Source organism: Chiroxiphia lanceolata, chromosome Z, assembly GCF_009829145.1.
Source record: "Chiroxiphia lanceolata isolate bChiLan1 chromosome Z, bChiLan1.pri, whole genome shotgun sequence".
NCBI classification, from domain to species: domain Eukaryota; kingdom Metazoa; phylum Chordata; class Aves; order Passeriformes; family Pipridae; genus Chiroxiphia; species Chiroxiphia lanceolata.
Genome location: NC_045671.1, coordinates 57,577,163 through 57,865,520, shown reverse-complemented (window position 1 = coordinate 57,865,520; position 288,358 = coordinate 57,577,163). Strand labels below are relative to the sequence as shown.

Sequence of the window (288,358 nt, the reverse complement as noted above, 5' to 3'; positions counted from 1 at the left end):
TGAAAAAAAATGAGGACTACACTACGTAGTTCTTACAGTGTTATCATTTTAAATATGTGTGCGTCCTCAGTAAGACACTTGGAAAGTGTTAATTACCGTCAGTTCTGTGTGTTTATGAAAGCAGGGGGTTTACTATATTTGCAAATTGGAAAACATTTAATCATCTTCCACAATAACAAAAATGGAACTAATAACCATTTTAAAAAGTACCTAGAATTACTTTTCTTAACTTTAAATCAAATCAAAGTGACCCAGAATTGATTCTGAGAAAGCCTGCATTTTGTGACCACTGTGGTAAAATGCATCAAAAGAACAACTTGATTTGAAGCTGTGATAAAGTTCCCTGCAGTGCTTCTACATTTATATTCATGAAGATGCCATTAAGAGCTAGGATTTATTCAAAGCTCCAGCAGTCTTTTAAGAATGTCTCATGCTAAACATGCAATAATTAAGAAGACCTCAGCTTTCCCACAAAGCTACTTCATCTTCATTAATTCAGGAAAGTATTTGCAGGCCTTTTCCAGAGATACAAAACAACAAAAATAGCTCAGTTTAGCTGAAAAAATATTCATGGTGAATTAGACTGAGATTTCGTAGACCAGTTTGAATGCAGGTTACTTGAATTTAAGATTGCTATAGACATGCCTGTTAGAAATTTTTCACTTGATTGCATCATTACAAAGTGTTGTTTCCATCTTGGAACACTGTGAGGAACCAAGCAGCAAGTAGATCACAATTAAGGGGAACATGGGAAACTTTAAGGTCAGTAATGAGGCTACTAGTTCTTGATAATGCTCCTTTCTGCTTTTCCCTCACTAGAATAGGCATATTCCTACCACCTCTGGGTACAGTTCCATGCTTCTTTTAATTTCCCGTTTTCTTCGTTTCTGTTGCCTCCTCAGTTATTACTCTGTAGTAGCTTTACTGTTTAAACTTCATAATACAGTATGAAATTTAACTGCCAGCAAACTGGCATAAGTGGTGACTGCAAGTGGAATCTGTTACAAAATTATCTAGCTTAAAGGAGTAGCCATTTCACACCCAAACATTCATTTTAAAATTTTCTAGAAAAAGTGGAAAATCTTGGAAGGATCAACAACTTGCTCCAGCTGACCCTGCTTGACAACAAGGTTTGGATCAGGAGATCTCAGAAGGTTCCTGCCAACCTCAGCCATACAGGAATAGAGGAACCTCCTCATACAGTGGTGGCTCAGCATATGGAACTCAGATGTTTCATTAAAATGTTTCAGTATACTTTCAGAAACATTAATAAACACAGAAATGCCAGGCTAAACCCCAAACATACAGCACAGAGAATTTTAGGTAAAAATTGTGAAAAAAGTGTATTTTTCTTTACTAGCTTATCATAGCAGGAATGGAAATAAATTTTCTGCTTTGTAATAAAGCATACTGGGATTTTTTTATTTGGTTGGTTTGGGGTATTTTTTCTCTTTTTTCCTTCCAGTGCAATTTGTTCTCCCTTTCCTTTCTCAGGACTCCTTTATATCTTATTGAATAAATGGGATGTATTAAATTACTCAAACATCTTTTTAGAGCTGTAGACAACTCATTCTTAACTATTTTTTTTCCAACTCTAATGCATTTATGATGTATACTCATAGCTTCTCAGCAGGAAGTTTAGCTGCTGGGATTTTAATATATTTATTAAATGTGACATTTAAAGTGCAGTAACTAAAATTATTCTCTTTATTTGGGGAGGGGAAGGGATTTTGAAGGGGTTTTCTGTTTTTAATTTTTGGGTGTTTGTAAGACATATCCAAAGCTGTTCTCTGTAGAGAAATTGAACAAAAATCACATAGAAAATAAGAGATGCAGTATACTGAGCATAATGAGACCTTCCTGCAATCAATCTTTTCTGTTGTTTACCACTCTATTGTCACTGCAATTAATGCAAAGATGCCAGACTTGCTGCAGCGGTATCTGAAGATTTTCTAACATGAAGGTCATAACCATGGAAAAACCATCAGATTTATTTCTGTAACAGAACTTGCTACTTCCAAGGCACTACTTTGAGGTAAAACTGAATGCATCAATGCATCATCTTTTCCCTAGATTTGACTTGGTCTTTTTTTTTTTTTCCCATTGCCTTATACCCTTAAAATCTCTGTTATTTTTATTTTGTATAACCCTAGCTGAAGTCATTCATTACTTAGAGCATTTGCAAAAAAAGATACATTGACATAGCAATGTATAACATAAAGATACATTGACAAAGCATAATCTTTTGGTTTATCTTCATAAGTTTATTTGATGTATGAACTCTTAATATATACCTTGTGTTTTTATCTAAACTGTTACCCACTCAGCCAGATGAGTGTTTGAATCAAATCAAATGAGTTCTTAAGAAAAAAACTTTAAAACAAACCATGTTCTCCACAGAGACCATCGTGTCCAATTTAAATTTCTAAACCCTGTACATTTCTCTCATCTTTTTTATACCATATTTTAAAACATTTGTATAAAAACTAATTACATATTTGCTTTTTTTTAACATTCACCAAGGGAAAACCATCAGTCTTAATTAATTAATTTTCCAAGATAAAGTCCTTACTTGTTAAGGATAGGCAGAATAAACCCACTAATCTCAAACAGAGTCTTCTGCTGCTTATAGAAGTTCTTTTTTTGTCTATGGACTGATTCAGATGAAGAAGACTTATGGCAGAGTATGAAACATATGAAACAATTCTTAGTTAGGGGACAAGATGAGACTAATGAGACTAACTGTGTGGGACATGAGAACTGGCCTATAAAAGACTATTTGGTGCATGTTTTATTATAGTGCAAATAAAGCAATGATTAGAGAACTTCCATGAAGTTCTTACACACTGTTAAGTGTAAGCACTCTATCCCTCCATCTTTCATTGTGTGCATCCTTCTCTCACAGGTCTGTCTCTTGAAGAAATGCTTCATTCCCTGTTCTTCACTTCCTTACTTACTTAACAAAGACTCTCAAACCATAATCATAAACTATCCATAGAAAAAAAATCAATAGAAAGGCTATTCTACAAACAGATTTTTAAAAAGCATGTATTGCTACAGACGTCATGTGAAATTCAGATGAAGAAAATAATTTTGGGCTTCTGCCTCCATTGCCACTTTGATGAGTTTGTTTTCTCATACACTGATAGAAAACAAATGAGCAATAAATTCAAATTTGTGTGTCAGGCTAGTCATTTATACCAAACAACCCACTCTATGCAAAAATTAGGATAATAATTATTTACAAAATACTCAGCAAAACCATCATTGTTTATAGAGGCCAGAGTTTCTGATGTATGAAAAGTATCCGAAGTGAGTGACTCTATTTTAAGTTAGATTCCAATATACCCATTAAAAAAGAACATCATAAAGTAAATGTACCACACAGGTCTCTAATATACTGTACACCTTTTCATTACTTGCACAGTTGTTTGGCATATTCTCAGCCTTGCATACCTGCATATACAGTGAATTATATGAATTTTACGTGTACCAGAATAGCTTTGAGACAAATTTTCAAGAAAATTCAACAGTAGTAGTTATTATGAAACAAAATAAAATCTTAAGGTATCTTTGATTAGATGGTCTTGCAAAATATGCATCAGAAAGCTTGTTGACATTGGAGTTTAGCAGTCTGAATTTATCTGTGAGAAATACATTTTGAAGCAAGTGTCATATCAAGGAAAACTTCAAGGACTGCTGCTAGTAAAAGCTAAACAAACCTTACTGCATTCAAAACAATAAAAGAAGCCATGACTATCGCATTTTTTTCTTTATGGCAGAAAACTCAACTTCATATATACTGAAACAGCAACCACTATTTTAGCTCACATAACTTTTCTGCCAACAGTAAGTTTCATTCAGGTACCACTAAACTTTTAAAACTTGGAGTTATTCAATAGTGCTGTTTAGGATTACTGAGTACTCTAACAAACCTAGTGAATTTAGTGTTCCTGTGCAAGTGCAAGACTGCTAAAAATCTAACTAGGCTCTGGAAGCAGGTATTTTATTAACTCAGCATTATAATCCTGTTAAAAACAAACAAACAAACAAACACAGAACTTGTTAATAGACTTCTTGCCTTTAATGATTAATATTTTAGTTAAGTGAAACTATTTTTTCAAGTTTGTCTGTCTCCTAGAAAGATAGTTGGTGTAACACTCCATATCAGTACAAAGAAAGTTTTCACTTCTGAGATTTCACTGTGCCGTTGAACGTGTTTTGTGAGATGCTAAAGATTTAATGATCTTTTGATGCAGGTTTCTGAATAGTTAATGTAATATATGTAGCTGAAATGGATCAAGTGTTGTCAGACTGCATTGTCTGAAAGTGGTGTTGCTTAATATTTGTCAAGTGAAGAGTTCCTCGAGCATGTCTCTCTGCATGTCTTTTCACAAAAATAAATTGCTCTTCACTGCCTGATCAATCTTTTCTATAGACTTGAAAAAAATTGAAACTATTTACTTTTTGTTCTTTGCTTTCCAGTTTCAATAAAATGTGTTGAATTGTAGATTATCATGGAGAAAATACATAAATCTTACAGATATCACAGCATAAGTGGGTATTTCACTGCTGAACTAGATGGGTGTCCTGATGATGGAAGACACAGAGAAGGTAGAATTACTCAATGTTTCTTTGCCTCAATCCTTACTCCTGAGCCCAGCCATCAGGAATCCCAGATCTCTGAGGTAAAAGAGGAGGGCTGGAGAAAGGAAGATTTCTCTTTTAATTGTACTGGGTTGGGTTAGAGGTTGGCTAGGCAGACTTGACATTCACAAATCCATAGGCCTTAGTGGGATTCACCCACAGTTCTGAGGAAGCTGGCAGATGTTGTTGCTAAGCCACTCTCCACCATCTTTGAAAAATTACAGAAAACAGGAGAGGCTCCTGATGACTGCAGAAAAGCCAGTGTTACTCCCATCTCCAAAAAGGAAGATCTGAGAAATTACCAACCAGTCAGCCTCACCTCCATCCCCGGAATGGTGATGAAACAGATCTTTATGGAGGTTATCACCAAGAATGTGAAAGAAAAGAAGATCATCAGGAGTAGTCAGCATGGATTCATGAAGTGGATATCATGCTTGATCAACCTGAAGGCATGTGAGAACGGATCAATGGAGGGAGAGCAGTGGATGTCGTCTACCTTGACTTCAGCAAGTCTTTTGACACTGTCTCCCATAACATCCTTGTAGGAAAGCTCAGGAAATGTGAGTTAGATGAATGGACAGTGAGGTGGATCAAGAACTGGCTGAATGGCAGAGCTCTAGAGGGTCATGGTGGTACAGTAGAATCCAGTAGGTGGCCTGTAGTTGGTGGCATTCTCCAGGGGTCAATACTGCTTCCAGTCTTCTTCAACTTGTCTATCAATGACCTGGATGAAGTGATAGGAACCACCCTAAGCAAATGTGCTGGTGGTATGAAACTGGGGGGAGTGGCTGATACACCTGAAGGCTGTGCTGCCATTCAGTGGGACCTTGATAGGCTGGAGAATTGGGTGGAGAGAAACCTAATGAAGTTCAACAAAGGCAACTCAGAATTGCAGCATTTTCCTCCATGCAGTAGAATGGTTAGCTGCCATCATTCAGGGTGAAATGAGATAGAAACACTATATTGCCTCCTGAAAGTTTGCATTGTCTTCCCCTCCTAAGCTACCTTTTGATTATAATGCAGACCATTTCCATTTCCATCTGGTATTCAGGTTCGGGGTTTTTTTGATTTTATTTTGGTTTGGTTTGTCTGCAAAGAGTTAAAATTAAAAGGAAAAAGTAAAAAAAACCAAACATGCTCTTGTTTCTTTTAATTTTGCAGTGGCTCTGATCCGAACATTGGAAGGGCATGATCTGAACATCTGAACCTGGAGGGGTAGGTCCTGTCTGACCAACCTGATCTCCTTTTATGATCAGGTGACTCGCCTGGTGGATGAGGGGAATGCTGTGGATGTGTCTATCCGGACTTCAGAAAAGCCTTTGACACTGTCTCCCACAGCATTCTCCTGAAAAAGCTGGCAGCCCATGGCTTGGACAGGGGCACTCTGTGCTGGGTTGGGAACTGGCTGGAGGGTCGGGCCCAGAGAGTGGTGGTGAATGGGGCTGCATCCAGTTGGCTGCCGGTCACTAGTGGTGTCCCCCAAGGATCAGTGTTGGGCCAAGTCCTGTTTAATATCTTCATTGATGATCTGGATGAGGGGATTGAGTCCACCATTAGCAAATTTGCAGATGACACCAAGTTGGGGTGGAGTGTCAATAAGCTGGAAGGCAGGAGGACTCTGCAGAGGGACCTGGACAGGCTGGAGAGTTGGGTTGGTTCCAACAGGATGAGGTTCAACAAGGCCAAGTGCCAGGTCCTGCACTTTGGCCACAACAACCCCATGCAGAGTTACAGGCTGGGGTCAGAGTGGTTGGAGAGCAGCCAGGCAGAAAGAGACCTGGGAATGTGGATTGACAGGAAGCTGAACATGAGCCAGCAGTATGCCCAGGTGGCCAAGAAGGCCAATGGCATCCTGGCCTGGATCAGGAACAGTGTGGCCAGCAGGTCCAGGGAAATGATTCTTCCCCTGTACTCAGCACTGGTGAGGCCACACCTGGAGTACTGTGTCCAGTTCTGGGCCCCTCAGTTCAGGAAGGACATTGAGGTGCTGGAGCAGGTGCAGAGAAGAGCAACAAGGCTGGTGAAGGGATTTGAGCACAAGTCCTATGAGGAGAGGCTGAGGGAGTTGGGGTTGTTCAGCCTGGAGAAGAGGAGGCTCAGGGGAGACCTCATCACCCTCTACAACTACCTGAAAGGAGGTTGTAGCCAGGTGGGGTTGGTCTCTTCTCCCAGGCAACCAGCAGTAGGACAAGAGGGCATGGCCTTAAGTGTGCCAGGGGAGGTTTAGGTTGGATATTAGGAAGAAATTCTTTACAGAGGGAGTAATCAAGCATTGGAATGGGCTGCCCAGGGAAGTGGTGGATTTTCCATCCCTGGAGGTTTTTAAGAAGAAACTGGATGTGGCACTTAGTGTCATGCTCTAGTAACCACGGTGGTAGTGGATCAAGGGTTGGACTTGATGATCTCAGAGGTCTTTTCCAACCTGGCTGATTCTATGATTCTATGATTTCGAAAAGGAAGAAAAAGAAGAGACTTTGAAAAAACAGTCCAAATCATAGCCAACGAAGTAACACATGGTTATCTTGGGACACTACAGAACTATTTTAGCTGGCAAGGGAAAAACAAACCTTTACAATGGTGCTAAGTAAATCCAGAATAAATTAAGAATCAGAATGTTTTTATATTTGGAGAGGGGTAATTTGAAAAAAAAAGGTGCTAATATCAAGAATTGGTGAAAGATCATATATTGCTTGACTTGCACCACAGTGTAATGAACAAAAAGACTCGAAGAACAGGCTGTTTAAAAAGTTAAAGCAATTCAAGAAGAAGTTCAGGAAAACAAACTCTGATACTTTTAATGGTCAGCATGTGAGTAATCCAAATGGGAAAGGAATAGCCAATAAATCAGTCACTGGAAAAGAGGAAATGACTCAGCCTTCTGAGAAAACCCAGTGAACAAAAGAGAGACTTACTTAGGTCAATGTCATGAAACACCTTTGTCTTCGCCTCAGTGTTCATATCAGTGACATTTAATATGTTCTAACTGCCATTTTTGAAACATGGTTATGAGAAACTAGTTAATCAATTGCCAAGAAACTAATACACTGAAAAGGTAAGAATTATAGTGAAGTTTTTTCTCTTTGGTTGCCTTGTTAGTTTCATAAACTCTAAATGTAATTTTTTTCAAGATAGGATTTCCTTGATACACTGAGAGACAGAAGATTCCTGATGTTTCATCAGATTTCATCTAATAGAAATAGCACAACTTGTCACTACACTACAGCTTAAAATAATTCATAAAGAAAAAGAGTAATTAAAAAGGGAACAGTGTTATGGGCAAGGATGATATAAATGATGGTTATAAGGGTATATTTAATATCAGAGGGCAAAGTTTATAATAAAACCTTTAGGACTTTGGAGCAGAAATGCCTTTTAATTCTCTAGCAGACTTACCACAGTGGGTCTCTGATCCTCATATAGCCACAAGATGTTACTGTATTTATGATAAGCAAAAAAACCCCCTTATTAATTCTTGATCTCAGAGGCTCAGGCTACAAGGAAATGCATTTTCACAAGGCAGTGACATTAAAACATAAGATTGTACAATTCAAATGAGGAAGATTTTAATGCCTTAGACACAACTGAAACATCTCAAATGCAATAGGAGTACTAGATTTTAAGCTTCCTTTATATGAGTGACTATGACAATCTCAAATCAGGAAAGCTGCATGCAAGATTTTTAATCAGCTTTGACACACATACAAATAGCATTTGCTCACACTACACAGAAAGACACTGAACATGTGCAAAAACTAGCCATGTACTCTTGCCATATTTTGTACAATATGTTGAACACAACAGAATTGAACTGAGGGAAGAATAAGAGATAAAACAAGAAGAGTGCACAGATGTACTGAAAAGTCTTGAAAGGAGAGACAAGAGGTTAAGCCATGCCAGTGAGAATAGGAACTGCCTTATTCAAATGGCCATAAAGCACTTCTGTTATAGTATAGTTATACTGATTTATTTTACCTTTGGATATCTGTGTCCTCTATCTGTGTCTCTCTACAGAGATTCTATACTTGGCAGAGCACAGCAGCCTATAATGGCATGAGCATGTGTGATTCCATTTATTCTAATTTAATGCATCATGAATGAAACTCTTGACAGCACATTCATCAGATTTGAAGTCCTTCTCTAAAAGAATTCTGCTGTTCTTACAGACTGAATGAGTAACTCTATGTAATGTAATTGTCATTTAAAAAAAAAAAGCCTTAATAAATTTGATAGTAACTAAAAATAAAAAAAAAAAAAATCTGTGAGAAGAATAAGCAAATTTGGAAACACTTCATAAGCCTGAATGATTTTGTAAACTAAATGACATTCATTGAAGAAAGAAATTACCATTCCAAACAATTTCCCAGGGCACTAGATCAGAAACTAAACTGAAAAAGGGTGACAGGATACCAGAGTGGGTAATAGAACATAATTTTCTACAAATTCCTACTGCCCTTTCTTAAATCACAAGTTTCTGAAAGTGAACACTCAGTTAGAAATCGTGTATGATTAGAAATGTAATCATACTGATACATATGAGGTTTGTCATATTAGTGTCAAAGCATCAAAAAATCACAACCCTAATTAAACAGATGGTAAATTCTGCCCTCAGATGCTGAATTGCCAATAGTTCACTTTTCCAGATACAGGATGAATTATTTTTTCATCTGTAGGGGCCCTAATTTGCAACTTTTTCTTTTACACAGATACTGTCTGCTAAAATCTTTTAAATTTTACCATGCCTTTATTTAAAGGAGAATCATATTTCGACAAATTGTCTAAAAGCTGAATTACTGTTAAATTTCTGAACTAATATTTTGGATGCACATACTAATATTTTGGATGCAGTGCTATTATTCAGTTCTGCTTATAGTGATGATTCTGACATTCCTCTTGCATTCTGCTTGCAGAAAAGGAACGTTATATCTTATGAAAGAAGATGAGGGTGAAAATCATACACAAAAAGGTAAGCAGAAACTGTAAAGCAAGAGCTGAACAACGTGAAAAAGCGTGAATTTCTATTGCATAATTTAATAAATAACTGAAATATAGAAATTAGTATTAAAAATGTCTGTATGTGCCATTAAGAACAGTCAAGAACTTCATTAGCATTATTTCCTACATTTGTGTCTCTGAGCCAGAATGCAGCAGCTGTTCAACCCTGCATATACAGGGTTCACAATGAAAGACAGAGATTTTTGAAATATCTCAATAGGACTTAACCTTACTAGAGTCAAAATCAATATTTCCCTAACATTTAAAGTGCCAAGCACTTGTATTGATGGTTTCTCACTTCTTGAAAATATTTTTGTGTTTCCAATTGAAACATTTGAGACATGTTGTTTGACATGTTTGAAAGACTTAAAAGCTCTTTAAAACACACACATTTTGTAAAGAAATAAACTGTTTTGAAACTTAATAATTCTTAGCGCTATTCACCAATAAACTTATTATGATATCATAATATCTAATATTCAACTTTCTATTTTTTCGTTGTACATCTAAGATCAAAGCACATTATAAGAAGATACTGTTTTCACTGTAAAGTTAGTTTCATTTTCTCAATGCAAACACTAAATTTAACTAAAATTATCTTTCAGTCTTTTAGTCATTGTGCTTTGGAATTTAGATTAATTTTCAAATCTAATTTAAAAGGGTTTGACACATTTAGATCAATCAGTCTTGAAAACACTGTACATATGTGCTGAAGAAAAAATTCAGTTGCAACTACAGTACTGTATTCATAGTGTTTGCATGAGGAAAGAATGATAAAAACCAGAAAGACAAAAAACCGAAATGATTTAAAGTGAAAGCACCTTTAGATTGGCATTATACAACAATATATAGGGAAGTTTTTAGAACCAAATTTCTCAAGGGTTTCACAACATTTGAAATAACAACAAGAATTTTTTCCAAAATTATAGGTGTACTAATTTAGAATATAAAAAAATGTAATAGTGCTCACATAACTCCAAAGGTATCTAATGCTTCCTGGTAGTCTTTAATCTTCATATTTTCTTTTTGTTAAGAATTCAGTAAATGCTACTTTACTGCGAAGAATGAAAAAATCAAATAATTTAGAGATTTTCAATGTCATGACAGCCAATTTATGGTTGTTTTATGCTGGTTTCTATGACTACACGTCAATCTTCTCAGCATGGGACTGCCAAAACAAAACACTGGAGTAGCAAGGTACCTGGATGGCAACATCAAGCTGAGGAGGGTGTGAAGAAACATTCTGACAAGATTTAAGTGATCTATAACTGAAGATATGTATGTCTACTATTACTTCAAGAAGTCCTACCAACATTAGCAGCAATATTCGTTCAGATTTGCAAACAAAAACACTGGGCCAATCTTTTCCATACAGTCACACACTGCATATTTTCCCCTTCTTTTTCAGGTACATTGAATGTAAACACATTAGCAGTATTACTACCACAATTAATGCTTTCAAATTGCATTTCCTATTCTGTAGAAAGGCAAACTTTGAATGTTCTTAGGTATGCACTGTAAAATACAGATAAAATTGCTTAAGTACATTTTTTAAAACCTTGTTTTTCTGAAAAATTTTTTCTTAGCTTTAAGTATTTACAGCATCCAAAAAATGAAAGTTTAAAACTATTTCTGCAGAGAAAGTTTTTTATTTAATATGAACATTAGACTTTTGCATTTCATGTAAGCATTATGATGTTGCTTATTAACAAATTGTTTCCAGTTAGAGTGTATTTCTGTGTATTTCTTTTTTCTTGTTAACAATAAATTTTGCTTCTGTGATATTGGTCAAACTTCTCTACTGCCTCGATTCTGACAGCACACTAAAAATCTTTGTGTTATAGTCACTCATGTAAAAAAGAATTCTGAAATCAGAATCATCAAAACATTGTAATGTAACAAGGAGTCAGAAAGTGTGCAAAAAGGACTCTGTTTTACTCACCTCCTGTCTAGTTGCTTGGGTTTTATGATTTTTCCTTTTAATAGTCTAGATCAACAGAAGCTGTACCACATAGAAGTGAGACAGAGATCCCAAGGAAGCTATTAGAGCCCTTTAAGATGAGAGGTGAAGGTTGAAATGCACAACATTTAGGTAGACATGAGAAGTAACAAAGGATAACATTTCTTTACAGGCTGAGGGAAGCTTCAGCCTTCCCTGCAAGTTCCTGTCTCCCTTCTACTGTCCTGGCAAATCATGCATTTCCCATCATGCAACAATTTGAATTGAGTTTCACTCTTCACATCTATGTGATTAGATATGGAGAGTGCTGTAGCCCTCTAAAGAGCCAGAGTGTTCATAATAAATCCCATGGATGATACACAAATCATAATGCAATGTACATCGACCATATGTAAGGACTTCAAGAGCAAAAGAGTCTCAAGCACTCTTAAGACCACAGAAGGACTTTGCCATGGGATAACCCAGAAGGGAGTGACAGGATGGCTCTAGATACAGGTCCAGTGAAGATGAGGTCTGCTTAGCACATCCTGAGTAACGCATCTAGACAAAAATTTCCACTGCGGCAAACCACGTAAAGAAGCAACTGCTTATACACATGTTGCTGGTCAAACAAAGATCACCACAAGCTATGGGACAGATGGCATCTGCAACCACCACCAACCACTGAAACTCCACCTAATGTACCTCTGTGAATACCTGGAATTGGGACTGTAAGTTAAGCCACCATAGTGGGAACTTGAGATAAGATAAAGGTGGTACTCTTGTCCACGTGTTATCTCGGACTCAGGGGAAGGTTAACAAAGCTGGGGTAGTAGAATATATTGCTGATAATGGACACAAAAAATGCAGAATTCAGACACCACAAGGAAAACCAACTCAGCAAATGTGCTGAAATCAGCTCTGACTGAGTAAAAGTTAATTCCAGCAGGGGGAGATCGCAACCACGGACTTACAGCCCATGGTCCCAAGCAACCCACTGACTCAAAAGCAGAAAAAGACTGAGCATGTGGACTAATCAGCATAAGAAGCAAGGGAATCATTAGACCAATAAAATAGGAGGATTGTGTAGCCAATGAGCACTAATTTCCTTTGTTTACTAAAAGGTATGAATAGTGAAAAGTTCTGAATGACTTGGAGACTTCCACCACCGAGAAGCCCAGGGTAAAGAAAGACCAACAGGATGCCACTGAATCCAAGTGTAGTGACTGTCTTCTGCTTGATCTCTCTTTCTCTCTCTCTCCTCTCTTTTCTATTTCTTTCTATCTCTCTACCTCACATTCACTGTTAAATAAAATCTGTATTAATTACTTTGGCAGACTATCTCATTTGCATCACAATTTAGGCAAAGGCATCTCTCACTAATCAGATCTTAGCACCATGGAATAATATATTTGCATTGTTATAGCTACACATAGAGCAGGTGCTTCAGATATCATTTTGCTTTTCTTCAGAGGTTACTGTTTACAAGGAAAAGTATGAAGTGCTGCAAGCACCCACTGTCTGTAGTTCTAAACGTGCCTGACTGTTTGCCACTTTGTAGAAGATAAAAAATTTTCAGACTGGAGGTGACCAACTGACTTCTGGTAATTTCTTTTGCTCCTAGGTAGGTTTCTAAGAAAATCAGTTAAATTACCATTAGAAAAATGACAGAAACATCTCACATCTTTGCATGATGAAAGATGCATTTTACAAAAAACAGTTACTTAATTTTTTCATGCAAGATGGTTACCAAAAGTTAGCACGGAGAAACAAATATCACAGCTCTTACAGACCTTCTGCAAGAAAAAGTTCTCCATGTTTCCCAAGTACACCTAGATGCCCATGGTTCCTCATTCAGAGCACGTGCATGCATTTATGCTTCTTGAGGGGAAATCTGCAAACTAAACCCTGAGAACTGCACAAGGAAAGTGAGAACAAGTGAAATTTTTATAAATAACTGTTTTCTGCTCTCATGGTTTAACTCCAGCCGACAACTAAACACCAAGCAGCTGCTTGCTAACTCCTCCTCCAGCAGGCTAGGGGGAGAGAATCAGAAGGGTAAAAGCCAGAAAACTCATGGGGTTTTATTGTGAGATAAAGACAATTTAATAGGAAAAGTAAAACTGCACACACAAAAACAAAGTAAAACAAAGAATGAATTCACTGCTTCTCATGGACAGAGAGGCGGTGTCTCTCCAGGAGAGCAGGGCCCCGTCACATGTAACAGTTACTTGGGAAGATATGTGTCATCATTCTACCCGTTCTCCCTTTCATTCCTCTTGCCCGAGCTATACATGCTGAACATGATGCCATATGGTATGGGAGAACCCTGTCGTCATTTTGGGTCAACTGTCCTGACTGTGTCTTCTCCCAAGTCCTTGTTTACCCCTAGCCTCATCAGAGTGACAGTACGAGAAGCAGAAGAGGCCCTGACTCTGTGCAAGCACCACTCAGTGATAACAAAAACATCTCTGTATTATCAACACTGTTTCCAGCATAAATCCAAAACATAGCCCCATACCAGCCGCTGTGAAGAAAATTAACCCTATCCCAGAGAAAACCAGCATATCTACAGAATAAATTTCTGGTGGACCAGTGACTGGAAAATTAAATTATTTATTCTATTTATATAAAGTTTAGACTTAAGAGGAAGGTCTAAGCTCCTGAGATAGCTTTAGAAATGGTTTGGAGAGTGTTCTGAAAAGATGAGAAGTTGAGTCCCATCACACAGAGAAGAGAGAAAAATCCAGATCTTTTCCAACACCTAAACAAACAGCTGTTGGAAAAATATCTGCCAGCAGAAAGTATAGCTGCCATCATTCCTAAAATTCTGACAAGTCCTTTCTTATCATATATGGCTGGGAGACAAAAGTAATTAAAAAGAATCAAAAAAGCTTCAAATATTGTTGACACCTTTGTCAAATATCATGTTCCAAAAGCAAAGCAATAAGAGAAAAGCATTCTCTATGTCTCCTAATAGTCATGTTTTTAAAAAACAGAGCTGTTGTTCAATGTTATAGAGTAAGCGCATAATTTTAATTTAGCAGTATCAAGGTATATAGTATATTACCTTTTTATTTTCTCTAGAATTAGTTGTATTTACATGTTTGGTGATTTTTGCATCCATTCTTGATAGCTCCAGTGTACATATCTTTTCTATTTGTAGCTTTTGTGTTAAAAGAAGCGCTGTTTCATTAACTGAACAATGATATTTGCTATTTATCCTTAGAAGGACAAAAAAATACTGTCTTCATGCGCTTGAAAAACTTTGAAGGCATCATTATTGCTGCCAAGGGCATCCTGAAACTGAAAATAGGGAGTAACAACACTTTTTAAATTAAAATATAAAACCAGTATAAAATGTAAGTATTTCTTTCTAATATTGCTAATGATCACTAAATAAAAATAACATTAATTTCATTCTAACAAATGAAAACCACAAATGAAACTACATACAAAACAGTTGACTCAAACAGGGCATGAACCAATTTGCCCTGTCTATGTATTTTTTTTTCTGAACTGAATAAAATGTTATATGAAGCAGTGTTTGTTCTTTAACTTAATGACCTGCATGTTTAGAGCACATAGATAATGCATACAGAGCAAAACTGCATCCTGAGGTCCTACACTTCAGCCTCTACAGACATAAGGAAAAGAGTGATAATTCTGTTATGTTGTATGGAGTCTCAAAACAGGATAGATTATTTATTTTACTCTTTTGAGATACACACATAATATTTTTCTAATTTTTGCTCAATTCAGTAAATGACTTTTATTTCTTTTTTATATGGTATAAAATATATTAATAATATTATATAAATATATAAATATACAATATTTTCTATTATCATTAGAATATTTATTAAATATTAGCCATAATATATAATACATTGTATTGTATAATATATAATATTATATATTAAAATATATATTAAGTAATCAGAGATATAACATATAATGCAATAACTTAATAGAATATTTCAATGTTTCACTGTTTAATACTTATTAGTATTTAAAATAAAATCAGTCTTTCAATTATTTGTATCTGCACACAGATAAATTATGCACAATAGGTGCTAAAATAACAAAACTAAAAATGCTAATAGGTGGCTGATTTCATCTTTCAGTCTGCAACGTGCATCTTACAGAGACCAGTGAGCAATAACAAGTAATATCAGCATGCTAATCTACCTCCACCAGGTTTGGAAGTATTTGTAGTAACTTCCCTCTAAAACACATTTCTTACACAGTCTTCCTTTGTGTGAAAAGGAAAGCAGAACTGATAGAAAATGTGTGTAGAAACATGTAAAGTAGGTACAGGTGAAATATATACATGAACCCCATCTATTTTCTAAGAAGGTGCATGTACAAAAATAAAGTATTAAGAAGTATGTTTTAAAAAAAGGACTTATTAGGACACAGTTTTCATAGAAAAGACCTGTGAGCTTATATTTACCATCTTGTTTCCCACTCCTCCAAATGTGAGAAAATAGTACTTTCAGGCTTTTAATCAGTTGATCGTCCTCCATAGCAGGCCAAAGGGAAAAGAAACAAACAAAACCTGAGAACATAAACTGGAAAAAAAAAACTGCATGTTGAAACATAATCTGTGAGATCATAGCGTAAAGCAGTGACAGAAAGCAGAGACAATAATTAAACATTTTTTTAGTCTTCTTAGAAAGATGAAAGAAATATCTTAGACACATGACTGTCACTGTACAAGAAGTGCCTTTTACCATTATTTCTGGCAAAGCTACCTGCAATTTTACCACAGAAAGAACCTATTCACTCCATTTTTATTAGTGCTTTATAAAAAGAGGGGATCATAGATCTCACTTGCCTTTTGTCATTTATTTCAGTTTCAATAATAACACAAAGTGAAGTGAAAGGACACAATTAAATTGCAGATCATGAAACAAGATAATGAAACAAGATGTCAAGTAGCTGTCAACTCAAAATGCTTAAAGTTATGTAAAGGAAATTTCACAAGGGAGGAATGCAATTTATTTACTTCTATATTTATAAAGAAAAATATTCTTAATCCTGAAACACAAATTTGCAACACACATTTGAAAAACAAAACCCAATCCTGCTTTCCTTGGAACTTCTTTCAACTTAGCTTATTCCCAGTTATTCTGTACTGGTAGATGGTGACTTCTTGGTAGCCTATTAAAACCAGCAATTGTGAAAATGCTGGAGTGGAAGGAGTCTCCATGGAAACAGTAGTTAAAATTGGGTAGCAAAATATGCTAGTATAAAACTACATCTCTCCACAAATCTTAGTAAAAATTAATAAATAAATAGCCAAAACTATATAAAATATTATATAACAATATTTTTGTGACCATATCAGCCTCCATCACCATCTGTGTTATATCAAATGTCACACTGAGAGGACAACTTTACACAAACCAACACCCCCGGGGGTCATCTCCTTTCTAGATGTCCTTCTCTAAAGCAAATAATTGCTGCTAACACAACATGGTTCAGGGCCAGAACAGGACAGAAAAAGGAAAAACAAAATTTTTCTCAAAACCAAGCAAATCATATATTGTAATTCATCATTCAAGTTTCCCTTTTGTAAAGTGAATAACAAGGTAGAGGTACAAAGATTAAGGCAAACAAACAAACACACAAAAAAACCAAAAACCAAAACTCAAAATAATTGAAAGGAAAAATCACATTTACAGAAATTTTACTAAAACAAAAAAAGTGGATTAGCACTTCTAAAGCATCAAGACTCATGAAAAGAAATCCATGCTATCAGAGGGAACTTGATTGAAATATAGACATCCTGCAATATAGCTGACACAATGCATTAAAATCAAAAGCTAAGGACTTGACAAATTGAAAAAAACCCCCCAACTCTAAAGCTTTCCTTGCCAATCAAGCTGATCTAGGAAAGTAATCCCACAAATTAATGCCATAATTTTCTTACATATGAAATTTTATAGTTCATATGCTCTTTTTCTTACATTTTCACAAACTACTTTTTCATCTTTTTAATAGAACATCAATAAACTACCAGTATTCTTTCTAGATGGGTACTCAGGCACAATGGGATTAAGTGCCAAGGATGTATAAAATTTTATAGTTAAACTAATGGCTCAGCTAGGTCCTTTCAAGTCCAGTATCTATTTCCACGCTTTTTTTAATAAAGCAACTATAACCTCCGGAAGCTCATCAATACATTGGTTTTTCTGACCACTGCTGTAACAACCCAATATTAGCAAATAACCCTATTCCTGCAGTCATTTACTGGCAGTCTTGAAAGCTATTTGGAATGACAGATTTCTCCTTGTTATACCAAAGTACTATAATCAGCTAAATTCAAGTCACTGACATTTACAGGGCAATCCTACTCAAAATCATAATGGAAGGTAAGAGTGGTTTAGATGCCATTTCCTCTACCTCTGCTATTTCCAGAATTTCTTCCTTGGGAAGAATAAAGAAGCCTAAACTTTCCATGTCTGTTTTCCTGTATTAAAAAATGTGGCATGATAAGGTCTCCAAGGTAGCACATACTTTTTGAAAGACAGTAGTTACTGGAGAGGAGCAGCTCCTGCTTCCTGACTGACTAATATTTTCTGCTCTTCTTGGTGAAGTTTTAAGAACATGGTTGCATACAGTAAGTATCCCTAGTGATTAATCTATAGCAAATGTTAGTAATCTGCTACTTTAGGAATTTACAAATAATTTAAAACTAATTAACATTTTCAACTCATTGAAAAAAAAGCATTTTAACCTCTATTTTTAAACTGATTTAAGCCAGTGAATATGAATTAATATAAGTAGAGTTATATAAATGTTTAATGTGAATGGTAAGAAGTATGAAAAAAGTGGTGACAAGACATGAAAACAAAGGCTGCATACTAAATGTAAAGCAGTGTATTTTTAAATTTATAGATTTAATTTACTGGACTAGATTTTATCTAATTTCACATTTAAATACTTAGTTACACAACATGCAGCTGTATTAATATTCATGTATATGTTACTATTTAAATCCACTGAATCTCATTAGTAATACTAATGTATTACTTCTCATATCCTATTACTGTTCAAAGATACTCTGCCACTCAAAAAATGGTGAGCAGAACAGATGCAAAGGGCCATACAGCTACTGAAATGTAGAAAGGGATGGAGTAGAGCACACAATACTCCATTAAAACAAGTCTGTTTTCCAGCTTGAGATAGTGTGGGAAAGCGATCTAAACTCCTGGTTCACTCAAAATCTCTGCTTGTAATAGTTCAGTGCTGTGGCCTCTAATCCACTGCCCCTCATCACACTTATTACCTTCAAAGTTGAACAGGAGCAATCTCTTCCCAGTTTGAGTGCCCCGATGAAAATTATTGGTAAACTCTAGAACATGCTGAAGATATGTGCATCTGTAGCCTTCAAGGGAAATACAATCAACTTTATAAAACCACTATCTTGTTACCTGCTGGCTTACATTGCATGTTCTTTATGCAAGTTTCTTCACAGCGTATATCTGTCAAAATTACTGTCTCAGTATCTTGTATGTTTGGTATTAATGTTCAAAGGCTTACTGAAAATCTGTATTTATGCCAGTGCTTAAAATTTTACTCATGAAACACAAGTCTTTCGCATTCCCACTTCCATATCACTCTCCTTGGGTGATTGGTAACTTCAAATTCTGGGAGATATATCTCACTGTGATCTCTAAATTAGAGCTTCAACACTGTAAGTCACTATATTTTGGTTTAGTTTTTAAAACATAATTTGATTTTTTTTAAAAAATTAAAATATCCTATAAAAGAAAGATAAGGAAAAATTACACTCTTACATCTGAAATATAATTATCGCCACCTTTTTTTTTTATCTTTTATGAAATAGAAGTTAAAACTTTTTGTTATTGGTATTTTCACACTCATATGAATAACAATATAAACTGCCAACATGGTAATATTCTGTTTGGAAATAATATTACTAATCAGCAGAAATTTTCAGTGAATGCTTCTAATGAGAAGCCCCCACTGTCTCATAAATTTTCTTAGTGGAAAAATACCACCTTAACTCCTACAATTAGAATGAATGTAAACATATTTTTCCTATTGTTTCTACCCTTTATTAGTCTTTAGGGTTACTGGTCTACTGCGTTGCTCACAGCGTGCTATGTAGAAACTTTCACAGCATTTTCAGAGGCCACAAACAATTTCAGAGCAGCAGGGTAACATATTGTCAGCAAGTCACGCGTCAGGAATGAAATGCTTATGCATTTGAAGGCTAAAGACCAATTAAGTACCGCTCTAAGCAACCTATACCAAAAGAATTAACATCTACTTTAAAACCTGAGTAAAATGGTTTTGTTGCCTTAAATTACCATGTATGCATTGAATAATGAACCAATAATTTCCTATGTCTCTTGCTTCTCTTGCACATTTTGAATTCACAAAAAGCAATAAAAGTACCATACAGCACTCATACCAAGTTCGTAAAAATGTTTTGGCAATTTCTTCTGAAGAAAGAGCATCATGGATGGAATTTTGGTTTAATTCTAAAACAAAGAAAATTGAGACTGAAAACATAAATTACCAGCCTTTTTGCCCAATATGAATATCTCTTTTTTATCGTTCTCTATAAACTGTTTTGGTTGTTTTCTGTAGTGGTTCTTGTAAGGTTTAGTGGGGAGTCCATGCTGTAATTACTGTCCCTTTGAAAAGAGCTCACATTCTGTTTCAGTTTCTTTAAGGAGGGTGCCTCAGCTGCCAAATGGATGCTGACAGCCTAAAACTTCGGAAATCGAGCCTCCACTGTACCTTCACTGTGTTGGTGCTAAAACCTCAGCATATGTCTCTTCACAGACATATGTGGTGCAGTGATATTTCCTGATCTCAGCAGCTAGATACTTAGTTTTTAAAAGAAATTTTGAAAAGCAGTTTTTCTTTTTCTCAAAATTTGGAATCCAACAGTTTTTTTGTCTGAGATCTAGTGTGTAGAGTTTACAGATACAGAATTATTGACATCAGCACATAATTAAACAAGTAATACAGTAGATCTAAACTAAGATGACTACCTTACACACAGAATTGTTACAGTCAAAAAAGTGCTTTCATAAACTTGTTTTATGACCAACTGATTAATCGCCTTTCCTTTATTCAGGAAATATTAGCAGGTTCTTCAACTTACAGTCTATTAGGAAAAGATGCATATGTCCATAAACAGAGGGCAATAGCATGTTAAGGTATTATTAATTGTATTCAGTTCTTTGTAGCAATGTCAATGGCTTACGCCAGTGCTATAAAAACACTAATAATTGAAGGCAAAATTGTAATTGTAACTTCTCAGCAGTAATGATTTGGGACTGAGGAACAATTGGGCACACAAGGTAAGAAGCCCCAATACAGGAAGTGGTTAAAGAGAATGAAAGCAGAAATGCCAGAGACAGAGTGACTCCTTGCAAGGGAATGAAGTTTCCTTTGGTGATGAGGGACAGCCTCAGCATTTCTTATCCTGGAATGGGAGTGCTCAGGGGCCACCTTTAGGCAGCAGAGCTGGGCTGGGGGATGAATCCAGGGCTAGGCCGAGGTGCTCCATGCAACAGCTCTCAGGATGAGTGCAAGGCTATGTAAGGAATATGCTTCTGATGCATCTTTACAGGCTCTGTGTATAAGACCAATGCACTGGTCATTAAATTTTTCTTTTATATTCAAGCACAAACCTGTGTTTAATTTGCATCAGAGGGTACCATAGAAACTCCTTAACACAATACAAGATACAGTTCACCTAAACAGTACGAAACTGCTTTTTAGCTGAATAGAAGAGTAATTCAATGTAGGTAAGGACTTGCAGATTTTGAAGGCAGAAATTCATTGATTTCCAAACTCTGAAGAAAGTAAAAAAAGTTGCAGTGGAATTGTTTGCAGGGATTTTCTTCAACTTGAGGCATTTTAACATACACGGAAGAGTGAAAATACTTAAGAATACAGGAAAAAAGGAGTAGGAGAAATTTTCCTAACTTTTATCTGCAATGTAACTTTGCTGAAGCTGATACTGTGCATTGCTTTGTTTTGATTAAAGAAAAATATCCTCTTGGAAATCCATCCACTGAAATGTATTTACCATGATAAGCTGAAAAGTTATGAACATGATACTTCTGTTAGATATGGTTAATCAGCAAACTCAATGCTTATACAAAAATCAGACTCTCTTGGAGACTCCTACATGGTTTAGCAATTAATTTTAGGATTTCCTGTAACTTTCTCAAAGAATCTTAAGTCAGAATTCATGTATTCTCTGACTTCACCAGAGAGTGAAACATCAACATGATGATACCAAGTTTTTGCCATTTCTGTTGAGGCATGCTATTTGAATAAAAGTCTACAGTTTTTGAATTAGCAGGTTAATGAGAAAAAGGTTTTACAGTTGTGTTGTATTTGTATATTGTCATAACATTTGTGTCTTTTAAGAACATGAAAGGGTAAACTGTACCTTATGACTACAGGGAACACAGCGCAGCACTAGAGTAGGTTTTCCAAAGAGGTCGTGAAACCCCTGTCTTTGGAGATTTTTCTAGATTCATCTACAAAAAAAGCCATAAATTATCTATATTGTCAGTAACCTTGTTTCAAATTTGAGATGGGACAGGATGACCTCTCAGAAGACCCTTCCAAGCTGCGTTATTGTGATTCTGTGGAAAAAGCATCAGGATTTTACCGAGAATCATTTGTTGGTTTCATGGCCTAATAGAAGATAATGTACTGTGAAACCATAGAGATGGCATAAAAATATTTTGATATTGAAATACGCTGCAAATAGGACATATTAGGTAGATTTATTTTAAAACTCAGTGATTCCAGGCCATTTTTCGTGTAAGCAAGCAAGCGGAGAATAAGCCTAATGCATTTCAAATACTGCAAAATTTCTAAAGCTCATTACAGTATATTCACAAAGATTGCTTTCTGTTAAACATAGTAGAGGTTGACAGATTATTACAATATAGTTTCATATATGAATAATTAGTTACATTCACTCATGTCCTCCAACAAACTCAAATACTTCTCTGCATCTAAAAATAGTAAATGTGCTCTTCACATACAGATACATTCTGCAAAAATAGATTCATACATTTACGATGAATTAATGTTCAAAAACTGCTGAAAATCTCTTAAAATTAAAAAATTTCAATGATTTTTTCAGCCAAATTAAAAGAAATACAAATCTGACATCCTGGAAGACAAGGTCAAAATTTTTGATCAACAATTTAGCAGGGCCAGGTTGACCTTTAAAAATAGTGTCTTACTACAGGGATCAAATAAAATACTGGACAGATAGACTTCCAGTAAATATGTTTCCAGCACAAGCATCTTAAAGAATATCCTCAAGTGATTTTTCTTTACACTGAAAGTCTTGTAGTAGTTTTGTTGGGAATAGAGTTAAATTTATTCATAGTAGCTCATATATTTCCATGTTTTGTATATCTGCTGAAAATAGCATGGATAACTCAGGGATGCTTTCATTATTGCAGAGCAGTGCCTGCTCAAGATCTTTTCTACTTCTCACTCGACCCCACTAGCAAGCAGTGGACACCTGGGAGGGACATAGCTGAGGGAGTTGACCCCGACTGACGAAAGGAATTCCCTGTACCATGTAAAACTGTGTTAAACATTAAGAACTGTGAGCAGATGGTGGAAGGAGATATGTTTGGAGTTACAATGCTTGTCTTCCCAAGTCACGTGTGATGGAGCCTGTTTTTCATGGCGATGGCTGAACACCTGCCTGTCTATGGGAAGTAGTCAATTCATTATTTTGCATTGCTTGTGCACACAGCTTTTGCTTTACCTATTAAGTTACCTATTTGCTTTACCTATTAAATTAAATTCATTATTTTACATTGCTTGTGCACATAGCTTTTACTTTACCTATTAAATTGACTTCATCTTCATGCATATGTTTTCTCACTTTTACCCTTCAAATTGTTCCCCTCATCCTGCTGATGGGAGTGAGTGAAGGGCTGTGTGGGGCTGAGTTGATAAACTGATCTTGGGTTAAAACACAAAAAAGTCTGATTTTTAAAAATCTTTGGTAAAACAGACATCAGGACCTGAATGTCCTGTAAAGATCAGAAGAAGTCAGATGGGGAAAAGCAGTCCATTTTTCTTCTCTGAACTTTTAATTTCTGCCCAAATTTATGGTAACATAGCAATGGGTGACATTCAAAACATATAATTTCTGTTCTAATGTAATACTCTAAACATGTTTACTTCTACCTTAAGGACAGCTTTTTGGCTCTATTGAACACACCAAATTGTGGTAAGTTTAAAATAAGGACAACAGAAAAATTTCAAAGTGTTTATGTTCACCTTCTGATTGTTTTTTTCCTCCTTTTTACTCATCTTTTAAACTGTGATGTAAACCCAGATAAAGCAATAACAAACATTTATAGTTAAAGTGCCTCTGAAAAGTGAGGACTGTCACGGCTCTTTGGAAAAGAGTGGATGTAGGATTGTTATAGGCTATAAATCCCAGGAGTGGAATTTTTCTTCCTCTGCTCCGCTGTGGGAAGAACAGAGTTCGAATAGGGAAGGGAGTCAATTAGCTTTACAAAAAGTCTAGCCAGCTAGGCCGCATTCCTAGCTAATGGCCCATCGAAGGCTGGAGTGAGGGGGGCAGAAGGAGTTTGGGATTTTGGTAGGTGGCCTGGCTCACGGGGGGAGTGGCTGGTCGCCTTCACACAGGACAGGTGAGACTGCTGAGCTCTCTCTCTGGGGCGGAGACGGAGGTCTGCGTGGGTGCATTTGGACAAAAGGCCTAGAGGCCTGTCTTTCTGGCTTCTCACCCTGGTGAAGCCGGATCACTGCTCTCGGCTGGCTTTGCACACTGCCTTGTGACTCCAGCCGGAGCCTACTGTGTTTTCATCAGAGAGCTCTGTGCCCAGTGAGGGAGAGAGAAGAGGAGCCTTGAGACACAGTCATCTGGGAATGACAGTGAGTTCCGTTGGGGGTGGACTGCTTTCCTTTCCCCCTTTCTTCCATTAGGGGAAGGGTCCCCATTTTCTTTTCGGCTTCTCCTGCGACTCGAGACCACTCCCCAGACCCCTCCCTGTGTGGTGACTGCCAGCAATCCAACAGCGCCCCTTGCAGGCCAACACAGAGAACTGCAGGCTCTGCACCTCCGGTGATCCAACAGCGCCCCCGCCAACCACGATTAGAACTGCACTAAAGGACAGAGAAGTATTTAGACCTTTTCTTTTGTTTGAAGGGAACTACTGCGTACAGGACTATTTTTTAGCTGCTTTTATGTTCTGTTACTGTTCTTGCCAATATACATATATCTTTTAATAAAGGATTGTTATTTCTTCTTTTCTTTCCACACTTCCTCAATTAAAGCCCCTTAATTTTGAATTTACAATTGTTGAGAGGGAGGAGTTTGGTCTGTCCCATAACTCATCCTCTTTAGCAAACATTCTAGTCTCTTCAAACTGAGACAAGGATGAAGACACGAAGCGCTATAACATCACTTTAGTTCTCAGCTTCTGTCTCACATGCAAACGTGTCTACTTATTCAGTTCTGAATCTTCATATTGATAATACAGAAAGCATAAGAATCTATATTGACTTACGTAAAATCTACTGCACTAGGACACATGGAAAAAATTCAGAAAAGGAGAATACTCGGGGAAAGAAAAGACTCACTAGAGTAGCCAAAAGACACACCATTCAACCAAACAACGCACATTGAGCCAAATGATCGCCTCTTGTAAATAAATCCTACATTTGTTATTTTTACTCCTGCTTTTTTATCCAGCTATCAGATATTAACAGCGGAAGCAAAAAGTTCTGTTATCATACTATAGTGTTATTACAAGAGAAAAACTGTTCAGAGTCTTACTTTGAGTCTAATATTGAATGTTTCAATTTTAAATTAGTCATCCTGGAAATTATATAGCTATAAAATAACATTTTCAGTTTTGTTGATGAACAGAGGACAAGGTATTATGGTAAGGACAAAAACTAATTTTGAGTGTCCCTGTGAGTTCATGTGTGTCATGCTGATCTTTAATTAAAAGCTGTTTCTGCTGAAGGATCTCTGCCTTTACGTTACTATACTTTCAAATAACTGCCTTAAGCTGGCAGATTTTAAAAAGCAGACCATTGCTTCATGCCTTGAAATTCTTCACAAATTGGAATTTTTTGACCTTTCATAGAATGCTCTAAAATTCATCACTCATACATATCAAATGAATTTGAGGCAACAAGCCCCTTTAGACTATGACAGTAAATAGTGATACAGACAATAGCTGTTACCTATAACAACTTTAGGTCTGCACTAGTGTCTGGAACTACCATCTCTCAGGCATAACAGAAGATTCAGCTATTTATCAATACCATTTACTCCCTTGCCCTCATACTACCTTTCCTCTCATATTCATATATTCTTAAGGCAGTAGTGCTCTGAAATATCTGCTTTAAAGTTAACAAACTCTTCCTAAACAGCAGCCTTAGAAGTCATCTGCTAAGAATTCTACTAAGCAAAATTAACTGGAAATCCACAACTATTCTGAAAACAACTTTTCCTTTTTGTCCTCTAAATTTTAAGATATCTGCTTCAATAAAGAAAGAAATCTGCTACTTTCAGCTCCTGCATCAAAACGTCTTTGAAGGTAATTGCACAAGGCTTAGAAAAATCATTACAATATTGTCAAGTTATTAAAAAAATATTTCTTTTCTTTCTTTTCATTGTTTTATGAACTGCAGCAGTCCAAACTAAATGTTTGCTAGCTGGAATAATATGTTCTTTGTCATATTAAGTGAGTAGTATTTTTGCTATTATACTTTCTTTTTATTTTAACTTGTTCATGTTTTATTAAAATGAAAAAAGAAGGCCCAGCTATTCTTCATAACATATGAGTGAAAGCATCATTTAAGTTTCTACAGAGACCTTTCTTATTTAGAAGAACCATAATGATGAAAAAATTTAAATTTTTATGAAATTTGTAGGAACTGCTTTAGAAATTATTGATAACTGAAAAAGAAATTCTGAAATTTTCATAGGGTACTTTTAGACTTATACTATAATACCTCTATAGTTCTCACACTAACAAAGGGTTAGGGTAAATCTCTTCTGAAGCAGTTGCCTTTCTTTGTATAGAGTTTTCTGTCTGAAGATGATAGGGGAATGACATAAATTTCATGAGATAATGAGTAATGTATTAAATTGAACAATGCAGCACATTTTGCTTTGCTCAGATAAAGTACTGGATGTTATTAATAATACTTGGGTAATCCTCTCTTTCTATACATGTCAGAGCTAAACCAAGGGATTACATTCTTAATTTTTGAAACTTAAGTTTGAGGATAATATTTTATTCTTTATATTAAATATTAATAGCCATAACATTATTCTAGACTGAATTTACCAATTGTGTTGGTACCAAAGAAGGTCTTGTGTGACCCAGGATTGAGGTAAGATTGAAGAAAAGTTCATGATTTTAGAAAACATTTGGTTTTGTGATCATTTCACTACATCTGGAAAATGTGAACAGTGATTCTGCTGGAATAAATTTTCTGCAGCTAGTAATTTTTTTTCTGAACCCTTAAATAATTATTGAATATATAAAAATGTGAGGACCATTTTTGTCACAAAATATTTCAAATAAACAATTCTTAAAATTCTTACTTAAATTGGAAGAGCAGTTTGTGATAAGATCTTTGAAGTACCTGGAGAAGGGATAGTATTGATAAAATGTTATAACACAAAAATTAATCTTTTAAACATATTGGACTTAACAGAGTTTTAATTTATCTTTTGACTTTTCCCTCACAAATAAATTGCATAGCCAAGTGTCTGTCATGTAGAAAAGCATTTATAAACTCATTCAGATAACTAAACTCCATCTTTTAAGCCTACATTATATTGTGATTGGCTGGGGGGGCCCCCGGTGCCTCGTGGACGGAGGCCCCGGGCTGCCGCGGGCCGTTCCCGTGCCACGCGAGCTCCGCATGCGCGGTTGTGCCCCTGGGCGTGTCCATTGCAGGAGAGGGGAGAGACAGGGGGAGCCTTGCCGGCAGGTGCTGCACCTCCATGAAAGACGAGAAGGAAGCTTAGGAGCACACAGAAGTTTGGCGTTCCAGGGTTGGGGGGGGGAAGGGGGGGAGGGGCTGGGGGGGGGAGGATTAACGTAGTGTGTCAAGCGGGTCGAGGGGGTCCGTCGACCAGCAGGAGGGAGCACGGCACAATCCCGTATGAAATGTCGCAGGTGAGTAATGTGCTTGAAGATATGTGGAAACACTGTGGGGGAAGGATAAGGTCAGGGTGGATAATGGGTTCTTTTAGAATAATGGGGGTCCCCGCCAGGCTGGGGCCAATAAAAGGCACCCCCGCCTCGATAGGTACTGGGGTCAGAATGCTTGCTTTGTTTGTTCTGTCTGTCTGGTTTTGGTTCTCCTGTGGCTACTGCCCAGGTTCAGCATGTTCTGGATATACTTGCTTTGCTCTGTTACATCCTGAAACGGTGGACAGGACAAAGGGTTGTCCCTGGGTACCTCCTTCACTTTGTTTATAGGTAGGTGATAATAAAGCAGGAAATGAAAGACTTGCCCAAAGCGTTCTAATAGGAACATAGTCTCTGTACCCCTGTGCGGTTGCAAGCTATATGGTACGTGCCTCCAGAAGGGTCACCCATGCCAGACAGATCAAAACCGTAGGACCAGATTTAATACACCCTTGGGCAGGATGAGCTCATTAGCCTCCTGGCAGTCATCCTAGGAGAAGGACAACTCCAATCCCAAACCCGGGTAGATGGAGCTCGCTTAGCCCTGTAAGGCCATCCATCTAAGAGAAGGTCACTCTAATCAAACCTACGTCCTGAGGACCTCACTGCCACCGTCCAAGCTCGCTCGGCCCTGGCAGATGAACCTCAGGATTAAAGGGTGGGTTCAGTTCCGCGCACACTGAGTCTCACCTAAAAAATCCATTGCGCAGGCTTGAAGGCTTTACCCACATGCAAAAAGTCCTGTAGTGACGGGCGAGGGTCCAAACGGCAGGTGAAAGGTGCACTGGGAGCCGCAGACCCAACCCTGCATGCAGGTGGTTCAGGATATTGGTCATTTGAGACTGACCGGAGATGACAGTCTCTTGGGGCAGCACCCTGAATGACCAAGTAGCCTTTTCAAGGACAGCACTGCTTGCTCCACTCGGAGAGGGGCCTAGAAAAGGTGGCCTAAACAAAGCTCATCTCCACTTTCACCCGGTTGGTTAACCGCAGGCCAACGGGCATCTTCTTCCAATGCAGTCGCACGAAGAGCAAAAGACAAAGGCATGCACCTGCCTCCAAAGGTGTACCTAAATTAACTCTAGCATGTTGGAATATCAGAACCATGCTCGATTCTGCGGATAGCGGACATCCTGAGCGTCGGTCTACCCTAATCGCCCATGAGCTGGCTCGTCTCAACATCGACATTGCCGCTCTCAGTGAAGTTCGCCTTCATGAAGAAGGCAGCCTCAGAGAACATGGTACCGGCTACACGCTCTTTTGGTCAGGCAAGCCCAGAACCGAAAAACACCTCCCAGGAGTTGGCTTCATGATCAAAAACTCCATTGTTCCTAAACTCAAAAATCTGCCGACAGGTCACTCTGACCGCATTATCTCCCTACGCCTTCCGCTAAACAACAAGCAACATGTTGTCAGCTTTAGTATATATGCCCCAACTCTCCAAGCTGACCCTGCTGAAAAAGATAAATTTTACACTGACCTGCGCCTCCTTACCCAAAAGGTTGCTGCAGATGATAAGATCATTATCCTTGGTGATTTCAACGCCAGAGCAGGCAAGAATTTTGAAGCCTGGAAAGGAGTATTAGGCAAACATGGTGTTGGAAACAGCAATGATAATGGTCGACTTCTGCTAGAATTCTGTGCAGAGCAACAACTCACCGTCACTAATACTATCTTTCAGCAGAAAGATAGTCTGAAGACAACCTGGATGCACCCCTGTTCTAAGCATTGGCACCTCATTGATTATGTCTTGGTGCGACAGAGAGATGCCCGCGATGTCCACCATACCCGCGTGATGTCCAGCGCAGAATGCCAAACAGACCATCGGCTTGTGCGCTGTAAACTCAATTTCAAGCTCAATTTCAAACCAAAAAGGGGCAGCATCCCAGGGAGAAGACTCCAAGTTAACAATCTCCAATCAGCCACAGTAAGGGACAGTTTCCAGGTAAACCTTCAAACCAGGCTCGAAAACATTCCCACAGCTTCTGCAGATTCCTCTCCTGAAACAATCTGGTACCATATTAAAAACAGCATCCTGTAACCCTCTGAAGAATCCTTAGGGTTCTCCCTCAAGAAGAACAAGGACTGGTTTGACGAAAACAACCAAGAAATCCAAGACTTGTTGAGGAAGAAGAGAACCGCCCACCAAGCACACCTTGCACTGCCATCCTGTCACGCAAGAAAAACAGCCTTTCGTCTCGCATGCAGCAAGCTCCAACAGAAACTCCGTGACATCCAGAACAAACGGTGGATCGATTTAGCTGAAAAAACTCAATTATGCACAGATACAGGTGATCACAGAGGATTCTATGAGGCCTTGAAAACAGCATACGGGCCTACATACCAGGTCCAAAGCCCTCTACTCAGTGCTGATGGTCAAACCCTTCTAACAGATAAAACCTCCATTCTGAATCGATGGTCTGAACACTTTCAGACTCTTTTCAGTACCAACCGTGTAGTCCAAGATTCAGCAATTCAGTCCATCACACAACAACCAGTAAAGTATGAATTGGATACTGCCCCCACTTTAGGAGAAACCCTCAAGACCATACAGCAGGTGAAAATCGGCAAGGCAGCTGGGGTTGATGGAATTCCACCTGAAGTCTGGAAACATGGGGGTCTTGCACTCCACACCAAATTTCACGAGTTTGTGGTGCACTGTTGGGAGCTCGGTGAACTACCTTCAGACCTTCGTGATGCTGTCATCATCACTTTGTATAAGAAGAAAGGTATTAAATCAGATTGCTCAAACTACTGTGGTATTACTCTGCTCTCCATTGCTGGCAAAATCCTGGCAAGAATACTCTTGAACAGACTAATACCCACTATAGCAGAAGAAATTCTACCTGAAAGCCAGTGTGGTTTCAGAGCCAACAGGAGCACCACAGACATGGTATTTGTCCTCAGACAACTGCAAGAGAAGTGTAGGGAACAGAACAAAGGTCTCTATGTAACCTTTGTCGACCTCACCAAGGCTTTTGATACTGTGAGCAGAAAAGGTCTGTGGCAGATTTTGGAACGTTTAGGTTGTCCCCCCATTTTAAGTTCCTTAAAATGGTCATCCCACTCCATGAGGATCAGCACGGCCAAGTCAGATATGGCAACGCACTTTCTGAGCCCTTTTTAATTAAGAATGGTGTGAAACAAGGCTGCGTTCTCGCTCCTACCCTATTCACCGTCTTCTTTAGCATGATGCTCTAAAGGGCCACAGCAGAACTCGATGATCCGGACGGCATCTACATTCGATACCGTACTGATGGAAGTCTATTCAATCTAAAGCGTCTGAAGGTCCACACCAAGACCCTAAACCATCTTGCCTGGGAGCTGCTATATGCTGATGACGCCGCCCTTGTTGCCCACACAGAAGCAACCCTGCAGCGTTTAACATCCTGCTTTGCTGAGGCTGCTGAGCTTTTTGGGCTGTAAGTCAGCCTGAAGAAGATAGAAGTTTTCTATCAGCCTGCACCTCAGGAAGTCCCCCATCATCCCCACATCACCATTGGCCAATCAGAGCTCAAATCAGTCCAACAGTTTAATTACCTTGGTAGCCTCATCTCCTCAGATGGTAAGATCGACGGAGAGATAGACAACAGGTTAGCTAAGGCATATAGTGCTTTTGGAAAACTCCACAAAAGAGTATGGCGTAATAAACACTTGAAGAAAAGCACCAAGATCAGTGTTTACAAAGCCATAGTGTTGTCTACTCTCTTATATGGTTCCGAATCATGGGTCATCTACCGCCACCACCTGCGTCTCCTAGAACGCTTCCATCAATGCTGCCTCCGTTGGAATCCTTAACATCCGCTGGTCAGATTATGTGACCAATACATCTGTACTAGAGCAAGCAGCTGTCACAAGTATTGAGGCCATGTTACTGAGAACGCAGCTGCGATGGGCAGGGCACGTCTCAAGGATGAAGGACCACTGCCTCCTTAAGATCTTGCTCTATGGTGAACTTGCCACTGGCTGCCGCATGAGAGGAGCCCCGAAGAAAAGATACAAGGACTCCCTGAAACAACATCTCAGCCTTGACCATATTGATCACCATAACTGGTCTACTCTGGCCTCAAATCGGGAGGCCTGGAAACACACCATCTATAACGCAGCTGTCTCCTTCGAGAACACACACAGGATCACTCTCGAGGAAAAAAGGCAACGCAGAAAGAACCGTGTCTTGCAGAATACACCATCTAAGGAGTCTTTCTGCTGTGTCTTTTGCAATCGGATATGTCTGTCACGTATTGGCCTCATAAGCCACCAGCGTGCCTGTAGCAAAAGTGGATAGTGCCTTCCCAAATCTTCGTTCGCGAAGCCAAGCCATGATATTGTGATTGCAACATCAGAGGACATATATCTAAAGATGGGAATATCAATACATTGAATACTTATAAATTGAAGATTTAACTCCTAGAAAAAGCTCCTGAAAGGGAAAAAAAATGTCTAAACAGATGAAATATTTTTAGAGATAGTTGTCACCAGTGATTTCTGATAACAGAGGAATCTCTATAGCTGAAATAATTACAGTAAAGTTGCCAAACATTCAAGTGAGATTTAACATAAATTACATCCAACCCAAAAAGCCCTAAATCCATCAGTGTTTGTGCATATGACAACATAACATCTCGCTCTGAAAGCATCACAAAGCACCCAACAATGAATATGTATTTGAGAAATCATGGAAACATTTCTGAGCAATTGGTACAAAATTAGAATGTAAGCACAAGTAAATCTGTAGACTGAAATATTTCATTATAAAGGGAAAGGCAGAGCTAGCATTTAAACTTTATGTGATTTTCACAACCACTCTATCTTAATCTGCTTAAAATACTTCAAAACTGTAGATGAAAACATGAGTCATTGAAGAAAATAGTATATATAAATGGTCTCACGCAAATGCAACCATGCAAAATGAAATTAGAATAATCTTAGTTCCCAGGTGGTGGGCTTAGAAATGCTAAGTGTGAAACCCAGGAGGAAACGTCTAAAATGACTAAAAAATTTTGGCTCAAGACGCATAATCAGTAGAGAAGTTAACGTTTTGTTCTTCACTGAGATAAATTACTCAACTGGTTTTATTTGTGTTGGAAAAAAGTGCAGTCGAGAAATTGCAAATGCAGTGGCTCTGTAGATGTCTTGAAATAACAGAAATAGCCAGAGGTCACTCCTTTTATCAAACCATGAAATTGCTTGAGGTCTAGTCCATCAGGGAGAAGTTAGGCTTATTTGTCTTCCACCTTGGCTGAAATTTGCAAGTGTAAGTTAAAAAGATACATTAGGAGTATTAGTCTGTTTTCAGGTCACAAGCTGCTGCACTTTATAACGTGAGTTAACAATAGAAGCACTCCCAGCCTCTTTCCTCCTTCAGTTGCATCATGCCTATTTCTAAGATAAAAAGTCTCTCAGACTATAAGTTTATTAAGGTCATCTTTTACCCATGGCAGTGTCACTGACATCTTCAACCTGAACACTCGTCTTGGCACCGGATCCTCAATGTGAAAGCTATACCAAGTGAAGGCTTGGAAGAGAGAGAAAAGAGGCAATTGAAATGAATGCACATTAATGATGCTTGTGGACTCTTTCTCTACAATGATGAAAAAACTATCATTAAGTTCATGTATTCTTTACTTTAATAAGTCTATAGGTAAGAGAAGCCAAATGAGATTTTTCAAATTAATGTGCTTTTAAGTAATGTACAACACAAGTGATAGCAACTATTACACATATATTTGTGTCTTCTACCTTTTACTCCAAACCCATGAAATGTTATCCTGCATAATTTTGAAAGTCAGTGAAACATAGTCGGCTCAGTAACACTGATGCTTCTAGTCTTTTTTGCTATGAAATACTTATTTGCATGTTCTTAGCAACTAATTTTATCCATAACTATATACTCAGGAATTTCTATGCAAAACCAACATTTTTCTTAACTGGTCCATGGTTTGCAGTAAAATATTTCTTAAATTTTGGTTTAAAACTGATTTTTTTTTTCTGTTGAATTGCATATCATAAAAACTTTCAATCTTTTGTTCATCCAGCAATTTGAACATTTATTTTAAAAGAATTTTTTTTTCTGGGGTAATGTCAAAACATGAAATCTGAATTCAGTTTGTTTTCTCTGCTGTCACCTTCTTACTAGATGAGAAATCCTTATAATGATTCTTGTTTATGGAAGAATAGACCTAACTCAGGAAAATCATATTTAATTGAAAATTCGTGATATAACTGATGTCACCAACACCATTCTTGTCCTACAAATTTCTCCTGAAAACTCACTTCTACCAATATAATTGGAAGAAACTACTATTAAAAAACATACACTTATCATTATCTTGAGGGGAATTTCTGTTATTTAGTTGTTTTCCCTTTGCAATTGCAGTTAGAAAAGAGTATATTTCTGATAAAAGCTCGTAAAAGCTACCTTGAAAAACAAAGAAAAAAGTAGAAAAGAAAAAGCAGAAAGACACATCTAGCATAGCAGTAAAAAAAATAAGGGGCAGCTGATCCAGAAGAACCTTGTAAATAATAGATCTTTGAAACATTGATAACTGTTTAAAAATCATTCTGGAAGAAAGTGACACCAAATTAACGAAAACTGTTCTACGAGGTAACTGTTTTTCCTTTCCTTTCTCTCCTTCTCTCTTTCTTCTCTCTTTCTTTACTCTTTTAATCTGTTTTCTTCTTTAACTCTTTTACTTCTCTTGTGGGTAACTTAAAACCAATGAATTGTGTTTTACTAAAGCTGGTATATTGATTGATCGTAGTGGGGGTAATGCGTCTTTATGCCAAGTGTTTTAGTGAAATATTTTTTCTTGGTTGTATTTTACTCCTGTAAAATCTTTTGCCAAAATATCTTATTTTTCTCACTAAATTAAAAGAATTTTTCTTAGAGAACAGTGACTCTTTCTCCAGACACTAATTTGAGGTTATAACGAACCAAAATGCTTTTAAAACGTCTTAAATAAAATGCAAGTGATCTGGGCAGTTTGTGGCTTAAAATCTGGAGTGTAACAGATGGATTGTGTCCCTCTGCAGGTGATGCCTTCAAAAGGGACAGTATTGCTTTCTAGTTGTATGATTCATAATATAAAATGGTGGGATTTGTAAGCAGAAAACATGACAAAACTCTGGAAGAGATCCAAGCATCATTAGAACACCTAAGGTATCATATTGCTCTTGTTTATAGAAAAATAAAACAAAAGAACTAAAAAGGAAATAAGTTTGTGACCATGAATACTGCTGGGTACTTTTAATGACAACAACATGACCAATTCAATAAGCTACTGAGTTGTACTGAAAAAATTCTTCATTTGTTACAGAAGGGAAAGTCTACCCTCTCAAGACTGATCCTGCATCTTGTGTTTTGGTGTTGTATATGCACTTCTGTATTCCTATGATTTTTCATATTTCACTGCTTTCTTTAGCCATTGAATTATAATGGTCTATATGTATAAATGAAAGTCACAAAGGATCATAGTAATAAACCATACACTCTTTCTACAGTTGCAGTTGTTATAGGCTCTGTAACTAAATTACTCTATTTTGTGATCATCCCTTGTGTCAGCCTTCTGGTTTTTTGCTGTTTTCCCTGTAGATAATCCAGCTGGCATGTGCAAGTAGAATACATTAGCAATAAAAATTAAAAAGGGAAATTGCAGTATCTGTGGTAAGTATGGGTGTAGTAAACTCATCTTCCACCTTCCTTTCATCTCAGAGTTCAAATTCCCCCTCTCTTGCTTCATTCCACAAAACCCTCCCTCCTTGTAATCTTTGACTCCTGGTAAACTCATCCCCTTAACTCTCACCTGACAGAGCATAAAATTTGAGAACTTTTTTTTCTCTCAGTGTCAACTTTTTTACATTGCCCGGTACATTCAACACCAGGGAAGTAACCTCTGCAGTTCAAATTTGTAGCAAGAAGGAGGTAGTTTAACCACGCACAATTGGGTATATCTTTCACTAATGCAGTGTGTTTTAGAATCAAGTATCAAAAGACCCAAAATTAAGCCACAAAACAATAAAAAATTGCAAAAGAATATAGGTTTTAGAAATGACACTGAATTGTTGTATTTAAAAAATATATTTCTGCCCAGGTTCCTGTCTTGACAATAATTTTTATTTTTTTTCTTTTCAAACCTTATGCTTTTCACAAACAACAATTTAATTGTGTGGTAGAGTAGGACAATAACACTTTCTCTTAATTAACTGTATTAGAAGCTCAGAGGAAGAATAAAACATGCCCAAATATTTGTGCATTGAATCTTGGACAAGCTTTATTAAGGCACTTAGTCATGCTTTTGAAACCATGTAGTCAGTTTATTCTCTGTATGTCAACTCATTTATGAGCCTCAAATAAGAAATTAAGATTTCTCTTGCATGGAATAGAATCAATACTCCTTTTAAAAAAAAATCAAACCTTTGAAGAATCCTTAGGGTTCTCCTTCAAGAAGAACAAGGACTGGTTTGATGAAAACAATCAAGAAATCCAGGAATAGTTGAGGAAAAAGAGAATTGCTCATCAAGCACACCTTGCTCAGCCATCTTGCCATGTAAGAAAAGCAGCCTTTCATCTTGCATGCAGCAAGCTCCAACAGAAACTTCGTGACATCCAGAACAAGTGGTGGATCTAGCAGGAAAAATTCAATTATGCACAGATACAGGTGATCACAGAGGATTCTATGAGGCCTTGAAAACAGCATACGGGCCTACATACCAGGTCCAAAGCCCTCCACTCAGTGCTGATGGTCAAACCCTTCTGACAGATAAAACCTCCATTCTGAATTGATGGTCTGAACACTTTCAGACTCTTCTGAGTACTAGCCATGTAGTTCGAGACTCAGCCATTCAGTCCATCACACAACAACCGGTGAAGAATGAATTGGATAGTGCCCCTCCTATGGGAGACACTCTTAAGGCCATAAAGCAGATGAAAACTGGCAAGGCAGCTGGGGTTGATGGAATTCCACCTGAAGTCTGGAAACATGGGGGCCAAGCACTCCATGCTAAATTTCACGAGTTTGTGGTGCGCTGTTGGGAACCAGGCAAACTACCATCAGACCTTCGTGATGCAGTCATTATCACCTCGTATAAGAAGAAAGGAGATAAATCAGACTGTTCAAATTACTGTGATATTACTCTGTTCTCCACTGCTGGCAAAATCCTGGCAAGAATACTCTTGAACAGAGTAATACCCACTATAGCAGAAGAACTTCTACCTGAAAGCCAGTGTGGTTTCAGAGCCAGCAGGAGCACCACAGACACGGTGTTTGTTCTCAGACAACTGCAAGAGAAGTGTAGGGAACAGAACAAAGGTCTCTATGTAACCTTTATTGACCTCACCAAGGCTTTTGATACTGTGAGCAGAAAAGGTCTCTGGCAGATTTTGGAATGATTAGGATGTCCCCCCAAGTTCCTTAAAATGATCATCTCACTTCATGAGGATCAGCACGGCCAAGTCAGATATGGTGATGCACTTTCTGAGCCCTTTCTAATTACCAATGTTGTGAAACAAGGCTGTGTTCTTGCACCAACTCTATTCACAACCTTTTTCAGCATGATGCTCTAAAGGGCCACAGCAGAACTCGATGAAGAAGATGGCATGTACGTTTGATATCGTACTGATGGAAGCCTATTCAACCTAAGGCGACTGAAGGCCCACACTAAGACATTAAACCATCTTTTCCGGGAGCCGCTTTATGCTGTTGACAATGCCCTTGTTGCCCACACAGAAGCAGCCCTGCAGCGTTTAACATCCTGCTTTGCTGAGGCTGCTGAGCTTTTTGGGCTGGAAGTCAGCTGAAAGAAGACAGAATTTTCCATCAACCTGCACCTCAGGAAGTAGATAGGTTCCATCATTCCCATATCATCACTGACGAATCAGAGCTAAAATCAGTCCAGCAGTTTAATTACCTAGGTAACATCATCTTCTCAGATGGTAAGACTGATGGAGAGATAGACAACAGGTTAGCAAAGGCATACAGTGCTTCCGGAAAACTCCATAAAAGAGTTTGGCAAAATAAACCACTACCTCCCTAAGATCATGCTCTATGGTGAACTTACCACTGGCTGCTGCAAGGGATGAGCCCCGAAGAGGAGGTACAAGGACAACATCTCAACCTTGGCCATATGGATCTTCATCACTCCTCTACTCTGGCCTCCAATTGGGAAGTCTGGAGACACACCATCTATAACGCTGTTGCTTCTTTTGAGAGCACACGCCAGATCACTCTTGAGGAGAGAAGACAACGCAGAAAGAATCGTGTCTGGCTGATACCATCCAAGGAGTCTTTCTGCTGCGCCTTTTGCAACCAGACTTGTCTATCTCATGTTGGCCTTTTTAGCCACCAGTGCGCTTGTAGAAAATGGGGATAGAGTCTTTCCCAAATCTTCGTTTGCAAAGCCTAGCCATGAATATATGGCACAACTGTTGGAATTTAATTATTCGTCTGAAAATGTCTCTCATAAGTATTCAAATAGTTCCACTGTATCAAACCATGCCAAAGTACTCTAGATTAAGAGTCTTTGGGAAAGAGACAAAAACAAGAGGAGCAGGGGAGGGAGGGAGAATCTGCATCTTTAAAGTATTATCACCCATCATCTGCCTCTTGTGTTCCTTCACAGAGTAAAAAAACTACTCAGGAAGAGAAAGCTGTAATAGCTTCGCATCTGCTCTTGGAGCAAATTTTCCCTCCTTGCAAACAAGGTATGCACACCCAAGCCAAGGGAAAATCAAATATAAACATTAATAGATAGTACAGAGAAATGTGTAGGGATGGTGCATGTTAATGTGAACCAAATATGTACCTAATAACTTGCAGTTAAAAATTCGGTTTGTGGTTGTTACAGCTGATGCACGGTGCTTGAGAAATCTCTTAGGACTCTGAACAACAACCAAAAGTCCCTGTTGTCTGTTTTTATTACAGCAATAACTTATCTACAGATGCATATTATTTGTGAGAGATGCTTTAGTTCTTATTTTGAACTAATTTTGAAATTAACCCAAAATATTGCGGAGAGCACAAAGTAGCTTACATGCTGTGAGGAAGTCTGTTTTGCAAAGTAATTCAAAAAAAGCATTTGTAAATTCTACCGTATCCAAATATCTACTATGCTCTTAAAAAAATGTCAAAAACATTCCACAGTTTCATTCTGTTTTCCTCTCACTGAAACCATTAGTGCCACGCATGAACAAATACCACTGCATTTTTGCCATTGATGACAAAACCAAGGAAGGTGGGTTTTTTAATGAATAAGCATAATATTTCATATGAGAAACTTTTGAAAATAAATAATCACAGTTGAAATAGTAATATTAGCCAAATTCACTGGCATTTCAATGATTAATTGAAAATTAACCACAACATTTATTGGTTCAAGTCTCAAGTTGAAGATATGTGCACTGCAGTCTTCAGCAAATATCAAAACATTAAGTGGACATTTCAAAATATTTACCTAGAAATTTTTATTTGAAATATTTGCAAAATACTGAAAAGTTGACACTGTAGGTCACTGAAACAGGAAATATGCCCAATGTTATCCTTATATCCTCTTAGAGGAGATTTACATACAGCTAACATTTACACAATTATGTAAACTATTGAAGTGAATAGGTTTTAAGCTGTTGTAAAGTGATTTTGCCTGGTATGGGGGGAGGAGGGAACTAATAAAAAAGCAAACAAAAAATCCACAACAAAAACTCCCACCCTCAAGTCAAAAATAACAGGCATTTTTTCAGTACCAATCCATTTCAGGAACAGATCGCAAGCAGCAAAGAAAGCATCATTTTGTGAACCATTTGCCTGCTCTAAATAGGTCAGGCAGATATGGTCACAAGTCCCAGCAGCTGCTCCCTACCACTTGAATGAAAAACATAATATTCTCAATCTAGATGTAAATGGTGGCTGACTTCAGGACTATAACAATGAAGCTTCACCTTCAAATATGTGCAGTACTTACTAGTACCATTAAAAAAATTCAGTGTCTATTCCAACCCATCCTTGAATGTCTACAGTTATTTGTAGGGCAGGCAAATGCTTAGTTATCAAGGTATACCAGTAGCTAATTACAGACTCCTTCAGCTGAAGCAAAAATGGGTTCTCAGTTTGCATTTTAAAAACTTTTACTTGGGGAATGGGAGAGCTTTCTACACATTTTTCAATCAATTAAGAGTTTAAAGTGCAAAGAAAAACATACTTTTCTCTCTTCTATTCTTCACCCTTCATCCTCAGTGTGCTGTGCTTGCTGCTACTGCCAAACATAAGATAGACTAGAAAAGTAATTATGTATTTAGTATAGAGGAAGAGCTGGGGAGAAGCCATGATGATAAGAAAGTACTGAAGCAACAAGCTTTTCAGAAAGCTAATTACTATGATAGATTGTCTTGATAATTATAGAATGATGCATAAGAAGTATTTTCATTTTTTCCTACAATTTCTCTCTCTGTCCTCATGTAGACATTTACTAACGCCACTGTATCAGTTTGGCCTGGCTCTCCCGCCAAGTCCAAGCTGTCTCCTACCCACTCCTGCTCTCCCCAAGTGAGGAAAAAATGAACCACAAGAAAAAAACTGAAAGAATTTCGAACGAAATGGGATTATATCAAATATATATATATATATATATATAAAATATATATTTACAATTATATCTACAATTTGAATATATTATACACAACAGGGAACTCCCGAGGGGGAAAAAGGGAAAAGTGAGGGGGAAAACAGGGATAAAAAGAAACCTAAAAAACAAATATCTCCTAAATATACCTGTTACTAGAGAGCTAATGAATAAATATAAAAACGAATTAAATACTTCCCTGATTGGGACAGCAGAGCTGTGCAAGGCAGCAACCAACTCCCCCACGACTCCCAGAGAGACTGGAGATAACGGCAGGTCTGAGTAGCAGGCCCTGGCCTATATAAGCAAAGCTCGTCTGCAGAGAGACCTGTCACCTTCAGCCACCAGAAGAGAGAAGAGAGCGAATTCTCTTATCTGCGCCTTTTTATATGTTGTGTTACGGAAAGGAATAGCATGGAATACTTCCTTGGTCACCTTCCTAGTTCCTTTCTGGTTACAAACTGGTCTCCAGGAAGGCCTAGGGTGAAAACTATCACAGCCACCATTCCTACAGTCAGGCCAATGTGTTAGATAAATCTATTATTATCATTTAAGCATAATCAGTAAGGTTAGAGTAGACTAGATTCAACTAGTCTAAAAACACGGCTTTTTGTTCTCTGTTGAAGATTATTGCTCATAACCAGTCTGCTCTGACAGACTGCAATTTGGAATTTATTGTATACTCTCAAGAAAAGATTTTTGTTTTCCAAGGGTCACTTCTGTTGTTTTTAAGTCACAACACATGAGAAAAACCTATCATTATCTGTTAAACAGATAGGCCGATTTGTATTGACATCACTGTAGTTACAAAATACATATACATCAATAACTTTTATTGTTATGAAAGCAAAGGAGGCCAACAATAAGAAGTACTGGACTGGATATAGAAAACAAGGTATAATAGTACTTGTACAAAGCTATTTGGTAGAAGTTAACTTTAATTCATTGTCCTGCAAGTTGATTGTGTTATCAATTAAGACCAGATAAATTTATGTCTGAGAAAAAACCAGGTTAGTCATGTATGTCAATATACTTTAAATATTTGCTTGCAAGATGAAAGCTACAGTTTTTATAATTATTTCTATAATGAGGAAAAAAAGAATTTTGTTACACATACTGTGAAAGAGGTCTTCCACATACTGAGCAGGCTCCCATAAAAACGATATTTTAGTTCTATGGGTGACTTCAATTGCTGTTTTCTAACTTAAACTTGTATCCAGTAAGATGTAGGTCTGTACCTACATATTTGAATGGTGTCACTGGTTTAAGTAAACCATTTTTAGCCAAACAAAGATTTCTTTAACGGTTGGTGTAGTTACAAGGGCATAAAGAATTATTTTCCCCACTTCATCTTACTCTCCAAATTACAGATTTAGATGCCAGCCTTTTAAAGGTGCTGGATTTTAGGGATCAAGAATCAACCCTTAATAAATACATCAAAAATAGCAGGGAATGTAAGAATATATTTGCCATATATTGAACACTGGCTTCCCTGAACCATGAATTGGAAGACACTCTAATTAAAATACTTGACTGTTTCAGGAAAGCTTACATACCATGCAGATAAGTTAATAAAGAGGTAGGACAGCAGAAGTTTCATACAACCCATACCCAAAATTCACATCCAAATAATATTTATCACCCTGCAACCCTTAGACAATACCTCCAGCAAACCTAAGGTAAAACAGATACAGATCACTCCATCACACGAGCCTAACTTGGCAGCAGAAGTAAGAGCAATATCAGAGTGCTCTTCTGATGACAACTGCTTCTTTTTACTTAAACACAGGTGTGTTTTATCAGCTGACACTGACAGATTCTTCAGTTCCAGCTGGCCATTAATTCCGCCCTGTCTTTGCAGAATTTTTTGCATGGGACATCATTACTTGTGGACTTTCCACAGATGATGTGTTTCAATGACATAGTAAAGCAATTACAGGCTTCCAACATGGTGCACACCAGAATACTGGGTTAAAATTTTATTTCACCATTAATTTTATTTCACTATTAATTTTATTTCACTAATATTATTATACTTTTAATAATTTCTATGGGATAGCTCTGTAGAAATATAAGTAGCGAGAAATGTCTCACCACACTATGCATCTAACATCACTTTTGTTTTCTCTATTCCTACTATGCGTTGACATAGTACTACTGAAATCCATAAATTAAGTAATTAAGGCAAATACAACAAGCACACATTCAGCAGTTTTAGCAGAATTTGCTCAACACAAAACTGAACTGATCACTTTACCTTATGAATCTGTCCTCCTAAAACATATCATCTTCAGTATTGCTTCCTAATTGAAAATCTTGTCAGTAGTGGTTTACCCACTCTTTCATTCCTTTTAAGTAAAGTATGAAATCAAGGTTAAATGTACCACAACTACTCATTGCCAACTTGTGACCCAGGAATGGTATGAGAATTGTATTCTGCCTTTGGCTGAAAAAGAGAGTATGACTACTGATAGCACTTGCAGAATACAGAAGTGTGCAAACATTAATTCTCAAAATTGTCCTATGAGTAAGGTAAATATTTTTGACAGAGCTAAGATTCAATAACAAGATATCTTTCATTACATTCATTTATGAATGTTTACATATTTTTCTGTCAGCTTCCAGCATTGTTTTGCAAGCCTTTAAAAGTAAACTTATTTCAAGAGAAGATAATTAACTCATGGAAATTCTCTTGAATTTAATTTGAGAGTTGTTTATGAGAAAACATAAACAGAGACATCGTCTGGAGTTACTAAGTACTTAATGACGAGTTTTAAAACCAGAGTTGAAAGTAGTTTCAGGCATCAATGAGGAGTCAGCATGTTATAGTAATAGGACATTGTTTTTTAACATCTGTCTCCTGCTTTACCCCACGTCTAGAATTTTTATTCTATTTCTCTGCTCCTTCTTCGTCCCTCCCGTCCCACCTCCCTTCTCATTTCCTACTGTTACTGAAGGTTGAAATAAATTTGTATTGCCAAACCAAGGACATTCCTCTGAGTCTGAAGTGTAAGCACTGCTGAAAAGGTTTGAAACATGGAGAAAAAAAAAAAGCATCTGGAACATCATTTTACTAAAGAGAAACCAATAGATATACATACATTTTTGCAATTTTTTAAATCCATTTCTACATGTGAAAAATGTGTTGATTTTCAGCACTTACAGAAATCCAGGCTAATCACTTTAGGCAGGAAGTGATATATCTGGCAATGATATAATGAATCAGACTTGAATTTTTCAGAGATGTTAAGCATGAGTTTCATGAGTTTGGACATATTGACAGCCTCAGATAACAGAAAATAAATGACAAAGAAGAGGATACACAAAGCTAATGGAAAAATTTCCTCCCTTTTACCCACCAGTGTTCTTACCCAGTTAGATTTTGTCTTTCTAAAACCGTAAGAAAGGGTAACTGAAAAGGTTGTGCTGCCATCCATTAATTCTGGAAAGAGCTCTAGTGTGATTTTTGTCCTTTCTGCTAACCAGTGAGGAATTTAGCAAGTGTTAGGAGGTAATACATGCAATCAAAACTGAACAAAAAGCAAACTAATGTCTTCTGATGACCTTCATTAATTTAATGGAAGATGTATAGAGCTGTGGTTTTTGGTTGGTTGGTTGGTTTTTTAGGGGGTTTTTTTTGAAAGTTTTCCAAATAGGTCTTAAAACAAAGCAAACACTGTTCTTGTACAACTTCATCATCCTTCTGCATATGTTATAGAGGAAATACAAAAATAAATTAAAAAATAGCCAGTTAATTTCTGTTCGCAGATAGTAACCAGGCATTAGTTCATTGCACTAAAAAAAATTGATCGAAAAGGAATGTAGCAAAAACATTACTGTAGTCTACATGTGTGTATAAAAATGCCATAGAGCATTCACAGAAAATGTATGGGGGGAAAAAACCACCTGCAGCAGCTTTTTACGGACAGCAGTTTGAAACATTTAGTGTCAGAAAGCCTGTCAAGCCTGAAAAGAAAGCACGCTAATATGTGATAATATAGTCAAAGGCGAATCTTAGGTCAATCGTATACTAATTAGTAATAACTCATACCATCAAAACATGATGACTAATTTCACCTGCTGTACGTCAGTAAGTAGAATTTATGGTGAATAAAAAGAATAAGACACATGTATAACAGGATCAGGAAATGCCATAAGTTTCACATCACTAAGACTAGAATTACTTTGCAAAAATGATCCACATTTACAGATCTGTAGCAATGCAAAAAAACCCCCAACAAAACAATAAAAATATTTAGCAATATAGTGACAGCTCATGTATTCATTGAGAAATAATATTATTTCCATCTTTTAGCTCAAAATGTTGCTCAGTTATAGTGTTCCAAAAGAAAGGGCTTTCAGCTAGGCTCAAAATAAAAATAAAGTTTACTATCACTTTACTATGCTGAATAAGTGATTGCACAGGAGGAAACCGCAATGGAAGGTAACAACATGAGAAACAACAAATGCTAAGATGTTTTGTCATTAAGACATTTATAGAAACAAATTCTGGTCAGATCTGTCTTTGAGGTTGAAACTTCTTTTCTTTTTAGATTTTTTTTTTTAATTATTTGTTTAGGGTTTTGGAGGAGTTTGTGTGTGTGTGTGTGCTTGTTGTTTGTTAGGGAGTGCATTTATTAATTTGTAGCTTTCCATTAAAAGTCGTGAAAAGACTGAAAGGCAATCAAACAGATAAGTGTGCCATAAAGGTCTGGCATTATTTTGCAAGCAGAGAGAAGGCACTAAATCAGTAGAATTTCTAAGTACAGAAAATTCAAGAATCAGTAGCATAATTAGAAGATCTTGAGGAAAAAATACAAAAATACTCAGTTTGATCTAATTAGAATGATAAAACATGGTTTTTATTCTTTAAAACTGTAAACAGATACAATAGAAAAAATAGTTCTTTAAACGTGACAGAATATTATATAGTTATTTTAAATTTCATTTTTAAATTTAAATTTATTTCTAAATAATATGACAATCCTGCATTATGAGTGAATGGGAACACAGATTCTTTACCAGAGAAGATGATATTAATAACAGCGTAATTAGTTTTCTGCCCCTCCAATCTAGCTATTTACATAAGTTTTTAACTCAGAAGATTATAGTACCCTGAAAGAGTGCTAACATTTCCTCCTCATTTAGGAAGGTAAACACTGTAATTAACAGTTATCAAGTGTCAGTTAATCTGACATTTCCTCTGAAGCCTGGGCAGAAAGGCAGATGAACTTGTTACTGGATCCAAGATGCTGTAAAATTAAACGTAAAAACATAGAAAACAAGTTTGCCATACAAATGTGATACCACTCACTGCAGTATAGAATGCAAACACTTTAATTAATATACCTAGCATTTCTTCAGTATATCACTGTAAAAGCTAGCTTAAAGAAATTGCTAGCATGAAAATTATCTGGTAGTCAGTAAGGGGATTTCAGTATTTGGACTGCAATCACATGCTATCATGTGATTGCAAGGTGAAACGCTTGGGTAATTTGAAAAGCACAGCAGCGTGTGAGTGTGACTCAGATGTAACCAAACAAGTGTTCGCCAATAGGGTTTAAAGCATGAGAAAACAGGTATTTAGTTCTACAAGAGAAACAGCTCTGTATGTTTCTTTTAGCAGTGATATGCTGATTTTCTGTTATGATTTATATTCCCATGTTAAGTTTGATGGCTGTTCTTTCTAATACAATTTCCCTGATGCAAACAATGACCTAGATGAGCTGTTTTTAAAGAAGGTGAGCATAAGTTTACTGATTGCAATTAGAAATAACCAGCCCACAGAGAAAGTTAATTTCTATGCATTGCCAGTGAAAGGTGGCTTCAGTCCTAGACACAGAGCATATGCAAAAAGATTAGGCAGAAAAGCAGACAAACTCATATTTAATATCAGAATATACATTCCCCAGCACAGCATTCACATTACCTAACTGAGGGCTCAGCTCACTTTAAGCCAACATATTTGTGAATCACAGACCCTTTTCCTTGAACTCTGTGCATTCCCACATTATCATGTTTGCCAGCAGCAGTATTCATGCATCCAATCAATGAGCTAGATTTGAGGACCAATTTGGCTGAAAGATTTAATTTTTTTCTTTCATCAGCTTAGTTTGTGACCACATCAATTTCCAATCAAGCTCACCCAGCAGCTGCATGAGCTCCTTTCACGACAACATACAATTATACCAGTATAAAGCAACTGCAGAACTTCAGAGAACTAATCCCTCTTTATAACCAAAGAAAAGTAACACCAATGAAGAGCTGACATCTCTCTGTTGATTACAATATTGAAAAATAACCTAAGCTCCTAAGATGAATGCCCTCTAATAGACTACATAAATGAGTCTCATTCTATACAAACATCTCTCCCTCTTTGCAGGACTCTGAGCGCTTGACTTTAAAAAAGGTTAGCACTAATCACACCACTATTTCATTTAAAAGTGCATTTCCACTTATTAAAGAAAAAACATACCTTCCACTTTATCTGTATGGTATCTTATTTTTTAATTGTAAAAATAAGTCAACAGTACAACGATTGCAGGTGTTCATTTAGGGTCTAAAAGACTTTGTTCAACAATGAAATTTTAATTGTTGTATGATGACTTTTAAAAGGTCCAACACATTCTGTAAAAAAAAAAATGGCACAGGTTCTCAAATTTATCTTGCCTTTAGAATGCTAAGTTAAACTAACTTAATTTTTTCCTTAAAATATATAACAATTTCTTGTGTTATTTCAAAGAATTCTCTGATTATTTTATTCAGTCTTCCTTTACTTTATAAACAAAGCCAATTCTCCCAATGTTTCTCTTTCCCTCCTTCACTCTTTGCTTAATGGCCCTACAACTTTCTGCTAAGATTAGACCTTCTGGAGTCATCTCACTGTATAGAGGACATTCTGGTACTTTTTTAGGTTTTCCAAATCTTTCAGAAGTTAGGCTATACTTCTTTCATACAAATAGTTTATTGTTCTGTACTTTTGAAAAACAGGAAAGACAAGCAACATAACACCTTACAATTAAATTTTTAATTCATTAGTATTAAATAGTTTAAAATAAGATTTTTTTAAAAAATAATTTGTCCTTGAACTAGCCTGATGATGGAATCACATTGCCAAATGTCATTACTTTCACATGGCACCTTCTGACATCCAAAAGCAGTTTGAATATTTTAAAGGTATAGTTCTTCCTTATGGGCAGTTTGTAGATCATTACCCTGTTAACACACGCAGCTCTTAGGTTGCTCAGCTCCACATCATTTATTCTGAGCTTTGACAGTCAATAAAATTTGGCTTAAGTAATTAATTTTGTAGATGCCCTTGTGCACAGGAGAAGGATTTAAGACACAGGAGACATTACAACAGCTTCCAGACAAGGGCACGACTAGTGTCGTGACAGCTAGCTAGTTCTCACATTGCTATCCATGTCATTTTCCACCTGAACAAGCAATGGTGTAAGCCCAGTGTTGAATAAATCCATACTGACCTTGTAATGTTACTTCTTTCTTTTGGAATTTACCGATTTCTATCATGGAGCTACTTTGAAGTAGGTTAATGGTTTTCTTCTAACGAGATCCTTTGTTATATTCTAGACTAATCTAGAGTACAGGTCTAAGTAATACGCAAACATGAACACAGAAAACAATCCATTTCAACCTGACATGAAATACTTCTGAAAAAAAGAAATAAGCAATTATTTAAATATGCAAACAACATTTTTTACTCACAGGAGCGTCATCACTAGGATGAAAATACTGTTAGCCTATACCCTGATTTCAGACAGTAACTTAATGTCAGCCTTTATTTTAAAATTATTTTTAAACACTTAAGTAGATCTTATTCATCTATAAATGACAAAATTCATGAGGCAAGATAAAGCTTATAATTTTTTTTTCTTTTTGGCTAAGGATGAAGAGCAGAAAATAAAGGTTAAATTTGACAAATATGTAAGTATTCATCTTTGCAACCCTAATAGTACTTTCTCCTATTTGTCAGAATATAAGTAAAATTTATAAACAGGTTTTAGGGACAGGAGGAATAGGTGGGGGAAGCCATGCATAAAATACAGGCACACTGGTTTTAAGCAATTAACAAGATAAGTAGTCACTGACACCACTGACACCACCACACCATGTCACAAGTTCACCTTCTACACCTCAGAAGATCCTTCTTTCCAGAGGGAAATGTAAGACCTCATTACTCAGGACATGGAGAAGGCCGAGTTACTCAGTTTTTTGCCTCAGTCTTCACCAGCAAGTGCACCAGTCACACCACTAAGTCACAGAAGACAAGGGAATGGACTGGAAGAATAAAGGACCACCTCTTCTGGAAATAAGGTATGAGAGCATCTATGAGAGCATCTAAGGAACCTGAAGGTGCTCAAGTCCATGGAAACTGATGGGATGCATCTGTGGGTCCTGAGGGAACCTCAGGCTAAGTCACTATCTGTTATGTCTAAGAAGCTGTAGCAGTCCAGTGAAGATTCCACTAACTGGAAAAGGAGAAACAAAATCCTCATTGCTAAAAAGAAAAAAAAGGAAGACCTGGGAAATCAGCCTCATGTCAGTGTTTTTGGTAACATAGTAGAATAATTTAGGTTGCAAAAGACCTTTAAAATCATTGAGTCCAGCTGTTAACCCAGCATCACCATCTTCACCACTAAACCATATCCTTAAGTGTCATATCCACGTGGCTTTGGACACTTCCATAGATAACGATTCCACCAGTTCTCTGGGAAGTCAGTTCTAGTGCCTGATCACCTTTATAGGGAAGAAGTTTTCCCTGATATCTAATCTAAACCTTCCCTGGCACAACTTGAGGCCATATTCTCTCATCCTATCATCTGTTACCTGGCAGAAGAGAACATCCCTCCACCTCACTACTGCCTGCTTTCCAGTAGTTGAATAACACCTTATTCCACAGAAAGTCCTACTGCAGAAAATAAGATTACCCATTTAGCTTGAAAAACAGGAGTCAAGGTACTGGAATATCTCATTAGCTGTGTGAATTCCACATTCTTCTCATTTATGCTGATTTTTTAAGTAAATCTATGCTCAAAATTAAGCAGAAAATATATATTTCTTTTGAAGTCATTATAACTATTTCAGTTTAAGCTCCATACTTGGATATGATTTGTTATGTAGAGGTATATAGACAGTCATTATTGTGTTTCTCTACAGAGTAAAAAACATAATTACCAAAAAGTCCTTCTATTAAAAAAAAATTCTGAATGTCTTGAAGATTTGAACTTATTCCAAAAAGAACATGAAATTCAGCTTAAATATTTACAGGTTTTGCTAAATCAACTTTCTTAATACTTCAGTTCATAAGACATTTAAATTTTGAAGCAATTTTGTGGAAACTGTAACACCTTGCCATCATTATTAAGAAGTTTCCCTAATGAGATTCACATAAGCAAGAGCATCAGCATGATGAGCCAAGAGTTATTCATCAAACAAATAAAAGAAACTGAAAGTAATAATTTTCAAATTTATGTGAAAACCACAATAGAGCTATTACAAATTCCACATGCAATGAGCAGCTCCTCTATAGGTATGATCTTTCAGGAAATAAGTATTCAGACATTAGATCATCTGAAGTAATTACCATCATTAACAAACTTCTGCTTTCTTAAAAAAGCCATTAATTTACATGAAAGCTTTGATACACATAGAACTTCTCCTAGTATTTTCTCCCAAAAGGAACCCATTTACATTTGCATTAAAAAAAGCGCCTTACTTCAGAGGAGTATCATATAAAATAAAACTTTAAAAAACTGTAAATACATGCATAGTCTTTAATTTTTCCTTACAACATATTGAGTTTTAGCATCCTTTGTAGTACAGAGTTAGACTGACTTTTTTACAAAACATAGGACTATCACTGAAGCAACACTAATGAATAAATAATGGACATTTCTCACTAAGAAATAAGAGATATTTCAAATAAAGAAAACCTAAGAAATAAGAGATATTTCAAATAAAGAAAACCAAACAAACTGTTTTCTTTATATATATATATATACATATATATATATACACACACACACACACATATATGAATAGCGGTAGGAGTTCAGCATATTTTACAAGAAAACAAGTTGCAAAGTAGATAAATTAGTCATGGTGGTGTTGAATCCCAGCAAATGTATCAGGATTTTGTTGTATTCTGAGCATCACCCTGACATTGTGAAACAGTACTTTGGGAATATATGCACTCTTTTCAAACACAATTTTAGAAATTCCATCACTAACAACAAGGGTAGTTTAATACAGAACCACTGCTGAAGCACATATGGCATAAAAAAAGTTTGCAGTATCTCTGTAGAAAGAAAACATGCACAATTTAGAGGAAAGTACCGTCTTGAGTGTCAGGTATTGAAACAATATAATTTGAGGTGCTAAATATTTTATTTACAGAAATTCCTTGAAACCAGACACATTATAAAAAACTATTTAGTATTCTGTTAGGCTTTCAAGTTTAATCTACTCTCCTTTTTTCTACAACTTTCTCTTTTCTGTCCCCATTAAAAGCAGTGTCATTCAACAGCCATGTGCATTTCATTTCCCTGCTTATGAAAACTGGGTTTGGAAGTTTAACAAGTATTTATTCATATTCACTGAGTTCATAGTCTTGTGATAAATGGTTTGTAATCATAACACTTGATATTATTTTGATTATTAAAACAAATTGGGAGATGTCAATGGATCTAACACATCCTGTAACAAAGGAGTTTTTTATTTAAAAAAATGAGGAGCATCTTTTTTTGGTACAACACATGAGATACCTATGCGACATATTAATCACATACTTTTAAAAGAGGAATAACGTTCTTATTTTCTCTACCCTCTAATACAGCTGACAATACAGATTTTATTTTGTATGTTTCAATGTGTCAGTGTGATGACTCTTGAGAAAACACAGCTTTTGGTAGATAATGTGAAATTTATCAAGAAAGAAATTAAAAACTCATTAAATACATGTGAAGTTGATGTAAACTGCTGTAAAGGTACAGATCAAGCTATACCCAAAAAAACAAAAATGCTCTCAGTATATAGCCTTTTTGCTCTGGTTATTGCCATGGAATAACCTCCTCAGTCCTTGAAAATTTGCTTTTCTAATCATCACAAGAATTGGGAGAATAGTGCAGTTACCAACCTCTCTTACTCAAAGTAGGCAACTGCCCACAGGTTAATATTAACTGGAAAGGGAGCTGAACCCAGGAGAGAGCATAGCATATTTCCCCATACAAAAATATCTGACACCAGACAAACAACTTGTTGTCTCTTCAAACATCCTTTTTCATTGTTATATAGGATTGCTTTCAAAGCAATTTGGAAGTTAACACACAACGAATCCTCAGCCTTGACAACAAAGAGTCTCATGACGTTTTTTCCAGCCCACCACTCAGGAAAAAGGAAGATTCTAGAACACTGTTTTTAGCAGAAATGAGTGTGCAGTGCTGTTGATATCACCTCTCAGAAAAATATCTGTCTTCTCACAGGATAAGATCAAGATTTTATGAAAAATGTGGAACACCCAAGGTTGCACTCTCATACAATTTTGCATAAGAAAATTTAACTGCATGTTAGTTATTACACTGTTAGAGCTGTAGAACCTTTTACTGGTCCAAAGAAGATTTCTCTCTTTCATATCAGTTGTAAGGAAAACAGGATTACTTAAAAAAAAGTTGGTTGTTAGGATTTTTCTTTAGGGACAGGAAGAGAGGAAGTGGTTTGTAATGAAATCAGTTTTCTTAGCTTACTGATGAATTAGTAAAGAAAAACAACTTAATTTTTTACCTACTATGAAAATTTGAGGAACATAATTCCCTGGTGCTGTGTCCCAACTGCATGATCATTTAGCTCCCCATGTATTTACCATCTGTTTTCTTTGCTGACTAGGGTGAGTACTGTAGGTTAGAGTCAGTCAGTTAATACTGAAGCTTACTTTTTAAGTTGCGTAGAAAAGTTTCAGAGAAGCCCATTTTAAGCATCTACTCAACTGCTCACATTGTAATCTGAGGCTAAGAAAATTTCTGAAAAAACTCATCATCTTAGTAATATCACATCAACTGAAGCACTGAAGTTGGAAACAAACTACCAAGATATTTCATGCTGAAACTACTAATATTCATAGAAAATTCCATGTGTTAAATTTTCTGACTGTGCTAATGTTGTTTCCTTATTTTCTTTCCCCACTATCATAGTATAAGGGATGACATAGTTTCAGTCTGGAGTAGAGTTTTCTTGGCAAGACAAAACAAATAACACATTCCTTTCACACTCTCCAAACTTTCCCTATTTCCATACCACTATCTCTTTGTTCAGTATCTTTTTTTATCTCTAAACCATAGACAAAGATATGTAAGTACACTCTTCAAGAATGCATTTACTTGAAACCTTAATATGTGAAGAAAAAATTGTCCTCCACCACAGTACTTTACAGCTCTTACCTGTGTTGAGTTTCATTGTTCTTCCTGTGAGAAAGAATGCATAAAAATCTCATGCACACTGGATTGTGACTGTAGCGCTGATACTGCGTGTTAGGAATTGCTTAAAAATAATTGATTAATGCAGTTTCACAGATTAGAATAATTATTGAAAGTATGTAATTGTGCATAACAATAACAAAAACATATTATAATTATATATAACCTAATATACATAATACAGTAACATTACATATAATGTAATAAAAATACCCTAGCAAAATGGTTGAAGGATAAGACTTAATATTTCATCTGAACATCACAGTTTTGGTGGGTTTGAGTTGTTTGTGTTTTGATTTGATTTGGATTTTGTTTGTTTATTTGATTGTTTGTCTGTTTGTTTGGTTGGTCGGTTTGTCCAGAATCGAATAAAAAGAAAACAAACACTAATTCTTCTATTCTAGAAGATCTATGATTTTTCAGATTTTTCTATGCAATTTTTCTGGGACAGAAATTATTAATGTCAAAAAACCCATCAAGAACATCTCAGCAACAGTGGAATGAAAAAATGTGGCACCATTCTGCTCTCAAGTAACAAAAAATCTCTCAGGTTTTTAAAGCCATCTTTGATAGAAGAAAAACATCATAAAAGGACTGTCTAATACAATGAAACCCTGAGCAAGTCATGAAACATCTTTTCAAGAGCTTGAGATAACTGTTAAGAATATGTACATGAAAGAAATGTGCAATGTGCAAGTTTACACTGGGAATTTAGTTTAGGCATTGCATTATCTTAAGGACAGAAAAACCTTCACACTGTTATTCCTACAATCAGTGATCTGTGTTTAGTCAAGAGCCTCTCTAGCAAGCAAAGAGAACCAAAATAAATAAGACAATGTTTGTTACAGTGTCAATACAATACAGAATTAATGTAAACTATGGAGATATCTAGCAAATAATTGTGTTTCTATCTGAGGAAGCTAGGGCTCCTTGGCCTGAAGAAAAGAGAGCTTAGGGAAGACTTTCTCTCTACAATCAGCTGAAAGGAGGTTGTAGCCAGATGGGTGTCAATCTCTTCTGCTAGGTAACAAGTGATAGAACCAGAGGAAATGGCCTCAAATTGTGCCAGGGGAGGTTTAGATTTGATACTGGGAGAAAATTCTGCACCACAAGGTTGGTCAGGCATTGGAACAGGCTGCCCAGGGAAGTGGTGGTGTTGCCATCCTTGGAAATGTTCAAAAAACATGTGGTTCTTGGGCACACGGTTTAGCAGTAACGCTAAGCTAGCAGTTGGAGTAAACAAACTTAGAGGTCTTTTTCAACCTTAATGATTTTATAATTGTATGAAGTTATCTCTAGATCAGGTACTGCATTTTAAAATAGGAATTATTTTCACCCAAAATTATCAGTGAAAACTTCCTTACTTCCCATACTGCAGAAACGTTATTTTGGCAAGTTTTCTGGTGTCAAGCACTAAAACATGGCTTATTGGAGAAATTCTGTAAGTATTCCCGTACAGATATAATAATTCACACTGTCTGGTGTGTCATGCTCTAACCAACTTAGCCTCTGCTCCATTGCATTAGCTCAGGTACCCTATTGCATTCAAAGACTGTAATGTGTCTATTTCTGAAAGCAATGGTGTCTTAATGAAAGTAAAAGTATGACAGCTTCCACATGATCTTACTTATAAGTTCAATTACAGTTTTAAAACTCCTTCATCTTAAGTTGGAACATGTGAAACAAATAAGATAAAAAAAATGTGAAAAGCGAAGCTACAGCAGTTCCCTAATTTTTTCAACTTTTATTAAAAAATACCATTTTACATATATTTAGTCTGGTTTTGAAAATTAATGTCAAGTCAAATACTAAGATTTTGATTTTAGACTACCCAAATAACTATATATATAGTAATAGGACTAAAACCAGTATTTTCATGGTGCTCTGATCCTAACATCCAATAATTTATTAAACACCTGTATCACACAAATTCTAATAAAATTAAAATAATTTGTGATAAATTTAACTCTATATGACTGAGAACTTCAGATAAGAATGAACTTGCATAATGTTCATCAATAATAAGGTTTTGAATAAGGTTCAAAATAATTCTTAGGTCTGTTTTCTGCAGAAAAAAAAAGTTCTGTCAAGGGAGAAAATCTACAAAACCCAGGTGCACACTTACAGAAACAAAAACAAAGGAGAGATCTACATCATTGCCAGTTGTGTCTCACATCAATTTCAAGTCACTGCTGATCAGGAAAATGACTGCAAATACGACAGTGAATAGCAGTACTATGGAAATGATGAGAGGTAAAGCAGTCTGTTAAGGGAAGCTTTCTCCCAGAGGTGCTAATTTTATATTTTGGGGTGGTTTTTTATGTCAACCGGCATCCAAATACACACATGCACACTTCCCTTCCTGTGTGTTTTGTATTACATAAAAGAAGAGAAAAAAAACCACAAGAGAAACACAGGAGTGAAGGAAAAGACAGCCTTCTGCCATGAAATTTGAAGTGTAACACACCACAGAGCAAGCGGTAGAAAAGATTTTATACAGAGATTTGATGTTCCTCTGGAGTCTGTTCTATTTTCTCTCCGTTATAATCTCTCAACAATATGCTGATGCAGCCACAGTCGTTGGTTTTGCAAAACAGTATTTAAACTCTTTTAAGGAGCTAAGCATAAAAATGTATATTGGTTTTTCATCCTACCTATATCTTTACAGTGTTTCTTATATTTCTTATGAATTGCCTAAATTGGACTGTATATCTCTGTCAAGATGAGACCACATTTTAAATGATGTCAAATGTACTTTGTCAGAATAACATAAATTATACATAGAAATAAGCAGTTGGTAGAAACTAAACAAATAATAAAACTTTATCTATCAGTAGAAAAAATTAACCCCATCCCTAATCCTAGTCACCAAGAACAAGGGCAGACGGGAAAGAGGCAAAAGCCATTATACAATAACTTACTCAAGGTGCTTAGGACCACAGAGAGATATAGAAAGAACACACAGAAGAAGCTGATGAGAAATTCAAGCTCTTAACCGGTAGCAAGGGAGTTCTGAATTATCTGCTCCCAAAACTATTTCTAAGCTTGTTTGCTCCTGAAATTAGTATAATGAGAGTTTAAATTATTATGTAAACAACCTGAGAGCAGTTGGTAGAGTGAATAAACTCTCTGTTCTTCTCAAATATCTCTATTACCAGAACAGAAATTCAAGAGAATTAAATCTTAAATCACTGGCAATTTCTGCTTTATGGCACAATACAGAGCCCTAAACTTACTTTTCATTCAATCTGAACCTATAGTTCAATGATGGCCCTTTAAGAGGAATGTTAAGCCCATAGCCATGGATGCTATTCAAGTTGACCTCTTAGGTCTGCCACTAGGTCCCTCCATATCCATATGTAAAATATGAGTCCCAGGCCCTGCTTGGTTCCTTGAAACAACAGGAGTTACAGACTTGCAGAGGAGATCCATGCTCAGAATTGCAGAGGTAGAAACCTGTTACAGAAATTCTTGGTCAAGGACCCAGACTACAGCATATTTTCTGAGATGAGTAGATTTCTAAACTGAAATTCTACTTATCAGCCTAGTGGTCAATATTCACGCAGCTGTTGCCTCAGCTCATTCCAAGCTTGTGTAGCGGAAAGTATTATGACTTTGGAACAAAATATAAAAACACTGAGATGTGTACTGTTGAATCTGAAATTTTTGAGTTTCAAAGTCTAGGTCATGTTGATTTGGATTATTTTGTTGTTCTGAGAAAAAAATCTGTCTAGAAATTACTTACATATAAAAATTACTTTTCTCCACGGATGTATATTACCTGCTCTAGTAGAACTGCTTGTTCAGTACTCTTTACATGAGAGGTGTTTATTTTCTTATGGTTCAGTGCAAGCCCATCTGTAGTACAGCTGTTGCTAATTGCTGTTCCCCTCATTCACTGAGAATAGGTGTTCAAGTGTTCTCCAAAGCTCCTTAGAGATACAGCTCCTATCCTCCAAAGCCAAAAAAATGGCCTTTACAGACAAGACACATGCTCCTGCTGTGTTAATAGCCTCTCTTATTGTATTTCAGAGTAGACCAGTATGTTCCTAAGTAACATCAAAACATAAAGTTAACATCTACAGAATGCCTCATGGGAGGCAAACATAGTAGATCTCTTCTGGTTCCTATGAGATTTTAAGTTATCAAAAAGGAGCACTGAAGCCCAGCAGCTTTCACATTCAGTGCTTACCCTCACTTAAAATAGGATAGTTTATTTATCTATTTAAATTAGGAAGAAAACAAACCAAGCCTCTCATCTTCCCTGATTCTCACTGCAACCACCCTCCATGAAAGTTTCCTGCTATTTCTTACCTTTGGGGCTTGTATTTTGCCTCAATCTTCTCCCTTCTCTACTCTTGACACCAGTCTGTCCCTGAGCAACACCACCAGCTGCTGCCCCTAAGGCACCAAGCCACAGGTAGCTCATTGCTCCTACCTGCCTGCTGAGGGACACAGCAGGAAAGGGAGGTGTCAAGGTGCCCTCTACAGGTTACTGCCATGGGGTTGATTTCTAAGTGTGGAGCCCCTTGTTTCTTTTGTTGTTTTCTCAACACTTACAACGATGCAGATGTATAAATATAGTGCAAGTCCTCAATTGTATGTGACTCTTAAAAACTTGTTGCTACAAAATTATTACTAGATTTGAAATCTTCTCCTATTGTGTCAGTGTCGCAGAATAGCCTCTAGCTGTTAAAACAGACACTACAGAAAACTGATCTACCATTAGTGGCTTTATAATATTATTTAGGGCACAACTCCCAGTAAAACAAAGGAGAAAACAGGAAAGAAAGAAGCTCAGACCAAAGATTTCAATACCAAGAGGAGGAGAATAACGATGGTAACAATAATAAAACTTTACTAAACTTTACTAGAAATTTGGAAAGAGTGAAGGAAACCATAGAAAACATAAAAAGTCTTAAAAGTAACTTTTTTTGCTTCAAAATATTTTATCATCTGAATAGTTTGATTACCACTAATTTATTATATTGAACTTTACTCTGAATACAATTGATAAATACTGTTATTGAGTCCTGTATCTCTCATTCATGAATCACTAATATTATTTAGACCATAACTGTTTTCCTAGCAGCCCAGGTAAATGGTCTAAAGCATGTTGTTTATACTTCTTCCTGTGCTTCATAAACGGTAGCAGTGACCCAAGTGAACTGTATTAAAACTAAAATTCTCAAAACATCTTCATAATGTAATTAACATTTTTTAAATTGTATCTGGCTTAATTATAATTACAAAATTACATCTTTAATGCCAACAATTTTTCTACATGCCTTGTGTATGTGGTAAGATGTATACCATTAATATTTCTTTTCACGTTCTTCCCTTTGTCAGTCTAGTCTGATGACTGCTGTATTAAATTATAAACTGTCTGTTTTTCTTCAGACTCACTGTAGGGTTTTGGTAGCCTTTATAGTAGTAAAAGGTATAGGAAATACCCGAATTCCTAAGTAGCAGAACAAGCCGCAGTAATAATGTATATTTTTTTGTAATAACTATGTTGTTTTATGGGTCTCTTTTTTCTTTTCACCTTTAGCCTGGTCATTAGCAATGTCAAATATCCATTGACTGTTCACTTTATAGTACAAATATTGGTGGTACCACTTTCTATTAGAAGCTAATTAATCTTCTTTCAAACCTTTGCCAATTTCAGGGCACTCATAGTGTGAAAGGGAGCTTTAGGTTGAGCCTGGAATACAGAAAATAGAACAAGAACACTTAATAGAATCACAGGATCATGGAGGTTTGAAAAGACCTCTAAGACCATTAAGTCCATGTAGTGGGTTTGTTTCATTTTCCTAGGAGGAAACCTAAGATAAGTCGCCTGATTCATATTGACTCAGAAGATATTCCGTTGCATGTTACGTCAGCTCAGATATAAAGAGAGGAGAAGGAAGTAGCTTGTTCTCTTTCCTTGATAGCTATCCAGCAGTACAGCTGCTCCTTGGAGGAAGAGAAAGAGCACTTTCCTTATTGTGGAAAGTAGAATTTTACTGTTAGTTTCCTTTGCCTGTGTGTTTGTAGTGTTATTAGTTTTTTTTCCTTTTTCTCTGTGTAAATATAAAACTGCCTTTCTTGGTAAGTCCTGGGGTTTTACATTTTTTTTCATCTCCGCTTTTTCCCTCTGGGGGTTGGGGGGGAGATCTTTGCAGCCTCAGTGGACACCTGGTGTTCAGCCAAAGTAAACTACCACAGTCCAACCATTAACCCACCACTGACACGTCCACCACTAAAACGCATCCCTAGGTGCCACATATACACATTTTTTGGACACTTCCACACCACTTCCCTGAGCAGCCTGTTTTAATGCTTGACAATCCTTTCAGTGAAGATATTTTACCTCATATGCAATTTAAACCTCCCCTGGTGCAATTTGAGGTGGTTTCCTCTCATTCTGTCACTTGTTACCTGGGAGTAGACTTGTATTCCCATTCAGCGATAATCTCCTTTCAGGTAGTTGTAGAGATCAATAAAATCTCCCCTGAGACTCCTTTTCTCCAGGCTCAGCAACTCCAGCTCTCTCAGCCACTCCTTATGTCAGCGGGCCAAAATTGAACATGGTGTTCAAGGTGTGGCCTCACCAGTGCCAAGTGATCACTTCCAAAGTCCTGCTGCCCACACTATTTCAGATACAAAACAGGATGATATTGGTCTCCTTGGCAACCTGGACACACTGTTGGCTCTTATTTCATCCATATTTTTTGAGAAGGACAATATCATCTCCATAAAATTTCTGAAAGATCTTCTTGTCATCTGAATACTGGATAAACAGATTTAACAGATCCAAATTTGAGGAAGATATGCTGTCATTTAAAATAGTTGAATTTGGAAATCAGTCAGATAGATGAAGAAATCTTCTTACTTTCATCTTCTTCAACCTCTAATTATGCCATTTATAGATAATGTTTCAAATGATAGACATGATTCATGATGGAATCATGCCACATGTGAAAGAAAAGAACAAATATTTAACGTCTAGACTTTCGTCTCATTGAGATTTCACATAATGATAATTTTGTCCTTTTCCTTTGTTGGTTTGAACATGTTCCCATTGTTAAAGGGACAGTTAACACAAAACTTCATGCAAGAAATCTTACAAAACTCAAAATTCACATACTAATACTTTTGGTGGAAAGATCAATTACATGACCTTCACTGTCTTCCCTGACTGTAAACTGTAATGTACCCTTTGTTTTTATTTCCAGTCTGATAATTAAAACTTTAAAGGTATCTCCAAGTTTACCCTTCAGATTTTCTTATCTACTCACCCTTTCTTTCATCAAATAAATACAGAATCCTGTTTTGTCTCAGGAAAAGAAATAAAGGAGACGAATATCATCTATAATTTTTTTAAGTATTTATGCCTGAAATAGCAGATAATAATGGTTTACAGAAAGAGGTTTTGGAGAAACAAGGATGAAAAATGAAACAAGATCATCTATCAAATGAGATAACAAAATTCCTTTGTTCCTATACTATAATAAGAATTTCAAGTAGTGTATTTGATACATGCAAGTAAATTCAAGAAAGTATTTTGTCTGTAGTCCAACTGGAACTCAACCATCTGGATAGGAATCTATGAAGAGATCAAGCTGGAGGGGTTTATACATAGGTATGTAGTCAGGAAACAGATGGAAAACTTAATTTACAAGGTCCTAAAATTATTAAATATCTTAATGTTTTTCTTAATGATTTTCTAATGTAGCTTTTGGAACTATCTTGCCAAGATTGAACAATAATACAATAAGATGTATCATCAGTAGGGTGATTCACAAACCTTGCTCTTGGGAATAGCAAAGAATGGAAGGAGATTTCTGCTGATTTGGGAAATTCATCTGGATTCAGTTTACTTTGGTGCATATGGTAGTTTTACAGATTTTCAGATTTATATGTACGGCTTTCAGCAATTCTTGGAGCTTGAGGTGCAGTAGAAATTTTGGTGGGGAAGAACCCCTTATTGTTGGCTGCTGTCCTGGTAAATGTAACATTACTTGATAGCATCCTGGCTGCTTCCACTGTAGTAAATCCACTAGCCATGAAGACTGGGAGGTTATCTAATTTGCGTTTTCTGGGAACTACTCAAAGACCAGTGTTCTTATGAACACCAGAAGTCATACAATAAGAAGTGATATGTTGGTTTGAAGGCTGGAAGTTTTCTTCATTTCCAGTGCAAATAAAGAATTGATTCTAAATCACTTGACAATGTTCTTGGAGAGGTCAGGATGAGTAATTTGATTCCATTATTGTCACTGGCAGTATCGGATGAGACAGTAGACTGTCAAATATGCAAAGCTTCCATGGAGACCAGGAAATTCTCCTTGAATAGTTTTGTTTTTAAGACATATCAGGAGGAAAAAGGGCTTACCTTCCTGGTGTAATTCCTTAGAAATTTGCTGTTGGAAACTCTTGAAATGGAATACTGACTGTCCATACCATACCCTTCCTCTCTCAAGTGGTGGATTGGTTGGCTAAGGTATGCATTTCTCTCTACTGCATGAACCAAGGCATTTTTTGAAACTGAGAATCAGAATAATCATATTTTATAGAAATAGCAGAATGTAAACTAGCAGTAATGGTGAGAAGGTCTTTGAGTCAATTTAGTTTGAATTTCAATGAGATTTGTATTAATTACTTTATAATAGTATACCAGTACTAATAGCATATCAGTACTTCAGCTTGAGCCAAATTTGTATCTATTTTCTGTACTAAATTTTTTAACATGTTTTTCCTCTTCCTCCTGTGGAAAGCATTTTTTAAAGCCTTCACACAACAGTTGAACATTGGGCTAACAAGAGACCTGGAAAGAGCCCAAAGGAATATGGTCACTCAAGTGGAAGGAAACATACTACAGCAACAGGAATGTCATGGTATGATTTGGAGTCAACTGATGTGACTAGTGCATTTCTTCTGACAGTCAGTGCCAGTTACCTGACTTCATAATTATATATTCAGGGAAATTTTATTTTGAAATATTGTTTCAGAGCTGAAAAAAAATACAGTAAGTAAGTAAGTCATGTCAAACCTCTGCACCTCATTTAATTCTTGTGATGCAGCTTAGGCAGTTAGCATTTTTCTCTGCCAGAGAGGAATGTATTTCCACAACATTTAGGAAATTCAGCAACTGACAACAGTCAGTTCACAAAAAGGAAGCTGAAAGAGAAAATGAAGTTATAAACCATTCAGAAGAGCAAAGCTGATCATGGTCAATAGCAATGATGATCATTTATCATAAAGCTAGGTCTGGTATTAGTCAGAAGAAGTTAGAAGATAAGTCAAGAGGTGTGTCATATGTATGTGCCTGGGCTGTAAATGTCCTACCTAGTGGCAGTGCACCATCAGCCAGCTAGACAAAATTGATTTTTAAACGGAGATCAAATGTAGTCTGAACAAAAACTGATGTGCAATATTAAGACTGAGAGGTGAACTTCGAAGAAAGCTGGCAGATTCCTCTTGACATGGATCCAGCTGTCGTGTGAGTTTTTAGTGATAATTAACCCTGTGTGCAAAAACTGGAGAAAGGGGCTAAGCTTACAGTAGTATGATACTTTGCTTCTAGAAATAAAATGTAATGAAAGGCATACACCTAAATATATGAAATTAAAAACAGTAGTCTGCCATCCTATTGCGCGTCAGGACCCTTGTTCATTCACTAAGCTTATAGTCAAGACCTTAGATATATACTATGTATGAACATATTCATTAGGCGGTTTTCATTCTCACAGGAAAAAAAAATCTAACAATAGGTGTAGTGGTTTGGATTTTGTTTTCCCCAGAGGCTAAGAAAGGGGTAGCCCCCAAGGGGTGGAAACTCCTGGAAGTTTTGAAATTCTGTCCAATGAGTGCTCCTGCAAAAATGTAAACATACCACAACCAAACGGAAGAGAAGAGTTGTAGTTTTTGGAGAAGAAGTGGCCATGTTGTGAAAGACCACGAGGAAGGGGGCTCGGAGCCCTTTGGGGCCTCTGGGCCTCCCCCCCCAGCCCCAGCTGGGGGCTACAGAGACTTGGAACAGTGTTAAGCTGGACTATGTGTCTGTAGCTGTGAATTGGAGGATGTTTTCCATCGTGAGTGAGCAGAGACAGAGCAGAAGCGGCGGCAGCGTCCAGAGGTTATGGCTAAAAGCCAACTGATAAGACCTGAACCAGGGAAGTAGCAGAAACAGCATGCAATCAAGGAAGACTCAGAGTTGCTCAAGCCGAGGTAGAGAACCGGCAGCAGAGAACAGAACTAAGTTTCTACAGAGAGAAAGCTTGGGGGTAAGAACTGCAAACTCCCCTAAACTTCCTTGGAGATCCCTCCAAAAATGGAGGGGGGTGGACTCTTACTGATTAGAAGTCCTAAATGGGTAAAGGAGCTAAGAAGCTCAGTCGTCCTGAGAGCTCAGCCAGGACGGAGTGGGGGAGGTTGACCTTGAGGGCCCTCCCTTGCTGCAAGCTACAAAGAAGCTCGCAGCCTGAGACAGGGCACAGAGGCCCTGCAAGGAGCTTGAATCTCCTGGAGATACCAGACCGTCACGAAGACCCCCTGTGCTTCGTGATATGACGTGGTGAAACGACCTTTGTCTGGGGTGACGAAGCCCACGGAAGACCCCTTCGGTTGGTTGGCGACGGGGCCAAGAGGAGCTTGGATACCTCCCTCGTGAGTGCTGGCAGAGATCCAGCAACAGCTGCATGCATGAGAAAGACATGGACTGCTATTCTGAAGAAGCTACTGCCCTTTGAGACTGAAAGGGATCTGTCCTTCTTTCCCTCCTGGACTTTTATTTGGAGGGGAGAAGAGATCTGATCCACTGTAAATACTTATGACATAGTAGAGATAGCTAAGGTTGTATATAATGTATTGTAGTATTTATTTGTACAGTCATTGTAATATATTCCCTTTCCCCCATTCTGAGTCTGGTTGTGTTTTGTCTGGAAAAACCCATCTCACATTGGGTTGAGATGTGGGAGGGGGAATGAAACTAGGGAATTGGATTTTGAGCTACCTCAAGCCATGACAGTAGGATTCTTGAAATAAGTTATATTTTTGAACAAATCAGTGTTACAGTCTTTCTGAAGACCTCCAAACCAACTTATTCTTTTTCTTCTGTAAGAGAAGCTGTCTTTCTATAGCATTGATGTAGTTTGGGTGTTTCATGGTTAGCTTTATTTATCTGCTTTCTTTCTCTCCTATCTAGAAAATTCACCCAGAAATCAGCCACTCTAGTCTACTCAGTCCTTGGGGTTGTGTGATATGATAGTCCTCCAGGGGTGTTAAATACTTCTGAGATGTTGGGGTAGATATTCAGCAGTCCATATGTTACCCTATTTTATTTACAATTAATTTTGAAGAGTGTCTTCCTTACAAATATTGAAAGTTATATGTGCATATGATTTTTGGTTATCTATTTCTAATCTTAAAATCATGATAGTTATAGGACAGTAACTCGACTTTTGATGATATTTGGAGACACTGAGTCAGCTTTCAGTCCTATCTTCAGGCAATGAAATGTTTATTGAAAAAAACCCCTTTGGATAAATGAGTTTTCAGATCACATTTTTTCCTTCAAGTAACTACAAGATAATTTTATAGTCATCTGTACTTCAGAACTTTATTGGGTAAAGTTATTTTTCTTTCTTTTTCCAACAAAATGATTATTCTGACTTCAGTCAAACAAAAGCTCAAAAACATCAAGAGATTAAGTTAAAAAAGTTGACTTCTTTCTATTCTTTGCCAAAATAGACAAGAATGCTTGCTTTACTCACCAAATATTGTCATTGTTAATTTTTGGCCTGGGAGATATTTTATGTCACACACTGGGAAGTATTAAGGCACTCTCTTCATTAAAAACATAGATGAAAAAAAATTAAAATTTAATTTAATTTAAAAACAAAAATTCAAACCTATGTTAAGAACAAAACAAGATTAAGAACTCCAGAAAACATGACTGAGGTACATAAGTTAAATATATATAGGAATTATTGAAGTAAATGATGTAATGAGTTTTTAGATCCACATGTGATGTTACATACCTGTGAAGTGTAGAAAAGAAGTAACAGTACAAAACCAGCAGAAGAGTGCTCAGCTATGGATTATTGTAGTAAAAGTAATGAATGGCATCACTTTTGAAGAAGAATAAAGGATTGTGATATTCATACAAAGATTTCCTCCTGAATTGTAGTGCAATCTTGATACTTAAGAATAAGGAAAAATCTTCCCATCTGCAAAAACAGGTGGTCCTTTTTGAGGTATACAATTTTAAGATCCATGACAGTATTGTTACAGTTTTACAGTCTGAAAATTATATGTTATTTTTGAAATACGTATTGTGTACAATTAGAAAATCAGACTGTGATAAATGTTTCTTGTACCTATCTGAATCCTAATTTCAGTTTACAACAATGCTTTACTTGTTACCCTAAAGAAACAAAATTGAAAAAGGCTTAAAATACTGGTTTTGGACAACTTAAAAGGGATGATTGATTAAAGAAACAATCTATTCCTTTGCACCAATGTACTTAAAATACTTTCCTTCTGAGGTCTCCAAATAATGGAAATGTCACAAATCCAGGTCAGAAGGGAGGACAAAGGAGTAAGGCAGGATAAATGTACCTGTAGATTTCTCTTCGATACTCTGAGTTACATTGTTTATTTATTAAGAAAGGGATTGGGAAGATGTCATTTACTCCGTTTAGTTTGCTCAGGTTTAATGATACTGGTTGCTGCTCTGTTCTGCAGCTAGGTAAAAATGAAGGAATCAGAGAAACTAGATGTAATTTTCAGTTACTTTACAGAATTTTTAGAAGACTTTTAGCAAGCCTCACTGATCCTCTTTCTGATGGACTAAAATGTATCAATTTAAGTGCAATTTATGAATAATAGGGTATGCCTTTTATATTGAAAGAATATTTCTAAGAAAATCCACCCAACCTTTTCACAAAATATACCAAACTGTACATAAGCCTCTCAGGAGATCTAATGTGCTAGATCGTTTTTAATGCTTCACTGCATCATGAAACAGTCATGTAAGAATTTCTCTTGTGCATTACATAACTTATTATAGAGATAAGTTACACAAACCTTCAATGTTCATAAATACAGGAAAGAATAACCATTCTTCTTGTAAATAATTTAGAATTTTTTTTCTAAATTATATTTTTTAAAATATTTAGAATCCCCAGAAAACTCAGTATTGGTTTTACATATGGCTGAAGTAGGTAGCTGTGTGTAACTTTATCCTCACACAATCCTGAGTATTTTAATAAAATTAGTAAAACTTAGCCTCAAAAATTAAAAATAACTAGCAGGTAAAATTTCAAGTTCTATCATGGAATTTTTTAAAATTATTTATTTTAAAACTACAACTTTTAAGGAGTTTTGTCTACTCCTAGATAAAGGCAATATTTAGAGCAAACACTTTCTACATTAAAAACAAGAAGAACTTTGCCACAGGTACAGGAATGAGATTACAGAAACAATCTGGATTATATTCCTTTTTATTTTCCAGAGTCTGATCTCCTCGTTTCAGAGAGCCTTTGCTTTTTACTCAGTTATGACTGGTGTATAGTCTGGAAGTAAAATCCTATTAAGTTGATCCCATTAGTCCATCTTATAGGTTGCTTCTTTTTTAGAACGTATTGTAGTTTTGAGAAAGTATTTCTTCATTTACAGCATTTTTGTATCCAAATCTACTTGCCCGGTCTTTAGAATGCTAGAAAGAACTCAATAAGTGTACTTCAGTTACCAATCTTTCAAGCATCTCAGATGGATTTTAATTTTCTGGAGCTGTGAGTGGTGTTTTTATTAATTTTTTTCCTCCAAATCACCTTAAATGCTGCAGATAAAGAAGAGAAACAACTCCATTGTACTGGCCTCACCATGAATAAGATAACTGAGGTGGAGCTGATATACTGATGCCCATCCACAGCTGCAGGCGAAGAGCCATGGGCTGTCCAACATACCTATAGTAGGAATAATGAACCAGCAGTACTTTAAGCTGCCTGAAAATAGCAGCTACTGCCAGCCCAAAGACAATTTTGCTGTAATGTAAAATATTTTGGAAGGTGAGATGAAATAAGTGATTTGAGCGCAGTCTTCAACTTTTCCTTTTTCTGTTTCTTTTTAAATTTGGAGAAATAGCTGCAGAAATTGTGTAAACAAAGTTTATCAGTGCTGTTTATACAGATAAGGATGTTAATTACTGTACATTAAGTACAGTGACTTCAACATCACTCTTTACAGTTTTTACAAAACCTGATACAATTTCTAAGTTTTCCTCCTTTTCTCCCAGAGAGACATCATATAAAATTTATGTTCCAGTAAATTCTTTCTAAGAGACACTCACAACAGCAAATGGATTAACTATTTGTGAATTCTGAATTTCAGGGCAAAATTTCTTTTTAGAGAGTGTGTTCCTTTAGTGAATATTCTGGTATATATCTAAGGTAATTTTGAAATTACAAGTCATGAAAAGAACTACAAAACCTATGATTTTTATGCCTCTCTTACCACATGCATTTCGACTACTTCCACACTCCAAAGATTTTTTTCTTCATGTTGTATGAAAGGGAATTTATATAAAGTTGCATAAAGAAGAGGGAGGAGATGTAAAACATATCTCAACTACTTCCAAGAATTTTCCTGCTGAACTGTATGCATATTTTCAAAGTATAAAGTATCATATCACAAAAAACATCAACATGATTCAGCAGTAGTATGTTTAGTTGATATTTCTGATTTCCATATTTAATCAGTGGATAAGTATCGTCAGGGCAAATGTTCTGTTTATCTTCTAGGGGCTTGATCTGCTCATTTATATTTTATTATTACTACTTTTATGTTGAAATCTTACCAATTTTGTAGTGGAGAAAGAACTTATGCAAGTTTCCCTAATCAATGCCTAAAGTGCTTCCGAAGGGATATAAAAAGGTCTGTGGAGCCTTTATTAAAAGACAAAAATGAAATTATGATTTCTGAAGTGCAGCATTATTATTTTCAACCACAGTTTTTGGGTGAGAACGAGGTTCATTATAGTATGCTTGTGAGATTGAACAAAAAAGTCTGGCCATAGCAGCAGCAAAGATTTAATTCTACTTTTCTTTTTGCTTAAGCTTCTACCCTCCTTCTGTCCTCTGAGAATCTGCAAGATAATATACCATAGTCTTACAGCATGGGCAACAAATGCAGTATCCCTTTGGGTAGAAAATATGAATAAGAACTCTTTGAGGAAAATGTTCAAACCTCATATCTTGTAATTACTTGCAATATATGTTTCCTTGACAGGTAAAAAATTTTCCTGTGTGTCATTGTGTGAACCTGGCACGTAAACTACTTAAATGTTTCTTTGATTTTTCTTAAAGCATTTGTAGCACCAAAATCAATGCATTGTTTTTAATAGTATTCTGCGTGCCATAGAGAATGAGATAGAGATTAATTATTTGCTGTAAGTTCTTTTTACAACAAAATGCCGTAAATTAGTTTGTTCTCAAAACTATTTCTCATATTGAATTTATTTGCAGTTTTTTCAGCAACCAGTATTTGATTAAATTACTTGCATTCTTCTGTTACTTGATTGGGTAACATTTATTTAGTATATATTTTGGAATTTTTTATTTAGCTGAGTAGTCTTATAACTCTATTTCATAGAGCTTTTCTAAGAATAGGGGCCTATATGCACAGTGTGTATCTGCAGATGTCTAAGTCTATGTTTTTTGATACTTATAAATTATTTTCAAATCCACTATTCAATTTCAGTCCTGTAAAGAGCAGTAAAACATAGAACAGTAAAGTCAAAGACATTGTGATCCAACAATCTCCAGGTAAATTAACAGAAGGGTAAAAGAAGAATAAAATCCAAACTAGAGATTAGCCCTTTTATTATATATCTGAAAATGTAGAGAACAGTTAAAAAAAAGCTGAAATAGGCTTAACCAGAAATTAATATTTTTTATAAAAGAAAAATTTTGACCTGAAAAGAGAGCTAAATTTGTAGTTACTGGAATATTACAACATCTTCAAATTCTGTTCTGGAAACTGTATACTACTGTTTCTTCATATTAACTCAGAGAACTCTCCAGTACACAGAATTCCAAGACTGATAATTTCAGATACATAAATTCCTATTAGAAGTAAGCAAGAGAAATGTTTAAAGAAAAAAATAAAAATTACTTTACGTAGATACAATATGTAACCTTTAGTTATCTAATTCTATCCCTTTAAGAGAGTAACAACGTTTGCAATTATTTACTACAGGTGATACATAACTACAGGTTACATTTTACTGTAATTTATTTATTTTTAATGTTGAAGACACAAAGAGAGACCATGAACTTTATAAACTTAATCATTAAAAAAAAGTAGACTTCTGTGCTGATTAGAGAAAGCAAAGAAAGTCTGAAATACTTTGCTTAAGAGAATACATTTATTTTAAATGCTGACTTAGCAGATAGAAAAATTATTTTTCCTTCTGTATCATATGTCTGATGGGATATAATTACAAAATAACACAAAAATAGTCTGGGATGCATAGAGTTAATAGAAGAAAGATATGAGTACAACAAGTTAAAGAGGATTATTGTGGGTGTTTCAGCAATCAATTTTTTTTAAGGTGCAAATCTGGTGAAGGAGATTAAATACAAAAAATAGAATTTAATATGTTATCAGAATGTCTTATTATTAAAAAAAAAAGTACCAGACAAATTAAGTCCTTGAACTAATGCTCACTAATCAGAAGGAGATATATCTGATAGAAATGAGGGTAAATAATAATAATTTTTATCAACCTTGGGGAAAAAAACAAAAGCAAAGTTGAAAATGCCATTAAAAACGTAGAATCTGTAGCCCCATCTATTGACAGACCTGAGAATGTTTCTTACTAACGTGGAATAACAGCATGCAGCTAAGAAAAGAAAATAATGGAGAAACCTTGGTGAACGACCAACCACACTGATACTATTCAGCCCTTACTGCCTCCCTCTCTCTGGGAGTTGAGACTCTGCAAGTGAAGACAAGAAATAAATGATGCTGGTATTGAATTTAGACTAAATATTCTTATTTAGCAGAAGAAAGTTAAACCATACAGTTGTAGTAGATGTTCAATACTTGTCCTTCTTATAGGGAAGATAGAAGAAACAACCAAGATCAGGAACCAGCTGGGAAGTTCCAGTGATTTGGAAAGGATTGAACTTAATATGGACTGTAGGGCCTAGCAGCAGTAATCATATACTTGCAGACTTCTTGGTTTCACCTAGACAGATGTTTCTCTGTCTTGGCAAGATGAGAGTGAGTTACTGACCTAAAATAAATCAGAACTTAAAATTGGTCACTGGAAGTCACTAAACGGAAGGGGGGGGCAGGGGGGAAGAGAGGGGGGCAGTGGAAGGTAGGGTGGGAAGATGGAATGTGCTAAGATTCTGTTTATGTGGTATTCTGTCTTTATTCTGTGTAATGCTTTTGACAGTATGCATGATCCTGGGTTTTCTGTTAAGTGTCTCTGTAGTGGTTTGGACTTTGTTTTCCCCCAGAGGATAAGAAAAGTGGTAGACCCCAAGGGGTGGAAACCCCTGGAAGTTTTGAATTTCTGTCCAATGAGCGCTCCTGCAAAAAATGTAAACATATCACAACCAGACCGGAAGAGAAGAGTTGTAGTTTGAGGTTAGAAGAAGGTGGCCATGTTGTGAGCCACGAGGAAGGGGCTCTGAGCCCCACGGGGGGGGCTTTGGCCCCCCAGCCCCAGCTGGAGCCTGTGGGGACCTGGAACAGCATAATGCTGGGCTAGGTGCCTATAGTTATGCTGGGAGATGTTTTCTCCATTGTGGGCAGTGGCCGTGGCAGTGGCCGGAGAAAACAGCAGCCAGAACTGAACCGAAGAAGCAACAAAGACATGCAGCACCAGAGAAGGGACTCCTGGAAGGAGACCTGAGGGAAGGCGAGTCAGCAGCTGAGTTCTACAGAGTTCTTGGGGGTAAGAACTGATACCAGACCCCCCAAAACTCCTTTGAGACCTCCTGGAAGGAGGAAGTTGATAGACTCTTACTTGAAAGAGCCTTGAAGTGCAACATGCTGAGAAGCTCGGCTGTCCTGAGAGCTCAGCCAGGACGGAGTGTGGGAGGTTGGCCTTGAGGGCCCTCCCTTGCTGCAAGCTACAAAGAAGCTCGCAGCCTGAGACAGGGCACAGAGGCCCTGCAAGGAGCTTGAATCTCCTGAAGATACCAGACCGTCACGAAGACCCCCTGTGCTTCGTGATATGACGTGGTGATACGACCTTGTCTGGGGTGACGAAGCCCACGGAAGACCACTCGTTTGGAGAGACGAGTGGCCAAGGGGGATACCCCCTCGTGTGTGCTGGCAGAGATCCAGCTATCAGCTGCTACAAGAAACAGAAGAGACAGAGAGAGCCTGCTGCCTTAGAAGATGCTGCTGCTTAGTGACTGCTACTCTGAAGAAGCTGCTGCCCTAAGAGACTGGAAGGGATCTGTCCTTCTTTCCCTCCTGGACTTTTATTTGGAGGGGAGAAGAGATCTGATCCATTGTAAATACTTATGTCATGGTAGAGATAGTTGTAGTCGTGTGTATAATGTATTGTAGTATTTATTTGTATAGTCATTGTAATATATTCCCTTTCCCCATTCTGAGTCTGGTTGTGTTTTGTCTGGAAAAAAACCCATCTCACATTGGGTTGAGATGTGGGAGGGGGGATGGAGCTAGGGAATTGGAATTTGGGCTATCTCAAACCATGACAGTCTCTCAGATCATGTGAGCTTTTGAGGTTTCTTTAGCAGCTTCCAGAATCAAATCAACCCCCTTACATCAAAATGTGTTTGGAGGTGTTGGTATTCCAACAGGTTGCTGGGATTAGCATGCTTCAACGACATTGAGACAGTAGCTTACAGCCTGTGACCTGCTGTCACTTCTGCTTCTTCATTTTTAAGACATTGAATTTGATTTATAGATATGATGGAATACAAAGCAAGCACAAAGCTGCAAACAAGAAAGTCTCTGTCTTTTCTGGCAATGTGCCTTTAGAAGCAAGACACTTACGCGCAAGTCTGTGGTCCAAATAATATTAAACTACTGTATACAAAGTAGAATAGTATCCAGAATAGAACAATGTTAACAAAATGGACTAAGTAATTCAACCCAAAATACCATTTAGTCTGAAGACTACAGTAATTTCTTTTGTGTGTGGACATAGACCTGGGGTAAATACAGGTCTCTGGTACACTGAACAGCTGTCTTAATCCATAGGCAAATCCTTCTTGAACGTTTTTCTGACTAATGCCAAAACCTGGCCTGTCATTCCCCTTTCGTTTTTACTTTTTTTTGGGTTTTCTGGTTTTTCATTTGTTAAAATTTTCTAACTAGAAGTATTTTATTCAGAATAATTGAAAATTACACTTTCATCAAGGAGGAATTCTTAATTTTTTTTTTTCTTAAAGACAAATGGAGATGGATTGATGAGAGTTTGGACGAAAAGAAACTTCCCTCCATCCTCAATTTTTTGGTTCATCCTTGTTCAAGTCATTAAACACTTTCTACATAAGACAGTCTAGATGAAAAAGAAGTCTGGATAAAAACATTAACCTAAGTACAGCGAAGGAACTGTGTAGCAAGTGAGTCCAAAAAACTGATGAATCCTCCAGTCAGAACAGCCATTTGTAGAACATTAATATAGAATATAAATTCTCTTACTTGTCTGTTACATTAACATTGCAAATGGTAATGCTGCCCTACATCTTTTTACCTTGCTGCTCTTAAAATGTACCGTTATTTTGACCTTTCTTCTCCTCCTTACTTGAAGCAGTGCTGCACAAAAATGAAAAGAAAAAGGCTTGATTAGGGTCCCAACTTGTTCACGTTTTGTAATGACATTTATAGTTACTATAATTTACCTGCTTCTTTTGAGAAAACCTAACATTTTGAAGTATAAAAGTTGAACTGACCGGAGCAATAAGGAGAAAAAAAAGACTAAAGAGAACTGAAAAGAAAGTGAAAAATGTCATGGCCTTGCAGGCAAAATTTGTTCAGAATAACATTTTTGTTAGAAAAAATGAGAATGAGAAAGAGTAATGACAATGATGATAGCCTGAATATATGAACTTATATGCTTATAATCAAGAAAAAAAATTTCACAGTAAATACACAGTATATTCTGAGTTGGAAAGGACCCACAAAGATCATCAAGTCTGACACATCTGTCAACAGTTGTGCAAAGTTAGTAACAAAACACAATAATTTCTATTTGCAAGATTAGCACAGAGAATTTGATTGTTACATAAGTTTTCAAGAGAATAACAAGCAAATAATCATATGCATAGAGGGATTCCAGTGGATAAAGAGCTATGACATGAAAGGAAGCATTGAACTTTAAGAAAAATACCTTGAACATAGTACATATGCTATGACATATTTTATACATGGACAAAACCTGACAGAATAAGACTTATTACTTAATGAATTTAAAGAAATTCTATTTACAATATGATTTCAAATCATAAATTTTGAAGAATAAGAATTATCTTCTTTCCCTTCCCCCATGTTTTATCAAAGAAAACCCCAAGTCCTCAGTAATTTTCTGGAGATAAGCTAAAGATCAAGTATAAAATGATAAATAGATCATTAACAGAATAAGTAACAAGTTAGATATCACTAACTGCAATCACTGCCACAATACCATAACATTTTGCACTTTGTTAGAATGAAAAGTCTTGTCGTTTTTAATTTACCTGTATCCCAAAATGGAGTGAGTGTGGAGATTGTGCTGGTGTACAAAAGGTGATAGTTTGTTTCACACAAGCAAGACACTTTGAAAACATATCTCAAAGTAAAAAAAAACCAAAAACCACACAAGTTTTTATGGTCTACTTTTTATAGTAAGTTTCTGCTGCCTAAAAAAAGCTTTTTATCTCAAATTATCAGTGGAGCTGAAAATATAGAAAAATACATTTATAAAAAGAAAAAAAAGCTAAAAAAACTTATTTACTACCAAAAAATTCTCCTATTATATGATATAAAACTTTCTTTGCAAAAATCATAAAGGACAGACAGAATGGAGTTCAATTAAAGAGCTGATTGACCAGAGTAAAGTTTATGTACAGGCTCAAAAAAAAAAAAGAAATTATAGGGCAAACTTTTTCATAAGCATAGCAGCTTGAAAACCAAAAGATTACTGATTGTCCCAATTTACTCAATACTGCCTTTTTCTTAATCATAAATATTTCCATTCTCCCTTAGGATTCTCCAGCACAAATGGAAAGAAAAAAAGCATATGTGAAAGAATGCATCTTTCTAGGATGTTCTTTCAGATAAACCTTCATAGAAATTTTCATTTGTTATGTGAAATGGTGGAGTATTTTGTGACAGATATTAGATCATATCTTCACTGTTTATAAAGAAGGATTCTAAGACAGAACATAGAATTTGGGGTCTGTTTTAAAGAGGCAAATCATAAGAATATAGTGGTAAAAATATTTATGAGGAAGAGATGTATATCATGTTATTGACACTAGCTGATGTTAATAGTTTCTAGTTCACACTAGAATGTTTTCTTAAGTCATTTATGCATACCTCTCTCTGTCTTTCTTAAAGTAATATTGACTGCAGCATTGTCAATGAAGCTATGCATTTAGAAGTGTGCTACACTAATGATATTTAATATTTGTAAAATCAAATTACCTTTGTTTCTGTCATTAACATTTTTTATTTTCCTTTGCTATTCCTACAAATTAATTTAATTTTGGATTGGATTCTTTCAGTCCGTATTTCCTTTTCTGAGACTTTTTATTTTTTAGGATTCCCTTTAGAATTACTGGCAGAATAGGGGTTCACTGTTGCTCAGCAGAATGCTATGTTTTCTGTCTGAGAATATTCAAGAGGATTGGATTTTTTTTTTTAAATACTGCATTTTTTTTTCAGATATTCATCTTTGCACCACAATTACACTTATGGTTTGTAAGACGGGTACTACACTCAGTGTGATATTTCACTTATTAGCTGTTGGATTCATTTGTCTATCTGCACATTTGTCTATCTGATTCATTTCTCTGTCTACCTGCAACCCTTGCCTACGTCTGAAGACACTTTCTCCAGGCTACCTATGATCTCCTGCTGTCATTAATGTAAAGTGAAGAGAATTTGTAGAGTGATATTCATCTCATCATAAGACAGAAGCCTAAAATCACATGAACTACGGCTAAAAAGCTATTTCTCTGTATTTACTACAGGGGACTTTTAAGGTGAATAGGTCGGAATTAGTTTAGCTAATTGAAGTCAGGTAGCTTTTTTTATAAACAAGTCTTTAATTTTGATTTCTGCAAAATAGTAGATCTGTCTTAATACTGCACTTGGGTTTGGTTTGTGTTTTCTTCTGTGACAATAAAGTGTTTTATACCACATCTTTAAAACAATTAATTCTGTGGATTTCTCCATGAAGTCTCAATCTGAGTTTTTTAAATTTTTTTACTTGGTAGATTTTTGTGGATTTGTTGTTGGGTAAACCAGCTTGCCTTATTACTGTCTTGCTTCTCTTGTCTAATTTTAAGTATGTCCAGTTTTTATTCCAGAGTCACATGCCTTGTGCTCCCAGAATTCTCAAAATCTTCCTTTTTTAGCTTTGAGATTCAGTTGTGATGCCATGTTATGGATTCACAAGCACTTCACAACTGCATTTCTGACTCGTTCAGTGGGTTGTTCCTTCTATGTTTGTGTAGGGGTTTATGTTTGGGTAGTTTTTTTAATGTTAAAACCAACATCTCCCAAAAGCCATGAAGTTCTTATACAGGGGTAAAAAACCTTCCTTTCTGTATTACAATTTTTTTTCAAATTTATTGTCCCAAGTGGCTTGTTCCTCTTCAGCCTTCTAAAAGACATGAATAATATCTTCAGATGCTGACCTAGAGGTCTTCAGAACGATTACTCCTTTCAGGATGTATGAGAAAGACTGAAGAAGAGGTCTCTTTTTGCTTGGGAAATCTGGTAAACCTGGTTCTTCTAATTTCATTTTATTTTAAAGACAAATATATCTCACTGCTCCAGACAGAATAAACATGTTGCATAATCTAATTAATGTGCAACGTAAATTGTAATCCTTCAATGTTATGCACTCTTTCAGTAATTTTGAATTGCTAGATCTCATATACCCATGCCTTTCAAGAGGCTTTCTTTTTAATTTTCCACTTAGATCATCTTTCCTTATTAATATTACTAAATGTATCGATTTAGGGATTTTTAGCTTTTTTCCACTCATAATTTTAAACACAGAACTATTTGCAAATTAGTCCTTATTAATGTTTCAAGCACTATGGAGCCATATGAGTCTTCTCTAGAAAAGCTGCATACTTACAGAAATTTCCTTTTTATGTTGGTAAAGAGTTGTTTATTATGCCCTATGCTTAAGTTTGGAAAACAGCCTTAGCAGGGAATACATCAGTAAACTAATACTTCTGACATTTGTAACTCTCTTCAGAAACAGTAAAAGAAATCCACTTTGAGTGTTCTGTATTCTATGTAATTTATTTGTACTTGACAAAAAAAACCCCACAGTATTTTTTCCAATGAGAAAAGAGCAGAGACTCAAAATTGTGAGAGCAAACTCAAGTATCCAAAACTTGCTAATTTTGCTATTTCCTAATTTTCTGGGAAATCCTCTAGGAGAATAATTAATTCAGGTATTATCAATCAGACTAAGATATAGAAGCTCCGTAAATAGCATTGTAATATTAAACCTTTTCACTAGGAGAAACTTCTGTTTATGAATTTGCTTCTCAAAGATTTTAATTATGAAATAATTATTTTGGAGGCATACATATTTTATTTTAAATATTCATCACTTTATCACCTAAGATATCTGAATTTTTTAATTGAAATTGTAGAAGATACAGTTACATTAAGCCTGAATTTTTAAATTTTTTTTCCTCTCTCTCTGATCATTCCTTTTTCTGATGTTCCCCTGACTCCTTGATTAAAACTGAATGAAAGCTTGGTGGAAAAGAGTAATTTGTATACCTTTATGTCCACCTTAAAAAGTTACAGCCAATGAATAATGTTCATATTAACACAAAAAAAAAGGAGTGCATAGAGAGGTCAGGTATCCTACCAACACTTTGACATGTGAGTTACTGATCTCCTCAAACATGGAAACAACTCATGTATAAGATCAAAAGAATTTCAAATACACATTATTTTGGGATCCAGCTCATAAGAAGATGTGTATGCTTTGCTTTCCCAAAACATGCTTTTTATAAATCATCTGAATATAGAAAAGCATAAGCCTAAATAATGACTGTGATACGAAAGGGTTTGTTTTGAGCACTTTAAATTATTTCTTACTACTTTTTCACATTGTATTTTTTTTGTTTGTTTCTTAGGTAATAAATTAAATAACCCCTCCCTGGAAATTTGGGTGAAGGCTTTTACCATGAATCATACTTGGCTGTGACCAGGAATAATGTGTTTATGCATGTCTGGGGAAATTATCTAGTACTTCATGGCATACTGTTCACTTTTTTTGTTCTATAAAACTTTTTAAACCATTTTGTCCAGTAATTTCTGTATGTGTTGATTCATTATACTTTCAAATTGCATTATTTCATGAATGGTAAGTTATTAGTTACTGCTTGCATATGTTTAAATTGCATGCTTATTCCCTCTCAGGGCCACAGCAGTTTGTAGTAATAGAATGCTTAATTAAAAGGAGAACTTCCCAAGGAAAAACATAGACATTGAATTAAATCAGTTCACAGAAAGAACTCCTTCACCCTCTTGTTTCAAGACTAAGATTGATATTATTAGCATATCTTTGGCTCACCATTTTAAAAGATATAATTGTAATGCTAATGAGCTAGAATTCCAGAGAAAAACTATATTTAGGTAAGAATTCTTCTTTCAAAGTTTATGAAGGTGATGCAAATTATCTCTTTTGTTATAAGAAAAAACATATCATGCAAATGTTGCATGATAATGGTGGCAATTGTGACTGCAAGTCTATTTGCAACTTTGTATTATGTCCACAGCCCCTTCTTTGTTCCATCACTCCATCATCCAAGATGCTTATCCTCTCCAAGAAAACCCTCCAAATTTAACTCAGCCTCACCAAACCCTCACTAACATGCTGATCTGGCTTCTCAGGTCTCAGGCTTAGTAATGCATGAATTGCTTTTCCGGAAAGCAGTTACATGGGATTTCCACCACCTCCCATGTGCCAAAGGTGCTAGGACTGCAAAGAATATGCATATACTTCCAAATACACAAGAACAAAATTGCTAAATATGTGCTTATCAAAGAACTCCTAAAACGCTACTTCAAGAGCAGAGAAATAAAAATTTAATCCTTTCCAAAGCCATAACATATTAAACTTTCTTATTTTAGTCATACAATGAGAGACTCAGATCAATATTTACATTTTGAAGCATATGAGTTGATTCCAAATTTGGAGCAAATGTCAAAATAAATAAAGAATACTAAAATGTTGAATAAATAATCCAAGGCAGAATCTCTTTCACTTCAGCTTAATATCACCCCTACAGTCATAATAAAGAGTTGGTGGCCAGATATATTAATAACCACAATTTTTTGTGGATTTTCTGGATACAAAAATATGTGCTTGACTAGATGACTGATGTCAGGAAAATATTTTTTTTCTTTTAGTTGACTGTTAGTATACATTAGTCTTCTGCAACATGTGCTGGTTTAACCTTGGCCAGATGCCTGGTGCCCACCAAAAGCACCCTATCACTCTCCTCATCAGGGGACGTGTGAGAGGAAACATAACAAAAGGCTTGTGGGCTGAGATAAAGACAGTGAGAGATCGCTAACCAATTAATGTCATTGGCAAAAGAGATACGACTTGTGGAAATTAATTGAATTTATCACCAGTCAAATCAGAGTAGTATAATGAGAAGTGAAACAAATCTTAAAAGGATATTCTCTCAATCCCTCCCTCCTTCCCAGGCTTAACTTTGTTCCCAATTTTCTACTTCCTTCTCCCGGTGGTACAGAGAGATGGGAAATGGGAGATGCAGTCAGTTCATCACATGTTGTCTCTGCCATTCCTTCCTTCTCATGTGTAAGACTCCTCACACTCTTCCCCTGTTCCGGTGCCAGATTCGTCTCATAGGAGACTGTCCTCTACAAACTTCTCCAACGTGAGTCTTCCCCATAGACTGTAGTTCTTCATGAACTGCTCCAGTGTGGATCCCTTCCATGGCATACAGTGTAGATCTTTGCTCCACCATGGACCTTCATGGGCTGAAAGGAGATACAGCCTGCCTCACCATGGTCTTTTCCATGGACTCTGCTCTGAGCATATCCTCAGCATATCCTCAGCATATCTTTGCCAGCCTTGCAGGGCTGTTTGTCTCGTCTTCTCACTCCTCTATTCTCTGGCTGCAAGTACTCCTATGCAACACTTTTTTCCACTTCTGTTTTCCCAGAGGCACTGCCACCATTGCTGATGGGCTCAGCCTTGGCCAGCAGCTGGTCCATCTTGGAGTCAGCTATCGCTGGTTCCATTAGATGTGGGAGAAGCTTCCAGCAGCTTCCCAGAGAAGTCAGCTCTCTGGATCCTCCCCTACCAAAACCTTGCCACACAAACTCAATGCAGTCCTGTATTGAGTCCTGATATACACTCCCGTATATCTCTGGAATAGCTTCATGTTCCAATAAAGAGGAAACCCCTACAAGAGTGGCAAGATACTCCTCGTACATTCCAGATAGTACATTCCAGATAAGTACAACAAAAAGGACAACAGGTTTCTGTTTACCCTGTAAAGAATTCTTAATAGATGCTCTCCTGGGCTTCTTGAGCTCCAGACATAAGTGAACACTGGAATCTTAAAACAGTCCATTTTGAAATAAATCTTATTCCTTGCCTACAGGATAAAATAGAATTTTTTCAGAGTAACTTGAAGTATCTGCTCTATAAAATATCAAAACTTAGGTCTAGGAAACATAACATAGTAAGTAAATAAATATTTACTTTTACACATACATTTCTGGTATGTTCTTATGCGTCCAATTCTTACTTCAAACTACATGATTTTGCGTGATGTATTGTTTATATACACAGAATTTCTCCTCACCTCTTATTCTTGGGTCTGTCATGTCTTTGTATAATCAGTGTCAACATGTGTCAAAACATTATAACAGCTAACATTACTGAGAATAAAGGAAAAAACAGGCATAACTGAAACCCACACTGTTGGATCATCCACTACAGCTACATCTGCTTTGTGAAGCAGTGCTGTGAAAAAACAATTGTGCTATCTCAAGCTATGAAGGCAGCATAACCACCTTGCCCAGATTTGTGGCTACTTCTCCATGTGACACTGTGCTTCAGGCCAGCAACCAAGCCCCACACAACTGCTCACTCATTCACCCCCAGGAGAATGGGGAAGAGAATCAGGAGAGTAAAAGAGAGAAAAGTCATGGGTTGTAGTGTAAGCACTGCTCAGCAATAATGAAAACAACCCTGAGTTATCAACACTGCTTTCGAGATGAGTCTAAGGGTAGAAAGCCTGAATTAGAAGGGAAATCGGTAGCCCAGCTGAAATGCATGTACACCAGTGCACACAGTATGGGTAACAAACAAGAGGAGCTGGAAGCCATTGTGCAGCAGGAAAGCTGTGATGTAGTTGCCATCACAGAAACGTGGTGGGATGACTCTCATGACTGGAGTGCTGCCATGGGTGGCTACAAGCTCTTCAGAAGTGTTGGGCAAGGTAGGAGAGGTGGAGGGGTGGCTCTATGTGTTAGAGAGTCTCTTCAATCTGTAGAACTTGAAGTCACTAATGATAAAGTTGAGTGCCTGTGGATCAGAATCAGGGGGAAGGCCAACAAGGCTGACATGCTGGTGGGAGTCTGTTACAGACCACCCAACCAGGATGATGAAGGTGATTAATTATTCTACAAGCAGCTAGTGGATGTCTCAAAATCGCCAGCCCCTGTTCTTTTGGGCAACTTTAACCTGCCAGATGTCTGCTGGGAACTCAACACAGCAGAGAAGAGGCAGTTTAGAAGAGTCCTAGAGCATATAGTGGATAATTTCCTGCTCCAGCTGGTAAATGAGCCTACCAGGGGTGGGGCCCTGCTAGACCTCCTGTTCACAGAGAGGGGCTGGTGGGAGATGTGGTGGCCAGAGGCCATCTAGGGCACAGTGATCATGATATAATAGAGTTTTCAATACTCAGGAATGTAAAGGGGGCCATCAATAAAATTTCTACCCAAGACTTCTGCACGGCAGATTTCAGCCTACTCAGAAGACTGGTAGGTACACTCAGAGTGTACCCTAGGAAACAACCCTTGAAAAACAAAGGGGTCCAGGAGGGATGGACATGTTTCAAGAAGCAAGTCTTGAACACACAGGAGCAGGCTGTCCCGGTCTGCTGAAAGGTGAGACAGCCAGCCTAGCTGAACAGGGAAATTTTAAAGAAAATAAGGGGGGAAACAAAGAGTTTACTGACTATTGAAAAAAGGTCTGGTTACTCATGAAGTGTTTAGGAATATAGTTAGGTCACGTAGAAAGAAAATTAGAGAGACAAAGGCACAATTTGAACTCAAGATAGTCACTTCTGTTAGGGGTAACAAGAAGTGTTTCTACAAATACATCAATAGAAAAAGGAGGGACAAGGAAAACCTCCGTTCTTTGTTGGACATTCTTTGGGAACATAGTCACCAAAGATGAGGAAAAGGCTCAGGTACTTAACATCTTCTTCGCCTCAGTTTTCAACAGTAAGAAAGGTTGTTGTAACAGTCCAATAAAGCTAACATGATCCCAGATATGGGGGTAAAAACTGGAATACCTTTATTGAACACATGAACTGCTATTTAAGGGTCTTGGGAATTTAACATACCAGTAAGGAGGCAGCGTTATGCCAAATAGAGGTTTCAACAATCTATTAGCCTTTCCAGTAACAGGGGTGACATAAGGGGAAAAACGATTTTACATTTCTCTGACACAGTATTTACATTTTGGGGAAAAAGTTTTGATATTTCCAGTAAGCAGGGTTACATTGGGTAAGGTTGATCAGCTTTACCAGAAAGAAGGATTTACACAGGAAGGGACAAAACAATGGGATATCTGATAGTATCATGCAAAGTCTCTCTACACCCTGCTGGAGGAGACAGGTCAATGGATCTTGTCTGGTCTTTTAGATGGTGGGTTTTCCCCCAGCCCCTGTGGCCCAAGGTTTCCTGTTTAGTCCGAGCAGTTCTTTTTCTGTTGGTATTCGAATTTCAGACTGCAACAGGTTGTCCTCAGGACAACTAGCCTCCGGAGCTGGTAGACAGAGGCAGGAAGCCAAATAGCCCCCCTGTAATTCAGGAGGAAACCTGTAGAGCCACTTGGATCCTCCCAAGTCTATTGGACCAGATGGGATCTATCTTAGGGTGATGATGGAGCTGGCGGAAGAGCTTGCCAAGCCACTCTCCATCATTTACCAAGAGTCCTGGCTCACTGGGGAGGTTCCAGATGATTGGAAGTTGGCGAATGTCACACCAATCCACAAAAAGGGCTGCAAGGAGGACCCAGGAAACTACAGGCCTGTCAGCCTGACCTCAGTGCCTGGCAAGGTTATGGAGCAGATCATCCTCAGTGCAATCACACAACACCTACAGGATGGACAAGGGATCAGACTCAGCCTACACAGATTTAGGAAGGGCAGGTCCTGTCTGACCAACCTGATCTCTTTTTATGATCAGATGACCCACCTGGTGGATGAGGGGAAGGCTGTGGTTGTGGTCCATCTGGACTTCAGCAAAGCCTTTGACACCATCTCCCACAGCATTCTCCTGAAAAAGCTGGCAACCCACGGCTTGGACAGGGGCACTCTGTGCTGGGTTAGGAACTGGCTGGAGGGCCGGGCCCAGAGAGTGGTAGTGAACGGTGCTACATCCAGTTGGCTGCCGGTCACTAGTGGTGTCCCCAAGGGATCAGTGTTGGGCCAAGCCCTGTTTAGTGTCTTTACTGATGATCTGGATGAGGGGATTGAGTGCACCATTAGCAAACTTGCACTCCAAGTTGGGGTGGAGTGTCAATAAGCTGGAAGGCAGGAGGGCTCTGCAGAGGGACCTGGACAGGCTGGTGAGTTGGGCCAATTCTAACAGGATGAGGTTCAACAAGGCCAAGTGCCAGGTCCTGCACTTTGGTCACAACAACCCCCTGTAGCACTACAGGCTGGGGACAGAGTGGCTGGAGAGTAGCCAGACAGAGAGGGACCTGGGAGTTTGGATTGACCGGAAGCTGAACATGAGCCAGCAGTGTGCCCAGGTGGCCAAGAAGGCCAATGGCATCCTGGCCTGGATCAGGAACAGTGTGGTCAGCAGGACTAGGGAAATGATTCTTCCCCTGGACTCAGCACTGGTGAGGCCACACCTGAAGTATTGTGTCCAGTTCCGGGCCCCTCAGTTCAGGAAGGACATTGAGGTGCTGAAGCAGGTCCAGAGAAGAGCAACAAGGCTGGTGAAGGGGCTTAAGCACAAGTCCTTTGAGGAGAGGCTGAGGGAGCTGGGATTGTTTATCCTGTAGAAGAGGAGGCTCAGGGGAGACCTCATCACTCTCTATAACTACCTGAAAGGAGATTGTAGCCAGATAGGTATCAGTCTCTTCTCCTAGGCAACCAGCAGTAGGACAAGAGGGCATGGTTTTAAGTTGTGTCAGGGGAAGTTTAGGTTGAATATTAGGAAAAAATTTTTTACAGAGAGACTAATCAGACATTGGAATAGGCTGCCCAAGGAGGTGGTGGATTCACTGTCCCTGGAGGTTTTTAAGAAGAGATTGGATGTGGCACTTAGAACCATGGTCTAGTAATCATGGTGGTGTTGGATCAAGGGTTGGACTTGATGATCTCGGGGGTCTTTTTCAACCTGGTCAACTCTGTGATTCTGTGATTCCAGTAAAAATTCAAACCACAGCCCCATACAAGACAGTGTGAAGAAAATCAAGTCTATTCCACATAAAACCACCACAATATCCTAAGATACTTTTTGGATAAATGGATAGTAAATTTAAGATCCTACCAAAAGCTTGAAGGTTATGACATTTTTGAAGCCAGATCACAAAGAAGTAACAGCAGATTTATAAAGTGATTAACATAGCTGGGGTTTTTCTTTTTTTTTTTAGCTTTTTAGACTCTTCTATTCCAGTGCAGGTTGAATTATTCCATGACAAATGGTAGGATTGTGCTTACAACCCTCAGACAGCCAATTCCTCGTGTATTGGACATTTCTCCACATAAAAGCAAACAGTGGCCTGCACTCAGCTGTCAAAGGAATTTGGAAAAACACATATCATCAATTGCAGCATACCATTTGGCAGATTTCATGTTGGAGCTCTGGCAGGTCTGGCGCAGCAGCACTCAGTCATGGCATGACTTCATTCAGGCAACAATAGTCCACTGTTAAGTTCCACACTCCATCAGACCTCTTCACATACCATATGGGATTACCAAAGGGTGAACAACTCTTGCAGATCGTTTTGGTTCTCCAGCTGATGAATCAGGCCATGGATGGGAATCAGAAACTCTTGGCTGGTGTGTATTGCCACTGGTGCACCATCATGGTAGCAATTTGCACATGACCAAGAGGTCAGGCAAAATAGACAGCTGTTCAGCTTTTCTCTGTATTTTTGGTGGCTATACCAAAAGCTCATTGATAGAATTGGGTCCTTGAAGTACCCTTTCTAAAGTTGTCTATGTCAAGGATACATGGGGCTCTTATGGTATGAGTGTACAATATGCATTTGTGCCTATCAAAGCCTGTTATTTCTGTGGATCTCATATGCCATGCCACTGAACCCACGTGACTTAACACTCCTCCTGCTCAAGGACAGAAACCCTCTATTCCTGTTCATAGCATTTACTCTCTGACCCCTGCACTGCCAGACCAGAGGTATCTTCACCAGAAGCAAGGCAGGTAATCATGGTGATTCTTTTCCTGCATCAGAGTTATCAAAAACTCAACATTTTTACATCTCAACAGCAATTAAACCCACAGTCTTCTTGGGTGGCCTCTTCTTGGATGTATTTTCCCCTCAAATTGTGTACATGGGCTTCCAGCTTAAAGGTGTGCTGCCATCCTACTTCCTCAAATTCTCCAGCTGGTCATACATGAAGAATCAGAGACTGCAATGTGGAGTGTGCATACGACTTGCTTTCTCTCTCACTGGGGCTCCATGGGGCAGTTCTGACAGTCAAGATGCTCTCCCAGGGGAAAAGAAAGGAGAAAGATTTTTTCCAAAGTTTCAGAGCCAGGAAGATGCCCTTTCCCTAGATGGTGTACCTAAATCTGGGCAATACATTAAACCATTTGGAGTCCAGCACACTTTGGACCATCTTCCTCCATATGGCCAGTGCACACAGGCTGTCAGATGGTTCTTTGGAGACCTTGTTGTCATCTAGATCATTGTAAAAGACTTTCAGCACCACTCTCAGATACTCGATGTCTTTCTCAGTGGTAGTCCACTTCCCTTGGCGATTCACAATGTCTTCCTTGAATGTATATCTTGCCATCATATTCAAGAGGAGAAGCCTCCAGAGACAGTAAATATTTGCCTGTTTTTTATTTTCATTGTCAATTCCATTGTCTCTAGGAAGGGACATAAATTATATGGACCCATTGACATTCATGTCCACTGCTTTGTACTACTTTCATGATTACCATAGTTGGAGTTTGGATTCTTGTCTCAGCTGATGTGTTCTTGGTTGTAGCTTGGATCACTGTCTCCGTCATGGCATCCTCAGAGATGTTCTGGGCTTCTGTCTTAATCATATGCTCAAATAGTACTGAACTGTGCCTCACTAGACATAGGCCAAGCCTCAAAATGGTGCTAGAAGCTGCTGGATGTTATTGGGGTAGGAAAGATACCTTTCTATCAGGAGGCACATAAATTCAGAGTGGTTATTTACCTGTTCAGATATAAAATCCCAGTCTATGGGAGGTGATAACTGCTCAAAACACCCATTCAAATACTTCCACAGCCTACCATACAGGAACCAGCTCCCTCAGGGCACATTTTGATTTCACCTCTCTCCAAAGTTGTCCTCCCTTACACCAGGATGACACCAGATTCAGAAACCTGACAGTATGCTGACAGTGTTAATAAACAGCTAACGTAAACGTGAATAAGGAATTCAGAAGCCTGAGCAACAAAACCACCCATATCTCTCCTGGATTAGGAGAAGGACCTGTGTTTTCTCACTCTGTCCACAGCATAGCTACTCCAGCACAGTTAGGGCATCAATACCAGGACAAAGCACATAGCTATTGTTTCTGTTAATATGTTTCTAAGCTCAGCAAAATAAAGAGCTGAGCAGTGCAACAATTAAATTCTGTGGCCCCTACACAAGCCTGCCAATTAATAACTATCTTATATACAGCACACTGAATTCAAAACTGCTGTTTTCTCAAGCCTCACATTGGGTACCAAAAAAGGACTGTGGTAGGCTGTCCTTGGCAGGCCACCAGGTGTCCATTAACCTGATCTCTAACTCTCCCTCCTAAGCAGAACAGAGGGGAGAAAACAAGATAAAAAACATATGGATCAAAATAAGGGCAGTTTAACGAGAACAGGAAAAGGCTTTGAATTGAAGCGAAGCAAAGCTGCAAGATTTTTTCTCTAATTCGTGTCAGCTGGTGATGGCCAGCCACTTCCTGGGAAGCAGCTCTTCAATACACGTAGCAGTTGCTTCAGAAGACAATCAGTCTCATTTTGGTGCCTAGTAAAGTTATGGAGAAGTTTATTCTGGGAGGTAGTGGAAAATGCCTGTGTCTTGGTTTAAAGACAAATATTTGGAGATGGGAATTCCAATAAGGTGAACTCCGTTCCCTTTTATACAGGGATAAAAAAAAGAATGTGAGGAAAAATAACAGTTTAATGGTGCAATTCCGGTTCCTGGCATGGCTTTTCTGCTGTCTCCAGGCAGGGATGACTCCTGACCATGGCTGGGACCCAGGAACAACTTTTACCTGCTGCAAACCCCTTACCCCCCCCTCCAAATCCCTGTGCTGGGAGAGTGGAGGGGTCTCCTTCAGGTGATGTAATAGTATGAGTATTCCTCACTATAACTCCCTTCCCTGGCTTGTAACTATAACAACCTGAAAGACAGTGCTGTCATCAGCATGGCTTCATGAGAGGACAGTCTTGCTTATCAAACCTGATTTCCTTTTATGACAAGGTAACGAACCTAGTTGACCAAGGGAAGTCAGTTGATGTAATCCTTTTGGATTTCAGTAAAACTTTTGATACTGTCTCTCACAGGATCCTTCAGGACAAAATGTCCAGCACAGAGCTAGATGCACACATCATGTGGTGGGTGTGCAATTGGCTCATGGGTCAAGCACAGAGGGTAACAGCGAATGGGGTGACATCAGACTGGTGACCTGTCACTAGTGTGGTTCCACAGGGCTCCATCTTGGGCCCTGTTCTCTTCAACACGTTCATAAATGACTTGGACTCAGGGTTGGAAGGGATATTAAGCAGTTTGTAGGTGATACAAAACTGGGAGAAGCTGTTGACTCCCTCAAAGGCAGGGAGGCCTGCAGAGAGACGTCGACAAATTAGAGGACTGGGTAATCACCAGCCATATGAAGTTCAACAAGGAAAGGTTGCTGGATTCTGCATCTGGGATGAGGCAACCCATCTGTTTGTACAGACTGGGGGATGAGATGCTGGAAAGTAGTTCCATAGAAAGGGATCTGGGGGACCTGGTCAATGGCAAGTTGAATCTGTCAGCAGTGCCCTGGCAGCCAGGAGGACCAACTGTGTCCTGGGGGGCATCAGGCAAAGCTTCTCCAGCTGGTCGAGGGAGGGGATTGTCCTGCTCTGCTCTGCACTGGGGCAGCCTCACCTTGAATATTGTGGCAGTTTTGGGCACCACAATACAAGAAAGACATTAAGCTATTAGAGAGCATCCAAAGGAGGGCAACGAAGATGGTGAAGGGCCTTGAGAGGAAGCTGTATGAGGAGGGGCTGAGGTGACTTGGCTTGTTCAGCCTGGAGAAGAGGAGACTGAGGGAAGACCTCACTGCAGTCTACACTTTTCGTTGTGAGGGGAAGAGGACGAACAGGTACTGATTTCTTCTCTGTGGTGACCAGTGACAGGACCCAAGGGAGTGGCCTGAAGTTGTGTTAGGGAAGGTTTAGGTTGGATATTAGAAAGAGGTTCTGGAAGGTACTGGAGGAGGCTCCCCAGGGAAGTGGTCACACCACTAAGCCTGACAGAGTTCAAGAAGCCTTTGAATGATACTCTCAGGCACATGGTGTGACTCTTGGAAATGGTCCTCTGCAGGACGAGGAGTTGGACTTGATGATCCTTGTCGGTCCCTTCCAACTTGGCATATTCTGTAATTCTGTGAATCGCCTTAATAAGAAATGTCTTCCTCTCTCCTTGTCTCTTAGCTGTTTCTTTCTGACTTTGACACCATATGATATGGAATATACCTTTGGTCCCCTCAGGTAAGCTGTCCGGGCTAAGTCCTCTCCAAGTCTCTAGCCTCCCCCAGCCTACTGACCTTTGCAAGGTTTCAACAGACGGAATTGATGCTGTGCGAGTATGGCTCAGTAGTTGTCAAAACATTGATATGTTATCAACACAATTCTTGTTACAAATACAAATGGCAGTACTACAAATTCTGTTATGTGGAAAGTTAACTCCATCCCACCAGACCCAATAAACTTTTAAAACTCAAGGCTCCTATAGGTTGACAGTTTTTCAGATCAAGTTCACATCCTGATCTACTTGTAGAATCTCTAGCCCCAAACACATTGGTGGCAAATGCTTCAGTTATTAATGTCCTTCCTGTAGTGGAGGTACAAAACTGTACATGGTATCTATAAGAGGTTAATTTCTTCTATTTTAATTGTTTCACTACCTCTTCTGATTCTAATGTCTTTTTCAACAGCTATTATCTCTATTTTCACATATTGTTACAATAAAAAATATAGAAAAAACAGTGCCTTTCAATTGTACTCCTATATACCTATTAATGAATTGGAAGATTTTAATCTTTAGTAGTTTAGTAACCATTTAGTCTTTCCAAATATATAATTTTCCCACCAGTTTTTAGGATAAAAGTTGGCTGGGAGTTATGCTGCTCAGCTTACACCTTTTAAATGATAATAGAGCATTAATTTTTACCTAAACTTCAAGGATTTCCTCAGTGTTCCAGGAGTAGAGAAATTAATCATAGACTTTGTCAGTCATCTTTTGCAGGGGTTATTTATTCAGGTTTTATGTTTGTAGATAATTCTTAACATCCTTGTCAGCTGTATACCATATTTATTCTCAATGATAAGAACCCCTGATGCCTCTTGTTGTTTTGCTGAAATGCTAAACATTGGACAGAAACAAGAAAGATTTTCTCTTAAACTTCCTTACCACATCAGCTTGGTAGGTTTGCAACAACATAAGCTATTTATACATTATATACCATGTAAGGTTCTACACTTAAGTGTATGCATTTTTATACTTCTAGGTACATACATATACACACATCTGCTGTGATTTGCTGATTTAACTCCTTCTGTAATATTAGTGTTAAATCCCTTCCTCCCTCCACCTATGAGGATGCCGATTCTCATATTGTAATGAATTCTAATGTTCAACAAAGTCAAATTCTCATTTTGACTCAACCTGTGCCATAAATTCTTTCCCATATTTAATGCTTTATTCTTTTTTGCTGACAAAAACAGCTGTGATAAAATCAGGTAGACTTTTGACTTCTTCTATGCCCTTATATATTAATTTTTTCAAATGTCCCACAGTGTGTGTATTTTATGATGTTTACTGTTACCAATGTAGACTTCTCAGATAGCTCAATAGAGTTTGAAGTTCTTATTGTGAGGAGACAACACACCATTATTTTTTTAAGTATATTCTGCCAAATTCTGATTTGGCAATTTTCTGATCACGTAATAACGACTGACACTTAGCAATCTTATTAATATGGGTGAAGAAAAGAAATAGCCAACACAATAGTTTTCAATTAATATTACCCATATTTACTTGTTGGTATTAATACCTATCTGTATTTAAAAGGAATAAAAACATTGAAACTCCATTATCTTTTCCCCAAAACATATGCTCTGCATATATTTTAATAATGGCAGAAAAATAAAGGCTTCAAGTTGATCTTGGTCTATCATTTCAGTTTTTTCAATTCAAAATGCTATCTGAAGGAGATAGGAACTATTATTCACCTCTTAGTGATTTTCAATACCAGCAAGTCAGTAGCAGCAGCAGTAATAATTGCAATCATAGTGGTAGAATCAAGTATGAAGTACTTTATAGTACAGATTGGAGGAGATTGTCAGTCTCATTCTTACCACAGTGCATTATGGTAAGTCAAATCACACAGGTCTGCTATTTTGTGCCTTTTGGAAGAAAAAAAAAGAAGGAAGAAAAGAAGAAAAAAAGAGAAAGAAACCACACCAAACCCCCAAACAAACAAAAAAACACCCCAAACAAAAACCCCAAAACAAACCCCATCATCCAAACAAACCTAAAACTCCACAACCCCCAAACAAATAAAAAAGACCCCACCAAACCCAAAAAAAGATCCCAACCTGTATTATTTTAAAGTTGAAATAATTCAAGACTATAAATTTTTATAGCATAACAAGTAAGTGCTGAAGTATTCTGTAACTGTGATTTTCACAGGAGGTAGTAAGTCAGAGGTCAGCTGAGCGAGATTTAGGACGGGTTCTAGCAGTATTATAACGCTTCAGAGAAAGAGGCTGCTGAATGTCAATAGTACTGCAGGGCTGAAACTAACACTTCAGGTCAGCCACTTCTTGCTTTATTCCTTGCTCACTGGTTTTAAATCTAAAGCCTGACAAAATCAACTGCTAATCAAATGGTTAAGACAAATGTTATTTCCATTTGATACTGATCTACACTTAGAAGATCCTTCATCTTAATATATTGCTTCAAAGTTTCATTAACTACAGTGTCATTCTTGTAACAAAGTCCATGCCTCAAAAAAAATCCTGATTTCCACTATAATTTGTCTTTTCCAATCCGATCACTGTCCGGGTTAAATAAATAAACAATATAATAATGAAAATAAGAGGCAAAAAAAGCATAAATATGATAGACAGATATACACAGATATAGACAACTTCCCTCCATTTCGACCACTGAAATACAACCTAAAGCTCAGCTAATGTATTCTAGACAGCACACTTGCCCTCTTAAGGTAAACTGATTTGTCTTAACATAGAGGCAGTAAGACAAGCAGAAAATAATAGAAAACTATAAAATACATCGGTGACCTTGTTGTGTCAAAAAATAATGAAAAAATAAATTAATGTAAAAAAATATTGCTTCAAAACACAATTATGGAATAATTGTGAAATTCAGGGTGACTATGTCAACACCTGCAACTGTTTGTTCTGAAAAACACAAATTAGCTATAGACATCTTCTCCTTAATTAGCAGAATTACATACTTTTGTGAAAGCATTGTCATTTTTTTTTCTATTATAAGCATATGAGACGCGAATAATAGTTAGATTACCCACCGCTGAAGCAAGCAGGATTTCTATGAGGACAGAGAATGTCCTATGTTTAATGTATATGTTTTTCCTTTCTGTAATATTCTTTATTGGTAACTTGAATAGCAAATCTCAGTTTCATCTTCTAGCTGTTGAAGGTTTTCTTTTTAGGTATCTTTTACTCTTCATAAATGCAAATACCTAAGGGGTAATGCAAAGCACCATTTTACAGCTAGAGTGAAGGATAGATCTTTCTGCTATTTATTCAGTAGCAGAGGCAAACTGAAGAATAAGGGACAGTGGGTTTGAGCCTACTGGTAAGAATTGTTTTACTTGAAATAATATACTGGGTTACCAAGCCATATTTTCATTGATTGAGAAAAAAGGCAGCAATACAAAACCAAAACAAAAAGCCAACAACAGCAACAAACAACCAAACCAACCTAAAAAACCCACAAGACTATAGGAAACTCTCTACAAACTTCGTATAAGACCTTGTCATTATTACCCATGATAAGCAGTATTTAATTTTGGAAGGATTCTCATTTGAACATCATCTCAGTCATAAGTTATTACTCAGTGTGGCTAAGAAACCCTCTAGTGACTTAGCCCGTGTTACTCCTTCATTCTGCTCCTTATCAGACAGTCTGTTGCTACTTAATATGAGATGGGTGTGGGGAGTGGGCAGGTGGGGGTGGTGTTCCTTGGTTTGACAGATAGGTCTTTATATCTATTCTCTTTTGAAACTAGTTAGAGATGAAGTGGCTAAAAAGTGACCTCCTAATAAAGAAAATAGTATATGTTAGATTTTGGGGTTTAGGATGAATGAAGTTGATTAATTGATTAGTTGACTTATTTTCACAAAGAAATGAAAGATGTTTTTCATATTTCACAAGCAGCATTCTGCTGTTTCTAGGTGGTGATTTTGAGATTGTACTTTCTATTGATTATATTAATGGATTAATAGAGGATCTGACCCGTAATACTGAAAATATACCATGTAGTATCCATAGATAATGAACTGTAAGATCATATAAAGGCTCCTTGGTGCTTTTGGATGTCACCCACACCAATCTCCCACATGAAGGAGACTAACAGTTTTCAAATGAGAATTCTGTGGAAGATGGTGTCAAAATCTTGACTAAAATTAGGTCATCTACTGCCCTCCTGCCTATATAAGCAGTCACAGAAGACAATCAGGCTAGTCAAACATGGTCTTCTTAAAGCCTCGGTGACTGTTCCTGATTATGCTGTTGTCTTTTGTGCGTCTGAAAAAAAATAACAAGAGACTGTACCTTGTGATCCTCCTGTGGTCTGAATGAGAAGGTCACAGACCACAGCTTGATTCCTGCTTTGGTTGCCTGTCATTGTCTTAACTGTGTTCAAAGTTATCTTTTTTAAAGAGAAGTCTCAGAACAATGGCATTTTTAAAGCAGATTACAGAGGATATTGAATCAGACAGTGTATAAGAGAAAGGAAAATGATTTGAAGAAAGGAAAAAAAAAATAAAATTTCTAGTCCACAGAGATTGATTTCTCCTTATCATTCATTATAGAATAACTTTAAGGATTTTTTTCTATTTAAATCCAAAACACTGAAATTATGCCAACTGCAAAAAACATGCTTGTGAATGCCAGTGCTGACTTCTATGTTCATTTTAATATTTAGAGTCTACTCAACAGGTAAAAATATTTTGAAAATAAGTCTCTGACCATCCTATGGCAATTTATTCTGAAGCTCTACTGTATGAAGCTAAGTCATTGGTTTTTAGCATGTCACCCCACAGACAAGGATAAAGTATTGGAACATTCACAGGTTGGCCTGAAGGCATTCATCCCTTCTGAAAAGGCACAGCTGGCTCAACTATGCAGGCATGAGAAAGAGTGATCCTGTCTTAGAAGGTCTCATAAACCATCAAAGACTCCCCAAGCACCCCCAGACTCAAGACTTTCACCAGAGGACTGCGCATGATCCACAGGGCTCCATCTGAGAGTGTAAAACTCTCCCCTCACATGCCAGGGAAGGTACCTGGACACTCCTACCTGAACCTGAATATGACTAACCCACTGAACTTTTTTTTAAAGGGCTCCCCCACCCTTGAGGGATCAGGACTGTGACCAAGGCACATCTAAACTCCAGCAGCAGGTCTAGCTGTTAAAGAAACAAGGCATGGCTCGTGAAACAGGTCAGGTATCAAGATATACTACATAAGCATATGAATGGTTTGTGGAGCAATTCACTACCTTTTTACATGCATTCACTTATTTTTCCTTAACAGGAAAAATTTTTCTTTTAGGTGTGAGCAGTCAACAATTTTTAATTCACAAGCTCCTATTCTCTCTTACAAAGTTCTATGATTTTTTTATTCCTGTCATACTAACACTTTTACTGTGTTTCTGTTTGACGATTGCAGGAACCAAGAGAGGGTCTCCCACCGACCAGAAAGCCTTATCCACTTCATGAATGGGTGAAGCTAATTTCCTCTAAAGTCACGAGAGTAGAAATCGATAATTTTCCTTCCTTGTCATTTACCAACTGCATATATGTAATTGTATAATATGGAGAAATCATTCCTGATATTAAAAATACTGTGTTTCGCATAGTGGTAATGATGTGGGTGTTCATAAGGATAATGGTTACCGAGAAGTATACAATGTTTAAAATAGAATAGGGCAAAATTCTGAAATATGTTCTGCATGAAACTGCTTCACAGCTATTATAAACAAATTCAGTTTCAAAAAGATTGCAAAGCAGAATTGTTAAACTGTGCCATTCTAGTAAGAAATAATTTTTTGATAAGTGTAATTATAGGTAGTCTCACTAAATAATGATAGTTTTTGCCTTCCAAAGATTTTTTTTTTTTTGTATAAGAAGAAGAAAGAAAGAAAGAAAGAAAAGCCATCTCATACTAATGCTGATTTCCATGTTATGGTTTTATTTACATCACTAAAATGAAATGTTATTTTATATACCATTACGTATTTATGATAAATAACCATAGTTGTACCAGAAATAGATATCTTCTAGCTGCTTAAATGGATAGCTTATTCATACTGCTTAATTTCAGAATTTGTTTTAGATATTTATGAAGATATATATTATATACTAACTCAGAAAAATACATGCTATTCACTTCAGGCAAATTTCATAGTACATTCATTACCACATATGCAGTAGTTGTGAAATTCTAGATAATCTTGCCTCCTTTTTTTCCTGCACTTGCACTTTTGCTGGGTTCACAAAGGCGGTTCAGTAGCTCTTCCTGACCACTGATAAACACACACACAAAAAAATTATTCGGAAGCTGTAATGCATCAGATGAAGTTCAGTGTATTCTGTAAGAATGTTTCAGTCAGCTTAATTGGGTTTTGATTAAGTTTTATTTACACATGGACCATTTTATTTACAAACAAAGCATGTACCTAATGTCAAAAGAACACGGACGATTCATATTGTCCACTACTTAGTCTTTGATGTGGCACAGGACACAGCTAGAGAGTGAAGGACGTATTTGTTTCACATAAAACTAGTGAATTACAAGTTTCACCCCTGCCATATTTAAGCAAATATACGAACCTACTTCTACAGACAAATTGTTAACTTTACAAACCATGATGGTATCAGAAAACACACAAGTAAGCAAATAAATAAATAAATAAAGTCAGAAATTAAATATGGGATTTTTTTAAAATTGTTTGAGGAGATATAGAATTATGCTACTGAGATTTTTTTAGAAAACCAATGAAACAAAAATTGGCAGACAGCATTGTCTGTTGCTGCTCTGCATCAGCCACGGCAAAATGCAATAAAAACCTGTCTAATACAGATTTTGTCACCTTTTCTAAAATGCCAGCACCATTTTTTGTTCATTGTAATAAATTGCCTTGAAGTTGTCGTCCCTTCCATCAGCCATTTCTGTATTTGCCAGCACAGATTTAATTTTTCATTTTTTTTTTAATGGAAAAAGATGCTTGTAATTGATGCAGGTTGACCAAAGACGACAGACAGCATGGGGTAGCTGCATTTTCACGCAACAACTTTGTGAGCTTTTAAACTGCAAAATTGTTCTTCATAATTCTTTTTATATAATATAATCTCAGAGCAGAATAAGCCGAGGGAAATAATGTCTCCAGGCAGAGAAGTCTTTATACTTTTTATTAGTTCAAATCTCATGAGAGATCATATTGCATTGTAATGGTCATGCAAATTAAGCTAGTCTCATCATCAGTTTTTTACAGAGGAGATAAAATAAGTTAACAGCTACATCCATATTTTAACTGCTATCCCAGATTCCTTTTTTCATTTTCTTTGAATCCCAAAGATATGTTGATACATGAGTGTTTGTGCCTCACACTTTTTTTGGTACATCTCTGACAAAAAAACCCTAAAAACCCCCAATCTTATCTTTTCTCTACAAACAAGTGTTCTGTACAGAAAGATCTATGTCAGTGCAAATTTCAGCCACAGATTTAACATTTCAGTGCAGTCCCTGTGTGCCTGAAGCACAATAAGATCAAATTATGTCGCTTCTGCTTTTTAGATATCTTCTCTCAAGAAGCTGCAGGCATAAGGTTTCTATAGCATAATTAGTACTTAACACCCAGCTGTGAAAGTACTTTTTTAGCCAATCACCACTGCAACACACAGTCAACAGCCAGGTCCTTAATAGGCATCTTGAACATCCAGTACAGTTTTATAACTGACAGGCTGCTACCCTAAGTTTAGTATCCACAGATTATGAAGCATTTTGAGGAGTTCAATACCCTAAACCAAAGTTTGCACTCGTTTTGCTCTGTGTTAACTGCCTAGAGATATTGAGTCCATGAACTGTTCATCAGCTGACTGAGCATAGCTCTGTATGCAAAAGGGAGAAAATGCACATCAATCAAACAAGATATATATCTATATATATAGATATAGATATAGATATAGATATAGATATATATATATATATAATCTTGAAATGTTGCATTGGTTTGTTATTGATAAATATGCAGGTTCACATTTGTTTTTTATCTTGGTGAGGAGAAATAGAAAGATGTTGCTTTTTCAGGTTCTTATTCAAGGAAGGTGTTTTGAATGCTTAGACACAGGTGATACTCAACATACAGCATGCCTTGAAATAATAAATATTAAGTCCTCTTACTCTGTGTTCTACTTATGCAATGACTTTTAGATCAGAACTTGTACTTTAAATATAAAGGTTTGTGTGCATAAGTCCTGAATTTCTTTGAAATGTTCCTCTAAGGAGCCACTGGCCTTTTCCATGTTGCTCTGCAAGTGTAAAAGACTAGAGTCAGTCTCAGGGCCTCTCTGAATAAACAGCTTTTATTCAGCCTTTGGGATAGTGGAACGGAATAGGTGTCTTACTGAAATGTGAACAGAATCTGCCCACTTCAGTTTGCAGACACTAATTTAGTTGAACCAATTGACATTGTGAATCTTGATTTCCCCTGTGTAATTCACTTACTATGTTTTTATGTTAAACATCTTATGATGGGCGCATTCAACCTGTGTCCTCCAAGAGGATAAACGTGCCCAGATTAATCAGACAGTGGATATCACCTGGGCTCTCTTCTCACCCACGCTGAGATGTCTGCACAGTCCTGAGACTTAACTGTAGGAACCATGCCTTTTTCCCTCCTGTGCTAAAGCTTTCCCAAGCTATATGCACTGGACTGCATTACAATTGCCTTTTTCCAGCAAGCTACCTCAGACCCAGTGAAATCACATACTAATAAGAAGAAAATTAATATTTTTTTTCCCACTGTACTTATTTACTGATGTTTTCCTCTTTAGCCTCATTTCCCCTTCATTTCTATAAGGCTAATCAACACAAACTGCACCCTATGAAGTTATTTTCACTTTTTTTTTTTTATTTTTATTTTACTTATGTTAACATTAGAGTTTTTCCTGTCTGCTATGAACCTAACGAAACTCTGTTCTGAATTTTAGTGCGTCTACTCTGGGGAGTGAACTGTGATATGCTAATCATTATTCTGCTAGATAAATAGAACTGTGGAGAGCTGACCGTTTCACAACCTTAGTTCACAAACTTTCTCTCATTGTTATTATAACATATCATCCAATCTCACCCAGAAACAAGGGAGATTTCTTCTGTCTGTTCCGCAGTCTGAGAAATTGCTCTTTTATCCTTATCAAAAAAGGCAAATGTCCAGAAAAGGGTAGGTCGCATTTCAGGAGGTTAAGCAAAGATTCTGAATTAATGTGCTAAATCCATTGAAAATATTTTGTTCTCTTCCCTTATATGAAAGGCTGAATCACAGTAAATGGACTGGAATACACTCCATTTTCTCTTAGGAAGTTCTACTTCTTAACTGACCCTGAAATATTTCCCTAAAACAGGATATGTAAAAATACATACAGCTATGTTATATTTTGAGTCAAGTCTTTGCCAGTTTATTTATGTGAGTTTCTGGCTTGTATGAGCGGACAAGAAGACCAAAGGGAAGAAAGCAAGCTGTTTGACTCTTCAGTAGATTCAGTTTATGTCCCTTATTGATGAACAATACACAAAATACTCCAATTGCTTGAGTTATTTTTGGAAAAGAGAACTTCACACCCGAAGTAGTTTTGCAAGTTCGCAATAAGGGACGGTTATGTGTATTAGAATTTTCTGCGTGACTTTTGAGGTTTCAGCAGTTTCCTTTCCTTCTCTCCAAGTCACAGTCTTCCAGGTAAACTTCCAAAATTAACAGCTTTTTGCTAGTAAATGAGTTTCCCAAGTCACTATAAACAGGACAGGGGATCCATTTAAACCTTTCACATAACTCTAACCACTTCCAAGAACAAAAGAACTGGAAAGAATACAGACACCAAGATTTGAATTTTTAGCATTTTCTCTTGTACAAATCAAGTCAGTTACAGAAATGTTAGTACCATGAATGGATGTTTTCAACTCTCATGCTTCTGTTAAGCAACTCCTTTGACAAGAGAATTTCAGCCTCTGCAGGCTGAAGGTATAGTGCATGTATCAAGTATGATGAAAAAAAATCTAAAGACATACATGCAGTGGTGGACTGAGATTTAAATATTTTGATTAAACTAATTAGACATTATGATTAAACTAACCCATTTGGCATCCATAGAAGATAAGTCATATGGACTTTAGGTACCTTTTCTTGCAAAGGGAAGCACTTTTTTTCACCCAAACTGCAGTTGTCTCTCTTTCAGAGGAAAAAAAATACAGAAAGAAATGAAAGGGAAGGGGAAGGTTAAGTAGAAGAAGAGGGTAGGGAAAGGGGAGAAGGGAAGGGGAAAGGTTCTAATTCTGTCAAAACATTCTATACACATGGAAATTGTCAGAATATGTAACTTGAAAACTTGTTTCCGTATACCAAGTCGTAAAGTAGATAATAAAACCAAAACAAACAAAAAACCAACAAAACACACACATGAAACCAAAGATAAATGGAAAAAACAAGATACAGGACAAAATAACTGGCAATGTTTAGCCTGCTGTCTCCCAACCTCTCTCAAGCCCATGTTCAATCTTCAAGGTAAGTATTCATTACAACATACAGAAACTAGAATTTGACAGTGTGATGCTTTTGGAGATGTGTTGTTTGATTTCTTTTTTAAAGTTGTACTATATACTTTAGTTATTTCAGTGAAAACTAGGCACAACTTAACATATGAGAATCTGAGCCTTCATACTTCCTTCCCCCTTTTCTATTTTTCTTTCTTTTGGAAACATACACCTAAAATTAAATGCTTTTCTGTCTTACAAGGTCATGAAGAGGCCATCAGACTGTGAATTTAATACAGTTCTGGTCTTCACAGATAATCAGATAATGAAACAGGCAAACTGAGCATATGTCCTTGCAAGGAAAGCAAACCAAATGAGTGTAGAAGAGTTTTAATGTGTCACATCCAAGATGTATGTGTACACGTCTGTGTGTGTGTGTGTGTGTGTGTGTGTGTGTGTGTGTGTGTGTGTGTGTGTGTGTCTGAAAAGGAAGAGCAACAGGACAAAGAAGAGGGCTGGGCTATTCTTTCCCTTCACAACCTAAATCTTTATAACCAGGTAATTCAGCAATTCAGTTCCTGCTCTATATTTGGTAGAACTAGAACAGCACCTCATTTTTATTTGTGTTTATTTTTTTCTCTTTCCTATTTACTAGTTTTCAATGTCAATATCCTTGGGACAAATGCTTTGCATGCAGAGTAAATAGTATGGCCAAATACCAAGGCTAGTTTTTCAGCTCAGTTTAATTGCACTCCAGGATTTGAATTTATCTTTATCTTGCTGATGCTACTATAGTTAGATATGAGGGGAAAGAAAATGGAGTTTATGCATTATTAGGCGGGTGTGGCTTCAAAAGACATACTAAACCAAAATTAATTTACCTCTACCTGTTGTTGAGACAGAATTTTAAGAGAATGCTTCTCTTCGTGACAAACTCAGAAAACACTCCTAATGATCTGATTTCTTTCAGATTTCTGTTGTTTAAAGCCAATGACATCTTCATACAACTGAAATAATGTACACATATATAAAACTTAATGTATTGCTTTCTGATTGTTTAGTGTATCTCAAGAAGGTGAGATATGACACAAGCCACTCATACACTTGAGATTCACCTGGATAGCTCTTCTGTGTAAAGTTCAACATTGGTACTATTATTTTGTTTAAGTAACTGTCATCACTTGAAACCTTTGGTTGAATGTCTTATAACTTGTTCACTTACCTGGCACAAAAAGAGTCCAGTGTGAGCAGACGAAATTACTACAGACATCATATACATTTTATCTATTACATAGATAGAATGTCTCATGTGGTTACATTAACACAAGTAATGAAAATAAGTATTTTTTCCTCAGGTTCAGTTTATGAAATTTTACTCACCTTAGTAATATCTTTTTTGAAGTTAGGAGGCCATATCATACTCTTAATCACTGTGTCACCTCATGATAAACTAGATAAGCTGTTTAAGGGGGTTTGCTAATGTTGGGAGTGTCTTTTTGGATATATTGGCTGAGATCACAATTATTTTGCAATAATTTTGTAAATTCCTCCATTAAAAGCATTTTAGATTCAAGCCCAGCAGACTGTCATGAATAATGGGGCTCATAGTGATTGCACCTCTACAAAGCAACGATATGATATGATATGATATGACAGTGCTGAGATTAATGATATTTTTGCTTAGATATCATGATCTTCTACAGTGATATTTACCCTAAGATGGCCAAAAAATAAACATTTCAGGGGCTACAATGTCTCCATATGAGACGGAAGAGTCATTTTTCTAGAACTAACTTCACTATTCAGGGCTCTTTGTTTATTTGTTTTCTCCATGATGTGTTTTTGACCTATTCCTTTCTGAAAGCTGATCCTCCTTACTTGTTTGAAAGTTATTTTAGTTATGATTTTATTTTAATTTTCATATAATTTATTCAGTCATGAGAGAAATGGGTTTTGTTTTCTAATCTATTATTCTGACTGCACAAAATGTTTGATCCCTTACAACATTTGGAAATAACAATAAAATAATAGGAAAAAATAATAAATGACAATAAAGACTAAAGCTGGAATGCTGAGTGTCACAGATTTGATTGAAACAGGTAATCCCCTTGCAGGGCATTAATGAAGATATTAAAGTAACCTGGGTGCAGAAAGCTGTTTCAATGAAAGCTGTAGATAATTGTGAGCTGAGAAGACCTGTAAGTATAAAGGAGAATGACAAAAAGAAAATGAAAGCAAATAACATAACCAACATATCCAACAAAGAAATTATAGAAAGGAGAAGCACAGGCAGAAATTCAGAAAAGTTTTAGTATAAAAAAGGGAAGACAGCTTTCTGAACTACCAGAATCACTCTCCTGTTATTGAGCTGCTACATATAATCTACTTAATAAATATTATCCATTATCTTACTATATTAGCACACTGTCTCAGGCTGTTCCAGCTTTTATACATCATTTCCTATTATTCTGACTTATAGCATATAGTCAATAAGAGGAACATGGATTCTCCAAAGGCAGCGGTAGACAGAAAATTAGATTTTTTAAGAAACATGAAACCAAAGGAGCTCAATGTAACTTAAATACCAAATTAATATTCATCCATACAGTTCTCTTTTAATAAGTAATTGCTGCGGTTTAATCTGCTTCAATGTGAAAATGGGAATGGTTTGTTGCATAGAAATTTATTGCCAAATTGAAAAGTATGAGAAAAGCTCACTCAAAAAAATATATTTAAGATACTAATCTCTCAGCATGAAAGCAAGAGAGTGCCAACATGCTTGGAACTAGATAGTTTGAAAATGAAACATAGTTCAAGAATAATCCGCAGAGACATAAGAAGTTTTTCCACGAAACCCAACTCCTATAACTAAGATTAGTATGATAATATTCCAGAGTTAAAATATGCAATAGCTTAAACAGCAAGTTCAATTTTCATTTAGCTTTGAGAGAATATATGTATATATATGAAACCTGTAACACACACTGCAACAATCTTTGCAATTAAGCTTTTTTAAAAAAAAAAATTGATTATCTGTAAGTGCTTTTCTTGATCTCAAAAATATATATTGAACAAATTTAAGTCAATGAGAAATGTATTTCAGAATTATTGCTGGGCTTGATTTGGCTAATAAGCTGCAAGCTTAGTTATTCACAAAGCTCCAAGAAACACATTCAGTCAATGATTGAACTCAAAGAATTGATCTTAATTTGTCACAATGCAGTTTTCTACATTCCCCGTGTGTGATGAGAAGTTATATTTGTTTCTAGGAAAACTGAATGCACAGTTTTCTTCAGGATTTTTAACCCTAACAAAAAACTTCTTATACCTCTGCTCTTTCACTGACAAGCACAACACATCAGTGCAACTCTGTTAAAAATTCTTGCATATTTAAGCAGCTAAGGCAAAACTAGGTATGTTCCCGAAAATTTAAAACTGGAGGTATTGCTGCAAGACCCCAGCTTGGGGTCCAAGTGTTGTTTTTTTAGGTTGCAAAATCAAATTGTCCATTCCTGTGTTTCTTGACGATATGAATTTCAAGATATAAAGCGTTTCTTAAAATAAATAGAAATGTTGCTCCTAAAAATAATATATGAGATTTTCTTTCACATGTGGGATTTTAAAAAAATGAACCCTGCTATATTTTACAGCTTTGGTTACTCTGTAGTATCACATACCAATTAATAAGGACGTAAAAATTTACAGGGGTGTGTGGTTTCCTGGGTTTTATTTACATAAGGTTCTTTAATCACTTACAATGCTGCATTGTGCTTCCCCTCTCACCTCAAAAATTAAGACAGAGGCCTGCTTCCGAGAAAGATTATGTACCAAAAATCCCAGCAGTTAGGAGATCTGCAAGTGTTATCCTCTTGAAGTCAACTCTCCTAAACACTGTGTTTTGAGGGTCACAGCTTATGGAAGGTAAGACATGAAGAAAGGCAAATCTATCTGTGCCTTCAATCCAGGCAACATGAGGAAAGTCAACCAGCTGTATATTACAGGGCCCCAAAAATGTGTCTGCTCTCACTCGGTTGAGGGAAGCTTTATTCTCTCCACCATGATAGGTCCTGGCTGTGTGCTACCCCTCCAGGGCTGACATGGCCCTGTGGGGAGGGGATGGTGGACTGCTGTTTGACCAGCATCCTGGCAAAGAGAAAACTGAATGTGCTAGGTCCAAGCTGGTGTTATCTCACTGATGCTTGCTGGGCTGCACTCCCCACAGCATTGCTCATCGTGTACTTGGTAGTTGCTGTTCACCTCTGTCTGGCACAAACAAGTGATGCCTGACTTTCAAAAAGAAACTACTCCAGTATCAAAAGTTAAAAAAAAATATATATTTTAAGAGTTTAAGAATAAATTGGATGTTATTTTCTAGACAGTATTAGGTGAAGATATTGGTTACTTCAATGAGGAAACCAAAGCTGGAGTCTTTGAAAATCCATCACTGAGCAGCTGTTGCTTTTTTTTTTTAAAAAAAAGCCTGCTTAGTATCATAAAAGCAAGTTGTATCATATTTTACTCTTTTTTTTTTCCCCCGAAAGATCTGCAAAACTTCTAACACAAGCTCTTCTGTCAGTTCAGCAGTTATCTTCTTTAAAAATGAATCAGCTTTTGATTTATTTAATATTAATCTAAACCTGTGTTGTAGCCAGAAATTGTGTAAACCTTCAATGGATTTATTCATAATATATGCTCAGACACATTTTGCCATCACTTCAGACTAAATATTAATGTTTTAAATAATATCAAGGTATAAAACAGTTGGAAACCAAACATACGGAAAGCACTGACAAGGATTTGCTGGGACAGAAGTATGTTAAATAAATAAAGAGCAAAGTGTGTGAGAGAAGAATTATGTGCCATAATATCAGCTGGGAAAGAAGGGAAGATGCATTCAGTGCTGATATAAGTGAAGGACAAGAACTGATGATGTATGCAATGACAAATATGAGAATGCAGCTAGTCACCAGAAGAAAGCTGACGGGGTCTCCAGTGAGTAGGGGGGTCATGGGAGGAGAATGCCTCTGTTGCTCTTGTGACCACACAGTGAACTAGAACTACCAGCCCAATAGAGAATGTTACATTTTTTTCTTGCTTGCCAAGTCAGTTTTCTGCTTTTTTGGGGAGCTGAGTCAAGTTATTATGTGATCAGGTAAGTGCTGCAGAGAAGGTAAAGTAAGGTGGGCTGGAAGGAGAGGGGGAAACAAGTTATGCATCTCTCAGTGGAGAAGAGCTGTTAATTTAGCAAAGTAAATATGGAAATATACTCTTGGGAATTTGAACACAAAACCTCTTCACAGAAGAACTAAACTTCTTCTGACAGGCTTAGACTAATCCTAGGGCAGGATTTGCACAAACTTTTGTGGGCTTGAATTACAAAATTATAGAATTTTATATTTTGCAGCTTTTTTTTTTTTTTGATTGTGGTAAAACAGTCTTCTGACTGTGACAATAGAGAACTAGCTACTGCACGGTTTTCTATGAACATTTTTGTCCTTTGAGTGGAACACAGACATTTGTATTGTGTTTGTATTTACTGTCAAAGACTGTCACAAATGAAAAACATTTCTACTAATTTTAAAGACTTAACAAATATTATTACTTCTTTCATACATTAGTATAGAACTTAGTAGGAGCTAGGCAAACTGATTCAGAATATTTTAATAACAGGTTCAAACTTGAAGCCAGAATAGCTGGATATATGCACTGATCCCTAAAGAGGCATCTTCTTCTACCACTCTTTACAAACCCTAAAGCTCTTCCTGGACCAGCTCTACTTGAGGTATTAGTCTTACGCTAATCTTAGCTAGTAAGTTAAACAGTTTGTGTTTAACAAAAAACCCAGTCAAATACATCTTTGGTTGACTGAAGCACAGATCTGGGTCAGAGAGGTAAGAAGGCTTCTGCTGACTGCAGTGAACAGAGGCCAAGCCGTTAACAGGACAAGAGCAAAACCCTCATTGCTGGAAAAGTGGAAAGCATGTGAAGTATGGAGAAAGTGAGAGTCAAACAGGAGATTATTTTTAGTTACCTTTTCTTATATTACGTATATTTTTATTTTGTATATATATTTATGTATCTTAACTACATTTTTCTTATATTATTAATATTAATATCTATACTTATAATACTGTAAAATAACATTTAAAATGTACTGTAGAAGAAGGATAGTAGTTTTTTCTAAATGTAGACCACTATTTTTCAATGTTAAATTACAATATTTGTCATGTGATAGTAGTTCCATTTCAGTGAGGCAACCCCTCATGTATATCTTAGTTTTCTTTTTGTAAGTTTGTAAGTATTGAAATAGAATTTAAAGGTACCTGTTTAAATGAACTAAATTATTAGTTTAAAGTATGAAACAGCCTCTACTAAAATAATATTTCTTAAAAGCTTTTTTAGAAGGTAGCCATTTTTAAACAATTTATAAAAATAAAATCTTGTAAATTCTGAACTTCTTTTCCTAAGCTTTCTAAGCAGATAAAGCTTTGTCTTTGTTAATTTCTGTCACAATTGTAATCTTGGTAATTTCTTAAGAGCTGCACAGTTGCATTAATAGATGCAAATACTCCACAAAATGAGATATCTACTCAGAACTAATAAATGCATGTCTTCATAATAAAAAATGAACATGCACATTTCAGATGCAGCTACTGAAAAAACTTAGCTGTATGTTTTGGAATGTTGTGCCTCTTCCCTAGTTCATTTTTTTCCCCAAGTACTTTTTTCTGCTTGTAATGGTGTCAGTAAATAAAACTGACGTGTTACTAAATATTATCTCTCTTAATAACCCAAAAACCAATCAGATCCTGGGCAAGTCTCTGCCTAAAATGTAGGATGATCTTTTTGAGAGTATTCCTTCCAGACTCCGGAGCATACACCTGTGAAATGACAGATCTGCTTTTCAGTTTATCCTGGAGAAAACAATCCATTCTCTGGGATTCTCTAGGAGTGTCTTCATTGGTGTATCTGGATTATTTTTACCTGAATTTTAGCTGTAATACATTGCAGTCCCCAGCAAAACATTTAGACTTTTAGAAAAGTTCTCCCTGAAAATGCTGTGGATGATGGCTGGAATGTGGAGGCACAGTAAAATAAAAAGTGTGAGTATTGGTCAAAATGTGCACACTCCTCTGGGAAAAGATTTAAAATAAGTGAGTTTTATATGTAGACCACCCTACCTATGCTTGCTGTTTTAGTCCATTTTTCATGCAAATATGCATTGGTATTTATGCACTCGACTCTTTTGAAAGCCAAGTAAAGGACCACTTGCCCTGTGTTCAGTGCTTCATCTTGCAGAATACCATAACAGCAAATCCACACTGATCAAAGCAATGCCATGTAAGATCAGATCTTGACTCAGGAAATGCACATTAACTCAAGAATTACATCGGAACTAATAATCCCCAAGTTTCAACAGGGCTTCAGAACTGTAACATCTCTGCACCATGTCTGAATTTAACCTAGATTACACCTGACAGCTCAGTGCTTCTGCCTTTTTTTTTCGCTCTGTACTTTTCAGGCTAGGGTCAGCTTCTCTAGGCTTCATAAATCTCCCTCTATTTTAGGTTAGAGGACCATTTCTGTTCAGTTAAGCCTAATCTCTTTCTTTTTTTTTCATCATCCCTTGCCTGTATATCTCCTTTAATGACCATCTGAGTAGGAAATAACCTACCAAAATAAATACACACCCAGAAGCAGGATAACTGTCATCATACAAATTCATCATTGTCATCACGCCTTCCCACTGATTAAATTCATTCTCATTTATGGTAAAAAGCCCTCAATTTTTAAGGACCCAGAGGCTTTCTTTTTTTTTCCCATTTTCTCACCTTCCCAATGAGGGAAGCTCCTGTAGATGTCAGTCATGACAGAAATTGTCACAAAGTACCATGTAACAGAATGTGTCACTCATCTGAAAAACAGCATCATGTTGTCCTCTTAAGGCAACAGCATTGCTTGTGGATACTGGTACATACAGACTTGCCAGTTGTGGCTGTACAGGACAAGCAATTCTTAGTAAGCTGAATCTCAGCTGTATTTTGTGAGCTCAGGTTCTTTGCTTAACACCATGGTGAAATGCACTTCTGAATTTATATTGTACTACTTGTACTGCTCATAATGACACTTTACGATGTACAGTTTTCTTCTGGCACTTCTATTTCATGCTGCAAAATTTTATTTTCTCGCAATCCACTGAAACATATAAAACATTCATTTCAGATGCTGAGTTACTTCAATAACATTGATTGAAGTTAAACTTACTTTTGACAGCAGATTAACTCAGGCACAAGTTTCCTTTAGAACACTGTTGGCATCGAATTTGATACAAACCAGTGTCACTCCGAATCCAGCACCTGGGAAACATTTCCAATATCTGACGCAGTTTCCTAGGGCTGCAAAGACTTTGAGGTGGAAAGTAGTTCTTTGATACATTAGTATTGCAACATTGTGATTAAAAGCCTTCAAATATTCAATGCCACATAAAGATGTGACAAGACAGCATTTGTCATCTTTTTTTTTTTCTTTTCTCTCCATCTTTGGAGCAAACTGTAAACTGAAATATTGCACTGGTTGCAACTTGAAGTCTAGAGGCTATATGATCCTGTTTGTTTGTTTTCATGCCTCATACATTTCTGTCACTTATGTGAAAAGCTTTTGCAGAATGTGTATTTGATTTTGCTGCACCACTGTAGCTTAGTTGTGAGTCAGAGAATATAGCCCATTTTCTTAGGGATTATGTATCTATCTATCAGATAAATGTAGCCTGCAAGTTCAAAATGATTTATGGAAAATTGTGTTCCTAATGAATAGTCCTGCTAGAGAAAAATAGATTAAATTGTGCCCTAAGTTACACAAACACCTATTGGTTTATCTCTGTGGTCCTCAGTGCTACTCCAAGTATAATTTAGGATAATTTGGAGCATGCTCCTTTGTACAATTCAGTATCTCTGTACTGTTCTCAAGTCACTTACAAATGAACTTACAAATGTTCATTACATTAAAATATATTTGAGATAAAGCAAAATTACCATACAAATAGCTACCAGTCATCATTCACCTTCTTGTTTCCTACCCACATAAGCTTTTTCTTATGACATTTTCATAGAAGAAATCACATGAAACTTAAAAACATTTTATTATTTTTATGTGAACTGATTATATGAAACCTGGCCAATAGAAATAGGTAGTGAAATGAGCTGGTGAAGACATTCTCACTGAAGCATCAAGCATACCTTCATTTCCATCAGAGGACTGCAGTGTTTTGAGATGGAAGTTTAAGAAGTGTATAATAGTATTACATAATTTTTACAAATGGTTTTTTTGCTTATGAGACAAAAGAATTTTACTTGCATGCCAGGATTTTCTCTGTTTACTCTTAATGTGGAAATCCTAGTGACTTCAGTGAACAAAAAGAGGATAGATAATGTAATTAATTAATAATGTGGCATAGGTTAATTTGTATTGACAAAAACATAGCAATAGTCTTCCAGTTTAATTTCCTTTGGGATGTTACATATGAACCACAGTCACACCGCAACCAGCAAAGAGTAATTTCCAAGGCATGACTGTCTTTTTTCCCCTTACTCCCACCTCCTTCCCTACCTGCCTGTCAAGGTGTCTGCAGCATGTACTGAATCTCAGCTGCGTTCCAAGACTGAGCCAAGCTACGCCTTTGGGCAGTGACAAAAATGTTGCATTTCCCCCTCTATGGACCTTGGAAACCTCACATCATTGAGCCCCTTGCCTTATGCCAGATTTGGCTGGTGATGGCCGAAAATTGCAAAAGAGGCAGACAACACAATTTCATAGGCCTTGTTTTCCCAGGGAACTAGGTAGGAAACCAAATGAAGAGCACAAAGTTAAATGAAAATAAAATAACCTGTGGAACCTTAGTATCTATATGTGTAAACTGACTCAGTAGAGGCAGACTTTAAACAATAGATGAAGAATATGAACAGTATGCGTGTCTTTTTCTCAAGGTTTCAAAAAAACCCTAAAACTTATACTCATCTAAATCTACACAGATTAGCATGTCAGTCCAGACCTGTGTTTTTCTAAATTACCGCTAGTTGCTTTTTAATCTATGGTGTTTTAGGCAGAGATTAAACAGATGATTTGGCTTTTACCTAAGCTATCATGGTTGGCTGCTACATTGAAAACAACCCAAAACCTGGAATAAAAACATCTGGATTAAAAAGATTAAAAAAACATAAAGTAAAATATTCTGAAAATACACTGAAAATATGCTGAAAAGCATAAAATTTATGAGAATGAAGAACCTTTGGTTACTAAGTCAGGACTAGCTAACAGATTCACTGTGACAACATTTGAATGCCAAACTTTTTTTCTATGCCCTTTCCCTTACTATGCAGGGAAGGGCATATCCTTCCCTCCTGGCATCTAGCATCTCATCTAGTACAATAAGAGACTTATTCAGAACTCTCAATAAGATGACTATCCCCATTTAATTGATTTATAGGCAATGTGCTTGGAGCTAAATCACAACAGATACAACTGCATTCTTTTACTTTGTCCCTGCTAAACATTTAATTCCAGAATAATATGTTTTAAGTTGTATTAAGATGTAGAATGGTCTCAAAATTAATATTCTTTATTGAAATACACTTGGTAATAAACAAGAAAAGGAAAAAACACTCTTCTTTCTAGTCCTCATCATTATTTTAAACCCATGGTATCATTATAAGTTTTACCCTCTATTTTAATAGAAAGATCTGAAACAGCTAACTTCCAACATTTTGGTTCCATTTTCTCGTAGATGGATGAAGTTGTAGTTCATCCTGGCCTGAAAACACCAGAACACAGGGGAAAATTGAATTTATGTGCTGCATTCCAACTTCTTGCCATAAGAAAAAAATGCATTTTACAGATACTTGAATTTTGGGATAACATTGCTACAGGAGACATAGTGACCATACAGAATCTAAAGAAGAAAAAACTTAGACTGAAAATATGCTGTGATTAGTGCTCTGTGGCTGAAAAGCTGCAGTAATATTGCGTATTGCAGCTAAACTCCTGCATGTTGACTTTAAAAATAAACAGCATAGCCATAAGCAGAACTAAAATTGGGGTACAGAACTTCCTTGCTCCCAAGGATAATAGCTGATGCTATATCTGGGTAAACCTTTAACAACTAGAGAAATAAAAGTCAATGAGAACTCTTTCCAAAGCATGCTCATAATCTGAACAAAATGGTGTGTATTGGAATGAATCATTCATCCTTTTTTGCAAATCTGATGGCTATTATACAGTGAATCAGGTGATTTATTTCTTTAAGCATTTTTTCAACAACCTCTTCTGAACCATCTGTACTCAGGGAGAAAAGAAGAACCGAAGAATTTTAAACATTTTAATTTTGGTGGAATAGACCATTTCATAAAGAAAACACCAAAATTAATGTGGTGATTTTTTTTTTTTTAATAAGAAAGTCAAAGTTTGTCTACTGTAAAAATGGTAGTGTTGAACTACATAGGGGTTTTTTTGATAGTACACAGCCCAAAAAGGAGACTGCTTGATGGACTCTCCTTTTCCTATTTACACCTTCAAAATGACTATGCAACTTTTAACATGAAAGAGATTATTAGGCAAGTTTGCTAAGTTGTTTAAGCTATCTCAAAATGCAGTTCAGCAGCTGAAATCCAGAAAGCATGCCAGCATCTTATAATGAGATAACATTGCATAAACCACTAGAAAATACTCTATGGATCACATCTTTGAGACGATATTTGAAAAACAGTACACTGTTCTTGAACAAGACACACGACTTCCATGCTCTCATACAGCAGCAACTGTCTCTGCCTTTTTTCTTCTTACAGTGGTAATACAAAGTATCTCAGCTGCAGACTGAGATGACAGATTTTATTATAGCTCTATTGTACACTTATTGCAAAGTCACCTATACATTACGCTTTCAATTTTGTTCTCTGTAGGGGGAATTGATAGTGCGGTTCTATTAATAATCTGTTAGTGAAATTAAGGGCTCAAATCCAAAGAAAAGGTAACCATTGTTACTACACCAAAAGATTAACATAAAAACATGATGGTTTTTTAGCATGAAATATACACTTTTTAACAAAAAGATGATGATGTCCAAGGTTCATGTGGTAGGGCTTTCAAAAAATACCTTGCAACTGCATGCAATATAATTTCATTATAAATGTCAATGTCAGACTGCTCAAAAACACTTTGTTAAAAAAAGAAAAAGAAAAGAAAAACACCCTTTAAAGAATCTTTAAGGCACGCATTTGACCGAAACCAGAGTTTCATGAGACTTTTAGAGCTCTCTGTCAATAGCTATCTGCAACTTGCAGGTAGTCAGTACAGATTCTTGTCGGAATAAGTCTTTTCTTACTTACTTTATTCAGTACAGGAGCAAGATGTTTTGGTACCCTCTGTGATCAAAATATCACTGACATTCAGTTCAATGAAGACATTTTGATTAAAGTCTTTTTGCTTTCTGTAGCCAGAAAGAAAAAGACCTATCTGAGACTTATGCTATTGAGAATTGTTGAAGGCACTTGTAATAATTGGACAAAATAAAATACGCATGCCTTCAATCACCAAGATGGTGGATTACTTGGGGCTCGGGTAGAGTGACTCCTGCTTCCAGATCTCCCAGTGACTTTAGAATTGTCACTGACCCAAAAGAGTAAAGGTTCTTTTCTCTCACATTCTATCTATACATGGTTTTCTAGCTCTTCCTTACTGACAGGATACATTAGGTTTTTAAAAAAAAGGTAAAATCAGAGTGACTTTGAAAATCTTACAGAGACAAAAACAGAGCTTCAAGATAGCCAGCGTTCATTCAAGAACAGACAGACAAGAACTCAATTCTACATAGGCTGTAAATTAAATTCCCAGCCTGATTCATATGCCCAAATGAATAGTAGGCATACTACATGCTGTAACATTGCAGACAGTACGTAGCTGCTATCTTGATGAAGCTGAGCAAAACGCATTCTTGATTAAACTTCAAAAATAACCCAGGACTCAAATATTATTACTTTGAACACATTTTTTACCCAACAAAATTTGGAAAAAAAAAAGTCTCTTCTTTACAAAGAAGTTATTAGATAGAATCAAAGGGAATGAAGGAAAATAATTATTATCTTGATCAGCGATTTGTAAATATGCAAAAAAGTCTAAATTCTAAAAATAGAGTAAACTTGTAAAATAATTGATAACAACTGTTACATTTGTCAAAACCTACAACAGAAAAGAATCTTGGTATTTTAGTCCACCTTCCAAGATGACTAAATAAAATTAATCTTGATAAAATTAGTTTCCCAATATTTTCATGTGCCATGATTTTATTTTGATGCTAAACCCACAAGCTCTGGAACAGTAAGATATGTTCTCATTTACATAAAAGGTCTGATGCTCAGCAAACCAGAGTACAGCATTCTGTCAATTTGAAACTGCTACCTGTAAACCCAAATATGTATGGTTTCTTGCAGTGGATACACATAGAGTGATAAACTACTTAGTGGTGCTATAATGCTGAAAGGCTTTTGTGCACATTTGGAACGGTTGAAGTTAAATTACTTTTAGAGCTCTGATAAAATATTGGTCACTTCTAAAAGAATAAAGTAAAGTAAGATTCAGTGGTATAAATACAACTGAGTTAAATAAAAAGGATTTTTCTTTGGCCCAGTACTTCCTTATTCTCCTTTTATATTTACATACCCAAGATGCAGAGTTTATCTTATTTAAGCTTCTATAATTAAGACAGATGGAGTGAGTACTTCCTGAATAGCAATCTTCTGTGTTGTAGGACGGTTTAAAATGCTGTTGGGTTCTTTTTGCTTGATTGTGGATTTTTTGTTGGGGTTGTTTGGTTGGTTTGGTTTGGTTTGGTTTAGTTTTGGTGGTGGTTGATGTCGCTATATTTTGCAGGTTAAGAAAGTAGTGATCATTGTAACTGTCTCACAAAACCTGTGATGCTACTTGCTATTCCCCTGACAATCCACCTTCATTTGGCATGTAAAACAACAGCTTTAAAGTCATATTACAAGAATAGCAAGTCACAAGAATAATAAAATCTGGTATCTGTCTTTGTAGGAAAGCTGGATATGAGAAAGCAATAAGTACTAATTTATTTCCATACAATAACGGCACAGCCATCTTCATAAATAAACTTCAATATATTTTGCTTTCAGTATATATGTAGCCATACTGGGTTTAAACCAATAGTCTACTTCTTACATGCTACATGCAGTGTGAAATCAGATGTACATATTTAGATCCAATATCAAAATAAATTGAGCAAAAACTATTAACATAGGGAAAGAACTCAAATTTGTCAATAAACACTGGGGTTTCAAAGAGGTTTTCAATCAGAAACAAATGTGGTGGTGCCATCAGGGTTTTTTTCTGGTGGGACTGAGATTCAAGGAAAGTTCTGTTTGTCAAACAGGCTTGCCCTCCTTGTCTTTTCATGAGCATTCTAATAGAAATTTATTAACTTAATTACTTTTCCCACTTATTCATACATCAGTGTTGCCAAAGACAGTCTTCCTGTCCTGATTCTGTATACTGTTATCACTCTTCCCTTTAGTTTCTTTTATAAACACACCTCTGTGCACTGAGTCAAAACCTTTATATTCACAGTATTTGAAGCCACAAACTTTTAAATTTTTGGCTTCATTTTACTCTGCGGTCATCCATTAAGTTATACATTATTTCTCAGACTCAACCAGAGAGGTTTCTTTCTATGCCTATGGAAGACTCTAGTTACTATGTATGTCACTTTCAATAATGTTCTCATATTTATCATTCTGAAATACTGTTAAATAATTTGCCTTTACCTAGAGCTTTGTTTCTCCCAAATGATTTATGGGTTTCTCTGAGGTTCTTGGATTCCAGTATATGAGACATAAGAAAATATGCTCTGGACAAAGTGGATGTGGACCTAGAGGCATAGGAATTCTTTTCATATGGAATATGAGGCCTATTTGTATATTTGAACTTTATTAGACTCTGAAAAGTTACCAAAAGTGCTATTTAAGAAGCCCTTTCTGTATGCATAATTGCTAGCTGTCGAGTTTCACTTTCTCAACTGATTCTTTAACCTGAAATTGCATGAAAATACAGTTTTTGGGAACACATTCAATCTTCAGTCTTAGTCCAGCTGTTGCAGTAATTATGCTAGAGTTACATTTAGTTGTCAAGGGCAAAATCTTTCCTTTCTTCCTTCTTTCTTTCTTTCTTTCTTTCTTTCTTTCTTTCTTTCTTTCTTCCTTTCTTTCTTTCTTTCTTTCTTTCTTTCTTTCTTTCTTTCTTTCTTTCTTTCTTTTCTTTTCTTTCTTTCTTTCTTTCTTTCTTTCTTTCTTTCTTTCTTTCTTTCTTTCTTTCTTTTCTCTATTCTTTCTTTCCTTTTTCTTTCTGTCTCTCTTTCTTTTTTCCTTTCTTTCTTTTTTTATTTCTTTCTTTCTTTCTCTCTTTCTTTCTTTCTTTCTTTCTTTTTTTCTCTCTCTCTCTCTTTCTTTCTTTCTTTCTTTCTTTCTCTCTTTCTTTCTTTCTCTCTCTCTTTCTTTCTCTCTCTCTCTCTCTTTCTTTCTTTCTTTCTTTCTCTCTCTCTCTTTCTTTCTTTCTTTTTCTTTCTTTCTTTCTTTCTTTCTTTCTTTCTTTCTTTCTTTCTTTCTTTCTTTCTTTCTTTCTTTCCTTTTCTTTCTTTCTTTCTTTTTATTTCTTTCATTACTCTTTTTTCTCATAAGAACATTCTGTGAACATGTGGTCAGAATCATCCATATTGCCTCTGCAGGAGATGAACTGAGTAGTAGCAACATGTCTGTAGTGATACCTACTGTATAAGGCATGTACTGGAATGGATCAATCTTTACAAAAAGTCAGACAAATACCACTACACTTACTGAGGACTTAAATGACATGTTTTGCAGTTACTTCTCAGAAGTTCCAATAGAACTTTTCTTTTGGGAAGACACAATGACAGTTTTAATGAAGGACCTAAGAAACAGTGCTGGTACTTTGAGACTGAATTGCCTTTATACTTCTGGGCTCTTTGAAGGCTCAGATGAGACTTTTGGACACAGTTAACAAACTAGGACTCTGAAAATATGGAGGTGAGTGGTGGGGTAGGTGGGGAGAGATGATCTTCTAAGGAATTCTAATCCAGTTCAGCACACACTTTTTTCTGTGGGATCTTACAGCATTCAGTAAAATGAGGTCTTGTTACCATAGCTATTCACTAGTACATAACAGCACAGGCTTCAAAGCAACATAACAACATAACACTCAGTTGAGGGAAAAAACCAGAGTTAAGTAAAGGCCAGTCAAGTAAATAAATTGTTAGTCCCTGTGCATGCTTTAAAGAATGACACTGTACTCACATGAAACGAGCATGTTGTCATTTACAGTGAAAGTAAATTTTTTTGTATTCCAAAAATAAACCTTTGTATTATTTCATTTGGCATTTACAGTATTCCAGCAGTGCTTTAGCAGTACTGAAGACAGCCTCCTTCTGAGTGGTTTGCTTATATTATTAGCTCACTAACCATATTTATCCAAAAACTAGTCTAATGAAACAAATAACTATTATTCCAAGGAGTAAATATCCATGGATTCAGCATTTCACAGTTAGACTGACATGCTCAATTCTAACTGTCAGTAAACATATTCTGCCTTCAGATGATCATGACTTATATAAGCACCCTCTGAGAAGTATTTATTTCTGGAACTGCAGTCTCATGAACACTCAAGAAAAACCCTTAGCATCATTTCTAGATTGGATATTGGAAATAGACAAAAATTTGTCATCTATATTCTAAAGGAAAGTTATCTAAATTTTTGTACTCAACAATATTATTCATTCATTAATATTGCCTCAGGAATACTCTTTACTACAGTATGATCATGTCTAATACTTGATTCCAATACTTGCTGTCATTCCACTCTTCAGCAAGATATTAAACAAAATGAATTGCCCTTGGCACAATGACAAAGAAGATAAATGTCAAAACTGCTTCATCCAAAACTAAAAAAAAGCATCTAAACATGCAAGTTCAGTGTACTCAATCTTTGTGGTGTTAAGTAATATAATATCTAAGAATTTCAAACATTAGAATGGTATTTTTGTGCAACTTTGATTTCAACACAAAATATGTTCATATCTACGTATCCAAATAAAAAGATTTATGCCAGTGTAACAAAAACTTGCCTTATGCTATCTTAGTTGAGCAAACAAAGCTTATTTTGGTTTGAAAAGGGAAAATTGTATTTAAAAATGGATAAATGCAAAAAAAATAACCTGAGATTTGATTAATACCAAACCAGAAATAACAGACAAGAGTTTAAACAGCTAGAGCTGGCCACTCACATTAGCTGTTGTAAGTGTTCTTCAGATTTCAGCAAAAATCAAAAACCATGGAAATATGGTACCATCAAATTAACAGGGATTTCAGACATCAGAATAAATAATAGTTTAAAAAAAATCATAATATTTAAATTCCTAACATGTAAAATTTCAAAACTGATAATAATAGTAAAACCTACAAGACATACCCCGGTAAACTGACTGTTTCTATGAAGACAAAGCAGTACATGAAAACACAGCAGGAGAAACAGCAGGTGATGTCCATAGTCTTTATCCTTCCATATCTGTGTAATAAGTATGCTTTTATCAGAGACATGAGTCCAGAGGGTAGAAGAACAGAATGTATTACCACTGCAGTTCATGCATTTGAAAATCCCTATGTTCTTTATATGTGTTTGCCTGCAGCCCTAATCTTTCTGTCCTTAGAGACATCACTAAATTGCATTTTCTGTTGCAATCACAACTAAAATATCATCCCCCAAGGATTATACCAATGCCCATCTCACACTAATGGGAGTCTGAAAAGATTTTGAAGGTGAATTTTTTCTTAGAAATGTTCACATTTAAATTACATATTCTGAGTAAATACATGACTCTGCTTTATCAATATTATCCCCTCCAAAAGAAAAATATACTAGTTGCTAGGGTACGTTTTAAAAAGAAGACTTATTAAATATTAATGCAGGCAAGTACAGATGATAATCTAGTAATATTTGTTTGAACCTAATGAATATGAAAAGCTATGAAGTTGTTATCTTCTATTTATCTGAGGAAAGTAAACTTTTCCTTTCCAGTATCAGCATGGTTTCTGATTATAGCAGACCAAAAAAATTGGGAGTTTTTCTTAGAAAAGTCTTGGCAAAAAGCAGCATATCTGTTACTTTTAATGTTTATGCTCCATGAATCTAGCCCTAAATTACTAAATTCTTTTAAACATGACCATGAATCATTGGTCAAAATTTATCTCAGTGATCTTGAACAAAGAAGGACTCATCTTAAGTAGCTTTATTTAATTTAAAGTGTCTAATCTAAATCAGCTTCCCATCTGCTCATGCTGCATGCCAGTGGAAAGATGTATATCCAGAAGATAACCCTAATTGTCACATAATGGATCTCAAACAACGAAAAAGAAATATAATTTGTTCTCAGTTCTTTTTCCACTCACATCTTACCAAGATTCTCCCAGGAAAAAATTATCCTGGTTCTTTTTTAATTCAAGATCTATCCTTCAAGTAGCCAAATACACATCAGTGACTCAATTTGCTGTTGATTAGGATAAAACAATAGTGTCAAGGAGAGAAGGTCTTATTTTAATTTAAGTAAATCCTTTAGCATTATGCTGTCAAGAGAAAGTAGAATTAAAATGAGAATAAATCATCTTTATACCTGTGGCAGGACATACATATTTTCACCCTGCTACATACCCAAATTAAGCGGAAGTCAAGCCCCAAGCAATTTAACTTTTTTCTGCCCTTCATGTTGATTTTGTCCACACAGATAATCATGCATTTTCATATGCATATGGGTTAAGCAAAAATTATTAAAATAAAAGCAAATTCAAATAATGTATTCAAAGAATTTCTGTGTTTGCCTGCATGAGAGACTATTTTGGTATCAAAGCTTCAGTCAGCATAACAGGCAAATTTCACACTCTTTTGGGCCTTTCTACAGTGTTTTGATCATAATTTTTATATTTGAAAACTCTGGCAACCAAGTATTTAATCTGGCTGTGTTAGGTAACCTCTTTGATCAATATGCATCACAATGAGCAGGACACAGCTCTCTGAAATAGTAACTAGTACATCTAAAGTGTAACTTTCACATTTACCCTTGGGAACTCACCCACCTCCTTTTGCCACATTGATTGCTCCAGGTTGATTACTAAGGTAGTAATATTCAAATTCCCAACTTCATATTCCATTTGACAACCTCTCTCGCATTTATAGAAAGGTTATCTAGGTTAGTCTCCTGCCTCTGTGCTTGACCAGTCATGCATAAATCTTTTCTGTCAGTTTACTGTATGCATCAAAACCTCTAAAGCTGAAGACTGTAAGACATATGGCATTTACTTCTTGTCATCTTCAGTTCCACAGCACTAATGCTTCCAGTAGAGTGAATTGATTGTCTTCACAAGACCTTTCCACAAGACTGCTGGGGGAAGGTAGGCAGTAAAGACAAAGCAGAGGTATGTGTTATGTGAAGGAAATCCCTGGCTGAGGAGAAATCTGGTGTGAAACCAAGGAGGTGTCTGTGAAGACTCTCCAGGTCTAGGTCAAAGAGCATGCAACATGGATGATATTGTGATAGAGATCTCTGCCTGACTTGATGACATCTCTGAGGCTGTCTACAGACAGTTATGCGGAATCCCCTGATGAGAGCAGTTGATCCATATGAGGGATTTTGACCACATGGACACTCGCGGAACAGGCAATACAATTCTTTATCATTGTGGAAGTGTCTAGAGGGCACTGCTTACAAATGCCTCATGCAAACTCTAAAGGGCCCAACCAGGGGAATACTCTATTTGACCAGGTGCTCAAAAAGGTAGAAAAAATTGTGAGTGGGACCACTAATGCCAGTTTGGGTTGCAGTGACCAGGAAAAGACTGTGATCAAGATTCGGAGACAGGCAGTGAAGATAAGCTGTGGACTTGGACTCCAGACTTCAAACCAGCAGATTTTGATCTATTTAGAATATTGCTGGAGTAATCCCCTTGGAGTCTCCTACAGGGGGCACCCAGAATACCTAGCTGACTTTTAGAGAAAAATTAGATCTCAGAATAAAAGTACCCCTTTATACAGGCAGACAAGGGAATTTAACCAAAAGACAATTTATCACCAGGAAGAGAACTTAAACACTAGAAATCATACAGGAAGGGAAAAGTAGGACAGGAAACAAAGGGAGAATATGAAGGTATTGCTCATGCTGTTAAGGATAAAAATCATAAAGACCAAAACCCGATTAGAGCTAAAGCTAGTTAGCGACATAAAAGGTAACAAGAAGAATTCTTACAAGTAAGCTAATAACAGAAAGACATTCAAAAAACATATATGCTGCTGAATGGGAGAGCCAATTGACTGACAGATTTTATGGAAAAAGTTGATTTATTTAATGACATTTTCACCTCAGTCTTTGCAGACAAAGCAAACTTTTTAACTTCTGCATGTATCAGTCTTGTTTTGGCAGCAGGCATATAGGAGACCAAGAATCCTGGGACAACTTAAAGAAGGACTGAAATATAGGATACCAGATCAAATTGACCTCAAGGTGTTGAAGGGGCTGGCTAGAGTAAGCTCAAGGTTACTATCATCTATTAAAAAGTATGGTAATCAAGAAAGGTCCTCAACAACTGGAAAAAGGCAAATATTATATTCATCTTAAGAAGGAAAGGAGATAAGGGAACTCTGAAACAGGTAACCTCACTTTTTACACTGGAAAGTTCGCAAATAGCATTCAGTTGGAATTAATTTCCAAGTACATGAAAGACAAGACAATCAGGAGCAACACACACAGATTTATCAATGGCAAATCATGCTCAACCACTCTTAACTACTTCCATGCCGACATATGGGATCAGGACTGGTGTCCCTTCATTAAGGATCTGGATGATGACACAGAATGCAAACTTGACAAATTTCTGGATGATATTAAGAGCAGTGCCTGACACAATGAATGACAAAAATTCAAGTTAGTAGAATCTGGGGAAAGTTCACAGATTTTGCCTAGAGGAGTCACATTAAGTTTAACAGGCAGAAGGGCGAAGCTTTGTACCCAGGGTAGAATAGCTGTGGTCGGTGAAGACTGACTGGATGAGCAGCAAACAGGCTGAAAGGATTTGGCCACAAAGCCAACAATATGGTCTTGCCCTGACCTAGGTGAACTTTGCTGAACACATAGCAGGAAACCTAAAGAATATGACTGACATGGAGAGGTTGAGGGAGATGAGATGTTTTCAGTCTGGCAAAGTTAAAGCTAAGGGCCATATTTGAAGAAGCAGAGCTAAACTCTTTGCAGCAGTAGCAAACAATATAAAAGGGACTATACAAGGCACAGTGGAAGTTGGACAAAGCAGGTTGCATGTACAGAAAAATTTTTCATGATGAAGCACTACACCAGGATACCCACAGAATATGGGGGTGCACCACCAGCAAAGGTTATGAAGACAAAGCTTCATTCTCACCTCCAAAGGGAAATCAGAATAGATTTTACCAGAAATCCCTTCTAACCAGCACTTTCATCATTGCTTAGATTTAGGAGCCCTAACTGCAAAAGTTTGATAGTTTGAAGGCAAAATTATGATTTATATTTTATCATTTATTAATTCATGTTTTGAAGGCTTCAGTTCCAGGAAACCAATGTTCAGTGTGACCTTTTCTCCATGTCACAATTTAGGTGTTTTAGCTATGGGTCTTACACTAGGTCTTATAATTCAGCTAACTTGTGACTGCATCTTTCCAAAACAAACTGAATTTCTCGCTTTTTTATTTTATTTTTACTTTTATAAAGATCTCCCTTTTGACATCTACATTTTATCATTCCTTGTTTATTCTTCTCTTTACATACAATAAAAAATAAAGAAACTTTAAATCCTAATCAAAAGCCTGTTTAAGTGTGAGCTAGGATCCTCTACAATGTCAGAAAAGTAAAAATTTTTCAAGTAGAAACAGATTACTTATGTAGTGGTGATTTCATTCAGTTCAATTCATTCTGTTCAAAACATCACATTGTTAGTTCAAATGGAACAAAGCCATAACCAGGCAAATGGAAATACTTTCCATCCATTTTCAAGAGATTTGAAATTAACTTTTTCCTAAAAAACTTAGTTTAAACAGTCTATAGCAAAGACAGTGTCTAGTTAGCTTCTACATACAAACACCAAGTATTTACTTTTCCATAAGATAAAATCAGTGTAACATTAAACTAAGTCTGCTAACACAAGACCATTCTGCAATATCTATTCTCAGAGAAAAGGACAGGGCATATGATCAACAGACAAAAAATTCCAAACAGACAAATTAAGTTAGTTATATAATGTCACAGTGACAATTGTAATTGGAAAACAGAGGAATGAAAAAACCAGAGGTCTTTTTAACAATATGAAAGGAGAAACTTATAGAGAAACTGGAAAAAAAGCAAGCATTTGTTCTAAAAATAGATGGATAAGACAGTTTTAAAGCCAAATGTATTGTCCTGTTTCATCAGTAGTACCATAACTGTAACAGTGATACATACAATAATAATCAATATTTTGTTTACTGAATTATAAGAAATAGAAATTTACTCACTTTTCTAGCTACAACATCTTAAAATATTTTTTCTCTATGAAAAAGACCTTATTATACAATTATTTTTGCACGACCTATTCATCGCTGTTGCAAAATCTGTTTAAATGGAAAAAATAATCAAGGCTAAATCAAATAAATTGTGTTACATTCCACATTACATATAGATTTTGGTTCATTTATGATCTTATATGGTCTAGCAATTCAATTTTCAAAAGATCTAAATTCTATTGACTAAGTCTTCTAGTAAGATACATTTTAAGTATTAATATCTCTAATAAAGTGTCAAAGTAAAGTTTTCACTATAAATAATGGGTTTCTCATATGCCCAATTGCTGTCAGTTTGGTGGAAGTGTGTAAAAACTCTCTAGTTATTCAAATGCAGGTAATTCACAGGGACCACATCAATGTAGGTGTCATAAATAAATTCTAAGCTCTTCATTCTGATGATCCAGATGGCTTCCATTCACAACTCACAATGCAACTGTATTAATTGGTATATTTATTTCAGTGACAAAGTTAAGTAAGCAAACTAACACACACATGCATTTACTTAGAAGAAATATAAAATCAGCCCTAAGTAGGTTTTGTTACTTGGGGATGTTTTACTTCCTGAAACATGTATCTCTCTGCCTGGCATTAGTCTGCCTAATTACTATACGTGTGTGTTCAAATCTCAGTACCTAAACCTCAACGTAACAGGGTAATGAACTAACACATAAGTGAATTTTCTTACCCGGGGTTTCAGCTTATGTAAATGGTGTATCTGGGCCACAAAAAGACTTGACAGTGATCAATAATGTGCATATAGAAATTCATCTCCATGACGCTCTCTCTGACACCAATGGTTTGTGGTTGAGGCAAAAGCAGGATCACTTCATTTGGCAGCTCTCAATTACTATATTTGCTGTGCTCCTCACAGACTCTGCAAAGTCCCATAAACTTTCGGCATATGCAGTGTGTTGAGTGAAGGAGTTCCACAATTTCCCTCCACGTTGCTTAAATAACCACTGTGGAGCTGTTTTTGAGCTTGAGTGGCTAGTTTGATGTCCACTACCACTGAACAGTTGAAGCCATTCATGATCTTACTGCTCTACTTCTCTTTCACGTTTCTTTTGAGTAGAGGAATCATTGCCTGCTGTCATTTCTGAGAATCTAATTCTACCATTTCACTGCCTTTGTAATTCATTCTCTGAAGTTTTTAATTTAAATACATTTTTTTTTTCGGATGAGGAACTGGACATAGTGTTTAAAAAGTTAACTTTCATGGTCTACAGCACTTCTGTTGATGGAAGTGCAGTGAAGTGATTGAATATAATGATATTCACTTATTTTCTCTTTTACTTTCCTAGCAATTTTTAACTGCATATGTGCATTTTTTTTTGACATCCTGAGAGCAAGACTTACATTTTCATAGAAAACTGCTAGATATCAAGCTAAGTGAAATATGCAAAATACAAAATTGTTTTCATACATATCAGTTTACATTTATCTTCACTGAATTCCATTTTACATTTTAATAACCAGTCATTCAGGCCACTCATATTTAATACTTTTAATAATTTAGTATGATCAGCACATTTACCAAATAACTATACACCACTTTTCCAGCATATTCACATATTCAAATATATTTAGAGATGCAAGGATCCCAGTACATGCCCCATGAAACTTCACTCACGGCCTCTGTCCACTGCAAAAACTGAGCAAAATCACCATTTTCTCCCATATTTTACATTTTTTTTTAATGAATGCAGCCCATTCCTCTTAGGCAGCTGCAGTTTTCTCTGTATTTTCTCTTAGCTAGTTGTGCAATTTCCTGCAGTGCTTGGTAATATTGACACTGTTAAACACCTTCTAGTTCTTTTCAAAGAAATATTACTATAGTTTCAGCTGTTTTGCCCAGTACTGATCTAATTGTCTATACTCTCCTTTCAACCTTTCTGAAATTTATTTTAAAATTGGAATATATTTGTGATCTCACATCTCAAAAGCTATCAAAATAATTTTATAAAATTAATTTCACACCACAGTTACCATTTTGACTATTCCATCCCTGAGTGCCTTTAAAAATCTTAGATGTGTACCTCTTTATTTTGTTTTGTAACACCTCACACTGACAAAGCCATATGAGTTCCTCCACAGGGAAAAGTTTATGTGTAAGAATCTGCCAAAGCCCTTCTAGGGAACAAGCAGAATTAAAAACTTAAGACAATTTTTTCCCTATAACTTCTTCCAAGTGCTTCTGTTTTCCTTGATTATCTTTCGGCATTACAGACTTTTTGCCAGACTTCCCTCTGCTCTGTTGTAGAAATAGAACTTCTTAACTCTTATGTTTCTGGCAACTATTTTAGTCAACAAATCTCTTATGTATCTTGCAATTGTTTGATTAACCATTTATTTATTTATTTACTTATTTATCATCTTAATAATCTTACAGTCCTTACATTTTCTTTAAAAATCTTCAGCTGTCTGAAGGATGTCTTCTTGCCCTCAGCAGCCTCTGACACTCTGCTACTTAGCCATGCGTTTCTCTTTTACCCTTTCTCAATTCTTTCTTGCTAAGCAGGATGTATTTGCTCTCTGCCTTCAATACACCACCTTAAATAGTCTCTGTGCCATCTGCTATGACTTAACTCTCTTAGTATTCCTTCCAGGTTTTCCCTGACAGGAGTCCCTGCTTATAATTGTCCTTTCTCAAGTTGAACCCAACTGTTGGGAGATTTTTTGGCTTCTTTACAGCCCTGCAAGGATATTGAATCTAGAGAGAGATTCAGCTGAAGTAATTTGAACCACATCCACCTGGCTTTTACTTCTTCTCTTATGGGATCTTCAACTATCCAGCCCATGAAAATCATTAATTTAGTCTCAGCAGTCCTCCAAGGAATCTTACCGTAATGTATGAGTCACTCTGTTCAACTAATTTTCTCTGTAAGATCCAGCCTCAGTAACAGCCTCCTACCTTCAGTGGGAGCTCCAGAGCAGACAAATGGCTGTCCTTCTTCCACCCCCCCTCAGACAGCAGCCTACCACTTATGACGTCACAGCATCATTGCCTTGCTGTGGACCCAGCACACCACCGATCGCAGGAAAAAATCTGTCCCTTGGGAATATTCATGCCATGTGACACTTGGGGTGATCGTTTGAGTCAGGAAAGGGACACTTTTACAACATTCTGGTGATCACCAGATTTTTGTAATCTTTTGCTTCCATTTTACAAAATAGCTATTTTAACACGTCCGTATTCTTTTCATGAATGATGGTGGTCCTCATCTTTAAAAAAAAATTCAAGTGCTGAAAGTACATCTTGTAGACACATCCAGAACTGTCGGCATTTTTCTTTGCGCATCTCAGCATTTCAAGCCTATTGGCTGCTTCAGGTGATTTTTCAGATGCCAGGTAATGAAATAATGCACTATTACTCTAGAACCATACCTTCAGGTACTTATACACAAACACACATAAACCTACAAAAGGACTAACCAGTCATCATAACATCATATTAGTTGAAAAAGTTCTGCTGGTCTTATCAATATGCTTAGACTAAGACAAGGGAAACAAAACAAATTTTTTATTGTTTAATGAGATAATCTAATTGTCTGCTCTGGTTTTAAACTTTATGAAAAAGCATTTCAGTGCTAATTATTTGTCAATAATTTCTGAAATCTTGTGTCTAGGTGTTATTTCAGGTGAGTATCTGCATAGTATACAGACATAAGCTCAATTTATATCCAATATTAAATACTCACCTAAAGATTTAATTTAAATCTACAAAAATCACGCAATCTGGATTTATCCCAGTGTCACTGGTAGTAGAATAAAACATGATACATAACAGTGCACATACATGTGCACACACTTCCAGCATGAAGTCTCAGTTAAGCAGAGCTCCAAACAACAGTGTGTGACTGATCAGAACTATGGTTTGCAGCGTTATCTTCCAGCTACATTTGTCACTTAAATTAGGCCTACGTGCTGGTATATGTGCATTATTTCTGCATTACACAGATTATATAAAATCATGCCTGGGACCAGGTCATTATTTTTCATATCTCATGTATTTTTCTGAAGAAAACTGTACATTGTATCAGGTGGGTTTTGTGCAATAAAAATTTTACAAACAAGCTGATCTAGAATTCAGAATAGCAGAAAAATATTTGCAAGTAGTAACAAATTATTTCACTAGATTTTTATTGGGATATTTTCAGATATAAATGAATGCATTTTGTTCACAAAAATAAGAGCTTTCCAAGTTTTATCATTAGGCAATAATGGAAGTGTTCAAATTAGCATTCTTAAATTTTCTTACTGTTTCAGTAATGTTGCCCCTTTCTTAAACAACTCTGAATACTAGTTTCAAAGAACGAACTTTCCAATTTTAAAGTATAGGTTATCAGAAGAGGGAGCAAAACCAAGCCCATGCAAGTTGTGTGTCCAAATAAGGTATTCTAATGACACAGAAATGACATCATAGTAACACGACTGTAAGCCAACTGTAAGCTAAATTGTGTGTGAACAAAACACAACCATCATTCTTTAACAAATACAAAAAAGGTTTCATTTATCCATTGCACCAATGGAAATTGACCACTAACTTTCTTTAAAAGAAAAGAGTCACATCATTAGATCATCCCAAGTTTTGCCAAATGACGGAGTCTAATATAAACTTACTATTTCATTTTCTGATTTCCTGACAAACTTCAAAAGCTGTTTATGGCTTCAGAGTCACAAGCAAAGACAGAACTCAGGTCTTTCACCAAAAAATACAGTAACATGAGCATCTTTTGCAGAAACAGGACGTGTGGCACTTACTTCAGCAGAGCTGGCATTTCATTCATGAGCAGGTAAGGGTGCGCATGCGTGCACACACACACAAACATACACGCATACACTGGTTAGTACATTAGAGCAGAGCAACACATTTTTAAGATATTTGCCCTTTACAAAGTTAACCACAGATTAATTTTTTTTGAAAGATATTTTTTTCTGTTAGTGAGCACTTAATAGATTCCATGAAGCAATAAAATAAAAGAAAAACCTATTCAGCTTTATAAATCAGATACATATGACTGGATTTACGATGAATGATTTGAGTGAACTGGGAACCAAATGCACTACTTTTCTCTTAAAATTACACACAGGCTAATGGACTAAGAAAAAAAATGAAAAAAAAAGGTTTTTATTCAAAACAGCTCTAGCATTGAAATGTTCAATAACTGTACAACAAACCACTGCATTAGACGGATAACAATGACTGTTCTTAACTGTAAAGTGTAGATCACCCTAAGGAACAACCTCTTATTCTGTAGCTTTTCAAATTACTATCAAATAGTATCAACTTCATGGTCTTGTCAGTATGCTAATACAAACAAAAACCCAAACAAAAATAGTAGCACACACGCACCCTAAAAAACCGCCAACTCCCCAAAAACCTAAACCAGTTTTTGAATAAAATGAGACAGTTGCCAAAAGGTCTCTGTATAATTTGGGAAACCACCATTATTAGACTACATTCATGTCATTCTTAAACATCCAAATCTTCACTTACTAAAATCCACTGTTTATAAAAAAACCCCTAACCATTATATATTTAATTTCTTCCTGTGGTTATTAAAATAAACTATGTTCTGAAATTAAGAGTTAAAATACCTCCTTTTGTTTTCCATACATATTTGCCTATATAAATATACTTCATCATTTTACAAATTACAGTATTTATATTAAAGCTTTCATTCAGCAAATCATTACAGCCTAAAACAAACAATTTCTGTGTTTTGGTTCTGTCTTTAAATCACTTTTGGAGATAATGAAAACCAGCCAAAATGAGTGACTGTAAATGATACAAACAACATATTTATTTAGAAAAATAAACTGAAAACGCTGCTTGTCTGTTAGATTTCTCCATGAAGTATAGACAAATGGCTAGAAAAATTTAATGTCAAGTACATATTACAAATGACTTCTTTAACAGTAATTGGGACTAAAATGTCAATGTTCGATAGGAACATTTTGGATGTATAATTCAATAGACTAAATTTCTTGGCTGCTAATATGACAAAAAAAAAAGGATACTATTAAAAAAGATTATATCCCCTTTTTAAATACACCTTATCATGTTGATGCTTCTTCATATATATACATATATATATATGTATGTATATGCATGTATTTATTTAATCCTAAGAAAGGACCATAGTCCTTTCTGTGAAGAGATCCCCATAGTGAAAGAGAGCATAAATGTCTTTCTTCAGTTCTAACTTGTTAATTCCTTTTGGAGCCCCGGCAAAGTATAGTTTGTGGTCAAAAATCTGCTGGGGCCATCTGTGCAAATGGTGGCACACATCATTACCCTGAATGGAAGTGACAGTGCAAATACTAGAAGTGCATTGCGATGCAATCTCTAACAGCGGAACTTCCTCAAAGTTGGGTGGAGGACAGGAAACAGCATCCTTCTAAGTGATTTAACTTCACTGATGCCCTGTTCCTGTATGGCTTTGAATATGTACAAGGGATGACAGAGGTCTTCTTTCCCCACAGACAGCAACAGTCCTCTGTTATAGTAAATGTATTCATTTTCTGATATCACAAGTGCTTCATTTCTCCTTTTGGCTACATATTGAAATATTTGTGGATGCTGGCTGTACTCATAAAAGACCTCACTGTTTCTTACTCTGGTTGCTCAGCACAGAACTCAGGTGTCAGGCTTGGAGACAGCAGTCTCTGCAATGGGGCAAGACGTTTAGTTCTCTCATCCTTCTTTCCCGCTGAATGGAATTTAAGGCTGTGGCTTTTGCCGGGACTCAGCTTGTAGCTGTCAGATCTGAGAAAGATGACTCAATGCAGATTATTACATTAGTGACCAGTTGTGCTCTCACTTGAAGGGCTCTTCCATTCTCCACTAAGGATCAGGTTCCTGGTTACTTCTCAGATCTGGCCTGCAAGAAGTCACAATGATGAATCTGATATGCAACAAATTAACTGACGTGCCTCCAAATATAGGTGTTCCTTCAAGCCTGAAGGTGCTGTCAAAAAGAAAAGAAGACAAGGGAAAAGTTATAAAAATGTTATTTTAAATAGACAAAGTTAACAAAAAACAAAACATAATTTTGAATGATCATTCCATTTTTACTGAAAGCAGGAGTTAAAAAAAATTATGATATTTTGAACTCGATCTTTTATAGTTGTACTTTATTATGGGTACAAGCCTTGGTTCTCTGCTGGGGTAAATGGGTTTAATTTCAATGGTGTCTTTGGAATTTCATTATTTATACCACATGTGAAATCTGGACTTTAATACTTGTTCACAAATTAAATAGAAAGTGAAACTCAGCAGAAGTTTCTTACTTGACAAGTAAATTTCCTAATCACTAAGATACTATATAAAATTCTGATTTGGGTCTTTCACATTCAGTTCTGTGAAACAGCTTTAATTTGTAAATACTAAAGTAGTCTTAGAGTCAGTGACAGAGAATAATGCTGCAACCTAATGCTGAGGTTCCCTGACTGGCTGAATTTTCTTAACTGTATTTATTAGGCAAGACAAAGCAGCAGCATCAAAAGCAGAGACCTTAGAATACTTACCTGTTGGTAGCTAGGGCACTAATTTGGGTTAAATGATTAAATTCACATCTCCTGAGGAAAAAAGTGATAACTTCTTCTTCCAGCGTTGGTGATTTACACTCACAGGTGTAAATCTGTGATGAGAAGGAAAATCACTTATTTGCCATAAGATTTTAGTTTTGTGAATCTACATCTTCATTTGCATTTCCTCTTATCTCATATTGACTCAAATACTTTAAGCTGATAAAGATTGTCAAGGGTATTCTGAGGTATGTTATTACCTTAGAAAAATTACAAAAAAAAAAAAAGTTAATATTGCCCTTGACTGCAGCTTAATTCTCAGAAACAGGATGAATAAGGTACAACAAACATATATGTAACAATAAAAATAATAATAGCAATACTCACAAAAGAGGTAATGCAAATAGTATTTTGTCTTTGTCAGAAAACAATTGTTTTCCTCAAAATTATTCTGAATACAGCACAATACAATGCTGAGCAGCTGTAGACATGAAAAGCAGTATGATTTTTCTTTTCCTCTGGGTTGCAATTTATAAACATATTCAATATCATGCTGTTGTGTTTTAACCCCAATCAGCAACTAAGTACCACCAGTTGCTCACTCACTCCCCAGTCCATGGTGGGACGGGGAGGAGAACTGGGGAAAAAAAAGATAAACTCCAATAAAATGAAAATATTATAATTATTATAATAATAAGAATAACAACAATAACAACTGCAACAAAAGTGAGCCTATTAAAAAGAGAGAGAAATAACACTCAAGAAAGACAAGTGATGCGCAATTCAGTTGCTCACCACCTGCTTACCAACGTCCAGCCTGTCCTCAAGCTGTGACCAGCAACTCCCACCCAACTCCCCCCAGCTTATATATTGGCCATGATGTTCAGTGGTATGGAATATCCCTTTGGTCAGTTCAGATCAGCTGTCCTGGTCATGCTTCCCTCTATCTTCTTGTGCAGCTCCTCACCAGCAAAGCACAGGAAACTGAAAGTCCTGAGTTTAGGGTAAGTACTACTAAGCAGCAACTGGAACATCAGTGCGCTAATAAACATTATTCTCATACTAAATCCAAAACACAGCACTGTACCAGCTACCAGGAAGAAAATGAACTCTTATCTCAACCAAAATCAGGATGATTCCCCACAAAACCAGCAAGTGGTATATCAAGTATACCTGAGTTTCTCTAGCATCTCTTTCGTTAAGTCATAAACCCACACAATTTGATTCATTCCCTCAACATCCACCCTCATTTCATCAACATTCTACCAAAGAAGAAAAGACGATCCTTTTTTGTTTATGATGTCTGTGCTAAAGAGTACAAATTGCAAAAACGTTTTGCACCTTTCCACATTAATAAAGAACTTGTTCAAATTAAAAGATTATGATTAGACTTGCTTGGTGAAAAGTTCATTAGGTTGCAAAGCCTGTATTAAAAACAGAAGCAGTTCCTCTTGCTACTTCCCCCAAAAATCCATAATTGCCAGTCATCATTTACACATGAAGAAGTGAGGCAGAAAGATGAATTAGGTCAGTCACTGAAAAAAAAATAAAAATCTCCCTACTAATCACAGATTCCTATCCTGAACTGTCTAGTTCTTAAGTCTATGGTCTGTACTATTTTGATAGAGAGGCTGTACATTCAGACTGCTATACTTAATTCATCATTATAAAATCCCTTCATTACCACATAACACACCTTGTCAATAATCTCAGAGTGAAAAAAACTCTGACCTTAGCTAGGTCAGACAATTTATAGGAAACCATTTTGTTCACTCATCCCTTCTCCCTTTCATTACTTTGGTAGCATCATTTATTAATTTTCTTCCTTCTACCACATCCGTGTTTAGTCTCAAGAACCAGAGAATCAGAGAAACCAATGTTGCTGTTTTCCCCATTCAAATCCAGATAACTACTCTTCTGTAATAAAAAATATATTTTACTGCTCTGCATGTATTACCTGAAAAAAACCTATGCCCTTCTGCTTTGCTCTGTCTGCCTTCTTAAAAACTGAGAATGAGTCTAGTCCCCTCTACAATGACATCCTCCTCCTCATCATGGCCATGACCATACTGTTGCTGGACAAATTGCTATTCAGAACTCTGTGCATGGAAAATATTAAGGGAAAAGTCTACTAAATGGAAGCATCTTTTCACCTCACACCTACAGAGTGGTTACTCCATTGTCAGATACAGAGAAACTCAGCTTCAATTTTCAGTATTTAAAGAACAAAATATGCAGTGGCATGATTGGAAGACACGAAGAAAATTATACAGAAGACATTATCAACATTGAATTGATGAGTGCAGTGATGACTACCAATGATCACAGAAAGGAATACTTCTAATGCAGCTTTCTATGCTAGGTCTAGTGTCTTTTATCAAGAAAAAGGAGAAAACAACCAGGAAATGCACTTTACATTCAATTGAGAAAATGAGATTTACTTGATTTATACTAAGCTCTATAATTTCCACATCATTTTAAGAGTCTGATAAGAGCCACTGAAAGACTAACCTAAATAAAAGCTCCATTATTTGGGCTATTTTAGCCCAGACAGTATAACTTAGACACATGTTGTTATCTGTCATAAGCATACCAGAAGTCAGAGCGCAGTTCTCACATATTTAGGAGTATAATGAAAGTTCTCAAGGAAAAAATTTACACAAAATCACATAGTAATAAATCTTCTTAAACATAGTGTCCATATTTTCTAGATATTGTTTAAATAGTAATGACATTGTTTCAGTTACTTACTTATACCTGAAAGATACAGAAATATTTAGATTCAGACATAGACTATTTTATTTATATTAACCTAAGCTTTCTACTCCTTTCCGATAAGAGTAATTACACAATGTTAATCCCCTCAACAGAAGTAAGAATTACTAAACACGAAGGGAATGTTTTTGTAAAGTTTTTTTTGTTAGTTTCTTTTGTCCAAGAAATCCTCACCATGATCTCTGATTTTTGTGTTCAGTTATATAGTCCTGCTGAGACATCTTTCTCTGAAAAAACTAAACCACCTAAATCTAAGCAACACAGAATGTTAACAAATCCACCACCACACTTTTTAATGATTCCTATTTTTTTCCTCAGAAGCTTCAGAAAACTTATTTATGTGTGATTGCCCCATCCTACTGTTTCAATTCATAAATTATTTATTTGTCAGTGAGCAAAACAGAATTCCCAATTGCTTATTGGAAATTTTCCCTTCAAAGTTTTGAAAGAGATTGTAAATGGTATGAAAAAATCTAAAGTTACAAGTTTTCTTTTTTCTTTTTTACACACTATTATTCATTTATACATTGGCAGTATGCATTAAATTCTTGCTAACCTCTCCTAATAACCCTTCCTCAACACGATTATAAAGTTCTTTGTCATGCCAGGTTTGATATCTCCAGAGCTTTCCCTATATATAGTTCTATAGAGTTAATCCTGGATAGAAATCTGTAAATTATGTCTGAAAGTATATGATGAAAATATTAATTAAATATAATTTTCCAACTGAACTCATACTGCTTAAATAGTGTCTTTGTGGATTTTTACTGTCTTTATCTGTTTGTGCAATAACATGAATATTGGCTCTGAGAGCTACTGTAGAATAATTTTTTTATAGTGAGAAATCAATGTTAACAGAAGCATGCAATGAATGTCAGGAGCATCATGCTTATCAACATATGAACTCATAAAATCTCCTGCTTCTTACTTATGAACTGCTGGCCAAATTGATGTGGTTTGGTGCTTGTCTCAATCAAGTCCCAAACAGTTTAGATTTGAGAGAAGTAATTTGTGGGACCTACAGTGCGAAATCACATCTTTCTGTTTGTTGATTACACTAGTTTTCAACTTAGGGAATATCTAGGCAACCAAAGTTACCAGCTGACAGGCACCAGGTATCTTGACATCATGGGAGTCAATAGTTTACATTAGGGGTTGCCGTGATGAATGTCAAAATGTCAAAAATGTCATAGTTCCAACTACAAAATGCTAAAAGGGGAAAGAATGGCACTGGAAAAAGTTCTGATGATGTATCATGGGAAATTCTGGCAGTGTTGTTCACTGGTCACAGGCATCTCATCTCTTAAGAGAACTATACATAAATTTTAACTAGAGAAGTAAGAACTTATTTCTCAGCATATACAGAAAGCACATATAAATTAGCATTTTTAAAATCCCTCAGGCATATTCTTGGCTGAAACAATACATTTCTGTTTACCATTTTCTAATTTTAGAAGCATTTTTATCAGGTCATTTTTCTTAACATGACTTTTCATTTGCCTTTTTGGTCCCTTAGGTGCTGGAAAACTGTTTTGGCATTATGCATATTTTAAGGTAGAATTGGTTATGTCAAGTGTGAATACCTTCCTAGGAAGGTATTTCTTTTCTTATAATTTTTTGGATAAGTTACACCGTATCCTTCATGAGATGAATACTCACAAATATTTCTGAGATGTTGTTTTGGATTCGTTTTGTCTCTGGGATACATGTTTACTAGCTTTCAACTACATTTTATCTTGTACTTGACTAACATACATAGAAAAAGCAAGAAATTATCAAGAAGATGAAATCAGGTTTGTTTTTATGTTTTGTTTCTTTATTTTTCTTTGCATTTGTCATAGGTTGAGATTGGCCCCCCCTGAGAAGCTGGGGGGCTCAGAGGTGATTGGGTGCCAGGACAGTGTTCCCTGGAGAGCCAGTCACCACTCATGTTGTTCGCTTCTGCTCAAAATCATATATCACAGCACCGGAAGCTGTTGGCAGTTCTGTCTTGGTTGTTGTGCTGTTGGTGTCTGCTGCGTGTAGGTGGACAAGGCCAGGGGGTGGCTGGGCTCCCTCTCTTTCCCTCCGGGGGGGAGAGGGGAGCCCTGCGACCCCCCAACTCAGCCTTTGGCTAGAGTTAGAGTCAGCATTTGGAGTGTGTGCTGTGAAGGAAGAGATTCACAGCACCTGAGGTAAGAGGAGAGAGGTAGGCTTTGCAGCCAAGCCCTCTTCCCCCTCCTTTTCTGCAGTGAAGCTGTAGAGGGGGGCTCTTTTCTTTCCCTCCACTCTAAGTGGAGGAGAGGCTCAACTTGAAGCTGAGCCAAGAGACTGGGCTGTGGAAGTAGGCCTGGTGCTCGGGAGAAGAGTCCCAGGTGAAACTGGAGACGAGCCAAGAGCTCGAGAGCTGCCTGCCGAAGCTGACCGGGGGCAGCTGAGAACTGATGTGGAGGAATGAAGATTCCAGGATGTGGACGCTTGATAAGCTACACTGCAGCAGCCTGCGAACTGAGGTGAGACACCAAGAGGGAGAAATCACCAGCAAAAGAGCAAGGACTCAGAACTATCTTCTTGGACTTCATGAGGAGAGACTGCAACAAAACAGCTGCTGGAACTTGGTGAGAGGGGGAGTGTTCAGGAGTCCAGAACACTCCCACGGCAAAAGACTGTGTTACATGTCAGCCTTGAAGGCTGCTCCTGGACTAGAGTTAAAGGAGGGGCTAGAGTTAAAGGACTGACTGATAGTAATGTTATATATATATATATATATATATATATATATATATAATTGCCTTTAGTTTGTATAGTATTTATTTGTGTAAATAAATGTACATACTTCCCCCTTCCCCTACAGAAGCCTCCAGTCTGAAAGTTTCTCGCTGGTGTTAGGATAAATTGTTGAGAAGGAGTGGGGGAAGCCTAAAAATTGGATTTTAGATTTCTATGTGGCTCAAACTGCCACAGCGTTAAAGTGTAAAATTTTAGCTCTATATTTAAGTTCAAAATAACAAGCCATAGCTTGTTCTAATATTCATTTACAGATAGGCTTCTAATTTAGACTTGCTTAAAAAGCAAATCCAAGTATACATAAATGCTGGACTATCAATTTTTGTAATATGGACGATATCCAGAAGGCTGCAACCAGTTAGACTGTGGTTGGCAAGGTCACATCCAAAGCCACAGATCAAGTGGCCACTACAGTTGTACCAACAGCAGTAGCTCAGCAACCAGTGTGAGGACTAGACTGGGTGGGTCCCTCTATACAGAAGCAGTCACACTTCAATTTAGTTACGCTCCTAGGAGATATATGCTAATAATACTATGGAAATGAATTTGATGTTCATTTAATGTATACAGTACTTGAGCACTACTTTATGAGGGGGTTACTGAAATAATTTATATCATGTATTCAGAGGACAATAATGAAACCATAAAGTCAGTCTTGAATTTGAGGCACTTGAATATGTAAAAGAAATTTTGTGTCCATTTCTGGTTTGGCTGCAGATTTCTTTTGAGATTACAGGCAATAATTTTAATTTACATGTTACAAGTTAACATTTCATTTCACTGTCCTTTTGACTCTCTACATATTTCTGCTTCTTATTTTCAGAAATAAATACTCTGAAACACTGAATCTGCAAGCCCAAACAGCAAAAAAATAGTTTTAATGCTCTCTATACTCTTGAAACAAATAAACTCTACATTGCTAGTGGTAAACTAAAACTTGTTTCTTGCAGCATCCTTCTCTGAGTATCAGAGGAATGTGGATGGCTAGCTAGACCTGAGGCCTACTGCCACTTTCCCAAATGGGGCTGTGTATCTGAGATGCTCAAAGAGAATCTTTTATGGTAATACTGTCTAGGGAACTAACCTATTCATTCTTACTGCACTTTTTTAAACATAAGAGCTAGCTAACATATGATACTATTTTCATCTTTCTGCCCTTATTTTTGCCCTCCTTTTCATGGTGAGTCAAAGCAAATTTCTTTAATTAGTTTGAATGTACATCTGTGTCAAATAGAGGTAGAACAAAGATTAGTAAAAGAAAGAGATGCAAAAGACAGCTAAGCCCCTAATGTAACTAACTGTTTATTTCTAATGATTAGTGAAATATTAGCTGGTAATACAGTTGGGGAGTTGGTTACAAAGTTTATTTATCTATTTTAACCCAGGCAACACCATAGGAAATAAATATTGAAACAAAAATATTAAGGGTGAAGTAGGTTTGCATTTGCAATGAGTTGCCAAAGAAAGTCACATCCAGCACCTAGTGCTGGGAAATTCCTTATCAATGGTATTGCCTCTTTGCTTAATCTGAGGACTTTGCCATCATTGCCTTCTTACACTCTAGTTCTCGGCAGAAAGTAAAAGAGATGGACAGGTTAGAAAAGAAACCAACACTCCATGACCCATATATTTCAGTATTTTTTATGCAAGAATTCAGATTGCCTGTGTCTTACTTTTACAACAGTCAATTCCTGAAGCTGACTATCTAACAGAAAACAGGATGCAAATCCCTGTGACCTACACTCAATGAATAATAATAATTTACTTTGGTATATGGCATAATCTACATGACAAAGGGAAAAAACTTTTATTAGTCAGTTGAAGAGACATTAGTCTGAGGACAACTGAAAGTTCACACAGAATAGTTAAATGCCTTAAAGGACTTGGATCTGCTATTATTTAAAAAATTTTATGTTTCAATTTTTAGAGTTTAGAAGGTTTTGTATAATTACATGTCTTAAAGTGATGTGTGAATGGTTTGAAAATCATTCTCCCTAGAGTATATCTTGCAGCTGACGGATGTAACCTTTTCTCGTTCAGCCTGAAGCTAAGAAGGATAGATGAAAAGTGAGCTGGCAGCCCTCCACTTGCTGATTTAAAAAAACCCAAAAACTATATGGGTGAGAAGAGCTATGTAGAAGACAATGTAACTATCAATACTTCCACCCTTTCGGGTTTTTTTTTGTGACATTTGCTGATCTTTCATTTATTTCAAATTACTCAAGCAATCGAGCAGCCTTGTAGGATTAGGCCTACTTTGCAAGCCAAAAGGGCTTAAAAGTCATCAGAAAATATCTGTAAATTCTTTGGTGCAGGTTTTCTGCAGTTTGCCTATTGAAGGATGAAATAGTTTGTAATTCTAGATAACAACATGATATTCATTAACATGTGCTTTACTTTTTCTTTTATCATTTGGCACAAATATTTTGTCACATGAGAAAAAATATTAATTTCAATGACACTAGATACATGGAGATCACTGAAACTACATTATCCTGGACTCCCTAAACATGTCAATGCAACTAAAGGCTAACAATGCAATGATTCATTACTATTACTATTCATTATTATTCTGGTTAATCAACATATTAAAATTCCATTCTTTTCCTTACAAAAGAAAAGGGGGTTCTATGATGTTGCTGGACTTTGTTGATAGGAATTTTTAGCTACTAGAAATTTTTTAGTAGCTCGCAGCTTTTTCTTGGGCAGAAACCTGTAAGTGCAAGACAGGCCTTGAGACCATGTACCAATGGGACAGTGTTTACGACAAGTCTCCATGCTTCAAAAGCTGTTTGGAAGATTTCCCAGCCACCAACTGCAGCTCTTTTCCATCACAAGGCAGACTAGAAAGGGTCTGCTTGAGACTTCTTCCATTGTGAAAGAAAAATACTGAAGCTTCTACACATTAATTAACCAAGACTTAAACAGCTACTTTCTTGAGCTCCCAAGGAAATTATGGTATCAGGAAGAAATTGAATAGAAACCATAATCAATACTGTAAAAATGTAGCTGAATATATTTTTAGATAGGAAGGTGAAAAACAAAACAGGAAATTACTTGGTATCTTCTTATGTATTGTACTTTCAGCAGCAACATGCATGAAAGAGATCAACCTGGCACGACATTTACATTGAAGATGTATGAAAGAATCTTCTTATGGAAAGCACTACATACCTTCTGGGGTTAACCTTGATAAGAGTTTTGACTTTTGATTACTCTACTAGAATATATGTTCTTTCAAAATTATAAAAATAAATACAGGAATTTATAACTTTCGCAAATATATGATTCAAAGCACTTTCTCTTCAAGGGGTCAACTTTTGTTTCAAGAGCTTTTGCAAATATCTGTACACAAAAAAACCTAAAACCTACTTATTAGCTTTCCTACCCACCATTCCAAATGACTATATGCAAGTCATATGCAACTGATGTCAAAAAGGCAGAAATATCAAGTTATCAAAAATATCAGTATTAATATTCTTTCTAGACACTCAGAATTATGCCTTTTAATTTATTTTGAGCAATTCTAGAAATGAGCTTCCATAACGCTGTAATGTTTTTGTAATATAACACCATGTTTGAAAAAAACCCTGAAATTTTGGGTTATCTTTGGAAAAAGGAAAGAAAATGAAGATCAACATTTTAGCTTCTGATTTTGCAAATCTGCCATGGGTCTCTTTTTGTAGGCTATTTAACCATTTTAAGCTGAATATGCAGAAGTCTAGACTGGAATGAAACAGTATGTTTTGACATTTAGTGATCACTGTTTTTTTCCATCCAGGCCTAATGATGTATAAAGTTATATACAACTGGATGGGACAGTCCAGTTGCTTAAGACATAAGCTCAGCAACAAATCGTACCTCCACTTAGCCTTTAAGGAACTTAATTTCTCATAATTATCAGCACAGACATCCCTATCAAAACATACACTAGACAAATATAGTAAAGAACTACTTCAAGAGGGTAGGGAGAAGGATATGATGATCTTCGGCAGGAAAAGGGGACAGTTACACAGACAATGATCTATCTCAGTTTCAGATCATTGTAAGAAAATAATGATTTCCTCATTATAAGAGAAATTGAAAGCCATAAAGCATCTCTGGCTTAGACCCTTTATAATGTCCATCAAATAGGCTTAAAGGCTTGGCTCATAATGAACTTTGTGTGTGTGTGTGTGTGTGTGTGTGTGTGTAATTTTGGGGTTTTTCTTTGTTTTTAATACCAACATTTGCAAACTTTAAGACCTTTGCCAGTGCAGACTGTCTTGCTAATTGAAAATCATTGGCTGCCCTTGCTCCAATACAAGTATCCATGCTCATCTGACATTTGCTTAACAAACAAGATATTTTGCCTAACAAAAGCAGCTCAGAAATCAAATACAGCCCACTAAACTCTCCTGCTAATGCATTCAGGAAAAGGTTACTAGCAAAATGTGCAATTCAGCACTTTGCCCATTAAGCACAGGCCTCAAATACACTGTTTGTCTGGCCATAAAATACCTCAATCTGTTGCCCAGCAGTCTCTGAGATGTTCAGCAAAGAGATTAGTCATTTTGGTGGACTGCCCCTGAGTTGAAAACAAGAATAAAATCCCTAGATCTGTTTATCTAAATCAGTTAGTCAGATATATAAGAAAGCCTACTGTAAAAAATCATGATTATGTGTGGGTTGGAATTACGTTTGAAGTTCTGCATCTACTGTGTGATGACTGAGTTGGCTAAGATCCTCTCCAGTGTTGTTTTCCAAGTCACCGTTCAAAATTGGAGAGTTTGCACATCTGCAGATAAGCCACAGATGCTCCAGTGTATATTTGAAACATCTCTTCAAGCATTTCCCCCTCAACATGAGACAGAAGGACAAAATAACTGTTAATTCTTTTTCAAGTAGGATGGACTTTCTATCTATATTGTGATATACAGAAAAGACACTTGGCTTTGTTTTCTATAACGAGTGCATCCAGAAATTCTATGCTCTTGCTGAACTAGTCAAAATTAACAGAACACATATTCTCAAGTATCTCTTTCCTTGGTCTTTTTAAACCTAATCAATTCTATGGTTCCATGGAATAGAGCGTGTAAGAGTGAGTAGCAATACAAGAAATGAAATCCAAAAAGACAGGAGGCTGAAGAAGCTCTATGCGCCATATCTGTCAGAGCCTGGAAGAATCTGGAGGGTTATAAACTGCCACCCGTCTACAAGAAAAAGTAAAAAAGATAGCCCTGACAAGTAGATTATCTTTGACTTCTCATTATTGAACTCTATCACTGTGTTCCCTCTTTCCTTTTAATACTAAAACGTGCAAAAAGAAGCGAAAGACAAACAACAGTGACCCTCTAAGGCACTGAACACACATGAGGAATTCAAAAGACCAATTTACTTAAGTCAGGGTAGCTTTCAGGAAAAGGAAAGTTGCACACTGTACCATATACAACAACGGGACAAATTAAATGTACTTGATGAAAAGTAGCTAAAACAAATGCAGATAAAGGAATTTACACAGCAGATTCTCAGTTGCCCTGATGGTGCAGTAAGCCAGATAAAAGAAAAAAAAAGAATGCAATACTGTAAAATTAAAGAAAATTAAATTATTAAAACATAAACTCTTTTATCAATCAACTTTCTTGATTTTCTTTGTAGAGTTAAGAGAGGATTTTAGACCTTAGTGAGCAGAGTCTGGTAAAGACTGGTGGGTGAGGGTTTTTTGGGGTTTTTTGTGCGTGCAAATAATTGTGTTTTGGACAGCATAATGGAGAGGTGAAGTATTTACTAGAAATTCTTACCTGATTAAAATAGTAATGACCAATAAAATGGCTTTGTTTTCTCCTGTAAACTCAACAAGAGAAGGTCTAACTTCATCCTGATGAAATTTTCTTCTACAGGTAATATTGAAAAATATATTATTCCTTAGTATTATTTCCCATTTTTAAAGTTATCTAAGAGCCTCTTAATGCCTAAAAGAGCCTCTAAGCATGAACAGTACATAAACTTTTAAGTGAATAAAACTGGAAAAGGTTGGTTTTATTTTGTAGCCACAAATCCTTGTATTTTATAGCCACAAATACCTCCTGGTACAATGAACTAGAGTAATAAACTGAATCATCTGTATCAATAATTAAAAGTACATACTTACTGCTTACAAAGAAATACTGAAGTTTCAAAATTCATTCCCTAGATAAAAAAAAAGGCATCAATGCGTAAGCATCATTCAAAGTAAAGATGTTTCATTTACTTTTGTAAACTGTTTTACCTGTGCCATGGCGATTTTCCAACCAGAAAACAAGGAAACAGAAAAACAGGAAAAAACATAGGAAGATCTTCCATATGAATATAAAATCACTGCACAAATCACAACTGTAAGTCAGCAATCAGCTGAAAGCTCAGTGATGATGTAACAAAATCTTCATGTACCATATCAAAACTGCAAAATATATAATGGACAAATGACAAGCTGACAGCTCAATTCTGAAAAGCCTTTTTCCACAACACCACCTTCCAGTTTGAGTGAAGTCTTACCACTCCTCCCACCAACACAGAGTGTGTGCTGAACAGTAAATTGCTAGCTACATCCTTCTGCAATCTTCTATTAAAAGTCTCAGGATAACTGTGAAAGTATTTTACTTTGAGAACCAAATTCTAGGCTATTTTAGGCATTGTCTAAACTTATTCCAGGACAGAGCAGGTGAAAAAACACTTAGCTTCCTTTGTTGCTGCAATGAGTGTCAGGTAACTACACTTATCAAGAGAATATGGCTTTGCTTAAAGACTGGGGAGAAAAGTTAAAGAGAAGATTTCATATCCTCTTTGTAGCCTGTGAGAAGTCAGCTTGTGATGTGGGACCTGTGAAGAAAGGACAGGAAGACAGAATTCTGTGAGGTTTTTGTTTGCTCTTTGTGGTCGTTGAGAAAGTAGGAAAGCCAGCACAAAGAATGATCTGGCTGGTGATCCTGTTTGCAAAAACAGCAGCTCAGGATCTGGAGGAGACTTGATGGAGAGCTGCGGGTAATGGGGAGACTTTAGACGAGATGTCCCAAACCAGGGAGAGCCCTTGGCAGCACATATATAACTGCTGGACAAACTGCATTTGTGGAGGTTGCAAAAGAGAAGTTCACTCCATCCTTCAGGCATAGGATACAGTAGATGAAAAAAGGGAACTCTGTCCTCTTGCTTTTCCAAAATCCAACCGCCATCCCAGCACTCACTCCTTCCGCTCTAGCAGTACCTTCCTCTACCAAACTCTCAAAGAAGCCATGAGTAGCTGAAGCCATATTGCTACAAAGAGAAACACAGAGCATGCTTCAGGCATAGGGAAGCTGTGAGTTTAAAATGCCTCAGGCAGAGGAAGCGAGTCAATTTGGATTTCTCTTATATCTCTAGCAACAGAGGGCAAAAGAAAGGCAGTCTATAAACACCATCTCCTTCTCCAGTAATCTGTAAATCTAGCACATCTGTCCCACGCTTTATTTTTGAGTGAATGAAAAATAATTGGATTTGTGTCAGATAGAATATCTAAATACTGAAAGGAATGACAGATTTCAGGTTTTCATTTTGGCCATACAAATATACTGTCCATGTTTTACTTTCACTTGAGTGAAAATACAATGGGTTTCCTTACAGAGTTGTGATTAAAAGAATGGATACAAATGGACCCTTTGGCCATGCTGGCTTCCATTACTTGAAACAATGCCACCTCAGATGGTGATAATAGAGGAAAAGTAAAACTACCACCTTTATTTTTCTTTTTGATGACTTGGACTCTAAGGCCAGTACTGTGTTAGCTACATTTCACATGTTTCTGATTTTAATAGAAATACAGTAGTAGAGCTACAGATAGCAACCAAAACATGAACCTTCTATCTTGCCTGTGGGCTGAAGTCAAACTATACGCTTGTTAAAAAAGGGAATTATCTGGTATGCAAGGATTTCCTACAGTAGAGATTAGAGGTGAATAATTCTTTCCATGTATTATCCTCCTTCCTTTACCCCATGATAAGCTCCCATAAATAGGAAAGTTCAAAAACCACAACTCATTAAGAGTTAGCTGAACACTCTGAAAAGGATGCAATTAAAATGTGTTCGTTTTAGAAGTTTTAATTGGTTTAATTGAAATACAAGTCCTTTGCTGTTCAGATAGTAATTCTTTAGTAAATCTAAATGTAGAAGCAATTACTAATATTTTTATTTTTATTGCAATTGTCCAATAGTAGCACTACAAAACTAAGTTGGATGATGGTATCTCAGATATTTTTTTTCCCTTAAAAAATTAGGCAACCAGAAAAAAAATAACAAAATCTTTTGCAGGAGAATCAATATGCTCTTGATCTTGATTAAGACAGTACTACAAAGTTCTGCCTCAGAAAATTACAAAATTAAAAAGATAAACTCCCTTTGTTTAAAAGGATTTTGAAATAAGGGCCTGTTAACCAAGATGGAGTTAGAAGAAAAATCATGATTAATAAAATCCGAATTTCTCATTTTATTTTCCAGTAATTACAAAGCCTATGTTTAAAAGTCCCTAAGGTGTTATATTCTTAGTAAACTTAAAATCTAGCTTTTAATCAAAAATAACTTATTCATAAAAATATTGGGTACCTTTCACTACTTACTAAAATACCTGGGTACTTAAAAAGAACTAATTAAAAAAATCAGCTGAAGTAATCACCACTTGATTTAATGCTCTTACAACAGATTTTTCTTTTTCTTTTGTTTCTGTCATACCTTATGAGTGATAAATTGATGGGTTTTAGTGGAAGATACAGAAGTAAAATATGTACTAACCATATCACTTAATCTTTCTTACTCTGAGTCAGTTCTGTTCCATGTTGGGTATTTCAAGTTGACTTGCACCTTTCAAACAAGCCCTGTAATACAGCAACTACATGAAAGGCCGCTGCACCTCACAGCTAGGGTGGATCATTTTAGAATAGTACATGCTTTTACTTGGGAAAATGATCATCTGAAAAATTCATAGCATTAACAATGAGTAATGATTTGTCATTTTATTTCTTCTGGTATTTACTTAAATACTTCTGTCAAGGCATTGTTTAAGAGAAGTGGAATGTATTGTTGCCACATGATGCTTCCTAATTTGCTTTTTGAAAAATGCAAATGTTCTCTCCATTGAAATGTACTTTGATACTCTTGAAACCTTGTCAACATGTTGATCCCTACTGCTAATGTTCCATGACTATTTTGAGTGACTAGAAGACACTCCAAAATTTCTGACCTTTTCCTAGAGAGTAATACTGTTATAAAACATTCAGGGACAAATGAGCCTATTCTTTCAATATCTCTGGACTTTAATACTTCCTTAGGCATTTATGATTCTAACATTTTAATATTAGGATTATGACTTAGTCTAAACCTAGGTACCTTTCTCTTCATTGACATATAATATATATGAACTTGTCACACATAAGTGAGGTGATAACCTCAGAATGAGCTGGTCCAATTATGCAAACTGTAAATCTAAGTAATGCTAAAAATTTACTAAATTTCTCTTAACAAATGGAAATTTTCCTTTTTATTTTGACAGCTATCCAGGTTGCTAGCACTTGCAGTAGTCACTGAACTGTGGCCTCATCAATTTCTTAATCATATTAATTGTGCTTTCTGCATGGCTGCTCAGTCTTCTGCTCTTGCACAGTTCAATGCCTGTTGACTGTTCCAACAAAGTTCCAAACAGTAGAGCATGCTCCCTATCTATTACACACATGGACCTCCTTCCTACAGGTTTACTCACTAATGACTTACAAAATTAAAACGTTCACCAGTTACATAGCAAATAATTCACCTCTATTTTCTGTTATAGCTTTCCTCTTTCTTATGGATTCTCATGGATCTTCGGAAAGACCAATGAGAATCTCAATGAGCTTCCTCCTGCAGCTCCTAAAGAATTCTGCAGTCAATCCTGACCCTATGAGGGCTCAGCAGCTGATTTTCACTGAGAATCTTGTTTTATTTAAGTATGTACGATCTATTACAGATAACTACAGTTTTCTATAGCAGAAACATTACAGTACAATGGATTTATAGCAATTCTCATGGCTCAGTTCTATTTCGAAGCAATAATAGATTTGTGGAAGAAAATTATTTAAATAGTTTGTTTTCCTCTTTTACAAAATACATGCCATGCTTCAATTTAAATAATGAAAACAAAATAAGATATTGTTATGGCCAAGTAACATTCCTACAGAATATGGAATTTATATATATTTCACACTTACAATATTTGAAAATAGTTTTCCCATGTTTTTGTGTTTTGTTTTTTTCTCTGTTTCTTTTCTAAAATGCAAAGTTCTTTAGCAGTAACAACACAATTTGGCCTTGGTGTCAGGTGGTACAGCATTAATTACTACAGAAAATAAATAAAACAGTGATACTCAAATCATTAGGATTTGAGAGAGAATTACCCTTTAATTTTAAGATGGTTTTAGCAAGGAATTCTAGGTTTAACTAAAAACTAAGATGCGACATTAATGTCTCTACATTATTAACTACTTTAAGGTGTATTTCAAACTCATAATGCCATCATATTTTGTACCCACTGCACAAATCAAATAGTGAGCCAGAACTTTCTAAATAATGCATTTAATAATTTATTTATAGAATATCTAAATGCAAATATCTGCGAAGGATTGAAAAAGGTCCTTTGATATCTAACTCAGGGTTTGTTTAAGAAATGCTTACACTACTTAAAATTTCAGTGTCTTAAACTTACCTTTTACAACTTCAACTAACCCGCAGAGATTAATTGAAACATTTCACAGTACTTTCAAGAGGTATGTTTTCTTATTTAATTTAATTAAAACCTGCTGAATGCACAACTAACTATTTACATTGATGCATTTTAAAGATAATATGAAAATAATGTTTGACTTTTCAAAAAAATTAGTAAAATGATTATATTTGCTTAAGCCCTTACCTGGATTGAGTACCAAAAAAAGCACTAGACACCTTGAAACTTTCTGGTAAGTGTGCTTCTGTTTACACACTATGTTTTTTACTTTACTGATGAGATTTCTGTAAAATATATATTTCAACAAGCTGAAGTGCCACGAACATGTCTAAAGACAAGAATTTGCAGATCACACAGGATTTGCAGAAAGAATATATGGGCATACTAACATGTCTGTAGTCATCTATAAACGTTACCATTTGTGACCATCAGTATACCAATAGCAAAAAAAAAACCCTACTTTTTTCATATTTGACCTTCAATCGTTTACATATTCATAATGAATTTTCTTAACAGATAATATTATTTATTTAGTAATTTACTTATTATGCAATTCTGATCATGGCCACAGGGCTGAAATTGGTTTGTACTTACCCCAAGCACCTACATTTTATACAGATGGTGGCACAATACACCACAACTCCAAAAGATGTTCTGGGCTACAAACCACATGCTTCTCTGTCTGCATTAGACACATAGAGGACAGGTAACATGTCACTTGTAACTAGCTCTCATCTGAAAACAAATACCTTATTTTAAATCATTTTCTTAGTAATTAAAATTCTGTAAGTTTTTCCTCTCATGGCCTTATCCATAAGAACTTCAAAATGTGGACTATCTGAAGTTCATCTCTGCTCCATTATTAATTCACTCCTGTTACCTGACTTGCTCTTAAATTCGTCATCATTAACACCCCAAACTACTGTTAATAGTTTTCTACCTGCACCAGCTGGTTCCTAAAGGAAAGCCTGTGTGTTATTCCCATCTGTACCAGTGATCCTTCAATGAGAAAACTGCTAAGTCATTTATGTGCTAATAGCTATCTGCTGTTTTTCCAACAATGCCACAAATCTCAGAAAGGCAAAAAATACACCCTACAACTTTTTCTGAAGGAAACAGCAAGATAAGCTTCTTGTTCAGCACTGAGAGGTTTCTGAGCCCCACAGAGTTGAATGCCACAGCCCTATAAATGTTGCACAATATTTTCACAGCAATTTCTAATACAAAGTATTTTCGGAAAAAATTCTCTGTTGAACTTGCCCACACATGTCTGTGGAGAGAAATCTTGGATTTTAGGAGCATTCACCAGCAGGGATGAGCTGCAGAACTAGCCCCAGCAGCATCCATTTATCCGATCTGCTTGTGGTGGTACCATATAAACAGTACTGGGTGGACACCTTTGCCAGAACACCTTGTGGGAGCAGACTGGATTTGTAAAGATTTAGCTATGACATCAAATGATTGTAGTGATGCTCATCTGAGCACTGTCTTTCCCATAACTCAGCACTGAGTTCCAATGAGCCAGGACAGGAAAGAGACACAATGAGGTGACCAGAATAGAACTACTATCATTAAGTCGTATGTATGGTATAAGAATTGTAGCATATAATATTACTATCAATATTATTATCAAGGTATAAATAGAATGCTGTCCACAGCAAAGTGAAAAGTTTGAATATTCAAAAGCAAGCCGCAAAGCTGTATGTGGTGGAGGCAAGAGAATTCGTAACTGTTGAGAAACTAAAATATATTGGAAGATGGGAAAAAAGGCTGCTTAGGTCAATCTGTATTTTTATTTGCATCATAAGTATTTAGGATAGAATTTAATCTGATTGTAGACATAAAAATGTAGGTGTAAACCAACTAAAACAATTTTCAAGGAACATAAAATTAACATCCAGATCAAGAGTTCTCATTGCTGAATACTTCTAAAGAAAAACTTTTTACATATTCCAAACTAAAATTCCTAACACACAAGACAGTAATGAAAAGAAAATATCACATCATGACTTCAGTTTTGCTTTTATAGGTAAGTATAAGGCATCAGCCAATTGAAAGTGTAATCTCTGCAATGGATGTTTCATGCAAAACAATTTCAGCTGGACTATGCCAAATATTCAAGAAAAACAATCACTTCTAGTAAAATTGAACAGCAAAGAACACTGCACTGTCAAAGTGAAGAACAGTAAAATGAAAAAGGAAACAATTAATTTTGGTTTTGTTCCTAGACATATCTGAAGTTTTCCAAAAGTTATTAGGATTTCAGGTAGTGGTATGAAACCTCTTATTTACCATTGAAGGATTATTTGAAGTTCATCTAGTCCTACCTAACATGCCACAAATTAAAACTGATTACAGAGATGTCCAGAAGAAAACAAAAGTACAAATTATAACTTATTATCCTGAAGTGTCTATTTTTAGTGGCTACTGAATACTGGAGATGCCTTTACTTAATAAAAGCTGCAGCTTGCAACCTTAGGTATTTTGAGTTTTGTAGATATGCAAAAGACATTTGCAAGGCTGAACCACTTTGCCCTGCTGACATTCATGGTTTCCTAGGGTTTCGAAACAAGCATTCTTGTGAATAATTTCTCTGTGAATATAGATTTTCATAGTAAAAACTGACCCGATCAGATCCACTTGAAGTGATTGCCCTTTTTTTTCCCCTTTCATAATGCATCCAGAGAAGGCACATAGAAGCGAGAGGGAAGGGAGAGAGGTGAGAGATGAAAGTAGCTTTTAAATGTTCAAATATCCTTCTAGTAGTGAGCAAAGCAGTGTTCATTTCCCTCCTGTGACTAGAGTTTAACCCTGGTCTTCTATTTAGAAGTCAACCATGAGTTCAAATTACAAATTACGCTGAATATGAGATGTCCCCCCATTGCTTTTGCTGAAACTATGCAACTTTTGCAGAAAATAAATACACTAGCCAGTGAGCAAAAGACAGCATGACTGCAGACTCACTACAGGTGATGGGAGAACTCTGATGAAAATATGATTATAAACAAAGAAACACATTTTATACCAAAATAGACTTGTTCCCTCCTGATTTCTATGCTAATATTGCACTATCCAAAATTATTTTGACAGCTACCTTAGGTCACTAAGCAGAGAAATTATAAGCAAAAATGCTTTCTCAGGACCTGAAATAGTATGCAGTTTTCAGGTGGATTTGCCAGCATCTTCCTTAAACGGAATATGCATTAAACACCAAAAGGTCTTTCAATTTTTCATGTTAGGTTTCAGTAGAGCCCTTGGAACAAGGTAACATTTGAAAAAAGGCAATTTGGTTCTGCTGGATCAAAATAAAAATTATTTTGAACAAGATTCCCCTTGGCCAGATGTACCCCCAGGCTTCCTCTATACTCGACAGTTTTTGGTAGATTCCTACAAGTCCACAATTCTCAAAATATCATTTTTTCTCTCTCTTTTTTTTTTTTTATTTTTAATGTAGGTGTCTTTTTCTTTGAGTCTGCCAGTGCAACAGTGCTTAATGTTCACCATCTGTTCCAAAAGTTCCATTCACATGCCCAAATATCTTGCTCTGCAGTACCCTTTGCTCTTCTTTCAGGATGCATAATCTGTCCTCATTACCTGCTGTACCTACAGTACCCACACAGTGCCCAAAATCTAGAATCAATCAAAGAAAAGACAGAGGACTTATCAGCAGTTATGCCAGCTGTCACACAGACACGTCTTAACACAGTCACTACAATTTACCCCATGAAAATAAATAGCAAAAACAGTAGTCTCATTATAGAGTCAAGCCCAAATCATCCATATCATTGACTCTACATTTTTTATTCTTCTTGACTGCTTCAACTGGTAATTCCTTGAATATTTGCGACACAAGGAAGAGTAGCATTTCTTGTAAATGCCTTTTTGTTATATAGCAACATAAGAAAGCAAGTACTATTTCCCAGAATCTACTGACAACTAATAAATAACTAGTTAGGTAACTACTCAATATAACTACTATTATAGTTAATATAACTATTATAACTATTATATTAATAAGCTAATTTATTATAATAATTATTATATATAACTAGATAGCTATCCAGCTAGATGAGAGCAACAGAGAATGCAAGATAATGTTTTCCTCAGGTGCTTCTCTGGGTAAATTTTTCCAGGTAACTTCTGAAAAGATAGTCTAGATTAGGGAAGCAATCTAGATTAGGTTTCATGTCAATCAAGTTACTGCAGTACAAGACTTGGGAAGCAATTGAGTGCTCATATTCCACATAATTTCCACCTATTTGCATTCATCTCTACATGTAAAGTGCCTGAGCTGCTGTCTATAGTCATTTAATCACTACCATTCCCAACCTTTCATCTAGCCTGAACATTTTATGAGCTAACTATAGGATTATTTTATGCAGTTGTGATTTTCTCTCTCTGCAAGGCAAATGAGAGTGCAAAGTAAATGAATACCTCCACGAAAAATTATTCTGCAATATCTGCTGTTGTTTCAGTAATTGCAACAATTTTCATCTGTCAAAAGAACACACCAAATCACTGGGTTACTTTATCGCCTATGATATTCAAGACAACAATGCCTGATGCTGCTACCGGATTATAAGGGTAATATTTGTGAAGTAATTCTAAGTGTGAAACACTTTTGAAAAATTGCTGTTGGAAAAAATGGACTCAGAGGTGTAACGTGTAACTTTATATGTTCCACATGTTTCCAAATTAGGCAGAGGCAAAGCTCAGGTTTGGGTTTTTTCCTTCTTTGTTTTTTTTTTTTTAATGAACACAATATCTTTCTCAAATCTTTTATACCAACATGACAAAGCTACATTTGAAAAAGGAAATGTATTTTTTAGGCAAAAAATAACCCAGAACAAAGCATTTTTTTTTTATCAAGTTATTTTCTACATGGTATTTGTCTCTCAAAGATCACCACACCCAGTCACTAACTCAGCATACTACTAAACAAATTCAATAGGTCAGAGCATCTACAGACAGTACACTGGCAATATCAATCAATATTGCAGCAACAGAAAGCATAGTCTTGTGTGTTAAGGAATGGAAAGACAGGTATTATTGTGCTCAAAGACATTACTATGTGAAAACTCCAGGAAGGAAGGGAAAGTTAAACCGTAATACCATTGATAGTGTCATTAACTAAAACCAATGAAAATTCTGATGGTTGTATTCTCTGTTGCAGATATAAACAACAGCGACATATGGTACAAATGATACAGCAACATAGTGTTTTCATTTTAGTTCAGAAAGCGACACAATTAAGAATGTCTGTGGTGGTGGAAAGACTGAATCAACTGTGGAAAGCATTCAGTGAACAGCCTGAAGGGACAGACTCATATACTTAGAGCAGATATCCTTAGAGCAGGAAAAAGAATGGTGCTAAACATGACTTCAGACAATACTCAGTGTTAACACAGAAAAATTGAAACACAGTTTGCAAATTTATGAGCAAAATTAAGACTCACAGAAACATACATTTCATGTTCTTGCCAATTTTCAACTAATTCAAGAAAATTAAGACCAATCCATCCAGAACCACGGCACACATGAGAGAATTCTAATATAGCTTTCTCTAGCTTGCTAAATCTGAAATAGCCCACGGCACACACATGCATTAATACCTACCTTTCACAGTACATTAATTTCTGAGCAAAACCAGGTTTAACACATGGTTTAGAAAATATATATTAACAATCCCAAACATATCTTCTGGACTGAATTTCACAATTAAACTAAACATTATAAGTATCTGCCCATTAATGAAGTGCCACGCAGCAACTTTCTAAGATGATTTTTATTAGATAATTTGAGTTAGCTCCAACCACTCATTGAGATAACAAGTCAGAGCAAACCTGAAACTGAAAGGAATAGGTGGAGTACAATCCATGTCAGAGCAGTCTTTAGAGTTAGACCATTTTGCTTTGAGTCTTGTCCCAAAGAAATTTGAATGTTTCCAGGGATGGACACATCATCACACTCTGAGCATGTGTCTTCAGGGCTTACCTTCTTTCAACATAAGAAATATTCATAAATACCTCTGTTTTCTCATGTTTGAATGCATAACTGTTCAAATATTCTCAAATTCTGCAAGTGTTCAAGGTCAGGTTAAATGGGCCTTTGAGAAAGGGGCTTCTAATGGAAGGTGTCAGTGCCAGTGGCAGGAAGTTTGTAACTAGATGATCTTTAGGGTTCCTTCTAATCCAAATCATTCTATGAATCTATGATATTTGGATATCTTTAAGTCAGTAATTATAAAATAATAGAATTAATTTTAAAGGAACCTGAAATTAAGACTTTATAAATCCACTATCTTCTGAAAGGGGATTTTGAACATAGCATGATAGGGAATACACATTTACCATTTGTGGTCTTTTGAAGGCCTCCACAGTACATAAGCCTCAATCAACAAAGCGGTTTTCAGACTTGTATATCATCATTCTTCACAACAGAACTCTTCATTTATTGCTATGAAAAAATGCTAAAGGCTCTTATGACATGCTGATTTTCCTCCACTCTCAAGAAAAATTGACTATGATGGTACGGTTCCTTCAATGGCTGTATTAAAAAGTTTGTCTGACTCTTGCTTGACTTTATATTGTATCTGTGAGTACTCACAGCTAAATGAGACAAGATTTTAGCCTTTCCTTTTAGTAATGCCTGGTTTCCACTCAGCCTCCATGTTTCCTTACCCATAGCTCACTACCCTATTTTAATTTTCTTTCCCCTTACATTCTCTCCTTCCTCGATTATGAATTTCAACATATTTCAGGCTCATGAAAAAAAACAAATAAACAACAAAAGAAAAAACTCAAGCAGAAGCAATCTTTACAAGCACAAACACCTAACATGCTCTTTACAATTTTATTTTATAGAAAATTAAATGATTTTCATTAGAAATAGATCTCTGCAGAATTCACTTGAGAGTACATGAAAAAACTTTTTTATAGCAACATTCCTTTAGAGATGTTAGTAAATCATAAAAACAAAATTATAATAACTCTGTGAAATCTAAAATTATTTCTGGGTCTTTTAAAAACAGGCATTTGGAACAGAAAGGATCCTATATACTGTAGCAAATCCAACTTCAGGTTCTGCAAAACAAAGGTAACAAGTGGTGCTACACCCCTGAAATGCATACAGTTCTGTAATTCTGAACATAACTTTCAGTTTTGCTATGTGCATTAGTAAACAGACCTGTACTCTGAGATTAGACAAATTCAGTGGATCTTTCAAAACATGTCTGTATCCCTAAAATTTATCAGCTATATATGAATTTCATATATAAAATGAAAATATCTAAGAAATAGCTACCAGTCTGTATTAAGAAGCAAGAGCTGTTTCTTTTTATATGACAGAAAAATATACTTAAAAAACAAAAACAAACAAATCCCTCTAAAAAATAAGTATAATAATTACCATAATAAAATATACACAGAAACTATGGATACGAATTCCACTGATGAAAGTGAATTTTTTCTACTTAAAATAGTACAAGTCTTGTTAATTTACAAATCTGCATGGGGTTTAGATGAGCACTACATTACTCACAAACCTGGAGAACTGCATATCTGACAAAAATCAGTATGGTCCAGAACAGGATATGTGAATATCTGCAAATCTAGTTCAGAAGGAAGACTATTTTTATAAAGAAGTAGAATAAAATTTACGAATTTATAAAAAATTGCTTAACCTTCCCAGGTGGGCTGGAATGAACACGACATTTTATTCATTTATCCTTGGGATTAATCCTAGAAATTTCTGTAGTGTAACTCTGTCTACCTGATAACCACAAATCTGTGTGTACTCCTGAAAAGTGACACCTGAAGATCTGGCTTAATTCTGGAGAATAATCTGTTACAGACTTTACAGAGTATATTTGGTCAGGAAAGGGCACCAAGGCATTTAGGCAACTGCTGTCAGAGGCCAGACCATAGGAGGAGCTCTCGACCATTTCCCAACGATTTTGCAGCATAGGAACTATGCTGCAGGCTTGTAGAGTTTTCTTTGAAGTGGAAAATCTGATTTGCTCTGCCAGCTCTTTTAGGAAGTCTCTCTCTTTAAAAAGACAAATAGTTGAAATTTTATTATGCAGATTTCAAATGTGTTGTCTCAAGTATTTTGAAATATGTCATTTGAATGCAGCTAGTTTCAATAAATACTTATTACCTAAGTCTTTTAAAACCTTACCACCCCACTCCTCTACTACACAATTAGATCCACTTTTCACAATTATTAAACTTTCCACATAGAGTCTACAATATGAACGTCCCCATTTTCAAAAGGTAACCAAGTATAATAACAGTTCTTAAGAAGCAGTGTTTTTATAAATGTGCATAAGAGCTAAGATTTCTGTCACAAATAGAGTAAAAAAACCCCTTTTCTTCCTCTGGTGAATTTACCTTTTTAAAGAACTTAACATTTTGATTTTCTAATAAAGAAGGACGTTTCTTTTTTTAGTTTTTTATTAGTGTACACCTAATAATGTCATTCATCTTCACCTTAACTTTATAAATGCAGTTTTGTATTATTTTGCCCAACTGAATGTGAAATTTTGCTTAACAGCAACATTTCAAACAAGATTCATTGTTTCTCTAGACATGGTAGTTTTATGTTGAGCCCTTAAAATTTCAGAAAAAGCAGGTATTAAAAACATCCTTAAAAGCAATTCCCTTTTAAACCATTCTAGGTGAATAACTGATGTGAGGTACCTGATGTAGAGGAAAATTGCAGTAATTAATCTTCAAGAGCTCAAATAAACTTTTTCATTGTAGTGCAAGATGGCTAAGGAACACTTAAATTGTGGGAAATATGAGTATCAGGTTCATGGTTTTAATGGACCAAACCCACTATTTGTACAAATTATTATATTTACACTGGTGAAATTTGTCTACTTCTGCTGGTGCTGAATTTGCCTACAAGTTTATAATCAACCCTGATTTACAGTCATGGAGTATTTAACACAGAAAGGCCAACAGGCTGAAACTGACTGCAGACACTACAGGGTTTTCACATTGAAAGAGGGTCATTAACCTCTATTTTCAAAGTGCAGTGTGTGATTACAGAACAGAGAGACAGCTGTGTGTGATTTTAAACCTTGAGCAACATTTACAGCAGAGCAGTGAATATGAAATATTATTGTGTAACAGATTAGCACATGGATTTCAAGGTGCCAATACTATAAAATTAAATTATATTTTTACATGATTAGTGGTGGATCAATTGCAATTCCACTTTTTTGGACACTTAAGTGAAGCACGCAATATTTTGGTAAAAACACATGCAACAACAGACTCATTTATCAGCCTCCAACTTGGCCCTCTCCTTTTATGCATTGCTACATAAAAAATTCTAGTAAAAAGCTCAAAACAAAACAGCTCCCCTTCAATTAACTGAATTAAAAGCAACAAAGACAACAACAACAACAAAAAACCAAAACACAAACCCAAATAACAATATTGTGTTTGTAATATTTTCAGCTGTTTTGTCATCAGGTTTCAACTACATCTAAAATACAGAAGTCATCACTCCTCATGATTATTTGCACTATGCAACCATAAATCTAAAGTACAAAAGGAGATATTAATATTTCATATTCCTTTCTTTCAAAAGGTAATTTTGGGGAAAACAAACAATGAATGATTACTCAAGATTAAATTTTGAGAATAAAAGTTTCTCTTTCTGGAAAACCCAGAATGCTACTTTTATTATCTTTGAACCAAAGAATTGTAACAGGGTATGCCTATATTGAATGAAATTTGATATATACAGTCAAAATATATAATAAATAATTTTATTATATTATATATAATTTAAAAATGCTCTGACTTTTTAGAAGTCCTGATTTCAGAGATAAAATTAATGGATATATACTTTTTAGAGTAATTAAACCATAAGGAAATGGAATAACAAGGGAAAACGAACAAAGATTTTGGGGCCTTCAGAAGTTTCATAAGTGAGAAAGAACAGCTGAGGACCACCTCTCCAAGGTGAGTGGGAACTGTTTTCTTCAGTATCACCAGAACAGGATAGCACAGAGTTGATGAATATACATCAGGCATTTTTGGCTTTATTTCATCTGAAAGGGGGAAAAGCAGCAGAATTTTACTTCCAGTATACTCATAGATTTGAAAAATTGAAATCATACATCCTTTTTCACTGAATGTTTTAATGGCCAAAAATGCCATTTTCCTTGTCTAATGAAAATCAGAAATATCAGTTCAGCTAAGTTACATTTTTGGTTATCTGGTATCTGTGGTTCAGCACTTAATATCAATTCTGCAAGTGATTTCAAACAGTTCAAGTCTGAATAGCTAAGGTGGCAAGCAGCTCTTGTTAAGTTCATACAATGTTCTCCTTCTACTAAAGAGTTATTTGAACTATCACGGAATTTTTCAGGTTTTAATTTTCCAGGGATTTTCACTCCTAACTTATATGCAGACAGATCTGTCACTGTCACTATGTATGAACCTCAGAATCCATATGACACTATATAACTCATCACAGCCACTGCAAAGAATCCTTGAATTGATACCTCAAGCTGAAGCTTCTGTCTCTAGAGTAGATATCTGACTTTTTTTGAGTGCTCATCCTTGTGCTAGATTATTACAATGTGGTTTAAATGGCAAAAGATTTGGATATAGGAATTGTATCCAAATTGTTTTAAGTCTAATCAGAAATATTATCTGGAAAGAAACATTTCACACGTTCTCACCATAGGCAGTTGGGTACACAGCCTCAAATATATCTGGTGCGCATCTTAGTAAGTGCCCATCTCTTAGTAAGTATCAATATTAGATACATTATTTATTTTAGTGATTGGTAAATACTCCTTAGAAGTAATCCTGTAGCAAGTCTCAAAGCAGTGGAGGATTGCTTTGTCTCAGTACACTATGTAAGCAGTAGGTTTCTCTCAAGTTCCATGAGCACAGTCTTTTTCAAGCTGGATTTACAAAAAGTGGCTATGAAATTACTTCCATAACCTTAATAACCTGGTACATGCTGGATGTGCCATGTAAGTGCTGTGAAGTGGGCCCCTGTGAGCCTCATGAACTTCAACACCACCAAGGTCATTCTGCATTGTGCTGGGGTAACCTCCAGTATCAGTATAATTCGGGGGATGAACAAATCGAGAGCATCCCTGCCAAGAAGGACTTGGAAATGCTGGGGGATGAGAGGCTGGACACGAACTGCCAATGTATGCTTGCAGCCCAGGAACGCAACTTTGTCCTGGGCTGCATCAAAGGCAGTGTGGTCAGCAGGCCAAGGGATGTGATTCTGCTCTCTACTTTGCTTTTGTGAGATCCCACTTGGAGTGCTGTGTCCAGCTCTGGGGTCCCCAGCATAGGAAGGACATCATCCTGTTGGAGCAAATCCAGAGAAAGGACACAAAAGTGGTTAGAGGGCTGGAGCACATCTCCCATGAAGAAAGGCTGAGAGAATAGAATGTTCTCATATTGTTCAGCTGGGACAAAAAACTCAAGGGAGACTTTATTGCAGCATTCAGACTAGATATAAGGAAGTCAGTTTTTTTTAATGATGAGGTTAGTGGAACACTGGAACAGGTTTCTCTAAGAGCTTATAAATTCCCTATCCCCGGAAACAACCAGGGTCAGTTTGGACAGGACTTGGAACAACCAGATGTAGCTGAATGCTCCCCTGTTCATTGCAGGGGGTTGGAATAGATAATCTTTAAAGGTCCCTTCCAGCCCAAACCACTCTATTATTTGATAATTTGACTCATAAACACAGACAGATTTTAAGAGGCAGATTAAACATGTTTCAATTTTATAGCTTACTGTGGCAGTGAGTAAAACCAAGTATTAGGGACATTAGACATCTCCTGCATAGATTTTTTTTAGCTGAAGCTGCTAGTAAGAGATGTCAATCTCTTTTTCTCTCTCCCCTCTTCTTGTCCCTTTGTGATTTTCATCAACTGCCTTGGCCAGTATCTACTTCATAAATGCATGATTCTAAAAATTCTTTCTGACAGCTGTTTCTAATTTATCTTTGTCCATGCCCTTTTCAAGCTGCATATCCTTTCATTATTACAGTAGGTCCAATTCACCCTGATGCAATAATCTAGGCACTGGCTCTAGTGATGTTTTTGGTCTTGCCTATTCAGTGGGTTAATTTTTGCCTAAGCTATTTAAAATGATATTTCAATGCAATTCCCTTTTAACTGTCATGTTCTATAAGACGCATCTGTACTTCTATAATTTCCATTTACTCCCAGGATCACTTCTATGGCTTTTATGAAATGTCACCTATTTCATGCTGCACTTCTTTTTTTTGAAATCTCAGAAATGGTCTTAGGCTTCCTGTGGTTATGTTAGTCATAAGAGTTCAAAAGAAAAACTTCCTGTTCAGCCAAAGAACTTCCAGGCATTATGAGAATTTAAAAAAAAAAAAAAAAAAGAAGAAGAAAATATACAAAGATGTGGAACGAAAGCAAATGTTCCCTGTCAATTCCTTGTATATTCAATAGAAAAGTAACAAATGTTATATGTTTCATCATTTTGTGTCATGTGGCTTTCAGGAAAAAAATTTTGTGAAGACACCATTTAAAGATTACCTATAAAACTACTAAGCTGGGATATCAGACAGTGGTGATGCAGTTCAGAATACTTTCTAGGTGGGCTTGATATTCTTGTATTCTTCTTTCATCCTTTCTTCTTCACCTCTACTTCACCCGCTGCTTTCCACCTCAGTGTGGTCCTTCCTTTCATTGCCTATTCATTCTCTCCAAAGCTCTCTGCTTTTCAGCCCTGCAATTTCATGGCAGAACTTTGACAATATTTCTTCCACCCTGTTTCTGTGCTGTAAATTAAGGTTTGGACCTTTGGAGGGGGTAATAGGTAATAACTTCTTGTTGCTCTCTGCCATACTTGCTGCAATCAGCAGCCTCCCAACAAACATAACCCTCAGCAACACCCCAGGTCCCAGCATCTGATGCTTACTAACCTTTGACAGATATTAAAGAGACTGAAACCATTACTGTCCAATAAACTTTTTTGTCTTAAAAAAAGGCAAGAAATAACAGCATAAGCTTGCAGTTGCTTGCTAGAACACTGTTATGTACAGATATGCACCCACAGAAATGCTTATAAATGTTTTTAAATTTTTCGTGTTTGAAAGAGTAGCAAGCTCCTCCACTCAAGTTGGAGCTCTGTCTTTTTAAAATAAATTATTAAAGTATCATTCTAAAATTATATGCCCAGAAAGAAGCCTCATATTTTGAAAGTTTGACCAAAGGAGCATTTTTTTTCTAGTTTTTCAAATTTTCTGTTAGCTACATTTAAATATGTTCTTGCATATAAACATGGGCATGCCATAATAGCTGGGAGAAAGAAAATATTTTTAAAATTTAATATTTTTAAAAATATTTTAAAATTTTTAAAATTTAAAATCCCAAAATGCTTGCTACTGAACATGCTGAAAAAGCTTCTAATGCAAAATGAATGTGGCACCTGTACAGTTTGGACAGCCAAAAAACTCTCTGACAGTAAGTAAAAATGATGAAAATGAATATGCAAAATTTCTTGGGTTTTGATATCTCAAGTCACTTTAAGCTCTTGGGTTTAGGAAGGAATTAATAAAAAATTAGAAATGACCAAAAAGTTCTCCAAAGAAAAGAGGCAAAACAAACTTTTCTCTGTTGTACATCACATGAAACATATGGTAAGTGATAAACAAGTTACCACAATAAATTGTGTCCATATGAAGAAACTAGGGACCCAAGAGAACAAGTAAATCCCATGAGTTACTCTGAGTTACAGTTACTCTGTTCACCCAATAGCTGCATTTCTCTCCTTCGCAGGTCCTCCTTGAGAAATAAGGCAGGGAAAATGTCTTTTAATCACCCTTTCCCTTCACTTTTCTTCATCATCCCTTTGCACATCACAGCTGCCTGCCTTTAGGTGGGTCCAATTTGCCCAGGAATTAGTTGTCCAGGGCTCATGCTGTAATTTACTCTCAGCCTTCAGAAAAACAGAGCTGTGAGGAAGATTGAGTCTACAATGCTTATCTACATCAACAATATAACACTGTTTATAAACCTAATTTGTACCGTAGTATCTGCTCTATTAAATAGCAACTACCTTTGACTGTAACTAAAAATCATGTGTTTTTTTGCTTATATTCAGTGCAATTTGTGGTACAATACTCCAAGCTACTTGCTTAACTCATGTATCACCTGGTGATGGTCAGTGAGCCCTATGTTGAAAAAATTTAAAGTAAATTTGACCTCAGATCCTTTTTATTTAGAGAGGGAAGAGGCAGTTCTAGTTTTGAAAAGCCTTTGTCATTGCACCACAAATAGGAGATTATACAGTTTATAATTTCATAATCAAGCCATACATATACCTAGAGTTTTCTGAAAAAGTTTCCTGCACTGTGTTCCTTCTATTTAGTCCTTTTAACATAAAATAAAATGAATTGAAAAGCATACCATGTGAAATTGAAACTTGAAGAAAATTCTTTGATTTTGTTCATGTAATGTATTATAAAAACAGTTCTAGTATAAATTCTTTCTCTGAAGATCAGAAAATGGCTGTCAGTATCAAGATTTGATTTTAATGATTTCTCCCTCATCCCGGATGGAAGCATACACGATTTACAAAAAAATTAGAACTGCTCTAACAAAAATATTGTGTGGAATCCAGACTGCCAAAATACTATATAATTTACTTTTTTGAGCATTACAACTGCATATTAGATCGCACTCATGTTTTTACTTTGTATCAATTTTTTTCTTAACTAGTATTCAACTTCAATTTCTCAAGACAGACTCAGAAATTCTTCTTTATCTTAGATTAACTGGAACTGAAAAAATAATGTTAGGTAGTGAAAGAATAGCAAAAGATAGTCACAGGTCCATAGGTTCCACTGTGCTATAGTGGGTTTACTTTAGCTGGCTGCCACATGCCCAAAAAGCCCCTCTATCACGCCCCATCCTCAGCTGGACAGGGGAGAGAAAATACAACAAAAGGTTCATGGGTCAAGATACAGACAGAGAGAGACCATTCAGCAATTACCATCACAGGTAAAACAGAACCAACTTGGGAAAATTAGTTTAAATCATTGCCAATCAAAGATCAGCGTAAGACAATGAGAAATAAGGACAAATATAAAACCACCTTCTCCCCTCTCCTCTCTTCTTCTTGGGCTTAGTTTGACTTTGAATTTCTCTACCTCCTTCCTGTCAGCAGTGCCAGGGGACAGGGAATGTTGGTTACAATCAGTTCACGTCACATTGTCTCTATCTCTCCTTCCTTCGCAGAGGGATGACTCCACACTTCCACTGCTCTAGCGTGGGGTCCCTCCCATAGGAAACAGTCCTTCATGAATTTCAACGCGAGTCCTTCCCATGGCATGCAGTTCTTCACAAATTGCTCCACCACAGGTCCCCTGTGAAGTCACAAGTCCTGCCAGCAAATCCTTTCTCCATGGTGCCACAGGTACTGCCAGGACAGAGCTGCCACACAGGTTTCCCATGGAGTCACAGCCTCCACTTGCTCCACGATGCCCCTCCACGGGCTGCAGTGGGACAGCCTGCCTTACTATGGGCTGCAGAGAAATCTCCGCTCTGACACCTGAAACACCTTCTCTCTCTCCTTCACTGACCTTGGGTTGATTCTCTCACATATTCTCACTTTCCTCTCCCAGCTGCTGTTGTGCAGCTTTTTTTACACTTTCTGAACTATGTTATCCCAGAGGTCCTACCAACATCGCAGACAGGCTCAGCCTTGGTCAGCAGTGAGTCTGTGTTGGAGACAGCTGCAACTGACTCTTTGTAACAAGGGGGACATCTTCCCACAGAAGCCACCCCTGCAGCCTCTCCCCTGTCTCCCCCCCAGACTTGCCACAAAAGCCCAGTACCATGAACATGCACTGCTGACAGCACAGCTGCAGGACAAGGTTCCCAGGGCCAGACCAGAACACACGCGACACAAACAACAGATCAGGGACAAAACTGCACCTTTATTGAGTGCTTTATTGAGCTGTCCCTACAGCTGAAAAGTGGCAGTTCTGGTGGGATTCAGGGCACCAATGTGTCTTTGTGCTTCAAGAACAGTGGGCAGGTCCTCACACAAAATTTCCTGTTAAACAGAAAGCCAATACCTACTCTTAGTAATTTCTAATATGTATCTTTTTTCCTAAAATCTTACAGCACTTTGACAAAGCTCTCTGCTTTGTATTTCCAGCATTTAAAGCTTCCATTCATAGATCAAATTTTTCTTGAAAACACACCATACAAAACACTGGTGCTTGAAAGCTGATGAAATATTCATTTAAACATGATTTAAAAGATCCATTTCATGTCTGAGAGACAAATAATTAATCTCATGCATGTATGGTTAATGAGTGGTAGTGAAACAAACTTGTTAAAAGAGATACTAGTATATACAAATGCTTGTCTCAGCCTGTGAATTCAGACTAAAGATCAACAGTGGAGCTTGTTAGAGCAAGGTTTCCCTTCAGTAAGGTACCTCAATAAGGTCAAATTTCTAGAAACCAATGAGTCAGTTATATTTACAACCTTATTTCTTGTTCTTCTAGCCTTAAAAGAAGTGACTGAATACCACGTTTTTGTACAGCTGGAGCTAAATATCAGAAAAAAGAAGAGGCTGAAAATGAACAATGTATGCGAAAAAAGCATTAATGCTACAAAATTTAAATACTGAGCCTTAAGTTCATATGTATTTACTGTTCTGCTTCAGCGTTTCCCTTGTTTAATGCTTCTTCTGCCTAAGCAATACAATTCAGTCTCTAAAAGCTGTTTCCCACATGGAATAATGGAAAACAGTTTTAGTAGACTTACTCTGATGTGTGTGTGATCAGAAATGACCTGAAAGTACACCAAATTACAAACTACTTGGAACAAACTCTTTCATTTTCTGTACTTTTGCACTGAACACTGGCATAATCGGCCTGTATATCACAATGACAAGTTCAAACCTAAATGACAATAAACCAAAATGCAAATATATGCATTTTAAGATCACTAACAAAACAAAGGACAAAGTCAATGTTAGCTGTTGGCTTTCAGATGTAGACACATTTTTCTAAAATAATTTTCTCATCTCTTCTTGCCCCTAGGATATGATATCTTTTTCATGCACATTAATAATAATCTACTCAACATATTGTAACAAAATATTTTACTAATTAGAACAGTGCTTAGAATTGTCATAAACTGAGGATTATTTCAGTATCTATGAGTCTTTTCCAGGTTTTGGCAAAACCCAAGTTGAAATAGCTCTCAAATAGTACAACTGCTCTCCAAGTAGTGCCTACTTAAAAGTCTGCAAGTTAGACATGCTCTTAAGATACTAGTCTTGTATTTAAAAATCAGGTCATGACTGGGAAAAAAAATCAGTCTGTAAAGTATTCAGGGTCATATAAAGTTGTTTACAGAGATTTCAAACATATAAATTACAAATTATGAATGACCATAGCTGTATTTCTACATTTCTTCAGGAGGTGTGATTACTAAAAAGTTTTAAACAAATCTATCACAAAATTATATACTTTATCAGTAATATATTATGAGCTTGTAAAAATATTTTAAATAAAATTTATAACAAATAGGGACTTAATATGAAAAAAAATTATGAGGGATTATGAAAATAAATGCGTCATCAAAATTTGGCCTATTGGTTTATACAGGCTTTCTTGTACAGACTCGTAACCAATGTCATGAATCAGTTACTATGTCATTGCATGTACATGCAGAAAACGTTCTACACAAGCTGTTGGAAGAGTCTTAAAATTCCTTTTAGTGAACTACTAAGTTTTTTGTCAAAACTCATGGGAACAGAAAATCTTTATCAGATGAGTCTCTTTCCCAGCCTGTTCAGTAATTATTTATATTATACATGTTTATCCAAATTCCATGGAATTTATTGTTCTGTTGATTGTTACTTTCATTTTTTTTGTAGGTCAGTTTTTCACTAACTAGTATTTCAATTATCAGAGTTTCTCAGAAGTTGAAAATGTGAGCATTACTAATGCACTTAAAAATACCAAATGTGTTATATAGCACAAAGGAATCAAATACATTTTTCCCCTCTTTTCTTCCTTTTTTTCTCCCCATTTTTGTTTGTTTGTTTCCTTGCTTCCAGTGTTTTGTTGTGTTTTTGTTTGTTTGGTGTTGGTTTGTTTGGTTTGGTTTGGTTTGGTTTCTGGGGTTTTTTTAAACAACTCAAAATTGAAGTTCAAAAAGAGAAAGAAAAATACACAGTTTCTTCATTATACTTGCTAGGATAGAAATAAAAATAATTTCTCAACAAGTCCTTAGCAGAAAAAAAGCTTAACTACTATCTTATTAATGCAAATCAGAGTGGTGCTATTTCTGTTGCTAAAGATCCATTTGTGTTTCATTCGTATCTGCAGTGATTATGTTTTAGAAAATAAACACCCATGAAAAGCTCTTCCTTGTGGATTCATTACTTTATTCATATTATGATTACCTTAATTCTTATAAGAAGATCTATTTTACTAGAAGGATTACTTAAATCACATCATAACACAACTCAAAATCTTATTTTGATTATATTTTATCCCCAGTTATTTTGGTGATATATGAAAACATTTTGAGTGTATTCTTATCATGCTTTGTAGAAACCAGTCAAGTCAAGGCAAAAATTCACATCTCTGTGACAAGGTTGATTCTTTTTCCACTCTCCTCTTTCATAGACTCAACGATTTGGGGAATAAAAATTTTTTCAGACAGCTTGGGCCACTCAGTTGGTTCACTGCTGCACTGAAAAAGTGCCTGTAGTTCACTTATTGTAGAGATGACACAGGAATGATCAGCAAAGGTACCTTAGGATGGTTTTCCCAAAAACAGTGCAGGGTTAAATGTATAATAAGTCACATCAGCACTGGAATTTGAAGAGCATTTGTCTATGGCTGCATCAACTGACTGATATTGAGGCTGATTCCTGCACAGATGACAAAAAATTTGGCTGCCAAAGTATTTGCCCATACAGCTCCTCTGCAGTATTCTGTTCTGCTGCAGATTTTACACACAGGTACACGAAGATGGCTTATTCTAAAATCGTGATTCTAGTGGGTAAAGAAGCACTTCCATATATACCCATAAAAGGCTTCCAACCCATTCATTTCAAGCCACCAAGTACAATTGTTCATTAACAGCCTGAACAATTTGTACCGAGTTGTGCCTGTTTATAAAAAACAAAGTTTGACACTTTAATTTTCTATTGCTTCTGGCATGCTTAAGTGATTCTTTTTTTTTCATCTCTCTTCTTTGTCAAGTACAAAATTGCACCTGCTGGCAACATCATAAAAGTATATTTTTCATCTGTCTTATAATGAAAGGTGTATAAGTTCTTTTAATGGCTAACAGAAAGCATTAGAGTAAATTACTTTGCCTTCCTGCTTACCACTGTAGACCTTCGAAGTATTTTCCTTAGACCTAGTGTGCCTCCTTTTTAAGAGAAAGACAATATTAATTCAAAGACTTCATATTGTGGATTACTGATTACTTTTCCAAGTGAGTTCTTACACAGCTCACTGTGAAGAAACTTAATCTCATTTCTAGTCTGATTTTATTTACTCGGACAACAGAATTTTTTTTCTTTTACTCTATTAATGGATCCTCTCATGTCAGAAACATTTTTTCCACAGAATTAATGAATAAGTTTCCTTCTAAACATTTAATTAGGTCAAGCAAATCACAGCCAGAAAATTCAAACTTGCAGAAAAGTTTTGAGAGTATGAAATACAGTTACTTTATTTTTCCTGACTTTTAATTTGCACTATCTCTTTCTGAAGATCGATTATAAGGAAAGGACATTTTCCAGTAACAGCCCACTAGATCTTGGCACTCTTGGACACTCTGTGGGGGGGAGCCTGCCTGGATGGCAGGTACCCAAGACAGCTGCTCTATCACTTCCTCTTCTCAGCTGGACAGGGGAGAGAAAACATAACAAAAGGGTCATGAGTCAAATTAGGGACAGGAAAAACTACCTTGTCCCAACTTCTTCTTTCTTCCTGGGCTCAGCTTCACTCACAATTTCTCTATCTCCTCCCTGCCAATGGTGCAGAAGGACAGGGAATGTTGGTTACTGTCAGTTCACCACACATTGTCTCTGCCTCTCCTTCTTTCACAGACCTTTAAAGGTCATCTAGTTCAATCTCCCTGCAATAACCCATCAAGGATGCTGCAGAGAATCAAGAGGAACCTCAAGGCCTTGGGACAACTCGTCAAGGGATCTGGAGCACAAGTTGCATCCTAGATTTGAAGCAGTACAGGGACATAGCCAATTAGCTTCAGTATCAGGAGTCCAATTAGAACATTAGCTCCAGTATACAATCATCAATGTATTTGCAAAAAACAAAAATATTCTGTAAGCACTGTGTATAAACAATATGATAGTATCTCTTTGTATGAACAAAGAGATAATATCATAATGTTTTGGTTTTCACCTTCTTTTATCCAAGAAGGAGACTGACATGTATTACTAAGTTTTACTTAGCAAAATCAATGTTGAACTGGAAAGGAAACAAACACTTCTATGAGAAATTCTGTCACTGACTGGCTTTTTACGTGCTCTCTTAAGCTTGAGGTGACTCAAGATTAAGTTTAAAGTAATGATAAGAACCCTATTTAAAGAAAACCAAGCTCTTAGATTGATGTTGTCATCATCAGTTGAGGAATATACTTAAATATATCTGTTTAAAGTTATCTTTTTTTCAAAATTTACCTATTATTTTCCCTTCTTGTGTAGCTGTTTCCCCATTATTGCTCCCAAGATAGGATAAGAAATTAGTCAAAAGATCAAACAGAAAACACAGAGGGACAGATCTGGTATCAGAAAACTCTCATAAACACATAATTACTTATTATGAACATAATTTACAACCAACAGTGAGGTAGACTAATTTCCTTAGCAATCCAGTATACATCTAGTGTTTCAGGATACAAGAAAAAAACTCCTGAGAAGATGCAGCAATTCCTGGAGTTCCACTCTCTCTCTTCCCCAAGCAAGGCAGTATGATGTTTCTGGTCTTACTCATTGTACGAAGCATTGCTGTTGGCTACAGCAATGTAATTATGCAATGTATTGCATAATGTATTATTGCATACAAAAAATGTATTGCATAATGTATTGCATAATGTATTATTGCAATTTATGTTCTACTTCTTTTCTTGGATTAAACCTGACATTTTTCTCATCTGTCTATAAAAAACATTTTCACAGTCCTGCAATAACAAAACCAGTCCCTCAAGACATGAAAGGTTCTAGTCCCTCTTCATCACACCTGCATGAGAGATTCTCATCTGGTTTTTATAACCTGACAGGAGACTGATTACCTCAAAAGTAAGAAAACTCTGCCTCAAAATTTGCAAAGATTCAGCATTACAAAGGAGTGGGCAACCCAAACACAGTCATAATCCCACCTGCTTACACTACAGAAACAAAGTAGCCCAGCTGATGAACACAGTGCAGCTGCAATTTTTTAACAAAACACTCCAACCATGTAGTAATATAATATCGCCATTTATGAAAAAATGTGAAGAAACAGAGAACAGGAGTAGACTTGCACAGCTTGACAAGAGCCCGGGCCCCTCTCCTGCAGCAGGATACTCGGTCAAGTCCATTTTTCCCAGCAACTCCAGTCACAGCTACAAGAGAGCTCTTTTACCAAGATGAGCTAGACACATCTTAAGCACCAGGAATTAGCTTGCACATGCTCCCCAGAGCTAACCCAAGATGGACAAAATATTGACAAAATTTTGATAGAGGAACTTGCTCTCTTGGACTATTTGCCACCATAAAACAGGCTAGTGAGATAAAATCCCTCCTAATTTTTCCCAGTTAAGAGTCATCAACATGTAACTGCTACCAAAGATGAGGCTGTACTGCAGTTTGCATGCACCACTGAGCCAGTAACACCAGTTGCTGCTGCTTCAGTTATGGACTTCTTGGTCTGTGTTAATAGATAAGGAAATGTTAGGCTGCAGCATGTAACCATTGCATGTGGTATACCACAAACTTCCCCACAAAATACCGTGTAGTTATTTAACAGGTGTCAAGTATTTTTCAGATTAAGTATTCAAGACATTGTGCTTACCATGGTTTACCATAGATATTTATTCTACCACATGCCTTTGCACTTACCTCGCTTGCAAAACCTTGCTGCAATTCTGAGCCTTATGTTTTATTACTATTACTAGTTTGAACAGTGGATAGGCATTTTGCTTCTACACACACACACAGCCTCTGAAAAAGCATGGATCACAGCATATATACAGAATATGAGAAATGCTACCTCAGCAAAAATATATGCTCAGTACATGTGCCTACTGCAACAGTAAATCAGACAAGTGACATAGCAACCATAGCATGATTTTATCTCCACATGTAAAATTACTGTTCATGGTATCACTGAAAGGAAAGTCATAATTAGAACATGGAAACAAAGAGATCTCAGAAAGTCCAGAGGGCACACGCAAATCCATCTGGTAATTAAAAGATTCACACTGTTCTCTTCTTCAAAACCAATAATAAAGTTTTCTGAAAGAAGTTAATAGCAAGAGCTGTAGTCTATTTCACTTACTTCATGTCATATTTAAAAAAAAAAAATTTGATTTAATAATAAAAAATTTAGATGAATATTTGGAATTTTTTTTGTTTTCAAGAACAATGGATGATGTGATGAAAAGTGTAACAAATTCAGAAGTGAGAAGGAAGAACAATGACTTCTACTAGGTTATAGAAAAATTCATGATCTTTTCGAAGATTCCCATCTTATGTCCTTAAAAAGTATTGTTATTGGATTCCACTCTCCTAGTGTTTCTTTCTTACAACGCATTCACATGTTAGCCTTTATTAATAAGTGCCATTATTACAAATTAAGCAATTTTGATTGCTTATCTTAATTTTCCTAAATTATTTTTTCATTAAATTGATGGAAACCACCTTCTTTCTCCTTCTATTTGCATTTGATAAGGCTAGATCTGGACAATCCAGACTTTAAAATACCTTTGGGGAATCAAAACTGAATGGCAAACTGAATGGCAAACATTGAATTAAAGCTCTGAGTACTGTAACTGGACTTTCATTTTTTTCAAGTATGAATATTTCTGCAAAATACTAAGTATAATCTCAGAGATATTACACTTACATTTCAAAGGCAGACAATTCCTGTCCAGTTCTGGTTAGCTTATTGGGTTTTCCTCCGGAAAGTGTGAAGCATGCTACATTGTAGGTGTTCAAAAATGCTTCACAGAGCTTACATTCCTAATACAAATGTAAAAACCACTGCTAGTTGAATACAGTATTGCATTTGTTGTTATGCCATTTCTATCAGACAGTGTTGTAAAACTTAGAGTTAATTGTTTCCTGTGCTTTGTAAGTTTACCTGTTTTAACCTTAATTTTATCCTGTCCTGCCAATAATGTGAAATTGTTACACTGATAAAAATACCTTACAATAGGACACAGGCCAGAGACATTCTTATTAAAACAGAATTGATTCCACTTTTGCACTATGATTTAACAGAGACTTTGGGACATGTTGCACTAAAAAAAGCATGAGTTAGAAAACTTTTCTGAAAAACAATGTATTTCTGTCACATTTGGAAACTCCAGCATTTCTGGCCAAAGATAGCATTGCATTCAAAGAGATGAATCTTTTCTTTTTATAGCACAGTATTTGCACCTGTGTGAAAATTCATGAAGGGTAGCAGTTTGTGAAAAGATACTCGGGAAGCATGGGGAAAGAGAAAAGAAAGCATTTCTGAAAGTGAGGACAAAGTACAAGATAGAAATTTTGGATACCAAAACTGAACATGAACTGCTGAAATTCAGATGCTACTTAAACTTTCCAGAGCTGAGAACTTTAAACTTAACACTGAAACAAAAGTGACATTTACATGTATATCAATGCACACCTACTGAGTACAGCATCCAGTTTGGAGGTACTAAGATGTTCTTAAAAGCCCAAAGGAGAAATACTGTGCTCAGCTATCAGAAGTGAGTTCATATTGCAAAAATTAAGCCAAGTGGGGAAAGATAGTGCAGCAGATCCTACTCCCCTAAAATGATTCAGTGTTATTTTCCCTAAATTAAGATGAAACAAACATTTTATATAAAATATGTAATATTAGATTTGCATTTTCTTATAATTTCTTCTACACGGTAGCTCTTTTCAGAATGAAAAAAATACTAAGCTAACTTATAACAGGTATATGATGTCTACAGTAGTAATAAAGTCAAGATAGCAGGAATTTTCTTTTTAAAAGGAAAACCTTTACATATGCAATTTGGATATGTCCACACATAATTCCAATAATTTTAAATGTAATTTTTAACATATGAGCAAAGGAGGTAATGTGGAGTTCCAGCATGTGAGCAGAATCTATGTGACAAAAACCTCATTTGGGTAGCAAATGAGTTACTATCTCTTGCTGCCAAGTGCCAGGACTCACTTCACTTGGCAACAGCTGTCATGGGATTAAGTACAGTCAAACAATCCAAAATGTAAAGTGCATCATGAAAAACACATGGGAAGATTAAGGAAAAGAATGATTAAGCATTTAAGATTATTTCCTTCCTTAGCCTTTTATGCAGGGAATAAAGCATGAAGCTTTAGACCCTAAATGTATATTTACACAAAATACAATCTTTGTTTACTGCAGAGTTTTCCAAATGGTAGTAATTTGCTAGAATTTTTGTCATGATTATTCTTATTACTTAATTCTAAATACTATAAATGTATTGAAATATGTATACAGGGAAACAGCTTGAAGATTGGTTTTCAGTTTACCTATTACTGCATGTAAAGAGAAATTAAAATTAAAAATCTGTTTTGTCTAGTTTTGTCTGTTTCATCACAAAGTACCTTTTACATTTCAGCTGAAATAAGAATATTTTTTTAGTATGGTATTTGCTATTGGCCATTTGAGATTAATTTGGAACAAGTTTTGTAAATAACAGATTTATTATCAGATTTCCTTCACTGACTGGATGTTTTTTAAACTGTAAGTCCCTGTAATTCGCTTTGTGAGAATAAAAGGATGTTCTTTCATAAAATAATTAAAAACACTGAGGACTTTTTTTCAACTAGTAAGAATATTAATTGGGTTCACCATCAAAATGTGATAACATGTAAAATATCTTGTTTTGCAATGTTAATGCTCCATAATTGCACAGAGCTTTTCAACTTCAAAGCTCTTTACATGAATTAAGTGGATGTCCCTGAAGGCCTTAGGCAACATGTTCATTGCCTTCAAAAGAGATTTGCACCAGACAAAAGCTTTGGGAAAAACATAGGACTGGGTTTTGTTTTTAAAATCTACTGCCATTGCACGAGATAAAATATCACTACCATTTTGAGGATGGAGCAGTGGAAATACAGGGGAACTGAATGGGGGTCTCCCTGCTAATCATAAAACTCTGTACTTTACATTGGCTGTGACACACTGAGCAAGTGAGAAACACAAGATAACTCGGTTTTTCAGAGCCACACCAACATATATTTCAATTATTTCTTTACTTCCCCACCAAAGAGCAAGCTGCCTGAAAGTCCAATGATTACTTCCTACTGCACCACTCCACACACAATGCATTTGTTCAAGCAGTCATGCAGAGAAAAATGCATTTGCAGTCAAACGCTGTTAGCTGGTACTACACTTTGCCTCATCAAAAGACATTTTAAAAGCCCCAAAACCCAGGAGCAATGTTTATTGCCTCATGTCAGATAGGCTGAAATCTGTCACAGATCACTATTCAGTATTTTCGTACTGAACTTTCTTTTCATTGTTTTTTAAACCATGCTACATTTAAGAAACTGCTAAATAATGAATATTTTTTCAGCATCCTTTGGCTTAATGGTATTTTTGGTGGGTACAAATAAGATCAACAGTATTCCTCTTTGTACTTACCATGTGATTTTTATGCCACTCCACTGGACACAGGGAGTAATACATTGGGTCTTTTTATTGCTCAAGTAGAAAGTGCTCATTACCTATTTATGTTTATATATAGGAAAAAATAAAGAGTTATTACAAGTGGCATACTTCACACTGTTGTAGTGGTTGATTTCCTCAAGATGGTCTTCTGGGGTTTTGGTGCAGTTTGTGGAGGCACAGTTGCAGGTCTTGGAGGAGGAAAGCTATTACTGGGACTTATCCCCAACCCTCCATTTTCCAGAGGAAATGGAGGCAGTGGAGGTGGTGGAGGTGGCAGAGGAGGGCACTGGTGTGGCAGCTTTCCAGCAACATGGGCCGAGTCACTGTGCAAGTGCACCTCCCTGTTTTTAATGTTATACCGAACATCACAGTCAGGGCAGTAACCGTGGTACTGCACTTTTTCACTAAATCGTACCCGTTCCCTTGCTCCCAGCTGAGGACACCGTTCTTTCTCAGGTCTGTGCATCAGAGGCTGCACCACAACTTTCTCCAAATTATTGTTCGGTATACAGCACACATCTCCATTTGGGATGCGGCTGGGCCCAACTGGCAAGCCCCCATTTCGCAGCAGGGTGCCGTTCGTCTTGACTGGGTTGGCCAAAGGAGGCAGCCTGGGAGGTTCATCACACTTGACAGGCGTCAGTCGTGGTGGAGGTGGAGGCGGGTTTGGCTTCCGCAGCACAGTGAGGATGGCAGAGGGGTGTGCAGGCGGCTTGATGAGAGGGGGGTTGCTGCGCACCTTGACTTTCTCCAAGCTGGAAGCTGTTGTGCTGCTAGAGCTGCTGTTAAGTGTGTCTGTTTTGGAACTGTCTGTCATCTCATCCTCCAGCTGCAGATCAGACGTCAGTGTGTCAATTTGGTCAACCACCTGCACAACAGCCAGATTGAAAATGGTGAGAAAAACCTTGACTCAGAGAAGGTAGGGAAAAACAAAAGCCCTCTCCACTATCAGTTTGTCCTCCCCAGAACTGAAGCATCCAATTTGTTTGAACATTATTTCTTTTTTCCTGTCAACATAATAAAATAATAATAATAAAAATGACAACAACAATAATGATAAGGATGGCTAGTTTGCTAGCTTATCACCTGAATACAAGAGAAATATAACTTGAAACAGTCTAGAATGAAATTCCCTTTCTTTCCCTCCAGGGTTTACTTGGTAATATCATAGTAAGTGAAGTGTAATCCTTCAATATTATGTTTTTCCTTCCAGTGCAGCAGGAGACAGAATTGTTCAACTTTAGCTTCTACATGACAGCTTCTGAGCCTTAAACTTCTGCACAGTATCTTTTAGCTCTGACCTTTCAAACAGTAGATGTGCTGTATAGGCGATATTATATTCCTACAATCATAAAAGTGGTACACATTTTCCTGACAATTTTTTAACATAAAACAGGCTCTGCGAAACAACTTCCCTCTTGCATTATCCACCTTCATGAATATTTTCTGTAAGATCTGAAATCCCCCGAAACAATCTTTTGAAACAAACCAAAGTTTTCCTCTACCTCCCATATTTCTGTTTGTAGATTCTACAATGTTAGATCTTTTCTAGTCTTCAAGGCCCTCTTTTTCTACTGATTTTTCATAGGGCATGCAACCCATGTCACCTTTACTTGGTAGAGAAAGTTTGTCTGTGACAATTAAAAGCCCTTCCTGAAAACTGCATTTCACTCAGTACCTATTTGAACAACTCTAACTACAAATTAAATGTAACTACAACAGATACTACAGGAAGTAAGAATACATTTAAAAACTGAACTCTGTCCTTTACATCCTCACAAGATATACAACAAATAATCAGTAACTGAAATGTTGCTAGCTAACTTTGGTGCATGAACAAAAAGCTTGAGCCATTGCCTGGTGTTCTTGTGGGTGATCTTTGATGTTCTGGAGGGGGCAGCCCAGTACATCTGAAATAAAACTAGATGCTGTCATTGTGCCACAGAAACTTTCATTTCTACTTCCTGCTTTCAGTAACTTGACTGTAATACTACTGCTTCAAACCAACACTATTTTTAGGCATATGAGCCATATATTAACTGCAAAAGAATTGACAGTCATTACTGAAGGCAGTGACTCTTTTTTAAGCCAAACCAGTCACTCACTTATGTGTTCCGTAGTAAACAGTAAATAATAAAAGCAAAACCACCATAAAATGAAAAAGCACTTCAGCTTTCACTGTTCATACTGTAAGCTCAGAGTTGCATAATACAAAATTCATGAAAATTCATATGCACCAATTCAGTTCACTGTCTTCCTTCTCCTAAAACCAGCAAACATGCAAATAAGCATGATTCAGAAAGAGAGCTTTCAAACATCTTTGAAAAAAATTTACAATATTTTTACACTAAAAGACCAAAAGAATCGCTCATTTATTCAGTATTCAAAGCCCAGTACTATGTTGCATTTCAGTTTCTATTTTGGCACTTTGATTTTTATCAAAAAAGGAATAAAGAAAAAGTATACCCTTAAAAGACAGACATTAAATCCCCCAAATAATCAGAATTCAAAATATTATTCTAGAAGTTGAAATGTACAGTTGAACTCTAGTAACTGTCAGATCCCAAACATCCCCTCCAGGGTACAGCATACAACTACTCTTGGAAACTTCACAATTAAGGTAGACAAATCACACCAGTATCAAAATTCATAGGAAGAATGAGTCTACAAGCGAAAGAACTTGCCTTATCACCTTCCATTACATAAGCAGACCAAGGTAGAGAGATCCTCCCAAAAGGAAATAGGAACAAGGAAAAGACAGTCATTTTCTGGATAGTAATCCTGAAATTTAGGCATCCATCTACAAGCGTAATACGGATTAAGTAAATATTAGGGTCTGGCTAAATATACTATTGCATTCTAATTTCTTTTAATAAACTATAACAGTTACAGAATGGAGTGATGCAGCATGAACCAAAGAAATTTCTTGGCAAGAAAAGAAAGAGAAAAATTATGTAGCACAAATGTCATGAAATGGCAGACCCTGGTGAGAAAATTTGCATCCATTCAGACTGTCCTTTTGGCAGTGCAAAAACTTTCTCAAGAGTAACAAGAAAGTCTGTTATTAGCTGCCCTTCAAGTTAATGACTACAGAGTTTATCTTTTGTCTTCCGGGCAAATGTACAGTGCACATCAGAATTTTTTTTGTCATTTATCCATTTGTAAAACATAAACCCAGCATGAAATGGCTCTGACATAATAATATAGTTTATCTGTCCAGATTCATTCCCACTACAAGTTGTGATTCTGTGTACTGTTATTTTCTTTTGCTTTTTTATCCCAGAAGGTAAAATTCAAATAAGTTGAAAAAGTAACAAGAGAACCCCTAACTAACACAGTGAAACTGACATAGTTAAAAAGAAAAAATGAATGTTGAGAAAAACATAGGCTGTTTCACAATGCAAATTCTAAGGAGGTGAGAGAATATAAAAAACCAAACAAACAAACACACAAACAAAAAGTGCTGTTCTAGTGAATCTGTCCAGTGAATTTTTCCATTTTTTCAGTTCTGGAATAAAACACATGTACAAACATTGGGGATACACCATTTCACAGCCTGAGAAGCTTCTTAGTCATTAACCAGATGTGAGCTCTGCTGAGATGCCTACTTCTCCCCTGATAGCTATATCCTGAGGCTTCACGTTGTAGAATCCAGTATGACACTCCTGAATGAACCAGGATATCAGTTTATTCTTATCCTCTTTCTGGGTTGGTACTGGATAATAATATTAGGTGCCCAGTGGGGATGGAGTTGGATTTTTCTAGCAGAATTCAAGAATTGATCAGTCTGTTAGCACATGGACAGACCCAAAATATTTTATCCTGAAATCTAAGTAATTCAACAAGTCAAATCTATGCTTACATCTTATAAATACGTGTGGATGGAGCTTTTGGATGGTTTGGTTTTTATTTGGTTGGGTTTTTTTTAATTATTATTTTGACAGTAGCTGCACAATAAGCAGAAAAAAATTTTGAATAAAGCAAATTTAATGTAGATATTATGTTTATCCTTCACCTCCAGCTTACTGATTGAAAATTATCTTGTAATCTCTTGTCCTTCTAGGTTTTTTAAATGTAGACTCAAGCCGTTCTCTTCACTAATGCTCAAACTACAGAGATGATCAGCAACAACAACATCTGTAGAACATAAGAATGTATAATCATCATTTAGAATCAGTGATCAGTTGATATTAATTAAATCTCATTTTTTACCTAAACCCAAAACAGCAGGCATATGTTTAAAAAACATCACTAACAGTAATTTACCAAAAAACTAATTAAAGCAAATGAACACAAAACCTCACCTCAGCAAACAACAGAAATTGAGAAAAGTGGAATTAGTTATGATTCCTAATTATTTTGCTTTTTCTTGTTCTTTTAATTTTTTTTGTAGACACACTAGCCTTTCAGTACATTTGGGGAAAAAAGTGTTAATTATGAACATTCCAATTAGGAAACAGTCAAGCACTCAAATGAACTAGTGCTCCTAAATCACTCAATACAGAGAGGCTAACTTATCACAGAATCTTGAATCACAGAGTATTTTGAGTTGGAAGAGACCCACAAGGATCATCAAGTCCAAATCTTAAGCAAATAGCCCATATTGGGATTGAACCTGCAACCTTGGCATTATTAGCACCCAAGTGAGTTATCTTGTTAGGTGCCTCTACACTGAGCACCTAGCTGCAAGAATAAGTACAAGGTAAAAAATCAGTGTTGTATGACTATGAAAATCACAGATGTTTGCTAAAGCAAATGAACATTACGGCTGTTGAGTTCTTGGTTGTCAATGCACTGATTTTTAATACTTTTAAATACCCTTCTGAAACGTTTTTATAGTCAGAAGGTTTTCTCAAGGTATCTGAACTAATAACTTGAATATTAAAAGAGTGTAGAAACATATAATTGAATAGATGGTAGGAAGTAATCAGGGGGTTCTTTACCAGAAAAATCCAAATCTTTATAGAGAATGCCATAGGTGCTTGAAACATTTTAAGAGACAAGCAAAATATCATATTTCTATCCGCTTCAAGAGCTTTCAGGATTCGACTAAGCACAGAAAATTATATAAATTACAGAATGAGAATAAAATGAAGCCAAAAAGAAAATGACAATTTGCCAGGTAGTAGTTACTAAGAGTAGGCAATGAGGCAAGATCACTAGATTTTAAGACAGCAGTGTGAAATGAAACAGTGATTGCACTCTGGAATAATTAGAGCAATACAGCACAGAGGCTGAAGAAGCCAAAGTGAATCAATGGATGCGCGTTGTAAACATGATACCTGAGAGCAAAAGAATAGTGTAAAGAAAGCTGAGAAAGGAAAGGCAGCTATGTCAGAGCACATTTCACAAGCAGCAGACGAAACATTTTAGTTCAAGGCTTACATAAGATCTATAGTAATGTTACATGAGATTTTATTCTCACTTCACAAAGATTAAACAGGAATATGAAGTACGTGGCATTTGTGAGATAGAACCATTAAGTGAATTGAGACTAAAGATCACTATTTGGAGACAACTTTCCTGTTTTCTCTCACGATATGCACAGCATATTACATCATTAGAGAAAACATAAAGCTCCTCATTACAGCCAGGAGTAAGAGAAAGTCATGTACAACTAAAAGAAACAAACAACCAAACAACAAAAAACCATACTCTTATCAACATGGATTTGGACTCAGAAATTCTGTTCTGAAACTATCAGTATATGAAGAATGAATCAATACTACATGTTCAGCGGAAAATGACATATATAATACTCAAACCCAATTAAAAAAAAAAAAAAGAAAAAAATTGAAGTTGCAAACAGTTTGAAAAGTAAAGATATCATGCAGTTAACCAATCCCTCAGTGTTATCAAACTCTTATATTAAATTGTTTAAAATCATAGGCCTGGCACAAAGTACTGCTTTTCCACTGCAGTCTCTGCTTAAAGTAACTTCAGAATCTCATCCAAGAAGAAGTCTTGCGATTATCAAAAGCAGCCTATGCTGCTCTAATATTTCAGTTATTGAGCTGTAAATTTTGAATGGTTTTTACCTCCCCTGATAAGACTCAAAACTCACTAGATGACAGATCTCATTCTTACTTTGTAACCATAAGACTAAAACATGACAGAGAAAGTAACAGTTTCTTGTACTCCTTAACTGTACCCCTAAACTTCTCGGAAAAGGAGTACCAACGTTAATCATAAACACTGATGTCACTGTTTCTCTTTCTGCGATTATTTAATACACATACAAAAATATTATAAGTTTTATTATCTCCTTACAATAAATGCTTCACCAGGTTCGTTTTTCCTCCTATATTAAGGCAGGTCGAAATAAGGCAATAAGGTGCCAATGTTCAGTGAATATATAATCCACAAGCTTCACTCAATTCCACCACAGATAATTGTACTTTTTTGGCAACTATTGAATAAAGAAGTAAACTTTGTTTCAGAAAAAAACCTAATATACTCCTAAAGACATAAAAATTTTTTAAGTTCACAGAAGTTAAAAATTATTCCCTATGATGTTCAGGCATTTGCACTGGGTTTTTTGTTCTTCAAAGTTTCACATGGATTTATGACTTAGATTCTGGTTTTTGGGTTTTTTTAATTACTTGCCTCTGCACAGGCTAGTAGCTCTCAAAAAAGCTGCATAAGGAGAAGGGGAGCAGTACTTAGCTGATATTATTTCTGAGATGGAATAGGTACAATCCATAAATTACTTTTTAGTACTACATCACAGCAGTGTGCAGCTATGAGATTTGACTTAACAGTTTGCTGGAAGTTTACTAGAAAATATGTAGTTATGGACAGATACTGAATTTGATTTTAAATCAACCACAATCAAATCAGGTCATGAGACAAGTTATTAGTTTGAACTAAAAAAAGTAGCAGGGAAATGAACAAAATTAGGTGGTATCCTTTAATTATAAATAAATGCAATTGAAATGTCTTAATTTCATTATCTTTTAAGTAATTCTGAAACCTTGCAAAGTTTGACATAGATAAATTTTGCACTGTATGTGCTAAAATTAATTAACTAACATGCCACAAGAATAAATATGTAATTAAGAATAAAAGAGTAATCAGCTCTAGCACAAAGAGGCTATTCTTGCCTTTAAGTAAGGAATTGGTTATGCTACATCAGTAGCTCTAATATCTTGTGATTGCACCTCTAATCCAACAAGAAATTTTTCACTTGCTATAGGACAAGCTGTCAAACTATTTACATTCCTATCACCTTATCTTACTGTTTCTTGTATAGTTATTAGTCCTTTGTTGACAAAAATGAGCAATCCAAGGACACAAAAGAAGCTTTTTTCCCCTACCAAGTGCCTGTAAATCCCGAACTACTATACAGTTAACAACAAACAAGACAGAGGTCCCCGTTAACAGTGATAGAGCCATTATTGCCCTTTAAAGTTTAATCTGTATAGTATCCAAATAAGACCTTTTTCTCGTGTGGTTGTATTCCAGCATCAGTCATCCATGCTCATATCTTTTGCATTTTGCCACAGTCAACTTCTCTACACTGCTCACTGTCCTCTCCCTTTCCTCCAATCCCAAAAGAATACAGCTACCAGGTCAAGGAGAAACCAAAATTAGATTGAAACAAGTTTGTAAAGTGGTGTAAGCAAAAAAATTGCAAAAAGAACCCAAAACAAGAGCTGTAGTAGGAGAGACAAGTGGTCTACTTAGTACAACATTGTGAAAAATTACAAAAAGAGGTGCTCAAGCAAGAACACAAGAATAGAAAAGTCACACAGAAATATTTCTGCAGAACCTTATCCCAGTCTCAAGCAGTTTCTAACTCTAGAACTCAGTAGATTTTGTATTAAGCAGATCTTGACATATTTATCTACCATGAACATGTCTATTTCTGCTTGAACCTGTATAAGCTTTTAGCATCTGCAATATCCTGCAGTTTCCCACCTTCATTATATGGAGATGCCACCTACACCTCTTTCAGCTTGAGAAAAAACACAGATGCTTTTACAGACAAAGTGCTTCATGGACTTGCATAATACCCAAGCTGTAGCTGTTTTGCAAAACCGCATCTGCGGAAGCCCTCTCAGCCATGCAATTAGGTTGTGATTTTTTTGTTTTGTTTTGTTTCATTTTACATCAGCATCTTAATATCTGAAGCTGTATTAACAAATAATAATGTCTGTTTATACTAAAATACTCTTAACAAAACACTAGAATTTGATATCTGAGTAAATACTAACTTTCATGAAGATTAGAAGTTTAGCTCTCATGACGCGACTTACAACAGCATCTCAGCAGCTCAGTCACTCACCTTGCAGCACCAGCAAAGAACGAGGTTGGTGTGAAGCCTGTCAGGTGTTAAGGCATCTAAGAGATTAGCTCCATCCTAAGCAAACTTATACACATGGAGTTTTTGTTGCCACCATAAAATTTTGGCTAAAGAATACATTAGTAACTTCTCAAGCTAGTATTCCCTTTTAGAGTACATTAACACAGAATCACAGATGGCCTGAGTTGGAAGTGATCTAAAAGACCACCCAGTTCCAAACCCCCTACCATAAGCAGGGACACTTTCCACTAGATCACGCTGCTCAGAGCCCCATCTAACCTGGCCTTGAACACTTCCAGAGCTGGGACATCTACAACTTCTCTGAGCAACCTGTTCCAGTGCCTCACCACCCCCACAGTAAAGAATTTCTTCCCAAAATCCAATCTAAACACTCTCCCTTGTCTTGTCACTACATACCCCTGTAACAAGTCTCTCTCCATCTTTTTTGTAGGCGCCCTTCAGGTAGTGGAAGGTTGAAATTAGGTCACCCCTAAGCCTGCTCTTTTCCAGGTTGAAAAATTTCAATTCTCTCAGACTTTCCTCATGGGAGAGGTGCTCCATCCCTCTAAGCACCTTGGTGTCCTTCCTCCCTACTCACTCCAGCACGTCAACGTCCTCCCTGTGCTGTGGACATTCCAGAGCCAGATACAATACATTCAGTCTTAGCCTCTGTACATAAATGAAATAAAAAATACCTAATTTTCAATGACAGGCTTTATTCAACTGTTCTCTGACATTTTCAGGTAGATAGAACACCAAGTTAGGCTGGACTGAAACATGTAAATGAAAATTTAAGACCATGTTAGGCTCTTGAGAATTTAAAAAGGCCAAGAAAGCTCAGTATCATCATTCTGACTTAGTGTTTCAGGGAAAGCAAACTGGGAAACTCACATTCAAAATCTTATAAGAAAAAGACTTCTTTTTCATGAAAGAATAAAAAAAGAAATAGAAATTACAGTAAACTGCTCCCCAAGTTCCCCTTTAAGAATTTAATATAGCCATAGTAATTCACCTGTGAACCCTTTCGGATGAAGTCTGAGACAAATGCTGTTTGGAAGATCAAAGAGAAACATGAAGGCAGGTATGTGGCATGTATTCATAGCATGATGAATAGTACAATTACAGCTCTTGTCACACACAAACAAATCCTGATAAAATTATGATAAACAAACAGAAACCCTGAGAAAATAAAGTAACAAAAAAACAAGCAAAAAAGTCCTTCTGAGAAAAGCAAGTTTAAATAATATTTGTAAGAAAAAAATAGCTGTTCTAAAATACTAATTGAAACAAGACAGCCTTCTTTATTAATGGCAACAGAATCTCACAATTCCAGTGAAATCCTCACATCAACTCTATTTGGCAATATAGGAAAGTAACTAATTTCACAAAAAAATAAAGCAGATTAAATCTGTTTTTTCACATCTAGAGACACAGAATGATGACACTTGTCTTAACTCTGGCAAGTAGTGCAATGATTTCACATGTAGCTTGTTACTCAGGTTGAAAGACAATCTGCAACTCAGACTCAACACCGTAAGCAGAGCAGGTCAGTCCACGTACTTGAAATAGCAAATATGATGCATATCTCTATGGGCAGCAGAATTAACCTACCTAACCTAGTTGATCCAGTGTTAACCTGGAATCTGTTCAAAAACAGATTCTAAGAGCAGCAAGAAAATCTGGCACAGCTTGTTCTGAACACTGAAAAAAGACTCACAACTAGAAAAAAAAAAGGGCTTTTAAGTATTACAGAAATGTATGAGGACTACGCAATAAAATATAAAGAAAATTTGATTTCACACAACTTACAAAGAAAACTGGAATTTTTCATTTGTTGTTACACTGATGTAAATTATACTTTTTTTCTTACTCTTCAAATTTAAGTTTTACAGTGTAGATGTAGCCTGTGTGACCATTTAAAAAGAATGCAATTTTTTTTATTATTTGAGTTTTGCACACTTTATTTTAAATTTGTAGAATTATAATTTTTTTAAAACAAAGATTGTGAACTTCTATTTTTATGCTATTAGATAAGAAAAGAAAAATAAACATTGAAAAGGATGAAGCTGGGCATATCAAATATGCAGTTGATAAGTATTTCTGCATACATTTATTTTAATTCATTGGCCCAAAGAAGGAAATTTAAAGAAAAATTGCTAATCAGCATTCAATGCTTAAACGTGCATGTAAATAAAAGTAAAAAAGTCTTCCCTGTAAAAAACTTGAGAATTAATATACAATCCTTATTTACATATTTCAGTAATACTCACTGCAGCTTACTACTGCTTTTCTTTCTCAAAACAAAATTGAAAGTGGCTGGATGTTGAAAAAAATTAAGGAGTGATTAACTGGTCCATTTTCATTGTTGCTAATGTTTTCTGAATAAATATGTTGTAAAACAGCTGAGAATGCAGTACTATAAAATCTTAGAGATTTCAGTCCCCACATAACAATCTCTGTTATAAAAATTGGTTTATGATGACTACAAATACAGTGATTTGCCTAATTAGACAGCATATTACTTTAAATGAATGCTAAACATTTGTCTAAACTCTAAACTATTAAGGTTAACAGAATGTAGAAGTTCCTTAAAGTATGTTCATCCCCAAACAGTTAATGCTTACCAGGGAGACTGAAAGTTCCTTTGTAGGATTAGAAATCTCATGTATTCACATAAATAGTTTCTCAAATACCCTCTTCAGATACATTAATAATGGCTATAGGGAAAAAAAAAAAAGAAAACCAAGAAACCAATCTTGTAACATTATAGCTCTGAAAAATAATTTGAAATATTAAGCATACCCAAAAGAATTTTCTAAGAAGCTGGTAAACAACTCTATTGCAATTCTTTTATGTAAACTCCAGTCTAAGCACTGGGTATATTTCTCTGATTTTAAGTAAACCACCTCACTAGGCAGAGTATTAATCAGCATCCTTTCTTTTCCTCTGGCAGTCTAAAAAGAGACTCCAGAACTAAATGTTTAACATCCTTTTGTACTAAAACAAAAAAAAAATTCTCCAAGAACAGCCAATATATCTTTTTGAAGAAGACATATTCTGTTGGATTTTTGATTTAAAGGATTTTATTAGCAAAACACTGCTTTGAGTCTAGATGGTCACTATATTTTAGTATTTCAGCACCATTTATGTTACAGCACCAAAGCCACATTTAAGCCCAACCGAAATGTGCAGCACATTTACATTAATCTGGAAGTACTAATTCTGAGCATGTTGGACAGTTATTAAAATACAGTTTCAACAGAGCTGAACAATACTGGAGGATTTAACTTAATAGACACATTTTCTAACCAGTCCTTTTGGCTTGCACAATCCATTAAGTTTTATTCTATTTTAAATATTGAACAAATCCAATGTTTAAAGCAAATTTTAGATGAAGTGACAGCATCGTCTGCCTTTTATGTTCAAAAAATGCATAGCCTACTAAAGCCACAGACTTCTTTTCTTCAGACATACCTACAATACTCTTTCTGTTGATATGCTCCATCTTTGAAAGAGCTTGTCTTTATGCACTAGGTCGAACTATCTTCCTGGATAAAAATAATGTTATAGATAATGATGATTATTATTAAAGAGTTTTGTAACTTTTCCAGCTGAAAGGTCTCAAATGCATAAACTCCCTTCCCCCCCCTTGCCCTCCTGGTGAACTGCACGTAACACCTGGAAGTAAGAGTGTTCCAAGAACAAGAGAGTGCAGAATGTTTTATAATAGTGATCCCATTGAAGGCTTCTTGGGACTCAATTTGACCTTTTCCATCTGGATGTACTGGGCAGAATACATCACAGAAAACAGCCCACAGTGAGTTTGCACCACTAATAAAAAGTAATGAATCAGCCAAAGTAGAGAAAGTACTTGCTATGAAGCATGTAGGTTTGACATGAATACATGGTTGCCTTTTAATTATTTGTTGCTTCAAGATAAATGACTTCTGCTCACACTGCAGAACATACTCAAGGAATTTAATTAAAAGGCACAGAATATTTTATCTTAATATTTATAGATATAATTTTTTCAGGTTCCTTTCAGTAAACTGCTACATGTGGACAAGAGAAATATACATAAAAATAGAGTTTTATCTCATTTTAGGTTCTACATGCAAAACTTTTGTCTGCCTCTTAGATCTAAATCTGAACCCTTCAAGTCATTACTAGAGCTGTTTATGTATTTCAAGCTGTGAATAAAAAGCAAACTGTAGCTAAGGATTTTTTTCATAAATAATATAATTAAATGATTTAACAATAACTACAGTATTCACATTAGCATAACATGATCACTGCCGAGACAGCTGTTTAAAATGTTTTAAATTCAAATTAAACAATGTAACATAATGTTACATCTTTATATCCATGGGCACTTATTTTACAGTTAAAGCTGAATTTAATCAAAATCACTTATTTTGGAGATCAAAGAAAGTGTTCTATCTATCTTTCAGTAAAAAAAAAAAATAAAATTAACAAATACCATAAACTGAGGATGCATGAGAAGCAAAGAATAGAGTTTACAGCTAACGTTTGCAATGAGATGCACACTCTATATGCTGAGCATTAAAGATGTTTATCTAACATGTTTAAGACATTCTTCAGATTTAGGAAGCCTTCTGTTTTGAAATCTAGTATTTGTACTATCAATTCCCCCTCCCTCAAAAAAAAAAAAAAAAAAAAATCAGGAAATTTGTAGCTCAGATATTTCCAGCACTTTTGAAGGAGATAATTATTTCAGTGTGCCAAAATACAATACCATAGATGTTTTTTCAAGCAATGAATATTAGATTTTTGTCCTTATAAGACCATTAGCTCATGCTTTTGGCACTAGTAGTTGCTGTTCCAATTCTCTAATAATGTAAGAAAACGTTTTGATTTGCTTTTGCACAATCTGCAAAGCAGCTGAGCCTGTTATGCCTGTAACGTATTTGCACTCTCAACACTACTGAACTATTAGAAGAGAGTTTGGCCATCTCACACAGTACATGGTGTTGTACTCAGTACCATGAATGCGTATTTTTACCACTCGTAGTCCAGGTGCTCTGTTGTGTGCTTGGTTCAGATCCTTCTGCATTTGTGACATAGGTTTCCCTTGGGTGTAGCTAATTTTGCTATTTTCAATGCAAAAGAGAGGGATAACTTATCCAACGTATTAACTAAAGGTTGAACATGAAATTCTGAAGAGGTCTGTTTTCTTCAGTAAGTGAATAGTTGCATTAGAGCAGTAAACTGCAGCAGTAGAATACATTGATGCAGGGAGTAGAAAACTATTTCCAAACAGACTTGCAAAACATAGTGATGAGCAGGGTGGGGGAGAAACTCCCTGTCTCAATCATGCAGGGTAACAAACTGCAGTCAAGATTCAGTACAGCTACCACAAATTTCCAACCAAAGATAAAGTAAAAATGATTCACTTCTTTAAATGAATTGTTGATACTTAGCCTTTGAAGTTCTGTTTTGCTTTTGGCCTCCCTACAAAGCATTTTTATTTGAGTTAGCGTGTTAATAAAAAAGCTATGGAATATTTATTTTAAATTATGGTATATTAATCATTATTTCTATAGTGATTTTGACAATACAAGGAAAATCTGATTCAAACCTCAAGGGAAGAGAAACAAAAGTTTTCTACATCTGATGGAGCTTCCTTTCACAGTGTCTTCTGGAGTTCATAAGACATGAATACTTCTTCTTCTCTCTCTCTCAGTCTCACTCTCACTCTTATTTTCTCTCTCTCTCATTCCCCATCCGCCCCCCTGTTTCCCCCCTTACCGTATACAAGCAGCAAAAGTTCTGTTCAGGTTAATAACGCAGGTACTAAATCATTTCTTTGATTGCCACCCACATTACTCATCCACTTTGAAGAGTCCTCACATCTAGTCCTTATAATTCCCAATCCCCTTCTTGTAACTGCAGTACTTCTGGCAGCAGGAATGAAATGTTTTGTACCTATTATTTGGAAGTGGTCCTTAGATGTAAAGATGTAAAGAGTGGAATTTTTCCAGTGCAGCTGGCAGGATGCACAGAGAAGCACTAGAAAGACAGATCAAGTGCCGCCTTCTGCTGTTATCCTATGGAGGTTATCTTAGTTTGCTTTGTTTCAAAGAAAAATGCAGCTCTACCATTCAAAAGAACATAGTTGGTGAGAAGCCACACGAAGTACAACAGACTTCAGTACAGTACAGTAACAAACAGTACAGTTTGGTGTATGCAATGCCGTATAAAATGTATAAAAAAATGGGTCCACTGATGATTCCTCTCCCCACCATTACAGTAGGCAGTTTTGTTGTTCTTAATTTTACTTCCTAAAGTATTTTTAAAATCAAAAGTTTCCCTCTCCTCCAGATTAAGAAGGGTAAAACCAACATATTGTTGCTGCAAAATCAATGTCATGAAGTCATTAAACATGCTTCTATCCATTCACAGCAGTAGAAATAATTCATAATATATTTTAATGTTTTGTTTTAAGAGAAAAATAAAATCACAATTACTTTGAATGTAGTTGTTCCCTATTCATGTACTCTACAGATTATCTTCAAGGAGATCACAGGAAACAGAAGCCTGCCCAGTGGTTTCTAATTTCCAGCTCTGCTACTGACATAACTGCTGGGTTAACTCAAGAAAGAAGCTCCATCTTTATGTGCCACCATTTTTCTCCGTACTCTTTATTTCTCATCCATTTACTTTGTATGCTCTGGAACAAGAGTTACATTTCTTGTAAATGTGCAACCCTCCTTGCAAAATATGTGCTACTTATTACTACTATTCTCCTACACTACTGCAGAGTAGAATGTTTTTGGCTAATCTTGTTGGCTAATTTTGTTGTCTAATAGGTTCTCTTTACAGCAGGATAAATAAAACACAGTCAAGTATCAAGTGTAGATGTTTCAAAATTCAATATCCATTTCATTAACATTTCCTTGCAACATATGCACTAGAACATTAATAAAAATGAAACAAAACAAAACAAACAAAAACCACCAAACAACCAACAAAAAAAACAACACTCAAAATTCACTACATCTAACCACATATTGGAGAGTTATGTTTTAGATAACAGCTATTGTAAGCTATTGTGGAAATTACATGTTTTCAAGAGCCAGGTATAAGTATATGACATATTAGGCTATAATGTCCCCACGGCAGTTGTGAATATGTCAAACTACCTCTATCATGTTCTTACAGACACTGACCAGTACACTCATAGCACTACTTGGGGTCTTAGATCTTACTCCCATTCAAACATTAGTCATATCTGCCTAAGTAGTGATTTAAACTGCTTGTCCCAGAATCCAAACTTCAAGAAAGCAATACCACTTTCCTTTTTTTAAAAGAAATCCAAAGTAAATATACACATTAAATGAAAGATTAAATACTCCCCTGCACAAAAGTTGTAGTTCACTCAGGAACTGAGCCTATAAAACCTTTTACAGAAGATGAACGAGGATAAGGGTGAGAAGAAGCTACATGAAGTAACAGCAAAGCAGTAGAGCAACCTGTCTCAGCAGTTGAGCTATGTTATTTCTGGTATTGAAAGATAAAGATTTCTGATCAGTTTTCAGAAAAATTTCAGGCTTCAGCTTTTACAAGATTACCCACGTCAAAATCACCATACTTTGAGGGAAGAAGACAGCCAAGTAGCATAGTTTAGAAGTCTCCGCACTTTTCTTATTTTCTCTTGATCTTCCAGGCTTCTTCTGCTTCATTCGTGTCTGGCTTGGTGCTTCCAGTTTCCATGCCGCACATGCCAGTAATACAGCAAGTTAATGAAGAGATAAAAAATTTGTGTCAAAGTCACTCAGACTTTCTGAAGCTATCATATATACTCAACTCACTGTCCATTTGCAGGGTTACCTAAATTATACACTAGGAATTCTCTGCCCCTACTTGTTTCTAGATTTCAGAAAACTGTGATATGATACTCTCTGGTATCCATAATTGTTAATAAAGCAAGAGTAATGAAAACAAAAATACCTATTGACACAATCATTCACAAATTCTGCATGAAATAAGCTTTTCCCTACCATGTTAACCAACACAGTCTCACCCATCTCAGTATGCACAGATCTTCTCAGAGTTCCAAGATGTGCAGAGGCTCATAGATTCATTGGTTACAGATCACACAGATGATGCAGGTCTAATTTAACTAGCTGGTTTTAATGCGTTATAGAAAATAGTACCTTTTCCCACACAGGACTATCAGAATTTGTACTGAGTATTTTTTCCAGTGAACAAAAATAAACACCATTATGGTGTCTCGATGACTAGCAGAAACAATGATATGCTACACAAACATGAAGTCATTTCAAAGTGGATATTACATCAAAGATTATAAAAAAATACACATATGTTGAATCCATATATACAAACAGTCACAGCAGAAAGGTGATGAAGTAAATAAAGCATTAAAATTGCTCAGCTTATTCATGACATTGCACTGTCTGAGCTGCCATACGCACAGGTAATAAAGAATTCAAAATTTCCAGCATCTCTGACATACAAAGTTATAAATCCCAGAACCAGGATAATTTAATGTACTACACAAAGGTAGGCATGGTAGCATCAAATAAGCAGTGAGTGTAAGACAGAAGGCTTAGGTTAGTTTTTCTTCTTTTTAATGATCATTAAATAATGAGGGTGACTGTGATATGTAATAGATTTTTCCTTCTCTACTGAGGCAGAAAATATTCAAGTCTTTTAGAAGCTTAGGAAGGACAAAACACCATTATGTTCAGACTAGTTGCAGTTTATAGGCTTCCAAGAATTATTAGAATAAATTGAATTAATAGGCAGAACAGAGTCGTGACATCTAAAAGATTGAATCTTTAAAGCACTACAACTGTAGTATAATTTGTTTTAAAAAGTACACCCACATTAGAGATAATGAAATAAAGTTTTAGTTCTCTTCTTAATTAAATGAATGTGTTTCTATTCATTGACATCAGATTCTGATGCTACAGATGAAACTAGGTTCCTTACTACCAGTAGGTATAATTTGAAAGGGTAACACTGTTATCCAACAAAAGAGAAAAAGAATAAAGAGCACATCATGATGATATAAAGGAGGCAATAACAACGGGAATCCATGAGCCAAGATGTTGTGGAGACACAGAAAATGTTCATTCATGTTGACAGTTTTTACTGATGGAGTGAATGAGAGAACTGCAGAGCATAAGAATATGTATTTTTTCTCATTGAGATCTAGTAAAGGGTGAACCCTAATTAAGAAAAAAATCAGTAGTACAGTTCTTTTCACTATTGCTATCAACAGCAATAGAGTTACCTTTAATCCTTCTCTGCAGTGACAGATTTTAAGTAAAATAATTCATGAACATACAAATAAATAATTCCAGGCTACAAAAATTAATCTTCCAAAGAATACATATTTAATAGGCTGCAATTATTTGCTGTATTCATGATAAACCAGGACACTTTACTGAAAACTACACATTAGACTTTTAACTGAAAAAAAAACTTAAACTCAGCTAGACACCCAAGTGCATCTCACTTTCTCATTAATGTGTTCATTTACAAAAAGAAGCAAGCAGTAGTATCTCTCTAAGCCTAGCTGACAGCTGGAACAAAGCACTCTGGCTTTCAAACACACCACATCTTTACTAAGTGAGAAAAAAAGGATTTTAGGGTTTACTTCTTTCCAACCTTCTGCCCAGTTCAACTCCTTTATATATCTACTTCCTTCTCTCAATTAAACGAAAATTTTGAAAAAGAAAGAGGAAAAAAAACCCAGATTGGCTCATCCCATCTCCTTACTAAAACCAGATGCTATGCTCCAAGTTTTCATTTTGTGCATTCTACCAAAAAAGGAGGTGAAAATTAATTCTTGTGATCTGAGATGTCAGGGGAGAAATCATTTCTTTCATCATGAAAAATGAAGACATAGCTGTCTTTAATCCATGAGCTATGAAATGTTTTGATCAAAGAAGCAACATTCAGTGAAAATCAAATTAAATTCTATTTTCTGTTGACTCACATTGCCTTGTCAAATCTTTTGAAATCTATTATTTGCACATATTGCAACTATTCATTACACTGTCCACTTCTATCACGTTATTATTAGTCCTCCACCTTGTTTTGATTAAACATGTGAACAAAATTAAACACAGTTTTCACAATTTCAGTATCTGACATTTCAGACACCTATTTGCTTTTCAAATCTTTCACTATTATCTTTTGCCAAGCAACTTTCCTGCAGTCACGGGTTCAGTAAAAAATATTTAACATTTGAGCCAAAGCAAAAGCAAAACCATGTTAGTTCAAAGCACCCTGACATTTACATTGGCCAACTTTTGAAGCAGCTATAGATATACTGAATAAAAATCATATCATTAATACACAGTAGTAGAAGAAAATTAATTTTTTTCTATTAAGTTCCTGTTCTGGTCATTAGCACAAGCTACTATGTTCATGTCCATAAAATCTGGACATGGAGATTTGCTAATTGCTATTGTTGCCAAGAAATTGATATTCTAGACTGCATCAGTGTGAGGTATTGCAATAACTGCACCAACAATATTAAAATACCCATTAAAATTTTCGTACACAATAGTACCAGACATGCACAAGATCCACATAGTAAGAAAAAAATGTAAGAATAATTCAGATCCCTCAAGCCTTAGCAATCATTGGTAGTACCCAACTCAAAGAAGAAACATGCTGTCTTCATACTGTTTCATGTTTCAAAGCTGCACAAATCATAATCTCCAAAGTAGTAAGTGTATCACTGAGTGATACATAATATTCTTGCTTTCTAATAGACAATAAGAAAAATATGCAAGAATGCATCTTTGCATGAAAGAGTGTAACATACCTGCTTCTCTTGGATGTCTGATGCCTAGAAAGATTGAAATATGTAGATTGATTGAAGGGAGGAAACTATCGTACAGTGATTACAGCCATATGAAAAAACCATGTACAAATCAGACAGTCAACAATATATATAGAATTTCTTTCTCATTTTCACCAGTATAATACTAACAAGATGACAGAAGGAAGACTTTGAAGAGCAAAACTTCTACAAGAGATGTTAATCTTTAAATTTAACTTAACAAAAACTCTCCTGAGGATGTTAGGAATCCATTACTATTAGAAATGGAAAAAACTGTTCATCATCTGAATGTAAAGTGGTTGTGAAACATACTGTGCAGTTCTCACAGAATAAAACCTCCACCTTACCTTAATCGCCACTACTTACATCTGCCAGGTAACACAACGACCTTTGCAACAACCCTGCCTGAGCACTGCCCCTGTTCTGCCCGCCCTGCATCGTTAGGCATCATGTTTCAGAGCAGTTCTACAGTTTTGCTGGCCTAAGCACAGGTAGGTAGACCTTGAGAACACATATAACACTCTTCTGCCAGCAAAGCCGTGGGTCAAGCAGCACCATGCCACTGAAAGGGAGCTCTTCTTGTCTCATGGTCTATGCTGTGCAAGGTGCATAGGCGTGCCTGCAAAACATCCTTCTCTGTCGGCCTGTGCTCTGACTGCACTAGAAAAGTCTCTGCTGGCATCAAGAAGGCAGAATATTTCACTGTAGCTTTGAAGAAACTTCAGATATCAAAAAGTCAGTTGCATGAACTGAAGAGTAAGTAGGCAAAGTCTCCAGTCTCCAGGGTACATGCTTGATCAGACTTTTCTCCCTGATTCTGGAAGTCCCAGTTCTGGCCACCATCCTGCCTTTTCTATTGTCTTTACATAAAAAACAACTTTTCTTTCTTCTACAGAATAGAGTAGATCTATTTCCATTATTTTGGCTTACCAGGCTCAAATTCAACATCTTTTCTGATTTCTCTTAGTCAGATAAATTTGCACTAAATGCTACTTATGGTAAGATGCCGGGTTTTTGGTTTGTTTGTTGGTGTTTTTTTTTACTGACTAAATGAACTTCATAAACAACCCCCCTCCCCTTCACCCAAATGTATCTTCTTGCTTTCAGTTGCTTGTAGTTCTGCCTGCCGCTGTGTAACATTGTTTTTTAATTTTATACCAAGTTTAATGAGAATATGGTGTGTTAGGAGTGATACTATGTTACTAGAAAGCATGCTAGTAAATACATTTTTTCAGTGAGGTTGTTTTCAGATAAACAAGATGGCTCTAGGAAGCTGGCTGGGCTATGGAAAAGATTTTATGTAACACATTACTTGGCCTATTTTTATTCACCTTTAAGAGATGAGTAACTGCCCATGCAGAAGACACAGAATTATGCAAGTTCACACACCAGTGAAAATATTACTGTCCAAGTGTTTGGCTAGGTGCTTTTCCTAGAGCATGAGTGAAAAATGAACAACAGAATATTTTACTTCTACTCCTAGAAATGTTGGCCTAGTACTATATTAGAAAATTTAATCTGGGTTATTTCTCTGCAAAGCTTATTATGTGCCAGAGATGATCTATGTAAAAAAGACTGAAGAGTACACAGAGCAGTAGTTACTATTTCCTTTGAGAAGAAGATATAGACAAATACAAAGTAACTTTTTAATATATTTCATTGGTCAAATGGCATTTGTGAGGTGACTGAAAAGGAAAATGATTATACAAGCAATTCACAGGAGCACTAAGGTGTTGGCACAAGGCTCAAAGCCCATATCACAAAGGTCGCACGTTTGAAGAAGTGTTGACTGGCTGTGCACGTCCAAGGATATGGTCAAATGCTGGGAATTTTAACTGCTTCAAAATTCAAACAAAAGTGGGAATGAGCCATTTAGAGTATTTCATTCTTATTGAATGTACTGCCTCATCTCAAAGACACTAACCTGTACCATATTTCTTCTATGCATGACAAATGTACTTTTTAAATTTATATGCATATTATATATAGTTTATTATGAACACTCACACAGACAGACATATATCAAGTATTCAGCTAATTTCATGCAAGTACTTGTAAAATAATAATAATCTATAGAAACATAAAATGCTTAACTTGAGAATTAAAAAAAGAATGAAATATAAGGAAAAGGTAGTGGTGGGGACCATACGGTCTCCCAGAAATTAGTTTTCTACCAAGGAAAAATAAAATAAAATCCCTCTTTTAAAGATGCACATTCTTTCTGGAGTATCATACACATATAATGTGCTCAATATTATGCAGTACATTAAAACATTTGAGATCACCTAAATTGTTTTTAGAAATTAATAGCTTTTGAGAAGTCTTTAAATTATTAAGACACCAAATAGCTCTAAGGAACTCCTTGTATAAAGCACCCCAAGTCTGATTCCCAGATCTCATCTGTAAGGATCCGGGTATCTGGATAAGCCTAACGAAAGAATCTTCAGACTTGAACAGAGCAAGGTGGTGAGGGACATACTGAAGTTGGTAGTGGGAGCAACAGCTGCTTCAGGGAGAACATCTAGGCTTTCACATGCACTACCTGTACCCACTGAAGAGGTTCCCCAAGCATGCACTGAGGTAGACACCACCACAAATCACCAGAAAATAAAAAAAAAATGCCATTGTGCCTTTAAATTTTTTAACAGAAAGGGAGGGAGCAAAGTGGAATGAATTAGGTACTGAGAATCAATGACAGTAATGTAGACAGTCCCAACCCAGGAAAGAGGAAAATCAGAATGAAAGTCCTCCACTCTGCAGATGAACTAACAAAACTTAAAATTGTTTGTTTTTTTCTTCTCTACATGTACCTTATCATACAAAGAATATTAAAAGTGTAAGCAGTGACATCAGTTATGCTTGTAGGAAGCACAGCATTTAGGAATATTTAAGAAATAAGCCTGACAAAGCATTACCAAGAACTTATGCAGTAAAAATTTATTCAGAACATCACAAAGGACTTAATAAGCCTGATTTCCATAGGTTGAGGTCAGAGCTCAGTGTTGATTATTATATGACTACTTCTACGGTAACAGCATAAATTACTGCAATTCCATGCTTAGATCAGTACACTGAATTCACAAACAGGCACTTATTAATTCATAAATACTTGTGACTATAAATGACCCATTTACCAGTAAAAGTTTATGAAAAGAAAGTCCAATGAGTTCATCACTGGAAATACTAGGAATATCAGCACATAAATTTTCTTTTGAACACCCATCCTAGAAATTCAGAAAAAAAATCCTTTCCTGCTCAAAATCACTGATAGATTATTGTCCACCACGAGTAAGACAATCATACTAACCTTTTACTAACTCTTGGTGTTCCTTATTGCCACTTTCCAGCTAAAATGACAGCCTACAATACCAATTCAGGAAATAGCTAAGGTTTACACAAAGACAGACCTCTGCACAAAACTGCTTAGCATGGTGAAATAGGTCTTTCTTCCTGGCAGAAACTTGCTGAGGGGGCACCTTCCCTCATAACAACTTTTCTTTTTTTTGTTTTTTACCCCCTGGAAACATTCGACAATGCCAGGAATCTTTGTGGAACAGATAAAGAAAAAGATAACTAAAACTTCAACAGTTGTTATGTGGTAAAAGGCACCATGCTGCTTCTATTTTCAGTAAGATTTAAAAATCAGAATCAGAGGAACACCCCCAACTCCTTTTTGTTTTGAGATGAAAAGGCTCACAATCACAGCTGTTATTTTCCAAATAAACTTTAACTTTACATGCTATAGAGAGCATGAAACTCCCTGAATGCTTCAGTACAACTGCACCAGACTGATGTGTACATTTACTTCTTTTCTCCTTTCCTTTCTTCTCCCTCCTGTGTCACCGAAGAGATGTCAGAAATTCAATATGAAATCTCCCAGCACAGCACAATCAAATCCACAAACTGTGTGAGCTAACAAGGTAGAGAAGTTTAGCTGCAACAAAAATTTAGTTGCTGGCAGCAGAAGGCCAGTGAATAAATAAAAAATGTGCTGTTTCGACCAATGTCCTTAGTTCTGGCCTCTCATCCCAAAGATGACACAGTAGAACCAGAAAAGGTAACTAGAAGGGCAACTAACACAAGGAAATTATTTTTGTACGGAAAAGAAATAAAATACCCTAAATAGACTGAGTTTCTTCAGCTGAGAAAAGTGATAGCTGAAGGAAGGTTTAATCGAATCATGAATTGCTATTCACCAACACCTTAGTATGAGTGACTAATCTTTTTCCTATTCACCACTACCAAGGTAAAGATTAGTCACTTGCTCTCATAGTCACTTGTTCTCATAATGCAGAACATAAGAAGAATTAAATTAAACTATCAAGATGTAATTTCAAGGCACAGCATCATTAGATTTTCAGTTTTAGCTAAAGTCAGTCATTCTTTTATCTTTCCTACACTCTTCCTCATTTCAGAAAATCCTTCAAGAAAGTCGAACTATAACTTGGAATGCTTTCAATAGATTATACATTCTCCTCTAGTAAATGGTTTTTAGGGAAAGCAGGGAGTGGGGGGGTAAGGGCAGGTAGTGTCACGATTTCAAGTAAATCTTAGGTTTCCACCCATGCACCATCCTGGCTCTGTCCCCCAAAAAGGTAGAACTATGAGTTACTAAAGAAAGCTGAGTATTTGACGTAATTAAGAGTCATCCTGTTCTACTATGTGAATAAATGTTGAGAAGATGAAACAGGAGAGATTAATGAAAGATAAGAGTGAACACAGCTGCGGGTAATTGCACTGCAAAGAGATAAGATGATGTTATGGTGCTTACTGATTTAACTGATGTGTCCAGCAGCAGTCCCTATCAACAAGCCCCCTTGAGTACATGCAGCCTAGAGACAGATGGCCATCAGGATAAATGGAAAAACGTTTGACTATACATTTCAATGTTAGAATTGATACAATCATTGTGATAAAGTTATGTGCCAGCTCAGATCATTTGCAATCTCAGCACTTATACAAATACAAAAAAACCCCAACCAAACAAAAAAAGGCATTCACATACAAGAAGAGCACCACTGATAGTACATTTGCTTTATTTATTGTGACATTCACTCATGTAAATTAAGTCACATCTTAAGGGAATACAATTATTCTGGGTTAACATAGAGAGATGAACACACGCTTTTATTTTTCACACACTTTTCATTGTCTGCCTTCAGAATAAGTTTCTTCCTAGCACAAAACACACTAATTTTCTTGCATGTCTTTTTTAACTTTAATGGAAAGGAGGACAACATGGAAATAATAAAATAATAATTAAAAAACTCAACAAACATAAACTTGATGAAACAAAACTTGATAACATGGAGAGCTAAAGACACTGTAACCATCAAGCACATTTAATTTTCTGTCCCACATTTCTTCTACACATTTGCTGAAAGAGCAGTGATTTCTTTCATCTTTAGACTTCATCTTAGAGCTAGTGAGTTTCAAACTGCCCTTTCCACAGAACAACGGTTATATAAACATTATCTCTGTAGTGCTTCCACTTCCACTTTATACAGCAGAGGGGAAGAATTGTGTTCCTCTGGAAACTTTATTTATGTACCTTTGGCACGGAGTAAAAAAAGAAAATTAGTGATCTTGATTGCCATTTCATTTTACCCTGAATTCACATCTGCTAAGCCTGAAGATTCTTCTTCCAATTGTGTATTATGCCTTTTCTTGCCTAACTTTTTCTGAATTATTAAATGCTTTGCAATCTAACTTTTAAGAAAAAAATTACTCATCTCTATTTTAAATGCCATAATTGAGGAATACTATATTCTGTGAAATTTCTTCATGAAAGAAAGACCAGAGTTCCTTGGCCCTAATGTACAGGAATTATCCCTACAGATGATTCAGATTAAAGGCAATCATATAAAAATAATTGAGATTTTATGTACGAACACTCTCTGCCTCTTATATTGGACGAACTTTAAAATACTGCATTTTGATGTGTCTTGAACATGTCCTTTCCTTCACATTTGGGAAACACAGTGAGTATCACAGCTATCCTAACTAAGCCTGAAATCAAATACTTCAATAGCTTGATGGAAAGAAACACAGCATTTAATATACTTGAAGGCTGATATTTTGACCATTGTGGTCTCTCATAGGAAAAACGTGACGTTCAGTAATATGAAGAGCACTAAAGTATTCAAATAAATGGAATAGATAACTTCAAGCAGTATAAGCTTTGCTTAGATGGACTGACTGAATTAATGAGCATCTTACTTTTTATTCACATCATGTTGATTGTAAGATAACAAATGTGATGTCTGCATGGCTCAAACCTCCCAAGAAAGAGCTGGTCTTTCCCTATTGTCCTAGTTTGCCTGAAGCATTACTTTCCTAATGTCATTGTATAAAAAGGCAAGATTTCTTAATTTTTTTTAAAATATTTTTAAAATAATGTACTTGGACTCAGGTTTCCAAAATCACACTGACTGGAAAATAGGCTAAAGAGTCTCTTAGGAGTGCAGAATCTTCTCAGAAGCTGGCTGTGCATTCAAAAATGTGGATATCCACATAAAGGACTATCAGACTTAACAGAAGTGCAAAAATCAGTAGTGTGAGCATAATAATGACCACAACTGAGCTACAAAAGCCATGATTTCTTAGCCAACGTTACAATCAACAATCTTCATATGCCATTGTAAAATTACCCAATTAATTTCTCATGCATGGAAATAAAATGTCCCATGAATCTTTTTATTGAAAAGGTATTTCTAATTCTAATTATGTTAGCAAGCACATATATTTATAAATGGGAGTTGATGGTAATTATCATCCTTGATATGATTTATTATTTGGCATTATGTATTTGTTGACCTCTACAGTGAGGCCAGCTATTCCAGTTTCTGGAATTAAAGGCATGAATTTCTCATCAAATAACATTAAAGAATTTTAATTTCTCCTTATAGCTGCAGGCTACTGTAGCAAATGGATTCAGAAGAGTAGAACCTAATTTCAGTCAGATGCAACAGGAAAACAGGCTTTAATATATATTGTTTACTATTTGCTGATGTTTAATTCTACATGAATGTGGAAGCTTATTTTCAAGCCATAGTAGATCTCCCCTCAGCTTATAGCCACTGGAATTCTGTACCATGGTGGAATAAGTGACATTTCCTCTCATTCAGCAGCCTTCTACTTCTCCTTCTGAGAATGGAGTCTTTAAATTCAGAAACCTCCTCAGCTTGCACAGTAGCCAACATTGTGGCTAACAGTTTCTAGTTGCACAGAAATGAATAAAATTTAGTAGGGTTTTTTCGCGGCATCTGTGAAAATCCAGTTGAACTCAGAAAATAAAGAAGAAATGCACCTAAAAAATTTCACGGACTGACAACTGAATAAAGTCCTGAAATAAAAAAAGTTGTCAAATTTTACAAAGAAGCATTCACAATTATTGCTTATGAAAAAGCACAAGGTTAAACATGCAGTCAAAAAGTAAGTGTAAGAGAGGATTGGAGAACACTAGAAACTTCACATACAGGGTCTTAAACACATCCTTAACCTTTCTTCAAACTCACATGAAATACCAGTATCAGTCCCAGCCTTCTAGGAGGTGAGGACAACAGGGAACTTGCAGGATGAGTGTGCTGGTGGATCACTTGTGCCACAAAGGAACTCAACAGCCTGGAAAGCATCAGAGGCAAGAAGAAAGACATGGACTGTATCTCCTCCAAGCCCTTGTGGCTTCACAGGTCTCAGCCTCTGGAGGTAGCAAAGATGGAGCAGGCAAAGTTTGAGATTATCAAATTGGGAGTCCCATATTGGAAAGGGGCTGGAAGCACACGACTTCAGGCACCAGCTGCTTAAGTGACTGGAAAGAAACTTTGCAGAGAAAGACTTGGGGGTCTTGTTGGGCACCAAGCTGACACAATCAAGCAGTGTGCCCTTACAGCAAAGACAGTCAGTAGCCTCCTGGGAGTTGACCATTCATCAGTGAATATCATTCATACTCAGCACTGATTAGCTACATCTAGAGTCCAAGGTCCAGTGCTGGCCTCCCAGTACAAGGCAGTGGGTCTTGCTGTGGGGTTTTGTTTTGTTTTGCTTAACTGTAAAGGATTTGTAAAGAATTCACATCAATACAGCAAGAGAGGCTGCCTTGTTGAACAGCAACTTCACAAATGTTGAAATACTGTTTCAGCTGTAAGAAGAGAAGATTGTTAAAAAATAATTCTGTTATATGTTTGATTGTTCTAAATCAAGTTTTAATATTAAAATTAACAGTAAATACTTGAGAAGCAGTGCTGGTAGGTCTTGGGGTTCCCATATAAGTTCTGACTTAGGGTACTGTGCTGTAATACTGCTCAAAGCACTGTGTTCCATGGCATTATATGTACAACCTTCCTTCACCCACATTGCAGTAGGGTGGAAGTGACTTAGATCCAGTGCACCATTTCACACATGATTCTAACCAGCTCTGATACTCACAAGAGGAGAGGTCAGTAAAGATAGCAGGGGACAAGACTAGTTTTCATTTATACAATAGTGAGAAGAGATGGAATGACCAGCAGAGAGGTTGGAGAGGTTATGGCATGAATGACTGAGTCTTGTACAGAAATAAATCAGACAAATATGATATTATGGCAGTAGCTTCCTCTCTGAACAACTAAGAGGAAAACACTAACAACATTTTATACAAATAGAAAATATCTGGAGGACCTTTGATCTTATAAAAAAATGGATAAATCTCACCTAATTTTACGCAAACATAATTTTTCGCAACATTTACTGTTGGCTGCCTGTGGGATAAAGCCTTAACCAGAACAGCAGTCACATATCAATGTATAAGGCATCAAATCTGGAGAAAACGTGGGCTACTAACTTGGACAAGAATGCTTTTTGCCAGATCACTGTAACAAGAGCCCACCTCCTTCCCTACTCACATCCTGTAGATTCAAAAGGTGTTTGAAATTAATCTTGAAGGCATCTTTAGAGCGTTGAAGAATTTGGCATGTAAAGGCAGTCAGAAACCTAACCATTATTTAACCAACCAAAAGTTACTCTGATGGATTGGAATAAGCTTTTTGTTTTTGCAGACTTACATTGCCTTGTAAGTCTATACGTTTCCTTGGACTATGCATTTCCTGGACCTAACCCTATTCCTAAATTTTTTTCCTCTTTTTTTTTTTTTTAAAAAAAAGGACTGCAGAATTCGTCTTCATTAAAAAAAAACCCTACAAAAACCTAGTTTCATTTACCCCACTATGCAGACCCCAAGAGAGAGTAAGAAATGCTAGAAGGGGTCCATATTCTCTCACGGACACAAATCTCACTGCAAGATTCCTTTCCACCTGATGAATGAAGTGAAAAAAAACAACAACCATTTCTGACATTAATGCTGTTTCATTTAACTTAATGACAAGATACTGTAAACATCAAGTGGAGATGAGACTTGATTTCTCTTTTTTTTAATTTTACTTATTTATCTTATGTAGTCTGGCACAAAAACATCATGTAAACTCTAAGTAAAATGAAGCACTAAAATGAAGGCCATAAATCATTTCTCAGTCCTCTGGATTGAAAGATTATGTATGTGTTCCAAATTAAAAAGAAAAGATGTCTGGGGATACAATTGTAGACTCACATTTTAAGATGATTAAAACATCTCCTTCAACTGTGTTCTTGTACTGCTATTCTTCAATAGATCACATTTGCTCAATTTTGAAAATTAATTCTTTACTATTTTATTTCCTCAACATGGGAACTCCTACATGCCTGGAATATATTCACAAATTTTTAACACAACCCACATCCCTATTAGTAGAAAATATAAAAACATTTTCAGACATAGTCTCTTCTTTTGAGTATGATCTACTTTTGCCTTTGTAAGAAAGTGCTCAATTGGATTCCTATGGTACTTTTATTTTTAAAGACTATCTTAAAAACCCTAACTGAAAACAAAGAGCAATAGAAATTAATCAACTTTAGAGCTACTAGAGCATTTTAACACACAAAAAAAAAGTTAACTTTTTTCTTAAAACAGAAGAAGAGAAAAATCAATTCTATAGTTGAATTAAGAAAACCTCTCCAAGGCTATTTGGGCTGGAGAAGGGCCTACAAATCACAGGACTGATAAGCACTTTTAGTCACTAAGTATACAGTAAATACTGCAACTGGAAGGTGTCGACTTGCCTTTGTTAAAGATCCTTACAGATAATTCAAAGGATCAATTAAAAATAAATTCTAAGAAAACTAAATTTTAACGTAAAGTCACTACTTGTTTTAAGTTGATTACAGTAATTCTTAGATTTTTTTTCACTCTGATAAATGACTTTTTATAAGTGCGTAACTATGCCCTGCTTTCTGGGGCCCCACTCCAGTGTCTCATCACTTTTGATGTGAAATTTCTTGTCCTAACTTTTGATTGGAATTGCTCTCCTTGCAATTTGCTTGTTGTCCCTCATATTTTTATTATGCATATCTGGTTAGTCCAGTTCCAATTCCATCAAAATGTCCCATTAGGTAGCAGACAATGCTCACTGGGCATCCTCTGACCTCTCTTCTCCTCCTCTGCAGGATGAAGGAGTGCAGTTCTCCCAGTCCCTCCTCACACTCCAGGCAATCACCTGGAAAGCCTTTTGGGCTCACTCCAGTTTGTCGATGTCTTTCTCATGTCACAGCATCAAAACTAGACACAAACAGCGCAGTTGTGCTCCAACACAAACACACTGCAGCACTACTAAGTTCTTCTACTTTCAATGGCTTTTGAAAACCCAGTTTCCCCTCAGCTAGCTAGTTATGATTGGAACCCAGCATTAAGTCTAAAAAACAGTTCAAACTAATGTATATTACCAGGAGTAATTTGACAGAGTTAGAGAGGAAACTGGGAATGACGCCAGCAGTTGATTTTGAGAAAAATAAATCATGTATATAAAGGAGTGATAACCACAAAGACTCTTCCTCAAGCAAGCCTGCCAAACTGAATTTATCAAAGTAACATTTGTCAAGAAAAAACAGCAGAACAACAGCAAACATCGAGTGCAGGAGAACCAATGTGATTTACAGAGGCAGTCAGCTTTAGCCTCCCTCAGGTACAAGAGACATGATTGCAAGAGTAGAATTCCTTCAGCTTCAAATTGCTTTCGGAAGCAGAGACCTCAGAGACTGCTGCTGACTGAACAGAAGACCTTTAGGCGTATTATGAAGCCAAAAAGCATTTCAGATGCTCAGCAGCTTTCATGGGTTTACCAGATATTGTTTGTAACATGTCTGGCCAGCATTTAGGATATACAATTCGCATGCTGCACAACTAAGCAACAATCCTTAATGGTTACATACTCAGAACCTTTGAGCACAATACCAAAACAACAGGTGCAGTTTAGGTGATGATGTAAGAAATATTGCAGATTGCAAAGACATACAGTTCACCTACATCACAAGGTCCAACAACCCAAAGCAGTTATCTAAGGGCACCACAGTCACAGAAGTATTTCACAAAGAGAAACTCCTGGATAGCAATGACACATCAATACACTGATCATAATTTTTTAATAATAGTATTCAATTATGTTTCACTTTTCAAAAGTGTTTATTGGGTTTTGTTTGTTTATTTTTTAGTGTGGTTTGGTTTGGGGTTTTTTTTTGTTTTGGTTTTGGTTTACAACAGTATGATTTTCTCGGTTCAGTATATTCTTGAGATTTTCAGAAAATAAACTATTAATGATTCACACCAATAACGTACTGAGTATTTTTAAAAAAGGCTACCTGATACACTGGTTCATCTTCTGCAATTTACAGTAAAATTTCTTTGCCTGAGAAGTTGATACTTATTACTGGAATTTCAAAAAACAGTTTTGTACTCTTACAGACAAAGTATTTCTAACAGCATGGCAATATCCATCTGCTCTTCTTTTTGCACGTAAAAAAAGTTCTTGAGGACAGTGATAAATATTTTATTTAAAGAAACCAAAGCTTGTTAAGTGTATCAAGAGTTGAAAAGTTTTTACATATTTAGTGTTTCATTTATAATCTTAAGCAATTAGTGCTGTTGACATACAAAAAAAAAAGTGACAGTGAAAAAGTATTTTTCTTATACTTCAGATACGAATGCATGAAAGTCACTGTCAACTCCTCCGTTTCTGACTCTTGTGATTTTTCAAGAAAAATAAAAGGGATATATTTCTCCCCCCCATTTTACTGCCTTTCACTTTTATATATCTAATATTTACATATTAAAAAAAAAAAATTAGTGTTCATGGTTCAAATAAAATAGTTTTGAATAAATACACTTCATTATGCTCCCCGAGAGATAGTCTGAATTTATTTTTCCTGATTGTCAGACATATTTTATAAAATCTCTAGCCATCTTTATTCCCAGAAAAAAAAAGACGGTTTGAAACACAGCATATGGTTCTCAGACAGATTCTATTAATACAGCTTCACAGGATGCTGGTATGCAGTACACAATTGGGGAATTTCAGCATGAAAAAGAATGCAGCAGGTCAGCAACAAAAAAATTCTGTGTTCAAAATAAGATTTTTTACATATACAACTCAAGCAAATATTGCAGTATAAAATGACTACCAGTGGTGTGGGATACACAATTCTGAGTTTTGAACAAAGATATACTTCTACCCTTAGTTTCCACCAGAAATATGCTCTACCCCTTCTGCTGTAAAAGCCTTTTATAAAGGGTCAAGTTCTCCCACAGCAACGTGATTCTCTGATTCAGCGTCTTCTGTCCTGAGAAGCACAAACTTCATTTTCAGTCAAAATGTGAAATAGAGAGTTTTCAAATTAATTAGCCTTCAAAACTCTTTGGTTTTTCACGGCAACTATAGTATTATCCCTTTTAGACTTTGACAACATCCCTCAGTAGATGTTGATTTTTCGGCAGGAAGTTTATGACTGCCTTGGCGACTTCAGGATTTGTCACTTCTGATTTATCATTTTCTGCCATGCCCAATTTACTGATATTGAGACACTCAAGAAAAAAGACTTATGCCATACACATATAAAACCTGCAAGACAGACTCTTAAAATTTATTCCAGCAATATTGAGGGATCTGGTATTTCCACTGAATTCTCTTAAACCTTTAACTCAGCAATTCTTAATCTGGAGAACTCTCACAGTTAACCCTACCACTCAGAGCAGTCTGCACACAATGGTACTTGAGTTTTAACTATGTTTAAAGATATTTGGGAATATTGCTACACATATTCCAGATCTCACAGCATTTAAATAGACATTTTTTGTAACATCTGGTATCCAAAGCTTTACAACCAAGTTCTGTCACATTTATCTTAAACTTTGGATAATTAACAATGACAGAAAATTATAGGAGAATACATAGGAATTCCTGAGGAAGGCTATGAGCTATCAGTCTTTAACATTAGAACAAGCATTTGGTCTTACAGCAAGGTTTCTTTATTACCTGAACCTAGAAAAGGAACAATAAAAGCTATTACTGTCTGCTTTCCTTGAAACAATTTGCATATTTATAATCAGTATCTGAGAAACCTAAATATAATTTATCTAATCATGCAGAAAATGTTAGCTTCAGTATAGTTCTGCTTTTGAAAAAACATTAAAAACATTCTCCAATATTGTCCCCATATTAATATTTTAAGAAAGTGTTTATAAATAAAATAAATCCTTTTAAAATAAATAGGCTGCATTATATTTCCTGCTTTTACTGAAGAAATCCATGAGTCAGAACAGAAAAACACTTAACACCGGTGTTTCAGGAGCACTAAGAAGTCAGAACAAAGAAGTTCAGTCTGTAGAAGCTCACGATGAATCATCCACAAGACTTTCACAATTAATCCTATTGGTACAGGAGAGTCAAGAGACTCTCAACCACCTGAACAGCTATGGGAACCATATTACCAAATTTCACTACTGCGATTTATTTTCTATATTAACTTATTCCAACTCACATTCAAGGTCCTGTGCCCATACAAAAGAATCCATATTTTTGGGAAAAAGAAGACAATTACATAATTTTCATGTATAATTGTCCAATTTTTCAGGGGAGACAAATCAAGAGTCAATTCACAGGCCATCATCTGACCTAAAGAATACAAGTACAGCAAAACTCCAGGTACTGGGTTAGGCTTTTTCAGATATGAGAGGTGTGATTTTTATTTTAAGTGGTACCAAATGTCTTGTATAAGTATGTCTGCCCCATTTACACTTGGGCTAAAATATGACTTCTTTAGAGCAGTGTGGCTAGCTGATTCTCATCTGTAGGTACAGAAGAAACACATGGCTCACTCTGCCTTTATCACCCTAGCTCATGGTGATAAACTCTTTCCTACAATATCTTTTAGTTGATCGACTGTAACACAGTAAATGCAGGTTTAATGTAGTATTGAACACACAATTGTCCTATAATAACAGAGTTTCCCCCCCAGCTCAGACACACCCTATTTTACAAAAAGCATGGTTTCACTTGAAGGCTTTCTGAGAATGAAAATTTTAACAATAAGCCTTATCTGCTCTAGGACACTATCTTTAAATGGCTGTATTCATTTGAGAAAGAAGATTCTTGATAACAAAAAACCAACCAACCAACCAACCAACCAAACAAAAAAAGAGGAATGTAAGATAGGGCTAGAGATACAGTAGGAGGAAAACAATTCCCAACTTCTCTATGTTGTGGATAGTGAAAGAAGATATGTAGAGATGTAGAAACCCTGGTTATTAAGGATAAGTAGGAAGAAACCCAGCATCCTGAGAGCCTGTAATCAGCATAGCGAAAACAAATCTATTGCTTGAGAAAGTTGCAACTTCAAGAGTACACATGCATACAAAAAATGGGAAGTGGTACTCTATGGAGTACTGGTTTTGCTCCTGTGATACCACTATGTACTCTTAAGTTCAAGGATCCATACAACAAAAGTGCTTTTGCTATTTTTTACCAAACAAACATAGCATAAGAAGTATATAAGAATTCTCATCTGCTTAACAGAAATTTCCTGCTCATTCCTACACCACCTCTGATCTCTTCATTCTATGGCCTCTGGCTCTTCTTCCCCACAGAGTCATAACAACTTCCATATACATTTCAGTATATACAGAGAAATTAGGCCTACAATTACACAAGAAACGCTCAAAATTACTTTCACTGGAGACCTAGTAATTCAATTTTAGGTTAACACGCTTGTGAAAAGACTGGAGCTGAAAATAAGTTACAAAAAATATAAGGAAGATTAAGATGCTGCAAATCACAGTAAAGGAAGATATACACATAAAACCATCAACAATACTTTTAGTCCTTCTAGGGTATTAAAAAGATACAGCTACTTAGAACTAGAAAATGTAGGCCTAATGTGAGTAATGACACTTCAGAGTTCACTTACAACTGTAAGGTTTTCTCTGTTCCATCTGAACACAGTAAAACAGACTCATACTGCAGGACAAAACTTTTATCAAAATCCTAGAAACACTGATCACATATTAAACTTCGCAACAGAGAACAATACTCTTCTGGTCTGGATTCATTTTCTCCAAAGAATAGTGCCCAAAATGATTACATTTGAACTCATTTGCAGTTTCAGAAAAACTAAAGAGTAAAAACAAAGAAATCCCATGAAGTTCTAACATTAAACTAACATAAACATTAATTATAAAAATGGAAACAGCATAACCAAACAATATGCAAATACAAACATCACCTGCATTTTCGTAGCATTAAGACACCCAGCAGACATGGACTGATCAACAGATCTATGCTTTTGTCTGCATAGCTGCTACCAGCTTTTTTCTGAATTTTGTCCTAAAGCAAGCTTGAATGCTAGTGATGTACTCCCAGTGCTCTGCTGACCTGCCTTTGAGCATTTGTAACCTGTGTTACGTGGTCTACTCTTTTGCCTTGGTACATTGCTTTAGACCCAATATTAAAACCACTTTTTAGATCTACTTCTTTTTATATGAAATGTGGGGGGTGATGCTTCCTGTTTAATAAAAACATAACTTTGATGATGCATATCTCTTCTGTGTGTTGCCTTTGAAGCTGTGTTACAAGCTGGAAAATGGCAGAGTTTTTGAGCCCTTCTCTTTATTATGATACCTCCATCAGGCCTTTAATTGCTTCACACCTGGCTTTCATATATTTAAAAGATCTCCTGACTGCTAAGAATTCTTTAAGACTGTTACACAACAAATTACTCATCATACGGAATATGCATTGCATATGCTTTGTATTGTCACTTTGCAGCCTTGTGACTACAGTATCACCATTGCTAGTAGTACATGTTGCAATGACTCTGAAAGGCCTCGGGACTTGTAAGACTTATTTCTAAGTCTGCCTTGGCTTGCATAGAGATTTGGTTTTGCTGGTTTAGCCTGGATGCATTAAAAAAAAAAAAAATGTGGACACAGGATGAAGGGCAAAGGAGTATGAGCACCATACAATAATTGGGTAGAGGATTACAGTGGAGATCCTGTGGCCACAAACAACTTTCTTGCCATCAGTTGAAGGCACTGAAACCCAGGATCTAGAAAAAGCATTTCTTTAGACAAAGCAAGAGTTACAACCAACTAAGACCAACTATCCAACTTGATGATGCCAAAATTGGCAGAAATGAGACTGCTCAGAGACAGTTTTGAGTCTTTAAGCAGCAAAGCTATTTATTTTGAGCAACATTGGGGAACCAGCCAGCTCGCACTGGACAAACTAGCTCCAAAGTTCTCAGTGAAAAGCCAGGTAATTTATACAGTTTTTATGAGTGATTACAACATCTATACATGCATATTCATTTAATTTCAAAATCTAATTATCATATTCATAATAGGTGGATTCTAGGTGGAGCTTGAGACGGAGCTGTCCTTCTAGGGAGTCCTCTGGTGGCCTTTCTGGTCCTTCAGCCTCAAGAGGGTCCTCTTTGTCATGAACTTTTCCTGATTACACACTGGGAGCTTGCGAAATCCCCCCGATTCAGCTCACTTATCTCCCTGGATGTCCATTCTATCTAATTCATGACTACTAAGTTGTCCTTTCTGTTATCTTTTCATTAGTACAGAACATACGCAGGTAGAGCTCTGGAACAGGGTACCACTTGTCCCTTAACATTAATGTTGTACTCCTCTCAGAGGGAGGGTCTGTAACATCCCCTCAGAATAGAATTCCAGCATCTCAGATCTCTTGCTCGGTTTCATTGACTAAACACACTGCATCCATCAAATTCTGATGTAAAGTGACAGACCAATAAAAATTAGCCTGGTGTAAAGTGGGGTGCAAGCCCACTTCAGACTTCAGCAGGAAGAAGGAGATGCCAGCAATATCATGTGTTCCTCAGCAGAGAAGAGGAAGAAACATGCACTGCAACTGTCCTGGATTGTATATGCATGCCGAAAGCTTGCTTATACCAACACCACCCACCCAAAACTATAGCCAACCACTTAGGGACCACTCACCCTGTGGTGACAGAAGTTGAAACTAACACCAAGGAAAGGGCAGACAGGAGGAAGGATGTCTATAAGAATTTTAACAGTATTGTTAAAAAGAATATATGTCAATTGTGCTGACCTGCTACAGACCTCAAAGTTCATTTCTGCAGACTCAGTTTTGTTGATTTTGAATGGACTGACTGAAAGACAACTGCTTTTGCAGAGTTTGTGTGCAGTCAGTCTCTTGATATCTGGTTCTAAAATCTTTAAACCAGGGAAGAACTGTCTCTGAAAGATGTAAATTTGTTAGGCATTAAAACAAAACTGGCAGGTGGACTGGTAAGGCAGCTCTTAAATTTAACCAAAATTCAGGTTCTCAGTCTTTGTCTTCAGCAAAGGCTGAAGTAGACAGGTCATTGCTCTTAGATAATCTTGCTAAACTCTCCCCACAATATTGCACTGTGTATGGAAGAGGACCTTGCTGAAAATTAATTTTGATACTGTCAGTCACAACACTAAATGCTAGCTTGTCAATGCCAAGTTTAAGGCTATATTTCGTAAAAGGTTTTCACTAATCACCTGTCAGCTACACAGCTAAGGAAGAGGCGCTTTGCCAGATAAGAACTACTCTGCTCTTACAACCTAAATGCAAGTGTGACCCTTCAGAAAGGAAAAGAATATGCAAAAAAGCATGGTCAGGCATACTGGGACTAGGATATTTTCCTATTCAAAATACATTTAAAAGATGGCAGAGCAAATCCTTGCCAGAAAAAATATCAAGATTTATGCTTCTATTACTCCACAAAACATAGCAGGAATCGCTAACAATTAAGGGACTCACCCAGAATGGCTACTAGTCAGCCAAAGTCTATATGACCCTACAAAATGAGTATTCTCATGATCAACCAGCTATTCAGTGCCATCACTAGATTAGATAATGGCAACAGTAATTCCAAGGGACTATCTTAGGACACAGACCCCACCAAAGCTGTTTGGAAACACAGAAAAACAGTAATGATTTAAGTAAGGTCTGTTTCCCTCTCCATACAAATCTGGCAGCCATTGCAGATTTTGAACATTGTTTTCCACCTGTGCATAAAAGGTGGTCAAGAGTTTGCAGATAATACCTGCCTACATACAAAGCAAGTAAACTTACCTCCAGTATACTACTACAGGCAGTCAAAGGCAACTTTCCCTTTAAGAAGCAAAGAATAGTCCTAGTGAAAAGGCTGTGAGTATCCTCTGGAGAGTCAAAATAGGTCACCTTCCTCCCTATGTACATCTTAGACTGTAATTCAGAGAGGTTCTTGGCCAGGCTTTTGCAACTAGGAATAATGTCTTTGAACATGAGTCAGTATGACTGCTGCCAGTCTTGAAATAAGGCATATGAAACTGGGCAGGGGCTAAAATGTGGTGAAATATGCATTATTCTTCATCAGTACAGCTGCAGGAGAAAAAGCAGGTGCAGGAATTCATATTACAATAGAGAGACAGAGAGGTGAGGCAGCAGCAGCATCTTGTCACCAAAAGCAGAACAACCTGCTCATGTGAAATTCCAGAATTCATGAGGACACAAACACTGTTACAAAATACACTCCTCCTCAGTATCAGGGAAAATTGAAGCTGAATGTTCATTAAGAAGCTTGGCAAAATTGCACTTAAGATTAAGGAAAATGAAAAATCCCATCATCTCTCCCTCAGGGTATTCTTCCTTGCAGTTACTGCTGCAGCTGCAGCTTACATGGATATACCAAATCCAGCTTAAAATTGCTAATAAGGTCTCCACAGTAACACACAGCTCAGCCTTTGCGAATCATCTCCATGGATAATAAATTGGTTATATAAAGCTTGGGTGGGTTTTGCACCTGGTATGCTCTCTGCGTTGGTATGGTGATGCTGCTTGCAGAAGCTAGTGCAAGCCAAGAAGCTTTTAGACGCTTATTAGAATAAAACCAGGAGAATTTAGACGATGGTCACATTTAAAACCATAAGGAAACAACTTGTCAATGTATTTTTGTGTGTCTTTGTTGGGGTTTTTTGGTGATGCTCTGCAGATTTGCTGTCCTGTGAAATTGGTGACATTGCAGACACAAGCTGTGGGAGAGAACTGAAGTCTTGCCCTGCTGTGTGTTTTCCCACTGCTTGCAGATTGTATCAGAAGTCAATTCAAGATTGGTTTATGCCTCCAAGTAATTCAAACTAACATTTCCAGCTAAAACTTCTTTCCTCTGTATGATAAAAGCAGTGACCAGATGCTGCCAATATGGCAGCCTCACATGCTACCAGACCATCCAGTTCCCCCCTGCACCTCCCATATCTTGGGCATTTGCAAGCTCTCCTAACTTTCATCTTGCACTCTAAGACCTCTCACATCAGAAACGACTGCCATGCCTCAGCAGTGAGCTTCAGCTTCATGTGGAGCATAAGGGCATAGAAAAAACAAGAAAGTATAATGCTTCACTACCCTGAAAGCTTTGTGGCACTCAGGACTAAAGATGTATTTTTCCAGATACAGACATATTGCAACTGTGATTCCTCTCTTATTGTGTCATTTGCTTAACACAGATGCTTCTCACATGAGCCACCACATCAGTCTCCTGTCTAAAGTGGAAAAAGAGGGAATGCTGTACCTTGGATTGTCATCTAAACCTATTATTAATAATTAGTAATGTTTTATGATATTTTATACAGTTACAGACCCTCTTGTAAAAAAATTATGTAAGTTGTATGCAACAAGCATTTTAATCATCATTCCAAAACCACTTTAGGACATAGTATTTTACAAACAAGAAATGTAACAGCCATAATACAAATATCACTTGAAAAAGACTTGTTTAGCTACCCTCAGAACAGTGTGTACATTGCAGATTCTCAGAAATATCTCTCACTTTAAAGATGGTATGTACCTGATTGACTAGAGGGTCACAGAGAACAAATATAACTTTATAAGGAGAATCTACTTGTGAGATTTCTTATTTTTTTCTTTTTTTTTTTTTTTTTTTTTTTTACACAGAAGAGCTACATTTCTTACCTAGCAAAAGCTGTACAATTTGCTTCAAACAACCATGAGATTATTTCTGTCTTCCATAACTTCTTAAGGAAATTTACTTTAAGAATGATTACCTCTCATGCCTTCTTTCGGTTATGGCTATTTTTTTTTTAAGGTAATACAAGGAAACCTACAATGAAAGAACTGAGATTTGAGAGCAATCAGTACAGCCACAGCTTGCAGTTAGTTGGTCCTCAGAAAATCATTAATCTGAAATTATTTTAACATTCACATTATACCTTTACATGGACGACTATGAATTTTGGGGAGAAAAAAAGATATCAGTTATTTAACACATGACAAGGTGACTGCACTGCAGATAAGTACAAATTAAATATCAAATTAATCTCTCTAATGGAACTCCTGAGAACATAAAAAAGAGGATGAAAACAACGTTCAAAACTGAACTGTCTGCCTAGCCAAATGTACTCATCTTTTTTTTTTTCAACAATCTGGCTTGCCTATTGTTTTATATTATAAACAGAACTTATTAATTAATCTGCAAGGTTTTCTGTCAACAATAGTGTTTGATTTCAGAGCTGAATGAAATTTGGAATCTTCCTTTTTTCTGAAATTGAAATTGTGAAAATTTTACAATCCACCTCAGAAAAGCTATAGTTTCTTCTAGTTTCTTGGAAACTAATTTATGCATTTTTGTAAGTCTGTCAAGCCATTTTATTTCAATAGTTCAAACATGGCACAGAGTAAAGGCATGAAACTGTGAAATTGGAGCCAGACTTCTTAACTACCTCACTGAGAGTCTTTCGCTTAATTATAGTTATTTTGGTCTGACCCTAACATTTCACAGGTTAACAATGCAAACTGCTACAGTAGAAGTTTATCAGAGAGTTCTTACTCATCACTCTTACCATCAATATCAAGTTGCTAAACATGCTAGCGCCAGTTTCCACTTTTTGTTAAAATAACTTCTTAAGCACTATATATCAATTTTGATGCAAGCATACGAGTGGCACAGAAAATGATTTTCCACCTGGAAAACGTAAGTCTACTTCTACAGGTAGTTCTTAACCTGTGGGTGAAATAGTCCCATACAAAGGATTTTAACAACCAACCGAATCCTTACTTAAGAAGATTGATTAGCCATGAAATATCAGACTTGTGCAGCTGAATACACACGTAATCATGCAGTTGCACTCCTGATTTCTCTAGGGTGCAAGGACTCTGAGGTGCTCTGGCCTACAATTTCTTATATTAATTTGGGTCTTAGTGTGTTGGGGTTTTTTTGTACATTCTTGATACAAAACATCAGGAATTTCACCTTCAAAAAAATTCTCATCACGAACTGAAGTGACAAAATAAAGAGCATAACAGCTGGCTTGGTAAGTAGCAGTTACTGACAAAAACGGTGGACAACAATATATAATGCACAATTTATTTCTGCTGAGAAAAGTCTGAGCCCAGTGTCCTGCTTCTCATGAATTTTAACTTAATCTTTCTTGACTAGAAATACAATAATATAGCAGCAACAGTTGTCTACTGCACTTTGAGGTATTTTCTTTTGTTACTCTTCTGTAACGCTGAAACTGTAAACATGCTGGTAAAAGCAAAGCAGTGCTAGTAAAAAATGGGAAGACAAGGAACATGAAAGAATGGAGAACCGTATTCCCTAGCAGAAGTATGTGAATCCCAAATCACCAAAGGTAAGCAGGTATGCACTAACAGCATAACCCTTTAATAACTGTTTTGAAAAGCTGTAATGCAAGATGACTAGAAAAGGACAAAAAGAATACATGCCTTTTAAAATTTACAGAGCAGCAATTCAAGGAACTATTGAAAACCCCAAGGAACTACTCAAACCCCTTTAATTCCTCAAAAACTACTGGAAAAAACAGTCAAACCAACTACTTGTAAACACAGACAAAGCAACAAGGGAGATGAGTAATAGCCAACACTGGCTTGTCAAGAACAAATCATGTCAAAACAAATCTAATTTGCTTCTGTGACAGGGTACCAGATACAACGGATGGGAAAGACATAAAGATGGAAAGACTTGTGGCTTTCTCCTCATGTGTTATCCTTTAAGTTCGTTACAAAAATACAGTCTGCAACAGATACAGCTAAGTTTTATTACTTTTTCTCCCCTTTGTGTCTACTTGAGATTAGACCAATAAAGAAACAAAACAATACACTTTTCATTAACCAAGGAAGAGGGATACTAGGATACCTCAGAAAAAAAGAAAAATTCAGATAACATCTATTGCATGACATTGCCAGATGTCTTGCAAATACATCATGGTACAGAATTTGCACATGACTTTTTCCTGGACAGTTCATCAAGGTTAGAAATTTCCACTTGATATTGATCCTCTAAGCCCCTGAGTTATGCCTATGCACTTCTCCCCATTTTCCTAGGAGATTTTCAATGCAGGCCTCCAATTTCAGAGACTGGAGCCCAAAGTAAGAGGTATAAGATGTGTATTTATGACATTCTCTGTGTCATAAATACCACCAAAATTAGCACCTTACAAAATCCTTCTCAGTCACCCCTGTTGCCCCACAAGCTGAAGTGTAAGATAACCCTGAATACCAGACAAATCTGAGAAAATGAGCCTTGCACCATGCCATCACTTCTAAAGCATGCTGACAAAGAAAAACTTGCCTGCAGGTAATTGCAGACTTCAAACCACCTCATACAGGAACCCCACTCCACCACCAGCAGTCAATCACAAGCACACAGTTTCCTGAAAACACCTCACTTGCAAATGAGTCATTGTAACACTGGAAAAAACTGACCAAATGAGACAGTTCAGGTATGTGGCTTAGGTCTGCTGCCATTCTTCATTTTTACTAACAAGGTAAAGCAAAGGAAACTATCCTTTTAAATCCACAGGTACTGACAAACTAGTTGTTTTGTAGAAGAGGATTAGAATTCAAATCAGGAGCTTGAGATGTGATCTGAAATAGATAAGATGCAAGCCAGCTATGTGCTGCCTCTTGATAAGAATATAATCAGCTGGACAAACCCAAGATGAAGAAGAACCAGCTAAATCCAAAGAAAGGACTTTGGATTCACAGTTCATCATGTATTAGTCATCAAAGCAGATTTTTACCAAAAACAAAAAACAAACAACCCACAACCAAGAAAACCCAAACCTCTCCAAAATCTCCAACATATAAGAAAGAGGCTATAAAAAAAAAAGTATCTCCACTAACAATGCAAAAGACCTCAAAGCTTTAGCAACTCCATGGATTCAACAATGCCTATAAGCTACTGGTCACCAGTTCCTGAACTACGGAAGCTCCACCTTCATAGCACATCCCTCACAGGCACTCCCCTCTCTAAAAAAAAAATTATTTCAGAAATTACAATACATTGAAGCAGACAGGAGATTTAGCAAAGGGATAAATACTTATATTTCACAGGAGGTGTTGTCAGACAAAAAACAGGACTAAATGTCGTGCAAGAGCTGCTAGAAAAATGATGCAGGAATATGGGGCTTCCTCATCTATGGTAAGTATGTAATTTTTTTTAATTTCTATTTCCACAAAATTATAGAGAACATTTACAAGAACAGCAACCTCAGTTATCTCAGAGCCTAATCAACTTTTAGGTACAATGAGCTTCCATCAATACCTAAAGATACTACAGTATTAAATAAGAAGAAAGTTTTTTTACATATGCTATATCAGAGAAAGATTTTTCTCCATTCTATATTCACTATTTCTGATACATAATAAGCCATACTAACTAAAATATTATCCTAAGATACTATGATATTCTGTCTTTTGCTGAGATTACCCTACCCAAGCAGACAGATTAAAGAGTTAAGATAATTTCTGTATAAATCCTCAGAAACTCTTGTTTCCTGAAAACACCTCACAGACATTTGAATCCTGTGGTAAATTTCAAGCCAAGAGAAATATTAACATTTGGTCTTATCTTACTTGGTTAAGTGAAGATTTACATTGTCTATATGCAGAGGGCTTTAGAAGATTCACTGAAAAAAAACCCTTAAAAACTATTCAGGAGACTCTTGGTTAAATGCAGACACTGTAAGAGATAGATCAACAGATGTGAAACAGAGCTGATGGGCAGAAGAGTTTACTTAGAGGGTCACGGGATGTACAGGATCACAGCAAGACAGCTGAAAGAGTTCACAATGAAAAGACATACGTGTGCTGCATTGACTAAAACAGTAAAATAAAACCTCTTCATTTGGCTGACTTTGTTTTAATTTGAAACAGAAGGGGACAGGAGTCTCCCTTCGAGTATGAAATGCCACGAGCTGCTGCATAGCTGGCATACTCCCACAGTGTCAAAAACCACTTCCTGAGTCATATTATGTTCAGTTCAGGCAACAGTTTAGCAAACATAGCAAAGAATTTTTGCCACTGAGTATCCTCACACAGAGCACAACAACCATGCTTTGTCCAACCCTCCTGTGCACATCGATAAGGAAGGGGTTTGCCAATATTAATATATGCCAGCAGCAGATCTGTGTTGTGGATTCCTCCTTCCAGAAATCAAACTGAACTTCAGAGTCCACACCTGAAACTCAGCTTTCTGTTCTTGATGCTGGCACTGTGCTCATTAATTCTTCAGGTAACAGAGCAGAATGCTTTAGAAGCTGCTACTTCTCTCCATCTCTATCCCAAATCCAGAACAGAAAAAGAGAGAGCTTGAGCTTTTGTAGATAAGACATCAGTTTTATTTAGCCATTTGCATAAACTATATTTTTGTATTAATAAAAGGGGTGAATGGATGGAAAAGCTCATCACTGTGTCAGCATCTCACAAACAGAACAATTTCCTAGCATGAAATACACAACCTTCACAATGACATTAGCAGAATACTACATTTTCAAAGCTAGGAAAGATTGATACCCTTGAAAAAACAAATCCAGATAACCTCTGAAAGTGTTAAGAGAGAGCAAGAATTATTCCCAGAACAGAGGCACAGCTATCAAACTTAAAACTAAAATCATATTTATTAAAAAAACCTAAATTTCTAGATGATTTTTTTAACTCCCATGCAATCAATAAAGTACATGCTGTCTCAAATAACTGTATTTCATGTGGAGTATTATTCTTCACTTGTGCATTATCTTAATTTATGACCTTTCTAATTAACTAAATGGGGAAAACACATGGACACAACAATAAAAAGAGACTTGAATCTTTCACAGACTGCAATCAGCTCCCATCATTTTGCTACATAAATCTGCTAAAGAAAATTATTTTAAAAATCACTAAAAAATCTAACAGGCACAGGTTGAGAAGGGTCAAAATGAAGCATCTTTCTGGTGTGGCTATCTGCATACTACATGGTTGTCTGCATACTACATACTAGGTTAAAAGATTTAAGAACATCTACAGCTAACAGTAGTCTAACACGGCAACAAAGAAGGCAAATTTTGTATTTTATCTTAACAAAGAAATATGGCCCTTCTGTCCCAGCAGACAAAATTCAAAAGTAATATCACTGTCAGAATAGGAAACTCATTCAAAAGAAGGTCTCTTGCATTTCATTAGTTCTGAAAGTGCATGAGTGACAGATCCAGAAATAATACTGTATTTCTGCCCAATACAAGTTTGACACAGACAGAAGATGTGCCCCAGATATTTCACTGCATATGTACTTCACTACTTATTCACAGAGAGGCCAATTCAGTCTTCAATCTTAAATTCTTTGTTATCTTCATTAAAATTGTCAAAAGGGGAACAAATTTGTTCCAAAAATGAGGAATTCTCAGATACAGCCACCTGTCCACAATAGTTCAAACAAAAATCATTAGGCTATTTCACCAAACCACCATATAATAATTTCCAATCATATAAATCCAGATGTCGCACAAACTACCAATCCTTTACGCTGAATGATCAGTCACAATACCCAATAAAATTGTAATCTATGTCTCACCATCTTCTCTATGCTTTTCTGCTGCATACTTTTCTTCTTTTCTTTTCTACAACTCTCTTCCCTACCAGTCCTCCATATGCCCAGCACAGTACACCAAAAAATAGCAAAATGGATCAAAACATTTGAGAACAGTTTTCCAAATTTGCTGCAAGATGTCTCTGCAAAGAAAACTGAAGTGAATAACTTCCCTATACACCAAATACGCAGTGAAAAAGTAATCATCTTAAAAATGCAGCAAAGAGGACTCCATTAGGAAAACCTTTGTAAGAGTAAGGACAGTAGAACACTGAACCAGATCAACTGGGAATTTTTTTCAGTCTGTATAATTTCAGAAATTCATAGAAGACATGATTTTGATCCAACCTTAGAGCACAGAAAGGGGAAAGGATCATCTATAAATTTCCCTTTTGATTTCAGAATTGGAAGACTAAATTATTTAATTACTTCAGCAGAAGAGATCTGAAAAAGTCAGTTTTAGAATAGCAAAACAAATTCTTTTTTTTTTCATTGAAAAGGCCTACAATTTTGCATCTTACTACCTGAGCTATGCATTTTAACATTTTGCAAATATGTGTATTTGCACAAATATGTGCAAATGCTGTAGCAAGTATATCTCAAACTTGAACACATCTAGTTTTGGTAAACACAGCTTGATATTGATAAATATGCAGATTTGCATCACCTTAAAGGTACTAAAACTAAGGACTAAGAAGGATGTTAACAGATGCTTTTCCTATAACAATACAAAAAGAAATGCTTTGCCATTTAAGTAATCCTTAAACATCAACAGACATGCAACTCAATATAAAACTATATTTTACTACCACACATCTCCACTTGAGCCAAAATTCTCAAGCTTTCTCCAGTTTTATTCTTTCAGGTACTAATGCATAAAAGATGCAATAGGTTAGGCAGATAGCTGTAATCTTGTCTATTTGTAGCACTGGAGAAGTGCAGATTAGTCTCAATCATTTGTTCTGTAATCCTGCAAACTAGAACAGGACACGTATCTCCCAACCTACTAATTTGTCATCTACTTTCCCGCCATCCCAACATTTCTGATGAACCAACCCCATCTGGGTTTTTTGCACAGAATGTTGCTCAGTCCCCAACAGCAACCTGCTTTCTGACCAACCAGTACTATACAGCTTCCAGCTCCATGGCTGAGGGAGAGTGGTAATCAAATAATGGCAAAAACATCTCATCAGAGGCTGATCAGGTATCTGTGCTGAGAAATTTTAAATCAAGTATGAACATAAGCAATCAGCATTGAAAATATCTGCAATAACTGAGAGACAACACCAAAATGGAGGCTAAAGCCTGCTGCAGTTTCCCTTGGCTGCAGCCTTTCGACTCTTTCCTTTTTTCACTGTGTTCCAAAATAAATCCTCCCACCAGCAGAAAGCAATTATCACTGTTATTTTTAGATACCACCTCTCATACACTTCCTGACATTTTCTATAACAAAGTGATGCCTCTGCTGTTTATGAAAGAAAGCACTCACACTAGGAAGAGCTGGACATCCAACCTGCAATCTGAAGGCAAGATTAAAACCCACACAGTACCAAAAGCATTTTCTCCTGACCAGTTCATCCATGTCCCATCTGCTGGTTGTTGCAATCCCTAGTTAAATGTTCCTATATTTCCTGAATTGTCACACAAGGAGCTTAGGTACTCAGGTCTGTGTTTCTTCTTTTTTTCTTCCTATCTACACCATGTAGCAGTGCAAAGCACAGAGGTCCTGAGGCTCCTTGCACACCCACCAACCCTACTTCATATGACTTGACAAAGGCTGAGACCAAGGCTTACACTTCAGGAACTGTCAGATTAGCATAAATAAATTGTTTCAAGACTTCAGACAGCATCCATGGTAGATGAGGGTCTCTACATCTGTGATATATTTAGTGGCTGCACCTTTACCCATTGAAATTACATCTATATAACATTTGCAAAGATATGCTCAAAATGCTTGCAAACATAGGCAGAACATCTTGAGAGACCATGAAAAAACAATTTTAAATTTTCACTTTAAAAGTCACAAGCAGTGGAATGTGTTTTGATGGACATACAACCAAATACAAAATCAATCAGACAATTTTCTCAAGAAAAATTAAGAAGTTTACGTATGGCCAGCATCAAATTCAAAACCATAACCTATTTCATCAAATTCAAAACCGTAGCCTGTAAGCCATTTTTCCCCTTCCATACTCAGTTAAATGAGAGATAATACTAATTCTCTTTGAACAGAACCAGTTTCTGTTATCAAAAGGTTAATCAAAAGCACCAAGGAAAAATAGAAACAAACCATGATATCATGCATACAGAGAAAAATGCAAATTAGTGCACATTAATCTCTCTCTTCCTTCTCTTCTCTGAAATGGATATTCTCAATTTCTTTTAAAATGTAGAAATCAAATATTAAGTATCTTCCCTCTTCCAAATAGTAAGCATTTTCTATCCACAAAAAACCAGAAGCCTAAATTATAAATAATTTTTTCCCCGTAAGTTTTAGTGAAATAGAATTTGACTCATCTTGATTATTTATGTTAATTTGAGAGATGGAACATTTTTAATTGGTCATCTTTAAATTTTATGCAATACAAACCACTAGAATGCCCATGGCTGTTTAGGGGTTTACTGATCAGGGACAATTTACTCAATCATGTTGAAGTGAGACAGTGACAGAGAGCAGTTTTCCATCCTACGCTAAAAATAAAGAGACAAGCCCCTCACAGCTCTAGCAAGAAGCTTTTCCCCTCAGCTTACTTTCCTTTCCAGACAAGTTTCCTTCAGCTGTTTCAATATCCATTATTGGGTGTAGCAGGAGGAGTAAATATGTCTCTACTAACCCGGGTATACATAGATGCATACATGCACTATATGCATCTTTTTTTTCTCTAGGTTTTCCTCTTTTAGAACAAGGAAAGGCCAGCAAATACCTTCACAGTGACATTCTCCCTTTCCTTTAATATTTATTCTTCACAATTTATATTCTTAAGTAGTCTGTATCCATTTCAATGATCTTGCACTAAAAGGAAAGTTAAGGTTTCCATGAGAAAGTGAGCGTCTCAGAGAAAACAGATAGGAAAGTATAAGAGGCCTTCACAGATAGTGTTAAACAAATGATGAAAACACTTTTGTTTCACTTGTTGCAAAGTTAGAATTTCAAACATGAAGCAGATGGTCTGAATTTCCAGTGCAGACTTGATTTACCAATATATATCAGTCATTCACTGGTAGAATCACAGAATGGGTTGGGTTGGAAGGGATCTCACAGATCATCTAGTTTCAACCCACCTGCCATGGACAGCAACTTCTTTCACTAGTCCAGGATACTCAGAGCCTCATCCAAACTGGCCTTGAACACTGCCAGGGATGAGGCAGCCACAACTTCTCTGGGGAACCTGTTCCAGTGTCTCAACACCATCACGGTAAAGAATTTCTTTCTAATATCTAATCTAAATCTACTCTCTTTCATTACAAAACCACTCCCCCTTCTCCTGTCACCACATGCTCTTGTAACTAGTCCCTCTCCATCTTTCTTGTAGGATCCCTTCAGGTACTGGAAGGCTGCAATTAGGTGACCCTGAAGCCTTGTCTTTTCCAGGCTGAAAAATTCCAATTCTCTCAGCCTTTCCTCATGGGATAGGGGCTCCATCCCTCTAATCATCTTGGTGTCCCACCTCTTGACTCGCTCCAGCAGGTCAATGACCCTCCGGTGCTGGAGACCCCAGGGCTGGATGCAGCAATCTAAGCCAGATTTCACCAGAGCAGGGTAGAGAGGCAGAATCACCCCCCTCAACCTGCTGGCCACACTACTTTTCATGCCAGTGACATCTCTAAGGATAAAATCAAAACTAAATAGGATACGCTAGCAAAAATGTAAAAAAAATTAAAAGAAATAGGAAAAAAACCCTATAACAAAACAACAAAAAAACCCCACACTACCAAAAAACCTCAACAAAATGTATTTCTAACTTGCTCATCCAACTTATGATTTACACTAGTATCGCCTCCTCCATGTCATAACTATTTCTGACTGCCCTTTGTTGGTGTTCTGTTTTGGTGTCTATTCACAGAACTGTATTTTGCCCCAGTTCTCAAAGCCTTGTCAGTTGCCTGTGACCACCTGATGGAGCTGCAGTTCAGCTGATTCTCTGCTGGGATGCAGGATTGGCCTGGGTTTGGCCAGCAACTCCCATGTTGAATTTATCCATATTTCAGTCCTGTTTGGGGAAAGAGACCTGAAGTGAGTGAGCACTGCCACAATTTCGTAAGATCTTTTCATTGCTGCTATACAGAACACCTTGTTCTGCTTTAGATAGGGCAGTTCTCCATTTTAACAGAAAACTGCATTTTATACTTGCAGGAAAAACAAGAACTTACCACATTGTCAGATTTCACCCATATACTCTTTTCCAATTTCGTATTAAGTTTTCCACTTGGTACCAAATCCTCACTCAATTCCTAGTTAGGTTGCTTAGAAAATCTGATCACATTTGTACAAATGTATTGCAATTTACTATAATTTCAACTGAATTTTTCATAGGAGTGATCTGAAACAGCTCTGAAATGGTATGAAACAGATCAAATCACTGTATATTTCAGTTAAGATTAGAAGATGTATCCATCTTTGAGTTTCTAACTAGTTGAAGAATCAGACTACACTGCTAACCACAGTTCAACATTCATAATTCATTAGTAAAATAAAATACACTAATTTCTTTCCAAAAAACACTTAATCTTCAACATAGATATATCTATAGCTCAGAAGAAATGATCTCAGCTAATTGCAATGAATGCCTTGGTACAGCAGCTGAATTCCTATTAGTTGTCTCCCAAATGAAATACAGTTCTTTAAATATAGAAAGCACATGGCCTGGTTGTGATGTCAGTGTATCATTTTTAAAATTCCAAATTATTTTCAACTAGAAAATGTGTAAAGTTACTCCTTATTTCCACAATATTACTTTAAAAAAAACCCAATTTGAAAGGCTTTTCAGGCCCTTAGGAACAGGAATAATAGATTGGTAGAACTAAATAAATTGATTGGTTTTACTTTAATGCCTTCCATACTTGTGCTAAAACCCAGAATTCTTTGAGAAAGCAGCAATTAAAAAATCTATATTAAACTCATGGAAATCAGTTAAAGGTGCAAAGACACAATATGGTGACATTTCTTTAAATGTTCCTTCCATTTGTTCACTGACAAGTGCAAAATACTCACTCTCACTTTGATATTTTTTTAAAACAGTAGTTCATGCTCTAGCCATTCTAAAATAACAATTTTACACATTTAATAGGAATTCAAGCTTGCAAAAACAAATCCAGAGGTTTTGTTTGGTTAGGTTTTTAGAATATCTACATCACTAGTTGTAAATGCTACCAAGAAAGTTAGTCATCTCTCAAAAGAAAATGGCTCTTTCTTCAGAAATCAGAGTGATAATTTCATTCCACTGCTGTGTTTATCCTCAATAAATACAAAGTAACATTACCCACCTATGTTCCCTTTAGGTGCCTCTCAATAGGAATTGTTCCCTTCAAGTATTATAGTCTTATATATCACTTATATCACTTATACTGACTTTCAATCAGCCCTCCCTGAAGCTGGGAAGATCTGACCCTCTGTCCATGTGTGCTGGAGCAGTGAACTGACTGCCATTGTCAGCAAGTTCCCACAGCAAAATGTCTGCCTCCAACTCATCATTTATATCAAACAGCTTCCTACTTTCCCAAACTAGTGGGAAATGTATTACAGAAGTTTAGTCAAAACCTTCTACTAGATCTTTGTGTCTGCTATAACAAAGTACTTCTCAGGCTTTGTTGTCTGTGACAGATGTTCTTCAGATTTCAGTGAAGAAGTTTCTTGTTTGATAAGGACCTCAAAACTTTACTTGAAGTATGTGATAAAGATAAGCCCATAAACTTAATCAATCCATCTGATTCTAATTTTGAGTGTTTTTTTTTCTTTTAAACTGGCCAAGAAACTCAAGTGTTAAAATTTAAATTGTCACAGCATTGCCTTAAAAAAGCCAGGTATGCTATTACAAACCTGACATTTTCAAACAACCCAGCAACTACCTCTAACAGCATCACTTAGTGTTATCAAGACTTTAAACATCTTTTGAAATTTGTATTGGCAAGAAACAATGAGCATCAATTGATGAGTTCCAATGGTACCACTTGGGGTTTTTTTTCCCAAACAGCATGTATAATCAGTTTTATAGATATTGATACATTGACCTAAGTTAAAAGGGCAACCTCCTAATTATAGAAGTAAATGCCGTGACTTATATTTAAACCATGTACCTCCAACACCTGGTTTCTCTAAAGTTACAGAGATTACAAATACTAACAGAAATTTAATTAACTTTCAGAAAGCCCTCCCTTCGGTTTGTTGTGCTTAAGTACTGCAACAGTTTGAGATAATCTTAACAGGTGTTTGTCAATTATTTTCGTTAGTCTATTAATCAGTATGAAAGCTTTATTTCTTGAAAAATAAAATACATCTCTTAATAGACCATGTACACCTATGTAATGTTTCAAAATACCCTAGAGATTATTTATCTGTGGGTTTTTTCAGTTACTTACAGAGTCTTTGCTTACAGACAATATTTTTTCAATCATCCTGTAAAACTTTTTCTCCCATGGACAAAAAAGATACACTTAGCAAAAACTGACAAAATGAAATCTATCTGTAGACCACTTACATGATGGTTTAACTAAGTACCTTCATACCAATGTGCACAAGATCTTAGGAACCCTTAAACCACGGATTAGTGGCATAATAGACTACACCAGCTTGTGTCAATTCCTACTTATGTTACTTTAATCAGGATTACCAACACAGGAAAACCATCAGACCTTCAAAATGCCTATTATGCTGTATTCTGTAAATGAAACATTTTCATAAATGCTAATACTGTAATATGAACGCATTTTATGCATCACTGTCCCTCTCCAAACTGAGTATAAATGATCCATGTGAAACTTCTGTTGTAAATACGCATGTTAAATAATTTAAACCACAATATGGTGGGGTTTTTTACTTACAACAGTCACAAACATGAAAATTACCTGAAAATTATTCAAGGGCAGCCCTCTCCAGTTTACAAAGAAGAATTCTTTTGCTATAGCTATCTTTTATAGCTATCTTTTGCTATATTAAAAAAATAATAACACTTCACTTCCTGGTTTAAACTTTGCAATTAATCTTAAAAATATGGAAATACTGAAATGGAATTGAATACAACAATGGAACATGGAAATACTGTAACTAGTTTATTAACATCTACTCAGTTGTGTGTTGCCTTTGAACAAATAACAAGCAGATCAGACATACCAATCCACATTTAAATATTGCATTTGCAACAATATCTGGAAATGCTAACGCAAGATGAGATAAGTGACAGTGTTACATACAAAATACAAAAGAAAATTATATTAAAATACACATTTGACTTTAAAGTGAATTACAGTAAAATTCTGAATAATGTGCCACTTTGATTTTAATAAAAGAAATAAAAAAAGTCATTTGAGATGGTGGCTATGGCAGCCAAAATTTACAAAGATCCTTTGCATGCTACGTTATTCAAAATTTCAATTTTACCCTTAGAAACTAAATCAAAACTAGAGAATCAGTCACGACTCCAAAGACTCTATTCAACAGAAGTAAAATGAAAACATTAGAATTTGACAGTACTACATTCCAATTTTTTATGTCTTGCATTTAAGTTATCCTGTGAATCCAACTCCACCAAGTGTTCTGTTATCTGTTTAATTGATGACTACAAAACTTAGAATATGGAAAATCTAATATAAGTACTGAGTATTATTATCCTGTTAGAAATAGAGAAAAGGTAGTTAGCTTCTATTAGAACAAACACCTCAATAATTTAAATATATTATTATTCAATATTCAGAGGAAAGATCTTAATATTCAGAAGAAATACCAAAACAAGCAAAAAGTGTTAAGGATTCAAATTAACAACAAGGAGAGCAAAGGATGTATTAGCATTTTTATTGATAGCTTTTGAAGCAAAGAAATTATGCTTCAATCATTGGAACAGGCTTCCCAGGTAGGTGGTGTTCAAGAAATGACTGGATGGGGCACTTAGTGCTATGGTTTAGTTGGCATGGCAGTATTCTGTCAAAGGTTGGACTCCAAGATCTTGGAGTTCTTTCCCAACCTTTATGATTCCAAGACTCTATGAAATATTAACTTCTTAACTTGCTGTTATAGGCTTCATAGTTGACCAAGATATTTTATTCACCAACTTTTGACACCAAGACAGAATTGAAAAAAAAAGTTAGTTTGTTCAATTGGCAAGTCTGGTTCTGTATCAGATCTTTGCTGTAGCAACTCCACATGCTTCTTCTAATCTTTTTTTTATCAATAAGTTCTCTGACACTAGTACTGCACCTTTCTGACCAACCAGATGTAAACCCAAGCACTCAATGCAGAAATCACAAGCTCCTGCTCTAAAAACAAACAAACAAACAAAAACTCCAGCTACAGAAAGCGGAGTTTGAATACTCCTGATTGTGGAAAATTGAATAGAAGTTGCACAAATGACTGATTTTCACACTATTTATCCGACATTTTCTAGAATGAGAACTAAAACTGAGATTTTCTGACGTCAGACTAAAAATGCCCCCAGCCAGCAAAAGCCACAGATTTCTCAGGTTTGGAGCAGTCGTTCAGTTCTTTTATTTGTTTGTTTAAGCCTAGTTGTTTGACTAGATAACAAATTCTGTAAGAAGTCAAATTCATTAAGTACACCAATTCAATCACATTTTCACAGCACCAGTAAAGGCATTTCCTTTTTACATGAAGGGATTTAAGTTGTAAGTATTCTCATGGTAAAAAAAACGTGAAAAAAACAGTTCTCAACATCCAAGATCTCGGCAAAAGGCATCCCTTTTGTACTATGGAACCTTCATTATGATCCCTTCATTAATAGTCAATTTGTGTTACTTTAGACGACAGTTTAGCTCCTGGTAGGGAACCACTGGTTTATCAGAAGTCAGAACATGTACTCAAAAAGGTTACCTCAAGTGTTGTGGACACCTTGCAGCCAGCCCCTTCTGAGCTACCTGCCCACAGGTTATCCCAGGACCCTGCAGCCAGAGGTAGCCAGATGGGTCTGCTGCGGAGAGACAGAGACACTTGGACATAGTTGCAACAGGCAGAGGCAGCACCCAGAGATGCTTCACAGACTTCACAGGTTTTAAAAACATGCAAGAGCCCAGAAGTGACAAGTCTAGCAAGCGGCTGATGTGAGTTGCATAGATCAACACTGGCATAATGGTTAAAACCTTCAGTTGTGCTCTCAGTGTTGTTAAAATGTACAAGAAAGGTTTAATGTTTGTAACAGTAACCTTCTGCGGTGCATTGCTTGCCACACTTGATTGTACTACTTTACCTAATACTCTGCTCTCAGACACCGGTTTTTAAGAATATAAAATAAAAGAGGAAAATTCCTATTTAGAGCTACTCCAGTTTTCAGAATACCCCACAGTCTTCCATTTATGATATAGATCATAGAAACAGATAAACCTAGTTGTTTTAAACTTCAGCAACTAATCACACGGGAAGATCAAACAAACAAACCAATTAAATAAATAAAATACTGAAGCTAAAATATCTATCTGTAAACTACTTCTCAGTGATCCACTGGGGAAGAGGCTGTTACCGACCAGAACTACAGATAAGTAATTCTATTTCATAATAATTTCACTTCTTCATACAACAGAAGAAAAAGGAGCCATTTATAAGCATTTGCAATTTGAAAGTTTCACCCTAATCCTGACAGATGTTTTCTTTATTTGTAATCTCCACTTTCATATGTAACAAATTTCACCAGGTTTCTCTATCTTATCTGATCCTCTAAGGTGTCTTGGTTTTTTTCCCCTTTGAAAATCAGCCTAAAACTGGACTCTGTGTTCCAAATGAATAATTTCCAACATATCACTTTCACTTCTTTTAGTTTCAAACCTACTCTTAACACATCTAAGAATCCTACTTGCACTGTCAACTCCTATTGCTAGATGTAGTTAATGCTTAGATCAAGCTGTGATGTTTTCGTTGCAAGAAAGAGTAACCCTGTAAGTACTGCAATTATTATTAATGAGTATCATCACAGGGAATGATGCATGCATATAAGTGGATGTTAATGTACAAAGAAGCACTCTTGCTGAATACATTAAATTCATTAGGTTCATTTAATAATAGCCTGGGTTTGGTGACATAAATACTGGATTTTCATTATTGTTGCCAGACTATATTTTTCATTAACAACGTAGGCCACACAAACAACTGTCAAGGACTGGGACATGACAAGTTAGGACTGGCTGTACAGAAACCTTTCCTCGGGAGGACACGTAAGTGTTGGCGCAGGCTGCCCAGGGGCTGTGGATCATCAGAGGGTCTCAGGCCCCAGTGGGATGAAGCCCCAAGCAGTGTGGTCTGACCCTCTGGCTGACTCTGCCGTGAGCAGCTCCTGGCACCAGACACCCCCCAGTCTCCTTTCCTGATGGAGCTGTCCTGTATTTCTGATTACCATTTCAGTGCTGGCAAGAAGAAGTTTCCTTGACATCTTCTCATGCCTTGAGCAACAGGAGAAACAACTGTACGAATGACTACCCCTACAAATAGTGGATTTCCATTGTATACCATAACACTCAGACCTTTTCTGTTTTACCCACTTAATAAAAACTTATCACTGTGGCACCAGAGCATGATTCCAGTTTAAAAATAGTATGCCACTTCTGAAATCACGATCCCTTTGTTTTAAATTTAAAAAAAATAAAATCCCATTAATTTTATGATTACATGAAAGGATTTGTCTAGGCTGAAGGTTTCTTCTGTTTTACTCAAATTAGGTTTACAACTAACTAGAGTTTCCATTGCTTCAGAAATCTCTGCACTACACTCTGTTTTGCAATACAACATTGGGCCAATGTCAAGAAAGACCTGACTCTATGCCATTGCTCTCCTCAGATCAGTTTTACTTCAGATTACACCTAGTACGTCATAACATGCTTCAAAAAAAAATAAAAGTCTTATAATTTATAGAAAGTCTTTGTAGAGGTGTGGAAAAGGAAAAAAGTCATACAAATCTAAGAGGGGGTTCTACAAAAAAAAAAAGATTGATCTATTTTCATCAAGTACTGCACCAAAAATATCTTCAGAAGGGCTGTTGGCTAGATGAAAGTCATCAAGTATTAAAAAGAGTAGAATTCAGCAGTTAGAAAGGAAACATACAAGTCATTTGAGTTATGATTACCCCTGGCATGATGTTAATTAATTATCATAGAAATACCAGTGTAACATTTTGGGGTTTTATGTAAATATTAGCTTCCAAAGTGTATGCCTTTTTTCCAGTATTTGCAGCAAACCTTTCATTTTTAATACCACTTTTTATCCTTCTTGTACTCAGGTTTTCTAAAGGTCACAACTCTCTATTATCAAATATAAATAGTATGGTAGACTTTCAGAGTAGAAAAAGTAAGGGAATTAGCATTGGTGTACTCTTAATTCTCAAAATATTTGAGTTTCAAATACATTCTTTTATATCCAAGTGAAGCCCAGACAGGTTGACAGTGACCTTCTGCCTTTCACTTAAAACAAAACCAGATTTTTAAAAATTATGTCCTTCTTGTTAACCAGGTTTTTTTGTTTGGCTGTTTGGGTTTTTTTCAAGGAAATGCAAAGCAAGTAACAGAGCAAGCACTTCATTCATTTTTCTGGGATGTTTGCATGAACTTGCATGAAAGAAATTCCATGACTAAGCCAACTTTGAGAAGCTGAAGGTTTATAGTCATGCAATGCATTCTCATACACTTCTGCATCAGTACCTTTTTCCTATTATAATTGCTTTGTGTTATTATTTTGAACCTCACACTCTGGTATATAGCCCATAAGGTATATAAACATAATCTTCTTTTCCCAGGTGGGTTTTAGTGCACAGTCAACTTAGTTTTATACCTTACTATAAATACTAATAAATTATTTGCAGGAGTTCCTTTCTGACAAATCAAGAAAACTAACAAGCTATGGAAATACAATTACTTCAGGCAGGACTTAGTGCCTTATGTATATGCATGGACCTATGGTCAAGCGACATGACATAAAGATTTTATTACAATAAAGGTTTATGTAGATAATTTTATGCAAATCTAAAATGTATCAATGAATAACACAGCCTTTATTTAATTTATCAAATTGGAGTGTTTTTAAATAAAGTCTCTGAGACAAAGTCTTGTAGAACTGTACTAATTGATTTATAAGTCAATATCGTGTCTACATATATGGAGTAATTATACTAACTATATACTCCACGCACACTATATTCTGTTCACTTAGGCTTGGTTTATGATTATTTTCCAGTAATAATTACAATCCATACTTTACTGTATTCAGATTAAATATGGAAAAACAATTAATGATAGAATTTAGGAACTGTAATACAACAATTAGGACTGTTTTCTCTGCAACCTACAGCTGTAAATCTATCTGCTATGCTAGATTGTGTAGCTGCTGTGCTACCATGTATACCACCACAGATGCCCCAGATACAAACACACATATTTGCAAGTGGACAGGAACTTTTTTTTCCCACTCAAAGTCCACCTTTTAATACATATATTGAATACAAGCCATTAAATTAATAGAATTACTCTAAGATATGATACCTGATCCACTTCTTTAATAAACAGGGGAGGAGGGGACATATTAATACTCATCTACATTGATACTTGTCTTGGCAAATGTATTGTTTAGAGCAAAGTTAAAATTAAGTAGTATCTATTTTAAGAATTTTTTTAGTAAATCACAATCGAAACACTGGTAAAGCAGGTCATCTGAATCCTTACTATATTTTTCAGGCTTGACTGACATGAACCACTTTCTGTCCCTCAATCATGCTCAAGCTGTGGCATGGGTAATCCATTCAGATATCTGCCTCACCATACCAAAAAAAGGTATAAAGGGAACCATCTTGGGGAAAACAAACTATCTTAGTTTAAATCTGCATTTGAGAAGTGATGTGAGGGTTAAAGGAAAAGAGATTATAAACAAGGTCATTAGCAGGTGTGGAATTGCCCATATGGCATGTTTGTATTTAAATGTCTTCTGCCATTAACAGTAAGCCTGGACTAAGCATCAGATCTGAATAACCATGTCTGAATTAGGGGGCACTCCCACTAGATGCATCATTTTCTCAATTTCTACCTAAAATAGTGGGAGGAGTGCTTTCAGCCTCAGTAAAACTATGCTGTACTGCAAGAGAGAGAACGAAGATATGGTTATCTTGTACCAAAGAATGCAATATTTTACTTAAATCTGCAGTGTCACAGATCTGCTACATTTTGTTTGGAAAATTCCCAGAAGGCTCAGAAGCAAGCCAACAAGATGTGCTAAGTGGTGCAGCATCCCATAACTATGCCTGCTTTGGCCTGGACTTGGTTTGAGTCTGTTCCTGTGGCACCTGTATTACGCTTAACACGTCCTAAGAGACTGAGCTTTTCCAAGTCTCTAGTGCCACATGAAACAACCTGAAATAAAGGCAAGGTAAAAATAAAATACAAGTAAAAATTTTCCAAGTGGTTTGACAAGGAGCAGACTCATTGCAGAAATGCCTGGTCAGGCAGAAAGCTCGGCTGCCTCTAATTTCTTTCATTCATTGCAGAGTTCAAAAATCTTCATGGGTTAAAGCTGTGGAAGCTGTGTCAAGAATTCAGCAGTTTGCACATATTGGAATAACGTCCTCACTTCCCTTCCTTTTTATTTTATTTTAAGATAAAAATTATATAAATCCATCAGAGAACAGAGCTACACTGTCTGAGGTATTCAACCTGAGCTTAAACTTAAATAAAAAAGCCCACATAAAAAAGATTTTAAAATAATTTTCATATCAACAAAATGACACTCATCATGGAGCCATTCTGTTTTGTCAGATTTGAATACATTATACATAATCTAATTTTAGATTTGCAACAGAGTGGATCTTTTCACTTCAAGAGGCATTCACATCTTTGAAAGCAAATTAAGTTATGCTTGTTTGCCAAGCTTCCCACTGTCTTGCCCTATAAAAAACAAATGGGACTGAATACTTCACCAAAAAGGCTCAATACTTCATTTTTTCACACAAATACTGATTTTTTTAGAGATTTTTTCTAAAGAATATTACATGCCAAGATATAAAGAGTAAGAAATAGTAATGAAATTAATTCACAAATACATCTGCTGAGCAAGATGAGTAGTAAGTACTGAATCTAGCTGCAAAATTGGATCTGCATTATGGGTACCAAACAAACCCCAAGAACCGAAAATATTTTGCAAATCACAGAATCAGTCAGGTTTGAAAGGACCACATGGGTCATCTGGTCCAAATTCTCTGCCCATGCTGGGTTATCCTAGAGCACATGGCACAGGATTGATTCCAGACAGTTCTTGAATTCCTCTAGTGAGGGAGATTCCACAGCTTCTCTGGGCAATCTATTCCAGTGCATGGTCACTCAAACAGTAAAGAAGTTCTTCCTCATATTCAGGTGGAACTCCCTGTGCATCAGCTCCTGCCTGTCAGCTCTCATCATCACTAAGAGGCTGGATCCATTCTCTGAATATCCTCCCTTCAGATACTTATTGAGGGTCCCTCTCAGCTGTTTCTTCTCAGGTCAGAACAGGCCCAGATCCCTCACCCTTTCCTCATAGGAGAGATGCCCCAGACCCTTAATCATCTTTGTTGCCCCCTTCACTGGACCTACTCTGGGTCTCCCTTGTGCTGAGGAGCCCAGAACTGGACACAGCACTCCAGTGTTGTAGACGACGGGATAAGAAGAACACACTAATCCAATATGAATCATAACTTATCCAACTTTATTGTGGTGTTAGCGCAGCTTTATAGTGTTGTTAATTAGCCTCATACATATTACAAGCGCTAGCTCGTCATTGGCTTCTGATTACCTAAGTTATATTTGCGCAAATGCTGTTTCTTTCTCATTCTTATGGTTACTTGTTTGCTACTGGTTCTACTTTCCCATCCGCTTTATTCTATTCTTCTGTCACGTATGCAGTTTCACAGATACAGTAACCTTCTAATAGTTTTCCCTTATCGTGGGACCAGAGCTATAGCATCTCTCTCATGTCCTCTTTCTATCAACCACATTTCTGTAATACTTTCCACACTCCAGATAGAGACCCACTAAGGTTGAGCAGTGGAGCAGGGTCACCACCCTAATGGTGATATACCAAAAAAAAAAAAAAAAAGTAGCTTCTAATAAGGATATGCAGATTCTTCTGCCTTCTCTTGAAATGCAGAAAAATGGAAGGGGAGATACTGCACTGCTTGCAACAGGTCATGCAGAATGAATGACTCTCACCACAAACAAGTCCCAGGGTCTCCCCAAAAAATACTTTGCATGACACTGACCATTCTTATATATACCCAGACAATTTGCACTAACATACAGCAGATCCAGTCCATGCACAAACTGTGGAAGGAAGCTGCCTCTTCTGTATTAGAATTCACATGTATTGCCATGGCTTTAAAACTGCATTAACATATATGCTGACAGTTTACTAATCTGCAGAAGACTTTTTCTCCACCAAAAGTTAATTTCTCAGTGCTGAAACTGTTATACATAATGATTCAATAAACTCCTAGGTTGGCCAGCCCTAGTGTCCTGCTGGCCAAATAATAAAAATCTACCGAATTTCACCTCATTTATTTCATTTAAAAGACAGAAAATTGAAATTGTGGGGCATTTTTAATGAAATAGTCTTTTAGAACAAACTTTTAAAATAAGGTATAAATAATGATAATTGAAAATTTTAGTACCTAATTGCCATGTATAATAGCATTTTCAAAACCAGAATTTTGCTCTTCCATAAATCAAAATGTCACAGTTGAACTCAATGATCCTTATGGGTCTCTTCCAACTCCGCATGTTCTATGATTCTCTGATTCTGTTTATTTTCCTACTGAGTCACAGTGTAAAGGAAGCTCTATAACAACTAGCTTGCTACCAAAAAGGAACCTTCTTTCCTTTTGTGATGTATTTTGTAAGTGTAGTGGTTTACATGCATGGTTTTGGTAACAAGGTGGCTGCAAAAGGGGCTTCTGTGAGAAGACACCAGAAGTGTCCCCCACATTTGAAACAGGCAGTTCCAGCCAGCTTCAAGACAGACCTGTCACTGGCCAAAACTGACCAAACTGAGCTCCTCAGCAATCTTGATAATGCCTCTGCAATAACACAGTTAAGATTATTCCCACGGGAGTCATAGAACTGCTTGGTGGACACTTGCCTAACGGACCACTACGGTCAAGCCACCACAGTCAGGGATTAAAAATGCCTTTTCCATTTAGGAAACTCCTGTTTTGAGATGCTTCTTCATCATGCAGCCACCAGGCAAATGAGAAATTAGTCCTTACATTAAGCTGCTCTCATCATCCAAGCCCACAAACAGCTTTTGGGACCAATGGAGCCCCTCAGTTCTTCCCTCTAGCATGAAATCTATGAAAATAAGGACTTGCTCACAGACTATGCAGACTTCAGAACACTTCTGAATTCTAAACATCTGTGAAATTTAGACTATATTGACTCATAATTGAAGAGTTTAGGTGTTCACTGCACAGGTGAAGTCCTGCAAACTTAAAAGATTAAGGCATATAAGTCTTTTTATTTTTCATGGTCCAAGAAGAGAATAGCAAAGGGAATGAGTTAAAGATTATTTTATACAGGTTCCACAGTTTTATGCTATTTGAAGTCTAATTAAAGAAAAGGTGATTCTCTGAAGTGAGATAAGCGAGTTTATTTGGTTTATTTTAAGAATAAACAGGTTTTATTAAATAAGATGAAAATGACAATGATGTAAAGGCAATTTACTGAAAGTCATGTCAAATTTCCCAAACCTTAAAAAAAAACCCCAGAACAAAGCCAGGCATTCAGGCATTAAAATACCTTGTTTTAACACAATATCTTTGGTCAAACAGGCCAGGGCACTATGTATAAAATGCTTATTAGCCTAAGAAGAAGTAGTTTCTTCTCCAAAATTACTATTAACATTTCTATCTCAACCACCATCATACATGATTTAAAAAAAAAAAAAAAAAGAAGGGAAATCACAGTAAGTTTGAGAAATACTGAGCATCTGGAAGATGAATCCGTTTTACTTAAGAGGAAATTGAAGGTATTCAGCATCCCTGACATAAGGTCAAGGGAAGGAATGAAGAAACAAAAACTGTGTTCAGAAAATAAATCCTTTTTAATTATGGCTGCCATCCTTTTCATCTCTAACCTTCTAAATCAAGCACTGAACATCTACAATACTCTGCAAAGAGATTAAATAGTAAAACACACATTGGTAGCACAGACAGAAGTCCTTCAGTTTGTATCTGCTAACCTACCTCTATTCATACTTCTGGAAAAGAAATAGATGTGTATATCTGTAAACATTTTCCTTCACCACTATCTTGCTCACACATACTCTATAGCATATAAATGAAGGAGTCAGTGACAGTTACAAAGATTACAGATCATATTATTCTTCTTTACAAAAAGAATCTGAAAAAATCCAACAAACTACACCACCTAAAACAGCACTCAGTGAATGGTAACACAGCACGCTAGTTGTTGCTGAGCAGAAAACTCGGACTTTCAGGCAAATCACAAGCTTTGTGAAGAGCAGCAGCTTTGGTAAACTCTCTCGAAAGTGCTCTGGCTGGCCCAGGGAGCTAACTAAACGCAAAGCAGAACCTACTTCTGTGAATGTTTTGTAATGTCTGGAGTATTCCTGACAAAACCACTTACACTACGAAGATGCAAAACTATCATGCTTCCAGTGGCATTGAGAATAGAGGACACAATTCAGGAGACCTGAAAACCTACCTGGACATATGCTGTGCATGGTCTGTCTGCTCTTTGACTTTCAAGTCAGAAATTCCACAGAGAAAGCCCCCTATTGCAACTCCCTCCAGATGGCGTGTGTCATCACACCCCTTTCCAGATGAACCAACTCCAGTAGGACAATTGAAGGGCACTGCCAAGCCAGTCAAGTAAGAGGCAGAGGTCAGCCTCAGGAACACCACTCTGACCCAGCACCACTGTCTCTAACAGTGGACCAACCCTACGCATAGAACAACTAAGTTCCTGGAAAACAACTTAAGTTTTTATGAACATCAGGTCAATTCAGTTCACCAGTTAAGCTTAGACAACACACATGGGACACAAAAGTACACTGTACAGCTGCCTACCTCAGCAAGTCCCACAAGGAGTGCAGTAAAGCATAGCCAGGACTCATAGTCAATGCTCTCTGGAAGATAGCAGCTTTGTCTTTGTGGATTACACTAAGTATTCCAAACTGATTCCTTTTTCTCCTCCTCTCAAATAACTCTCTGTTTCTATAGGCCTAATTACTCAGCCTGTATACAGCAAATTTGGAAACCTTGCTTCTGGAGTGCCAAACACATTCTCACACAGATCTCTTCATCAAGATAAATATTTTTAATTATCACAATAATTTAGCCCTTTTTTTTTTTTGAGTATTGGAGAAGTAGAGCATTTTTCAGACTTCCATTTTTTAATGTGTTTAAGTGAAATTTAGCACAGAAAAAAATAATGACATTTTAACAGGAAAAGGGAATTCAGTGATCAACAATATGTTCCCATAATCTTGTTAGAGGAACATGCAACTGTTAGGAGTCAACCATTTCAACACACCAGAGGTGAATTCACCAATCCCCTAAAGAAAAAAAATCATAGAATCATAGCTACTCAGCACTGTCAGTCATATTTAAAAAGAAAGTTGCAGCCAGTAAATTGCTTAAGCAATCTCTTCCAAGAGATCTTACTTTTTCCAAATTGCCTAATTGATATGCAGACATGATGAAATAAGGAACCGATGAGCCTAAGATGGTTGTTTAAATGAGTAAGACATTTACTTATTAGTCTCTTATTAGACATTTACTTATTATAGTCTTATTATGTAGAATACTCATACTTCTATGAGTATTTGTCTGCAGTGTCTGAAAATAAAACACATACTTGCAGATGATTCCTAAACCAAGCTTTTTTATTTCAACATAAAAATTGTCAAACCACTCCAGCAAGCTGAAAAGTATTTCCTGAACAAATATTTCTTCTCCACTTCAAGAAAAATGGAGGAAGAGTATTGAAGAAACAAGAGATGTCACTCATGTAATAAGACATATAAAGTATAGACAAGGAAAGGGAGGCTTAACTCTGCAAAAACACTGGGACAAGTAAAACTATTACAGTTGTTTTCAAAGCTGTGTTTGTATTTCAGTCATGTTCTCTCATTTTTCCTTTCTTTTTCTATCCCTGCCTCAAGCTAGATGAAACCTTTGGGGAAAAAAAACCCAAACATTTTCCACACATATATTCTGCATCGAGACAAAATAAAACCTGAAAAAGAACAATCACACTTCAAAATACTTGAAAAAATAAATATTTTCAGGTGACACATTTTTATGGTTTTTAATAGGGTTCTTAGTGGTATTTTTTTTCAAGAGTCATCGGTTTGACATGTTGCTGATGCTTATTTCATAGAACCAAATTAGGTTGGCTATAACCATGCTGAGAAGTTACAGAGAGCTCAGAAAAGAACATGTTCATAAGGGTGAAGAGTAACTGCCTGAACTTTCTGAGCTGCCAGACACAAAACAAGCAGCAACACAGCCAAAAGAAAATATCTTCCAGCTGCAAAATAAAAAACCCAAAGCCCAAATCTCTACTACAACACTGGAAATACAAACAAATGAGTGGGATTTTTTTTGCATGCTCTTATCATTACTGTATAGCAATAATGGCCAATTTAATCTCTACTAATTCAGCCATACCAGGAGACTCAATGAAAAAATTAACCCACATTACATCAGAACACAATTTGTTTCATCTTCCCAATGCAAATTCAATAACACCTTATACCTAAATTTGAGTTAGGTACCTTTTCCATTTCATTTAAGGAAGATTGACTAAACATTAGCCCAAATGTATTCCCTTTTATTTACACAGTTTAATAAGATTCCTACAGCTGATATTCAGCGTTTGCACTATGTAAGCAAAAGGACACATCTGTAGGATCAGTCTGAGATTTATCCTTAATAACTCTGAATCTGTTTAAAGTTTCAAGGCAACTATTAGCCAATGACACACTAGAACTCCTTAAAAAATAGCAGGCAGCTGGCAGATTTCAGTAACAAAAGATATACTCACAGAAAAACAAGCACATCCATTGAAAGAGGTAATTCTTAAATTTTGCCTGATGACTCACATGCTTTTTAGTATATTAAGTCACTGAATTAATCGAGAAAAGATTATAAAATAGTATTAAGCCAATTTCTTTTAATTCCCTTAACTAGCAAATAACATATTTCAATTCCAGCACCAAAAGGAAACTGAACTGAAAAATATTTCTAATATAGGCTCTTTTGGTAAACTATGTCTTGTGGTAAACTATTTTTCCTGCTATTCTTCATCTGTAATTGAATAGCAACTAAGAATTATTCTCTGATTATATAATCTTTACAATAACATATATATTAGAAAATGCTGCTGAGTGATATATAATAAAAATAATTTTTATCTTTAGATTCATGCTAGTAAAGTTCAAGCACATGAATTTTTAAAAATACAAAAACAAAAAACCAGAAAATTTCATTTCAAATATTCAAATTTCTCAGGATCCACTGACAACAAAAGTTAATGCAAACACAGAATGACTCAATGGTTGAATCTGGAAGGGAAGCTCTAGAGGTCATCTGGACCAAAACTCCTTATTTGTCCCCTGTGCCCACTGCCTCTTGGAAGGAAGAGAAATTTTACGTATTCACACTGTATGATCCACAAAATATGGCAAACATGTAGAAGTGTTGGTTACGGAACTCATGCTACATCTCTTTAGGCTTCCTTTTCAGTAGTTTGCTTTTTTCATCATGGTAGACTTAGACTCATTGTGTCGCTACTCATCCTCTCTCCCCCATCCTGAAGTGAAAGTAGCTTTCTAAAATAATACAGCACTCACTTTGAAGTTATGCTGTTACATATCGGTCTACCATTAGTGGTCCCTTGTACTGGAATCCTACCTTAGTTTCCACTTTTGTTTGTCACATTAATAGCAGAAAGCCAGTAAAAATTATATTGAGTACTTAGGACTAGGGCACCGACTGTGTTTTGAAACCTAAAAACAACGTGATATGTTTGTGACTGCACTAAAGTATCTCTCCTTAAACACTCCGAGGTCTTGAAATAACTTCAAACATGCTTCAAACTTGTTTTCAATATAACTGGCATTCAGATAAACTCACTCTTACCAAATATAGACTTCATTCATTAAGACAGTAGTTAACAATTATTTAATCACCGTCTTCTCACCTTGCCGTACAAGAGCTTAGCAGTACAACTCCAGTAAACTACTTATATTCCTCTGTGTATTCACACTGTTAAATATGTATAAAATTACTAAATACTTTTATTTGACTATAGAGAACATATTCTTATTTGTGCTTTAGTTTTGACTGCCACTAAGTTTATTAGTCAAAGAAGAACACCTATAAAAACAGAAACTAACAAAACATATTATAAAAAAAATATAAAAATTGAATGCTAACAAACAATCTAGATAGGCTAGATCATTGAAAAGTAATGTTTCCAACATTCAAACTACTAAAAGTGACCACTGAAACTGCAACAACATTTGGAATGTACAACCTTTATGGTTATTTTGCTAATTATTAGCATTCCTTCTTTATTAAGAGTTTAACACCTCTCAAAAAAAAAAATCCAAAGGAATGTCTCCTATCTTTTTTCCTTGTTTTTCACTAGAAAACAGCCTCCAAATCCAGGAGTATATTTAAAATTTACTATTTGCCAAGTTTCTATAAGCTAGGCTTTTTTTCTTTAAGTGGAAAGAGAACAAGATGAGAAGAGAGAAGCCATTCTTAAAAACATGCATTTTACTTGCTCTGCCCTTAGCTTCAAGGAACTCACTTCTGTTTTCTCAGCTCTTTTCTGATGACAAGTCATGTTGTGATAAGTCATATCAGGCTGCATCAGTCATGTAGCAAATACACTGAAATACTGAAAAACACTTTCTCCTCAAAGCCATATTTACAGCAGTAAAGAATTTAAAAGGAGTTTCATAGAAAAAAATAACGCCTGCATGGTCTAGAAAAAATGTATAGGAGTAATGGCCAATTTAATCTCTACTAATTCTGGTTATTCACTGGAGCTGAGCATAATTAATTTCTTATGCTTGTCCAAGAACAAATTTTTAGTCTGTCTTTTTGGTTTTGTTTTGTTATTTTAAAGCCATTGCATAATGAGGAGATGCCTCAAAACTGATATGCATAAGGCAAAACCAAGAGATTTGAGCAACAGATTTGTGCATACACAAAAGGAAATTTAGAAGATGTACAGTACCTCACATACTTTAAATATCTCTTCCACTACCTGGAAAAATGAAAAAAAAAATCAAGCATGCAATTAACATACAAGATGCTTTTAAACTTGGAGAATAAAGATCAAAAAACAACAGCCTTCATGCTTCATATAGGCAAGACAGCAATGATAATTAGAAGAGTTTTATAAAATTAGGATCAGTAAAACACATTGCTCCTGAAATGGATACCGCATACAACCTGACACGTCTGAAAAGGAAGAAAGCAGAGGAATTTAGGGGACTTGCACCTCCAGAAACCATAGGTGATGCAGAACTCATTCCCATGACAGGTAACATGATCAGAGCTGCATGTTCTTTTGCCCCATCTTACCGGGTCCACTCTGACAACTTCATCAAAAGGCCAGTGCTTTGAAACTTCCAAAAGAAACAATCCTGACAGAAGCTGTTCAGTTTCTCTTCCTTCAGAAAAACTCTTTGCAGCCTGTTGGAGTTATTATTGGCAAGGCAAGGCAACTTCTGAGATTAGTGACCAAAAAAACAGAAGCGTGGCACTACACTAAAAGATGAACTGATTAGATTAGTGCAAACATGTGCTACTTGCCCTAACATATGGGATATTTTTATGTCAGAATAAGGAACTGAAAAAAACCCAACCAACCAACTATTAATATTCAAAAAGCCTCCAAAATTCACATCAATTGCTTAAAATGTAGGGGTTTTGAACAGTGCATTTGCATATATTTACTTCCAGCTCTTCACATCTTTCAGGTTTTTGCAGCGAAGGCACTAATGCAATGATGACAGCTGGAGATCTTGAAATCGTTCGCATTCATACACCATAAAAGCAGTGCCAGGACATTTGACTCTGTGACTGGGGGGTAGAGATTTTAAGAAAACCAGACAAACAAGAATCACAAAACAGGATACTGCAATGGAAGCTTGTAAACTTCGGGAATCTGACAGTGCAACAATACCAAAAAGGAGCTGGAGTGTTTGGGGATGACATTGCTTTGCAAAAACAGAGCTGGATCAGTTTTGAGAGAAAAGAAACTACTTATAACAAGCTTCTGTAGTTTATAGTCTTGTGGTGGGTAAATAGCAGGGAAAAAAGAAAGAGTCAATGATGTCATCTGTCCAGTACAATTTCTGGCTTCACTAGAGAAGCCAATAAATAATTGGAAGCAGGTGAGCCATCAATATCACTTCTAGCATCCAGTTCTTGCTGTGCTGCAATTACTTGTTCTCAGAGACAGGTTCTACAGCCACGAACAAATATAGGCTTCCATTCCTCAAGACAGAGTGATTACTGATGGAGAAAAGGCAGCTGTACAATCTACAGATCATTTGTGTATTTTGCTGGGCACTCTTACTCATACACCCTGCTGAACAGTTTTCATAATCATTACAGGTCAAAAAATACTGTTATGATCTGACGGTAGAAATATTATGAAAAACATCAATGACTGCTGAGGAAGAGGTTAGTCACCAACAACTGTACAGTTTATTGCAACATCCTTTTCCTGGGCCTTGAGAGAGATAAAGTTGCCTCAGCCAGAATTAATCCCAGCATTGCTGCGAAGACGGATAACCTAAAACATCTTTTTGAAAAAGGCTCCTCCCTGCTGGATAACCTTTTCAAACATTACCTGCTTTATTTTCCCTTCCCAATCCTCCACTGTGTGCTCTCACTTATCCTTGCACCACTGATTTTTTTCTTACTCTTACACCACAAAACACTAAGAATATTATTCTATTGTATCTGGTGCAAAATATGGTCCTGATACATAACCAAGTAATATAAATAATTTTGCATCACAAAGTACTTGTAGGAGCAACCTGTGGATTTGTTTCCCTTCATCACTCAATTACTTACTGAGTCCATTTCACCTTCCAGCCTCAGGTATTTTCACAGAATCACAGAATATGCTGAGTTGGAAGGGACCCATAAGGATCATCGAGTCCAACCCTTAGCCTTGCACAGGACCATTCCCAAGAATCAACCACGTATCTGAGAGTATTGTCCAAACACCTTTTGAACTCTGTCAGGCTTGGTATTCAAAAAATCTCTTTTTATTGTCCTCCACATTTCTGGCCAGCTTCAACTCCAGCTGAGCTTTGGCCTCATGAATTTTCTCCCTACAGCAGCAAGTAGCATCTCTGAATTCTTTCCATGTCACTTGACCTTGCTTCCACCGGGTATATACCTTCCTGTTTTGCCTTATTTCCAAGAGAAAATCCCTGCTTAGCCAAGTTGGCCTTCTGCCTCACCTGCTTGACTTCCAACATTTGAAAATTGCTGCTTCTGTGCCCTTAGGAGGAGATGTTTTGAAAAGTGACCAGTACCAATGGACACCAGGAGCTGCACAAACATTTTCCCAGGGGAAATTACTTACTAATTAGAAATTACTTACTAACTCCTTGAGCAGTCTGAAGTCTGCTCTCGTCATCTCCAGAGCTGAGGTTTTGCTGGCACTTTTCCTCCTGTCAACAGAGATGTTAAACTCAATCACTTCATGGTCGCTGTGGCCAAGATGGCCACCAACCTCCACTTCACTCATGAGATCCTCTCTGTTGACAAGCAGCAGATCAAGGAGAGCATCTTTCTGAGTCAGTTCCCTTAGGACTTGTTCCATAAAGTTGACATCCAGGTTTTTAAGGAACCTTCTGGTCCAGCTTGTACCAGCTGTGTGATGCTCTCAGTTAACTTCTGGGACGTTCAAGTCCCCCTTAAGGACAAGGGCAGTTGGTTTGGAAGTGTCTTTTAGTTCTTCCAAGAATAATTTGTCCGTGTCCTGTCTGGGAGGTCTCTAGTAAACTCCCACGACAACATCTGCATTATTTGCTTGCCCCTTCATTCTTGCCCAGAGGCTCCCAGCTGTGTCATTGCCAACTGTGAGCTCTATACATTCTCATCCCTCTATTATACACAGTGCCACCACTCGCCTCTTCTGCCCTGCCTATCCCTCCTGAAGAGCCTGAAACTGTCTAACAGAGCATTCCAGTCACAGGACTCCTGCCACCAGGCTTCACTTATGCCAGTGATGTCACATCTCCAGGACTGAGCCAAAGCTACAAGCTGCTCTTGTCTGTTCCTCATGCTGTATGCATTGGTGTAGAAGCATTTCAGGTGTGGTACATTGTATCCAATATCTCATGAAACAGATTGAGGGATCCCATTAGTGCTCACTTCTTCACGTTTTGGCACACCATCCCATTGCTCATCACTGTCGAGCCTGATTTTGTCCCTTTCCCTCTTCCAAGATAGACTGAAGCTCTATCAACAAGCTCCTGTTTTAGAACTCTAGGTAGAACCACCTAGAGATCGGTGCATCCCATCAGATGTCAGCAGACCAGGTGCTGAATAGATTATCCCATGGTCAAAAACCCCAAAATTTTTCCGATTACACCAACCTTGGTGCCACTCATTGACCTGATGAATCTGCCTGTTCTTATCAATATTATTTCTAGTTACAAGAAGGATCGAGGAGATTACTACCTGTGCTCCTTATCTTTCTACCAATTGTTGCAGGGCCCTGAAGTGTTTTTTGGTTGCCCTCAGACTTCCCTTTGTTATTTCATCACTGCCAATTCAAACAACCAATAGCATATAGTAATCAGGGGGCCTTATTAGACTGGAAAGTTTTCCAATAATGTTGTTTACCCAATCCCCTGGGAGACAGCAGACTTCCATGTGAGTTAGGTCCAGTCTGCATATCAGGCCCTCTGTTTCCCTTGGAAGGGAGTCTCCTAACACAACTACCCTTCTTTTCCTGTTAACAGAGGAGGTCTTGAAGTGGGGTACATGTGGTGTTGCTTTATGAGGCCCCACTACCCCAGAAGGACCACTGTCCATATCATTAGTTGTCTGGCCTTCTAGTTCCAGAGTCTCATACCTGTTGTAGAAGGTACCAGTCCTATCTGTCAAATTTTGAGGAGGAGGAGGGACCTTCCTTCTGGTACGTGCAGTGACTCATGTCCAGCCTTCATTTTTAACAGACTCTTGACTAACAGTCCTTGGACTAATTACCCTGCAGGGTTCTGAGTCCACACACACAAAACCTTGGAGGCCTGGTTGTAAGCTCTGGCTGACCATGAAGCAAAATTAAACAATTGTGTACAGACCCTCTCAGCTGCTGTTTTCCATTTTGCCTTTTCCTCCTGAACTAAAATATTTCACTTCTAGAACTTAAAAGGCCAAGTCCAATTCACTTTACTGTCCTCATTCCACACAGGGCATGCAACACTTCAACACTTCAGATCTGCTTCCCACATAGCATAGCATCCACTTGCTCACAAGAGAAACATATTCAATGAAAATAGTGTAGTTGTTCAATATAAAACACTTCTGTGGTGGTTTGGAAAACCTTTTCTCTGGGGTAGTAATGGTTTGCCCCACTGATAATACTGGACCAATCAAAAGTCCACATGTGCCCTACAAAAATTACATATCCACAGAAACGGAAGAGAAGGTGGTGAAGATAGTTTAGAAGGTAGGTAGCCATGATCTGAGCCAGGAGGAAGCAGGGGGCCAGTGAGCCCCTCTGGGGGCCAAGGGCCCCCAGCCCCCAGCTGAGGCTATGGGAGAGCCAGTATAGTGTCAGAGCTGGACCAGGTCCTGTAATCAAGAGTTGGAAGAGTTCCCTTACTGTCATCAGCAGCAGAAGACATTGAAAGTGGCAGTGAAGCAGTCCTGAACAGAGACAACGGTGGCTAAAAGCCAAAAAGACAGCCAGTACCAGTGAGATAATGTAAAGCCGGCTGAGAGACGCAGAGATGTTCCTGCAGGAGGGAGAGCTGGCAACAAAACGGAGGAAAACTCAACAGGGCTGTTTCGGGGGTAAGACTGTATTACTTTCCCAAAACCCAGAGACCTCCTGAAGAGGAGGGCTGGACTTCCAAACCCTTAGGGAGTCCCAAAATGCAGCAGCAGCTAGAGAGAGAGAGAAAGGAGTTGAAAAACTCGGAGTCGTTCTGAGAGCTGAACCAGGACGGAATGCGGAGGAGGTGGCCTTGCCCTCCACTGCTGCTGTTGCTGCTACCGCTACCATGCTGGCAAGCAGAGGAGCTCTGATAAGACCGAACTGAAAGCTGCCTTAAATGCTCTAACCCAAGAGAAGTGAAGTTCTCCAAGGAAAATCCTCCGAAGGCTCGGGCTTGGAGTTGGAATTTCCACTAAGTAAGAACAAAAATCCTGACTGCCATACTTAAATCTGCTGCCTCAGAAAAATGAAAGACACTAACCAGTGCCACAAAAAACTGAAATGAAGGAACTGTGGCCTGAGGAGTGACAGAAAGACTTTTTTCTTCTTAGACTTTTATTGAAGGAAAAGAAGAATTTAATTTAATGTAAATATATATATGTATGTAAATAAACCTTTGTAAATACTTTCTCCTTCCCCCAATACTGAATAGTTGTGCTTTGTCTGAAAACTCTCCACATGAAGTGAGGAAGATATCAAGTCCATGCCATCACTAAACCCTCTCACAGGGGCAAATTGTGGGAGGGGACTTGAACTTAGAAATTGGATTCTTGGGAGTTTCAAACCACCACAACTTCTTAAGGGAAGGGACCCAAGGAACCTCACATAAAATTTTATAATTGCCATTTCTTGTCTATTTCTGAAATTTATGCATTGTACTCTTTTGTCTTTCATTTTAGCTGTAGGTTCTCCTCACCTCCACTGTTCCAGATACTTGTGCCTTACCATGCTGATATCAGGGGGCTTTCAAGTCAGTCAAATATCAATAGAATTCACTTTGGATCACACAAATAATTTAAAAATCACTTTTTTGGAAAAAAGTGTGACATGATAGATTTAACATTGTCTTCTCTTTCCTCTCAGGTGTCAATGTTTTTCTTACAAAGACTCTGAATACAATATTACTCTGGATGCTCACTTTTAACAGCTGATTACTATCAGACCCATTAAAATAGTAGTTTTGTACTAATAACCACAACCTTCCATCTCTGGAGACTAGATTATATTTTAGGCAAGTCAGAGTAAGCTTCATGCCCTAAGAAAGTCTCTTAGCTCTCAGCATAAATACCATCATAATGCACTGACTGTTCAGTGCTCTTACTGAGTGTTAGAGTCCAAATTGCTTCTGCAAGGAAATTTGAAATGTCCCTCTGAAGCTGCAACAAAGCATTCTCCCAAAACCTGCTCCTTATGTATGACAACCTAAAACTAAATGCCCCCCTGGACATTCAAACACTTAAGATGTCTCACTGCAAATTAAAAAGTTAAAGCATCGTTAACATTTAAACCAACAAATCATTTATCAAATTGCAAGAAAGAAAATATTTATGGATTAATTACAAAGTTTTCTATGACACTAATACCATTGAAGGGGAGAGAGGGAAAAAACTTGAATCACATCAAAAAAGAAAGCAGCCATGTATCAGTCCAATCAAATTTGTGCTATTCAGCTACTCACCCAGCAGGGTTTGTATCAGACAGCAAAAACAAAGGAAAGATCCTAGTGCCTCCATACTGCTTTGAATTAGGTAAAAAATATACTATAATGTTCTAAACCAGCACCTCATTGATAAGACATGATTCCAATTTCTTTTTTTTTGCTAATAAACAGGGAATTCTTACATTAAAAACCAAAACAAACAAACAAACACACACACACAGGAAAAAAGCAGTTTTACTTATTCCAGTCATCAGTGGAACTTCTATTTTAGAACAGTTTCATGTTTTCTGAATTATGAAAAGAAGTTGTACCACACCTTGCTTTCAGTATCTGGGTTTCCTAGAAAAAAAAGTCACCTATTAATCGAACACCCCAATCTGTTGTACACTCCATTTACGCTCTGTGGTGGGAACAGATGCCTAAGCACTGTCAGGTCAGCTGTAGGGTGGCCTCTGTGAGGAGAGACCAGGGCTACTCTGTGCTAGCACAGTTGTTCCAGCCAGCTCCAATGGCTCCACCACAGAACACAGCTGAGCCCAGTAGCTAAGATCATAGACTCATCAATTGTTTGGGTTGAAAGAGACCTTTAAAGGTCAGCTAGTCCAACTTCCCTGCAACGATCAGACACATCTTCAATTAGATCAAGTTGTTCAGAGCCTTATCAACCTGACCTTGAATGTTTCTAGTGATAGAGCATCTACCACCTTTCTGAAAAACCTGTTCCAGTGTTTACCTATCCTCATTGCAAAAAACTTCTTCCTTATAGCTAATCTAAATTGACCTTCTTTTAGTTTAAAACCATTACCCCTTGATCTATCACAGAATCACAGTGTATTCTGAGTTGGAAGGGTCCTACAAGGATCATGAAGTCCAACTCATAAGTGAATGGCCCCTACAGGGGATCAAATGCACAACCTTGGCATTATTAGCACTGTGCTCTAACCAACTGAGCTTATCTCAGGGTCAATCTACTGCTACAGGTCCTGCTAAGAGATGTTCCAGTTACTGCAGCAGATATTCCCCTGAAGCCTGTGGTGCAGACCATGGTGAGACAGCCTGTCACCCTGGAAGTCCAGGGTGGAGCAGAGGTCCACATGCAGCATGTGGAGGACCCCATGCCACAGCAGGTGGATGAGTCCTGAAGGAAGCTGCAGCCCCTAGCAAGCCCACGCCAGAGCTGGCTCCCGGCAGGAGCTGCAGCCTGGATGCCACACAGCAGCAGGTTTTCTGGCAGGACTTGTGACCCATACGGGACCCATGCCGAAGCAGTCTGTTTCTGAAGGAAATACAGATCCCATGGTGAGTACCCAAGCTGGATCAGGGAAAGACTGTGGGGAGACAGGACAAGAGATCATGTATTAGGAATTGCCTGCAAATCCCATTACCCATTCCTCTGCACCCCTTGGGAGAAAGATGAGAACAGTAGGGAATAAAGTTGAGTTTGGGAAGAGGAGAGAGTTAAGGGAAAGGTGCTTTAGGTTTTGCCTTTGTTTCTCATTATCCTACTCTATTTTTAATTGGAAATAAATTAAATTAATTTCCCCAAGACTGTTTTGCCTGTGATGGTAATTGCTGGGTGATCTCCCTGTCCTCATCTTGAGCTTCTTCATCCTATTGTCTCCCCTGTCCTGGCGAGGAGGGAGAGTGATAGAGCAGCTGGCAGCCACCCTAGGTCAACCCACCAAAGCTTGTTTTCTATCTCAGCCAAGTAGATTTGCCATCATCAGAACAACAGAAGAATAAAATAACAGAATCACTTTAATAGAAATCTTAGCATTTTAACTTTTATAGAATAAGTTGTTGAGTTTTCAAAGGGAAAATATTTTATAAAGCATGGACTAAAGTAATTTTAGTATTTTTAAAACTGAACTGTCATTAAAAAATCCAGAAACCTCTAAAGTCATTGCAATTCTCTTATCTCAATCAAGGGCCAAAAAAAGAGTAAGAATACAACCTAAATCATCCAGGCAGCTAAGTGGTCACTGGAGACAAACTTATTCAGCACCTAATGAGGTAAAATTAGGAAGAGTAAATCAATCTAAGTGTCTTTTAAAGAACAGTCCACAAGTAACTACTTTTTCACAAAATTTCTGGTTATCATCAAAATCAGAGAAGCACAGACTTTGAACCATCAAAGATGACTTCGGACCACAAAAAAAAATTACATTTTTAATTCCTTTCTCCCAAAATTATAATTTAAAAAAATAGCAGATTTATACCTAATAAATTTACACTGATAAAGAAAAGGAGAATGTAGTCTCTATTAGAAGAAAACCTTTCAATTCTAGCACTGCCGTTAGAATTTCCTTAGACTTAGCACCAACTGTTTAGACTTTCCTTCGATGGTAGGTTCTAATAAACTAGATATAGAATTAGGAAACTGTATCAATTATTGAAACATGTCCTTACCTTGATTTTACCTATAGGCTTCAAAATTCCATGTGTGACAAACTGCAGCATTTTGCTACTGTAAGAAATAATTCCTGCTAAGAACCATAAGCTTTTTCATATTTTTATTGAAATTAAGAATGAATTACCTTTTAATTCAGTTTCAAATTAATGACAAATTCATGTCTGAAACAGTAACATCTATGGTAGAAAATTAAGAGCCTTCTGAATGTCCAGAGTTTCTTACAGTAGAAGGGAATCCTAGTTCCAACTACCCATCACAAAATCCTTTGTATACTAATGACAAATTAACATCTGAAGTTTTAAATAGGAATTATAGCCAATTTCCTGGTGTACTTCTGTTCCCTACACACACTGCAGGAGAAGCGGCAGAACAGTGGCATCAGCAGTTCTGATAATGTATAGGAGGACAGCTCTAACAATTAATGAGGTCCATGAATTGAGTGCTTGGGACTAAAAGGATTTCCTTGGACTACATACAACTGTGGACAATGATCACACAGTCAGAATTTTGTTCTGATTAATAAACTTCTACATGTATCAGCATTCTGCAATACTCTATTAAGCAATTACCAGTTATGAGAAGACAGCTGCTGAGGACAATACCATTCTTGGTCCCTGTGCTAGCCATTTAGCCATTCAGATGTTAATGAGAATTCTGGATTAAGCTGCTATAAGATCTAGTGACTTATACGGAGTGTTATTCCTTATCCTCAGTATTACAGAGATTTCTTGATTTCTCTTTGTTTTAATAGGTGTTGATGCTTTCCTGCTCCATGTTCCATGTCTGGATGATCTTAGAAAATAGAACTTCTTAGATTTAATCACCTTCCCAATAGTCCTGCACAGGTTATTCGCATCACGTAATTGCTTTTACCACTAGGAGGTGAGAGAACCAGACAACTTAGTTCCACCCAATGCTGACAGTAACTTCACACAGATATTTCAGCCATCTTCCATCTATTCCAACTGTTAAGAGTGCTCTCCTTTCCCTGGAAGCCTTTTTTCCCTTTTCTGCTCCTGTTCCCTCTCACCTATTGATTTGACTCTGCCTGTATAAATTACTAACTAACAAAAACTAAAAAATACTTCAATACAAACTGATTAAAATATTGTCATTCTATGGAAGAGTTCAGCAAGTGCAACAAACTTCATAAATTGCAGTTTATTTTAAGTTTCAAGAGAACAAAAATAACTTTCATCTTGATCAAAACCAAAAGGAACTGCAGTTGGAGAACCCCTGAAATGTGCAAATGAATACCCTGTGAAGTATTGTAAGCAAGTTTGTGATACTGACTATTCAATCACTGAGTTGCAAGGACAGTGAAAAGAGATTGCCTGGAAAGGAAAGATGATTTTAATAGAAGGAGAAATGATTTTCTTTTTGTTTGGTTGGTTTGGGTTTTTTTGTAATTATAAGCATAAAGAAAGGGAGAAAGAAACAGTGAGGAACAATTAAGGAAAATCAACTGGCTCTAGAAAAGAGAATGAGTATACGCTACATTATAAACACATCATCCTTATATACACACAAACACTAAGAGATCTTTTTAATGAGTTTCTCAGCAAACATTGCTTCAACGAGGTTTAGCAATTGCTAACATCTAAATTATTTTTTAAATTAAAACTTAGGTTTCTTACTTTGTGATCAGGATTTCGTCTCATGATGTAATTTATAATTTAAGGTGTATAGGTTGGAATTTCTGCATATAACAACATTAAGAACAAAATCTTTATGAATAATACTTGAAATATAAACATTGGCTCCCCTCTAATCTTTCCGGTTAGACAATTATTCTGGTCAGAATAAAAAGAAAAAAAAAGCTACAAAAATTTTTCTCCAAATTCTGGTAATCCTTCAAAGAGGGCCAGACTTGTCAGAGAGGTATTGTAGAGCCCAATGCAGGACAAGAGTGAATGTAGGACACACACACACCTGAGTGAACCCTGCATCAATCACCACTGAGGGCACGGTTTTGGCACTGTCCCTACCTGCCCACAACAATCTCATTTTCACATGTATCTATTATCTTATTGACCTTCTTATAAACTATCAGATTTTGACCAACACAGACCCTAATTTTCTTTTAAAATTGTAGGTCTTGTCCTTCAAGAAGTCTTCTAGAGTCGAAGATCTGATGCTTTACCCATGTGGAATACCACAGTGGGGTTTGAAGACAAACCCGCAAATGTTTAGCCTAACTCATTAAGACAGAAAAGGCATGACATTGGTTTATGAAGAATTAGGAAAGATCAGCGCTACATCAAAATCCCAATTAACTCTAAGAAACCCTTGACAGAAGGGTGACATAAGATAATGACAATACTGTTTCAGTCCAACTGCACTGACCTTTTGATACAGTTTAATGCTTATCATCTTCGGTGGGACTTGTATTTCTGAGACAATTCATGCAGATATTTCTTCTTTTTATTTTGAGCACGCATGAATACATAATGAGAGAGTGAGCCATAGAGAGGAAACAGACCCTGGCAAATTTAGTGCATTAAATCCTAGCACTCCTCTCTATTTATAGAGAGGAATGCTCATAGTTGTAAGGCTTCGCTTCAAAAGCTTGAGTACAGTGGACAGTCCCTGCAGATGTGGCTGTTGGGTAACGCACGGTGAAGAAACATGATGCATTTGAACAAGACTAAGCAATGTGTTGATGTGTTATTTGTACAAGCTCTCTGTTCAGTGAAGGAGTAGGTTCTAAATGGTATAATTTAAAAAGCAGATAGGGCTGGTATAAACTACAGATCTTGCATGTACTGTAATGCTTCCATTTATTGGAAGACAGATCTGATGGATGCTACAAGAGCAAACTTTCAAGCTCCTGGAAGGAAAAAAATTGCAATAATTATCCATAAAAGCTTAGTGGAAAATTTTCTTCCATTGGTTCTATTAAAAAGTAATTAGTGCCTGTGCAACTGTCAAAAATTAGCAATTAACATTACTACATAGGAGAACACTCGCACTTAATCTGGTTAGTGTTCTCAAGGAACTCTCTAATGCACTAATGCTATCTGTCTATCTATCTATCTTAGGTATTTAGATGGCTCCTATTACTATAATATACAGGCATTTAACAATCTTTAGTGCAGTTATTTTTACAACACCCCATTGAGGTCACGAAATACAGTCAAACCAAGTGCACAGATGTGGACCTGAGTTTAGGCTATAAAGTTACACAGAATTTCATTTACAAAATCCTTTGTCAGGAGATATTTCCACGTGCACTATACTTGTCATGAAACATAAAACTAAGTCAACAAAGGAAAAATTATTAACTTCAGAGTTTAATTTCAAATTTAAAATCAAATTCAGATATTAAAATGGTTTTCAAGAAAAAAATTTGCTGAAGCCAAAGTTTAAAGCCATAGACAGGAGTAATTTTGGAAGTTTGCTGTAGCAACAATCCCTACTTCCAACTGAATTTAAAACTAATTCTTATTCAGCTAATGAAACTGGAAAGATGGTCTTCCTAGCAGCTGAACAGATGCACATGGAAGGACATCAACAGTTGAGCAAGACAGTTGAAAAATGTGCTGTGAACATGACAGACCTTCAAAACCGTCACAGTGATCATCTAGAGAGGTGACTAAAAGATCCAAAAGAAACCACATTTAAAACAAACCAAACAGGTAAGACAGAGAGTGTATTTGTGCATGTGCGCACATAAAGAACAGCCAACAGTACACACGTATCAAAACTGTGCTAAACTCTATTTTGCTTAAAAACCCTAACCTAAAAACACAGAAACTAAAAATCAACAAAAGACCAATTTAATCTGTTTTTCAGTTTCAACTGATGACTTAGGCATAATTTTAGCTATATGTAACCTAGCAATTTGTCACTTCTAAATCTAACAAAACTTAAACCCTCCCCTTCCCATCTTTCCAAGCTGTGAAGAGCCTTGCAACATATGCAAAACAAAATACATCATTGCCTTCTGGTTTATGCTGCAACACAATTCAGGACTGAAAAACATTTTGGAGCAGTAGCTAAGCAGTGTCTTCCCTAATGGTGTATTATACCACAAGTTGTGTTGCCTTTAAAAAAACAAAAAAACATAGATAATATCCAGTGAAAGAAATAAGGAACTACCATAAAAAGATAAAAAGAGGAAAAGATTCATATCTCTATTTTTAGTGTCCTTTTACTGCATAAAAAGTACACTACAAGAAAGCTAGATCCATCGTGGAAACAAAGTAGAGTGTCTTACACAGTTCATCTATGGGAAGAACTTCCTTTTTTGCAATAGGCTTATGTTTTTTATAAATTTCCATTTACAATTTTAAAAAGCATCTACCTTAGTTCCCTGATGCCTTTGCTTAATGAAAATTCCAATAAAAAAGTGTAATTAGTCTCTTTTCACAGTACATGTGAAGAACAAGCAAATTGCACTTCCTTATTTTTTTTTTTAACTCTCTTCTGAAAGATCATTCATAATTATAGAATAAAAGATTCTCTTTGAGTGTCATAGTATGATTAAAGGTGATTATTGATCAAGTTAACATAGTAAAATATTTTCTCAAGGCATGATGAATTTTTAATGAAAATAATTTAGATCATCTTCGAGAAATAAGATAGAACAGGACTGAAATTTAAACAAGGAGATTTATATAGTTTAGACTGTAGGAGAAAAAATAATATAATGGTAGTACAAAATGTTGATTTAATAACACTATGCAATTCAGATCATTTAAAATTATTGTTTACAGTTACTTTATTCAGTCATAAGTAGAAATATTTCCATAGCCTGACTAGACTCCTCAGATCCTGATACACTTTTAAAATAGCTAGTTGCTTATACTTGATGCCTTTGTGACCAGTGAGCATTACATGAGCACTACAAGATCCTTCTGCAAAAGCGTTTCCAAGAACTCAAAATAATGAGAATAGAATCACTGAATCATAGAACGGTTTGGTTTGGAAGGGACTTTAAAGGTCATTTAGTTCCAACCCCCTGACATACACTGGGGCACCTTCCACTATACCACATTGTTCAAACAGAAGGCTGAAATCTCTTCCCCAAAATACAGTCAGCTTTTTGGTGGTATTTTCTCCTGATTTTGACAGTACTTCAACTGAAAACAATTAACGAATAGACAAACTATTACACTTCTTCATAATTGAGTTAACTAATTTCAGCTAGCTGTGGATTCATTTTGCGTAATCCATCTCAGAAATTATGAGTATCAGTACCTCATTTCAGTTAGGGATTTGTTTCTAGATGTTGGTTTCAATATATGTTTCAGTTTTCCTAATCCACTTAAATTAATGCAAACTTTACATGCCTTTAGTGTCCTTTCTACTGAATTCTAAAGCCTAAAAATTTGGGCAAAAGTTAGGGTAAATGGGCCAAAATTAGAATTTTAGTTGGAGCCCCTGGCACATATATTTGTGGTCCAGACTAGGACTGCACAGCACTTTCAACATAAGACCCACCTGACTGAACAGAAAAGGTCAAGCTGGCCCGAGACTATACCAATATCTTCTCTTATGAGAGTCCTGGATCACTGTGTTAGAAGATACCATAGCAATAGAGACTTTAAAAAGCCTTAAAGGGTGGCAAGGGGAAGATCCAGTAACCAATTAAAAAAATTAATTTCAAACGTACCCAAATCTTACCCCTGCCTCTATTATCTAGCTTGGTGGCACCACAGGAAGTCATTGCCACCAAAATTGTACCTACGTTGCAGATGTGTGCTTCTTATTTTCTGACCTGAAATAGTCATATCTGATTTGTCAAAGATAAACCTATTTCAGTTGAAGTAAGGAGATCCATAAAGCCCTTAATACACTGAAAATGAGGGGTTTACTGTTTCATATTTGGCATCCCCCCAGTCTTGTGTCTGTGAACTGGAGACACTACCCACTCACCTCATAGCAGTATTATGAAAATGAATTCATTAAACATCTATAAGACTTTCCAGCATCATAATAGCACATCACAGAAAAGGTCAACAGAAAATTAATTCTTCATTCAGAAAAGCTCTAAACATCATGCTATGTATAAGGCATGGGCTATTACACCAAGTAATTATAACGACATAGTACCACACAGCTAATTACATAGTAAGTATGAACCATCACAAAATACACCAAGGTGGAGTCCTATATAAAACAGCTATGGGAATGCAACTGAAAACTCCATCAAAACCAACTAAGAAACCATTTTAATACAAACCCTAAGCTTATGTTGCATCTCCTAGTTTAAAAGTGAACAAAAACAGGAGAAAAGACCAACTCCGTCATTTGGCACCATGCTGATAGTTGAGATATGTAGATCATTTTAGGGCCTCTGGCACGCAAAGAAACAAGAGAATTGACACTCATGATATGAACGATATGAAAGACTGATGTACCTTTCACTAGAGGGTTTCACCCACTTAGAGATGAGAGTCCAGGATCCTGGGAGCCTTTTCATTCAGCCCTCTGAAGAAAAGATCTTTAATACATAGATTCAGCTCAAAATTCTTAAACTTGGCATCTTCTTTCCAGAGCCCTCTAACACGCACATCTCAGGACACAGCTTTATCATTGTATTAGTTTTTCACTTACGGTCATTTTTCCACACTCTTCTAACAACCTTTATGCAAAGGTAAGTTGTACATACAATTTAGGTACATCACAGCATCTTAACCCCAGTTTGTCCTGAACCTTCTCCTTTCATGTGAGCGACGCATCTCTCCACCAAGTTAGCTCAGGATAGTGGCATGGCCTACTGAGGGAAGGAGGAGAAAAAGAATCAAACTTGTTATAGCAGCTCAGAGGGAACATTTACATCCCCTGGTCCTGTCAGACAGGCTTCCGTGATCAAAAAACTATACTCTAGCAAAGGCTAGACTTCTTTGCTAGAGTACAGAAAGGATGTGAAGGGGAGGGCTGGGGGGAGGGAAGCTTTCAAGCATGAAGATGACAAGTATGATCAAACCCATAACATTTTCCCATGCTTATTGCTCTAAAGTAGAGTAGCTACTTAGTCTAAAAGAAAGGGTTTTTTAAAAAATAATACCAGCATGATATGGAATTCAGAATCAAAAAATTCTGTCTGAACTATCTGACCTTTACAAAATAACTGAAGGCCAGATTTTATACTGGGAAGCACCTGGCAATCTAGTGATGTGTTACACTTTCTGCAAGATTATGTTTGTCTACAAAACAAAATGAAATTAACAAAACCAAGTTAACTCTTCAGAATGGCATTTTATGCATTTGTAAATATACCCAGCCATTTTGGACAGTGATCCTTTGACATGAACATACAGCAACCCACAGCAAATTGGTCCTTCATACATTATTTTACTCCACTGATAGAATAGGTTTGTACCAACATGCAAAGACAAATGATTAATGTCACTCCCTCATAGAAGAAAACCACTTAAATTGCTGTCTTCAGCTACTATTACTCTTTCTTCTAATCGGGTATGCTGATATAACGTTTCCCAGAGCCTGAAAAACCTTACCAGAAGTCTGCTGGACTGGGGAGAGGGGTGGGAGGGGAAAAATTGGTAGAAAGGAGATTCCAGTTCCAATATGGTCATGGTTTCACTCTCTAGCCATTGTTTCACAACAGATGAAACCTAACCCTCAAGGAAGACAGGAAACATTGAGGAAGTTCACTGCCCTGATGAGAGAATTAAGGTATTGCCACAAGACAAAGCAGGCTAGGACACCTAATGGTAGTTAATTAGAAGCATTACTTTGTCTTAGAACAAGCATGAAATTTAAGTGATGTAAACAGCCTTTGTTTACTCTAAGATGTAATAAGAGAGGAGAAAAGAAAAAGGTATTTTGAAATATGCTTTTGAAGAATAATCATGGTCTGAGAAAACAGTCAGAGAAAAATTCAGAACTACCATATATGCTTTCTTAATCATGCACAATGCAAGAATAATCTGATGTTCAAATATCCAAACAACAAAATATTAACAAAAGAATCCTGAAAGAAACAGAAACATGCATAAGTCTACAAATAACAATAAGTGACTACTACTGTGGAAAAGTCAAAGTGGACATATTCCCTCATGAAAATAAGAGTGGCAATTTAAGGTGACTAAGAGGAAGTTTTTTCAGGAGGTGGGGAAAAAATAAAACCAAGAATGGCAAGGACAAAGAATAACGAGGATAAATTTCAGTGAAAATCTTTCTGAAGCTGTATTCCTGACATTTCAGATTTCCTTGCCAGATCACACAGACATTACTCAGACTCTGAAGATCAATATCAGTTTCCTTCACTTTGTGTCTTGCCTTTCTCAGCTCATCTCTTTGCATGTTCAACTTCTGCAATATAAATTACTGTAGCAATAATTTAACACCAGTGTTGTAACCAATGTTTCTTAAAAATGCTTAATAACAATTAGTCTTTGAACTTATCAGACCAACTAAACCTGCAGAATCTACTTTGTTGTCCAGTACTCATTTGCTGGCATTGGCACTTCCCAACTCCAAATATGTCCATTAACACCTGCAACATTGTTATTGCTGATGGTAATACACAAGTACTCCTGAGGGTGAAAGCAGACATATCCTTGTCAACCAGCCACTGCTTCAGTAAAACTTATACTTGCAGACCATTTCAGACCCTGCAAAAAGGGCAATAATAGAAATTAATCTGGCACATAATGACAGTAGATCAACATAATTAGACTTTAATAAATAATTTTAAAAACCCAAACATAAAGAGGTTTTGTATTTAAAAAACTTAGATGTTGACAGGCTATAAGGGACTAACAAGGTTAACTGAGATGCTCATGAATCTAAAAACAGAGAAGAATTGTTGAAGTAAAAGTACAACACCAATCAGAAATATCACAGCCATTCACTTCCAGAACTAACTTGGTTTGAAACTACCTCAGAGAGCACACAGAACTAAAAAGTCTACTGTGACTTCATGAAAATGAAGACTGTACAATAAAGAAGAATATGCTGTTAAAGAGATAATTAACAACTTGAATTAGATTTTGCAACTGATATTAAGTAGTGAAAGGCTCCATAGAATCATAGAATCACTAAGGCTGGAAAATACTTTTAAGATCAATTTCTACTGGCAAGCTATGTCCTCAAGTACCATATCCACATGGTTTCTGAGCACTTCCAGGGATGGTGACTTCACTCCCTCCCTGGGTTGTTTGTTCCAAAGCTTTACAACTATGTAATGAAAAAATTTTCCTAATATCTAATCTGAACCTTCCCTGGTGCAACTCTTGTCTTGTCACTTGTTACCTGGGAGAAGAAACTGACACCCACCTGGCTACAATCTCCTTTCAGGCAGTTGTACAGAGTGATAAGGTCTCTTGAACATCCTTTTCTTCACGTTAAATAACCCTAGCTCTCTCAGCTGCTCCTTACAAGACTTGTGCTCCAGACCCTTCCCTAGCTTTGTTCCCCTTCTCTGGACTCACACCACCATCATAAGGTCTTTTTTTAAGTGTGGGGACCAAAACTGGACACAGGACTGAAGGTGTGGTCTCACCAGTGCCGCGTACAGGGAGACAATATTTTCCCTGGTCCTGCTGGCCATACTATTTCTGATAAAGGCCAGGATGCCATTTATCTTCTTGGCCACCTGGGCACAATATTTGTTTATGTTACGCCACTGTTAGCCAGCACCTCCAGCTCCTTTTTGGCTTGGCAGCTTTCCAGCCAAACTTCCCCCAGCCTGTAGCGCTGCATGCGGCTGTTATCACCCAAGGGCAGAACTCAGCATTTCACCTTGTTGAGCCTCATACCATTGGTCTTGGCCCATCTACCCAGCCTGTCCAGATCCTTCTGCAGAGTCTTCCTATCCTCCAAAAGATCAACAACTTGATGTTGTCTGCAAATTGACTGAGTGAGTCCTTGATCCCCCCATGCAGGACATCAGTGAAGATATTAAACAGCACTGGCCCCAACACTGAGCCCTGGGGAACATGACATGACTAGCCAACAGTGACTCCATTCACCATCACCCTCTAGGCCTGGCCAGTTTTTCACTCAGAAAAGAGTACACCTGCTACGTTCCTGAAGAAGCCAGTTTCTCCAGGAGGACACTGTGGGTGACAGTGTCAAAGGCTTTACTAAAGTCTGGGTAAACAACATATATACGGCCTCTCCCTCATCCACTAAACCAGTCACTTGGTCACAGAAGAAGATGCTGAAGAATTGAGATTGTGTATCACCTGGAGAAAAGGAGGCTCAGAGGGGACCTATTCCTTTGTTCTACAGACTGGAAACCCACTAGTTCACAGAGCTCTGCACAGAATGGCAGAGTGACTCTCTCTACACAGAATGACTCTCTCTACACAGAGAGTCATCACAGAATGGCTACCACCAGGCAACTTCAATGCAACCTCAGGATGTAGGAAAACAGATAGTTCCAGCAAAGATAAGCAACACTGTGCAAAGCTCTGACTAGACCTCACCTACAGGATCGAACGCATTTCTATGAAGACCAAGTCAACCAAAATAGAGATAGAAAAGATCTGTTCCACCAAACGGAGAGTCTACCAAAATAAATAAAAGAATATATTCTTTACTAATGTACCAACGTAGATGTACAGCAAGATGAAGAAATATTAAAGAGCTACCAGAGCTGAGTGTCAACACTAGCACAAAGAAACCACAACAACCTAGGTGTTTTTATTAATTTGTCATTATTTGTTTGCCCACTGAAGTTTTTTGGCCTAGATTAAAGAGTTTCCAGCCACAAAAGCATTGTACTATGCCCCCTGTCTGTATCAACTGGCAGTCTGCAACAGAAAGCATGTGAAGACTCCAAGAATATCTCCTTCACCAGAAGAAAATCTTAAAGACATATCCATCTGCTAGGGTGCTACATCAGAAGAAAGTAAGATGCTGACATCTTGTCCTCTAGCCATACAGGCAACCAAAGTCTAACACTAAGTTCTTCAAGGAAAAATTCCACAGCATTCTACAAGTCTATAGTTACCATACAGAAAGCAAGGAAACAATTTAATCTGTTCAAAATAGACATTTAATTATCAAAAAAACTACTTGTTCAAGATTTAATTGCAGTGTATTAACATTTATGTAGCAGATAACTATGTTTCATTATGTACAAGAAACCATGCAAACAGGGAAGATATATCATATCTGTAATTCACAGTGACAAAACTGATGCCTCATTCTTGATTAGTAAATTAAACTGAGAAATAACAGATGAACACGGCACAAGTACTCTGCCTTGATTTTTAGAAAATTAAGCCTCAATAATGTTTCAAATTCCCTCTGGGCCTTGCCACTCTTTCAAAAGATAGTGATAAAAAACCAAAAGTAATTTGAAATGCTGTCACATTATACCAGGATGTTATGAGATGTCACTCTAAGAAGTGGTGAAAACTAAACAAAAGCACACTTCACATTTAGCACATGATCCACAAGATCTTCCTTCTTTTCATAATAGATTGTTATTAACTACAGCTGATGGCATAATACAAGGCATCAAGTCAAGGTCACTTACATTTTCTCAAAGAAAGTATGAGTCCAAAGGGTTATTTATTAACTTTTACTTTTAGTATTTTATTTTATGCCCTGGATTGACTAATACTTGTTAAACATACAAACTCAAAAATAATTTATATTCTAAGACAGATATAAGTTTATAGCAGACTACCAAATTATTGAAACAATAACTGACTAGGTATATTGAATATTCTGTTGAAGGCATCATAAAAGTAGCTCTTGTTTTTAAGATGACATCCACTAAGTAAACTTTGACTTTGATAGAACTAATTTTTTTTTTTTTTAATTCATAAGAAACTTCAATTAGATATTCATGATGCCGGTCAAGTGCTCATCTCCTAGAAATAGTATACAGCAGTCATTCATTAAAATACAGTCAATTTTTTCTATTAGGATGCTACCTGGCATACTTACAATCTTGCACTAAATAGAAAAGATTAATTATTGAATAGAAGGTTTTAAACTACCTTTAAGGACTTTTAAAATTTAGAAGATATTTTTAGACATTTTTAAAGGACATTTTCATCAGTTACATAATACCAAATGTAAAATTTCTATCTATGTCTAGCTTTATTCAATCTTAGTCTACAATTCCTTGGTATGCAATGAACTTGAGGCTTAGATAAAAGAATTGGAACCTCATCATTGCAGTTTATACATATTACTGTCTATAGAAGTACTGGGTTTCTAATTTCTCCTGAAGTTAGACATGTGAATCCAAGACACCGGTTTCGCACACACCAAATCTCCAGAATAACTGGCATTGCTTACAGACAACAGTGCAGTCAATACAAGATGGCACAGCTCTAGCAAAGTCAAAGCTGTATCACATCAGCCTGCTAAGATTTAAGAACATCTAATCAAAATAATTAATTAAGGTGTTTGCATACCATTTAAAGTGCTTACAATTCAGCCACTCACTTTCTATGAATTTTATTTAATACACAGAATCAAATAACCACCAACAGGAAAACAAGCACATGCAAACCAACTGTCAACAGGAAACAACAAAAAATAATAATCATAACCTCTTCATTCTTTTGCTTGAACATAAACATCCCACCCTGATGGAACATCAGTTTCCTGTAAGTCTTACCATCTGCACTTTGAGCAGATCTACATATACTTTTATAGTTTCCTAGTCTTAATAAATTATGCAAACTACCAAACACTGTGTCCATACACAGCATATTTCTTTATCCAAATGCCACAGCTTCACTGAACCTTAAAACATGCTATAGCATTATCCATAAGCAATGAAAGTGAAATAAGTCTAGACTGTACCATTCTAGATATCACAAATAAAACTCCAAGCAGTAGCAGAAACCACCTGCTTCATGAACTTACCCCATTCAAAGGGTGACTGCAACCATCAGTAAAAACACATACAGAATAAAGTGCACTCCAGGTGGTAACTGAAAATCATTTATTTAAGAGAACAGTTCTGTGGTATTTTGAGAAAAGATGAAGCAAATTTTAGAAAACAATGTGAACTTTATCTATCATGGATGGCTTTTGCTTGTAATAACAACCAGATAACTAGAATCCAAACAAAAACGTAGAGAATAGGTTTTTCAGCTAATTTAAAAATTTCAGATAAAGAAATATCTATTGAGGGAAATTAATGTTTGTGACATAGCATTTTTAATGAATATATACCCGATTTTTTGAGTTTGAGTCTGAAATATGGTGTGCAGGTCCGGGTTCCCCAGTACAAGACAGATATGAACAACAGGACCTAGTTCAGGAAAGGGGTTGGAAGATAACTAAGGGGTTGGAGCATCTGTTATAGACTTGATTAGAAGTAATAAATGAGACAACAGTGGGCACAATTAGAAATACATGAAATTCTACTTAAACACAAGACAAAACATTTTTACCATAAGGGTGATTCAACACTGAAATAGGTAATCCAAAAAGGTTGTGGAGTCACCACCCTTGAAGATATTCAAGATGGTGATCCTAAGAAACCCTCTTCTAGTTGACTCTTGAATGGGTTGGACAATTTCCAGGGGTCCATTTGAACTTCAACCAGTCTGTGATTCTATATTAAAAAATAAATATATCTGCTCCAATTATTTGCCCAATAACTGCTGAACTTTCAGTAGTTAATTTAGCTGAAAATCTCAGTGACAAAGCATACAAAGAAAGAATTACACTTTGTTTTATTACACCGCAGTAAAGAAAAAACATACTGACCTTGATTTTTCGCATCTTCACATATAATTTTATACAGAAAGGACAGATACATGGGTATAAACCAATAAACTACAATAGAGAATTAATTTCTTCTTCTTTCTTGTTTTCAGTTTGTTAGTTTTTAGAATCTGCATCCTTCAGGCCACATAAACTGCCTGCTTTAACACAGTGACATTTCCAGTAAAGTATGAATCGTTATTAGACACCAAAATTTTGCATATTTTAAACACTTATCTAATTTTCTGCAGTTGGGTGAAAAGCTCAAATCTAGTTTTTGGTAGTCCTGGAGCACCCTGCAGCTGGTCTCACTTTAAATACATAGTAAACTTCTCACACTATTTTCCTAAGATTTTTCCTAATCTTCTTCTACTTACAAGGCAAATGATTATAGTGCAAGTTAGGATGTCATACTCTACTTCTACCTTGAAGCTCTTCACTCAAAGAACTGTAAACAGACAACAAAAAAGAGAAAAACATAATACCATCGGGGGTGAAGGACTGAAATAAGGATTTGGATTATTAAAAAAAAAAAAATCAAGGAGAAAAAACTGAAAAGTTTTTAAATTACAGGATTTTTCACATTGCTGAGAAATAATCTACAATGAAATCTGGAAATGATTCAACATCAGTGTTCTCAGTCTTCATAACGCAATGTGGCACATGCTGCATGAAACAACAGATAAGTCTGTTAACCTTTAAAAACATATGAACATACTACAGTTTTTACAAAAGCAACAACTGATGGTATTACTACTGTTTGGAGGCAATTATTCCTCACTACCTCCCATCAGCTGTAGTGCAACAATTCTAAACTAAACCAGAATGCCAGCAGCTAAGCCACTAAGACCTCTCATGCGTCATTCAACACACACACGACCTGACAGAGGGAGGTTTGAGAGAGAGAGAGGATTTTCTCAGCCCTTCCACAATGAAAGCAGGGTCTGCTTTGATTCTTCCGCTGGGTACAATAATAAATGGCATTTTGAAGGTAGCTACAGCAAGAATGACCAGTCAATATTGCATAGAGCTGGACAGGAACTCTAAGGAGGAGGCATGTTATCAGCTGCAGCCCTTATCATACATTCATACCTCAAGAAGAGGTAACATTTTACTCATTAAGAACACAATGTACATCAACTGCTACTTACTGCTTCTATTAAAAAACAAACAAACAAAAATGCCAACTACTAGCAAAGGAAAACAAAGCCCTGCCTACATATAGGTAACTAAGCTAGTGTTAATTTGCATGGCTGTCAGCCACAGGTTATGTGGGAAAGAGAGCAGTCCATATGCAAAAGAGACCTCTTTAGTCTCCCTCTGCCTCACTGAAGAATAAAAAAAAAAAAAATGGGGACCCCTGTACAGCAAATACTTGAATTACCCTGTGAGGTTACTGAACATTTAGTACACCAGCCTTTCAAAGAACGAGTATAATACACAGAGAAGACTACAAGCCGCCAATGTTTTGCAGCTCTAAAAGAAATGAAAACTGGAAGAAAATAGTGATGCTCATTCAGAAAGGTATTGCAAAAGAGGTATTGTGGGAAAGTACTCTTTAAACTCAGGGACAACATTAGCACCTCTCCCACAGCTACCACAAGGAGTACTAACTATTTGTGTACAACACATGTGTTCAACATGTGAGAAGAAATTTGGCTGGAATTTTTGGCTGGAAGTGGGAAGGGTATTACAGAACTTTGTCCAGTGTGAATAATGGGAACAGAAGTTTTGCATAATTTCCAGAGGAAACTGTCAAAGATATTCAAAACATCAATGATGGTGTTCAACCAAGTCACTGGTATTGCATAATGCATTCATATATACATGTGGCAGCAACCGATTTCTCTAAATTCTGAAGTTTTAATAAAAATTATGCAACCCAAGACTAACTTACATCACTCAAACTTAAGTTTTGTTCCTTCCAAAGTCAATGGAACAAATCTGACTGCAACAGACAGAAGTTTGTACCTTACTATTTTTGTTTTCTTTATCATGGTCAGTACTGGACAGACTGTGTGAAATTCAAAGTTAAAAAAAAAAAATACATATTTTCACTGTGGCACTGTTTTTATTTGAAAATTGAATTTATATATGTTCTAGTTAGCTCCCCGTTGCACTATACATTGCTCTCAGGAGCCTAGTAGTACATACAAGGAATGAAGTAGTTGACATGGGTGTTCATAAAACAGCTAGCACAAATTGACAGTATGCTTCCCTCTGTCAAGCCTCTTGATACTGACAAGCAATTCTCTCTATGTACACTACTTATTATTTTCTTTGGGTTACACAATGCAATTACTAACTCTTGGAGCTTTGGTTACAAATGATATGTGGAGCAACTTCACCTTGTCATGTATTGGCATATAAACGTTCCTCACAACCTTAACACATGGGGTTTTTTTAAGGTTCACGATTACCTTTTAGCTCCATTGGCTTTATTGACACTACTAGTGTAAGAGTTTTATCTTATTATATTGCACATTTTATTGTCTATAACTGTATAAATGCTTCATAGGCCACAAGAAATAAATGGAAAGAAAAATTACAATTCAGTTATCTGCAATGACTATTTATGGCCTTCTTTGGATCCCTGGGCAGATCACAATAAAGTTGCTGTGCAGTGCTTCTCTTACATAATGAATCATACTCTGCACTCAAACATCCAGGTACGGTTCATGATTGCATTTGGCATTAAGGAACGTAATAAGAAATCAAAAAAAAAAAAGTCTTGTAAGTTTTGGAATGGCATATTCCTTCATTCATACACCTTGGTCCTGGTGCCTGAACCAGATCACAATCCCAGCCACAGCAAGAAAAATTACGAAGAAGCTTCTGTCCTTCTCATTTCTGACCAGGATCTGCATATACAGACAGTGTATCCACTGAAGCAAGACTCCAGGAAGAACACTGTTAAGCAGGCCTGCATCCAGGATCCAGATATAAGTAGGGCATCTGCATTTATTGGATTTTTAATGGTAGGAACAAATATGCTCAAAAACCTCTCCCTTCAACTGCCACTGCATAGTAAAAAGAGTGGCAGGTCCTTGACACCTGGAGAGAATACAAAGAGGAGAAGAGGCAAGAATCAGAAGAAGGAATAGATTAAAATGCTTTGGTATTGTTCTACCTACCCTTAGATTTCTATATAGTATATCCTATAACTATGCTGTAATAACTCCTTGGCTCAGCTCCATGCAGCAGTATGAACCCAAAAGATTTTTATATTGTTGCTTGTATTGCTGCCTGCATATAAGAGATACTGATACATGACTGATTGTTGCTGCTCCAATCCTCTTGGTAGATACAAACTGGAGCCTCCTATTTTCTGGATTAACAGGCAAGAACCTTCCTACCATCTTCATTGTTATCAGAACACAAAACCAAAAATGGAATGGAAAACACTGGTGTTGAAATTGTAAAACACTTCTGTAGGCCTGATTCAGAAATTTAGACCACAAAATACATGACCACTTAAGAGAATGATGACTGGTCTGGTTATGAAATCAGGTTGTCTATCCCCTAACAAACTTTGTTATGGTGTTTTGGGGGAGGGGGATTGGGTATCTGCTAATTTCATCACTTAGAAAATATTATTTGTTAAGTCATGCTTAAATTTTACAGATCACATCTTTATGGATAATAAACACATCAGTTAGATGACAGAGAATTATGCCTTCATTCCAACAGCAAGACATTTTCACAGGATTTAAAACAGAGGAGGTAGATTCAAAGGACTGGAAATTTACTGATGCATGTGCGACGCCTATGAGGGCTTCTGTTTCTCCTGAACCTCCATTTTGGATTATTCTAAACATTGGCAATAGCTACACAGCTGCTTCCTTTTGATAAAAAGGTTGAAGAGTACTTAGTCAATTAAAAGCTATGCAAATGTTTCACACATAACTTCCAGGAATTTGTTCTGCACGATGAATTTTTATTGCTACAAAAAGTATTTATCAAATTATTTAGTTAAGTATTTCCTTAATGAAAACAAGTGCAAGGCTGCAGAAATGTGCAACATTATCATAAAATGTGAAAGCAGGGAAGTCTTAAAAATTACAATATCAGTATTAGGATAACATAAATCTCTGTGTCCTGTTGTCTGCAGCTGCAAATGCACATCTCCTACAATCCCTTCTGAAGTCATCAGAGAATTAGGGCTACATCATGCATTTTACAATCAATATAATTTAGCACATATCTTCTGGTTTCCAGCTGGACATTATTTAGGTACCAGACAGATAAGTATCAACTCCAAAACAAGACTATATAATAATAACCATCTCTCTAGATAGACTCCAGTGAAAAAGTCTTTTATTCAACCCTCTGAAGGAGAACCAAAGTTTAAGCCTCTGCCAACTTGATTTTGAAATAATCTGGACTAAAGGAATAGAAAGTGTTACTCAATCCTCTGGCACCCCTTTGATTTTTCTTTGGAATATTCATCAAATAAGAGCCACTTAATCCATTTCAACTCCATTATTTTCTTTCGACACAAAAACACATCCTGTTGTTGCTACACATCCTCAAGATGTTTCTCTTTAGCAAGGAGACAAAAAGGGCCAAGCCTCCCATAAATTCACTGCACTCTAGAGAAGACTGCCATACACCACCTGAGACTCTGGACTCAACATCACTCGATCCTATCATGTCTCCCCGTCACCCCCTTTCTGCATCCTTAATCTTCTGTGGTTACCTCAGCCTAAGCAGACAAGACCAATAAATAAGGGGGGAGGGGAGTGGAGGAGGTGGGAAGGAAGAGACAGATGTTGCCCTTCTGAGACACAGTAACTCTTAAAATGTACTAGTTTTAATCCACATGATTTAGTCACATGCTTCTAGAGTATATTTATAAACTTCATGGTTTGTGCATCTGGATTTAACATCCCATCTTCTACCCACTCCTCCTTTTCCCCTTTTTAAAAACAAGACAAAAAAAATCTAAAGAACCAATTAGAAAAAGCTTCAGAACAAAGGGCAGATGCAAATGTAAGTAAACCATCATAAGCTAAATGTAACAAGGCATACAAGTCCTGTACAGCCATGCTCTTTACTGTTATAGAACAGTTCACTTTGAAGCAATGAAACCGTATTTCAATTTGACAACGTTTTGACCATAAAATCTTACAAAAGAAGACTGAAGGATGCTGAAAGACATCCAGTTTATTACAATACCTAAAATGCTATTTTAAGTATAATCATAATTTATATTTAAGGTTAACAAATATGTAGGCATAAATAGAAAAAAAACTGTTTTACAAATTATGTATATCACCAATAAATATTACACCAAATTTTCTACTCAGAACTATTACTGGAACTGCACCAAAAAAACCTTCATGTCCTACCACTATACCAGAATTGAAGACTTCTGAAATAGTAATAAAAAGAATGAAATGCTCTTTTCAGAATACCATATTCCTAATAGAAAAATAAAATAAAATAAAAAACACCCAACAGAAAACATCGTAGCACAACAGCTAGACTGCAGCAGACCCCCAATGTGGAGGGCAGGGGGAAAGGTAGCAATAACATTTCCAGAAAAACAGAAAAACACAATTTGTAGTGAAAATGGAAAGTATAAACTTACATCCACTCGTTTATCCCTTTGACTGATCCTACAGTAGGGAACCTAAATAAAGGACAGGTATATTTCTGTATGTAATACACCAAAACTGACTACAGGCTAACTTTGCATAAGCTTTAATGGATGACCTGTCAGTGCTTTCTAACATCTACAAACAATCGATGAAAGAGACTGATGATTAGCTTATAATATCATCAATTAACTTACTTTCACCTAAAAAGTATACACTGCAGTTATGTCTAAGCGGTTTTGAACAGATTGAGTCCATACTACAAAGGCAGCCAACTGAAGATACTCAGATGTCAAACTTTTGCAGACTTTTCAAAATAAATGTCATACACAGTGTATTTAACAGATAATGATAACATTGTAAGCAAGGACATGTATGTGTATTCAATTCTTGCTTATTGAACTATCACAGCTATCATCTTTGTAAGACTTATTTGGTGAAAAGCATTACTCAAAACCTCATGTGTAGCTACAATCAAGATTTATCTATTCTTTTTATAAAAACACTTTTATTTTCTCAAAATAGATGCTTTTGGCAATCCTTCCACCCTTCAACAGGTACACACTACTTAAGAGAGTTACGGCTCCACTTCTCTACAAATTTCTCCATCAAGCAGAGGTAAATCCATTTCTCTATCACAGATGCAGTCAACCAGAACAGACAAGTTTGCTTAGATAAAACATGCCACAGTAAATGATGATATATGATCTCCACTTACAGCAATCCTGTTTGCTCAGTAGAAGAAAGCTAGGACTGATTAAGTGCGGTGAACGATTTACATTCATGGGACAAAGCACATTACATCCTCTCCAGGTCCTGAAAATGTTCTTCTGCAGCAACAGAAGCCAGTTTGCACCATCAGTCTTAAAAACTGTTGTAAGAGCTGCTCTACAGTGTTTACTCCCACTTCAAAATACCTCAAAAATTACAAAGCATAGGCAGCAGTACATTAAAGAAAATAGAAATTATAGATATATTAAAAAAAAAAAAAAGGAGAAATCTGGAATCGTGAGTGAGAAAGGAGCCTAACAGCTGTGATTAGTGAGCCATGTGTTTATACATCTTTCAACATTATACAAAGCACTGGGTGAATTTCAGACTGCCTCAGATGGCAAAAGACTGTTGAATGAAACTTGTTGACAATGTTGTTAAAATAGAAAACTAATATTTGATAGCAAAAAATCACAGCCTCTTATAAATGTCAAATACAGGATTATAAAGCAATGCACAGAGATTCTAGACTTGAATTTCGGTGCATAATCCAACCATCTGTCGACCAGTTGTGTAGCAAAATCAAGAGAATGTAGAAATCTCCAAAAGGACAGCCAAATTCTCATCCTTCGGCTACTGCATTTCCCTGCTTATGAACATGCCCGCGGTAATCGCACTCTGCCTGCAGATTAACCTGAGAAAGATGACACTCGCCACCGGCAAAAGAGAGATTGCAAAGGCAATCTTGCCAGATAAAGAAGATAAACAGGGCGCTCAGCTCCCGGTGAAGCAGGCTGCAGAGGCGGAAGCAGACTTCCCCAAGCCAGTGCTGCCGGCGCCGGGCACGGACCCTTCACCAAGGGCGGCGGGTGCGCGGGTCCGGAGCCACTCAGCCCGGCCCGGGGGGGGAAATGAGAGCCGGGCTGCTCCCTGGGGGTGAGCGTGAGGCTGCACGGTGCAACCCGAAAGTTAAACCCGCTGCAGCGGGAGTGCGGTCGTTCTTCACTCCTCTCCCACCGTCGGGATGCCGGCCCGGCGCAGCCCGGAATAGGGCAGGGCTGCGAGTCCCGCAGCTCCCCCGAACACCCTCCTTGCCCAGCAGGAACCTCGCAGGAGAGGCACCCCCGGCCTCCCGGGAAAAATAAAACTCCGAGGGATGCGCCGAGGTGGGAAGTTCCCAGGCAGAGCCGCCTCGCAGCCGAGGGGAGCACGCCCGGCGACGGGGCGCCTGGCATTCGGGACACGGGGCTCCAACCGCGCTCCTCGTCTCATCCCAGACCGACGGGCGCCGCACCGAGGCTCCGCCGCCCGCCCCGGGATACGACTGGGAGCTGCCCAGCCTGGACACTAGTTGCTTGACCCGCGGTGAAGAAGCGGCAAAAGGAGCCTGGGGGCGACAGCGGAGCTGCGCGGGTAGCCGGACCCCGGCCTGCGGGCGATGGGGCTCTCGCCCCATACGGGGCAGACCGGAGGTCAGCCCGCGCAGCTCTTCGTTTCTCACCTCCTTAAGTTCCTTGGCGACATCCTTCAGGTCCCCCAGGACTAATTCCAAATCCTCCACGATGATCTTGATCTGCTCCTTCACCTTGGCTTTGGAGGCTGCCGGCGGCCCCTCGGACGGCGAAGAGGAGGAGGATGCGGTCCCCTTGGACTGGGCGGACATCCTTCGGGGCAGCCCGGCGCGGCCAGCGGGGCACGCAGGTCAGGGGAGCGCGGCGGTCGCCGGCCGCCCGGCCCCGTCCCTCCGGCTCCCGGAGCTGCCGCAGCCACTGCCGCCGCCGCCGCCTGCCCGCCCGCGCATCCCGCGCCGGGGGCGCCGCGCCGCGCCGCGCTCCGCCGGGCGGCCGCGCTGTGCAGCTGCTGCCATGGGCTCCCGGAGCGGCGCGGGGGCCCGGCTGCAGCCCCGCCGTGCGCCGCGCCTGCGCCTCGCCCCGCCCGCGCCGCCGCCCGCGCCAGCACCGGCCCCGGCACCGGCCCCGGGCGGCGAGAGGGGCCGGGGGAGGAGCGCCCACCGCCCGCGCTCCGGAGGGGCGGGGGGGGCAAGGCGGCTTCTGCGGAAGAGAGACTCTCCCGCCTCCTCCGCGCCTCAAGGCCCGCGGGGGTGAGTGGGCTGCGCTGTGTCTCCCAGAGAGTGCACGGTGCTGTATCGCCCCTGGAGCCCCCCCAACGCGCACACACCGGTGGTCCTTGGGAGCGGGGACGGGTCGCACAAGCTCTCCGGAGAAAAACACTTAGCCCCCAAAACAGCCCCTCAAAAAGGAAACACTTTTCGTGGCTGGCTCATTGAATGATTCCTGTCGAAGGAGGCAACAACAGTGCCTGTTTCTGGTGATAAAAGTCATAATTGGGATGTGACACTCACATACCCCTGTACTGTAAAGTGACTGCTTTGGCTCGCCTGGAGTGTACATTGCTTTGTTTGAACTTTGCTGCTGGAATGAAGTTATAAGGAAGGACAGTGTTCTGTAAAAGCCACAGAATTGGTAAAAGGCGTCTGCTCACCCGTGCAAAAACGCAGGGGTCAGTAGACCCTATTCTAGTTGGGAAGTAAAGGTTGTGTCTCTCATCAATAGAAATAAAAATGCATGTGAGCCAGATTATCTTTCATGAATGTGCTATCAGGCTCTTTCTCTGAACTACAGGCCAGTGCAGCTTTAGAACACTCACTTTCCCTGGCGCTATTCACAGGTTGATCTATGGGGCAAAATGAAGAGATTGCAAGATATCACTCACCTCTGATGGTTTTTCATCTTGCTGCAAAAGAGGTGAAAGGAGTTGGTTTAGGTATTTCTACCTCCCACTAGCTATGAACAGCAAGGAGGCATGCAGCCAAGCCCTGCTTTGAGGGTTGCCCTGCATGGCTGCAGCTGACTTTGATGTTGTAAGTGTTTCTGAGAGTTTTGGCAGCCTGAAACGTTTTAACCTAGCTAAAGCAGGAAGGGAAAAGCAACCTTGCCCAGAATGTTGTGTCTGCACGTGGTAAAAATCTCACTTGGTGATGAACAGTTTGTCTCTGGGAAGACTGTGGGACTGGGATATGAATAGAGAGGGCCTGACAGCACCTGTTACTGTCTAGCATTAACTGTAATTGTCTCTCCACATTTTGTCACTATAAAATCTGTAGTGTTTGGCTGAAATAATTTGTTAGTGGGCATATAGTGCAATTTTTTTCCCCAGGTGTTTTAAAGACCTTTCAAACAATTTCAATGAGACCGTGTTCAAGGAGAGCCCATGTCTTTCCTCTTGATTTTCAAGTAAAATGGAAGATTTCTTTTTCATCTCACTAAAGTAAAAGTTCTTCCAACACTGACTTTTAAAAGCATTCCTTTTGGTTATTTTTACTTAACTGTTTCTATATGAGCAACAACATCATATGATTTTTGAAGCTAGCTAAGTAATACAGTCAGAGTTTCCAAACTGCAGTCACCACTAAATTAGGAAGAAAGAAACCCACAAGTTGTTGAATAAGTTTTAAATATGTTTGAATATTATTCCTCAAGGGCATTGTATGAACAGAAAAAATAAAACATTTACAGAAAGCTATCAGTGAAATCATCTGTGTAGACACCTGTTCATATCCAGTTCTTAATTAGAGAAAAAAGCCTATTTTCTGAGAAAAGTTAGTTACTATACAACAGTATACTGTACATACCTACACATAACATGGCTTACATGGGTAAATGATGGTTTCTACCACATAACTGTAGAAATAATCAACATTGTCACAAATTGCTACCAGATTTGCTACAGACCCTGTCCAGTCCAATTGGGAATTCATTATTAAATATACCTCTCATACACAATTGCTTACATTTTATATACTGTCTCAGTAAAAAGTGTTGCCATCTCTTGCTCACTGCTAAATGTTTTTTTCTTTAAGAAAGGAGAATTGACTCCTATTCTATCTCATCAATTAGTTTTAAGTCATGACAAGACTTTACCCATAATCCTGTGTTTATCTAATTTCATTAATCTTGTGACCACCTTTGGAGACTTCCCAAACTTTTGAGGATAAATCATGTTCACTTTACCAATCCCTCCACTTACGTAGTGACATTCTTCTGAGAGCTGTGCAGAATCATATAGTGGCTGATATTTTTTATTCATTCAAGTGTCTACTGCCTAGCTCTGAAAAAAACTGACAGCACTTCTAAGTCCTGAGTAAAGTTCATTGTCCTATTGGTCTTTCAAGCAATTTTATGCCTTTTGAAAAACATTCTATGACCTTGCCAAACCCTTTCTCAGTTAACTCATAGGTGGTTTCTCATATGGAAGCTATCTACCAATTGTTTTATTTCTTTTTGCTGCTGTATCTTAATAAAGTGTTATTTATCAGTGTGCTATCAGTTTATTCTTCTAATAGTCTTTCTGTCTATACCTCTACCAAACCCAAACTGGCTAATCAGGAAAATAGGAGTAACTCCTTACTGGAAGTCTGACCTGTGTAGGCCATGAAAGAGATGCAGGGGATGCACAGGAAGTCTCCCCAGACATCTCGAGGGAGAAAGTTACTTTGAAAATAAAAGCATAAGACATTCAAAGTGCAGTTCACTGATTTTCCACTAACATTTGAAATCCAGAAACATCTAATCCAGAAAAAAGAACCCAAACAAAGACAATACACATGTTAAATGAAGAGTTAGTGAAGTACTGTGTCACTCAACCATATCAGGGCCAGTAGTGATCTCATTAAAATTTACAAGTCGAGTGAGGTTTGGTCTGATCAGTTATTGGGAAAGACATCTCAGGAAAATCGCTCAAGATGCTGCAAAGTTTTGTTTTGGTGATTCAGTAGATGGCACTTTTCCTTTTGGAAAAAAATCCTATACCTCAGCCAAGTGTTACAAATAGAATGAACTGTGCACACAGAACAGTGATTTTATCGTGCTGTTTTATTTATGCTATTTATTTTATGTGTGGAGTCACAAAGAGAGTTGGGAACTATGCAGGAAATCATGATTAATCATAAAATGTACATGAATCACAGAAAGAATTTTTCATGAAAATCAGCCAGACTGGTAATATCAGATATGTAATTGCTTTTAAATTTAGTCACTTGTCTCTTATTTAAAAAGAAAAAAGCCCAAAATAATACCAAAAAGCCCCAGATGCTTGCCTGCTTGGGAGGGACTGTTTACTACCGTAAAACCTTTATACATTTTCTTGTAGGAGAATAGAAACCAAAAGAGCACTTTACAAATTATATAGGTAGACATACATCTCACTTCTCTCAAGTTGTTAGTATTTTAAATAGGTTAATTAAAAAATAATTTGCTGTTGCCTGTGGAAGATATTTTGTTTGGAGCTTGGGCTATTTACCAAAGGCAAAAGTTGCACAAAATCTTTAAATCAAACAGAACATTTTAAATCTGAATGTTCTGATTTATTTTAAACATTGTCAAAGAATGTCAAAGAGTCAAAGAATTTACAAAGCAAAAATATACCCTAGCCAAACTACTAATTTGGTGAATGATAAAATAAAACCTTAACTTATTTTCTATGGCTCTTTAAAATTTGTCCTTAAAGGAAATATTCTACATACAAGTTAGGAAGCACTGAAACCTCTTTCTTGCCAGGTGAAATTGCAAAAGCAAGCTTAGAATGATTGCCACAGGCTTGCATATTGGACAAGTGCTAATTAAAATATTCATTAATATCTTCAAAATTTATCATAAGTTAAAGTAAAGCAATGGGTTAAGATGCAATAAAATCACTAACTTGCATTCCAGGTACTTCTTGTACATAGGTTATTGTCTTTTGCACTTTCCATTCTAAAAGAACAGTGGGCTAATCTCTTCAAAGTACTTCCATACTTAACTGAATATCATGTTCTTTTCTTAATTCTTAAAAAATTTTAAACACTTATGATGAAAAAGGCAGACTGGCTGCTCACATTCCAGACTGTAGAGTTGTAGTTCGTTTGGACAGAGACTGAAATATTTTTCAGTTAAAGCAAAAAAAAAAAAACAAAAAACATTTTCTGTGGGTGGCATGATTAAATGTCGTTATATAATTCCACCTCTTTAAAAACAACAAGTTTTTAAAAATAAGCCCTTAACAAAACTCAAGATCCCACAAAATAAACTTTGTACTTCTGAATTAAGCTGGCTCATTTCCAAACAGTAGATAGAAAACATAATGGAAGTTAGGATTAAGGCAAAGTCATGCTTTGCACCAACTTCTTGTCCTACTTCTCCACCCTTTTTGTTCTTGATATTGATTAGAAATCATGCATACTATATGTATGGCATGAAACTAGTCATATCATGCTTTTAGTTAAATGCACAATCCACACATATTTCTCATAAGAATGGTACCTGATTTATTATTTGTAGAGCAGAACCCTAAGCATAGAACCAAGCTTTTAAGAAACTGAACACATACCTTAAACTATCTTATTCTCCTTTAGAAGTAAAAGTAGAGCAGAGTTTTATGGAATCTAAATCTATTTTTATTCCATGTTATTTGTAATGTGTATAATGAGGATGATAATCAAACTTTTTTTAAATAAAACTTTTCCTATCTGGCAAATCCTTTGTTGTGGAAAGAAATAACAGTTATTTTGTCCTAACTTAAAAATACATATTTAAGCATTTCTCTATTAAATATTAATAAATTCTATCCCATGCATCGCTTATGTTCAGTTCCTTCAATCTGCTCGGGATGGAGTGTTACATTTGTTAACACAGTTCAAAGTATGATCCTTATCATGTCTCTGACTTGGAATGCCAACACACAAGATTTACTGCAGCTTCATGGGGAAGTAAGTGCTGGAAGATAAACATGTTGAAACTAAGTCCTCTTTAAACCACTTGTGTTTTATCAGGCTTCCTTGGTAAGCTGTAAACAACCATAGCATACGAACCCATTCTGCATCTGGGATATTCCCAGGCATTAAATTGCAGTGGGCTTTTTCTCCTGTACAATTTTAACTAGTGATAAATCTCAAAAAATGTCAAAAGCTCTGAAAAGTGCGCAAGAGAAAGCATTTAAACTATTTATTTACTCCAAGTTAGTCCCTCAGTACCTAGGCAAAGAAATGGAGCATATTACTAAAGAATATGAGTATTAGTTATACCTATGACTTCTTTTACTTCAACAAAGATACAGTTTTCAGTGTAAAAGTCAATGGAATACTGCCTATGAGTTTAGTAGTACAGGATAATAAAATCAAATTCAATTGGAATATAAGTACCTAGAAGTGATGTTGTATTGTGAACTTTGTCGAAATTATGTGATCCTTGTCCATCCATTTTATACAATGACTTCTAACATTGTTTGAATGATTCTCTGTGGAATGCTTTGACTCAACAAAGATCCCCTGGATAGTCAAGAAACAAAAAATCTATTAATTTGATGTGGGACAATAAGAAAACCAAACTATATGCAGACGCAGCCTTGAAAGGTGTAAAAATGTATTTGCTCTAAAAGTAGGTGCTCAGTTCAATGTCCACTGCTTTGGTGGAGAGAATTAACAGAAATGGCCATCTTATTGCAAACCAATAGAATATTATAGGAAAAAATAGGAAATGAGTCACAGAAGGAAAAACATGGTTATACCGTGCTTATTACATCTCTCTTGCAAATGTCTATCAAATACTTCTAAACTGTAGGAATAATAGAAGATAAAAAATAATTTTTTTCTCTGTCGAATACATTCTGCATAATTACTTGGAAAGAATGGATTTTTTTTTCCTCTTCAAATTGTACAAGTATGGTGGTAAAAAAGGTGGTAAAACTGAAAGAAGAATGTTGGCTGAATATGTTTCTGCTGTAATCCTAAAGCAATAGTTTATATAAGCCATTTTTTATTTCATCATATTAGCCAGTTTCTCAAACTCAGTTATTGGAAGTTATATACTTAATCTAATTTTACCAAGATTACTCTTTTGTTTACTGGTTAACTGTCAGCTAACAAATTGTTGCTTTTTTTCCCCAAGGAGCTGTTGGTTGGTGTCAGATGCAAAGTATTTCCTGTGGAGGAATATTCTTTTACCACTGGCATTCACTTCAGTAGTACATTATTGCAAACATCTGGAGCACAGAAGAAAAACACTGCCTGGATTCTTTCCTAAAGTACCTCCATAAGAATAATCTGAATAAGAGAAATACCAGCTTAAATGAGTAACCAAAAGGAATAGAGTACAACAGGAAGAATACAAAGGTTAGAAAAAAGCAACTCTTTAACTTGCAGACCTACAGTGGATTTATAGAGCCTTTATCTCAAAGCCCACTCCAACTATGTCAATTAAAAAGCTATTTTTTCTGTGTCATACACCATAAAGCAAAGGTGAACATTCACACATTCAAGGCTTTCATTTTAGATTGATGAATTATCTATTGACAGACAATGAATCTCTGCCACTTCATCCCCTACTCCCCAGATTCAAATTATGTTAAAAGCCATGGTGCAAACAAAGAGAAAGAAGCCAAAAACTTAAATGGGAAGGATCCATTACTCACTGATGAACATAGTACTGAATTGTGTGGGTGCCAAGTAATCCCTTGAGGTACTGACTGTTGTCCAAGTGAAGGCGTGAGAAAGTGTTGGTTCTGTCCATGCCTCACTGAACTGGACCAGTAACACTACAGACCCAAGTACCCAGAGGCACTAGTGAGAAACTTCCAAATTATAGAAAAATGATCCCATATTTCACTTCTCAATTCAGACACTTATAATTTTAAATCTGTGATCTTTTCAATATGCTAATGTAATCTGTTATTAATTTGGACATTAATGCTTTTCCTCTACGCTTGGGGGTTTTTTTGTTGTTTTGGTTGGGGGGGTTTTTTTGGGGTTATTTTGTTTTGTTTTGTTTTGTTTTGTGGTGGTTTATTTGGGGTGGGGTTTATTTTGGTTTTGGTTGGTTGATTGGTTTTGTTTGGTTTTGTGTGCTTTTTTTTAAACCAATATTTTTTATGAAACAATCTCTTTGAAAATTCCCACAGTCAATTTACCTGGAATCAGTTATATAATTTCTTATAGTCTCTCAGGACCTATGATCTGTCTTCAAAATGTCAGTTGCACCATGATGGATGCCAATACGTACATTTTATCCAATGTTTCTTTGAGAAGTCATGCCAGGTATTTTCAAAGTAATGTTTTCACTGAGTATCCAAATATCTGATCCATCAGTCATTCAAACAAAGTGACTATTCTTGTTTACTTCAGCTTTGAATTTGTTCTGGAGAATTTGCAATTCTCTGCAGCTGTGCTGGGAAAATTCACAGCTCCCCTTCTCCCAAGGTAAGAACTATTGCCAATAGAAATTTCCAGAATCAAGTGTGTGCCATTTGCTTTCTTAAAAATTGCCACCAGTCTGTTATTAGATAGTGTTTCAGGAAAAGGATCTCTGGATTATAATCTCATTTGAAAGGTACAGAAAAAACAACACATTGAAAATACATGAAAACCAACACATGAACAACTTTTGTCATGTACTTGAATACCTATTTTCTTTCAAAAAATGGAACAGTTTCTGATCTTTTTAGCAAGCTTCAGGAAAAAATTGGTAGCACCCAGATCACAGAAAAAGGCAATTCTATCTTGTACTTTCTTTTTTTTTGGACAGGATGTAATGTTGAAAAATTTAGAAAGAGAAACCAGATCAGACTGAATTTTTCCATTCAAATATAGGTTGCTTTTTTGACAAACTAAGCCTGTTAAAGCCTGGTAACCTGTTTAATGGTAACCACTTGATTAGTAGGTAATGTCATTCATGTCTAGGCTTTCCAAACAAAGATTTGGGAAGGGCTCTACCCACATTCGCTACAGGCTCGCTGATGGCTAAAGAGGCCAATGCGAGATAGACAAGATCAGTTGCAAAAGGCACAGCAGAAAGACTCCTTGGATGGTATTGGCAGGATATGATTCTTTCTGCTTTGTCTTTTCTCTTCAATGGTGATCCTGCGTGTGTTCTCAAAGGAAGCAGAAGTGTTATGGATAGTGTGTCTCCAGGCCTCCCAGTTGGAGGCCAGAGTAGACCAGCGATGAAGATCAACGTGACCAAGGCTGAGATGTTGCTTCAGGCAGTCCTTGTATCTCCTCTTCGGGGCTCCTCTCATGCGGCAGCCAGTGGCAAGTTCACCATAGAGCAGGATCTTAGGGAGGTGGTGGTCCTTCATCCTGGAGACATGTCCTGCCCATCGCAGCTGTGTTCTCAGCAACATGGCCTCAATGCTTGTGACTGCTGCTTGTTCTAGAACAGATGTATTGGTCACATAATCTGACAGTGGATGTTTAGGATTGTATGGAGGCAGCGCTGATGGAAGTGTTCTAGGAGTCGCAGGTGGTGGCAGTAGATGACCCATGATTCCATATAAGAGAGTAGACAGCACTATGGCTCTGTAAACACTGATCTTTGTACTTTTCTTCAGGCATTTATTTCACTAGACTCTTTTATGGAGTCTTCCACAAGCTCTATATGCCTTTGCTAACCTGTTGTCTATCTCTCCGTCAATCTTACCGCCCAAGGAGATGATGCTACCTAGGTAATTAAACTGCTGGACTGATTTGAGCTCTGATTTGTCAGTGGTGATATGGGGATGATGGAAGACTCCCTGAGGTGCAGGCTGGTAGAAAACTTCTATCTTCTTCAGGCTGACTTCCAGCCCAAAAAGCTCAGCAGCCTCTGCAAAGCAGGATGTTAAATGCTGCAGGGCTGCTTCTGTGTGGGCGAAGAGGGCGGCGTCATCAGCATAAAGCAGCTCCTGGACAAGATGATTTAAGGTCTTGGTGTGGGCCTTCAGTTGCCTTAGGTTGAATAGGCTTCCATCAGTACGGTATCGAATGTAGATGCCATCTTCTTCATCGAGGTCTGCCGTGGCCCTTTGGAGCATCATGCTGAAAAAGATTGTGAATAGGGTTGGTGCAAGAACACAGCCTTGTTTCACACCAATGGTTATTAGAAAGGGTTCAGAAAGTGCATCGCCATATCTGACTTGGCTGTGCTGATCCTCATGAAGTAGGATGATCACTTTAAGGAACTTGGGGGGACAACCTAAACGTTCCAAAATCTGCCATAGACCTTTTCTACTCACAATATCGAAAACCTTTGTAAGATCAACAAAGGTTACATAGAGACCTTTATTCTGTTTCCTACACTTCTCTTGCAGTTGTCTGAGAACAAATACCATGTCTGAGAACAAATACCATGTTTGTGGTACTCCTGTTGGCTCTGAAACTACATTGGCTTTCAAGTAGAATTCCTTCTGCTATAGTGGGTATTAGTCTGTCCAAGAGTATTCTTGCCAGGATTTTGCCAGCAGTGGAGAGCAGAGTAATACCTCGGTAATTTGAACAGTCTGATTTAGTACCTTTCTTCTTATATAGGGTGATGATGACTGCATCACGAAGGTCTGATGGTAGTTCGCCTAGCTCCCAACAGCTCACCAATGTGAACTGAAACTTGTGAAATTTAGCATGGAGTGCTTGGCCCCCGTACTTCCAGACTTCAGGTGGAATTCCATCAACCCCAGCTGCCTTGCCAGTTTTCACCTGCTTTATGGCCTTAAGAGTTTCTTCCGTACTAGGGGCAGTATCCAATTCATTCTTCACTGGTTGTTGTGTAATGTACTGAATTGTTGAGTCTTGAACTATACAGTTGATACTGAAAAGAGACTGAAAGTGTTCAGACCATCGATTCAGAATGCAGGTTTTATCTGTCAGAAGCATCTGACCATCTGCACTGAGTAGAGGGTTTTGGACCTGGTATGTAGGCCCATATGCTGTTTTCAAGGCCTCATAGAATCTTCTGTAATCACCCGTATCTGCACATAATTGAATTTTTCCTGCTAGATTGATCCACCACTTGTTCTGGATGTCATTGAGTTTCTGTTGGAGCTTGCTGCATGCAAGACAAAAGGCTGTTTTTCTTACGTGACAGGATGGCAGTGCAAGGTGTGCTTGGTGAGCAGTTCTCTTCTTCCTCAACAATTCCTGGATCTCTTGATTGTTTTCATCAAACCAGTCCTTGTTCTTCTTGAAGGAGAACCCTAAGGATTCTTCAGAGGACTGCAGGATCCTATTTTTAATATGCTGCCAAAGTGATTCAGGAGAGGGATCTATGAAATGATCCTCGAGCCTAGTCTGAGGTTTACCTGAAAGCTGTCTCTCATTTTAGCTGATTGAAGATTGTTAACTTGGAGTCTTCTCCCTGGGATACTACCCCTTTTAGGTTTGAATTTAAGACTGAAGATAAGTTTACAGCGCACAAGTGGGTGGTCTGTTTGGTATTCTGTACTAGCCATCACGCAGGTATGTCGTACCAAGACATAATTGATAAGGTGCTAGTGCTTGGATCTAGGATGTATCCAGGTTGTCTTCAGACTATTTTTCTGCTGAAAGATAGTGTTGGTGGTGGTGAGCTGCTGCTCCACACAAAACTCTGGCAGAAGGTGTCCATTATTGTTGCACTTTCCAACAGCATGCTTGCCTAATACTCCTTTCCAGGCTTCAAAGTTCTTTCCTACTCTGGCGCTGAAATCACCAAGGATAATGATCTTATCATTTGCAGGAACCTATTGGCTAAGGTAGCGCAGGTCAGTATAAAATTTATCTTTTTTGGCAGGGTCAGCTTGGAGAGTTGGGGCATATATACTAAAGAGGACAACGTGTTGCTTGTTGTGAAGTGGAAGGCATAGGGAGATAATGCAATCAGAATGACCTGTCAGCAGATTTTCAAGTTTAGGAACAATAGAGTTTTTAATCATGAAGCTGACTCCTGAAAGATGCCTTTCGGTTCTACTTGCAGAAAACTATCAGTAATTAAATTTATAACTAAATGATTAACTGACATTACCTGAAGGTCTGACCTACAGTCTACAAGTCTGCTTTAAAGAGGGAATCCATTTGGTCTATACATGTGTAAAATTGTTTTGTGACAGTTCTTATGTATGTTCAATCTTATCTTTTAGCAGAAAGATAAGTCAGATCACAAGAAGACTGCCTTAATTTCCCTAGAGCGTGCTCTGGTTTTATGCTACTGCTATTTGATTCTATGGTAATTCAATACCAGACACAAGTTACTGGGACCCTATTTCTTACCCAACACACATGCACTTCTGTTCCCTAGGTCTCAACTGATACAGTCACTCTAAAATTACATTGCTGAATACTTCTATCTAACCAATAACCATACCTAAATTAATTTTGGTACAGGTGTCAAGTACCATATTTAGTAATTTGCCATATAAATCTCCTATATTGATTTTTTTAGCACTGAAAAATGTTAAATTTAATTAGCATTGAATATTCTTGCTTTACAAGATCTTACATAGACTAACGTTATTCTGAAAAGAACTATAAAAAGTGTAGTGCAGTGTATGAAAAGAAATTTCCACATATAATTTACAGTCTGAAAGGTGCGTGAAAATCCTGGGTTTATGCATTGTTTTATAAAGGAACAGCAAGCTTAGGCTGCTTTGGTATCCAGATCTTAGTAAGGGAAGAACAACCTGAATTTTCTTTGGCCCTTGCTACTGTTCAATCACTCAACATTTAAAGAAAATGTTTTGAAGTTTTTTACACCAACTTAGATTTCATCTGGAGATAAAATAGTAAAGATCAGAAAGCTTAATATAAATATACTCATTTGTACCTCTCTGATAATTTCTATTATTTTTCTGAACTTGAAAAATAATGCATTGGTGATGTGCCTGACAAACAAAATAACACCCATTTAATTTAATTTAATTTACCTTTATAAATTTGTGACTTCAACACCCCTGTCATTATTTGAATTAAAAAACAATCAAATGAACAAAAAAGCAAGAGCAACAAAAGAAACTTCTTAAAACTCGGCTCAATTTTGAAAATTGTTTGAAGTTGTTGTTTAAAGTTTTCATAAATATTTTATAGCGCTGACCTTCTGCTTCAGAAGTTGTTTAAACTAGAGGCACTGGAAGCAAATAGAATCCTAAAACTGTGTAGTCTGATAAAATGGATGATCAAGCCAACAATTTAACCAGTTTACAGTTTGGCCTCCTTTAACCTACTACAGGAACCATTTCTTCTTTCTCTGTGAAGTTCAAGGGAGTTTTTTTCTTACTTTGACAGACACTGGAATATATATTCCCATTCCTAAATTTCCACGCCCTTATGCCTTCTCTTAAATTCACACAGGAATCCAAGTTTTACAGAACTTGATGGGCTGACAACTTGCATTAATGATTTCGGAATGTAAATATTTAGTGTTTTCTTAGTAATTTGCTACTGCATAAAACAAGCAATCTAAGTACGAAGACAGATTTCTTTTCAAAAATTGCATTTATATGCACAATCCCATTGGTACAGGAACCAAAGGGGGGTGACCCAAGGTGTCAAAATCCATCAAAAGCATCCTTTCTCCAGATTTATAGGAGGAGTGTGCTTAGATACTGCTCTGTTCTCCCAGGGCACCCCCAAGTCGAGAAATAAGTCCTTTTACTGTTGTGTAGGTTGCATAAGGGAATAATTCATCTATGCAATTTCAATCACTAGAGTGAGAAACAGAGACTTGTAACTTTTGCCTTGTTTAAGATTTTTGACATTCACTTCTGTTTTCTCTGACAGGAAGGATGTAATTATTGTGGGTGTTTATTGAAGAAGTGAGGAAAAAATGCATTTCCATTTCCATGATCCTCTCCAACGATCATTTATTCTGAAGTGTTGAAATTTTTATCAATCCTGGGCTTTTATATGATGATTCCTTTTGAAGTTGGTAGGTCTGTTGTTATGGTGCAGGAGTTTACTATGGCTGAAATGTTTTCTGCATGTCATAGATGCTAAGTCTTTGCACTCACCAATCTGAGGAATAAAGGATGAGTATAAAATGTACAGTAACTAACCCAGCTCACATTCCCTGTCAGTAGAAGAACAGTCCAGTGCCTGAAGAATTTTTCTTTTAAAGACCTGGATATTTTTAAATTTATACAAGGAGGAAGCATCCTTTATAAATTATTTTCTTCTTAAAATTTTAAAATAAGAAATGGAACTGTATGGAATTAAACACATAGTCTGTATTTTTGTCAGTTGTCAGATAATTTGGATACTATTTCAAAACCCTGATAGGTTCAAAAGTTGAGACAAATAGCTCTAAAGTGAGAAGTCTGTCAACCCAACCAGTATTCTCAAATATTTGGTTGAGACTTTTAATACTAAGTGATAGGAACCATATGAGGACTTAAACAAATAGACAACACTCATTCACTTTTGTCTGAGAAGGCACCCACTTCCATTCTTACACTTCTGCTTGCATTAATCAAAATGGTGACTTGAGGGAAAAAGCTTTGGAACAGTTGTGTGGCAAGATAGGATACTTGAAATTTTTCAATATCCTGGTAGGTAATTCTTTGGAAGACAAAGAATTCATATTTTATTCCAGCTGGCATGTAACATGCTCCTTCCACAGTCAAGACCTGAAAAGGTTTACTCAGTAAGTGTATACAGTTTTCTTGCATGAGATACAGAGTCACTCTTTTTGAACTCTTATGACAGCATTGCTGTCTCCCAAAATTATTTTATTTGTTGGGTTTTGTTCCTTTTTACTCTATTCTCATTCAAAAGCAATTTTAAATACTTAGGGAGAATAATAGACCTTGAGGTCGTGTGTGTCCATAATGTAATAATTTTTTTGGAGATTTTTTTGTACATCATCTTCCGTTGAGATAAGGTAAGACATCAAGAAAAAAAATTAAGATTGATTATATATACAAATTCTAATCTACACTAAAAATTGAATTCATACAGCTACAAAGAGTAAGCTATAATCTTTAACAACTTTATTGAACAAAAGCATATACTTTAGATGAAAATTATTGGCTATCTATGAATGTATTAAATCAAATATTGAATAGTATACAGAGCAGTCTTTTAACAATGAGGAGCAGGTCATTGCCCTACTCTTGAGGCTATAAAATCATACTACTATCTCCTTATGAATATTCAACTTTTTTTCTTTGTTTGCTCAGTGTCATACTGTCCTCTCTGATTCCTTATGGCATTTCTATGTGAGACAAAAGCTCGGAACAGCTCATAAGCTGTTCTGTGAAACACCAAAGTGCCCCCCTACAATGCACAGTGACTCCTGTTCTCCCTTCCACAGTTCATGTACCTGGGAGTTGATGTTACAAAGGGAACTCAGGTAAGAAGAGATGAAGAATGTCTTTGGAATCTGTTCTGAGGAAGCAAAGTTACCTCAAAGTCTATAGAGGTGAAACTCCAGCAAGATAGTCAAATATATAACCTAACACCTCTGCTGTTAGATTTTCAAAAGGCCTTCAGAGAACTGGTTTTCCACATTTGTCTGATTTCCCAATGCCATAGTTAATTAGACATTCCATTGTTGGATATACTGGAAATTTTTTACATGATACCTGTGCCTCAGGACACTTGAATCTGCATATTAGTGGAGAATTCTGTAATCAAGGATGTCAATGGCAGTGATCCTCAAGCTTTCATGTCAAACCACAGAATTTCTCATGGATAAATTTGTGGGCCAAACAGAAAACAGACCAGACCTTATGCCTTGAGGATACAGGTCAAATGTAGTACACACAAGGAATCCTTGATGCATTGCATATGCAAGATTTTCAACACTTCTTAATCAACGTAGTACAAGCATTTACTTCCCTTCTGTATATCCATGCAAATGGCAAAAATCATCTGTAATGGGCCGGTACAGATAGAAAAAACAGAGCTGTCCACAGATAGGTCTCCTCTCATAGATATGAGCTGCAAAACAGAGAAAATATTCTGCTTCTGGTGTCTCATTCCCATGTGCCATCTTTTTCAGGTTTCATGAATGCTTTCCCACAATAATTATGGTTGTGTGCTATTAATGATTGTAATATTGCCAGTTAGATTTTACCTGCAGTCTGGTAGGGATGTTTACATGCTGCCGCTCTCTTACAAGCAAGCATTAATAGCAAGTATTAAATAATCCTATCTTTCTTGCTCCCTTTTTGTCAGGACTTCAGAGCTTATACCATCCTCTAAGCATCACAGGCCTATTCTTTGGTGAGAGATCTACACGTCACAGTGATGTGTTATCAAACCTGGCTGATATGTTAGGCAAACCCAAGAATGTTACAGAAAGGTACAACAGTCACAAGCAGTGAGTTACATCACTGAGTGGAGGAACTGACCCATAGTCTCCAGGAGAGAAAGCAGCTGCTGCTGAGCTACTGCTACTAAAGGAGTTTTCCAGCTGCAGTTTGTGCCTATCCACACAGGTCATCATCATCATCATGGCTAGGCTTCGCGAACGAAGATTTGGGAAGGCACTATCCACTTTTGCTACAGGCACGCTGGTGGCTTATGAGGCCAATACGTGACAGACATATCCGATTGCAAAAGGCGCAGTAGAAAGACTCTTTAGATGGTGTATTCTGCAAGACACGGTTCTTCCTGCGTTGCCTTTTTTCCTCGAGAGTGATCCTGCGTGTGTTCTCGAGGGAGACAGCTGCATTATAGATGGTGTGTCTCCAGGCCTCCCAGTTGGAGGCCAGAGTAGACCAGCGATGAAGATCAACGTGACCAAGGCTGAGATGTTGCTTCAGGCAGTCCTTGTATCTCCTCTTCGGGGCTCCTCTCATGCGGCAGCCAGTGGCAAGTTCACCATAGAGCAGGATCTTAGGGAGGCGGTGGTCCTTCATCCTGGAGACATGCCCTGCCCAGCGCAGCTGCGTTCTCAGTAGCATGGCCTCAATACTAGTGACAGCTGCTTGCTCTAGTACAGATGTATTGGTCACATAATCAGACCAGCGGATGTTAAGGTATGTACCATTGTGCAGGTGGACCCTGCATACCATTGCTATTTGAAACTCATGAAAATCACACTGTGCTTCTAGTCTCTTCTGTTAAAACTGTTTGAATACTTAGAATAATTATATTTGTTATGCAGAGAGAAAATCCAGGACTGAGAATCACACATGTGTTATGATAAAAGCATTTATTTGCAGAGAAGCCTACACCACTCATTTCTTATCTTGGAAATTTTATTCTTAACCATCCAGGATTTGAAGAAAGGCCTCATCTTTTACACAGTCTGTTGCCCTAGCCATGGAGTTACACACACATGATTTAAGCAAGTATATTTAAGCCATGCACAGAATTTAAAGACAGAAAAACGAAGAAAATTAAGTTATCATGTATTAAAGGTTATTTTATCAATGTGTTACATATACTGCATGGGCATTGAGTAGAATGATGTGCATTGTAAAAAGACAGAAGTGAAGATACACTTGAATTACTACTGGTTCTCAACCTTTCTGAAGACACTGTTATTTTCAACAAATGCAAGAACATATTTTAGTTCTTAAAAAAATGTGTTTATCTTTCTAGAAATATTCTTCCTGTCCGCTCTCTGACAAATTTTTGACAGGTAAAGCTGGTGTCTGTGGGGTTTTAAATTCTTCATGGAAAGAAGGTAGGATTTGGTTAGTAAGGACACTATGTTGCAGCTTGAAAAGCTGGCTTAGCTGACCTCGGTGAACATGGATAAAGTGCCGGCCATCGAGGTGTGAGCTTGCAACCCAGATGAGATGATCTGAGGGTCTATATTGGATCCTCATTCTCTGTCTCTGAAAAGAGCAGCTCAAAGGCTGCAGGTAAGCCCTGGTGACCTCAAAGGGAGATCTGTCAGGGCACTTCAGCACTTCGGGCCTTGAAGCTGGAGAGTATGCCACTGGCTTTGTGAATGCTGAGAAGAGGAAGGAAAAAAACTCTGTTATGTTCTCTGACAGAGCAGCTTTGGAAAAAACGTACTGACATTTCTGGAGCAAATGATAGGACTGTGAATCGTTTTAAAATATGAATACATAGCAAATACAATCCCTCATTTTTACCAATCATGAATGTCCTCTGTCCATTACCACACTGGTTTTAAAAAATTAACTCTGCCTGTTCTGTTTATACCCTACAAAATTAGACCCATTTCAGCTATGGATTTGAGAACATAGCTGCTGTAAACTCCTTTAAAACCCAGGAAGAAACTGAAAGACCTGGTATCCAAGATCTCCCCCAGAAGGAGACTGGGTTTAAGTATCCTCAGGCAGAAAGGCAGTTCTAATGACACAGGCTTCTCATATCTCTGCTTGAATTAAAGTGGGATAAGCTTCTTGTATGTATGCTTCTCCTCTAAAGGTGTTCAAATTTTGAATTCCTATTTGAGAGAAATGTACCCTGGAGCAAATGACTGAATTTATAGCAGGAAGTAGAGATGAAGATTAGGTACTTCCCAGTTTAGGAAGTGAACTGCTGAGGACCAGCCTCAGAAATGCCTACCTGTCCCTAAATATAGAATAAGGACTTTGAAGACTGAACCTAAACCACACATTTTTACAGCAGTAAGGAGTCTTAAATTGTTTTTGCAGACCTATTCACTATTCATGATCTTCCATTTCATATTTACATAAGCTTTTGTTCAGATAAAACAAAATTCTATGTCTAGAATCTTGGTTTCTGACAACTGTATCACCAAATACTGTACTTACCTAAAAGAAATTTTATTAAGAAAATTTAAAGAGATATTTCAAATCTAAGTAGTTAAATTTAAAACATGTTAAAAAAAAAGTAATACTGAAAACATTAGCCGGTCTTCATAGTAATACTTAAATAATTATATCATGTCATAAATGCCAATTAAATAAAGCTTTTTAATTCTTGAATTAATAAGACAAAGCCTTTTACATTTGAAAGTCACAGGATATCGACTTCCTTTGGGTAAAATATTTTAAGCAGTACTATGTAAAATATTTATGGCAGTTGAATTTAACTTCAACAAACTGTATATATTTCTTATAAACACATATCACCAGCACTATATTTCAATAAACAAGAATGCATCCTCTCATCACAAAACAATGGGTTCCAACAACTTCAACTCTCCTAAATCATACTTACAATGATGGAAGCCATCTAATTTTCATGAAAGAGCAGTGGAAAATTAATTTAAGAACACATTTAGTTTCACATATGTTTGCAATCGAAATTTTTTTTTTAAATTACTTAATTAGAACAGTTTGTCATACTTGTTGGAAACTAGCACAATGTCACTGTTGCAACTGCAAAAGTCAGAGAGAAGTTGAAGTGACTGGGAGTAGAAGGAAGAGAGCAAGTGTTTTAAAATTCCAAGAGTTTAACAGTTCTGGAAAAATCAGTTCTTAACTCCAGTCACATATCCCTGTGTGTGAACACATATACAATTTCTTAAGGGAAGAATAGCAAATTTGTTTTTTTCATAGTATTTCATCCTCAGTAAACTGCGATTACTTAAACTGGATTGAGTTATGCTACACATCTCACAGTGGCACCATGAAGAACAAAAGGAAAACATACAGCCACTACCATGGCCTTGCCTCCATGAGATTTTTCACCCGGAGCTTTAGCTACCAACAGCGTTCCTCAGAAGTCCTTCCAAAAGATTATGGAAGAAAGGTTGATGG

The 288,358-nt window shown here is 36.7% G+C and overlaps 1 protein-coding gene across 3 annotated transcripts; it reads right to left on the bottom strand.

Annotated features, from left to right (window-relative positions):
- Positions 1-125,548: 125,548 nt before the first annotated feature.
- On the bottom strand, positions 125,549-269,665 carry PRR16 (proline rich 16). Of its 3 annotated transcripts, XM_032676283.1 has the most exons (4): positions 269,436-269,665; positions 171,272-172,166; positions 140,762-140,799; positions 125,549-128,531 (listed from the first exon to the last, which is right to left on the bottom strand). In XM_032676283.1, exons 1-2 carry the CDS (start codon positions 269,595-269,597, stop codon positions 171,408-171,410), a joined length of 921 nt encoding a protein of 306 aa, XP_032532174.1. In that variant the 5' UTR covers positions 269,598-269,665; the 3' UTR covers positions 125,549-128,531; positions 140,762-140,799; positions 171,272-171,407. The 3 variants fall into 3 exon arrangements, with proteins under 3 accessions (XP_032532174.1, XP_032532173.1, XP_032532176.1); XM_032676282.1 differs by lacking the exon at positions 140,762-140,799; XM_032676285.1 differs by lacking the exons at positions 125,549-128,531; positions 140,762-140,799 and adding an exon at positions 155,411-155,432.
- Between the last annotated feature and the right edge of the window lie 18,693 nt (positions 269,666-288,358).

Bases quoted from the DNA above. Each gene is read 5' to 3' on its own strand.
- PRR16 (XM_032676283.1), bottom strand. From the start codon at position 269,597: ATGTCCGCCCAGTCCAAGGGGACCGCATCCTCCTCCTCTTCGCCGTCC. The intron at 172,167-269,435 runs GTGAGAAACGAA...GCTGTTGTGCAG, and splicing joins TCGCCAAGGAACTTAAGGAG to GTGGTTGACCAAATTGACAC.